Source organism: Syngnathus typhle, linkage group LG2 (assembly GCF_033458585.1).
Source record: "Syngnathus typhle isolate RoL2023-S1 ecotype Sweden linkage group LG2, RoL_Styp_1.0, whole genome shotgun sequence".
Lineage (NCBI taxonomy): Eukaryota > Metazoa > Chordata > Actinopteri > Syngnathiformes > Syngnathidae > Syngnathus > Syngnathus typhle.
This window is the reverse complement of record NC_083739.1, coordinates 24,389,222-24,601,708: the sequence shown is the minus strand read 5'-3', so window position 1 is coordinate 24,601,708 and position 212,487 is coordinate 24,389,222. Positions and strand designations below refer to the sequence as shown.

Here is a 212,487-nt window from a genome sequence, read left to right as displayed (position 1 = left end):
TATGTTTATGGGATGGTGAAGGTCGCACCTAATTGTTCTGACAATGTCAGACGCTGTACCATGAATGTCCGGGAAGGTGTTTGGTGAAGAACCTGCAGAATTGGAGTCTGTGGGTTCTGACCACTTGCGAAGGATTTCAGTCACCGCCTCTGTTGTTTCTTCGACACCAGTTTTTGATTTTGGACTGGAAGATGTCTTAGAACTCTGAGACTCTTCTGTTGCCTGAGTGCTGCTATGTTGGCGCCAGCATGGTCCCAAACACCGTGTGGTGGATTGGACACGGCCCAAGTAGGACCACAAAGCACCACAGGAGAGCCTTACCACTTTGAACAGAACCTCCAGCTTGGTGAACGTCCCTGGGACGTAGATAATGGGTACCAGTGGCTCAACGTCTGTGTCGGTGGCTGAATCCAAAGTCCGATTGACCCTCTTGGAGATTTCCTCTGCAAGTAACGAGTCCAGCTTGTTGGTGTAGTTGCATGGCTGCTCAGGAACACCAATCGCTGATGCAAAGGTGGCATTCATGGTGCCATGCATGACTGGGGCCGTGCATTTGGATTTAATGTCCAGCACCCCCTGCTGGAACAGGGGCAGAATCATTTTCAGGGTATCAGATGAGAGTTTCTGAGCAATCTCTATGCACATGTCAGCTAAGATGGCCCCTGTGTCTGAATCAAAGTCTTTGCCAGCCAGCAAACACCATTGGGCTGAAGAGATTTTGTCGAAATGTTTCATCACAATTGGGAGTACCACCTCCTGCTTGTCTGTGCATCCCGACTCCATTCTCAAACATCAAAGGTGTCCTGATGCTGGTGACAAATGATCCAAATTAAAACATGACACACCCAAACTGGCCAAAGAGGGACAGTGTTTCACCCTATGACAAAGGGACCCTTGATAGAAAATTCCAGATATGCCTTATGATGTCAGAATTTTACTCCACCTCTCTGTGATGGGATAATATTCCACTCTGCTTCCTGTCTGATCGCTGATGTCACTTTGCTCTCCTTGTATGAAAGGTGTGGCTCTGAAAATGCTGTTCACTTTGCTCTCCTTGTATGAAAGGTGTGGCTCTGAAAATGCTGTCTTGAAAGGTTCAATGGTTATTTTTTGCTTCAAATAAAAACAAGTCACGTGCATTGGGAAAACTGAAAACCGCATAAGTGTAAAACCTTTCCTTGTTTTGAAGCCCCAGAGAAATGCTTTAGTCATTATCAGGCATACTTGTATTTGAATCATAGAGCATACAATTATTGACAGACTTTGGGTATTTACCTACCCACAGACATCCCTGGCCAGTAAACTCTCTGAGAGAAGTAATGTCTTGGTTTGGTCTGTGTTCTTGCAGGGCTGGCATGAAAGTTGTGGAAAAAGGCGGCTGCACCACAGAACACTTTTACTCTGAAAGCTTTGGGAGTTCCTTACTGGCACCAAAAGTATAGCTTTCCTCCTGAAGAGAGGCAATAAAGTCATAATATGCTATATAAAATGAATAAGAAAATTAATAATTAAAAAGCACAATAAATATGCATTTCTAGATTATATTTTATTTATGTCGTCTTAGTCACTTGATTTAGCTAAAAACGTATCGTCTCAATATATAATATATTAAATGTCACATCTCTCCAGGACATTATCACATATCAAGAACACGTGTCTTCAATGTCCCAATATGCTTCTCTGAACCAGGTCTGAATTTCAGATAAACACCAATCCCTCCTCCAATCCTATCTTTATTTGCACATAATATAATGGGTTCAGGCACCTATCTATTATTTAAGCATCATGTCTGATGACAACCTCATAATATTTTGACTTTAACCAATCTGCATGGTGTTGCAAATCTCCATCTCAGGACGGCCAGATTTAGTAACGTGAAGGGGCCCGGGGGCCAATATTTTTTTCGCTTCTCTTCCGTGGGGGGTTCTAATGGGACGTCAAACGCTGCGCGTTCGCTTCTCTTCCGGGGGGGGGTATATATATATATCCATCCATCCATCCATCCATCTTCTTCCGCTTATCCGGGGTCGGGTCGCGGGGGCAGCAGTTTCAGGAGGGACTCCCAGACTTCCCTCTCCCCAGCTACTTCATCTAGCTCATACCAGGGGATCCCAAGGCGTTCCCAGGCCAGCTGAGAGACATAGTCTCTCCAGTGCGTCCTGGGTCGTCCTCGGGGTCTCCTAACAGTGGGACATGCCCGGAACACCTCCCCAGGGAGGCGTCCAGGAGGCATCCTGGTGAGATGCCCAAACCACCTCATCTGACTTCTCTCAACGTGGATGAGTAGTGACTCTACTCCGAGTTTCTCCCGGATGACCGAACCTCTCACCCTATCTCTAAGGGAGAGCCCGGACATCCTGCGGAGAAAACTCATTTCGTCCGCTTGTATCCGGGATCTCGTTCTTTCGGTCACGACCCATAGCTCGTGACCATAGGTGAGGGTAGGAGCGTAAATCGACCGCTAAATTGAGAGCTTTGCCTTTTGGCTCAGCTCTCTCTTTACCACGACGGACCGGTACAGAGTCCGCATTACTGCCGACGCTGCACCGATCCGCCTGTCGATCTCGCGCGCCATCCTCCCCTCACTCGTGAACAAGACCCCAAGATACTTAAACTCCTCCACTTGGGGCAGGATCTCATCCCCGATCCGGAGAGGGCATTCCACCCTTTTCCAATCGAGGACCATGGACTCGGATTTGGATGTGCTGACCCTCATCCCGACCGCTTCACACTTGGCTGCGAACCGCTCCAGTGAGAGCTGGAGATCACGGCCTGAAGAAGCCAAGCAGAGACGCGATGCTGAGGTCCCCAAACCGGACACCCTCAACGCCTTGGCTGCGCCTAGAAATTCTGTCCATAAAAATTATGAACAGAATCGGTGACAAAGGGCAGCCATGGCGGAGTCCAACCCTCACTGGGAATGAATCCGACTTACTGCCGGAAATGCGGACCAAACTCTGGCATCGGTGATACAGGGACCAAACCGCCCTTATCAGTTGGCCCGGTAACCCGTACTCCCGAAGCACCCACCACAGAACCTCCCGAGGGACACGGTCGAACGCCTTCTCCAAGTCGACAAAACACATGTGGACTGGTTGGGCGAACTTCCATGCACCCTCGAGGATCCTGCTGAGGATAAAGAGCTGGTAATCCCCTGTAATTGGAACACACCCTCCAGTTCCCCTTCTTAAAGAGGGGAACCACCGCCCCAGTCTGCCAATCCAGAGGCACTGTCCCCGATGTCCACGTGATGTTGTAGAGACATGTCAGCCATGACAGCCCCACAACATCCAGAGCCCTTAAGAAATCCAGGCGGATCTCATCCACCGCCGGGGCCTTGCCACCGAGGAGTTTTTTAACTACCTCAGTGACTTCGACCCCAGAGATTGGAGAGTCCGCCTCAGAGTCCCCAGGCCCTGCTTCCACAATGGAAGGCGTGTAGGTGGAATTGAGGAGGTCTTCGAAGTACCGTTTCTTCCCATGTATAATGCGCAAAATTTAACTAATTTATTGTCCTAAAATCTGGGGTGCACATTATACATGGGTATTTTTTTTTTCTTATAATTTTTTTATTTTTATTTTTTTTAAGAAAATCATGGTACAACAATCTTTGAAGAAAATCTTGTCACGGATGGAGTGTGGAAAGGAGCAGGGCGACCAAGTGCAGCTTGGACCAGGGTTCATTGGAGGAACTCAAAACACAGACTTGGTAAACTAACATAACTCTCTAACAAAACCAACAACAGGACTGACAGACAAAGACGTCGATCAAAAAGACAGGGTGACATTACCAAAGACAGGAACAGAAACCTGTGTTATTGTCAAATATTGTTTTTTAATCTCCATCGCGGACTGGACGTCATACGAAGGCAGTATCACTGCGCACTATGGATCCGATGCGAATAGTCCTCTTCTCTTCTTGACTGACAATGAATGTGATAGTTTAATACAATCAGCAAATAACAAAATGCGTATTACAGGTAATATTTTATTTCACAACACTTCGCCTTGTTCCTTTCGTCTCTGCTGTTCCCTTCAAACACGCTCCATACGAACGCAATGCTCTCGTATCAGACGCTTGCTCGATCACCTGCTCGTTTGCTGTCACAATGTACCCTACACAAATCCGAAACATTTGTTGCGGCTCCGAGTCACGACGAGGGGCAAGTTTTGGTTTCCAAGGGTGTTTTTATTCCTCTTCAACTTCTCTCCCATACAGAGCGGCCTTTTTCACATGTCCGCACGCTAACTGATCGCGGTGGTGCCTTTGCGGACAGTCGGAGAAATCAACGCCAACAAAAAAAAATACATCCAGCCTAGTTAAGACCATACCAAAGACTATAAAAATGGGACCCATTGCCTCCCTGCTTGGCACTCAGCATTAAGGGTTGGAATTGGTGGGTTAGATCACCAAAATGATTCCAGAGCGCGGCGCCGCTGCTGCTCACTGCTCCCCTCTCCCCCAGGGGATGGATCAAAATCACACGGGGATGGGTCAAATGCAGAGAACAAATTTCACCACACCCAGATGCGTGTGTGACGATCATTGGGACTTAAAAATTAATAAAAAAAAAAAAAAAAAAAAAAAAAAAAATTGGGGTGCGTATTATACATGGGTACAGGCTTTTTTCCAGCATTGACATGCCATTTTTAGGGTGCGCATTATACATGGAAAAAAACGGTAAAGCGTCACCGAGGAACGCTCGTCTCATTTTTCCAAAGACATTTGCCTCTCCCTCTGTTGTTCTCATCCACAGACTGAAATGAAAGTTGAAGCGTTTTTCAAACGTGCCGTTTGTTTGCTAATTCAGAGCACGTGAATAAGCGTCGGTGGGCGCTTGAGGTGCTACAACTGTAGACTCGGTGCATCACCAGTGCGTCAGGCATGGAAACAATCCAAGCACTGGGCTGCGTTGGAAAATTGCAGGAGCGGAGCGCGCTATACCTCTCAGAATACGCGGACACTCATGGTACTTTGATGCACGTGGTGTGAAAGGCGCTAATGGAAAGCGCAAGTTTAAAAAAGAGAAGAGCATTGCGTCACGTAGTGCCCCACTGCGGTCGTCAAGGCGACGAGATGACAACAGAGAGAGTCTATTGAAAGCAGCTAAACAAATCAAGCAAGAGACACGACGGTAAGATTTAGTTCGTGTGTGTGTAAATTTTAAATGGTTGTATCGTAATATAGATAATTGTTTGTATGTTTTGGAGCGTTTAATAAAGTATTTTAAAGTTCTGACAGTCAGTCATATCACCGTAAAAATAGTTTTTAGAACAGTTTTGGGGTGTAAATATTGTATATCATGAGGTATACTGTCAAATGACAGCCAGTATTAGATTCTGCATGTATATAAAGATAAAAAAAATATCAGTCATTTTTGACTGGCACTATTGTTTCTTTTATTATTTTGCACGGGTTCAGGCAGTGTTTCCCAACTTTCTTTCATCCACGGCACACCTTTTCATTGGAAAAAATCTCGAGGCACACCACCAACAAAAAACTGTTAGGTGTTATACCAGGTTCTACAGAACTGTCTCAGAAAATTAGAATATTGTGATAAAAAATATACATTCCGGACTCATTACAAATCAACAGAAATATTGCAAGCCTTTTATTATTTTAATATGGCTGATTATGGATTTTTCCGTGTATAGTGCGCCCCATGTATAATACGCACCCTAAAAATGGCATGCTGATGCTGGAAAAAAGCCTGTACCCATGTATAATACGCACCCAATTTTTATGAATTTTTTTTTTTTTATGAAATTTTTTTTTTTAAATTTTCAAGATGGCGTTGCCTAGATTCGATATTATCGGCTTCCGAGCAGCAGTCCACAAACCAATTGCTCTCCATGTTTGGTAGCACTTACCTATATGAGCAACTTTTTTCTTCAATGAAGATGACGAAAACTTCTCACAGGAGACGTCTGACTGACGAACACCTTTGTTCGATAATGACGGTTTCCTCAGCTCAAACCCCATTGATGAACTGGGATCCATTTTTTTCTTGGTATGGCGCCGTGAGTGGCTGCCTCCCAGCAGTGTTCTCTCTTTTCCTCTTTATTTCCTTCTTTTCTCCTTTTTCTTTCTGTCTTTTTGTCCATTCGGCGATGCTGGTGCCTTCTACCGCACCTCGGTATCTCTTCGGATCGGATATATATATATTTTTTTCTTCCTGGGACCGGGATCATCGGTTGAGCCGGCGTAACTCTACGACGGCTTCCTGCTTATCCGGCCCTCGCCTTGGCCTTGCAGCCGCAACCCCTGTGGGGAGTCCGCTCCCTCGTGCTCGTCGGTACCAACGACTTTCGCCATGCTAGCCCCGTGGTGACCATTTGCACGTTCCCCGGCTGGGTGCCCGGGACGCTGCTCACACGTTTGCCTGCTTTGTGATGTTTTCACCGATTCACGACCACGGTCCATTGGGCGCCGTTGAACTGGACTGCCCTTACACCTGTTGATGGACCCCGTGGAGGCTATTTTGTGTGTTTTGGGGTGTTCTCTTGTATTGGGGGTGCTGGTTGGCCGCTGTTACTTTTTTCCCTTTGTCTTTTAGCTTTGATTTGCTTTGATGGCTTCGTCGTCGTGTGGCAGCCTTATGAGAGTATTGAGTTGCGCTCATGCCATCTGTGTGTCTTTTGTATCTGGCTTGGCCGCATCAGAGTAGATCAGTGTGTCGCAAAATGAGCAGTAAATACATTTTCTATGCACTTTTTCTTGCTACTCCAAGGCTTGAATGGTCGATTTATTCATAGTTGTTATGTTATTTTATTTTCAAATTTATTAGCCTGTGTAAGATGCAAATTTTGACATTTACCTCAGAAGGCTGCAAACAGAAAGGAGGTATTCAATTTTTTTTTAAATTTTATTTAATATGCCATTGATGTTTTATTATTATGATTATTATTACTATTATTGTTATTATTAGTATTATTAGTGTTATTATCAACTTAATTTTGCACGCCTGCACTTTTAAGTTATATAAGCCTTGCTTGTTCATATCTATGAACAAGCAAGGCTTATAATATTCCATATTAAAAGGTTCATTTGTTCAACCTTGGCCCGCGGCTTTGTTCAATTTAAGATTTTGGCCCACTGTGAATTTGAGTTTGACACCCCTGGCTTACAGCTTAAGAAAACTCCAAACTCCTATCTCAAAATATTTGAATATTTCCTCAGACCAAGTAAAAAAAAAGATTTATAACAGCAAAACAAAATCAAACATTTGAAAATGTCCCTTAATGCACTCAGTACTTGGTTGGGAATAATTTTGCTGGATCAATGCAGCGTGGCATGGAGGCAATCAGCCTGTGGCATTGCTGAGGTGTTATGGATGCCCAGGATGCTTCAATCGTGGCCTTTAGCTCATTTGCATTGTTGGGTCTGGTGTCTTTCAGCTTATTCTTCACAATACCCCACAAATTCTCTATGGGGTTCAGGTCAGCGGAATTGACAGGCAAATCGAGGACAGTAATGCCATGGTCAGTACACCATTTACTGGTGGCTTTGGCACTGTGGGCAGGTACCAGATCATGGCAGCTGAGTGGTGATCACAGTCCCGGTGTCACGACTTGACTGTGTATTTTATGTTGGTGAAAATGAACAATCCAGGTTCTCAGGTTGAACTACATACTGGGATTTCCATCAGTCAGCAAACGCACCACGGTCGTCAGACCGTCACTGTTATCAAAAGCACACAGCAGCAAACTAAATATGTGCCGACCAACACAACATGAAATCTCAAGATTTTCTGATTAGCCACGCATGCGCGATTAGCAAGTAGATGACCGGGCCTTGCGCTAACTGACCAGTGGTTTGGCAATTTACATATGTATTTGCAATGTGCTCCGTAATTAATATTGGACAATTTCCCACGGCACGGCCGGATATCTCTCACGGCGTGCCGCGGCACAGTGGTTGGGAAACACTGGGTTAAGGTTCTGAACTATAACAAACTAATATTTTGGCTTCTCAAGGCAGACAGCTAATGTAGATAAACGTCAACAGAGTTTTGGGCAAGGCGGCCATTTTGGTGACACTCTCGAAGGGAAAACAAGTCAAGCCATAAGACATAACCACACACTTTGAAGAGATGGAGACACTGGTGGAGTCCAGTCATGAGGAGCAAGCAGAAAATGAAGATGAGCAGGCGGGAGAAGCTGATGATGTCTTGGCTGTGTGTGATTTCCTGTAAGTGACCACTCACGTCCTGTCAGGTACAGGTACAGATTTTTCACCTACCAGGCCAAAACAGGGCCTGACCAATATATAGGGAAAATAGTTTATAAATCAATTTTACTATATGAAATAAAATGTGGGAGGCACCGTGGAGCACTGGTTAAGCATGTCCGCCTCTCAGTGGAGAGGTTGTGGGTTTGATTCTGGCTTTGGCCTTCCTGTGTGGCATTTGCATGTTCTAGCTGTGCCTGCATGAGTTTCCTCTCACATTCCAAAATCACGTACAATAGGCCGATTGACCACGCCAAATTGCCTGTGAGTGTGAATGGTTGTTTGTCTATATACTAGTGTTTAAAAGTTTGGTGTCACTTAGAAATAGCCTTACTTTTTATATAAAATAATAAAAAAAAATTCAATGAGGTTAACATTAAACAAATCAGGAACATGTTGTGTACATTGTTAATGTGGCAAATGACTATTCTAGCTGCAAACATCTGTTTTTTAATGCAATATAGGTGTATTAAGCCCCATTTCCAGTAACCATTCCTCCAGTATTCTAATGGGCCATTGTGTTTGCCAATAGTGTTAGAAGGCTAATGGATGGTCAAAGTCAAAGTCTGCTTTATTGTCAATTTCTTCACGTCAAGAAATACAAAGAGATCGAAATTGCGTTTCCTACTATCCCACGGTGACAAGACATATTACACATTCAAGTAAACAATACAAAAAGTAAAAATAAGAAGGCACATACAATGATAAGAAAACCCTTGAAAATCTTTGTTAGTTTTCATGGAAAATACTAAATTGTATGAGTGACCCCAAACTTTTGAACAATACGATTGGCTGGCAACCAATTCAGGGTGTTCCCTGCCTACTCCCCAAAGTCAGCTGCTCCAGCATGCCCGTGACCCTCGTGGAGACCATATACTCGGAAAATGGATCGATGGATAAAAACACTAAAACAGTGGTCCCCAACCTTTTTTGCGCCACGGACCGGTTACATGTCAGAAATATTTTCGCGGACCGGCATTTATATAAATAAATAATACATATATATAAATAAATAAATCATACATTTATAATAAATATATAAATACGATGAAATAAAATGATACGACTGACATAAAAACAAATACAAATGACAAAAATCTAACTCACCATTACGTTGAATTAGTGGGAGCACTGAGTTTATTTCTCAGAAACGAGCCGGTCCCATCTAGACGTAATCGGAGACAATGACACCCGAAGTGATTAAGGTTTGTCTTTTATTGCAGGATGCTTGGTCTCCATGTCTTGAAGCCGTTTTGAATGCTTGATTGGCTGGTTAGTTAGCCTGTCGCCACATATTAGCTTTGCGGGCTCGACTGGGGAAACATGTCACGTGACCGGGACGAGTGTCTTGACCTGAATTAATTGATCGTCGATAAAAAAAAAAAAATTCTGTGCGGCTTGGCGGCCCGGTACCAAGTGACCCACGGACCGGTACCGGTCCGCGGCCCGGTGGTTGGGGACCACTGCACTAAAACAAATTAAATGCCTTTAAGGAATTAAAGATGTATTCAAATATTTTTATCCTGAGTTCTCATGGGCTGCTTCAAAAGAGAAACCTGGAGAACATTGTGAAAGATTGGATGGATGGATGGATGGAAATAAAATGAGTGGCATAACTGGGCTCCACAAACTTCTGACGGGGGGTGTGTGTGTATTGCACCACCTTCCCTTGTGTAGGCACCGTCTCTGCTCTTTGTCATGCCACGCATGCATGCACACAAATAGAAACACACACACGCAATAACATTCTTGTTGACTATGGTGTTTATGCTGCACATATTTGATTGTGTGTGTGACCTGTAATTTGAGTTGCAAGTGTCTCACAGGTCTACTCCACCCCTTCCTGAGTCATATAGATGTAATTCTGTGGAGGAAGTTCGCCTGCTGGCCATTGCTGACAACTTCCAGCGTCAGTATAGCCTTTTGTGTCCCGAACGGAAACCTCTGCTGCTCTGCCCCATCAACGAATGTGGTGTCCAGGTAATATATCATGGTCTGTTTTTTTGTTGATTGATGTTAGGTTTGTAGCTGTCATGTTTCCCTTGTCTTGTTCATAAACATTGCACTCACTCTGTTAAATGTATTACTTATACCATATTTCCACTACACACCTACTGCTAAAACTGCAATATGGTCATTTAGTAACTTCCTACAATCATTTCATTCTGTGTACAGTGCTACCTCTACTTATGAACTCGAGTACTTACGAACTTTTCGAGATACGAACTGGTGCCTCACGATGTTTTTGCATCACTTTTGAATCAAATTTTAACTTCTGAACCGGAGCCCCAGCTCCAATAATTATTGAGCTCGACTTTTTCTGTCTTCTCAGGGGTATTTTTAGCAAGTGTAGAAAATTAGGCAAACAGGAATCTGGTGGTAGGCGTGCGTGTGTCAAGGTAGATAACCAGCCAGGCGTAGCGCTACACAGCGGCTCAGGCTAACGGGAATCAGGTGGCAGGCGTGTGTGTGTCAAAGCAGACAAAACGGCGAGAACTGACCAGCGAACATGTATATACACGCCCTAATCAGTGGGTAACACGGGACAGGTGGTGGCGATCAGCGCCGATTAACATGCGCAATTCCGTATGGGTGATGCGCTCCCCCGAGGTCTAGCACGGAGGGCACATCAACCGGCCAGCAGGGCAAGAGCAGAGACGTGACAGCCACGCATGAAGGAAAAATCCACCACTGTGCAGAAAGAGTCAGGACAGCGATAATGAGTGCTCATAGCGTGTGCGTCTGTTTCACTGAGGACCGTTGAGACAGCGGCCATGAGCGCTGAGCCTCTGAGCAGTGTGCGTCACTGTAGACGTGAGTGAGTTCAAACGCAGGAGGCGGCATCTGAGGGAAGAAGCATCAACTGGTGCAGAAAGAGTCGGGACACGCGACAATATCACCTTTGTTCTTTGATTTAATGTAAATGCACAGGAAAGTGTGGGAATGGTTTACTTAAGGTAAAAGTATTGGGGAGGTTTGAAAAAGCTTTAATATTGTGTACTAGACCACAATACAACAGGAGATTCATACGCAACGTGACTCACTTTGGTTTCGCTCAGCATGATGTCCCCTGGGTTAACGTAATGTGGTATTTCCACGAATGGACACTTTGCATTGCTTGGCAAGGAAAACCACTTTTCTAATTGACTTGCATTACACCCATGCCCCGTCGCGGCCAACTAGAAACACTACCTGTTGAAATTTTTAATACACTGTATTCCATCTATCCTTCCATCTTTTTCCGCTTATCCGGGGTCGGGTCGCGGGGGCAGCAGCTTTAGAGGGACTCCCAGACTTCCCTCTCCCCAGCCACTTCGTCCAGCTTATCTTGGGGGATCCCAAGGCGTTCCCAGGCCAGCTGAGAGAAATAGTCTCTCCAGTGCGTCCTGGGTCATCAACACTCTATTACAGGATATCCTCGGAAGGCGTCCAGGAGGCCGCCTGGTGAGATGCCCAAGCCACCTCATCTGCCTCCTCTCAACGTGGAGGAGCAGCGGCTCTACTCCAAGTCTCTCCCGGATGACCGAAGTTCTCACCCTATCTCTAAGGGAGAGCCTGGACACCTTGCAGAGGAAACTAATTTTGGCCGCTTGTATCCGGGATCTTGTTCTTTCGGTCACGAGCTATGGGTCGGCGAGGGTAGTAGCGTAGATCAACCGGTAAATTGAGAGCTTTGCCTTTTGGCTCAGCTCTTTCTTCACCATGACGGACCGGTACAGAATCCGCATCACAGTCGACGCTGCACCGATCCGACTGTCGATCTCATGCTCCATCCTGCCCTCGCTCGTGAACATGACCCTAAGATACTTGAACTCCTCCACTTGGGGCAGGATCTCATCCCCGATCTGGAGAGGGCATTCCACCCTTTTCCAAGTGAGGACCATGGACTCAGATTTGGAGGTGCTGATCCTCATTCTGACCGCTTCACACTCGACTGCGAACCGCTCCAGTGAGAGTTGGAGATCACGGCTTGAAGAGGCCAACAGCACCACGTCGTCTGCAAAAAGAAGAAATGCAATGCTGAGGTCCACAAACCGGACACCCTCAACACCTCAGCTGCACCTGGAAATTCTGTCCATAAAAGTTATGAACAGAATCTGTGACAACGGGCAGCCTTGGCGGAGTCCAACCCTCACTGGGAACAAATCCGACTTACTGCTGGAAATGCGGACCAAACTTTGGCATCGGTGATACAGGGACTGAACCGCTCTTATCAGTTGATTCGGCATCCCATACTCCCGAAGCAGCCTTTACAGAACGTCCCGAGGGACACGGTCGAATGCCTTCTCCAAGTCCACAAAACACACATGTGGACTGGTTGAGCGAACTCCCATGCACCCTAGAGAATCCTGCCGAGGGTATAGAGCTGGTCCAGTGTTCCATGGCCAGGACGAAAACCACACTGCTCCTCCTGAATCCGAGATTTGACCTCCCGACGGACCGTCCTCTCCAGCACCTCTGAATAGACCTCAACAGGGAGGCTGAGGAATGTGATTCCTCTGTAGTTCCGCTGTAAAACGTAACATCTGTATGTACATTTAAATTACCGTTTTTTTTCCGTGTATAATGCGCGAAATTTAACTAATTTATTGTCCTAAAATCTGGGGTGCGCATTATACATGGGTACAATTTTTTTTAAATTTTGTTTTTAAATTTTTTTTTTTTTAAGAAAATCATGGTACAACAAAACCAACAACAGGATTGACCGACAAAGACGTGGAACAAAAAGACAGGGTGACCTTACCAAAGACAGGAACAGAAACCAAACAGACATCATGACAGTAACACACGCAATGATCCGACGGTGAGAGAGGGGCAGACAGGACTTAAATACAAAACACGTTACATTGATTGAGGTGACACAGGAAGGGAGGGGCGACGCGAACAGAAACTATGGCAACCTAGACACATAGCAAAACTGGGGACGAGACATGACAAATCTCCCTCGAAATAAAACTTGAAATCACCTTCTTGTTTGTTGTCAATCGCGCGTCGCATTCAGCCATCCTGCCCAACACACTTAGTCAGTAAAATTCATAATTGACGACACATCGTTTGATGCGATGGTGCAATCCTTGATGGTGTGTTATTGTCAAATATTGTTTGTTTTTTAATCTCCATCGCGGACCAGACGTCATACGGAGGCAGAATGACTGCGCATGCGCACTATGGATCCGATGCGCAGAACGGATGCATAAGACACGTCAGCTATATAAAGAGCGAGAGTTGTTTTCTTCCTATTAGTTTCAATTCACAGTTTAATTAGCAGTTTCAATCAGCAAATATCAAAACGCGTATTACAGGTAATATTTTATTTCACAACACTTTGCCTTGTTCCTTTCGTCTCCGCTGTTCACTTCAAACACGCTCCATACGACCGCAATGCTCTCGTATCAGACGCGAACTCGATCACTTGCTCGTTTGCTGTCTGTCACAATGTACCCTACACAAATCCGAAACATTTGTTGCGGCTCCGAGTCACGACGAGGGGCAAGTTTTGGTTTCCAAGGGTGTTTTTATTCCTCTTCAACGTCTCTCCCATACAGAGCCGCCTTTTTCACGTCCGCACTGATCGCGGTGGTGCCTTTACGGGCAGTCGGAGAAATCAACGCCAACAAAAAAAAATTACATCCAGCCTAGTTAAGACCATACATACCAAAGACTATAAAAATGGGACCCATTGCCTCCCTGCGTGTGTGACGATCATTGGGACTTGAAAAAAAATTTTTTTTAAAGAAAATTCATAAAAATTGGGTGCATATTATACATGGGTACAGGCTTTTTTCCAGCATCAAAGTGCCATTTTTAGGGTGCGTATTATACATGGGGGCGCATTATACACGGAAAAAAACGGTACTTATTTTACAGTAAATTTTCAGAATTCAAGTTGTTAAAAGGAAGATTATAAAAACAAACCGTTGGAAACAAAGTAGAAAATGTGTTAAGACCAGAGTGGAATGCCTCAGGAATGGAAGCTCGGCATACCCTCCGGTTCCCTTTCTTTAAAGAGGGGAACCACCATCCCAGTCTGCCAATCCAAAGGCACCGTCCCCGATGTCCACGCAATGTTGTAGGGAGTGTCAGCCAGGACAGCCCCACAACACCCAGAACCTTTAAAAACTCATCCCTGGGGCCTTGCCTCCGAGGAGTTTTTTAACTGCCTCAGTGACTTTGACCCCAGAGATTGGAGTGTCCACCTCAGAGTCTCAAGGCCCTGCTTCCACAATGGAAGGCGTGTCGGTGGAATTGAGGAGGTCTTCGAAGTATTCTCCCCACCGACTCACGACGTCTCGAGTCGAGGTCAGCAGCACGCCATCTCCATTGTCATTTTCCATGGCCTCGCCAAACTCCTCCTATGCCCGAGTTTTTGCCTCACCAATCGCCGAAGGCGCGTTCCACTTGGCCATCCGGTACCCGTCGGCTGCCTCCAGAGTCCCACAGGCCAAAACGGCCCAATAGGACTCCTTCAGCTTGATGGCATCCCTTACCGGCGGTGTCCACCAGCGGGTTCGGGGATTGCCTCCACGACAACCACCGACCACCTTACGGCCACAGCCCCGGCCGGCTGCCTCAACAATGGAGGCACGGAACATGGTCCACTCGGACTCAATGTTCCCCGCCTCCTCCGGGACATGGGAAAAGCTCCGCCGGAGGTGGGAGTTGAAGCTCTTTCTTATTCTGCCAGTTGTTCCCAGCAGACCCTCACTGTACGTTTGGGTCTGCCAGGTCGGACCGGCATCTTCCCCTACCATCGGAGCCAATTCACCACCAGGTGGTGATCAGTTGACAGCTCCGCCCCTCTCTTCACCCGAGTGTCCAAAACATGCGGCCGCAGATGCGATGACACGACTACAAAGTCGATCATCGAATTGTGGCCTAGGGTGTCCTGGTGCCAAGTGCACACATGGACACCCTTATGTTTGAACACGGTGTTCTTTATTGACAATCCATATCCGAGCACAGAAGTCCAATAATAGAACACCGCTCGGGTTCGGATCAGGGGGGCCATTCCTCCCAATCATTCCCTTCCAAGTCTCACTGTCATTGCCCACGTCCTCGGACAGCCACCCGGCCCTCGACTTCCATCCATGGAGGTGAAAGACAGCTCGGTAGAGTAGGACCGGGCGTGCGTAAAAGCATTGTCCGAGCCCCATCCACCGTCCCTGGACGAGTCGATCTTTGTCCTTTATGTAAACAACCGCCGCGCTGCTGACGCGACGTCGCGCATCACTCGACGGAGCTCTCTTTCACTTCCGGGGATTAAAGTCGGGCGCCGGCGCTCGGCCGGGTGGCTGTCCAGGGACGTTGGATGGGGCTCGGTCATGGCTTTTACGCACGCCCGGTCCTTTTCTATGGACCTCTCTTCCACTTCCGTGGCTGGAAGTCCACGCCGCCACACGCCTGTAAGTTTGTATTGTTAAATAAAGAGCCGTTTAGCAAACCCACGTCTTTCCTTGAACTTTAACGCTACAATATAGTTATATAGTAGATCTGTGGAATAACGACGAGGCAGTGCAACTCTGCTTGTTTACGTAAAGGACAAAGATTGACTCGACGAGCTGCTGCTGACGCGACGTTGCACTGCTGTCGTCACTTGAAATTCAAATTACAGTAATCCCTTGCTACATTGCGGTTCGTTTATCGCGGTTTCATTTTTTGAAAAAAAAAAAACATATATAAGTCGCTCCTGAGTATAAGTCGCCCCCCCACCCTAACTATGAAAAAAAAATGCGACATATTGTCCGAAAATTACGGTACACTGCGGGCCAGAGTTTGACACCCCTGCGTTAGCTGAAGCAATATCCCAGTGTTTCAGAGGGCTTCATTTTGCCCATCACTATTTTCCATGTCTGTCTAATTGGGTTATTGTGTCCACCTGTTCTCCTCAGCCTGGCAGGCCCCTTGTGTCTTCCAACCACATCCTTTAGCTACTTGTGCCTTCCAAATAACATACATTTGTCCAGTTGTTGTTTCTTGTAGGGTTGAGTGTTGTTTCCCAGTGTTTCTTAGAGTTTGGATTTTTTTGGGTCTCGATTTTGTATTTTGATCTCACCCTAGGAACTATAGTTTATGGATATAAATTTTATTCAGTCAGCCCTCTCCTCCTCCCTTGATTCACCTTCCGTTCTGGATTTGGATCCTCAAGCCTGCCACAACCCTAACATAACCATGGCGACAATTCTCAGACACCACCCATAATCCTGATTGTAACTGTAGCTCTGCCTGATTCCTCCGTTTGTTTGTGTGTGTATGTGTGTGTGTTTAGAAGTTTGTGTCGACTACTCTGCGCCCCACCATGACAAGCCATCCCGAGCTGCTCAATTGGGAAGGATGTGCTTCGTTTGTGGCTGACTTCCTGTCTCTGAATCCCTTGGAGCCACCTGGAGAGCTTGTGAGTGATGTACTGAATGAGCTATTAACAACTCATGAATGTACACACCACACGGACATAAAGGTGGTAGATCTGTTTAAGGAGTCTTTGCTTGGCATAAAACAACTGACGGTCTGTGATGAGCTTGTAACAAGAACAATGGTAGCGGAGAAAAGTTTGGCGCTCATAAATGTCAGCAGGAGGACATTCTCTCCCATTCAGTGCTATCCACTCTATGGCGATCTTCCTGGACGTGTCCCATCGTAATTTAGTTATGTGTTCTCGCTGCATTATTCCAAATGTGCACGCTAGATTGTGAGCGGAATCAAGCAACAAAGAACGTCGTCATGGAGGGCGACATCATCTTTGCGCTGAAACCGCGTCATTGCTATAAAAACGATGCGGTGATTGGGCAGAACAAAGAAGAACTATGTGACATTAGCATTAATGGTTCAGCGATAAAACAAAATAACTCCACTAATATAGTCGAATTGCTAAAGAACAGCAGGATTTTTTGTGTGGAAACTTTATACGAACAAGGTATCTTTATAATATTTCACAATATTTAAAAGATTGTATTTCCCGGATCTCTGAACAAAACATCACGATATAAATGCTATCATATAGTCTAAAATAATCATACATGGAAACGGGGATAAGTTGCATGTTCATTTTGTACATTTTCACTAAAATTGCATGAAAATTCAAACCATTTTTGATGGAAAACCAACTATTGCTGTTATTGAAGATCTAGTGAGAATCATCGGTCCTCTCAAAGCTGCTACCATTGCTCTATGCTAAGAAAACAAAAGTGACTCCCCTCTTTATGTTCACATTTGCACTTTAATCACAATCAGCTTTATTGGCCAAGTTTGTGCATGCCAAACAAGGAATTTGACTTCGATTGATCTCAGCCTCTGTACAACATTTAAGTGACTAACAACATTCAGGTGACTAACAACATTTAAGTAGCAAGAACAGGACATTATTGCCCAGTGATGTCTCAGAGACTCTATGAGTGGTGTGAGTTCATCAATGCGACAGCCTTGGGAAAGAAGCGGCGGCTGTGTCTGCTGGTTTTGGCGTACAGAGCTCTGTAACGCCGTCCGGAGGGGAATAGTTTGAACAGACTGTGACCTGGGGGAGAAGGGTCTGTAGAGATGTTACTTGCACGTTTCCTGGTCCTGGACAGGTAGAAGTCTTGGATAGATGGGAGGTTGGTCCTGATTATCTTTTCCGCAGTCCTGATTGTCCGTTACAGTCTGTGCTTGTCTTGTTTGGTGGCCGATCCAAATCAGACAGTGATGGAGGTGCAGAGGATAGACTGCATGATGGCAGTGTAGAAGGTCTTCAGCAGCTCCTGCGGTGGGTTGAACTTCCTGAGCTGTCTCAGAAAGTACAGCCTCTGCTGGGCCTTCTTCCGGACAGAGTATATGTGGCCAGTGTATTTCAAAGTCAAAGTCAAAGTCAGCTTTATTGTCAACTTCTTCACATGCCGAGACACACAAAGAGATCGAAATTACGTTGTCTCTATCCCACGGTGACAAGACATAGTACACGATAGACATACACGTAAACGACGCAATATAAAAAACAAGAAGGCACAAACAATAAATAATAAGAGTAATAATAAATAATAAATAAACAGATAACACAACAAATAAGAGCCAGTGTGCATACAGACAGTAAAAGTACAGGACGCTACGCAGAACGGGGACGCGAGTTCAGGATCCTAACAGCCTGGAGTATGAAGCTGTTTGAGAGTCTGGTGGTGCGGGAGCACAGGCTTCTGTACCTCTTCCCAGAGGTCAGAAGCTCGAACAAAGAGTGAGCGGGGTGACTCACATCACTCACAATCGTGGTCGCCTTGCGGGTGAGATGGGAGGTGTAAATGTCCTTCAAGGAGGGGAGCAAAGCACCTCACCATGCGCTGCAGGGCCTTCAAGTTGTAGTCAGTGCAGCCGCCACCCCAAACAGCAATACAGCTGGAGAGGACGCTCTCAATGGTCCCGAGAGATTGTGGATCCCAGGAACTTGAAGGTGTCTGTGGAGGGAATAGCATGATTGAGGATAGTGAGGGGTGGAAGTGGTGAAGGGTCTTTCCTGAAGTCCACTGTCATCTCCACGGTCTTGAGCAGGTTCAGCTCCAGGTGTTTTTTGATGCACCAGTGGACCGTCCCGGATCAGTCCGATGAGAGTCCGTGTACTTCAGGAGCTTCACAGAAGAGTCGCCTGAGGAGCAATTGTTGGTGTAGAGAGAGAAGAGCAGTGGGGAGAGGGTGTAGAGAGAGAAGAGCAGTGGGGAGAGGACGCACCCCTGGGGGGCGCCAGTGCTGGTCCGGGTGTCGGATGTGATGGTCCCCAGCCTCACATGCTGTCTCCTGTTGGTCAGGAAGCTGGTGATCCATTGACAGGTGGAGGCAGGCACCGCGAGCTGGATGAGCTTCAGCTTGGAGGATGCCAGGAGCGATGATGTTGAACGCCGAGCTGAAGTCCACACACAGGACCCTGGCGTACGTCCCTGGGGTGTCCAGGTGGTGCAGTCCCATGTTGACCGCATCATCCACCGACCTGTTTGCCCGGTAGGCAAACTGCAGGGGGTCGAGGAGGGGGCCCGTGATGTCCTTCTGGTGGTTCATTACTAACCTCTCTGTCAGGAAGCAAAGGCAGGGCAACCAAGTGCAGCACGATCCTTTATTGCCAAAGGGGAAATGGAACGCTGGACCGGTCGGGCTGGCGTGGAGGAGCAAGTTGTCAGGACAGGCGGCGAGCAGAAGCGTGGTCGAAGGGCGAGCAAGTTGTCAGGACAGGCGGCGAGCAGAAGCGTGGTCGAAGGGCGAGCAAGTTGTCAGGACAGGCGGCGAGCAGAAGCGTGGTCGAAGGACGAGCAAGTTGTCAGGACAGGCGGCGAGCAGAAGCGTGGTCGAAGGGCGAGCAAGTTGTCAGGACAGGCGGCAATCAGAAGCGTGGTCGAAGATCACGGAAGCAGGTGGCTACAAAGATCGGTCCGGGGAAAAAGGCAGGAGTATCACGGGCAGGGTAAGCAGACGAACTGACAGCCACTGGCAGAACACAGAGAGGTTAAGTAGGGGACCTAACGAGCTGTAGCAGGTGCTGGCAATTCCCTGAGTAGGGCTTGGCTGGAAGTCAGGTGACGCGGAGGCGTGACAGTACCCCCCCTCCAAGGGACGGCTCCCGACGTCCCAAAAAACAGAACCCCGAGCCAGAGTAGGAGCCCTTGACCCCAAGACGCGCGTCAATTAATAATCCGACAAGTCCGAGTCAGAACACGTCGACCAAGCCCCATCATCAGGCGGCGTCACCGCCCAGTCCTCCTCTCCAGCCGTGGCATCGGGAGATTCCGACCAGGGGGCCGGCACGGGAACCGAACGGGTCCCTACCGGACTACTTTGAGCAGGGAGCCGGTCAGACCATAACTCCCCGCCTCGTTCGCAACGGCAGCCGAGTAAGGGCCCGGGCCATACGCCGCGCCTGACGACGAGACTGGACCCGCGGCCGCTGCCCCCGGGCTGGTGAAGCGGAGGGCCGAGAGGCAAGGGCACGGGCTGGAGTCGGATAGCGGGTCCGGGGCAGGGACTCGCGACAGGTCGTAGGGGGCAAGGAAACCGTCCCCAAACGGATCCCTGCTTGGCAGTTGCCCTTAGGTCTCTTCTGGCAAGAGGCCACCCAGCGACCCTCACCCCCGCAGTACAGGCAAAGCCTGTCTCTGAGGCGCTCCTTACGCCTCTTTGCCGAGAGAGAGGTGCGTCCTATCTCCATCGGCTCCGGCCAGCCGGGCTGGGTGGGAGGAGTAGTACAAGTGTGCTGACTTACTTGGACAGGGTCCCTGGCTGACGACCGGTCAGGCAGGAAAACCGGCGCTCTCCCTGACACCCGAGGTGTCGGGCTGATGTCACGACGACGGGGGGGCAGAGTCACCTTCCTCTCCTCGCGTCGCCTTGACTGGATCCGCCCGTCCACCCGTGCTGCCAGGTCCATGGCCTCTTCCAGGGTCTGAGGGCGCTCGTACGACACCATCTCGTCCTTGATGTACTCTGCGAGTCCGTGGAGGAAGGTGCCGACGAGAGCCGGGGTGTTCCAGCCGCTACGACGCGCCACCGTCTGGAACCGGATGGCACACTGGGCGACAGATCTGCTGTCTTGGCGCAGCGTGATGAGCTCCGTGGAGGCGTCCTCCGAGGCGGAGCCCAAGTCAAACACGCGCAAGATCTCTGCTGCGAAGGCGTCGAATGACGAACAGGCGGGTCCCTGCCGCTCATATTCGGCCGTTCCCCACAGCCACGCCTCGCCCGTCAGGTGAGTAAGCACGAAACCCACCTTGGCTGGTTCCGTGGCAAACGTGACGGGCTGGAGGTCAAACAAGACACGGCAGTTAGTCAGAAAAGCCCGGACATACTTGGGGTCACCGTCGAAACTCGCGAGGTTACTGAGTCTGGGCTCCGGGACATCCACGAGCTGCCCGGGCGCCGGGGCAGGACGGGGCGTGGACATAACGGTGGGCTGATCGGCGGGGCTGAGTGGCACGGTCGTGGACAGGGCTTGTGCAGATTGGTCTGCAGCAGCCAGAGGTACCAAGTGTTTGAGGTCCCTGAGAGCTTCTACCAGTTCCTGGTGGAGCTGATGGTGCTGCTGGAGCTGCTGCTGCTGCTGGAGCTGCTGTTGCTGCTGCTGGAGCTTCTGTTGCTGCTGCTGGACGATCCTCGTTAAAGCCGCCATCTCCTCTGTGGTCTTGCTAAGTCCCCACTCCGTGGTGGCCAGGCGGTCCAGGTCTGAGGGATTGTGCGCTGGTTGCATTTTTGGTCAGTTCGTTCTGTCAGGAAGCAAAGGCAGGGCAACCAAGTGCAGCACGATCCTTTATTGCCAAAGGGGAAATGGAACGCTGGACCTGCGGTCGGGCTGGCGTGGCAGAGCACAGCGCGTAGGAGTAGTCGGAGGCAGGCAGGCAGGCAGTCGAAGGACGAGCAAGTTGTCAGGACAGGCGGCGAGCAGAAGCGTGGTCGAAGGGCGAGCAAGTTGTCAGGACAGGCGGCGAGCAGAAGCGTGGTCGAAGGGCGAGTAAGTTGTCAGGACAGGCGGCGAGCAGAAGCGTGGTCGAAGGGCGAGCAAGTTGTCAGGACAGGCGGCGAGCAGAAGCGTGGTCGAAGGGCGAGCAAATTGTCAGGACTGGCGGCGATCAGAAGCGTAGTCGAAGATCACGGAAGCAGGTGGCTACAAAGATCGGTCCGGAGAAAAGAGGCAGGAGTATCACGGGCAGGGTAAGCAGACAAACTGACAGCCGCTGGCAGAACACAGAGAGGTTAAGTAGGGGACCTAACAAGCTGTAGCAGGTGCTGGCAATTCCCTGAGTAGGGCTTGGCTGGATGTTATACCGATGCCTAGTATAACACAAAATGTAGGTAGTAGATTTGCCGAAATGCAGGAGAGAATAGAACAAGCAGCTTTCTCTTGAAACACTGTGCTGAAACATGCCGTTACTTCCTGATTCTAGTCACGTGACCTACTCTGTCTTGACGCTGATCACAGACTTGAAAGACGAGAAAGATATGACAGCCACATCAAGCGTAAATGTTGAAATACTCGCCATCAGTGAATGGCTTTCCGTTCCTCACAATTGTTAATGCGCCAGCAAAACTAGCTGGATTAAAGTCACATTGTCTGGTCTATACACGGAGTTGCTGTTGACTAGCTTGGACCTTCCTCTGGAGCTCTTCACATGCTTTCTTTCTGCTGTCCCCAGCTGGGTCTTTGGTTGCAAATGTCACATGTCGTGTCTCAAAGTGGCGCTTAATATTGGAGTGTTTCATTGATGCAATATTGTCATTGCATATGAGGCACGTAGCTCATTTCTGCCCTCGCTCGTGACCCCAACATATTTGAATGCCTCCACTTGGGGCAGGCTCTCATCCCCGACCCGGAGAGGGCATTCCACCTGTTTCCGATAGAGGACCGTGGTCTCAGATTTGGAGGTGCTGACTTTCAGCCCAACCGCTTCACACTTGGCTGTGAACCGCTCCAGTGAGATCTAGAGATCACGGCTTGAAGAAGCCAACAGCACCACATTGTCTGCAAAAAGCAGTGATGCGATGCTGTGGTCACCAAACCGGACACCCTCAACGCCTTGGCTGCGCCTAGAAATTCTGTCCATAAAAGTTATGAACAGAATGGGTGACAACGGAAAATGAATCCGTCTTATAGCCGGGAATGCGGACCAAACTCTGGCATCGGTGATACAGGGACCGAAATGGTTCGGCACCACGTACTCCCAAAGCACCTTCCACAGAACTCCCCGAGGCACATGATCGAACGCATTCTCCAGGTCCACAAAACACATGCAGACTGGTTGAGCGAACTCGAGGAGCCTGCCGAAGGTATAGAGCTGGTCGACTGTTCCACGGGTGGACGAAAACCACATTGCTCCTCCTGTATCTGAGATTCGACCTCCTGACGGGAGGTTCCCCCTCCTGAGACGCCGGATCGTGAACCAGAATTTCCTCGAAGCCGTCCGGAGGTCATTCTCCATGGCCTCGCGAACTCCTTCCACACCCGGGTTTTTGCCTCAGCAACTGCCGAAGCCGTGTTCCACTTGTTCAGCTGCCTCTGGAGTCCCACAGGCCAAAACGGCCCGATAAGTCTCCTTCTGCTTGACGGCATCTCTTATCGCCGGTGTCCACCAGCGGATTCGGGGGTGGCTGCCACGACAGGCACCGACCACCTTACGGCCACAGCTCCAGTCACCCGCCTCAGCAATGGAACACGGAACATGGTTCACTCAAACTCAATGTCCCCCGCCTCCCCCGAGATGTGGGAAAAGCTCTGCCAGAGGTGGGAGTTGAAGCTCTTTCTGACAGTCATCATTTTGCCAGACATTTCCGGCAGACCCTCACAGTATGTTTGGGTCTGCCAGGTCGGACCGGCGTCTTCCCTCACCATCGCAGCCAACCCACCACCAGGTGGTGATCAATTGACAGCTCCCCCCCCCACTGCTCTCCACCCGAGTGTCCAAAACATGAAGCTGAAAATCCGATGATACGTCTACAAAGTCGATCATCGAACTGCGGCCTTGGGTGTCCGAGTGTCAGGTGCACACGTGGAGACCCTTATGCTTGAACATGGTGTTCATTATGGACAATCCATGTCGAGCACAGAAGTCCAGTAATAGAGCACCACTCAGGTTCTGATCGGGGGTGGGGGTGAGGGGGTTGGCGTACTTCCCATTCATGCCTTTCCAGGTCTCACTGTCATTGCCCACGTGAGCATTGAAGTCACCCAGCAGAATGATGAGTCCCCAGAAGGAGCGCTTTCCAGTACTTCTTCCAAACACTCCAAAAAGGGTGGGAACTCTGAGCTGCCATTTGGTGCATAGATACAAACAACAAGGGTGAGACTCAGAGTAGAGCCGCTGCCCCTCCACGTTGAGAGGAGCCAGATGAGGTGGCTCGGGCATCTCACCAGGATGCTTCCTGGATGCTTCCCTGGGGAGGTGTTCCGGGAATGCCCCACCGGCAGGACGACCCAGGACGCGCTGGCCTGGGAACACCTTGGTGTTAGAGTGGTGCTCACTCTAACTTATTTTGCAAGAACCACTCGGAGACAAGTTAGTCGTTTTAGACACCTGCAGGCGGAGAGTTCACTCGTCGCTGTGCTTACAGCGATGGTCGAATGAAGTCTGACTCTCGCTTCCCACAAGAGCATCTTTATTAAGAGAAAAAGGGTGGGGGTGATAGTAGACTGAATAGACAAGTTAAAAAGCCCTTGACCTCTAGATTAGCAGAGCAGGGGATGTTTTACGACATTGTGTAGGATGGAACAAGCTAGGTTATTTATTACTGGTTACATACATTCCAACATAATCATAGATCAAGATAGTTTGGAAAACCCTGACATATCCCTCCTGTTTTATCATATGATTATGTGAACCCGATCAACCAAACACAAGGAAGAAAATATAAAGAAGAACAGTAAAAATAATAAAACCAATAACAAAAAAAGATCAATAAAAAACTGAGACGACAGCGGACGGGCTGGGGAACGTGTAGGGTGAAACATGACAAAAACAACCAATGATAGCAATAACTTCCAGCGAAGAAGAGGTTTTCCCTCAATACTCCAGTTCAAACTTATTGTGTGATCTAAAAACCTGCTGGCCGATGTTAAATCGCAGGAAAAGTCTCACACGGTCCCTCTGCCTTAGGCGACCAGAATGCTATCAATAAGAAAATATAAATAAAGCCACGATCCGTTCCGAATGAAGTAGGACTCGTCCAATGGTACAGCCATGTTGGCAAGAGAGCCCTTACACCTTGAAATGGCTCTCCCATCCTGGCACACAGCGGTGATGTCCAAAGCTCCCATCCAGTTCCCTCCTGGAGAGCAGTTGTCGTGAATGCATCCGTGGGTCTTGTTTTCTTGGATGAAACACGTGTAGTCCATTCCAGGTAACGTCCTGGTTTAGGCCACTTGTGGCATCTGTTGTCCTCCAACAGTCACATTGGGATTAATCCAAAATAGTTTGATCACAGATTCATTCCTGCGAGTCCAGGGCGGTAGGGGTAGCGTCACTGACTGACAAGTACGGTGTTGATATCAAACTCCTCCCATGAATGCCATACATTTCGCTTCAGTGACATTCATTGCTCTGGCCTCCAAGTGAACTTGTGTGGAGCAAGGGGAGTTTTTGGAAACACAGATAACATCCCTCCTGTGTGTGCGCTCTCACAGCGACCTTCACATACCGGTACCAAGCGTTGGTTTCGTATGGGTTTCTGGGGTCTCATGACCAGTCCTCAAAGTTCTCATCGTGTGACCATCGTTTCCCACGGTCAACATTGACACTTGGTCTGTTCAGATGTGTCCATAGACTATAGCATGCTCCAACCACAACGCAGCAGAGGATCCACCTGGCATGTGGAGCCCCGTTGCTATTAAAATGACAGGAACACCGAGACATACCCCCGCCTAGCGGAGTTGGGATCGTTGTTCGCAGACTTTGCCACCGTCCCGAAATGAGGGGTGCAGCACTCCTTGTAGCTTGCAGTGGCTACGGTGAATCCATCTGGGTCGTTCAGCGATCTTCACTGCGGTGGGGGTAGTCAGCAAGACTTGGAATGGTCCCTCCCACCATGGCTGGCCCAGTTCTTTCCTTTGATGACCCTGATGTAGACCTAGTCTCCTGGATTGATGGGGTTGTCGACCTGTGAGGAGGAAATATCAGGCGGCAGTAAATTTGCATTGGACATATCTTTCGGTTTGAGGGACCTGATCATATAATCTGCCAAGGACTGTTCTTCATCTGCCCTTTGCAACTCTTGTAGTCAATTGTAATGCCCTTTTTAACGAGGCAGATAGGAGTGTTTGAAAGAAGAGTTTGAGCACTTCCTAATGATTCCTCCTAACCAAAGACCGTTCATGACAGGGGCTTTCCCATTTATTGCCTCCTGTCTTAAAGGAGATTCCCTTATCCATGCCGTCTTCTTCCTAACACGTTTGCACCCACACAGGCTGTTGTGCACATAAACGCACACACACCGAGCGCGCACCCAAGGCTCAGACAAACGACAACAGCCTGACACAACTTTACAGAGATTACGCACGAACACAGAACACAGACAAAGGGATTCTATACATCTCTCATGTAGCTCCTTTTGATAGAACCTCCTATTGGTAACTGTATAGCGGACTGTTCTGCATATAATCCCTTACTCAACTCCCTTGCTTCTACTTTTCCATGTCGGTGCAGTCGTAAGTGATCCCTACTGCAGTCATTGTCTTGTTAACTGTCGCCTTGTGCGACTCCTATGCATGATTGTGTGAAAGTCAAAAATTTAACGTATCCAACATTCTGACCACCCAAACTCCACTGTGGTGCAACGAATTTACTATTTTATTGAGTAGGTACATTGAGCAACCTAGCTTCCTCTTGACTGAATTCACTTTAGTCCAAATGTCCTATTCTAAAATGTATCTAACTCAATTTCTACTTCTTATGCCTGATGAGCCAAAACATCAGATCTCGCTCTTGTTTCTCTCCGTTTTAGCCTATTTGTTTTGTCCAATCTGTTCAATCTCTGACCATGATGCTTCTCTCTGTAGCTCTACGCATTATTAAATTTTTATCAAATCTCCTCAGTTCTGTCAAACTCAGTGCACAATGAAGCTCCTGTCCACTTTGACTCAAGCCCCACCAAGTTTAGCCACGCCACAGCAAGGAGCGCGATTTGGCCGTCGCCCACTTCATGTCCATATGTCTTCTGCTGCAAGTTGGTGTTCTTTTGTTGTTGCTTCAGAGCCAACCCATCCATCACTCTCGACTGAGTCCATTGTTCAAATGAGTCCATTTTCAACATTGTGAGTTCCTCCACTTCTCACTGTCTTTTCTCGTCCCCGAGGATGTCGTCTTTCTTCCAGAGTGTACTTGTCCCCCTACAAGTACAACAACAGTCTTTCTTTGTCCTTGCCAAAGGTCAAAGGTGCCTCAAAGCCAGGCACCGTTTTGTAGACGTCCATGGCTGCAGGCAGAGTCTCGGGATTGAGTTTTCAGGGATCCTGGCACTGAGAGTGACAGACTGGGACATCAAACTTGTAACCAAATGTAGCTGCTGCCATCAATTCGCTAGTAACGTTTGTTTACCAAACTTCAAATTCTCCTAGTAACAGCGATCTCGTCTTTATATTGTAAGTCCTGCAACTCATCCTATTTTTTTTTTGCTACGTTCTGTCTATAGTTCCAATTTAATGTACATTGTCTTCAGTATCATTATTCAAAATTAACTCGAGGTCTGCATTCCACATCTAGCCCTGATCTATGTCTTGACCTCTCAAACGTTATTACCTGTGTCATGCTTGCTCAAAAATGTGACTTAGAATATGGTGTTGTGAATTTCCAATCTCCCTGATCAAATTGGATCCCGCTTCTTAGCTCTTCTTTCTCATGCTCCTGTTAGCCTGCAACTGTCCAAATTAATAATGTTTTCTTTTAACTGTCTTTCTGTTGAACCTCTAAATCTCTTGTTGCTAACCTATCTGCACCAGGAAGGGTCTTAAAGAAAGGACCAACAGATTACTCCCAATATCTCCTCATTATTTATGAGTTAGCCTCCCTTTCCTCACTCGGGTGCATATCTTGTCAGTTGTTAATGGAAACCAGATGTCTCGTGCCAATGAGATCATGGACCAAGGCCCAAACAATCCCGCACGAACCTGACCCGAAACATGACCCGGTCACACTTAGGCTTACTAGTGAGATGTACATTGCATGATACCAGAATAGAATTTTACCACAGTATGACACTAAATGTATTAGAAAATCCATATGTCGTAAAGGTTTGTATTATTACTATCTTCCACTATCTGTCCTATTCACTCCCTCCTTCTGAGGCTTGGCAACGCCCATGCCACACACCTTGACAAACTTTTTGGGAGAATGTGTTCTTTACTACATATGATTCCATCATTTAATTCGACTTTCTTTCCAAAACGCTTCTCAATTTCCCAGTTCACACATCTTCTGCATGTGTTACTGGTTCTCCACTTTTTTCTCTAGTTAATTATTAATCCAAAAGCTATGTTTTTCATTTTAGCATTCAATTTACTCAAAACCACTCTTTCAGCAAAGTCGCTCTACTAATTTTCCATAGTAGTCGCCAACAGCTTCAACCATTCAACCTGTATTTTCCTATCATTCAAGGCAATCATTCATCAATGCTCATTTGCATCTCACACACAGTCTCCAAAAAGGAGTCTTTCCATCACATTGGTCTCAATTCATCCAAGCTCACCACACAACATTCATATACCATTTTCAACTCAAGGTTCCTGATAGAACAATCCACCAATCCAAAAAAAACTCAACTCATAAAAACTACTGGCAAATTAATCTGAATTTTTCTTTGCTTTTAGATTTAACGAACTCAATTTCTCAGATTTAGCTCGCATATAGCAGTTTGTATAATTTTAAAACACCATCGATCAATTATTCCTATTAAATGTAGCATTGCAATGTCTTAAATTCACAATTTTTCTTCTTCCAATTCCTGAAAGCATGTTCTGTCATTTTTTTTCAAATTTCTCATGAGGGCTCGACACTTAACATGCACTAGTGTGGATAAATTTCTGCTCGCAAACACATTTTTCTCTTTTCCTCTCATTTTTATCTTTCCAAATCGTTTCTGTTCTGCGGTGCAAATTGGATGGACCACAATCTAACAAATTTCTTTACACTAAAAGTTTAGCCAATCTTCATCATTTTAACACACATGCACAGCTCTCGCGCACGTAGGGCAGGTCCCAGCACCAATGATTCGTCACAGGCTGGCCATTTCCTGTGGTCGATCATGAGCAGGTCCCTCCAACGTACACGAGGACAGTACATTCTAATTTTTCATTTATCTTCTAGAAGCAAGTTGCATTTATTTACCACTTGATTTGCAAATTTTAACTTTAGTGTACACACACAATTTGATCTCTGGTCATTTGTCATTGGGCATACAAACAGCATTTTGTTCTGCCAGAGGTGGGAGTTGAAGCTCTTTCTGACAGTCATCATTTTGCCAGACATTTCCGGCAGACCCTCACAGTATGTTTGGGTCTGCCAGGTCGGACCGGCGTCTTCCCTCACCATCGCAGCCAACCCACCACCAGGTGGTGATCAATTGACAGCTCCCCCCCCCACTGCTCTCCACCCGAGTGTCCAAAACATGAAGCTGAAAATCCGATGATACGTCTACAAAGTCGATCATCGAACTGCGGCCTTGGGTGTCCGAGTGTCAGGTGCACACGTGGAGACCCTTATGCTTGAACATGGTGTTCATTATGGACAATCCATGTCGAGCACAGAAGTCCAGTAATAGAGCACCACTCAGGTTCTGATCGGGGGTGGGGGTGAGGGGGTTGGCGTACTTCCCATTCATGCCTTTCCAGGTCTCACTGTCATTGCCCACGTGAGCATTGAAGTCACCCAGCAGAATGATGAGTCCCCAGAAGGAGCGCTTTCCAGTACTTCTTCCAAACACTCCGAAAAGGGTGGGAACTCTGAGCTGCCATTTGGTGCATAGATACAAACAACAAGGGTGAGACTCAGAGTAGAGCCGCTGCCCCTCCACGTTGAGAGGAGCCAGATGAGGTGGCTCGGGCATCTCACCAGGATGCTTCCTGGATGCTTCCCTGGGGAGGTGTTCCGGGAATGCCCCACCGGCAGGACGACCCAGGACGCGCTGGCCTGGGAACACCTTGGTGTTAGAGTGGTGCTCACTCTAACTTATTTTGCAAGAACCACTCGGAGACAAGTTAGTCGTTTTAGACACCTGCAGGCGGAGAGTTCACTCGTCGCTGTGCTTACAGCGATGGTCGAATGAAGTCTGACTCTCGCTTCCCACAAGAGCATCTTTATTAAGAGAAAAAGGGTGGGGGTGATAGTAGACTGAATAGACAAGTTAAAAAGCCCTTGACCTCTAGATTAGCAGAGCAGGGGATGTTTTACGACATTGTGTAGGATGGAACAAGCTAGGTTATTTATTACTGGTTACATACATTCCAACATAATCATAGATCAAGATAGTTTGGAAAACCCTGACATATTCCTCCTGTTTTATCATATGATTATGTGAACCCGATCAACCAAACACAAGGAAGAAAATATAAAGAAGAACAGTAAAAATAATAAAACCAATAACAAAAAAAGATCAATAAAAAACTGAGACGACAGCGGACGGGCTGGGGAACGTGTAGGGTGAAACATGACAAAAACAACCAATGATAGCAATAACTTCCAGCGAAGAAGAGGTTTTCCCTCAATACTCCAGTTCAAACTTATTGTGTGATCTAAAAACCTGCTGGCCGATGTTAAATCGCAGGAAAAGTCTCACACGGTCCCTCTGCCTTAGGCGACCAGAATGCTATCAATAAGAAAATATAAATAAAGCCACGATCCGTTCCGAATGAAGTAGGACTCGTCCAATGGTACAGCCATGTTGGCAAGAGAGCCCTTACACCTTGAAATGGCTCTCCCATCCTGGCACACAGCGGTGATGTCCAAAGCTCCCATCCAGTTCCCTCCTGGAGAGCAGTTGTCGTGAATGCATCCGTGGGTCTTGTTTTCTTGGATGAAACACGTGTAGTCCATTCCAGGTAACGTCCTGGTTTAGGCCACTTGTGGCATCTGTTGTCCTCCAACAGTCACATTGGGATTAATCCAAAATAGTTTGATCACAGATTCATTCCTGCGAGTCCAGGGCGGTAGGGGTAGCGTCACTGACTGACAGTACGGTGTTGATATCAAACTCCTCCCATGAATGCCATACATTTCGCTTCAGTGACATTCATTGCTCTGGCCTCCAAGTGAACTTGTGTGGAGCAAGGGGAGTTTTTGGAAACACAGATAACATCCCTCCTGTGTGTGCGCTCTCACAGCGACCTTCACATACCGGTACCAAGCGTTGGTTTCGTATGGGTTTCTGGGGTCTCATGACCAGTCCTCAAAGTTCTCATCGTGTGACCATCGTTTCCCACGGTCAACATTGACACTTGGTCTGTTCAGATGTGTCCATAGACTATAGCATGCTCCAACCACAACGCAGCAGAGGATCCACCTGGCATGTGGAGCCCCGTTGCTATTAAAATGACAGGAACACCGAGACATACCCCCGCCTAGCGGAGTTGGGATCGTTGTTCGCAGACTTTGCCACCGTCCCGAAATGAGGGGTGCAGCACTCCTTGTAGCTTGCAGTGGCTACGGTGAATCCATCTGGGTCGTTCAGCGATCTTCACTGCGGTGGGGGTAGTCAGCAAGACTTGGAATGGTCCCTCCCACCATGGCTGGCCCAGTTCTTTCCTTTGATGACCCTGATGTAGACCTAGTCTCCTGGATTGATGGGGTTGTCGACCTGTGAGGAGGAAATATCAGGCGGCAGTAAATTTGCATTGGACATATCTTTCGGTTTGAGGGACCTGATCATATAATCTGCCAAGGACTGTTCTTCATCTGCCCTTTGCAACTCTTGTAGTCAATTGTAATGCCCTTTTTAACGAGGCAGATAGGAGTGTTTGAAAGAAGAGTTTGAGCACTTCCTAATGATTCCTCCTAACCAAAGACCGTTCATGACAGGGGCTTTCCCATTTATTGCCTCCTGTCTTAAAGGAGATTCCCTTATCCATGCCGTCTTCTTCCTAACACGTTTGCACCCACACAGGCTGTTGTGCACATAAACGCACACACACCGAGCGCGCACCCAAGGCTCAGACAAACGACAACAGCCTGACACAACTTTACAGAGATTACGCACGAACACAGAACACAGACAAAGGGATTCTATACATCTCTCATGTAGCTCCTTTTGATAGAACCTCCTATTGGTAACTGTATAGCGGACTGTTCTGCATATAATCCCTTACTCAACTCCCTTGCTTCTACTTTTCCATGTCGGTGCAGTCGTAAGTGATCCCTACTGCAGTCATTGTCTTGTTAACTGTCGCCTTGTGCGACTCCTATGCATGATTGTGTGAAAGTCAAAAATTTAACGTATCCAACATTCTGACCACCCAAACTCCACTGTGGTGCAACGAATTTACTATTTTATTGAGTAGGTACATTGAGCAACCTAGCTTCCTCTTGACTGAATTCACTTTAGTCCAAATGTCCTATTCTAAAATGTATCTAACTCAATTTCTACTTCTTATGCCTGATGAGCCAAAACATCAGATCTCGCTCTTGTTTCTCTCCGTTTTAGCCTATTTGTTTTGTCCAATCTGTTCAATCTCTGACCATGATGCTTCTCTCTGTAGCTCTACGCATTATTAAATTTTTATCAAATCTCCTCAGTTCTGTCAAACTCAGTGCACAATGAAGCTCCTGTCCACTTTGACTCAAGCCCCACCAAGTTTAGCCACGCCACAGCAAGGAGCGCGATTTGGCCGTCGCCCACTTCATGTCCATATGTCTTCTGCTGCAAGTTGGTGTTCTTTTGTTGTTGCTTCAGAGCCAACCCATCCATCACTCTCGACTGAGTCCATTGTTCAAATGAGTCCATTTTCAACATTGTGAGTTCCTCCACTTCTCACTGTCTTTTCTCGTCCCCGAGGATGTCGTCTTTCTTCCAGAGTGTACTTGTCCCCCTACAAGTACAACAACAGTCTTTCTTTGTCCTTGCCAAAGGTCAAAGGTGCCTCAAAGCCAGGCACCGTTTTGTAGACGTCCATGGCTGCAGGCAGAGTCTCGGGATTGAGTTTTCAGGGATCCTGGCACTGAGAGTGACAGACTGGGACATCAAACTTGTAACCAAATGTAGCTGCTGCCATCAATTCGCTAGTAACGTTTGTTTACCAAACTTCAAATTCTCCTAGTAACAGCGATCTCGTCTTTATATTGTAAGTCCTGCAACTCATCCTATTTTTTTTTTTTGCTACGTTCTGTCTATAGTTCCAATTTAATGTACATTGTCTTCAGTATCATTATTCAAAATTAACTCCAGGTCTGCATTCCACATCTAGCCCTGATCTATGTCTTGACCTCTCAAACGTTATTACCTGTGTCATGCTTGCTCAAAAATGTGACTTAGAATATGGTGTTGTGAATTTCCAATCTCCCTGATCAAATTGGATCCCGCTTCTTAGCTCTTCTTTCTCATGCTCCTGTTAGCCTGCAACTGTCCAAATTAATAATGTTTTCTTTTAACTGTCTTTCTGTTGAACCTCTAAATCTCTTGTTGCTAACCTATCTGCACCAGGAAGGGTCTTAAAGAAAGGACCAACAGATTACTCCCAATATCTCCTCATTATTTATGAGTTAGCCTCCCTTTCCTCACTCGGGTGCATATCTTGTCAGTTGTTAATGGAAACCAGATGTCTCGTGCCAATGAGATCATGGACCAAGGCCCAAACAATCCCGCACGAACCTGACCCGAAACATGACCCGGTCACACTTAGGCTTACTAGTGAGATGTACATTGCATGATACCAGAATAGAATTTTACCACAGTATGACACTAAATGTATTAGAAAATCCATATGTCGTAAAGGTTTGTATTATTACTATCTTCCACTATCTGTCCTATTCACTCCCTCCTTCTGAGGCTTGGCAACGCCCATGCCACACACCTTGACAAACTTTTTGGGAGAATGTGTTCTTTACTACATATGATTCCATCATTTAATTCGACTTTCTTTCCAAAACGCTTCTCAATTTCCCAGTTCACACATCTTCTGCATGTGTTACTGGTTCTCCACTTTTTTCTCTAGTTAATTATTAATCCAAAAGCTATGTTTTTCATTTTAGCATTCAATTTACTCAAAACCACTCTTTCAGCAAAGTCGCTCTACTAATTTTCCATAGTAGTCGCCAACAGCTTCAACCATTCAACCTGTATTTTCCTATCATTCAAGGCAATCATTCATCAATGCTCATTTGCATCTCACACACAGTCTCCAAAAAGGAGTCTTTCCATCACATTGGTCTCAATTCATCCAAGCTCACCACACAACATTCATATACCATTTTCAACTCAAGGTTCCTGATAGAACAATCCACCAATCCAAAAAAAAACTCAACTCATAAAAACTACTGGCAAATTAATCTGAATTTTTCTTTGCTTTTAGATTTAACGAACTCAATTTCTCAGATTTAGCTCGCATATAGCAGTTTGTATAATTTTAAAACACCATCGATCAATTATTCCTATTAAATGTAGCATTGCAATGTCTTAAATTCACAATTTTTCCTCTTCCAATTCCTGAAAGCATGTTCTGTCATTTTTTTTCAAATTTCTCATGAGGGCTCGACACTTAACATGCACTAGTGTGGATAAATTTCTGCTCGCAAACACATTTTTCTCTTTTCCTCTCATTTTTATCTTTCCAAATCGTTTCTGTTCTGCGGTGCAAATTGGATGGACCACAATCTAACAAATTTCTTTACACTAAAAGTTTAGCCAATCTTCGTCATTTTAACACACATGCACAGCTCTCGCGCACGTAGGGCAGGTCCCAGCACCAATGATTCGTCACAGGCTGGCCATTTCCTGTGGTCGATCATGAGCTGGTCCCTCCAACGTACACGAGGACAGTACATTCTAATTTTTCATTTATCTTCTAGAAGCAAGTTGCATTTATTTACCACTTGATTTGCAAATTTTAACTTTAGTGTACACACACAATTTGATCTCTGGTCATTTGTCATTGGGCATACAAACAGCATTGTCATACTTCTTGCATGGACAGGAGCTCTAATAATCCAAAAAATGTTCCAATAATCTGACAATGACATGTTTTGCAGCCGTACCTCATAGCTCGGACAAACCAAAGGCGTATCTCATAGCTCGGACAAACCAAAGCCGTATCTCATAGCTCGGACAAACCAAAGCCGTATCAGCGCTTTAAAAAAAAAAAAAAAAAAAATATTATTATTTTTTTTTTTTTAACTTACGTGTCTCCTGGTTCGTTGCATTTCCGGGTCCCGTCAAATCACCTCTGTCAGACGAAGGCAGACCTAAGATGCTGGCCCAGCGAAGAAGTTCTCTTCCCAGGACTTTCTTTTCCAGGTCCTCCTAATGGACGCTGGCTTGTCGACAATGCAGCACGTCTTCCTCCGTCAGTCAGATGGCGGGTATGAGGGTCTCGGGTTTCGGCACCAAAATGTTAGAGTGGTGCTCACTCTAACTTATTTTGCAAGAACCACTCGGAGACAAGTTAGTCGTTTTAGACACCTGCAGGCGGAGAGTTCACTCGTCGCTGTGCTTACAGCGATGGTCGAATGAAGTCTGACTCTCGCTTCCCACAAGAGCATCTTTATTAAGAGAAAAAGGGTGGGGGTGATAGTAGACTGAATAGACAAGTTAAAATGCCCTTGACCTCTAGATTAGCAGAGCAGGGGATGTTTTACGACATTGTGTAGGATGGAACAAGCTAGGTTATTTATTACTGGTTACATACATTCCAACATAATCATAGATCAAGATAGTTTGGAAAACCCTGACACTTGGGATCCCCCGGGATGAGCTGGACGAAGTGGCTGGGGAGAGGAAAGTTTGGGAGTCCTTCTTAAAGCTGCTGCCCCCGCGACCCGACCCCGGATAAGCGGAAGAAGATGGATGGATGGATGGATACAAACAACAGTCAGGACCTGTCCCCTCATCCGAAGGCAGAGGGAGGCTACCCTCTCGTTCACCAGGGTGAACCCCAATGTGCAGGTGCCTACCTGGGGGGGAATAAGTATGCCCACACCTGCTCGGTGCCTCTCACCGTGGGCAACTCCAGAGTGGAAGAGAGTCCAGCCCTTCTCAAGAGGACTTGTACCAGAACCCAAGCTGTGTGTGGAGGCAAGTCCGACTATGTCTAGTTGGAACTTTTCTGCCTCGCACACCAGCTCGGGCTCCTTTCCTGCCAGAGGTCACCTCTCTCACCTCTCTCGCTATGTCCCAAGAGCCAGATTTTGTAGCCCCCAAAAGGAGTGCTAATTTAACTAATAATGATTTTTACAATTTAAAGGGAAACTGCAAAATTTCCAGCCGTACTGTAGCTGGTTAGATTAACTTGGATTGAGAATTTTTAATTATATGGTGTTAAAGCATAATTCAGAGTTCATTTAGTTGTGATTCTTTTTAACATATGGCTTGTCACATGGCGCAGGATTGAGGACCCAAATGCAGGGAAGCAAGGAAGTGGGGCTATGGTTCGATTAAAATTCATTTAATTTAAATGAAACAAAAGTCTAGCAAGGGACTGATGGATAGGGGGAGAAACAGGGGCTGCAAAAGTTAAAACTAAAGGTACTTTAGTTTGGCCTTTAACTAACCTGCAGTGGCCGATTCGGCTGGAGTTTGTTTTCTCTCCCTCTCCACCCCCTCCCTCCCCCCTCCCCGGCCGGGGAGGTGGTTAGGTGGCACCCATGCTGACAGTGGCTATCTGGATTCTTGTGGGCCAATTCAGGATGGGGGAACTGCAGCTCAACGTCCTCGAAGACATTGCCAGGACAATTGAGGGCTCCTTCGGCAGCCCTTCGCTCTGACATGGACATCCACTTTTTATTTCATTGATTTTCTTATTGTATCATTTGTGCCCTCTCTGCATCCATTTCAACCTGGTGGTCCTGAAAGGGGGATCCTTCCATCTGTGGTCCCTTCTCAAGGTTTCTCATTTTCCCCATTTTTTTTTAGTTTTTCCTTGCCTTTTTGGGAGCTTAATATCAGGGGATGCTTTGAGAATAATTGTCAATTTTTGTGGTTTCTCATTTTCCCCATTTTTTTTTAGTTTTTCCTTGCCTTTTTGGGAGCTTAATATCAGGGGATGCTTTGAGAATAATTGTCAATTTTTGTCTATGTGAAGCCCTTTGAGACTGCTTGTGATTTAGGGCTATACAAATTAACTTGACTTGACTTGACTCCATAAGGGAGAGTTCTTAAAGTACAAACAAACAATTATTGTGAAAAGGTAACAACAAAATGTTCTCACTGTGAGCAGTGGCAGAAGGGTGGGCAAGGCGAGGCTATGGACGCTTCGGTGACCGGGGTTCAGCCTCTACATCTATCATCTGTCTCTGAATATTAATAAGTTGAAGTTTTGCATTTTCTTCCAGAATTGCAGCTTGGATGGGAGGCAGTCCATCGCGTGGGTAGTCACCAACAGAGTAGGCTGTGTGTCTCCTTGAATGAGAACCGGAGTATGTTACATCGCTGTGGGATCTCCTCAATGTACTTCTGAGCCTGCTGCTGGAGCGGGAATGAATGATTGCAGGGCGCAACCTGTTAACTGATTAACAGTCCATTAGATGAGGGTGCTGATAAGATTCTCTGTTAGTACTGCTGAATGTCCACATTTTTAATGTAGCGAAATTGGGGATCCATCCATCCATCCATCCATCCATCCATCCATCCATCCATCCATCCATCCATCCATCCATCCATCCATCCATCCATCCATCCATCCATCCATCCATCCATCCATCCATCCATCCATCCATCCATCCATCCATCCATCTTCTTCCGCTTATCCGGGGTCGCGTCGCGTGGGGAGCAGCTTCAGGAGGGACTCCCAGACTTCCCTCTCCCCTGACACTTCATCCAGCTCATCCTGGGGGATCCCAAGGCGTTCCAAGGCCAGCTGAGAGACATAGTTTCTCCAGCGCGCTCTGGGTCGTCCCCAGGGTCTCCTACCAGTGGGACATCCTGATGAGATGCCCGAGCCACCTTATCTGGCTCCTCTCAACGTGGAGGAGTAGCGACTCTACTCCGAGTCTCTCCCGGATGACCGAGTTTCTCACCCTATCTCTTAAGGGAGAGCCCGGACATCCAGCGGAGAAAACTCATTTCGGCTGCTTCTATCCGGGGTCTCGTTTTTTCGGTCACGACCCATAGCTCGTGACCATAGATGAGGGTAGGAGCGTAAATCGACCGCTAAATTGAGTCTTGCCTTTAGGCTCAGCTCTCTCTTTACCACGACGGACCGGTACAGAGTCTGCATTACTGCCAACGCTGCACTGATCCGCCTGTCGATCTCGCGCTCCATCCTCCCCTCACTCGTGAACAAGACCCCAAGATACTTGACCTCCTCAACTTGGGGCAGGATCTCATTCCCGATCCAGAGAGGGCATTCCACCATTTTCCGATCGAAGACCATGGACTCGGATTTGGAGGTGCTGACCCTCATCCCGACCGCTTCACACTCGGTTGCGAACCGCTCCAGTGAGAGCTGGGGATCACGGCCTGAAGAAGCCAACAGCACCACGTCGTCTGCAAAAAGCAGAGACGTGATGCTGAGGTCCCCAAACCGGACCCCCTCAACGCCTCGGCTGCGCCTAAAAATTCGGTCCATAAAAATTATGAACAGAATCGTTGACAAAGGGCAGCCTCGGCGGAGTCTAACCCTCACCGGGAACGAATCCGACTTACTCCCGGAAATGCGGACCAAAGTTTGGCATCGGTGATACAGGGACCGAACCGGCCTTATCAGTTGGCTCGGGACCCCGTACTCCCGAAGCACCCTCCACAGAACCTCCCGAGGGACACGGTCGAACGCCTTCTCCAAGTCCACAAAACACATGTGGACTGGTTGGGCAAACTCCCATGCACCCTCGAGGATCCTGCCAGGACGAAAGCCACACTGCTCCTCCTGAATCTGAGGTTACACCTCCCAACGGACCTCTCTAGCACCCCTGAATAGACCTGACCAGGGAGGCTGAGGAGTGTAATTCCCCTGTAATTGGAACACACCCTCCGGTCCTCCTTCTTAAAGAGGGGAACCACCATCCCAGTCTGCCAATCCAGAGGCACTGTCCCCGATGTCCACGCATTATTGTAAAGGCGTGTCAGCCATGACAGTCCCACAACATCCAGAGCCTTTAAGAACTCCGGGCGGATCTCAGCCACCACCGGGGCCTTGCCACCGAAGAGCTTTTTAACTACCTCAGTGACTTCAACCCCAGAGATTGGAGAGTCCGCCTCAGAGTCCCCAGGCCCTGCTTCCACAATGGAAGTACCGTTTTTTCGGTGTATAATGCGCAAAATTTATTGTCATAAAATCTGTGGTGCGCATTATACATGGGTACAATTTTTATTTTATTTATTTATTTTTTTTAATTTTTATTTTTAATTTTTTGAAGAAAATCACGGTACAACAATTTTTGAAAAAAATCTTGTCACAGATGGAATGTGGAAAGGAGCAGGGCGACCAAGTGCAGCTTGGACCAGGGTTCATTGGAGGAACTCAAAACACAGACTTGGTAAACTAACATAACTCTCTAACAAAACCAACAACAGGAGTGACCGACAAAGACGTGGAACAAAAAGACAGGGTGACATTACCAAAGACAGGAACAGAAACCTGTGTTATTGTCTAATATTGTTTGTTTTTTAATCTTCATCGCGGACTGGACGTCATACGGAGGCAGCCACGACAGGCACCAACGCCGGCCACAGCTCCGGTCGGCCAACTCAACAATGGAGGCGCGGAACACGGTGCACTCGGACTCAATGTTCCCCGCCTCTGCCGGAGGTGGGAGTCGAAGCTCTTCCTGACAGGGGATTCTGCCAGACGTTCCCAGCAGACCCTCACAGAGCGTTTTGGTCTGCCAGGTCGGAGCGGCATCTTGCCCCACCATTGGAACCAACCCACCACCAGGTGGTGATCCGTTGACAGCTCCGCCCCTCTCTTCGCCCGAGTGTCCAAAACATGCGGCCGCAAATCCGATGACACGACTACAAAGTCGATCATCGAACTGCGGCCTAGGGTGTCCTGGTGCCAAGTGCACACATGGACACCCCTATGTTTGAAAATGGTGTTCATTATAGAAAATCCGTGTCGAGCACAGAAGTCCAATAATAGAACACTGCTCGGGTTCAGATCGGGGGGGCCGTTTCTCCCAATCACGCCCTTCCCGGTCTCACTGTCATTGCCCACATGAGCATTGAAGTCACCCAGCAGAACGATGGAGTCCCCAGAAGAAGCGCTCTCCAGCACTTCCTCCAGGGTCTCCAAGAAGGGTGGATACTCTGAGCTCCCGTTTGGTGCATAGACACAAACAACAGTCAGGACCCGTCACGCCACCCAAAGGCGGAGGGAGGCTACCCTCTCGTTCACCGGGGTAAACGCCAATGTGGAGGCGCCCAGCCGGGGGGCAATAAGTATACCCACACCTGCTCGATGCCTCTCACCGTGGTCAACTCCAGAGTGGAAGAGAGTCCAGCCCCTCTCAAGAGAGCTTGTACCGGAACCCAAACTGTGTGTGCCTGCCTCGCACACCAGCTCAGGCTCCTTTCCAGCCAGAGACGTGACATTCCATGTCTCAAGAGCCAGCTTCTGCAGCCGTGGATCGGACCGCCAAGGTCCCTGCCTTTGGCCGCCGCCCAGCTTACACTGCACCCGACCGTTTGGCCTCTCCCATAGGTGGTGAGCTCATGGGAAGGGGGTCATTATGTTAAAAATAATTATGTAATAAATGATCAATTAATTAAGTATAAAATTCTTTAGTCAATGGTGGTGGAATTCTACTGCCTGCAGTACACTGAAGGGAGACAATTTTTTCTGGGTTTGTTTTGAAAACTTACGCTTGTAACCAATTTAAGAACCAATAATTTGTACCCGGATAATTTCCACTCACTGATTGTCGTTTTTGATGGATGCGGTTCTGGGGTGGCTCTGCAGTCAGTTTGCCAACCAAAATGGAAAGAATTGGCAGGAAAGGTTCTTGGAAAAATTAAAAATAATGCAAAAACACAGAAAAAGCTCGTCAGGGGAGCCCTCAAGCAATGTCGGACTGGTGTTTTACACCCGACTGTTAAAGTGTCGCCGGGGGTCTTGGGGGGGGACCCAATCCATGCTGCTCCATTGAAATAACATTAATTTGAACCAAAAGTAGTAAAGTTTAAATCACAGTCCTATCTTTGGTACAGTGATCCTTCCTTTATCGTGAATAATTGGTTCCAAAACCACCCGCGATGGGTGAAAATCCACGATGTAGAGAAAATATATTGCCACACAAGACTTTTATGAACCTTTATAGTATTTTTAAAAACTTTATTGTATTTTTAAAGGCTTTTTTTGTATTTTTAAACCTTTTTGTAAACATTTTAAAGTCAAACTGAGTAGCAGAGTCCCAGATGGCAGCAACAAAAAGGAAAACGTCCGACTGTAAAGCGTGCGCTCCGGCTCAAGGAGAAACAGAACCGCGCTCGGTGGAAACTCGGAAACAGAACCCCGCTCGGCGGAAACTCGGAAACAGACCCGCCCTCGGCGGAAACTCGGCAACAGAACTGCGCTCGGCGGAAACTTAGGAACAGAACCGAGCTCGGCGGAAACTCGGAAGTGCAAGCCGCGTGCAGCGGCAAGAATCAGAGCCGCACACACGGCGGCATACAGGAAGATGGAGCCGCGCGCAATGGGAGGAGTCGAGCATGTTGCAGCCGTGGGAGCGGGGTCGGGTGATGATTGCGGGTTCGGCACTCCTGGCAAGTTATCCGGTGACGCTGCAGGTCCGGCGACGGTGGGGTGGGGCCCGATGGCAGCCACGAGTCTGATGGCGCTGGGACGCACTCCGACTGCGGCCACAGGTCTGGCACCGCTGGGACGAGGTCCGACGGCGGTCACGGGTCCAGCGCCGCTGGGACGAGGTCCGACGGCAGCCACGAGTCCGGCGCCGCTGGAACGAGGTCCGGTGACGGCCGCGGGTCCGGCGACACTGGGGTGGATCTCGATGGCGCACGTGGGTCCAGCATCACGTCTACGGAAGCTGGTGGCGAGGGTTGGTCCAGGCGCTGGTCGCTGAAGTGGTCGGATTGTTCTGTCACGTGCAGGAATGGAGCAGGGCGACCAAATACAGCTTGGGTTTATTGAGGGAAAAGGGAGTTGGAAGGGAACAAACCAACAAGAACGGCCAAACTGACATGACTTGTAGACACAGAGACTAAACTAACTAAAACAGAGACAAAGAAACAGAAACGACAAATAGACAAGGGTCAACAACAATCCGACAGGGGAGTCAGAGGCAGACAGGACTTAAATAGGCAACAGGTAACGACAGGCAGATGACTGTGATTACACTGATTGTGGGGAGACAAAGGAGGGGAGGGGCGAATACACAGAGACGCGGACAGAAACCATGACAACATAGACATATAGTAGGACGACCGGCGACGAGTCGTGACACTACTGGCTGTGCTGCCCTCCTCGTCTTCTTTAAACTTTGTGTGAGCCCGTGTTGCATTTGGTTGTCCTGTCTCATTTGTGAGAAATGGTTTTGTCCATTGCGATGTGCCAAATGTTGGTCCAACACCACAGGGGGTAGGGATCGGTCACATTTGGCCGACAGTAGATTGGTCTATCTTGGCCTTAACATGAACTCAATCATGAAAAAGGACCAGCACTTGATGCTATAATTGGCGAGGAAGCGTGGCCAATCGCAATAGCTTTTGAGAAGATTCTTTACATCTGAGCCCAAATCTGACTGCAATTGACAGTTAAGATTGCCAAAAAAGATAAACTGTTCCCCCTACCCACTCTTGATGACTTTCATGCTCCAAGAACTAAGGCAAAATTCTCTCTGATCTCCACATCCTGGTCATCACCTCTCCTTCCCTCGGGTAGTCCCTGTCAAACTATGCACAAAAAATAACAGACATTTAAATATCTCTCGCTAAATTCCCTAAACATTTTACTCAAAATTCCCTGTTGGCATTTTACAAACGTTTGCCAAATGTGCACATGCCTTTGTGACAGTATGACCAGATTAATTATTGTAGCGTCGACCCTCTACGACACCGTGAGTTTAATGTATCGATTTTGAACTCGGACTGGGAAGTTTGGTTGTTAAACTCAGCAAGGAAAATATGTGTTCAGCCCCTTTCATCGTGAAACGTGTGAGCGTTAAGACCTCTCATCAGGAAAAAGTAGCCGTGTTGAGAACATTTCCCCGGAAAACTGGATATTGAACCCTTTCATTGTAAAATTGTGTGTGTCTGTGCAGCCCAGATTCTTGTTCTCTTCCACTTCAGTGTTGCGAAGTCAGACAGCAACATGTTTCGAGTATACCTCCGTACTGTGCAGTCTACTCCTGGGTGCCAACTATGATGCTTACTGTGTTAGTGGCTACGCTTGCAAAGAGATGTGTCTGCTCGACCAAAGACTGCAAGAGTGCCCTTTGTTGGACACCCAGGAAAAGGTAGGAAAGTTGGCCGATCAGTGTTAGTGCATAATCATACAAGTTCTTGTTGGTGTGGTGCAGGCCGCAGCTTCTGAGTTGCCGGTTGATAGTGAGCCTGCAGTGAGATTTCAACGTGAGCCAAAGAGTCGTTTCTTGATACAACACGCCAAGAAGAAACAGGAAGAGGCAGACGCCAAAGCCAAGCAACAAGAGGTAAAATAAAAACTGATTTCAGTGTGACTTAACTTGTGTGCTAACAATGTTTGACCCAAGTAGGAGGTTCTGCAGCCACCTGATGACCCCCTGCAGGGTTTGCGGGTTCACTGTTGGGTTCTGGTGTTGGCTGGGTGCCGCAGCGTAGAGGACAATTTCTTTGTTGATCCAATGACCGGAAGAAGCTACACCACCACGAATGAGCATTTTCTGGGTGTAGAGAGTGTGTGGAACAACCTCAACTACTACGTCAACATGCAGGACTGCAAGGACGGCTGTGCTGTGAGTGTCAAAAACCTTTATGACTGCAATTCAATCATTTTGAATGGGTATACAAAGTCCAAAATAGTTTTCAAGACTCCATCATTTTGAATATTCTGGTTTTACTGGAAAGCACTGGAAAAGTGCCACAATCAAGCGAAAGCCATAAAATGTGTTTGTTTTCATCGTTCCATGCAAGTTCTGTAGCACTTGTACAATGATGGATAAACAAGAGGCTATCCCAGCTGACTTTGACAGTCAGCTCAGAGCTTCTCTGCTACCAGGTGATAGTGACGGTGACAGGTGATACGACCTGCGAGCGATCCTCACTGCCTTGTGGGTAGCATGGGAATGCCTAAGGCGGGGGTGGGCAAACCTTTTGACTTGCGGGCCGAATTGGGTTCTACATTTTGACCGGGGGGCCAAACCAGGAGCAGCTGTTTGTAGTGTTTGAGTGAACGTTGGTCTGATTTGATTCAACTGACTCCGGTGCTACCAGTACCAAGTCTACATTTGCTTCACGATGGCCAACCGGTTCATTAGAGCCACCAATGAAATGGTTATCTTCATGTTGCTCCAGAAGTCTGTTAGAGTGGTGCTCACTCTAACTTATTTTGCAAGAACCACTCGGAGACAAGTTAGTCTTTCTAGACACCTGCAGGCAGAGAGTTCACTCGTCGCTGTGCTTACAGCGATGGTCGAATGAAGTCTGACTCTCACTTCCCACAAGAGCATCTTTATTAAGAGAAAAAGGGTGGGGGTGACAGTGGACTGGATAAACAAGTTAAAGCTGTTGACCTCTAGATTAGCAGAGCAGGGGATGTTTTACGACATTGTTTAGGATGGGACAGAGCTAGGTGGTTTATTACCGGTTACATACCAACATAAGCATAAAACTAATCTACCTAAGTTATTTATTACCGGTTACATACATTCCAACAGAAGTCCATGGTGCAAAAAAAAAAAAAAAAAAAAAGATCAGCCACTGGACCACTGCCAGAGTGTGCTAAGCTTGCTTTGAAGTACGATAATTTGCAAATACAAGACTGAAGTCTTTGAAGTTTGGTACAAATGGTTGAAAAAACACATCAAACATCCAAAGATCTGAAGGCCACCCTGGAAAAGTCTGGTATCATGGAAACATGTACGACCCACACACTGAACCAAAACACATTCTTGAGGACAGCCTTGGTGTTGGCCGACCAGTATAGGTCAGCAGAAATGATGGTGCCCATGAAGGTGGAGGATGTAACTCTCTCTACTGAGTCGCCATTGATGGTGAGGGGGAGGGGAGTGTTTTGGACTACCCGAAGTCCAGAATGATCTCCTTTGTTTTAGTGCACTGCAGACAGCTGCAGGACCTCGTTCCTGTAGGGTGACTCGCCTCCCGCTGAGATCAACCCCAACACTGTCAAGTAGTCGCAAACTTCACAAAGATGTTGTGGGCCGGTCTGTAGTTGGAGGTGTAGAGAAGCAAAATCAGTGCACACCCCGTGTTGAGTGTTTTGGTGGAAGAGAGGGCCGCCAAGTCCAGGGAAATGGTGGTGGATTTCAGGAGGCCCAGACCTCGTCCTGACCCAGTGACTATGAATGGAGTCTGTCTGGAGGTAGTGCAGACCTATAAATATCTTGGAAAAACAGAGAGACATAGGCCAGCAGGCCAATCCTCGGCCGGCGCTTCACGAATACTCCCGGTTCTCCCTATGGTCAGTCCAGGCGTGGTCACTGGGGAGAAAAGTGGTGTGTTGATTGCATGTCAGTATGCTAGGCAGATAGTGGCGCACAATTGACATGAACAAGAGACAGACCGACATCAAGATGTACATTAATGAGGAAATTAAGTTTTTATACACAACCCCTCATTATGGGGGACAAAAGAAATGCATTTGATGCCGTTTTTAAGTTAAAGGCAGTCGATTTAGCTCTTAACAAAGAAAATGGAGGTGCTGCATTTACTGGAGAGGTTTCTTCCAGCCACTAGAAGGCACTGGGCTATTGGTGATGACATCGGGTTGCGTCACCCTTTTCAGTATTTTTGTTCCGGGAGCTTTAAGCACTCGAGATGCACTTTAAGCTGTTGAGTCGAACTGAACGTTGCTTCGGGAACGCTCGTTGATGCGAAGACGCCATCGGCTAGCCTTGACCTGGCTCGGAAGGCTGTTCGGAGTCCAGTGTTTTGTTTGGTTTCGGGGGTTCAAAAGCTTCGAATTTTTGGTTCGAACTCCGATTTGTTAGAACTTGGAGACCGTTGAAGTCAGAGGTTCTACTGTATTCTAACATCATTAAAAAATAATTTGAACAGAGGTGTAGGCTTATCCAGTGCACAAGTGTGAAACTAAGTTCAGCACAAATTAACATTTAAATTAAAAAAAGTTTGTGTGCGTGTGTTTGTGTGTGTGTTCAGGAGCTGGTGTATGACCTGCATGACATCAAATTGTGGGAGCCCATCTTGTTTGGTGTCACCAGTAAAAGACAACTGAGCATCAACCTCCTCAAGAGGAAAGAGATGAAAATGATGGGGATGACTTGGGTATGTATGTGTGCGTGTGTGTGTTTGTGTGCGTGTGCGCATGCGTTTGTGGCTCATAAATGAACACGTATATCATCATCACCACGTATATTATGTAATCTCACACAGCTGTCTCACAAGCAATTCTTTGGTTATTGTTGTTTTCAATGCTTTTCCCATACAAGATTGATTTTGTCTTCAAATATGGTTACATTTATAAATAAATATCCCATCATTAACTCAGTTCCTCTCAAACTATATTCAGTAAATAAATAAGGCTTTTTTCAACATTTGACTTTAGTTTTCAAAGACAAACCTTTTTATTTTATGACCGCATGTAAACATTAGCACTATGACAACTTTGACCAGGAAAACCTCCACTTGCACAAGAGTCCCCAGTATTGGCAATCAAGCCCTGGATTTAATTAAACTCAAAAATTTTCTCAAAAACCAGAGGTGCGCCTTTTAATAAGGTGCGCCTTTTGTGTGGACCGAATTCCAATATCTATATATATATTGTTGTGTGTCTATATCCATATATATATTGTTTTGCCACCACACAATATGTGGGCATAATATGTGGACCCGATGAACTAATCAGAAGGCATTACGTTTTACGTTGATCAGGGCGATAAACCAATCAGAGGACTGTACGTCCCTCCGCCGCCATTAATAATTAATAATTAATAATAAACTCTCTAAATTGGCATCGACAAAGAGACATGCTTACGAGGCACAATTCAAGCTTTCCGGAAAGCCGGGATTACTGCCGAAGAGCAATGTGACGAGTTTGACACAGAAAATGACAAGCGGAAACTTGGCATGTTTAATGGTAAACTTGCCCAGCTGTTTAATCTGGATACAAAAGGTGAGGACTTTGGTAGATTTGCGTATGAATATCGATTAACAATAATGTGAGTACAGAGTACATGGTTAAATAGTAGAATAAACTACTGAACTCATACAGCCGAACGCACAGTCTTGCTCCCATGATGTTTTTTTTTCTGTTTACAGTAAGTTATGTATGCATGCAGCCAATAATGCGGTGTGCCCTGTGTGTGGATTAAGTACAAAAAAGCCCCCGCAATTGAGTCTGCACTTTTCATCCCGAAGCGCCTTGTGCGGAAAATTCGGTAAAAGGTTGTGCCTCATTAGTGTATGGCTGTTCTAGACATGGCTGATTTGTGTGTGAGGCTGATTTGCGAGAAGGACCAGCTGCATTGCTAAATAAAGATTTTTCTCATCTCCGTGGGGCCATCTGGGTGAAGATTTTGTTTTCGGTTGTGCGGTCACATCCTCCTACGTCTGTCGGGCGCAGTGTGTTCACTCACACTATCTTTTGCAAGCACCCACCACCTGCAGTCACTCTGCAGTCATATTCGCACTTTAAACCCTCACCGACACCTCAGCCCTTATCATTAAATGAAAGTGATTATAACACCATTACACTGTTACTTTGGTTATTTTTATTTATCTTAAATGGCAACTGTATCGCAAACATAAAGGTAAATCCTTTAAATGTAAAAAAAACCAACCAATACTATTCCTTCAGCATGCATGCGTGAGCAAAGACAGACATCTGAATGTGACACTCAAAAACAACAAAACACAAAGACAATATTTTTAAAATATGACATGAAGTGCCCACTCTAACTTATTTTGCAAGAACCACACGGGAGACAATTAAGTCATTTTGGGCACCTGCAGGCGGAGAGTCCATTCGTCACTGTGCGTACAGTAATGCTCGAATGGAGGTCTGACTCTCGCCTCCCGCAAGAGCATTTTTATTAAGAGAAACAGGGTGGGGGTGAGAGTGGACTGGATACAGAAGAGAAAGCCCTTGACCTCTAGTCAAAACATAGCAAAGGAATGTTTTACGACGTTGTGTAGGCTGGGACAAGCTAGGTTATTTATTACTGGTTAAACACCAACATAAGCATAAAACTAATCTAGCTAGGTTATTTATTACTGGTTACATACCAGTAATACATAATCATACGATCAAGATAGTTTGGAAAACCCTGACGGATGGAGAGTCAGAGAGACATTGTGAACGTTTTTGTCTGAAGGAGGACGAAGAAGAAGAGGAGGACCGTGTCTTTGAGATGCCAAGATCCTGGGTCTCTTCAATCAGCATTTCCCAACAAGGTACCCAATGTCTGATTCAACTGCACTCTCCCTTACACATTATACTGTTTGACAATTTTTACATGTGTTTAGCTTTTATACCACAATGACACGAGATATCGCCATTTACAATGAAGGGTGCTTCGTGCAGCAGTCAGCAACGTGGGGATGATTCTGAATTTAAACCCATCAACCCAATCCCTTATCAATTTTCCAACAAGTCAGCCTTTCACCTTAAAAACATTTTTGGACTCCACTCATCCCTCACTGGCTCTTTTGTCAAGAAGCTCATCCATGTCATCATCCACTCACTTCCTGTACATGGTGCTTAGCAAGGTCCTGGAGATAGTCTAACTTATATGGGACTTGTTGTTGTATATAATTATAGTCTTCATTTTTGCATAATAACAGAGGATATGCACTGACGTCACAGATCGGGGCGGCCATTATTGTTTGGGTGGCAAAAAGCCTCGTCCACTGCCACTAGACTCGTGAGGATGGTGGCCTGGGGGGGTGTCGTGAGTGATTATTTCGTCCAGTTGGACCAAGAAAGCCGCAAGAGATACATAGAAAAGTTGAAAAAATATAACATTTGTGTTGATCCGCTGTGGAAACCAAGTAAGAACTCCACCAGCTCAAACGTCGCAGGAGCTGGGACAGCAAGCGTTTGGTCCTCTGATAAGGTAACTTTCCCGCCAGTAACATATCCAGACATTTACAACTATTTGATAGATTGTTCAAGTCCATATACGTACCAAGGAAGACCTCAGAGCCTACAAGTGTTTGCAACGATATCACTACCTGACTGCTGGTGATCTCCATTCCGTTGAGTCACAGCCAGTGGAGCGAAATGGAGAAGATGCCAGCCATGGCAGTACATAATATAATATAATATAATATAATATAATATAGGGGTGTAAATCGCGGGTTTTGTCACGATACGATATCATATCGATACAAAGAACTACGATACGATATTTGCCGATATCTTAAAGCCTGCTGCGATTCGTTCACGATATATCACAATATAGTGCTCTACGATCGATATATATATATATTTTTTTAAAATAAAAATATAACGTTTTTTTCCGTGTATAATGCGCCCCCATGTATAATACGCACCCTAAAAATGGCATGTTGATGCTGGAAAAAAGCCTGTACCCATGTATAATACGCACCCAATTTTTTTTTTTAATTTTTTAAAAAAAAATTTTTTTTTAAGTCCCAATGATCGTCACACACGCAGGGAGGCAATGGGTCCCATTTTTATAGTCTTTGGTATGGTCTTAACTAGGCTGGATGTAATTTTCTTTGTTGGAGTTGATTTCTCCGACTGCCCGTAAAGGCACCACCGCGATTAGTGCGGACATGTGAAAAAGGCGTGCGGACGTGAAAAAGGCGGCTCTGCATGGGAGAGACGTTGAAGAGGAATAAAAACACCCTTGGAAACCAAAACTTGCCCCTCGTCGTGACTCGGAGCCGCAACAAATGTTTTGGATTTGTGTAGGGTACATTGTGACAGCAAACGAGCAGGTGATCGAGCAAGCGTCTGATACGAGAGCATTGCGGTCGTATGGAGCGTGTTTGAAGTGAACAGCAGAGACGAAAGGAACAAGGCAAAGTGTTGTGAAATAAAATATTACCTGTAATACGCATTTTGTTATTTGCTGATTGTATTAAACTATCACATTCATTGTCAGTCAAGAAGAGAAGAGGACCATTCGCATCGGATCCATAGTGCGCAAGCGCAGTGATACTGCCTCGGTATGTCGTCCGGTCCGCGATGGAGATTAAAAAACAAACAATATTTGACAATAACACACCATCAAGGATTGCACCATCGCATCAAACGATGTGTCGTCAATTATGAATTTTACTAAGTGTGTTGGGCAGGATGGCTGAATGATTTTCTTAAAAAAAAAAAAATTAAAAAAAAATTGTACCCATGTATAATGCCCACCCCAGATTTTAGGACAATAAATTACCGTTTTTTTCCGTGTATAATGCGCGAAATTTAACTAATTTATTGTCCTAAAATCTGGGGTGCGCATTATACATGGGTACATTTTTTTTTAAAATTTGTTTTTTTTAAAAAATTTTTTTAAATTTTTTTAAGAAAATCATCGTACAACAAAACCAACAACAGGACTGACCGACAAAGACGTGGAACAAAAAGACAGGGTGACATTACCAAAGACAGGAACAGAAACCAAACAGACATCATGACAGTAACACATGCAATGATCTGACGGTGAGCGAGGGGCAGACAAGACTTAAATACAAAACACGTTACATTGAATTGATTGAGGTGACACAGGAAGGGAGGGGCGACGCGAACAGAAACTATGGCAACCTAGACACATAGCAAAACTGGGGACGAGACATGACAAATCTCCCTCGAAATCAAACTTGGAATCACCTTCTTGTTTGTTGTCAATCGCGCATCGCATTCAGCCATCCTGCCCAACACACTTTTTAAATTCATAATTGACGACACATCGTTTGATGCGATGGTGCAATCCTTGATGGTGTGTTATTGTCAAATATTGTTTGGTTTTTAATCTCCATTGCGGACCGGACGTCATACGGAGGCAGTATGACTGCGCATGCGCACTATGGATCCGATGCGCAGAACGGATGCGCAAGACACGTCAGCTATATATAAAGAGCGAGAGTTGTTTTCTTCCTATTAGTTTCAATTCACAGTTTAATTAGCAGTTTCAATCAGCAAATAACAAAATGCGTATTACAGGTAATATTTTATTTCACAACACTTTGCCTTGTTCCTTTCGTCTCTGCTGTTCAAACACGCTCCATACGACCGCAATGCTCTCGTATCAGACGCTTGCTCGATCACCTGCTCGTTTGCTGTCTGTCACAATGTACCCTACACAAATCCGAAACATTTGTTGCGGCTCCGAGTCACGACGAGGGGCAAGTTTTGGTTTCCAAGGGTGTTTTTATTCCTCTTCAATGTCTCTCCCATACAGAGCCGCCTTTTTCACGTCCGCACGCCTTTTTCACATGTGCGCACTGATCGCGGTGGTGGCTTTACGGGCAATCGGAGAAATCAACGCCAACAAAAAAAATTACATCCAGCCTAGTTAAGACCATACCAAAGACTATAAAAATGGGACCCATTGCCTCCCTGCGATCATTGGGACTAAAAAAGAAAAAAATAAAATAATTAAAATATTCATAAAAATTGGGTGCGTATTATACATGGGTACAGGCTTTTTTCCAGCATCAACATGCCATTTTTAGGGTGCGTATTATACATGGGGGCGCACTATACACGGAAAAAAACGGTAACAAAATTCCTGAACCTCTGTGGACTACAAATCCTGCGACCAGTGCGAGACATAAAAGGATGGACAACGGGAGAGGCTGCAGGTGCAGAGCTAGACTGTCCAACCCTGTGTAGAAAGACAAGAAGGTAGAGTCCCTGACAAAGCAGTAAGGGAAAAAAGAGATGGAACAGTGTCCAGCCCATGTGAAATTGCCTTATCCCTACCCTCAACAGATTGCAACTCACCTTTGAAAGCTCTGAGTCTATCGTGATGCACAAGTCCGTGAATGTGTTTTCCTTGGATCAGTGACAGAGGCGTAGCCAGGAATTTTTCCAGTAGGGGCGCGCGCCCACAGGAAAAAACATCGAACATCACCCACGCCGTTCGCTGATGCTAAAACAACATACGGGTCCGGGAGGCAAACGGTGAATGGATAACATCGCGCGCATAGAATAGCGCAAGCACATTCGCGCAAGTCCGAAAGAAAAAAACGGCCGCTCCGGCTCGGCTACGCCTCTGATCAGTGATCTCATAGGTCACACAAAGCTCTCCATCTTGTGCCATCGGCTTTCAAATGAAAAACAGCCTTTTCTTTTGGGGAGCTAGTTTATTAAGTTTGATCAAGATCCCCTGGCTTGTGTGGGTGCAACGCAACCTTCTTGTTGAATTGAGACTTTTCACGCAATTTACTGTCTGGTTACGAGCAGCAAACGCATCTGACAAACGAGACACCAAGTGAGAGCCATAAACCGCAGGTGTATCTGGTGTAGGCGATGTCACACTTGGAATACAATCCAATACGATGTCCAGTGGCAAATTCGACTCCCTGCCATGCACAAGAAAGAATGGAGAAAAACTTGTGCTGGCATGTACACTAAAGGTGTACACAAGTTCAACTTGTGGGAGGAACTTATTCCATTCACCACCAGATTGTTCAACGTACTTAGCAAGTTGGTCTTTCAAACTAAAAGTTCACAGGAGACTGAGGGCTTTGTTTTGACTCCCTTCAGAGAATCGTATGTCTAATAGTAATGTTCGAAAACATGCGAATGCTTTCACAATGCAGGGGAGGAATTCCTCAGCTTACCAAGCTTGCCTTTACACATTACTGCTGTCTTTTACCCATGAAATTACTGTACATAGGCATTGATCCCCTTGTTATTGTTTCTTCAGCTGTTCTGACTCTTGGGAGAAATGGCCCTTAGTGTCGGTGTCCCTATCAGTCTCTGTCAGTGACAGCTACCTAAACACATGACTTGGTTGGGTCAAGTCTTTCTGTGCTGGCATTGCATTTGCATGTTGCGTAGATTGCAGATGTGTGATAGAATAATCATAGACATCCAGCTCAAGAATTCATATGCCCTGTCCGCCTGTAGGACTATTATTAACTGCAGCATTATTTAGGCTGAGAAAGTGGCTTGTGGACAGTGATCATAAAAGATCTGCCTGAAAGAAAATGTTTGAAATGCCTCACGGACCAACAACAGCAAACAGCTCACGATCAAAGGTAGACAATTGTTTTTCTATGAGGGACTCAATGTGTGGCTTGCATGGGCAGTATCACGAACCTATACCTGATGCTGTGTTTAACTAAGTCAGTGCATTTATAGTCCTGGCGAATAAACACGTCACAGTAGTACAACAGTAAAGCTTGGATCTTTTGTTTCTGGTCAGTAGTTAAAGCGGAATCCTCTAGATCAGTGGTCCCCAACCTTTTTTGCACCACGGACCGAGTACATGTCAGAAATATTTTCGTGGACCGGCTTTTAAATAAATAAATAATGTATTTATATAAATAGATAATACATTTATAATAAATATATAAATACAATGAAATGAAATGATACGACTGGCATAAAACTTAATATAAACCACATAAAAATAAAACTAACCATTACGTTGAATTAGTGGGAGCACTGAGCTTGTTTCTCAGAAACTTTAGTAATTGCTTCTGTCCTTGTTCACTTTTTTTCTTTCAAAAAATTCCAAAAGTTTGTCTTTGAATGCAGGATGTTTGGTCTCCATGTGCCGAAGCACTTTTGAAGGCTTCATTGCCTCGTTAGCTAGCTTGTCACCACATACGGGGTGTCCCAAAAAGATGTATACACCTTTCAGCAGCTGATAACTCAAAAGTTTGTTTTGTCTTTGCAGTCTGGACCTGAACGGACATCAGTTTAGAATCGGCAGTGACAAAACAATAGAATGACATTTGTAAATTATTTTACATGTTGAAAATTAAACTAATAATAAACACCTGGTTTATAATTATTTAAAATATTTTTGGGACACCCTGTATTATGCAGAGTGGGCTTGGCACATCAGAATCACCTGTGGCGATAAATCCATATTTTAAGTAGTACTGCAGAATGCTTCTTTTAAATGCAGCTTTGCTTTTCTTAGAAGTCATAGCCTCTTCTTCTTCAGTCGCCTCTTAGGGCTTTTTTCCCTTTCCGAAGAAGTTTTCCAAACATCTCTGTTTTACTTGCTTTGCGGGCTCGACCGGGGAAACATGTCACGTGACCGGGACGAGCGTCTTGACTTGAATAAATTAGAGACTTAGATTTAGACAGACTTTATTGTCATTTTGTAAACACTTGGTGCACACAAAACGAAATTTCGTTGCATACGGCTCTCAACAATGTAATGATATTTCGGCTGAATAAAAAAGTGACATTTCTATGTAAATATGAAATAAGATACGTATAAAGTGCAGCAGTGATAAGTATGTAAACAGTGCAGGAAACAAAAACAGTATTTACAAAGTGTGCAGAGGAATGCTAAGTTGAATGTTCAACAGTCTGACGACAGTAGGGAAAAAACTGTTGCAGAACCTGGTGGACCTGCAGCGGATGCTGCAAAACCTCTTCCCAGAGGGTAGCAGGGAGAACAGTCCTTGGTGGGGGTGTGATGGGTCACTGATAATATTACGGGCTCGGGACACGCAGCGCTGGAATGACAAGTCCTGAATGGAGGGAACAGGAGCCCCGATGATCCTCTCTGCTGTCCTCACCACTCTCCTTACGTTCTTCCAATCGGAGGCGCTGCAACCTCGACACCACACCGAGAGACAGCTTGTCAAATTGCTCTCTATGGTGCTTCGGTAGAACGTCCTCATGATGGGTGGGGGCAGGTGGGCTCTCCTCATCCTCCGCAGGAAGTACAAGCACTTCTGTGCCCTCTTGACCAGCGTCGTGGTGTTCACAGTCCAGGTGAGGTCGTCTGTGATGTGGACCCCCAGGAATTTAGTGCTGCTGACCACCTCCACAGCTGAGCTGTTGATGATCAGTGGAGCGTGGTGAGGCTGGTTCTTCCTGAAGTCGACGATGATCTCCTTCGTCTTCTCCACATTCAGGATCAGGCTATTGTCTCTGCACCAGCCCACCAACTGCTCCACCTCCTCTCTGTAGTCCAGGTCGTCGTTGTCACTGATGAGGCCCACCACCATTGTGTCGTCTGCAAACTTCACGATGCTGACCTGCACATTCCTTGAACACCCGTCGGCTGAGTCAAGGCAGAGTGCCTCCTCTTCCTGATGGGGAACAGATTTAACTGCAGGAGTGCTGTTTAGTGCCTCAAACCGCCCAAAGAAGCTATTTAGACCATTTAGGAAGTCAGCATCAACCTCACCCACCAGGGGGGAGGGTAAGTTGTAGTCAGTGATCGCCCGTATGCCTTACCACATGCTCCTGGTGTTATTGGCGTCGTGGAAAAAATCCTGAATTTTTCGACTGTGGCTTCGCTTCGCTAACCTGATGGCACGGTTCAAGTTGGCTCTCGCTGTCCTCAGTGCTTCCTTGTTGCCAGACTTGAAGGCTGAGTTCCGTGCTCGTAGCGTATGACGTACCTCCTCAGTCATCCAGGGTCGTTGGTTGGCTCGGGTGATGATGTTCTTAGTGGTGCTGACGTCCTCTGTGCATTTGTTGATGTAGGCTGACACAGTCATGGCGTACTCATCAATCATCATCATCATCGGTTTAAAGTCCGCTTTCCAGGCGCCGCTGGGTTGGACTGGGTTCTCGATATGGCCTTCTTCCACCGGGAACGGTCCATGGCCATCTCGTGGTTGATGCCGAGTGCCTTCATGTCGGCTGCCACAGTCACCTGCCAGGTCTTTTTAGGTCAGCCACTGGGTCTTGTTCCCTCTACGTTATACGACGTAACTTTCTTCACCCAGTCGTTCTCGTCCTTCCTTACTACATGTCCGTACCATCGCAGTCTGCCTCTCCTCACCACATCCACTATGGCCTCCATTCCCATCTTCTGTCTCAGCTCTGCACTGTTCTTTTCTTCCCTCATTGACACACCACACATCCATCTGATCATTCTCATTTCTGCTCTGTTTAGTTTGTCTTCATGTTCTGTTTTCAGGGCCCATGCCTCACTTCCGTACGTCATACTACCTCTGACACAGGCTGAGTACACTTGGCCTCTCATCTTCAGGGATAGGGCCTTAGATGTTAAAAAGGGCATGAGTTCCCTGAATTTCTTCCACCCGCTTCTCACCCTTGTGGTCACTGCTAGGTCCCCCCCTCCCCATCAGCGTTAAGCATGTCTCCAAGGTAGCAGAAGCTGTCCACCACCTCGTACATCTCCCCATCTACCACGAGCCCCTCTTGCTGGGTTTGCTTGGGCGACTTCTCCCCTACACCGCTTGCAATGGAAGGTCTCACTTGCAGCTAGTAGGCTGCCTTTTACTCCGCTGCATCTTCGTGTACCCATCTCTGGCAACCCTTGCACCGGATAGAGTTAGCTTGCACTCCCTTCCCGCAAACTCCACATGGCCATGCTCCTGACTGCAATATCACTCCCAGGCCAGCACCACCAACCATGACCTTTGATTTTGCCGCATTCACCTTCATTCCTTTCACTTCCAGGCATGTCTTCCAGGCCGCTAGCTTGCTAGCTAGGTCTTCTCGGCTGTGAGCCATCAATACCAGGTCATCCGCGTAGAGCAGCTCCCATGGTAGTCCACCCCTCACTTCCCTCAATACCACATCCATCACGATAGCAAACAGTAATGGGCTGAGCACTGATCCCTGGTGCACCCCTACCCTTACTTCAAACTCATTACTGTCCCCAACTCCTGTTCTAACAGTTGTGCAGGGTCTGCAATAGAGAGCCATCACAGCCTTTACCAGTCCCTCTTCCACACCCGACTTCCTTAGGGCTCACCTCACCACCTCCCTTGGCACCCTGTCGAACGCTTTTTTCAGGTCGACAAAAGCAAAGTACAACTCTTCCTCTTCTCCTGATGTTTCTCTTGCATCTGTCGGATGACAAAAATTGCGTCTGTTGTACCTTTACCAGGCATGAAGCCATACTGCATCTCGTCCACCTTTACCCGTCCTCACCCTCCTTTCCAACACCCTCTCTAATACCGTTTTTTTCCGTGTATAATGCGCCCCCATGTATAATACGCACCCTAAAAATGGCATGTTGATGCTGGAAAAAAGCCTGTACCCATGTATAATACGCACCCAATTTTTATGAATCTTTTAATTATTATTATTTTTTTTTAGTCCCAATGATCGCAGGGAGGCAATGGGTCCCATTTTTATAGTCTTTGGTATGGTCTTAACTAGGCTGGATGTAATTTTTTTTGTTGGCGTTGATTTCTCCGATTGCCCATAAAGGCACCACCGCGATCAGTGCGCACATGTGAAAAAGGCGTGCGGACGTGAAAAAGGCGGCTCTGTATGGGAGAGACGTTGAAGAGGAATAAAAACACCCTTGGAAACCAAAACTTGCCCCTCGTCGTGACTCGGAGCCGCAACAAATGTTTCGGATTTGTGTAGGGTACATTGTGACAGACAGCAAACGAGCAGGTGATCGAGCAAGCGTCTGATACGAGAGCATTGCGGTCGTATGGAGCCTGTTTGAACAGCAGAGACGAAAGGAACAAGGCAAAGTGTTGTGAAATAAAATATTACCTGTAATACGCCTTTTGTTATTTGCTGATTGAAACTGCTAATTAAACTGTGAATTGAAACTAATAGGAAGAAAACAACTCTCGCTCTTTATATAGCTGACGTGTCTTGCGCATCCGTTCTGCGCATCGGATCCATAGTGCGCATGCGCAGTCATACTGCTTCCGTATGACGTCCGGTCCGCGATGGAGATTAAAAACCAAACAATATTTGACAATAACACACCATCAAGGATTGCACCATCGCATCAAACAATGTGTCGTCAATTATGAATTTTACTGACTGTGTTGGGCAGGATGGCTGAATGCGATGCGCGATTGACAACAAACAAGAAGAAAGGTGATTTCAAGTTTGATTTCGAGGGAGATTTGTCATGTCTCGTCCCCAGTTTTGCTATGTGTCTAGGTTGCCATAGTTTCTGTTCGCGTCGCCCCTCTCTTCCTGTGTCACCTCAATCAATGTAACGTGTTTTTTATTTAAGTCCTGTCTGCCCCTCGCTCACCGTCGGATGATGTCATGATGTCTGTTTGGTTTCTGTTCCTGTCTTTGGTAATGTCACCCTGTCTTTTTGTTCCACGTCTTTGTCGGTCAGTCCTGTTGTTGGTTTTGTTGTACCATGACTTTCTTAAAAAAAAATAATAATAATAATAACTAGAATTTTGCAATTTCTGGAGAAATTGCGTGTGAAGGCGAAATGTATGAATAACTTTTTCGGGGAATGCTGCCGAACGATGTTGAAACGTGTTGAATTACTTGAGAAATGTAGAATATTTGGAGAATTTGTGGTGAATTTCAAAATTGAAAGTTTGGAATATTTGGTAAGTGGGAAGTTGTCGAATAGGTAGGCAAAAGATGAACAGTTGAAAGTTGGAATGGGTTGAATCGGTTGAAAAATGTAGAAATTAGAGTAGAAAAACGAAATTTTGGAGAATTTGGTTGAATTTCGAATTTGGAATTTTTGGTAAGTGGGAAGTTGTGGAATAGGTAGGCAAAAGATGTACAGTTGAAAGTTGGAACGGGTTGAATCAGTTAAAAAATGTAGAAGTTAGAGCAAATGTTGAATCCCCATAGAGAATGAATGGGAAAATAAAAAAAAGCAATTGCGCCAAAATCTTTCTAAATTTGGAACAAAACAAAAAAAACGGCCTCAGGAGATTCACTTTTGGGGTAAAAATGTTGAAAGGGGTTAAATCAGACAAAAAACGAAAAAGTTAGCGCAAATGTAGCTATTTGGGCCACTCAGTGTTGAAATAAGGTCACTTCCGGTTTGATTCGGGTCACTTCCGGTCTAGTTTGGGTCACTTCCGGTTTATTTGGGTCACTTCCGGTTTAAAACAGGTCACTTCCGGTTTAGCTGAGGTCACTTCCGGTTTATTTGGGGTCATTTCCGGTCTAAAAAGGTCACTTCCGGTTCATTTGGGGTCACTTCCGGTTTGATTTGGGGTCACTTCCGGTCTACCAGAGGTCACTTCCGGTCTATTTGGGGTCACTTCCGGTCTATTTGGGGTCACTTCCGGTGTATTTGGGTCACTTCCGGTTTAATTTGGGTCACTTCCGGTTCGTCTGAGGTCACTTCCGGTCTTTTTGGGGTCACTTCCGGTTTATTTGGGTCACTTCCGGTTTAATTTGGGTCACTTCCGGTTCGTCTGAGGTCACTTCCGGTTTATTAGGGGTCATTTCCGGTCTAAAAAGGTCACTTCCGGTACATTTGGGGTCACTTCCGGTTTGATTTGGGGTCACTTCCGGTGTACCTGAGGTCACTTCCGGTCTATTTGGGGTCACTTTCAGTTTGATTTGGGGCACTTCCGGTTCATTCTGGGTTCATTGGTGGCACTTCAGGGTCATCCAAGATGGCCGCCACACTGGAATTGGGGGTCAAGGGTTGAATTGTGTAAGCATAGTGGAAGTGGGGGTGAATGGGAGTGAATGTGGGAAGCATAAGATGAATAAAGGGAATAAATGTGGAATGGGTTGAATCGGTCGAAAAATGTAGAAATTGGAGTGGAAAAACGAAATTTTGGAGAATTTGGTTGAATTTCAAATGTGAAAGTTCGGAATTTTTGGTAAGTGGGAAGTTGTGGAATAGGTAGGCAAAAGATGAACAGTTGAAAGTTGGAATGGGTTGAATCGGTTGAAAAATGTAGAAATTAGAGTGGAAAAACTGAATTTTGGAGAATTTTGGTTGAATTTCAAATTTGAAAATTTGGAATTTTTGGTAAGTGGGAAGTTGTGGAATAGGTAGGCAAAAGATGAACAGTTGAAAGTTGGAATGGGTTGAATCGGTTGAAAAATGTAGAAATTAGAGTAGAAAAACGGAATTTGAGAGAATTTTGGTTGAATTTCAAATTTGAAAATTTGGAATTTTTGGTAAGTGGGAAGTTGTGGAATAGGTAGGCAAAAGATGAACAGTTGAAAGTTGGAATGGGTTGAATCGGTTGAAAAATGTAGAAGTTAGAGGTGAAAAACGAAATTTTGTGAAATGTCGAATGTCCCATTAAGAATGGATGGGGAAAAATTTGTCGGAATTTTGGGAATTTTGCGGAATCGGAAAATTTTCGGAACGAGAAAAATGGAAGCGCTCATCGCGTGAATATTTGGAATACGTGGAAAGTGGAATGGACTGAATCGGATGAATTATGTGGAAGATGAAAGTGGACAAAAAAGTGTGGAGAATAAAAGAGAATAATAATAATAATAACTAGAATTTTGCAATTTCTGGAGAAATTGCGTGTGAAGGCGAAATGTATGAATAACTTTTTCGGGGAATGCTGCCGAACGATGTTGAAACGTGTTGAATTACTTGAGAAATGTAGAATATTTGGAGAATTTGTGGTGAATTTCAAAATTGGAAGTTTGGAATATTTGGTAAGTGGGAAGTTGTGGAATAGGTAGGCAAAATATGAACAGTTGAAAGTTGAAATGGGTTGAATCTGTTGAAAAATGCAGAAATTAGAGTAGAAAAACGAAATTTTGGAGAATTTGGTTGAATTTCGAATTTGGAATTTTTGGTAAGTGGGAAGTTGTGGAATAGGTAGGCAAAAGATGTACAGTTGAAAGTTGGAACGGGTTGAATCAGTTAAAAAATGTAGAAGTTAGAGCAAATGTTGAATCCCCATAGAGAGAATGAATGGGAAAATAAAAAAAAGCAATTGCGCCAAAATCTTTCTAAATTTGGAAAAAAACAAAAAAAACGGCCTCAGGAGGTTCACTTTTGGGGTAAAAATGTTGAAACGGGTTAAATCGGACAAAAAACGAAGACGTTAGCGCAAATGTAGCTATTTGGGGCACTTAGTGTTGAAATAAGGTCACTTCCGGCTTGATTCGGGTCATTTCCGGTCTAGTTTGGGTCACTTCCGGTTTATTTGGGTCACTTCCGGTTTAAAACAGGTCACTTCCGGTTTAGCTGAGGTCACTTCCGGTTTATTTGGGGTCACTTCCGGTCTAAAAAGGTCACTTCCGGTTCATTTGGGGTCACTTCCGGTCTATTTGGGGTCACTTCCGGTCTATTTGGGGTCACTTCCGGTCTATTTGGGGTCACTTCCGGTTTATTTGGGTCACTTCCGGTTTAATTTGGGTCACTTCCGGTTCGTCTGAGGTCACTTCCGGTTTATAAGGGGTCATTTCCGGTCTAAAAAGGTCACTTCCGGTACATTTGGGGTCACTTCCGGTTTGATTTGGGGTCACTTCCGGTTTACCTGAGGTCACTTCCGGTCTATTTGGGGTCACTTCCGGTTTAATTTGGGTCACTTCCGGTTCGTCTGAGGTCACTTCCGGTTTATTAGGGGTCATTTCCGGTCTAAAAAGGTCACTTCCGGTACATTTGGGGTCACTTCCGGTTTGATTTGGGGTCACTTCCGGTTTACCTGAGGTCACTTCCGGTCTATTTGGGGTCACTTTCGGTTTGATTTGGGCCACTTCCGGTTCATTCTGGGTTCATTGGTGGCACTTCAGGGTCATCCAAGATGGCCGCCACACTGGAATTGGGGGTCAAGGGTTGAATTGTGTAAGCATAGTGGAAGTGGGGGTGAATGGGAGTGAATGTGGGAAGAATAAGGTGAATTAAGTGAATAAATTTGGAATGGGTTGAATCTGTTGAAAAATGTAGAAATGAGAAGGGAAAAAGGAATTGGGTGTGAATTTCAAAATAAAAGATGTGAAGTTTTTGGTAAGTGGGAAGTTGTGGAATAGGTAGAAAAATGATGAACAGTTGAAAGTTGGAATGGGTTGAATCGGTTGAAAAATGTAGAAATGAGAAGGAGAAACGGAAATATTGGAGAATTGGGTGTGAATTTCAAAATAAAAGATGTGAAGTTTTTGGTAAGTGGGAAGTTGTGGAATAGGTAGAAAAATGATGAACAGTTGAAAGTTGGAATGGGTTGAATCGGTTGAAAAATGTAGAAATGAGAAGGGAAAAGGAATTGGGTGTGAATTTCAAAATAAAAGATGTGAAGCTTTTGGTAAGTGGGAAGTTGTGGAATCAGTAGAAAAATAATGAACAGTTGAAAGTTGGAATGGGTTGAATCGGTTGAAAAATGTAGAAATTAGAGTAGAAAAACGAAATTTTAGAGAATTTTGGTTGAATTTCAAAATAAAAGATGTGAAGTTTTTGGTAAGTGGGACGTTGTGGAATAGGTAGGCAAAAGATGAACAGTTGAAAGTTGGAACGAGTTGAATCGGTTGAAAAATGTAGAAGTTAGAGGTGAAAAACGAAATTTTGTGAAAATTTGTCGGAATTTTTAACGTGAAAACGTGAAATTTTCGAATTTGGGAATTTTGGGAATGTCGAGAATCCTTCCGAATGTGATTAGAATGTGCTGAATGATGTGAATTTCAAATTGGAACGACGTAAATGTGAAATGTCGAATGTGCCATTAAGAATGAATGGGGAAAAATTTGTCGGAATTTTGGGAATTTTGCGGAATCGGAAAATTTTCGGAACGAGCAAAATACAAGCGCTCGTCGCGTGAATATTTGGAATACGTGAAAAGTGGAATGGAGTGAATCGGATGAATTATGTGGAAGATGAAACGTGTCAAAAAAGTGTGGAGAAACGTAGAGAATAATAATAATAACTAGAATTGCAATTTCGGAAGAAATTGCGTGTGAAGGCGAAGGCAGATGTTAAGTTACAAACGTTAAGCGTTAAAAATGATAAGCGGGAAGAATGAAAAGGGAAAATAAATTATTGTGAAATAAATGGGAAAATGTTACAAATACATGTTACAAAAAGGTACAAATGATAAACGTTAAAAATGAAATGTTACAAATGTTACAAAAAAGGTACAAATGACAAGGGGGAAGAATAAAGAGTAAAATACTTTATGACGCCCAAAGTGGGAATCGAACCCACTACAGGAAACTGGCACAGGTTGACATTGCCATTGTGTTTCCAACTGAGCTAATCAGGTTCCTACCTCAGTAACTGTTGAATTTGGTTAATGTAATGAATGTGTTTGTTGAATGCGAATGCGTAATCAAAGTGGTGGAAATTGCTTAATGTAATGAATGTTGAATGCGAATGACAAAAGTTACAAATGATAACCGTTGAAAATGATAACCGGGAAGGATAAAGAGTAAAATAAATAATGACGCCCAATGTGGGAATCGAACTGACGCGGGTTTTGATACCACTCGGGAAAGATGCTCGTGTACTGGAATCACTTGTGTTTCCCACGAGCTAATTGAGTCCCTTTCTTTTATTGGTTGAATTTGGTTAATGTAATGAATGTGTTTGTTGAATGCGAATACGTAATCAAAGTGGTGGAAATTGCTTAATGTAATGAATGTTGAATGCGAATGTTAGTTACAAATGATAAGCGTTGAAAATGATAAGCGGGAAGAATAAAGAGTAGAATAATTAATGACGCCCAATGTGGGAATCGAACCCACTACAGGAAACTGGCTCGGGTTGACATTGCCATTAAGAATGAATGGGGAAATAAAAGGCACAAATTTGCTAATTACTTAAAAACGGTAAATGTTATGAACGCGAAAAATACTGGCAAGCGTGCCATGAATTTTTGGAACGTGTGAAAGTTTGAACGAGGTGAATGGGTTGAAGCATGTGGGAGTAGTTAGATGTCAAAAAAGTGGGAGGAATAAGTTGTTTAATAATAAAGTACAATATCAATGTGTGAAGGCCTTCGCCTTCACACAATAATAATAGAGAATGGTGTAGAATAACATATGTGTGAAGGCCTTCGCCTTCACACAATAATAATAGAGAATGGTGTAGAATAACATATGTGTGAAGGCCTTCGCCTTCACACAATTAAGAATTTTTTGTACCCATGTATAATGCGCACCCCAGATTTTAGGACAATAAATTAGTTAAATTTTGCGCATTATACACGGAAAAAAACGGTAACTTCATTCCATGCTCCAGCAGCTTTATGGCCCTGTATGACCCGCATGCGAGTGGGTCCCCCTTCCCTTTGAATAGAGGCACCAGGACGCAATGTCGATCTGATTGTCATATGTTGCTGCTGATCTGAACATGTCCCAGTCAGAGCACTCAAAGCAGTCCTGGAGTGCCTCCATGCCCCCCTCAGACCACACCCTGCTTCACTGTAGGTTTTGCTCTGATCAGCAGGGGCCTGTATGCAGGGATTAGCATAACAGATAGGTGGTCTGAAGAGCCGAGGTGGGGGCGGGGGGCTGCTCTGAATGCATCTTTTATATTGGTGTAAACCAAGTCCAGAGTGTTCTCTCCCCGAGTAGGAAAATCCATGTGTTGGTAAAAATGAGGAAGAATAGTCTTCATGTTAGCCTCGTTGAAGTCCCCAGCAATGATGAAAACACCCTCTGTGTGCGTGGATTGCAGCTCACCGATTGTTCGACAGAGAACCCTCATGGCCTCTTTAGTATTAGCGCTAGGAGGGACATACACAGCCGTGATGCTAACAACAGTAAACTCCCTGGGCAGATAGAAGGGTCTGCAGTTAACAGTCAAAAGATCGATGTCCGAAGAGCAGAAGCTGGCGACAGATCTAGCATTTTTGCACCAGTTGTTGTTGATGTAGACACACAGTCCACCTCCTCGGGATTTACCGCTTAGTTCGCTGTTTCTGTCGGCGCGGAATGTAGCTAGCCCCTCCAGGCTAACAGCGTTGTCCTGTATTGATGAGTTCATCCATGTCTCCATCAAGATGAGAGCACAGCAGTTTCTAACCTCCCTCTTTGAAGAGAGTTCCAGTTGTAGATGGTCCATTTTATTATCCAGTGATTGATCATCTGTTTTTTTCTGTGTGGCTTGGCGGCCCTGTGCCAGGTTACCCACTGACCGGTACCAGTCCGCGGCCCGGTGATTGGGGACCACTGCTCTAGATTAGTATCTGGCACTAACTGCTTAATGGATTCAATCTGGGCAGTGACTGCATCTACATTTGGTTCAACTACGCAGTAGTCATTGTCACTGTCTTGGCCCATGGGATAAAAATCACCAAGTTTTGTGTCACAGGCCACTTGAAAGTCTGAGGTAATTGAATTCATGATTCTAACGTAAGTCAAGCCAACCTGAATTGAAACCACAGTGCGAGTGGCCAACAAACCCTGGACACACCCATCACACCAATAATCTGCCAACATCAGGCACGCGAAGGAGTGATGTCACAATGATAGCATTGCAATTTAAAGGAGCTCTCAACAGGGGAACCACGGCCGGGTGATATAGGTGGGTGAATAGGAACGGGCATCTCGGACAGGAGCCATGCACGGTGAGCATTGGTATTTCTCTGCTGTGGGCACTAGTGTCTGGATGGTTCTAACTACGTTTGGAATTACTATCATTAAGAATATCACTGTGGGGATGACGATCCTGTCTGGGATGGCTCACATTATGCACTTGTGTAGCAATTTGTGGTTTCAGAGCACGTACATTGTTGGAGAGTTGCTTTATGGCACCAAACAGTTCGGCAGAATTATATACCTGGGTATTTTAATGTCTGGTGGAAACATTGCCAGATAAGTAACATAGCATAGCATAGCATAGCATAGCATAGCATAGCATAGCATAGCATAGCATAGCATAGCATAGCATAGCATAGCACAAAGAACACAACACATAGGCCATAGGATTATGACCCAACAAAGACTGAACAGAAAGGAAATAACTATATACAGACAACAATAATTAAAAAAATTCTGCCTTCATTATAATGCAAATTTGCTATATAACTTGTCATTTTAGGTAATTTTGGGTAATTTTAGGTAATTTTAAGTCATTTTCAATGCTTGCAGCAAATCAAATTGCTTTCTACAGAACAAGGATTTTTTCTCTGCAGATCCAAAACATTTTCTACACAGAAGGGAGACTAATTTATGAATAACAAAACCAAAAAAGGAGCTCCATCTTACATGAAAATGAAATCAACATTCTCCCAAGCACAAATAACTGGCCAGGTTTCATCTTGCATGATAGGCGTTGGCAATAATGGTATCATGAAGAATGAATAGATCCACAATATCGTCATTCTACGTCACACTATTACTTAAATTCTCAGAGCAAAAAAGCAAACAAAGCAAAAAACATCTGTAACGAATTGGACGTGACAGATTTTATTGTGAAGGGGAAAGGGATCAGTGGAGGGTTGGAGCGGCGAACAGGCGAGGCTGAAATCGTCTGGCGTCGATGACCGGATGGCAAGCCAGGGGATGGAGTGCTCGACTGGGCTTCTCGCTGGTGTGGACGGACTGCAGATAGAAGGCTTCTGAGGAGGATAACTGCTGACTGAAAAGGTCGGCCAAGACAGACACATCAGGGACCAAATCACAAGGAATCGGGGAGTCAGGCTCACTGGGACCGGTGCGTACAAGGACATCACAAGACAAGCTGACAAAGGGTGTTGCGCTGGCCACGCTAATATGGCGCTCCCAATGAGCCAGTGCTAGGTGTCGGTTATAAGGGGGCGTGATCGAGTGGCCGGTGGCGCCCGCGCATGACAACATCAAGATAAATATTACATATAAAACATTTATTGTACTATTTTAAATTATGGAATTGTGGTGACTCACAAAGGACAGACATGCTCCTTACTCAGTTCAAATGATAATGAAGTCGAAAGGAATTATAGATTCGACAGGGTTGAAAGAGAGTGTTCATGGAAAGAACTCCACACAGGAAGGCTGGAGCCGGAGTCGAACCCACAACCTCTGCACTGTGAGGCGGACATGCAAACCAGTATCTCACCATGCCGCCCTTATAATAATTCAGTAATAAGAATTTGGAACCTGTCTTCAGTCACATTCAACACCTGACCGATGTTATCAAATCTTTATCAAATGAACCCTGCACTCTTTGGACAGCTATCAAAACTGAAATATGACAGATGACAAATATGACAGATCTTAAAGGCATTACAGATGATCTTTCTGACAGCTCAGAAACCAGAGCCTATTTGTCCATTTTTTAATACTGTGCATGCGCAGGTCCCCCCTCCCCAACCTTCCCTTTTGTTTTTAGGAAACGCCTCCACAATCACATGCACGGGGCACCACATTTGAAGTTGACTTCTCAAAGTTGTCAAAAACAGGCTTTCTTTTGCAAGAACTTTAATCATCACAACGTTCATCAGCCAATTTCACTCAGAAGTCAAGCAGGGAACGCTACAACAAAGCTAGAGTGTCCAAAATCTGCTACGTTTTAATCACGTTACACGCGTGCACAGTACTTGGCACATTGACATGAGCGAGCGTGGATATCAACAAGGAAATAAAACACAAAACAGATTGATTGACAAGTTAACTGAAAAATGTTGCCACTGTTCACGCCGACAATGATTGCTTAAGGTTTTTCTAGTCCCACAGAGTGCATGGTTTATTTATATTAATATCTTGTAAGACGACATATTTAGTGGTATGTGGGGAGAAATTTGAGAAATAGTACAAAATAAAGTCTGAATAAGATCGTCTCTAATACCTTAAAGGAAAATTGAGTCTGTCATCCTGCCAAAGGTTGAAGTTATACTGTGAGTTGCTTTTTGGGTGCAGGCCTGTTTTGTTTTTATTTTCATGTGATAATGGTCAATCATGGCATGCCACAGTAAAGTGCCGTTATGTTGTAATATTTTGTGTTGTGTTCAGACTTGGAGACTCGTTGGCCAGGAGGCAAAAAGTTGACTCGCTACAAAAAAGCAGAACTGGAGAGGTTTGCACCCTACCTGCGAATGGATGGTCTAGTGACGCGACTGAACATCTACAAGGACATGGACTGTGAGCATACACGCAAAGTGCACATGTGATGATGATGCTATCATGTTTGTGTTTAATGCATGTGTGTGTGTGTGTGTGTGTGTGTGTGTTGTAGGTACAGAGGTGGTGACAGTGAAGGAGTGGTACAAGGACAGAAACGACCACCTGAAGGAGCGAGTGTTAGATAAATTGACAGGCATCACCACTGAGCGCTTCACCCCGGGGCGACACTTTCACCTTTTGTGTAAGTTCTTACGTCTCACATGCACGCAGGCACAAACGTCCACATGCACACACACAATGATGTCACATGACGATCATGTGATCTTTTACCACTGTGCGACTTCAAGCAGTGACAGACAAGTTTATTCATGTATTTTGGAGGCAAGGCACCCAATTATTACTACAGTAGTTTTTATAATAATGGTAATTAAATTTCATTAAATAGTTGCCCTCTAGTCAAATAGTTGGGCATGACAGCAAACAAAACTAACAGTGGAGAACAGTATTCCAATGACTCGTTTTGAGCATCAGGTGGCCATTATTGTCAGTACTCCTGAGTGGTTTTCATCCTACTTAGCAGTCTGAATCTTTTGTGTTATCCTTGGTTGTTCTTTGCCCCACTGTTGTACGTATGGTGGGTTCAAATTTGACCCCTGCTGTTTTTAAAGTATTTGCTGCCTTGGGTTGGGAATTGTTTGAATTTATACGATTTTGGTTCCGATTTTATTCAATTCCGCTTCCTAACAATTCTCAAATACGATTCTTAAAGAAAAAAAAGTTATTTTTTGACAAATTGTATGAATTTCTCTGTTAAATAAATTCATAAACGTTTTATGCTGTGAAGTGTTTGTGAACTGTTTGTAAACTTAAAGGTATTTTAACCAGTATTTTTATGTTTATATTTCTAATACTATTTTTCACAATCTAAACAAGATCTTAGCAATGTCACAGGAACATGTTTAGATTTCCAATGATTTATAGATAGATATCCGATTTTACACGTAGTAGTGTCTGATGGCATAGTGCTGAATTGTAGAAGTATCTTTATTCCTTAGCATCACAGGTTTTGTTTTGTTTTGTTTTGTTTAGAAACCAACTTAGAAGGGAATGCAGTGTTTCAGAATAAGGCAAGGCAAAGCACGTTTATTTGTATAACACATTTCAGCAACAAAGCTATTCAAAGTGCTTCACACAAAACATGAAAGGCACCAAAGAAAAAGAAAACATTAAAAGCATCAAGGCACAGTGAAAAAAACATAAAAAACCAATTGATTAAAATTAAAATCAGTTAAGATCCAAATAAAACAGGAACGGAGTTACATACAGTGCAGTTTAAATTAAAATAAAATCAGCAATAGGCAGCTGCAAACAGAAAATGCTTCAGCTCTGACTTAAAAACATCGAGAGTTGCAGCAGACCTGCATGTCTCTGGGAGTTTGTTCCAGATATTTGGAGGATAGAAGCTGAACGCTGCTTCTCCCTGTTTAGTTCTACTACTACACTACTACTTCAAACTGTATCTAACACTTAACAAAGGAAAACAGTTCTGATCAACAACAATCTATGAACCAAACCTAGAGTTAACTAAAAGGAATGAAGTTTCTTTGAACCAAATAAGAACATTTCGCCTATGCAAATAAGCTCTGCTCATTGTTAGTGAAGGCCTCTTACAGGAACAAAAACACACAGATAACATGAAGACAGGAAGGGTGCATATGGCTGACAGGGATCAAAAGACATCCCTGTCACAAAAGAGGAAGAACCTAGATCAAAGGAAATTCATAAACTCGTAAAGACAAGGCCTCCAGGTCTGGCAGGCCAAGGCTTCACTTAAATTATTCCAACAAACCCACTTTTCTCCAGACTGTCGCTACGTTTCTCCATTTTCTGTTATCTCTTCTCTTATTTTCTTCTCTTTTCTTTCTTACCACTATTTTTTATTCTTCATCTTCATGCTACCACTATTTTTAGTTTTCTTCTTCGTGACAGGGGTTCGCTTTGGCCTGGGGAGTTACCGTAAATTCCGGACTATAAGCCGCGAGTTTTTTCCAAAATGTTGAACCCTGCGGCTTATAGTCAGGTGCGGCTTATATAAGGATTTTTTTTGGGTGATTTTTGTGATGACTTGATCACTTTTATACACTGCGGTATCTTGAAGAAAAAAACAACAAAAATACTATTTTGAAACACTACTATGGCTGCTGCTTATTCTGGCTGTAATGCTTGTGACTATTATGAGCTTTAGTAGGAATGCACGTTAGGTGACCTGCGTCAAAGGGCTCTAAACCCTTTCTCTTACTCTGCCATGTGACTCGGAGATTACACAAAGCAGTGGCGCTGTTTGGACCATCTGCACTGTATTAAAACCCAATCAATCAGCATTTAAATTCAATTCTTCTGACATTTTGCTCACCAAAAACAAGTTGTAATGAACGTGAACTTTTAATGCATTTTATTCAGAAGGTTACTTTGAACCCCGAGGCTTAAATGGCGGCGCGGCGTATTTATGGATTTTTACGGCCTCCAGGGGGCCCTCTAGCAGGAAGCAAGAGTGAGACAGACGAAGAAGAGATAATGCGCCGAAGAAGACGTGCTAGTTTGTGTTTTAAACATTTCGCGCATCACGCACACACCCTCATCATGGAAAACACACGAAGAAATGCATTTGATGCAGATTTTAAGTTAAAAGCAATCGATTTGGCTGTCAAAGAGGGAACTAGAGCTTAAATGGTGGCGCGGCGTTATTTATGGATTTTTTATGGCCTACAGGGGACGCTCTAGCAGGAAGCAAGAGCGAGACAGACGAAGAAGAGATAATGCGCCGAAGAAGACGTTTGTGTTTTGATGGGCGAATAGTGCCGTATAATTCACACAAAGAAGAGACAGAACGAGATCAAGATGGACATTACTGAAAGAAAGCTTTTATACACAAACCGTCATTATGGGGGACAAAAGAAATGCTTATGATGCCGTTTTTAAGCTAAAGACAGTCGATGTTGATGACATTGTGTTGGGTCACCCTTTTCTTTAAAAAGTCCCAATGATTGTCACACACACACATCTGGGTGTGGTGAAATTTGTTCTCTGCATTTAACCCATCCCCATGTGATTTTAATCCATCCCCTGGGGGAGAGGGGAGCAGTGAGCAGCAGCGGTGCCGCGCTCGGGAATCATTTGGTGATCTAACCCCCCAATTCCAACCCTTAATGCTGAGTGCCAGGCAGGGAGGCAATGGGTCCCATTTTTATAGTCTTTGGTATGACCCGGCCGGGGTTTGAACCCACAAACTTCCAGTCTCAGGGCGGACACTCTACTTTATTTCGTGGTCCCGTCTACTCTGGAGCTATACGTGTTGCTCGCTAGTTTAATGTAATTTAGCGCTTCGTGCATGAATAAAATTTGCATGAACAGACCCTCATCACACTCAAAGAAATGCATAAAAGCGACAACGAAAGAGAGACTGAGAAAGTGTGAGGCGAAGGATATCTAACGCAATTCCAATCGGACGCTGAGGAGGAAGACTTCGATGGGTTCAGTGCACAGGAGGAAGACGAAGACGATGAAGCTCTTTTTTTACTTTTACTGGTATGTTTTTTAACGAGCCCTGTTGGTGCTGTACTACCGTGTTGCTGCTGTGTTACCGCCGCATCTCAGTGACTTTTACCGGGTATGTTTTTTTTAATCCAGCCCTATTAGTCTTGTGTTACTTCCGTGATGCTGCGGTATTACTGCCACGTCACGGGCAGTGTTTGGAAAGAAATGTTAAGGTATGTTATTAAAACTTTTAAAAAGCTTTCTGTGTCCAGTCTTTCTTTGTTAATAACTCGCGTGCACACTTCCGTGTTGCTGCGGTACTACTCCTGTGTCACAGGCAATGTTTAGAAAGACATATTAAAGTATGTTATTAAAACTTTAAAAAGGCTTTCTGTGAACGGTCTTTCTTTGTAAAAAACGTGTGTGCACGTGCGGCTTATAGTCCGGTGCGGCTTATATAAGAAAAAAACTAAAATATCCCCCAATTTTAGCTGGTGCGGTTTATAGTCCGGTGCGGCTTATAGTCCGGAATTTACGGTAAATTCAGCATTCGCTTTAAAGATATCTGGCGCCATCTAGCGTTGTGAATGGGTATAATGTCTAGACCCCGAATGTAAGACGACCCACACTTTTTCAGTCTTATTTCAATGCAAAAAATACGGTCTTATATTCGGGCCAATACGGTAATTTGCGCATTATTATTATTAAGGTGCTGGATTACTTTCTATTTATACTTTGAGATTTCAGCTGGTGTCTTGGCTTTCTGTGCCTTTTTGTTCCTCCCTTTAGTCATGTGTTCAGTAACATTTCCCTGTGCCATTTCCCCATTATTACTCTTAATTCTTGGACATCTATGGTTTGTGTGTGTGTGGGTTGCATGAGTTGTTACCGACATCTGGTGAAAATATTATGTCAATGCCACCTTAAGAAATAAACTTACTGAGAAAGAATGTATTTGCTGAGAAAAATGGTGAGTTTGGTAATAAAGCAAAATATCAATGAAGATTGGGTTATGGGCAGCAGTCGAGAACTGGGGAGTACATCCGCCTCACAGTTAGGAGGATGCGGGTTCGACTCCACCTCTGGCCCTCCCTGAGTGGAGTTTGCATGCTCTCCCCGGGCCCGCGTGGGTTTTCTCTGGGCACTCCGGTTTCCTCCCACATCCCAAAAACATGCTTGGTAGGCTGATTGAGCACTCCAAATTGTCCCTCGGTGTGAGTGCGAGTGCGAATGATTGTTTGTCTCTGTGTGCCCTGCGATTGGCTGGCAACCGGTTCAGGGTTTCCCCGTCCTACTGCCTGATGACGGCTGGGATAAGCTCCAGCACACCTGCGACCCCCGTGGGGACTAAGCGGTACAGAAAATGGTTGGATGGATGAATGGGTTATTGTTTGAAAACAAAGTAGTGAAACAATCTTAGAAAATAATTACTCTTGTAAAATGGAGACAAATGACATGGACCATGTGAAGTTTTCATTTCAGTGTATCCTGCGGGCCACACAAAAACAACATGGATGAAATTTGGAGACCCCTGATAAATCCCAGGGCCTGATTTACACAATGCAAACTTTTTTTTTGACCATGCCCACTTTAAGAATCAGAATCAAGTGTCGTTTGGAACTGGAATCACTCACTGAGGGCCCAGAATCCAAAACGGAATGATTCTTTAAACAATGCCCAAGCGTAGTCTAAAACTGTGAAAAGATTTAAAAAAAAGTAAAAAGTCTCTTCATGCTCTCCCCAGTCTGCCTCTCTTCTTTCTCCACAATTGTTTGTTCATTTTCTTTTAAATACATTCAAATTGGCAAAGGTTTTAACCCATTACTAACTTTATTTTCAGTTCACAAATTCACGTCCGCTCAAACAGATGGCTATGAGCATGACATGGAATTTAGTGGTGCTCGTGTGGATGGCCTAGTACGGCGTGTGGACACACCAGGGGAAATGACAGAGAGCTTCGAGGGCCGTGAGGACTTCCTCTACTACAGACAAGTCATCTTCGATACCAATGTACAGTTGCCAAAGGAAGCAGCGCCAGAAGAGCGACCTTTGCTGGTAAATCACTTCTGAGAGCAAATATATACAGTCGACAGTAATACAGTGCCTTGCGAAAGTGTTCGGCCCCCTTGAACCTTTCAACATTTTGACACATTTCAGGCTTCAAACATAAAGATATAAAATTTTAATTTCTTGTCAAGAATCAACAACAAGTGGGACACAATCGTGAAGTGGAACGAAATTTATTGGATAATTTAACCTTTTTTAACAAATAAAAAACTGAAAAGTGGGGCGTGCAATATTATTCGGCCCCCTTGCGCTAATACTTTGTAGCGCCACCTTTTGCTGCGATTACAGCTGCAAGTCGCTTGGGGTATGTCTCTATCAGTTTTGCAGATCGAGAGACTGGAATTCTAGCCCATTCTTCCTTGCAAAACAGCTTGAGCTCAGTGAGGTTGGATGAAGAGCATTTGTGAACAGCAGCCCAAACCATGATGCTGCCACCACCATGTTTGACAGTGGGGATGGTGTGTTCAGGGTAATGAGCTGTGCTGCTTTTACGCCAAACATATCATTTTATATTGTGGCCAAAAAGTTCGATTTTGGTTTCATCTGACCAGAGCACCTTCTTCCACATGTTTGGTGTGTCTCCCAGGTGGCTTGTGGCAAACTTTAAACAAGACTTTTTATGGATATCTTTGAGAAATGGCTTTCTTCTATAAAGGCCAGATTTGTGCAGTGCACGACTGATTGTTGTCCTATGGACAGACTCTCCCACCTCAGCTGTAGTTATCTGCAGTTCATCCAGAGTGATCATGGGCCTCTTGGCTGCATCTCTGATCAGTCTTCTCCTTGTTTGAGATGAAAGTTTGGAGGGACGGCCGGGTCTTGGTAGATTTGCAGTGGTCTGATACTCCTTCCATTTCAATATAATTGCTTGCACAGTGCTCCTTGAGATGTTTAAAGCTTGGGAAATCTTTTTGTATCCAAATCCCAACTTTAAACTTCTCCACAACAGTATCTCGGACCTGCCTGGTGTGTTCCTTTGTCTTCATGGTTCTCGCTGCGCTTTAAACAGAACCCTGAGACTATCAAAGAGAAGGTGCATTTATACGGAGACTTGATTACACACAGGTGCATTCTATTTCTCATCATCAGTCATTTAGGACAACATTGGATCATTCAAAGATCCTCACTGAACTTCTGGAGTGAGTTTGCTGCACTGAAAGTAAAGGGGCCGAATAATATTGCATGCCCCACTTTTCAGTTTTGTATTTGTTAAAAAAGTTTAACTCCCTTACAGAGGACAGAGCTCCCATAGGGTCCGGCAAAATGATCTGACACATTTGTAGGTTTAATAAAATGCAAATGAATTAAAGAAACAAAAAAGTTTTTTTATTTTAAAAAAGTACATATAATGCCGTTTTGTTTTGTTTTGTTTCGTTTCATTTCATTTCCAAATAATGTTATTTTGGTCTTACCGCTGCCACATTTTCTGGAGTTCTGGCGGTGGGAGGTCGGCCGGTTGATTTTTGTTTCAATGCTGATCCACTTGCTTTGAAGTTAGTAACCCATAACAAGAGCGTGTTTCGAGCAGGTACATGTCTACCAAGTCTGAAGCGCAAACGGGACACTCATGTAGCAGTTACACATTTGTTCTTGATAAACGTTTCCACAATGAAACCGCGATGCTCACCGGTCCAATTCATGTTAGCAACTTAAACGAAACAAAATAACATTATTCGAAAACGAAACGAAACAAAACAAAACAAAACAAAATGGCATTATATGTACTTTTTGAAAATAAAAATACAAAACTTTTTTATTCATTTACCGTATTTTCCGGACTATAAGGTGCACCTAAATACCTAAAATTTTCTCAAAAGCCGACAGTGCGCCTTATAGTCCGGTGCGCCTTATACATGGACTAAATTCCTAAATTTAAACTGGCCCGAAGCATTGTGTCATGAAATCAATCATAAGTGGCCCGCTGAAGACTATGAATCATGAATCAAAAAGACTATGAATCATTATTTTGTGATTATAAAGTAATTTGTTGTGTCTGAAGTTGAAATAAAAAAGATAAAATGGAGAATGATTTGATTTGGATTAAAAATCTGACATGACGCATTAATGGTGCGCCTTATAGTCCGGTGCGCCTTATATATGGATACAGTTTTAAAATGGGCCATTCATTGAAGGTGCGCCTTATAATCCGGTGCGCCTTATAGTGCGGAAAATACGGTAATTTATTTGCATTTTATTAAACCTACAAATGTGTCAGATCATTTTGCCGGACCCAGTATAAAGGAGAGCCCCGACACCCAGCAGAGGAAACTCATTTTGGCTGCTTGCTCCATAGGTGTGGGTAGGAACATAGATCAACCACTAAGTTGAGGGTTTCGCCTTTCGGCTCAGCTCCTTCACCACGACAGACGGGACAGAGTCTGCATCACAGCAGACGCTGCACTGATCCAGCTGTCGATGTCCCGCTCCATCCTACCCTCACTTGAGAACAAGACCTCAAGGTGCTTGAACTCCACTAATTCTTATCCCCGACCCAGGGAGGGCATTCGACCCTCTCTTTTCCGACTGAGGACCATGGTCTCAGATTTGTAGGTGCTTCACATTCGGCTGGCAACAGCTCCAGTGAGATCTGGAGATCACGATTTGAAGAAGCCAACAGTACCGCATCAGAGGCGATATTGCGGTCACCAAACTGGACACCCTCAAGGCCTCGACTTGTGCCTAGAAATTGTGTCCCAACAGAAACAAATCCAACTTACTGCTGACAACGCGGACCAAACTTTGGCATCGTAATACAGGGACTGAACCACTCTGATCAGTGGGTTCAGTACCCCTTACTCTCAAAGTACCCATTACAGAGTTCCCCAAGGGACATGGTCGAACGTCTTCTCCAAATCCACAAAGCACATTTACCTCAGTGACTTTAAATCCAGAGATAAGAGAGTTCACCTCATATTCTACAGGCTCTGCTTCCTCTGTGGAGTTGAGGAGGTCCTCTCCTGGACTGTCAACAAAGTGGTAGTCTTGAAAGCACAACAGTGACGCCACTTCCTGAGAGTGCTCAGAAAAAAACATATTGAGAAGCAGCTGCTGGCAACCCACAGAACATCCACCACGAGCGTTCCTCCACGGGTAGACGGAATACGTCAATAATAGTAATAATGGATTTTATTTAGATTGCACTTTGAAAGCAAATATCAAAGTGCTACAGAACACAGGACAGGTAAAATTAAATCAATAAAAAAAAGTAATAACACTGATAAGATATCATTAAAAACCAGCAAGAGTATGCTTTCTGGAATAACTAGGTTTTTAGACCTTTCTTAAAAGCTTCCACCGTCTGTGGGGCCCTAAGATGGCCTAGGAGGGCGTTCCATAGACGGGAAGCAGCGGCTTCGAAGGCCTGGTCCCCCATGGTCTTGAGTCGTGTCCTGGGCGGGAGCAGACAGTGCTGTTGGCCTGACTGGGTGTGGTGTGATGACGTTAGTGGGGCCATCACCGTGGAGACAGTGGTGGGTATGCAGGAGAATCTTGGATACTATACCAAGGTGAACGGGGAGCCAGTGGAGGCTGTGAAGGATGGGGATGATGTGCTTGTGTTTCCACACCCTCATCAGGACCCCGGCAGCGCTATTTTGGACATACTGGAGCTTTTGAATGCTCTTACCAGGGATTCCGATGAAGAGTCCATTACAATAGTCCAACCTGAAGGAGACAAAGGCATGGACAAGCTTCTCTGCAGCCGGGAGAGAGAGTAAAGAGCGAAGTTTGGAAATGTTACGGAAGTGTCAAAAGGACGTTTTGTAAATGTGGTTGACTTGATTGTCAAAAGAGAGGTGGGGTCAAACGACACAAAGGTTGGTAACAGAGGAAGAGAGAGGAATGCTGTGACCACGGGTTGGCAACCCAAAATGTTCAAATATTGGCCCAAAAAAAAAAACCATACCTGTCTGGAGCCGCAGAAAACTAAAAGCCTTTTATAAGGCAACATAGACTGTCAATACATAAGCTGTATGCATGCCAACTATTAAAATAATTACGGAGACTACAAATACAAAATTAACACTCACGATTAAATATTTATTTTCCCTGCAGCGCATCCTGGAGAGAATTACGCACCATGTGACTACTGATGTACGATAGGCCTATTGCTACTTCCAAGTTTAGCCAAACTTCCATTACAATATTAATGTCTTGTGTTTTGTTGTGGACCATTAGAGTTCACATACCTGCAACGCTGCATAGCAGAGCTGTCTGTTCGACATCGGTCACATCACACGACTCGTCACAGGCCATTAAGAAAATGGAAAACTCCTGCAAGTGTGAGGACCCAGTCCGGACAGTAGAGCACATAATCAGCAGTTGTCCCAAACACCGGCCACCGAATGGCGAACAAGGCCTGATTGACCTGGTGGATGACATGTTGACCTGGCTCGCCTCAACGGAGCTGCAAGTCTGAAGACACACGACAGAAGTAGAAGAGAAAACTAGAGCTGAATTGATGCCCTTGATAATTTATTATATATATATATATATACGTATATATTTATATTTATATATATTGCCCTTGCTGTTATTGTTTGCCGTTTTAATTGCCCTTTCCTCTAAAGAGCCACATGCGGCTCTGGAGCCGTGGGTAGCAGACCCCTGGCTGTGACCAAAGAATAAAAAAGAAGTAATGGTTGAATGACTTCTCTTTTTGAGCCATTCACTGCAGGAAGTTCTGTCTCACCCATGCCTTTATCTCCTCCAGGCAGGAATTGCGACAGGAGAGTGTCAGAGGGGGCGCGGATGGGGTGAATTTGAGGTACAGCTGCGTGTCGTCCGATATAAAGGCTCTGCTTAATGGGAAGAAGAGAGCCTTTGGTTCGGGGGATGTGGTAGAGCTGCGTAGAATCCAGAAGGACCTCCGGATGAAGATCAGGCAGGGGAAGGAGAACAACGAGAGGAGGCTGGAAAACCAGATGGGGCTTAACAAAGCCAGGGATGTCTGGAGGGGTCTGCAGTCCATCTCGGGCCATGGTAAAGGAGCTCTTTGCCTCGCTCTGCACCCCATTCTGCCACCTTCAACACTCCAGAGCCCCCCCCCCCCCCCTCGCCAGCTCACCAACCCCCTCTCACCCCCCCGGGGTCACTCTTCTGTCTCCACTCCATCACCCCGGTCTTCTGACGTCTCCCTCTCCTTTACAGATCTTTAGATGAGGAGTCACCTCAGAAAGATCAAGGCAGGGAACCTCGGGCCCAGATCACATCTGGCCGAGACGGCACAGGGACTGTGCGGACCAGCTGAGTTGTGTGGTCAGGTACCTGTTCAACCTGAGCCTGACTCCCAGGACTGTGGAAGACCTCCTGCGTGGTTCCCGTACCGAAGGTGCTGCGCCCCAAGGCGCCTAACCACTTCAGGCCTATTGCCTTGACTTCCCACCTGATGAAGACTATGGAGAGGATCATTCCGGGTCACCTGCGTTCACTAGTGGGAGCGCAGCTGGACCCACTGCAGTTTGCTTACCGGCCTGGTGTTGGGGTGGACGATGCAGTGACTTATTTACTGCACAGAACACTGCTTCACCTGGAGGACAACAGAAGCACTGGGAGGATCATGTTCTTCGATTTCTCCAGCACTTTTAACACCATCCAGCCGTCACTGCTTAGGGTGAAGATGGAGAAGGCGGGTGTGGACCAGCGCCTGGCTGCAAGGACAATGGACTTCCTCACCGGGCGGCCGCAGTATGTGAGGTTACACCGCTGTGTGTCCGACGTGGTGCGCTGCAGCACAGGTGTCCCACAGGGTACGGTGCTCTCTCCTTCCTTTTCACCCTGTTCACTTCACTTGACTCACGACACTGCTCACCGCCACATCTAGAAGTTCTCTGACGACGCGGCCATTGTTGGATATGTCTCGGAGGGGAACGATCTGGAATATAGGACAGTCATCAAGGACTTTGGCAGCTGGTGTGAGCTCAACCAGCTTCAGCTGAACAGCAGCAAGACGAAGGAGTTGTGAGCTTCGGGAGGACAGCACCCATCTTCAGTCCGGTGAACATCCAGGGATCAGACATTGAGGTAGTGGAGAACTACAAATTCCTGGGTGTTCGCCTTAACAACAAACTGGACTGGACTGATCACACCCACGCCCTGTACAAAAAGGGCCAGAGTCGCCTCCACCTGCTGAGGAGACTGAGGTCCTTCGGTGTGTGCAGGGCTCTCCTCTGGACCTTCTATGACTCTGCGGTGGCCTCAGCCATCCTCTACGCTGTGGTCTGCTGGGGTGGGGGCAGTACTGACCGGGACAGGGGGAGACTGAATAAGATGGTCAGAAGAGCGAGCTCTGTCCTGGGCTGTCCCCTGGACTCCATTGAGGTTGTGGGTGAGAGGAGGTCGTTGATTAAGATTAAATCCATCATGGACAACACCTCTCACCCCCTCCATGAGATTGTGCGGTCCCTGAGCAGCTCCTTTAGCGGCAGACTTTTGCACCCTCGGTGTAGGAAGGAACGGTTCCGCAGGTCCTTCATTACCTCTGCTGTCAGACTTTACAACATGCATGCCACCTGATAAAAATGAATGTGTTTTGTCTCTGCTAGCAGCACTTGTGTTTGTCCTTGTCTGTTATTTACCCTTTTTGGTAATTCTGGCACTTTTATTCTTGCACTCGTATTATTCTTGCATTCATATGCACTGCTATGACATGTGAATTTCCCCGCTGTGGGATGAATAAAGTTCTATCATCATCATCATAGCAATGGAAGTTGATTCAATACATGCTGACACATGAAGCATGTAGATGGTGAAGAGGATGGGGCCGAGCACAAAACCCTGGGGGACCCCACTGGTGGTGTGGGGATGAGGTATAGCATCCTCCAGCACCGCATGCTCGGCCCGGTTAGTGAAGTCGGAGTGAAACCAGTGAAGGGCAGTGTGGGAGAAGCCAATGTGGTGCTGGAGGTGGTGTAAGAGGATGTGGTCAATGGTGTCGAATGCAGCATTGAGGTCCAGAAGAATGTAGAGGTCATAAGAAGGTTGTTGGTCACTCTGATTAGGGCTGTTTCTGTGCTGTGGGAGGGGTGGAAACCGGTTTCCAAAAAAATTGTAGAGACTACTGGATTTTAGGTGGTAATGCAACTGGGATGAAACAACATTTTTCTGATGATTGAGCAGTTGGAACTTGGTCTGTAATTGGATAGTGGGACTTGATCTAGAGTAGTAGGTTTTTTTAGAAGTTGTTTGATGATGGCTGTTTTTAGTGATGACGGAACATAAGCAGATTGAAGGGAGAGATTGTTTATTTTTGTTTTTAGGCATCTTATTTATTAGTGGTATAATAATAAGGCTGAATAAGGTTGAGGGCAGTGGATCAAGAGAACAGGTGGATCGTTTTTAATTGCGGATTCAACAAGGCCAAGGCCACCTCTCTTCCCCTTCACGGATCGTACGACTGCGCCATCGACCTTCTGCCTGGCACTTCCCCTCCGAAGGCTCGACTCTACTCGCTGTCCAGAACAGGGTCCAAGGTCATGGGGGAATAGATCCACTGCCCTTCCTCTCGTCGGCGTTGAGAGTCTCGAAGGAGCCACCATTTTAACCAAGCTGGACATCCGGAATGCTAATCATTTTGTGTGCATCAGGCAGGGCGACGAGTGGAAGACAGCGTTCAATACCCCCAGTGGCCTCTATGAATACCTGGTGTTGCCATTCGACCAATTCTTCCGCAGTTTTCTCCCGCAGTTTTCCAGTTGGTAAACGATGTACTCCGAGACATGCTGGATGACTGTTTGGGTGTAACTAGACAACATCCTGATCTGCTCCCGGATGTTCGCAGAGCACATGAACCATGCAGTGTTGTGCCACCTATTGGAGAACTCTCTGTACATCACAGCCAAGGGTGTCCAAACTTTTTGCAAAGGGGGCCAGATTTGGTTAGATGAAAATGTATAGGGGCCGACCATTCAGACTCACACTCCTCAAACCATTACCATTGTAAAGTAACATTATAGGGGTGTAGCGATTCATCGATACACATCGATTAATCGATATAATGCTCGACAATTTATTGGCATCGATGCTAAAGGTAAACATCGATTTATATCGCTGTGTTTGACCTCGGACATTAGACGCGACTTTATTTTGAAATCCAGTTCATTGTTGCTTGCTTCCTCTTTCCGGGAGCAGTGCGCGCGTGTTGTGTTGTGAGCAGAGCACGCACGTGAAAGGGGAGTCGACAACTAGTACGCGGCTCCTGGGCTGGTGCTATGGCTAGTAGGGGTGTAAATCGCGGGTTTCGTCACGATACGATATAATATCGATACAAAGAACTACGATACGATATTTGCCGATATCTTAAAGCCTGCTGCGATTCATTCACGATATATCGCGATATAGTGCTCTACGATCGATTTTTTTTTTTTTTTTAATAAAAAATATAGAACAATATCCTGATTTACAACAATTCATACGCAAAATCAACAAGGTACTGCAAACTCTTTATTTTGGAAATGACAAGAGTATTGTAGTATACAAATTGCTTACTTTAACACTGAACTTTGATGTCGTGTTTTTTCTTTAAATGCGCGGCGAGATTTGTGGTCCCTGAATATTTGATCACCGCATGGCAGGATTTACAAACTGCACGTGTCTTGTCCGTTGAGCCATCTTTTCTTTGGAATCCAAAGTGCTTCCAAACGAATGACTTGAAGCCTAAAGGGGAGCAAATTTCCTCGTCTTTTTGGACACTAGCCATAGCACCAGCCCAGGAGCCGCGTACTAGTTGTCGACTCCCCTTTCACGTGCAGCAACGCCGCGCACTGCTCCCTGCTCCCGGAAAGAGGAAGCAAGCAACAATGAACTGGATTTCAAAATAAAGTCGCGTCTAATGTCCGAGGTCAAACACGGCGATATAAATCGATGTTTACCTTTAGCATCGATGCCAATAAATCGTAGAGCATTATATCGATTAATCGATGTGTATCGATGTATCGTTACACCCCTACTATATTGTGATATATCGTGAATGAATCGCAGCAGGCTTTAAGATATCGGCAAATATCGTATCGTAGTTCTTTGTATCAATATGATATTGTATCGTGACAAGACCCGCGATTTACACCCCTATAACATTACCATTACAATTGCATTACCAGGACAGTTAAAGATTAAAATAATAAATTAAATGAAGGATTTTATGAAAGTTGAATTATTGTTTCTATTATATGTATTGAGTTTGTTTTATTATTGTTATTGTTGTATTAATGAAAAGGGTAATATTGGTGTTTCGACTGCAGTAAAGAGGCCAGGTTGTATCATGTCAGATTTCTAATCCAAATTAAATCATTCTTTGTTTTATCTTTTGTAATTTAACTTCATACACAACAAAATATTTCATAATCAAAAATAATAATCCATAGTCTTTTTGTTGTTTGCGATCACTGTTTGCGGACACGCAGTAGTGTTTGTGGAGTTAGTAGTGAGTAGACAGAGTTCTCACCAGTAATAATAATAATAAATTATATTTATAACGCACTTTATATTCGGGGGAATCTCAAAGTGCTACATGGCAGATAAAAAACAAGAAAACAAAACAAGGACTATTATAAAACAACTGGACGACAACCAAGATGTGAGAGAAATTACGGAAATGCTAAGGTGAAGAGGTGAGTTTTAAGTCCAGTTTTGAAAGAGTCAGTGGATTGGGGTGCTCTTAGGTGGTCGGGGAGGGAGTACCACAGTGTAGGGGCTGTATGGCAGAAGGCCCGGTCGCCCATGGTGCGCAGCTTGGTTTTCGGAACATGGAGAAGGTGTGAATTGGATGAGCGGAGGCTTCGGGTGGCAGGTTTTGGGGCAAGGAGTTCTTTGAGGTATGGGGGAGCATGTCCGAGGATACAATGGTGAGTGAGGAGGGCGATCTTATAATCAATTCGGAATTTGATGGGGAGCCAGTGCAGAGAACGGAGGATGGGTGTGATGTGATTGCTTTTCCGCACCCTCAACAAGATCTTAGCAGCGATTTTTTGAATGTACTGAAGCCTCTGGAGGCTCTTGCTAGGGATCCTGATGAGGAGAGCGTTACAATAGTCTAGCCTTGAGGAGACAAAGGCGTGGACAGGTTTCTCAGCATCCGTCAGGGTAAGTGTGGGGCGGAGTTTGGAAATATTTCTGAGGTAGAAGAAGGAGGTTTTGCAGATGTGTTTTATGTGTGACTCTAGGTTGAGTTGAGGGTCCAGTTTCACACCCAGGTTGGTGACAGTGGCTGAGAGGGGAATAGTGAGACCGGCGAATAAGATGCTTGTTATTGGGCAGGTATGGATCTGATGGGGAGTGCCAATTAACATGGCTTGGGTTTTGTCACTGTTAACTTGCAGGAAGCTGAGATTCATCCACGCCTTTATCTCCTCCAGACACAGGGAGAGGATGGATGAGGGAGATGGAGAAGGCTGGGTTGTGGAGGGCGGGGGGTCAAGTTTGAGCTATAGTTGGGTGTCGTCCGCATAACAATGAAATGAGATGCCGAACTTCCTGATTATATTGCCGAGCGGTAGTATGTAGAGAGTGAAGAGGGTAGGACCGAGTACAGATCCCTGGGGCACACCGGAGGTGACAGTGTGAGTGTCTGATTTTTTCCCCCCCAGGGAAACGTACTCGGTCCGGTTCGAGAGGTAGGACTGAAGCCAGGTTAGAGCAGTGCCAGAGAATCCAGTGGTGAAGTTGGTTAAGGAGGATATTGTGGTGGACAGTGTCAAATGCAGCGGACAGATCCAACAGGATGAGAAGTGACGGGGAGCCTGCATCGGCAGCCATGAGAAGGTCGTTGGTGACCCTAACAAGTGCTGTTTCAGTGCTGTGGCCAGAGCGAAACCCGGATTGAAATTTCTCAGCGATGTTATTGCGGGTAAGATGAGTGTGAAGTTGGGCAGCTACCACTTTTTCCAGAACCTTGGAGAGGAACGGGAGGTTAGATATTGGTCTGTAATTGTCTGGGTCAAGTGAGGGTTTTTTGAGCAGGGGGGTAATAATGGCAGTCTTCAGTGCAGGGGGTACAGAGCCAGACTGGAGTGAGAGGTTGATTACATTGGTTATTAGGGGACTAATGGCTGAGGTTTGTTGTTTAATGAGGGCTGTGGGGAAAGGGTCCAGGGCACATGTGGAGGGTTTCATCTTTTTGATGATGTCCTCTACCTCCGACTGCAAGATAGGGGAGAAGCAGCGGAGAGGCTGGACTGTCCCGGGTGGAAGGAAGGGGGGAGGAGGTGAAGTGGTGGGGCCAGAAGAGGAGAGGAGCTGGGTGCGGATGTTGTAAACCTTAGCGGTAAAAAGGTCATAAAGTTATTGGACACTACCTCTGAGGATTCTGTTGGAGTGGTGTGATGGGGTTTGAGAAAGTGGTTGATGGTTGAAAAGAGTTGTTTTGGATTTCCAGGGGTATTGTTTATGATATTGGAATAGAACTGGGCACGTGCAGTCCCAAGGACTTTTGAGTAGGCCTTCTGGTGTTCTTTGTAGGCCTGTTTGTGCATTGACAGTAGTCAGTTGTGTCATGGAACGGATGGAGCAGGGCGACCAAATGCAGCTTGGACCAGGGTTTATTGAGTAAACTCAAAAGGCAAACTGACACAACTTAACAAAACAATAACTGCACTGACTGACCGGGACGTGAGACAAGAAGACTACAGACGTGAAGACATCAAAACATGATGACAACAATGATCCGACAGGGGCAGACAGGACTTAAATACAAAACAGGTAACAAGAGGCAGGTGACTGTGGTTACATTGATTGAGGTGACACAGGGGGGGCGACGCGAACAGAAACCATGGTAACAGACATAATAAAGCAACCGGGGCCGAGTCGTGACACGTTGGTTCTTTTGCCTTTCCCTGTGCAACGGCTCTGATCTTAGTGTCGCCTTAGTCCTTGCTGTGCAGACACCTATGTGCACGTAAACTCGAAGGGGACGGGGGAGATGCACTCGCACCCAATCATATGTGCGTTCCCGTTCGTACGCATTTCATTTCTGTGGCTCGGTCCAGGGTGCGCAGGTCCCTGCGACAGTGCCAGGGGGCCACGTATTGATTTTATATCACGATGTAAGTACAGAAACTGTACGTAAGTTTCATGTAGTAAGTGCACAACTGCATTTGCCAATGACATGAATAACACTGAGATCTGAATACAATAATGAACAGCAATTTGCAGTAACAACGTCAATGCTTCATGTTAATATTTTGCGCAATGTAGCATTTAGCCTCAAACAGATAATTCCAAAGGATATATATTTTTATCAATTAAAAAATGAGTACCGATTTGAATAGACCAAGCTGACAGAAAAATTTAGTTTGGTATAAATTTTAGCATTTGACAGCAAAGGGAAACAGTTTGGTTGGCTGCGCAGCAAGGAGGAGCGGTGTTACGTCACATTACCCATAATGTAAACTTACTTCACTGTAAAATCGGGAGATTAGCGCAAGAAAAGACAGATCGGGGGGCAGGTGGGAGACAGTGTTGAGAATTGGGAGTCTCGCCCAAATCGGGAAAGTTTGCATGTATGTAATTAATTGGTACAAAACAAGCTTTCTGTGTGTGACAGATGCAGTAATGCCATCAAGAATCAGAATTTATGATACGATTTCGTTACTGAATCTTGTTTGATTGCGTTTGTGTGTGTGTGTGTGTGTGTGTGTGTCCGTGCGTGTGTACGTGCGTGTGTGCGTGCGTGCGTGCGCCTGCGACCGAGCGTAGAAAGTGTTGGAGCGCTTCCACAGAAATCCAAACAAGGATGCCAACAACGATGTGGCCGAGCGAGTGTTTATGGCTTCGCAGAGGAGGATAGAGGTGAAATATCATCTGGAGGAGCACCGCTTCGTCCCGTGCATGAGGACCTTCATCAAGCCGCGAGACTCAAGTGACCATCAACACAAGGCTGAGGACTTCAGGGCTGACATGGTTTCTGGCTTTCATGTATGCATACCCTTTCTTGTGTGTTTGTCAGTGGACAAGTGCAGCACGGTGACATTGTTTTTGTCCATTTAGGTAGATCCTGCCAAGAAGCCGCTCCACACTCTGGCTCTGTATGACCTTCTCTCAGACCTTGTCAAAGCTGAGAAGGACGTAGCGCTCCAAATTATGAGTTCTAAGAAAGAGGTGAGAGCACTTGGTTGATGAAAAAAGATGATCTTCACAATGTTGGGGGGGTTTAAAGCTCCCATATGCCTCTCTTCCACCTCCAGAATAACCTTTTTGAGAATCATACAGTCTTATTTGATAGCATCCAGTCAGACTGTTCTGATATCATACAGGATGCTAACTGCCTCAGGGGGGGGGTATTTTGCCTTGTATCTGGGCACTGTGATGATACGCAGTAATGTAGCTAATGTGTGCACAGGTGCAAGACATTGTGGTCTGCCGGGAGCAGGAGGAGACAGACATTCTTCTTCATTTCTCACCGTGGACCACGACTGGCGCTGCCAAGGCCCGCAATCTCAGAGAGGAAATGGTTTGTTTTAGACTTAGACTTAGAGACTTAGACAGACTTTATTGTCATTTTGTAAGCACTTGGTGCACACTAAACGAAATTTCGTCGCATACGGCTCTCAACAAAGGAAAGGAACGTCGAGAGCCGCAGCAGCCGCAGCCGACTGGGGCGCCGCCATCTTAATCCTAATAATACAAAAGAGACACGGATGGCATGAGCGCAACTCAATAACTCTCATAAGGCTGCCACATAACGGCGCCACAAAGAAAGTCAGAAAGTGCTCAAGATAAAAGCCATCAAAGCAAATCAAAGCTAAAAAGACAAAGGAAAAAAGTAACAGCGGCCAACCAGCACCCCCAATACAAGAGAACACCCCAAAACACACAAAAGCCTCCACGGGGTCCATTGACAGGTGTAAGGGCAGTCCAGTTCAACGGCGCCCAATGGACCGTGGTCGTGAATCGGTGAAAACATCACAAAGCAGGCAAACGTGTGAGCAGCGTCCTGGGCACCCAGCCGGGGCACGTGCAGATGGTCACCACGGGGCTAGCATGGGGAAAGCCATTGGTCCCGACGAGTGTTTTAGTGTTGTGCATGGCATTCCACACATACAAATGGCATATTGGAGGCCCCAAAATCTCTTATTTAATGACTGACTTGCTTTCATTTAGTTTATTTACCTCACGGGGTGAAGAAAATATTATTTTATAGCAATATCAATATAATTCAATATCAATCAAAGTGGTGAAATAGCTTGAGAACATTTATTGTGTCTCATGTCTGAGAAGTGTTGCAAAATACCTTCTATTTGCTGCAGCTGTATGGTGTAGTGATTGCTGGTATATACAGTAAAGTCTGGTTGTGTTTTAGACCAGTGGTCCCCAACCTTTTTTGCGCCACGGACCAGTTACATGTCAGAAATATTTTCGCGGACCGGCATTTATATAAATAAATAATACATTTATATGAATAAATAAACAATGCATTTATAATAAATATATAAATACGATGAAATAAAATGATACAACTGACATAAAAACAAGTACAAATGACAAAAATAAAACTCACCATTACGTTGAATTAGTGGGAGCACTGAGTTTGTTTCTCAGAAACGAGCCGGTCCTATCTAGACGTAATCGGAGACAATGACACCCGAAGTGATTAAGGTTTGTCTTTTATTGCAGGATGCTTGGTCTCCATGTGTTGAAGCAGTTTTGAATGCTTCATTGCCTGGTTAGTTAGCCTGTCGCCACATATTAGCTTTGCGGGCTCGACTGGGGAAACATGTCACGTGACCGGGACGAGTGTCTTGACCTGAATGAATTGATCGTCGATAAAAAAAAAAAAAAAAATTCTGTGCGGCTTGGCGGCCCGGAACCAAGTGACCCACGGACCGGTACCGGTCCGCGGCCCGGTGGTTGGGCACCACTGTTTTAGACAATAATGAGTGATAATACTTGGTTTTGATCCATTGAAGCTGACTCGTTTTGTTGAAATTGACCACTGTAATGCTTCATTGCAGAAGCCTCTTGAGCCATCAAGGTAAGGCTGCATGCAGATAAAGATCTGCCTAATCAACAGTGTTAGTCAACTCAGCTTTTTCTTATATTCAATGCATCACTCATGGTTAAGAAAGAGCAGGAAGATGATGCCTGCTCTCTTGACAAATTGAGTTTTTGAGCCTACATGGACGACATGACCATCATTACACCAACAAAACCTTGCACCAGACAACTGCTTCAGAAACTCCAAGAAAACATCCATTGGGCAAGAATGGAAATCAAACCAAGCAAATCACGCAGCATCTCCATCATTGAAGGCCACTTAAGAGGTGAACCAACTCCAACAGTCCTTGAGAAGCCCATCAAGAGCCTCTGTCGGTGTTATAATGCAGTTCTCAAAGACACGCAGCAGCTTCAGCTACTCAAGCAGGATTTGACTAATGGCCTTAAGCAAATTAACAACACTGCACTGCCAGGGAAGCTGAAGTTGTGGTGTTACCAGTATGGGGTGTTACCAGTATGGGCTGCGGTTAGGCTGGACATGTCCCTAGCTGAATCCCGGGACCCATGGTTAAGAGGTGCCGCTCCTACCCTAGCAACTGTGAGGAAGTGGACACCTGCCACAGCAGTGACATGGGCCAGATTCACCATTCTACACCCAAGGAAGAGAAGGATTTGGGTTCGGAGCCATGACACCTCTCTGGCAGAAGGCTTCTACAACTGAGCGTCGCACCTTGGTGGTGGAGGAGGTGCGGCGACACGAAGAAGTAGCTAGAAACGGCAAAGTTCTGTCACAACCCAAACAGGGCCGCTGGATGAGGTGGGAGGGGATCGAAATAAAAATGTTGTAGAACTTAATTTACGTTAGATATAAATATATATATATACGTGTATATATATATATATATATATATATATATATATATATATATATATATATATATATATATATATATATATATATATATATATATGTGTGTGTGTGTGTGTGTGTGTGTGTGTGTGTGTGTATATATATATATATATATATATATATATATATATATATATATATATATATATATATATATATATATATATATAAAAATCCCCTCTCACCCTCCGCGGGTGGTCTCCCACTCCAAGCTCGGGTCCTCTACCAGAGGCCGTGGTATTTCTCTAGCTTCTCAAGTTCTTTTTTCCTGATGTTGCCATCGCTTGGTATTGCTATATCCACTACAACGGCCTTCTTCTGCTGTTTGTCCACCACCACAATGTCCGGTTGGTTCGCCATCACCATCTTGTCAGTCTGGATCTGGAAGTCCCACAGGATCTTGGCTCGCCCGTTCTCTGCCACCTTAGGGGGTGCTTCCCACTTTGAACTTGGGGCTTCCAGTCCATACTCTGCACAGATGTTCCTGTACACTATGCCAGCCACTTGGTTATGACGTTCCATGTATGCTTTCCTTGCTAGCATCTTACACCCTGCTGTTATGTGCTGGACTGTCTCAGGGGCCTCTTTGCACAGCCTACACCTTGGGTCTTGTCTGGTGTGGTAGATCTTGGCCTCTATTGCTCTGGTGTTCAGAGCCTGTTCCTGTGCAGCCATGATGAGTGCCTCTGCTGTCCTTCAGTCCAGCTTTTTCCAGCCATTGGTAGGATTTCTTGATGAAGAGAGGGAAGGTAGTCCATACAGAAGGGGTCTCACTCCCAGAAGGAACAATAACAGACATTGAGGACAGCTACAAGTACCTTGGTATCCCACAAGCGAATTGCAACCTCGATGAAGCCACAAGGAGAGGAGCCACAGCCAAATACCTACAACGAGTAAGGCAAGTCCTCAGAAGTCAGCTAAATGGCAAGAACAAGATCCGGGCAATAAACAGCTACGCCCTGCCAGTCATCAGATACCCTGCAGGAATAATAAGATGGCCAAAGGAAGAGACGCAGACCACAGATGTCAAGACACGGAAGCTCCTAACCATGCACGGAGGGTTCCACCCTAAGTCCAGCACCCTGAGACTGTACACTAGCCGTAAAGAAGGAGGCCGAGGACTACTGAGTGTGAGAGCCACTGTTCGGGATGAAACAGCCAAGATCCATGAGTACATCAAGGAAAAGGCCCGAACGGATGACGTGCTCAGTGAATGTCTCAGACAATGGCAAACAGAGGAAGAGTGGCTAGAGACACCATCATGGGAGGACAAACCCCTACATGGGATGTACCATCGGCAGATAAGTGAAGTGGCTGACATCAAGAAATCCTACCAATGGCTGGAAAAAGCTGGACTGAAGGACAGCACAGAGGCACTCATCATGGCTGCACAGGAACAGGCTCTGAACACCAGAGCAATAGAGGCCAAGATCTACCACACCAGACAAGACCCAAGGTGTAGACTGTGCAAAGAGGCCCCTGAGACAGTCCAGCACATAACAGCAGGGTGTAAGATGCTAGCAGGGAAAGCATACATGGAACGTCATAACCAAGTGGCTGGCATAGTGTACAGGAACATCTGTGCAGAGTATGGACTGGAAGCCCCAAGTTCAAAGTGGGAAGCACCCCCTAAGGTGGCAGAGAACGGGCGAGCCAAGATCCTGTGGGACTTCCAGATCCAGACTGACAAGATGGTGATGGCGAACCAACCGGACATTGTGGTGGTGGACAAACAGCAGAAGAAGGCCGTTGTAGTGGATATAGCAATACCAAGCGATGGCAACATCAGGAAAAAAGAACTTGAGAAGCTAGAGAAATACCAGGGCCTCAAAGAAGAGCTTGAGAAGGCCTGGAAAGTGAAGGCCTCGGTGGTGCCCGTGGTCATTGGGGCACTTGGGGCAGTGACCCCCGAACTGGAGGAGTGGCTACAGCAGATTCCAGGAACAACATCAGACATCTCAGTCCAGAAGAGTGCAGTGCTAGGAACAGCCAAAATACTGCGCAGAACCCTCAAGCTCCCAGGCCTCTGGTAGAGGACCCGAGCTTGGAGTGGGAGACCACCCGCGGAGGGTGAGAGGGGATTTTTTTTTTTTATATATATACCGTTCAAAAGTTTGGGGTCACAAAATTGTTTGGGTGACCCCAAACCTTTGAACGGTAGTGTATATATTTATTTAGATAATTATTTATAGATTATATATATAATCTTCTGTGTAGAAAATCTTATAATATATATGTATACTTATATTCATAGATTATACATAATCTTATACAAATATAAAATATAATTTAGAATATTTAATTCATAATATTTTATTATAATAATATTTACACTACCATTCAAAAGTTTGGGGTCACTCAAAGAATTTTGTGACCCCAAACTTTTGAACGGTAGTGTATCATCATCATCATCGGCGGTCACTCGTAGTCGAGTATGACGGTCCTCCTTCTTGGTCTTTGTGGGTCTTCAGGTGGTTGAAGAGGCCGATCCTGGACCCGATAACTCTGGTGCAGTGTGGACAGGGGAATGTAATGGTGGTGGGTTTGGGTTGGGCCTGCTTGGTGGGGGCTCTCTCCTTTCTGCATCTGCGTTTGTCTTGAGCGGCATGGTGGAGGTCAACGTTATATTGCGCGGCGCCGTCACGGACAAGGATTCTCCACGTCGTCCTGTCTGCGGCCTTGTCTTCCCAAGTTTTAAGGTTTATGTGACACTTCTTCAGGTTTGCTTTTATGTTGTCCTTGAACCTCTTCTTCTGACCTCCCGGGGCCCGCTTTCCTTCAGCGAGCTGGGAATAAAGAACTTGTTTTGGGAGGCGAGAGTCAGGCATGCGGATTACATGGCCAATCCATCTCAGTTGGTTTTGGGCAATGGTGGCAGTAATGGTAGGCAAGCCAGCCTCCTCCAGGACGCTGGTGTTGGTGCGTCGGTCCTTCCAGCTGATCCTGAGGATTTTCCGGAGGCATCTCTGATGGTAGGTCTCCAGTGCCCTTAAGTGCCTGCTGTATGTGGTCCAGGCTTCTGACCCATACAGAAGGGTGGGGAGGACCACAGCTTTGTAGACCAGGATTTTGGTCTTTGCTTGGAGGTCACGATTCTCAAAGACTCGCTTCCGTAGCCTTGAGAAAGCCCCACTGGCACAGCTGAGGCGATGGTCAATTTCATCATCAATGGTGGCTTTCGATGACAGGAGGCTGCCAAGATAGGGGAAGTGGTCAACCTTTTCCAGTCGGATGTTATCAATAGAGATGTTTGGGGGGCGGACAAGAAAACTGCAGTTTGGTAGTGGTTGGTGGAGGATTTGGGTCTTTTTTATATTAATGGCCAGACCAAGCTGTTTGTATGCCTTCGTGAAGGCAGACAGAATACTCTGTAGGTCTACTTCTGACAGGGCCACAAGGGCATTGTCGTCCGCATAATGCAGCTCCATGATGGATATGGTGGTGGTTTGACCTTTAGCCCTGAGTCGGTTGATGTTGAGGAGTTGGCCGTCAGTTCTGTACATGATTTTGACTCCGTGGGGCAGATGCTTGCATGTATGGCGGAGGATAGCAGCAATAAAGATGGAAAATAGTGTTGGAGCGATGACACATCCCTGTTTGACACCTGTGTCAACCCTGAAGGGTTCCGTCTCGTCTCCACTGCCGCTGAGCACTGTGGCTGACATGTTATCATGCAGTAGTCTCAGTACTCGGATGTATTTGTCTGGGCAGCCAATCTTGGATAGAACCAGCCAAAGGGCCTGACGGTTAACTGAATCGAAGGCTTTGGTGAGGTCTATAAAGGCCATGTATAGTGGTTGATTTTGTTCCCGGCATTTTTCTTGCAGTTGTCGAGCAATGAAAACCATGTCTGTGGTGCCTCTGTTTGGGCGAAATCCACTCTGAGACTCAGGAAGGATGATTTCTGACAGGGGGGTGAGTCTGTTGGCCAGAACCCGAGCGAGGGCTTTCCCTATGGTGGAGAGGAGAGAAATGCTACGGTAATTCCCGCAGTCTGCCTTGTCTCCTTTCTTGAATACGGGGACGATTAAGGCATCTCTGAGCTGCGCAGGGATTTCCTCTTCTTCCCAGATCTTAAGAAGCAGGGCATGGATGTGCCTGAGAAGGTCGGGTCCGCCTTTCTTCAAGACCTCTGCTGGAATTCCATCGGGCCCAGCAGCCTTGTTGTTCCTCATCTTCCCAATGGCATCCTGCAGCTCGTTCAGGCTGGGTGGCTCTCCCATGCTTTCAGCTGTGGGCTGTTGTGGTAGTTGATCAAGAGCCTCCATCTCAGGTGTAGTGTCCCTGTTTAAGAGGTCCTCGTAGTGTTCTTTCCACCTGTTTGCAATTGCCTCCTTGTCCTTCAGCAGCAGGCCATCCTTTGAGCGAAGGGGGGTTAGGCAGCGGTGGCTGGGACCATACACCGCTCTTGTGGCATCAAAGAAGCCTCTCGTGTTTCCAGAGTCAGCAAGCTGCTCGATCTCCAGAGCCTTCTTTGTCCACCATTGGTTCTTCAGTTTCCTAACCTGTGTTTGGACGGCTGCCTTCGCTTTGGCATGGGCTACTCTTTTCACCTTGCAGTGGATGTCATTTTGCCAGGTGATGAAAGCTTGCCGCTTGTTGTTAATTAGCTGCTGGATCTCAGTGTCATTCTCATCAAACCAGTCTTGATGCGTCTGCTTTTTGTGCCCGAGGCTTTTTTTGCAGGTGTTCATTATGGTAGTCGAAAGTGTGCTCCAGTGTGTTTCAGTATCCTCTGGGTAGTGGTTGGGCAGCGCTGCACTAAGAGCCTCCTGCAGCTGTTGTTGGTAGGCGGTGTCATTCAACAGCTCGATGTTTATTCTTGGCCGACATTGTCTTTTCTGCATCCGTTTTTTCCGCATTAGGCGGATGGACATGATGGAGCGAATGAGGCGATGGTCGGTCCAGCAGTCGTCTGCACTGGTCATTGCTCTGGTGTTTAGGACATCGTGGCGGTCTTTAGAGCGGACAATGACATAGTCGATGAGATGCCACAGTTTGGAGCGAGGATGCATCCAAGATGTTTTGAACTTGTTTTTTTGACGGAAAAGTGTGTTGGTGATGACCAGGTTGTGTTCTGAGCACTTGGTTAGTAGTAATGTGCCATTAGAGTTTGTGTTTCCAACCCCTTCTCGTCCCAGCGTACCCCTCCATAGGTGGTGGTTTCGTCCCACTCTGGCGTTGAAGTCTCCAAGCAGGATTAGCTTATCCTCCTTGGGGACTTCCGATAGGACTTTGTCTAGGTCAGCGTAGAAGGCCTCCTTATCTTCGTCCTGTGCATCAAGTGTCGGTGCATAGGCACTAATGACCGTGGCCATCTGATTGTTGGCAAGCATCAGGCGTATGGTCATTAGGCGCTCGTTAATGCCCACAGGGAGTTCATGGAGGTGGTTGATGAGGCGGTTCTTGATAGCAAAACCCACACCATGGATTCTTGGCTCAGTTGCAGGTTTTCCTTTCCAAAAGAAAGTATATCCACCTTTTTCCTCCTTCAGCTGCCCTTCATCTGCTAGTCGGGTCTCGGAGAGTGCTGCGACATCGATCTGGAACTTCCTTAGCTCTCTGGAGATGATGGCAGTTCGCCTTTCAGGTCGATCACTGGCTTGGTTGTCCGTTAGGGTCCGCACGTTCCAGGCTCCAATGTGTACATGTTTTTGTTTTTGTTTCTGACCGCGTGATGGTGATCCCTCTGGATGCGGTATTCCAGACAGGATTTTGTGAGGCAGGCTATATTTAGGGTACCTTTTCTAACCCCCTCCCCTAAATGGGGTGAGCAGAGTGGATCCTAAATAGGGCTGCTCAGTCATGGGTGCAGCTGCCGAGAAGCTCTTCTGCCTCAGTCCAAAAACTTAACGGCTGAATCTAACACCCACCGCCTGTGTGTCAGGTTGTGGCTAGGGGCTGCCAGACCTCACTGTCCTGCCCCCGTTACCACTTCCTGATCGCCACAGGACTTTATTGTCCAGGATGTAAAATGGAATACGTTCCCTTCAGGAGGACGCCTGCGCGTGACGTCTTTTAACGTGGGGAGACTGATGCGCCTGCAGCCACCACACGGTCCTTGGCAGAAAGGGGCCGGGATCCAATGGCATGAGTCCATGACGATTGGAGACCACCCTCTGTTGCAGCCTTCGTCCGCCTTCAGTGCCGTTGTGACTCACAGTGTCATCCTCCGCCACTCCCACCGTTGAGGTCTTTGGATCGCACTTTGTCTGGAACCTCCCCTTCGACCTTACCGCCATGGTTGAACCTACCAGGAGCCGAGACTCCGGACGGCATCGCTCTTAGGTTCATCGGAACACGCAAGGCTCTCCACCACGGCAAGGTGGCGATCCATGGAGAACACGGTAGTGTATATATATATATATGGTGGCGCACTGGCTAGCACGTCCGCCTCACAGTAAGGAGGGCGCGGGTTCGATTCCACCTCCGGCCCTCCCTGTGTGGAGTTTGCATGTTCTCCCCGTGTCCGCGTGGGTTTTCTCCGGGTGCTCCGGTTTCCTCCCACATCCCCAAAAACATGCTTGGTAGGCTGATTGTGCGCTCCAAATTTGTGCGCTCCAAATTGCCCCTAGGTGTGAGTGCGTGTGCGGATGGTTGTTCGTCTCTGTGTGTCCTGCGATTGGCTGGCAACCAGTTCATGGTGTCCCCCGCCTACTGCCCGATGACAGCTGGGATTGCTCCAGCAAGCCCCCGACCCCCGTGGGGATACAGCGGTACAATGAAAATGGATGGATGGATGGACATATATATATACATATAAACAGTGCCTTGCGAAAGTATTCGGCCCCCTTGAACCTTTCAACATTTCGCCACATTTCAGGCTTCAAACATAAAGATATAAAATTGTAATTTTTTGTCAAGAATCAACAAGTGGGACACAATCGTGAAATGGAACGAAATTGATTGGATAATTTAAACTTTTCTAACAAATAAAAAACTGAAAAGTGGGGCGTGCAATATTATTCGGCCCCTTTACTTTCAGTGCAGCAAACTCACTCAAGAAGTTCAGTGAGGATCTTTGAATGATCCAGTGTTGTCCTAAATGACTGATGATGAGAAATAGAATGGACCTGTGTGTAATCAAGTCTCCGTATAAATGCACCTGCTCTTTGATAGTCTCAGGGTTCTGTTTAAAGCGCAGAGAGAACCATGAAGACAAAGGAACACACCAGGCAGGTCCGAGATATTGTTGTGGAGAAGTTTAAAGTTGGGATTTGGATACAAAAAGATTTCCCAAGCTTTAAACATCTCAAGGAGCACTGTGCAAGCAATTATATTGAAATGGAAGGAGTATCAGACCACTGCAAATCTACCAAGACCCGGCCGTCCCTCCAAACTTTCATCTCAAACAAAGAGATGCAGCCAAGAGGCCCATGATCACTCTGGATGAACTGCAGATAACTACAGCTGAGGTGGGAGAGTCTGTCCATAGGACAACAATCAGTCGAATAATATTGCACGCCCCACTTCCATCCATCCATCCATCCATCCATCCATCCATCCATCCATCCATCCATCCATCCATCCATCCATCCATCCATCCATCCATCCATCCATCCATCTTCTTCCGCTTATCCGGGGTCAGGTCGCGGGGGCATCAGCTTCAGGAGGGACTCCCAGACTTCCCTCTCCCCAGCCACTTCATCTCGCTCATCCCGGGGGATCCCAAGGCGTTCCCAGGCCAGCTGAGAGACATAGTCTCTCCAGCGCGTCCTGGGTCGTCCTCGGGGTCTCCTACCGGTGGGACATGCCCGGAACACCTCCCCAGGGAGGCATCCTGATGAGATGCCAGAGCCACCTCATCTGGCTCCTCTCAACGTGGAGGAGCAGCGACTGTACTCCGAGTCTCTCCCGGATGACCGAACTTTTCACGCTATCTCTAAGGGAGAACTCATTTCGGCCGGTTGTATCCGGGATCTCGTTCTTTCGGTCACGACCCATAGCTCGTGACCATAGGTGAGGGTAGGAGCGTAAATCGACCGGTAAATTGAGAGCTTTGCCTTTTGGCTCAGCTCTCTCTTTACCACGACGGACCGGTACAGAGTCCGCATTACTGCCGACGCTGCACTGATCCGCCTGTCATCCTCCCCTCACTCGTGAACAAGACCCCAAGATACTTAAACTCCTCCACTTGGGGCAGGATCTCATCCCCGATCCAGAGAGGGCATTCCACCCTTTTCCGATCGAGGACCATGGACTCTGATTTGGAGGTGCTGACCCTCATCCCGACCGCTTCACACTCTGCTGCGAACCGCTCCAGTGAGAGCTGGGGATCACGGCCTGAAGAAACCAACAGCACCACGTCGTCTGCAAAAAGCAGAGACGCGATGCTGAGGTCCCCAAACCGGACACCCTCAACGCCTCGGCTGCGCCTAGAAATTCTGTCCATAGAAATTATGAACAGAATCGGTGACAAAGGGCAGCCTTGGCGGAGTCAAACCCTCACTGGGAACGAATCCGACTTACTGCCGGAAATGCGGACCAAACTCTGGCATCGGTGATACAGGGACCGAACCGCCCATATCGGTTGGCTCGGTACCCCGTACTCCCGAAGCAACCCCCACAGAACCTCCCGAGGGACACGGTCGAACGCCTTCTCCAAGTCCACAAAACACATGTGGACTGGTTGGGCAAACTCCCATGCACCCTCGAGGATCCTGCTGAGGGTGAAGAGCTGGTCCACTGTTGCACGGCCAGGACGAAAGCCACACTGTTCCTCGTGAATCAGAGGTTCGACCTCCTGACGGACCCTCCTCTCCAGCACCCCTGAATAGACCTTACCAGGGAGGCTGAGGAGTGTAATTCCCCTGTAATTGGAACACGCCCTCCAGGTTTTTGAGCCGTGCTAACCCCTTCTTAAAGAGGGGAACCACCACCCCAGTCTGCCAATCCAGAGGCACTGTCCCCAATGTCCACGCGACGTTGTAGAGACGTGTCAGCCATGACAGCCCCACAACATCCAGAGCCCTTAAGAAATCCGGGCGGATCTCATCCACCCCCGGGGCCTTGCCACCGAGGAGCTTTTTAACTACCTCAGTGACTTCGACCCCAGAGATTGGAGAGTCCGCCTCAGAGTCCCCAGGCCCTGCTTCCACAATGGAAGGCGTGTCGGTGGAATTGAGGAGGTCTTCGAAGTATTCTCCCCACCGACACACGACGTCCCGAGTCGAGGTCAGTTGCACGCCATCTCCACTGTAAACAGTGTTGACGTTGCACTGCTTCCCCCTCCTGAGACGCCGGATGGTGGACCAGAATTTCCTCGAAGTCGTCCGGAAGTCATTCTCCATGGCCTCACCAAACTCCTCCCACGTCCGGGTTTTTGCCTCAGCAACCGGCGAAGCCGCGTTCCGCTTGGCCATCCGGTACCTGTCAGTTGCCTCCGGAGTCCCGCAGGCCAAAACGGCCCGATAGGACTCCTTCTTCAGCTTGACGGCATCCCTACCGCCGGTGTCCACCAGCGGCTTCGGGGATTTCCGCCACGACAGGCACCAATGACCTTACGGCCACAGCTCCAGTCAGCCGCCTCAACAATGGAGGCGCGGAACAAGGTCCACTCGGACTCAATGTCCCCCGCCTCCCCCGGGACGTGGGAAAAGCTCTGCCGGAGGTGGGAGTTGAAGCTCTTCCTGACGGGATTCCGCTAGACGTTCCCAGCAGACCCTCACAGAGCGTTTGGGTCTGCCAGGTCGTACCGGCATCTTCCCCCACCATCGGAGCCAACCAACCACCAGGTGGTGATCCGTTGACAGCTCCGTCCCTCTCTTCGCCTGAGTGTCCAAAACATGCGGCCGCAAATCCGATGACACGACTACAAAGTCGATCATCGAACTGCGGCCTAGGGTGTCCTGGTTCCAAGTGCACACATGGACACCCTTATGTTTGAACATGGTGTTCATTATAGAAAATTCGTGTCGAGCACAGAAGTCCAATAATAGAACACCGCTCCGGTTCAGATCGAGGGGGGGGGGGGGGCGTTCCTCCCAATCATGCCCTTCCAGGTCTCACTGTCATTGCCCACGTGAGCATTGAAGTCACCCAGTAGAACGATGGAGTCCCCAGAAGGAGCGCTCTACAACACTTCCTCCAGGGACTCCAAGAAGGGTGGGTACTCTGAGCTCCCGTTTGGTGCATAGACACAAACAACAGTCAGGACCCGTTTTTTTACTCGAAGGCGGAGGGAGGTGAACCCCAATGTGCAGGCGCCCAGCCGGGGGGGGAATAAGTATACCCGCACCTGCCCGGCCACCAGATGCTCGCCTTCGAGCCCCCGCCTCCAGGCCTGGCTCCAGAGGGGGCCCCGGTGACCCCGCGTCCGGCGCGAGGGAAATCTGTGTCCATATATATTTTTTCATCAGAGTGCTTTTTTGAGCCGTGCTTTTGTCTGGCCCCTCACCTAGGACCCTTTTTTCGTTTTTTTCCCGTTGCCATGGGTGACCCTACCAGGGCATGAAGCCCCAGACAACATGGCTCCTAGGATCATAGGGGCACGCAAACCCCTCCACCACGATAAGGTGACGACTCACGGAGGTTTGCACGCCCCACTTTTAAGTTTTTTATTTGTTAAATTTTTTTAATTATCCAATAAATTTCGTTCCACTTCACAATTGTGTCCCACTTGTTGTTGATTCTTGACAAAAAATTTAAATTTTATATCTTTATGTTTGAAGCCTGAAATGTGGCAAAATGTTAACATCATGACGAAACAGTGTTAAAAGTGAAGTGAATTGCTGCTAAATTGTCTATTGATACTATAAACAGACTGATCAGAACTTATTTTGTGGTAACTCTACTCTGTATCTGTGTGGTAAAGCTGGAGCTTTAAACAAGGTTTTTCACGACTGCTGCACTTGTCAGCGTCTCTATGGACAGCAGTCAGTCAGCGGAACGATAAACAGTCCAGCGCCTTTTTTGCTTGCAAGTTATATTGCCTCATTTAATTGAAATCTACCAATTTATAACGTATATGCACGTACATCAAAAGGCTCCACTTTCTATGACAGTTAAGGACTTTAACAATGTGGGAATGCCAAGTGTGGCCGCTTTTAAGAGAAAATATTTCACTTCGCTTCCTGTTAATCTAGTGGAGTCGGAGGACAACAAAAGTGGCCGGCGACAAGTTATAGTATCAATACCTACACACAAATAAGGTTTGTCGCATTTTGGTAAAAGAGGGTGGACACACTCTTATTTATGTGGCTTCAAACAGACGTTTTGTTCTGTTTGCAGCCACTTCCCAATGCATGGTAACCGTATGACTAGGATGCTTCTTGTAAACAAGCTCCACGTCGCTCGATATCTTGAAATTGCAATCATTCTTCAAAGTTCTTGTGAACATCTCTACTTATGTCAGCTTCAAACACCTGATGCAAATATTAGAATGATCAGCTTCAAGATTTTGAAATTTGAGCAAAACGTCTTCCTCTCCACACTACAGTTTACTGAAAAGCACATTAGCACACACATTTAAACAAAAGTCAGCAGTACAGGGACAATGTTTTTTTTACTTTCCCTTGAATTTTATCTTAACCATAATTCCACATCTTTAGCCAAAGGTACAATCCTAGTGAATTAATGCACATTTTAAGTCCTTGTTGTAGCTATTGTTGAAACCAAACGTAAACTGCCATGGCTACTTCGGGCGTCAGTGATTCTTCGTCTTTTAGAAGAAGAAAGAAGAAGAAGATGACAAAAAAGATGAAAAAGAAACAGCAGCGAGGAGCATGATTCACAGACACTAATGTTTGTAATGCACAATAACAAGGGTTTAAAAGGTTTAATCCACCAGGATTGTACGCTTGTCTGAAATTTAGTTATGGTATATGCCATTTTACTTATTACTTATTAGCCAATGTTTCATTGTACTCGTTCGTTGAACGCTCCTCTCACAGCCTGCAGCTCCCCATTCTTCATTTTACATTTTGTGTGTGCATGTCTGTGTCGCTTAGGAACGTGTGGCAACAGAGGAACAGCGGTGGTTACAGGAGAAGGAAAATGACTTCCTGGCTCCCTTTCTCAGGCGACTATGTGACATCGAAATTGTGCGGGCTGATGACGCAGAGCGTTTATACAATGATAGTTTGACAGAATTTAAGGAGCGTATGGTCGCACAGGCACAACTTATCCAGGAACGTCACGACCAGGTAACTGACATTAGAAAGAATACCAAATTTTTTTTTTCTTTTCAGCTTTAGAATTTTTAGTCAATATTTCAATCGTTTGTGTGTCTGTCTGTTCATGTTATTTTAAAAAGGGCTTCGGTCAGCCTCTTCCAAAAGGACATTGAACACTTGCATGTTTTGCGTCAATAACAAAAAAGGGCCCGAAATAAGTAAACAATGCTAACCTATGACACATCAAAATAATCGCTGTTTCTGATTTTCGTTACCTTATAGTTTGGTGACATGAGGGGGTCACATTATTAGGAAGTCTGTGACATTCATGATAACTTCTCTGGCAGTCAGTCAAATGTCAACCGGTGTGCTATATGTGTGTGTGCATGCGTGCAGGCCACACAGGCGCTACAGAAAATACAAGAACATTACCAGGAGGACCAGCAGAACATGAGCCACCAGGAGGAGAAGGAGTATCAAGCCTACTGCGCCCAGCACACCTCTCAGATACACATCGCCCAGAAACGACTCAGCATGTATGTCACGCACACACGCACACACGCACACACACGCACGCACGCAACCACACGCACACACAGCTATATGAATGACACAAGGGTGTTTGCAGGCACAAGAGATCAGCAGCTCAGAGGTATCGTGCACTGGACCAGAGGCTCAAACAAGACCCCAGGCTGGCCCCTTACCTACTCAGCAGAACACACACACATAATATATAAATTAATGCTGTGATTGATTAATAGACTCAAGAATAATGATGGATGTTTTGTTGGATTTTGTCCACAATTTAGGGAGCGCGCTATCTGCGCCTCATGGCAAAAGCCATTGCCAATCACCTGTTATCCAATTTACCGTTTTTTTCCGTGTATAGTGCGCAATATTTTACTAATTTATTGTCCTAAAATCTGGGGTGCGTATTATACATGGGTACAAAGAAAAAAAAAAATTTTTTTTTTTTTTTTAAATTTTTTTTTTTTTTTTTTTTTTTAAATAAAGTCATGGTACAACAAAACCAACAACAGGACTGACCGACAAAGTCGTGGAACAAAAAGACAGGGTGACATTACCAAAGACAGGAACAGAATGACAGTAACACATGCAATGATCCAACGGTGAGCGAGGGGCAGACAGGACTTAAATACAAAACACGTTACATCGATTGATGTGACACAGGAAGAGCGGGGTGACACGAACAGAAACTATGGCAACCTAGACACATAGCAAAACTGGGGACGAGACATGACAAATCTCCCCCGAAATAAAACTCACCTTTCTTCTTGTTTGTTGTCAATCGCGCATCGCATTCAGCCATCCTGCCCAACACACTTAGTAAAATTCATAATTGACGACACATCGTTTGATGCGATGGTGCAATCCTCGATGGTGTGTTATTGTCAAATATTGTTTGTTTTTTAATCTCCATCGCGGACCGGACGTCATACGGAGGCCGCCATTACAGATGCGCAGAACGGTTGCGCAAGACACGTCAGCTATATAAAGAGCGAGAGTTCAGTTCTCCACCTATTAGTTTCAATTCACAGTTTAATTAGCAGTTTCAATCAGCAAATAACAAAATGCGTATTACAGGTAATATTTTATTTCACAACACTTTGCCTTGTTCCTTTCGTCTCTGCTGTTCATTTCAAACACGCTCCATACGACCGCAATGCTCTTGTATCAGACGCTCGCTCGATCACCTGCTAGTTTGCCGTCTGTCACAATGTACCCTACACAAATCCGAAACATTTGTTGCGGCTCCGAGTCACGACGAGGGGCAAGTTTTGGTTTCCAAGGGTGTTTTTATTCCTCTTCAACGTCTCTCCCATACAGAGCCGCCGTGTGCGCACGGAGCGCGGTGGTGCGTTTAGGGGCAGTCGGAGAAATCAACGCCAACAAAAAAAATGACATCCAGCCTAGTTAAGACCATACCAAAGACTTTAAAAATGGGACCCATTGCCTCCCTGCGTGTGTGACGATCTTTGGGACTTAAAAAAAAAAAAAAAAAAAAAATTTAAATTTTTTTTAAAAAAAATTCATAAAAATTGGGTGCGTATTATACATGGGTACAAGCTTTTTTCCAGCATCAGCATGCCATTGTTAGGGGTGCGTACTATACATGGGGGCGCACTATACACGGAAAAAAACGGTACTCACTGCGTGCTCGTTTGATTTCTTCAGATTTAGGAAAATGCTTAGACACTGAAGCAGAAATTTGACTTACACAGGTTGGTTGAGTTCAATCACAATTCTTGTTAAGAAAGCTCTGTTTTCAGGAAAGTACAATACAGCACTGGGCCTTTCGTGCGACCATGCTCAAGAGCATAAAGTCTCAATTCCGAAAATGCAACGTTCAAGGTTCTTTGGTCAGCTTATATTCAGTTGCACATGCCGGTGTGGGCCAAGTTTGATGGGTGATGAGTCTTTAGGGTGGGGCAAGTTCCCAGGAGATTTTGGGAGAGGGTGCTGATTATGGGTGATTCGGTGTGTGTGGGGGCTGTAAATGTGTGTAAGGAAGTAAGATGGCGGCGTGTGCACACGCAGCGGCCTCTCTCTGTCCCAAACGGTGTTTTGTTTTGTCGTTTAATGTGGGTTTGTCCGACAGTTTTGTGTGTTCGTTTCGTCGTACTGGGTTGTGCTACAAGTGCTGGTTCTGCTCGACATCGGCGAAAGCGAGTTTTGTGGCGTTCTGGACTTTGAAGCGGGGAGATTAAAGGCGCTCGGTCTGCTCCGTCCTGAAGCGTCGCCGGACTCGCCTGCTATTCCTCCCCCGGTTGGTAAGCGTCGGAAGCGGTGTGCGAGGAGGCTGAAGAGGGGCGAGAGCGGGGACGTCCGGGCCAGGCTGGCGGCCAACCCAGCTCGCCCGGGCGTGCCTTCCATTCTTCTGGCGAATGTTCGGTCGCTGGACATCAACATGGTTTGCTTTCGCCTGCTGAGATCTACGAACCGGACAGTGCGTAACTGCTGTGTGCTCGTGTTCACTGGGACTTGGTTGACCGTTATCATTACGGACTCTGCTGTGCATCTGGAGCGACTACCGTGCTATTGGGCGGACCGGGCCATTGTACGAGGGGGAAAGTCGCAAGGAGGTGGGATGTGCGTCTACATCCGTGACTGAGGGTGCCGGCGGGACTCTGTGGTGGTATGCGAGCACTAGGGATGGGCGGATCGATACCAAAATATCGATATATCGATCCAGGCTGCTTATTTTTGAGTATCGATCCCCCTAGCTAAAATATCGATACTTACAATTATTTAATTATATTTTTCCTCATTTTTTTCTGCACCAATTTGACGACTTGCACTCATGCTAGCACTACTTTTCCTTCCGCCTGCTGCACCGGCGTATCCTGCTCTGCTCTGCTCCCGCCCCCTTTTCTCACAAGCCAAGCCCTCCTCTCCGCCCCCCGTTCCAATCCAAACAAACACAAACAAGCATGGCCACGACGGCGGCCCAGTCCGAACGCAAGAGAAGTCTGGTTTGGGGATATTATATTTTACTTAACAACAACGAGGCAAAATGTGAAATATGTCACAAATCAATTAATTATTGTGGCAACACCACAAACTTGACAAAACATTTAAGCAAAATTCACCCCACGGTTCATGAAGAGCTGCAGTTGAAACGTGCCGCAGACACTAAGGCAGCCACACCGAGGCTAAGGTACCAAAGTACCTTAGAAGCAGCGTTTCAGAAAGGCAAGACATATCCAGGTATCAGGTGCTAACCAAAAATCGTAAGCATTTGTGGTTGATGTGCTATTTGAAGCAATAATTACTACGCTTTAGTCAGTCATTTATAAATAAAGTTTTCCCCTTTTCAATTTGTGGTCGAACGCCATACGTTTTATTTGTAACTCCACTTCCTATAAACAACACTAAAGTATTACAATATTAAATGTAAGTATCCAGTGGCTTTACAAATTGATAGTTTTGCTGCTCATGACGATTAAGCCCTGCATCTCTGTTGGTACCATGTCTCTTTTTAGATTATACTAAAAGACAAAACTTTTTCCCAACAACAGAGAGAGAGAGAGAGAGAGAGAGAGAGAGAGAGAGAGAGAGAGAGAGAGAGAGAGAGAGAGAGAGAGAGAGAGAGAGAAGAGAGTAAAGAATAGCTCCTTTTTATTAAAGTTATACTATTAATATGCATCTTCCACTAATGCACTAATGTCTAAAAAGGTTAATAATACATGTACATGACGTAATACTTTTTTCTACAAAATTCAATAGATGACTCTCCAAGAGAAAGAATGCCACTGCATTAAATTGTCTTTTTGGCGGGAAATTACACTTCCGGTATCGATATCGGATCGAATATCGGGTATTTTGGGTAGGAAATACTTGGTATCGGATCGATTCCAAAATCATTGGTATCGCCCATCCCTAGCGAGCACTGCTCGCCACTGGCGGAGTTTGTGATCTCCAGGCTGTTGGGTCCTGAACTCTCTCCCCCCTTCTGCGTGGCGTCCTGTACTTTTGTGCTTTGTTCTGACTGTCTGCTGTGCCCTCTTGCTCCGTTTTGCTCCTCTTATTTACTGTTAGGTGTTTATTATTTATTCATCACTCTTATTGTACATTGTTTGTGCCTTCTTGTTTTTATTCTTGCGTTGTTTACCTGTATGTTTATCGTGTACTGTGTCTCGTCACCGTGGGATAGGGGAAACGTAATTTCGATTTCTTTGTGTGTCTTGGCATGAAGGAATTGACAATAAAGCTGACTCTGACTCTGACACACACACACACGGTCAATCCAAAAATTCCAAAGCACACAAAACCTTACATTTTATTGCTGTATTTCTTCAGAGCAATGTTTGACATGTACTGGTATTTGTGTTTACATGTTCTGAGTTCCTAAATAAATATTTAAAAAAGTAATGAGAAACAAGCTCGTCGCCATGGAAACGTAGGCCGGTTTCAAGCTGCGTCACGTGACGTGCGGTCCGGTCGCTCCGGAAAAGACGTAATGTAGTCGAAAAAAAAAAACAGCCTTCGGAGAATACAGTATGAGTTTAGTCACATTCCTTTGACGGCATTAGAAGTACTTCCGGTTTTGTTTGAAGCATCTGTGGAAAAATGAGTTGCACTTTTGTGTATTAGATGTCGGTGGTCGGTTGATTTTGATAACTTCGCAGGAGAGTGTGTTTTTGGAGTGCTCCCGCCTTGTTTTTGAACTAATTATTGTTTGTAACGTCGGCTGCCATGCGGGCTCTCGTGAGCATATATCTGGTTTATTTGTGGGTCAGCACGGCGAGGGGTCATCACTTTACCGAGGAAGAAATGCAGGATGTCAGGTAAACGCACACATCTGCACCGAACTTTGGAGAATTTCAAAACTCCATTCCCGCACGTTAAAATCCAATACTCAACTTGAACGCAAACAAACACTGCTCAGCGTCAAAATGTGGAAAAATGAACCATTCAATGTCGTTATTATGAAAACAAAACTCAATTTCATATTCAGATTATAATTTGACAGTCACCAATCACTAATATATGGTGACGATTTATTTCCATGGGCAACTTAATGAACCTTTAGATAGTGTACTACATTTTCATTTAGAAGTTACTAGTTGACCATTTCGGGTCAGGACCCCAAAGAACCATACGTAGTCCCATTCGGATCCACACCTCGCCCCAAAACAACGGTTATGATTCAAAACTTACTGGGGACTTTGGTTGCGCAGCCTTTACCATCGTCTGAATTAGCTAAACTAACATTAGCATTTAGCTGCGTTGCAATTCAGATAGTTTACGGTAAACTATCGTTATATATATATATATATATATATATATATATATTCCTTAACGGGGAAATTCCAGTTCACAGCTGCCATTAACAAAAGAAAACAAAAATGGGAATTAAAAACAATTTAAAGTTTTAAAGATAGAGTAGTCATGAATCTTATATAAGGTTATGTTTTGGTGGTTGTTGTTGTATTTGAACAGTTGAATAAATATACAAATAATTTATTGCACACTGGGCTTTTTGTTGTAAAGTCTGACAGCTGCAGGAAGAAATGACCTGTGATAACACTATCTCACACACTTCTGATCATCAATCATTTGGAGAAAGTTGGAAACTTTCAATTTCCGTATGGGCTGCGGTAGCTGTCTGGAATTGTATTGTTCAAGTTTGATTCTCCATAATCAGTCTTTTCTTGATTTATTCACGTATTTACGGTGTAGCTGATGATGATGAGATAACATGACATCTCATCATATATTTTTCTCCAAGGTTGCCCTAATATTTAGACAGAAAAAAACAAAAACATGTGAGCCAACACAGGCAAGCGCCCTGGATGGGTCTTTCCCCACCCCGTCCCCCTGCTGTCTTCACGGCCTCCCGAGAAAATCGGAAACTACTGAAGTCTAGCAACATACACGTTGCTCCTCTAAATAAACTATATATCAAATAACTGTAACATAAATAAAATGTTTATCGAATAATCTGTCACTCCAAATCATTAAATCTCCCGACTTGGGAAGTCAGTGAATGGAACCCATTGTCAGTGAGGCTCCAATTATTCCACAGCCATAGTGCGCCCTCACGCGGTTTAAAGTGAAAATAACATGTGAAGTGATCAACTATACGAGTAAGTAAATAAAGTGTTAATGATCAAGTAAAAATTTGTGAAAAAATTCACATAAGTCGCTCCTGAGTACAAGTCGCCCCCCCACCCAAAGTATGAAAAAATACGGTAAATATAACAAAAATATGATACATTAGAGGTGTCTCAAACAGTATCTGTGATAATACGCACCTGAATCTCTTTCAGACAACGAATCAAAGGTATGTTCTATCACGCCTACAACAGTTACCTGGACAACGCTTACCCTTATGATGAGCTTCGCCCCCTCACCTGTGATGGTCAGGACACTTGGGGCAGGTGAAATCAAGGTTTCCTTCCAAGTGGCTGTTATTTTAAGTCACCATAGTCACTGTTGCTTCTCTTTTTTTTTCCCTCCAGTTTCTCACTGACGCTCATCGACGCACTTGATACCTTGCTGGTGAGATTGGAAATGGCTATCCTGCATTGCTGAATCTTGTTCTTTTGTTCATTGACACTTGACACAGGCATGCATGTGTCAAGGTACTGGGAAACCACACTGAGTTTCAGCGCGTGGCATCGCTTCTCCAAGAAACAGTTGACTTTGACATTGACATCAATGCCTCTGTCTTTGAGACCAACATCAGAGGTTTGTACAAAAAATGAGATGGGTAAATTCATCAATTAATAAAAAATAATGATAAATTAATTTAATAATTGATTGTTCATTCAATTGACAATTGACAATTTTGCCGCTCCAGTCTCACTGATTAGCATCACTTGGAAATTTTAAAAATAATCCCTCCGGTGACAGGTTTGCCTAGTGCAGGGGTGGGCAATTCCGGTCCTTTACCTGCCAGTGTCCTGCATATTTTCTATGTCAAGGCCCCCCCAGGGGCCAGGGGATGGATTAAAATCACATGGGGATGGGTTAAATAAGGCGATCTCCTATAAAATGATCGGAACTGACTAAAGTTCGATCTCACGCATTGGTACTGCTTACCTATGTTTCCCTTCCATATCGATCCATAGATTTACTCGAAACATTAACGGAGCAGGCTATTTTGAAATGAAATAGCCTCGCGGGTACAACAGCTATTCGGTGACGCCCCCTGACTACAGTTGCCGTAATGTTGGGAAGCGATGCGACCTTGTAATTTACTAGTCGTACTAAAACGTACTGAAACATTTCGGCAGAGCACTGTGTCCAACCAGTATGGATCAACAAATTCATCAATTGATCCATATATAAGGCGCTCTGCATTATAAGGCGCAATGTGTTTTTTTTTAGTAAAATGTAAGCTTTTAGGTGCGCCTAATAGTGCGGAAAATACGGTAAGCAGTACCAATGTGTTAGATCTGACTTTAGTCGGCTCCGATCACTTTCATAGGAGATAGTTTGAGAAACGCGATTGTTTACTGAGGGCTCATTGGTTATTGGCTAGTGGATGCATACCGCAACCCTAGTCAACCTCAGTTTGTTGCAGTGTAGCTTCTATTTTATGCGCCTATATATGAAATAATTTCTAAAATAAAAAATTCAATGAGGGTGCGCCTTATGGTGCGAAAAATACGGTAATAAAGAAATCAATACGGCAACACGGTGACAGATGTCTGAAAATCAGAGCAAAGATTTAACTCTCAAACAGCTGTTGACAGAGGTGAGGAAACGAGAAACACTTCCTTGAAGTCGGCCTTAAGAACTTTAAAAGTTAAGATTAGTCGTAAACAGGCGGTGCATCAATGTCCTTGAGCATCCTGCATTGTTTGAAAATGAGAATGGTCGCAAGTTTCAATCCCTGCTATTTGTACAAATTATTTTCAAAATGCATTTTTTTTTTTTTTACAACAAACTAGAGAAACTCCCCTTCATTTTCAGTGGGACTAGTATTGCTGGTCTCCCTTTTTTGCTAGTGCATCATAGTCTGGAGTAAAATTTGTTGTGGTAATTCTTAGGATCAAGCCGAGGTGTGGGTCCGTTAACCTAGATCTGTGACGGGTTAGGGTTACAGATCCATTACTCATTACTCATTGTAATGGAAGGATTCCAGGGGAAGGTTTGTGGGCAGCTTTAGCGTAAAACTATCTGAAAGCTCAGCGCGCGAATTACAAGAATGCTGACGTCACAGCCCACAGAGCAGGGGTGCAGTTTGCTCCCAGAGTTGCAACTAGGTAGTTTGACTAAGAAAGCTGCAAAGGCATCAAAGCCTGTGAATATAATGCTTTTCTCTGTCCTTCAGTGGTGGGAGGTCTCCTGTCTGCCCATCTCCTCTCAGGCAGGGCTGGAGTGCAGCTGGAACCTGGCTGGCCTTGTTCAGGACCACTCTTGAGGATGGCAGAGGACGCTGCCAGAAAACTGCTACCTGGTACTAAACATGCACACAAAGTTATGTTAAAAACTTTGTCTTAGTTGAACAACAGAACATTTTGAAGCTCTAAAAAATAACTCCCCATAAAGCCACATTGTACCCATATATTCCAGCTTTTGAGACTCCCACTGGAATGCCATATGGGACAGTCAACCTGCTGCGAGGTGTCAGTCCCACCGAGACACCAGTCACCTGCACTGCTGGCGTAGGAACCTTCATCCTGGAATTCGCCACACTGAGCCGACTTACGGGCAATGTTACATTTGAGAACACTGCACGCCGGGCACTGAGGGCTCTGTGGAAGACCAGGTCTGACATCGGACTGGTAAATGTGAAACGTGCAGGCAGAATCAGTGACTTAAATGCAGTGATTTAGTACTGTGAGGTGACAAAAAAGTGGACATAAACAACAACAAACCATTTCATCTCTCCCCATAGCAATCATCACTGGCTAAAATTAGTTGAACCCCGGAACTCGGCGCTAACGTGCTCCAAAAGGAGCGTCGAGAGGCAATGCAGTCGAGTTTTGAAGCAATTTGTCTAATTTAGTCTAAAACAGAACACAAAACCACAAAAAGCAATGAAAATACAATCCAGCAAAAGCTTGGAGCACAGCTTTAAGTGGTCCGTATGAGGCCCTTGACACAAGTTGGACATTCAAGAGACAAAAAAATTAGCTCGAAATAAATTAAACGTTACAAAATAACACTATTTACGATACACAAAACATAATTACCCATGGTAGAAGAGCTAAAGTCCTGTAAACAATGTTCCTAAAGGGAATAAATGTGAACAAACCAGTGGCCTAGTGCTAGAGTGTCCTCCCTGAGACTGGAAGGTTGTGGGTTCAAACCCTGGCCGGGTCATACCAAAGACTATAAAAATGGGACCCATTGCCTCCCTGCTTGGCACTCAGCATTAAGGGTTGGAATTGGGGGGTTAGATCACCAACTGATTCCCGAGCGCGGCATAGCTGCTGCTCACTGCTCCCCTCTCCCCCAGGGGATGGATTAAAATCACACGGGGATGGGTTAAATGCAAAGGACAAATTTCACCACACCCAGATGTGTGTGTGACGATCATTGGGACTTTAACTTTAACAAAAGGATGGCTATTGGTTATGAATAAAGTAGATTTCTTTTTACACGGTTGTTATTGCTTTGAACTCTACTCTTCAGCAAGAACCCCAGTGATCTTGTGGTCTCACCTGTGCAGCTTTCCGGACACAGAGCGCACACGCCTGCAGTGGGGCGTTACAATGGTTTCAAACCCACTACAACAACAACGCCAACAAGCAGCATGTGACCATAGTATGAACTGTAGAATTCGTAGTTACGTAAAGATTGAGTAAGATGGGTCGGATCCCGAAACTTTGTTCGAAATCAGAGGCGTGATTTTCCCACATTTTGCACATTGAACTCCGAATATGTCGATTACTAAGGCGGTCGAGTTGCGGGGTTCTACTTTATTTACTTTCTACCCCGAGGTACAGTACCCATTCCAACCACTGTGCTTGCTGCCACAATGTGAGGTTTGAATCTGTCATTAGTGATTATGTTAAATTTGGATTATTACAAAACTAAGATTAAGACGAAATTGGTATAAAATCCAAGAACAATGACACTTGCAGCTGGTTCTGGGCGATAATTTGATGTCAGTGTCGTAATTGATATCAATAGAAAATACATTCGATTAAAATATTTTATATAAAAAAAAGGGAACAACGCCAGAATGCAAATCCCATCCCAGAATTATGTATGTTGCAGGCAAATGAACATGTATCGGATTGTATGATATGAAATACCGTAAATTCCGGACTATAAACTGCACTGGACTATAAACTGCACCAGCTAAAATTGGGGGATAGTTTTTTTCTTATATAAGACGCACCGGACTATAAGCCGCATGTGCACACGCGTTTTTTACAAAGAAAGACCGTTCACAGAAAGCCTTTTTAAAGTTTTAATAACATACTTTAACATGTCTTTCTAAACATTGCCTGTGACGCAGCAGTTGTACCGCAGCAACACGGAAGTGTGCACGCGAGTTATTAAAGAAAGACTGGAATAAGCAGCAGCCATAGCCATTCTTCCAACGGCATATAATCATTTACTCTATATGCCTGTAGATAACTAGAAAGCTTTAAAAAGTATGATAAAGGCTCTTGTTGCTGTTCCTTCCTTGGAATAAATGTCAGGCTAAAAAGCCGAAGAAAAACCAAATCACATGCTGACATTTATTTGAAAGACAAATCATTGTCATTTTGGGCTTGTAGGTGGGCAACCACATTGATGTGGTCTCCCAAAAGTGGATGGCTCAGGATGCAGGCATCGGTGCGGGCGTGGATTCTTATTTTGAGTACTTGGTGAAGGGTGCCATCTTTCTGCAAGATGAGGAGCTGCTGCACATGTTTGACGGTAAGTCACATGACCCACCTGCTATATCACCTGCAGAGATATGAACAATGTGTGATGAGGCGTCACTCTGGTACCGCAGCCTATTACCTGGCCCTTGAGAACTACACACGCTTTGATGACTGGTACTTGTGGGTGCAGATGCACAAAGGGACTGTGTCCATGCCCGTGTTCCAGTCGCTCGAGGCATTCTGGCCCGGCCTGCAGGTAGCTATACCCCCCACATGCTCCAACTCTGTGAAGAGCAAGCAGTGCTTTTAAAGTGATTTCTCTTTGTCTCAGACTCTGTTAGGAAACGTGGACAGTGCTGTCAGGACCTTCCAGAATTATTACTCGGTGTGGAGGCAGTTTGGAGGTCTGCCTGAATTCTACAGCATCTCTCAGGGCTATACCGTGGACAAGAGGGAGGGATACCCACTCAGACCCGGTTTGATTATTGAAACAGTCTCTTTATGTGTCTTCATCTGTGCTATAGGTTGGCAACACCTGTTTTCTTACCTGTATTAATATCACATCATGTGCTTCAAGTTGTCCGATTTCTCAATATAAACCTGTCCTGTTTGCTTGTTCAGTGATGCAAAATGTATGATCGCAACGCTGGAACTTTATGTGCAACAAGGGAGTTTGATAGACTGTACTCCCTTTGGGGTTATGTACATTGTGATCGTTCTGGCTCACTTCACCTGATGGAGCTAACCCGACCATTTCAGAAGTGGCCAAATCTTGATTTTGTTCATAATGGCCTTACAACACCAAATCGGATACCTGATATCTTTACGGATACCACGCCCGCAATATGGAACATTTGGCCTTCCAAAACTTTAGACTTGTGAAAAAATGGGCATGGAAAGACAACCTGAGAACCCCAATCTTTTGGAAATGATGCCACTTTTCAAAAGAAATGCATAGATGGAAATGGAATTCAACAGCTATTTTAAATATATCGTTCCTTTTAGGATGGGGGTACGTTCAGGTCATTTGTCCCTTGTATGACCTTTAGATCAACTTTGTTGAAATTCAATCCCCAAGATGTTTTTCTTTCCCAGCAAATGGGTGTCTAAAAAGGCATATCTACATCATTCTTCGTGTTGTGCATTTCTGTGTGCATACACAACATTGTATCCTAATTAACATGTTCCATGGAGTCACATGCACCGCCCCCTCCAAAATTGCACTGCACCAACCCCACCCCTGGGGGGCCCGCTCCCCTATTTGAGAAGCACTGCGATAATGCAAGTTGAAGAATATAGCATTATGTATCCTTATCTCTTAAGTCATCATCTTTGATTTCCTTGTTTTGTATAATGCAGAGTTGGTGGAGAGCGCCATGTACCTGTTCAAGGCAACGGCGGATCACACTTACCTGCAACTCGGACTGGACGCTCTCGAGTCTGTTGAGCGGATCGCCAAGACGCCATGCGGCTATGCCAGCGTCAGTGCCTCTTTGGCAGAGGGGGCTGAGGGCATCGGTCCAAGCTGACGGCGCTTGTGTTTTCAGGTGAAAGACCTGCGAGACCACCAGCTAGACAACAGAATGGAATCTTTCTTTCTGGCTGAGACCATCAAGTACCTCTACTTACTTTTCGACCCCACCCACTTTCTGCACAATAGCGGGACAGAGTCATGGGTTGAGGGAGGAGAAGAAGGCCAGTGCATCCTGAGCTCAGGGGGCTATATCTTCAACACAGAGGCCCATCCGCTGGACCCGGCTGCGCTCTACTGTTGCAGCCAGCACAGCCGCGAGCGACAAGAGCTCCACGACATTCTCCTCGGCCGATCACAGTCTGCTAAAAAAGCTGAAGAACATGGCGGCCACTCGGAAGAGCCTCCTCCACCCAGCCACTCAGAGAGCATAGCTCTGAAACCGGGTGAGAAGAAGATGCTTCCCCTGTCTTGTCCTGTCCAGCCTTTCAGTGCTCGACTCGCTGTGCTGGGTCAAGTTTTCACCAATAACACTTGACCTTTTATGCCATGTGACCTACTCGCTGTGTCTGTGTTGTATGAAATGAAGACATTTTTATTTATGATCTTGTGCGACATCACCTTTATTTATTAAACATCACCATGAGGGGGCAGGGTTCAATAGGAAAATGTCTACTGGCTGATTGGAAGCCTTTTGACCAAATTTGTTGAAATTAAATCCCCAACATGTTCGCTAAAATATCTAACGGTTGTACATGGGTCTTTTGTTTCACTGCTTCCCATGTCTGTGTGTGTGTGTGTGTATATGTGTATATATATATATATATATATAGTTAAGCTACGGATTTTAGTTATTGATCTGACTCCAAATTGCGATCTTCACTTAGCACATGAGTTGCTATGTCCTAATCCACACACTGGCGCACCTAATTTTGCGAGTTCGTTCTGTCAAAGAGAAGACCAGTTGATCAATCAGACCGAATTTACCAATTGTTTATTCCTGACAAAGCAAGCTAATACCGGCGCCTGGGTCCCTCACACTAAAACTCGTGTGTTCTTGTGACCATCAAGAGACAACACATTCATCCGGGTTTCCCAGTTATAAAGAAACACCATATGAATATTCAAGCTTGCAAAACATTGTGTGATGATTGGTCGATGGCCATCTCCTCCCCATCTGGGTGTTATTGCTGCTGAGTGCAGGTGTCCGGCCTCAGCTGTCTGGCGGTTGGATCTGACCACCAGGATGAGGTGTTATTCTTGTTCCTCACCGACCTCGAGATGTTCTTGTAAGGTGTCCTCCCTGTCTGGGCTGATGATACATCCTTGAGGTGTTCTTGTCTGGTGTCCTACCTGTCTGGGACATCCTGTTCCACAACACTTCGAAGAAAACTTCATGCAGTGGCCTTCACATTCCCTACCACCCATCATCCGACTACATGCGCACACCACTACTGAAAATTATATTGATATGATTATATATAAGTCTAATGCAGCCTTAATAAAATGTGTTTGCAAACTTCCGAAAGCATATGTTATGATTATAAGTCTAACGCAGCCTTAATGAAATATCTTTGCAAACTGCTGAAAGCGCATTTCCCTTTAATATATATGTGTACAGTGCCTTGCGAAAGTATTTGGGCCCCTTGAACCTTTCAACATTTCGCCACATTTCAGGCTTCAAACATAAAGATATAAAACAGGGGTGGCCAACCCGCGGCTCGCAAGCCGCATGTGGCTCTATGGCGGGTTTCATGCAGCTCCTTTACTGGGTTTCATGCGGCTCCTTTACGTTCGCTTCGCTCACGGGTAGTAACTCACCATTACTTCCATAGGTTGTTTTGGTTACTGTAACCCAGTGCTTCTCAATTATTTTCTGTTACGCCCCCCCCTAGCAAGAAGAAAACTATTCGCGCCCCCCACTCCCCACCGTGACTATCCTAACTTGTCTTGTAAGTTGTAAAATGTTGCACTGTCGCAAACGTGACAGAAGTAACAATGAGAGCGCCACTACCGCCTGCTGTAGTAGATGCGCAATTACACTTTATTCTAGTACTGCCAAAAAAAAAGCCTGTTCCCCAGGGTCACACGCGCCCCCGCAGGTATAGCACGCCCCACTACTTGAGAAGCACTGCTGTAACCTCAGAAAATCCCGCTTCACAAAGATACGATGTTGGAAAGGGAAGCAGGGTTTTCATTGCTTTTGTGGCGATCTCGGGATATTCTGCCTTGATTTTAATCCAGTTTTCTTATTCTTGGAAATTTCTTTTTTAGGGCCTACGGGCCTTTAAGGTGTGGCGAATAAATACAATAAGGTAAAATGATACAACTGGCACAAAAACAACTTCAATGCAACTTTACTAGAAGCGTCATAACATTGTGCAAACAACAAGTACCATATTTTCCGCCCTATAAAGCGCACCTAAAAACCTAAATTTTTATCAAAAGTCGACAGTGCGCCTTATAATCCGGTGCGCCTTGCATATGGATCAATTGATGAATTTGTTGATCCATACTGGTTGTACACAGTGCTCTGCCAAAATGTTTTAGTACGTTTTAGTACGACTAGTAAATTACAAGGTCGCATCGCTTCCCAACATTACGGTAACTGTAGTCAGGGGGCGTCACCGAATAGCTATTGTACCCGCGAGGCTATTTCATTTCAAAATAAGCTGCTCCGTTAATGTTTCGAGTAAATATACGGATCGATATGGAAGGGAAACATAGGTAAGTAGTACCAATGCGTTAGCTCTAACTTTAGTCAGTTCCGATCATTTTATAGGAGATCGTTTGAGAAACGCAATTGTTTACATTTTGCTGAGGCTCATGGGTGATTGCGAGCTGAGGCTCATGGGAAATTGCGGATGGCTAATGCTATAACGATAGCTGCTATACGCGTGAGGCTATTTCATGTCAAAATAGGCTGCTCTGTTAATGTTTCGAGTAAATCTACGGATCGATATGGAAGGGAAACATAGGTAAGTAGTACCAATGCGTTAGATCGAACTTTAGTCAGTTCCGATCATTTTATAGGAGATCGTTTGAGAAACGCGATTGTTTACAGAGGGCTCGTTGGTTATTGGCTAGTGCAGGGGTGGGCAAACTTTTTGACTCGCGGGCCGAACTGGGTTCTAAATTTGGACCGGAGGGCCGGACCAGGAGCAGATGGACGTAGGCGTTGTGTGAAGTCATATAAGCGACCTGTAAAGGTCATTGCATAAAAGATCTTGGCTTTTAGTAGGTAGTAAAGCATGGATATTCCAAACAATTTGTTTGAAAACAAATGCATTTATTAACAGCATTAAAAAAATAATAATTCACTAAAAAACTGCTATCAGTGATTCTCATAAAATACGACACTGTTAGTATGAATAACAATGTCCATCACTTCAGTGCCTGCAGGTCAGATAAATGAAAGATATTTATCTTATGAGATCACATCAAGCGGCAAACATTCTGACCAAATATATCATCTTGAAGAATCGGTGAAAGCATACATCCAAATAAAGTAATCAAAACAGCAACACGGTGAGGGGTATCTGAAAATCAGAGCAGAGTTTTAACTCGCAAACACCTGGTAACAGAGGTGAGGAAACGGGAAACACCTCCTTAAAGTAAGCCTTAAGAACTTTACAGGTTAAGATTAGTCGCAAATAGGTGGTGCATCAATGTCCTTGAGCATCCTGCATTGTTTGAAAATGAGAATGGTCGCTAGTCTCAATCCCTGCTATGTGTACAAATCATATTCAAAATGCATTTTTTTACAATAAACTTGAGAGCCTCCCGTTCATTTTCAGTGGGAACAGTGTTGTTGGTCTCCCTTTTTTGCTAGTGCGTCATAGTCTGGAGTAAAATTTGTTGTGGCAATTCTTAGGCGAGATCCGAGGTGTTGGTCCGTTTACCTTGATCTGTGACGGGTTGATGTTGATGTGGCTGAACGTCACGTCGCGTACGTCGAGCCAAATTGGCCACTCTTTTTTAACATTCGGCACTCACTTCTTTTTTTCGGGCCACTCATTTTAATGGAAGGATCCCAGGGGAAGGTTTGTGGGTGGCTTTAGCGCAAAACTGCATCTGAAAGCTCAGCGCGCGAATTATAAGAATGCTGTCGTCAAAGCCCACGCTCTAAATTCGGGACTGATACAAATAGAGCGAGAGTGCGCCAAGACCGTACTACTGAGTACGTACACGCACTTGTGAGTGTGCACCGAGCTTTCTGACACGGCTTCCGGTAGTAAATGCGCAGGCGAGCGCTTCGCCATCTACTGGGAAAATGCAGTCATTGCAGGCAAAATGACCAAAAAAAAAAAAGTTTAATAATACAATTTGTTCAGGGTTGGCGGGCCGGATTAAACGGTCCCGTGGGCCGGATGTGGCCCGCGGGCCGTAGTTTGCCCACCCCTGGGCTAGTGGGTGCATACCGCAACCCTAGTCAACATCAGTTTGTTGCAGTAAAGCTTCTATTTTATGCGCCTTATAGTCCGGTGCGCCTTATATATGGACAAAGTTTTAAAATGGGCCGTTCATTGAAGGTGCGCCTTATAACCCGGTGCGCCTAATAGGGCGCAAAATACGGTAATATCCACTGTGCCCCGAACACTCTTTGACTCTGGTCGCTATGGTAACGTTTAAACATGGATGAACAAATAAAATTCAGATACAACTCAAAAATAAATATATAGCGAATGAAATGGAGAAATGCCCGCCGCATATTATGCAAAGTGGGCTCGGTGCGTGAGCGTCACCTGTTGCAATAAAGCCGTATTTTAAGTAGGACTCCTGGTATAGTCTGTTGAATGCAGGTTTCTTTTTCTCGGGAGTCGTCAGCTCTTACTCGGTCTCATCACTGGGCCTTTTCCCCTACACAACGAAACTTTTCAAAGACGTTTGTTTTTTATTCATTTTGCTAGCTTGTGGGTGACAAACTAGGGTTCGCGTGACCGAGATGTAGGAGAGAATCCGGTCAATTTACAAAGTAAAAGATCATTTCGGAAATAATGCAATTATTTTTTCTTTCTTGTGCCGACCGGTACCAAATGCTCCGCGGACCGGTACCGGTCCATGGACCGGGGGTTGGGGACCCCTGCGCTAGAGGGCATGGGTGTTGCAAGTTAATTTGAAGTGTGGTTTACCTTGTCAAGCAATGCAAAGACCATTTGAATCAGGTGTTGCAACAGGGTGACATAGAAAACATGCAGGACACCGGCCCTCGAGGACCTTTTAAACCTTTCTTGTTCCCTAATAACCATTCCCACACTGTTCTGTGCATGTCCTCGCGCGTGACTGGCTGCCGCCTCCTGCGCGTCACGTCCGCGGTAGGCCCGAGCTAATGGTAATTTGTAGCGGTGTATGTTTTTGAAAAAAATGTTTGTAATTAACACGTTTTTATCCAACTAATCAATTTACTATCAAAATAATCAACAGCTTAATCGATAATTAAAATAATCATTAGTTGCAGCTCTGAATCACACATACAGGCATTCAAGGAGAGATGTTGGAGTGACGCAGAACACAAGAAAGGGCTGCTCAACAGCTAAGTTGAGGAGCGTTGATGCCAGTCTCAAGGGCAGCTTAACAGTAGTCAAGAAGCAAACTAGCTTCCTAAAACCAGCACAAGCGCAAAGTTATCTTTATAATAGACCACGTATTTTGTTCTTGGATATGTGTGCAGAGCAAGCCTCCAGTGAATGCAGTTCTTGGGTTGGGATCTACTAGTCCAGATGTTTTCTGAAATGTTTGACATGGTCTCTAAGGAGATGACATCATCATTAGGCTCTCTTGAGTACTTGATGTGAACGCCTAGTTTATTCCTTGATGAGAGGTTAGTTCTCAACGGAGGAGGCATCAAGGAAAAGCGACACAAACATTCACATCACAACAGTGTGCATATGTCTTCAAGCATCGATAAAATGTGTGTCTATTGTTTAAGTTTGTGGAGTTTGTTTTACCTGGCTGCACCACCATACCAACATATACCATACAAACACACAGACACACAACACGTCAAAGCATGTGTGATCTGCCCGTAGAAAGCCATTAATGTACGAACAATCATCTGTTATCCATTAGCAAACTAGTCAATGGCAAGAATACCACAAGGGCGAGGCTCACATCACTGCATAGTCTTCTCATGATGTGTGTGTGTTTTCATCATTTTCACATTGTGACTAAAGGGGAATTCCATCCAAGGTTAGCATGCTTGCCGCTCACCAAACACGCACACACACGCACGATGCAATGTAGCAATGTGTGAACAGAATAAATGACTGCCTATGACTCCACCCTGTCGCTTAGGAACATGTAGAACGTCCAGGATGTAATTCAAACACATTTGTTGTGGTTTATTCTTCTCTTTTTACATCTTGTTGTCTTGTATCACAACACTCACAGACCTGCATATGTATTTGTGTAATTTCTCAACTGTATTGAATTTTTTGCCTGAACTTTAACCATATTGATTACTCACAAAAACAAATGCTACATTTTGTACCGCAGGGCATGATGCCTCATCTGGTTTATTTGATTAACAGTCAGATTTTTTTTAACTCAAAAACAAATGTGACTTCTAATGTGAATGGAATGAGTCTGTTGTGACGACTGACGCCCAGAAAGCACAAATCGGAATTGACCTGGAGTGTGAATGTAGCCTAAGTTACAAGGCAGGAAGTAATTAACTTAAGTCAACAAATATGTCAAGACCAAGGTCAAAAACGAAGTCACGTACCAAATTAAAATCCAAAACGGAATGAATTAACCTATGAAGGAATGAAAGTGCCAAATTTTGAAAGAACTATAAGTAAAGAATAAAGTCAAGAATGAAAAGACCAAGTACGAGGCAATTCAAGAAATACCACAGAACAAAGTCAATAACCAAGTCAATAACCAATGAACTAAGTCAAGACCCAGGTCCAGAAACTACCAAGCTAACCAAGTCAGGGTCAAAAATGAAATAACCAAGTCAAGAACCGAAGAACAAGTCAACACATAGAAGAATTAAGTCAAGGACCAAGAACTATGTCAAAAATCAAGCCAAAAACAACTCAACAAAGAAGTCAGGAATCAGATCATGATTCAAAAACAAAGAAAATACACATTTTTACCAGGTCATGAGTATGTCATCAATAAGGTGTTCAAATCGACCAGCAAATTTCCCCACTAGTTACAGAGAATCTGAATGTAAGGTGCCATCCTGGATTACTGTTATAGCAAAGACACCTGACACATTTCTTTCCTGTGTTAAAAGCAAAATTTCATGTCACACGAGACATTGCTGCAGATGCTAATAGTTGGAATGGAGGATGCAGCATTTCTGAAAAAAGCACACAGTTAAAGAAATATCCTGCTTAGTTGGGCTGTGTGTAGATGGTGGCTAAAGTTTGGATGTTATGTTGTGACTCTGACGTTCACTTGATGAAACAAGGAGGCGGGAGGGATGATGGAGGAGGAAGAGGAGGATGCAATATGTGTGTGCCTGTGTATGGGGGAAGGACCCGTGCGCACTTAAAGCTGCTGTGGGGGCGATCAAGGCACACATCTGCACCTTGGTTACGACAGCACACACGCAATGACAATTCTGGACGGACCCTCCTCCAACACTCCCAGGACTTTGTTTCCCAACATGCAACTACGGGACACGTTAGAGCTACAGAAGGTCAGCAAGTTGCCAGTGAAAAGGGGGTTCATGTGCAATTTCTCCACAGCCTCAGGTGTACCTCTGTGGACTTGGCTGCTGCTGGGCACGCTACTGGCTCCTGGAGCCTGGAGCCTCCTTGGTGAGGAGGAGGAAGAGCTCCTGGTTGAGCTCCACAACTACTACAGAGGACAGGTGTCCCCGAGTTCCTCTGCCATGTTGCCCCTGGTAAGATAAAGAAAACTGCACACAATAGTTATGTATTGAATACCTATAAATTATCTTCATTAAGGAAGGCATGATGGTCACCGAGTGAGCACATCTGCTTCACAATAATGAGTTTGGGCTTGAATTTGTGCTTCCTGTACTTACATTGGTTTTATCCAGGAACTTAAGCTTTCACTCACATTGCAAAGAAAAAATAGCTTCATACATTAATTGCATACTCGAAATCTGTTGTTCAAATCATAACGCCTAACGCCATTATTTTTTACTGATATTTACAAGAAACATTCATAATTTTATTAGCCTGGCAAGCCAAATGGCAGGTCTAAAAAGCCCGATCTCCACTGTGGCTCGACCCCAGTTCAAAACGAGGCTTGCAATACTTTTTTGGTCGATATGAGACCTGTATCTGATTTGACCATCTGAATGTCTCAATTCCATTCTTTCAAGCACAACACAACCTGGGGCAGTTTCATATATGTAGTCCTACATTACCGTTTTTTTCCGTGTATAGTGCGCCCCCATGTATAATACGCACCCTAAAAATGGCATGCTGATGCTGGAAAAAAGCCTGGACCCATGTATAATACGCACCCAATTTTTATGATTTTTTTAAATTTTTCTTTTTTTTTTTGTTTTTTTTTTCAAGTCCCAATGATCGTCACACACGCAGGGAGGCAATCGGTCCCATTTTTATAGTCTTTGGTATGGTCTTAACTAGGCTGGATGTAATTCTTCTTGTTGGCGTTGATTTCTCCGACTGCCTGTAAACGCACCACCGCGCTCCGTGCGCGCATGTGAAAAAGGTGTGCAGACGTGAAAAAGGCGGCTCTGTATGGGAGAGACGTTGAAGAGGAATAAAAACACCCTTGGAAACCAAAACTTGCCCCTCGTCGTGACTCGGAGCCGCAACAAATGTTTCGGATTTGTGTAGGGTACATTGTGACAGACAGCAAACGAGCAGGTGATCGAGCAAGCGTCTGATACAAGAGCATTGCGGTCGTATGGAGCGTGTTTGAAGTGAACAGCAGAGACGAAAGGAACAAGGCAAAGTGTTACCTGTAATACGCATTTTGTTATTTGCTGATTGAAACTGCTAATTAAACTGTGAATTGAAACTAATAGGTGGAGAACTGAACTCTCGCTCTTTATATAGCTGACGTGTCTTGCGCAACCGTTCTGCGCATCTGTAATGGCGGCCTCCGTATGACGTCCGGTCCGCGATGGAGATTAAAAAACAAACAATATTTGACAATAACACACCATCAAGGATTGCACCATCGCATCAAACGATGTGTCGTCAATTATGAATCTTACTAAGTGTGTTGGGCAGGATGGCTGAATGCGATGCGCGATTGACAACAAACAAGAAGAAAGGTGATTTCAAGTTTTATTTCGAGGGAGATTTGTCAAGTCTCGTCCCCAGTTTTGCTATGTGTCTAGGTTGCCATAGTTTCTGTTCGCGTCACCCCTCTCTTCCTGTGTCACCTCAATCGATGTAACGTGTTTTGTATTTAAGTCCTGTCTGCCCCTCGCTCACCGTCGGATCATTGCATGTGTTACTGTCATGATGTGGTTTCTGTTCCTGTCTTTGGTAATGTCACCCTGTCTTTTTGTTACACGACTTTGTCGGTCAGTCCTGTTGTTGGTTTTGTTGTACCATGACTTTCTTTAAAAAATTTAAAAAAGAAAAAAAAAAAAAAAAAATTACAATTTTTTTGTACCCATGTATAATGCGCACCCCAGATTTTAGGACAATAAATTAGTTAAATTTTGCGCACTATACACGGAAAAGAACGGTAGATAGATATCAGATCTTTTGCAATGCAACCGGGGTCTGAATGACCAGGCTGCGTATATCGAGGGCATCATCATGCGCTTCGTGCAAGCGAGGAGCGTTAGACTACTTGGAAGGGAGAGTGACTATTTTGATTGTCCGAGAACCTGCATATTTGGACCGCTATTTCCGCAAACGCTACATTGGCAGCTACGTCATCTCTTTCTTTTGCCGGGCTTTGGGGACGCATATGTTCACACAACAGACTGAGTGAGGTCACATTTAATATGGAGGTGAACACCTTCACAAACATGATTTTTTTTTCGGATTTCTCAAAAAAAAAAAGAGGGGTGTGAACACGCACGCGCGCACACACGCACGCACACACGCACACACGCGCCCACACACACGCACATACATACTACATAGACGACTAACACTATAAAGTGAAGATTGAACAAGTTGTTTTGTGAATTTCAGTTCTCATCTGAGAAAACCAAACCAACTGAGAAAACCTGTAAAAAATTTTATTTTGGTGAGTGCGTGTTTGCGTATGTGTGTGTGTGCCCAAACTCTAAGTAAGTACAGATGCAGAGAGCCTTGAAAGAAAAAGGAGAATGTGCAGCCCTAATTATTTACACTTGTCGCATTTGTTGCGTGTTACGAGCACGCACGCACCCCCCCCCCACACTTTGGTACCCAATCTTCACATCATGTCACTTGTGTAGCTCAAACTCAAGTTTGCAGCAAAAAAAATGCCTCCCTCTGTGGCATGCAGTGGTTGTCTCCCACCTCGATGGGTATGGGTTCTATTCTCAACCCTGTCTCTCATCTCGATGGTTGTGGGTTCAAACCTCAATCCTGGTGACCATGTCTAAGTGTCCTTGAGCAAGGCACTGAACCCTAATTTGCTCTCATTGGGCATGGCAGCAACCTCCCACTAGTGTATGAATGTGTGCGTGTGTGCGTGTGTGTGCGTGTGTGTGTCTGTGCGTGTGTGTGTCTGTGCGTGCGTGTGTCTGTGCGTGCGTGTGTCTGTGTGTGCGTGTGTCTGTGTGTGTGTGTGTGTGTGTGTGTGTGTGTGTGTGTGTGTGTGTGTGTGTGTGTGTAGATGGGTGAATGTGAGGCATTGTAAGGGCACCGAATGGTGTAGTTGCAGTGCACAGCAGAGCAGCAGTTGCTATCGCACCTGGGTCATTTGCACCATTGTGTTTACCCCATATTTGGTAAATGGACTACACTTATACAGCACTTTATCTACACCGAATGCGTGTGTCTGTGTGTGACACTAGTGGGAGGTTGCTACCGAATGGTGTAGATAAAGTGCTGTATGATCTCCTTACAAAGATCATTGTAAGGTGCCCTTACAATGCCTCACAATGGGGTAAACACAATGGTGCAAATGACCCAGGTGCGATAGCAACTGCTGCTCTGCTGTGCACTGCAATTTTTTGTGTGCAATTAAGAGGCCAGTGTATAGATAATCAAAAGTGTTGTGTGCAGCAATTTCAGTGGTCCCACAACTTTAGGACTCATGTTTCAAGTGGGATTAAATTAAAGTAACATGGTAGAACCACAACTGACGAAACAATTTTTAAGATTCACGGACGATGTCAGTAATCTTCCAAGCAATCTCTCCCCTGCCCAGTCAGAAACGTCTTCTTCCGTCATGTATACCGTCGCTTGTTATGTCCAAATAACTCTATTTTAGTTTCATTAGTCTACAACACCTTATTCCAAAATGAAATTGGCTCATTCAAATGTGCTTCAGCATACTTCAAGCGACGCTGTTTGTGGCATGTGCGCAGAAAAGGCTTCTGCCGCATTACTCTCCCATGCAGCATCTCCTTGTGCAAAGTACGCTGAATAGTTGAACGATGCACAGTGTCTCCATCTGTAGCAAGATCATGTTGTAGGTCAAAGTCAAAGTCAAAGTCAAAGTCAGCTTTATTGTCAATCTCTCCACATGTCACAACACACAAAGAGACCGAAATTACGTTTTTCTCTATCCCACGGTGACGAGACACATAACACGATAGACATACAAGTACGCGACACAATATAAAAACAAGAAGGCAGAAATTCAAACAATCAATAGTAAGAGTGATGAATAAATAATAAATAAACAGATAACACAATAAATAAGAGGAGCAAAACGGAGCCAGCAAGCATAGCGCAAAAGAAAAAAACATCATAAACAAAAAAAGCACAAACAATAAATAATAAGAGTAATAATAAACAATAAATAAACAGATAACACAACAAATAAGAGCCAGTGTGCATACAGACAGTACAGACAGTAAAAGTACAAGACGCTACGCAGAACGGGGGAGCGAGTTCAGGATCCTAACAGCCTGGAGTATGAAGCTGTTTGAGAGTCTGGTGGTGCGGGAGCGCAGGCTTCTGTACCTCTTCCCAGAGGGCAGAAGCTCGAACAAAGAGTGAGCGGGGTGACTCACATCACTCACAATCGTGGTCGCCTTGCGGGTGAGATGGGAGGTGTAAATGTCCTTCAAGGAGGGGAGCGAAGCACCAGCAATCTTACCAGCCGTGTTCACTATGCGCTGCAGGGCCTTCAAGTTGTAGTCAGTGCAGCCGCCACCCCAAACAGCAATACAGCTGGAGAGGACGCTCTCAATGGTGCCGCGGTAAAATGCAGTCATGACGGCCGAAGGAGCGCTCGCTCGCCTGAGTTTCCGCAGGAAGTACAGGCGGCGCTGGGCTTTCTTTGCCAGTGATGCGGTGTTGGTGGACCAGGAGAGATCCTCACTGATGTGCACCCCCAGGAACTTGGCGGTGCTCACTCTCTCCACCACAGCACCGTCGATGGTCAGCGGCAGGTGTTGGGTGTGACCCTTCCGGAAGTCCACAACAATCTCCTTGGTCTTGTCGACGTTCAGCAGGAGGTTGTTGTCCCTGCACCACGTGGTCAGAAGGTCAACCTCCAGCCTGTATTGAGTCTCGTCTCCCTTGGTGATGAGACCCACCAGAGTCGTGTCGTCAGCAAACTTCACGATACGGTTGTCGCTGTAGGTTGCAGTGCAGTCATGCGTCAGGAGGGTGAAGAGCAGCGGACTGAGCACGCAGCCTTGGGGGGCCCCCGTGCTCAGCGTGATGCTGGCGGAGATTTTGTCGCCAACACGTACTACCTGTGGCCTCTGACAGAGGAAGTCCAGTAGCCAGTTGCAGAGGTAGGTACTGAGGCCCAGCGCGTCAAGTTTGCTGATGAGGCGTTGTGGCACAATGGTGTTGAAGGCAGAACTGAAGTCCACAAACAGCAATCTCACATACGAGAGCTGCTCTGTGGGTTGACTTTGACTGTTTGCACCTTCCTTCGCCTCTGCTTACCTGAGGTTTTTCTTGGCCTGCCACTCCGGGCCTTAACTACAACCGTGGCTGTGATCTTCCGTTTTGTCACTATGTTCCTCACAGTGCAAACTGACAGCTGACATCTTTTCTAGCTGAAGTCTAGCTTTTTGTATCCATGATGCTGGAGCGCGAGATCGACGGGCGGATCGGTGCAGCATCGGCAGTGATGCGGACTCTGTACCGGTCTGTCGTCTGTCACGGATCGGAATGGAGCAGGGCAACCAAATGCAGCTTAGACCAGGGTTTATTGAAGGGAAAAGGTAGTTGGAAGAGAGGATAAGGGGAACAAACTAACAGAACCGGCAAACTGACATAACTTAACGGACCGACTGACAGACTGGCTAACCGAAACAGAACTGACAAAGACAGGAACCAAAAGAAACAAGAACGACATCAACGTGAAGACATCAAACGTGACGACATCAATGATCCGACGGGGAGTGAGGGGCAGACAGGACTTAAATACACGACAGGTAACAAGAGGCAGGTGAGAATGATCACACTGATCATGGGGACACAGGAGGGGAGGGGCGAGCACATAGGCACACGGACAGAAACTATGACAATATGCACATAATAAATCAACCGGGGACGAGACGTGACAGTGTGGTGAAGAGAGAGCTGAGCCAAAAGGTAAAGCTCTCAATTTACCGGTCGATCTATGCTATGGTCACGAGCTATGGGTCGTGACTGAAAGAACGAGATCCAGGATACAACCGGCCAAAATGAGTGTCCTCCGTAGGGTGTCCGGGCTCTCCCTCAGAGATAAGGTGAGAAGCTTGGTATTCCGGGAGAGACTCAGAGTAGAGCCGCTGCTCCTCCACATTGAGAAGAGCCAGATGAGGTGGCTCGGGCATCTTATCAAGATGCCTCCTGGACGCCTCCCTGGGGAGGTGTTCCGGGCATGTCCTACCGGTAGGAGACCCCGTGGACGACCCAGGACGCGCTGGAGAGACTATGTCTCTCGGCTGGCCTGGGAACGTCTTGGATGAGCTGGAAGGAGTCCCTCCTAAAGCTGCTGCCCCCGTGACCCGACCCCGGATAACAGGGATGAGAATCTTCCGCGGATTTCCGTGTTTTTTTTCCGTCTGGAGTATCATTTTCGTGAATCGTGTAGATCCGTTGACAAAATTGTTTTTATATTGGGGGGAGGGGCGGAGGGGCGGCTGGCAGCAGTATTGCGACAACAGCCGTCTTAGTTTCGGCAGCATTAATGGCGCTATGTCTCTCAGCTGGCCTGGGAACGTCTTTGGATCCCCCGGATGAGCTGGATGAAGTGGCTGGGGAGAGGGAAGTATGGGAGTCCCTCCTAAAGCTGCTGCCCCCGCGACCCGACCCCGTATAAGCGGAAGAAGTTGGATGGATGGAGGGAGGGAGGGATGCTGTTGAACAATCTTTGTTTTTAAGTCCTTTGTCAGTTGTTTTGAGGCTCCCATGTAGCCATTCTTCAGAGAAGATGCAAGGAGGAGAACAACCTGCAACTGGCCACCTTAAATACCCTGAACTGGAGATGTTTTGTAAAGAAGAATGGTCAAAATACCTTCAACCAGAATCCAGACTCTCATTGGAAGCTATAGGAAGTGTTTAGAGGCTGTTATTTCTGCAAAAGCACAATCTATTAAATATTGATGTCATTCTTCTGTTGGGGTGCCCAAATGCATCCACCTGCCTACTTTTGTTTAAGTAATGATTGCACTCTTTCTGTAAATTCTATAAACTTCATTTCACTTCTCCAATATCATTGTGTTTGTCTGCTATATGATATATTTAACTGAAATTGCTGATCCAAACAACCTTCTTTTTCTTTTACTTTCGCCTTTTCCCCTCAGGGGTCGCCACAGTGAACTATCTGTTTCCATCAGATGAGCGCTCATCCTGCAGAAGCATTGCATACATATGTGATTCATATCCACATCAAAGAAGCAATGGTTGCGTTTGAATATATCACAATTGTCTGTTCACACTGCATAAAAAAAATACGGACACGTATTTCATATGGGCAAGACAATCTGATATTAGCTGCAGCGTAAACTAGGGGTGTAACGATTCATCGATACACATCGATTAATCGATATAATGCTCTACGATTTGTTGGCATCGATGATAAACGTAAACATCGATCTATATCGCCCGTTTTTGACCTCGGACATTAGACGCGACTTTATTTTGAAATGCAGTTCATTGTTGCTTGCTTCCTCTTTCCGGGAGCAGTGCGTGGCGTGTTGTGTTGTGAGCAGAGCAGGCACGTGAAAGGGGAGCCGACAACTACGCGGCTCCTGGGCTGGTGCTATGGCTAGTGTCCAAGAAGACGAGGAAATAAGGTCCCCTTTGGGCTTCAAGTCATTCGTTTGGAAGCACTTAGTAATTTCCTAAATAAAGAGTTTGCAGTGCCTTGTTGATTTTGCGTATGAATTGTTATAAATCTGGATATTGTTCTATATCGATCGTAGAGTAGAGTAGATCGTGATGTATCGTGAATGAATCACAGGAGGCTTTAAGATATCGGCAAATATCGTATCGTGGTTCTTTGTATCGATATGATATCGTATCGTGACAAAACCCGCGATTTACACCCCTAGCGTAAACGTAGCCTTAGAAATAGGTGAGAGATTTTGTCATCCAGCTCAGAGCAGAGCCACTGATCTTTGCATTGAGAGGATGCAAATGAGGTGGCTTGGGCATCTGGTTAGGATGCCTCCTGGACATCTCCCTGATGCATTGTTCAGTGCACAGGGTTGACTCTGGGTGCTTTGGAAAGACTACGTGCTCTATTTTGATAGATGACTGCCTGTGCGCTCCGGATAAAAATGGGTTTAACTCAGTTTTCTTGTCGATGCAAGGTTGGGGCCCACTTGGGGCCCTATATTTTTCTTCTGACTGGCCGCCTTGTGCTACCACGAAATAGCTTTTCGAAGTGGTTGGGCAGGGCCTAAAATTCTAGCTTCTCTACTTTGGCTGCTGCCGCAGTAACCTGATTCCGCATAAGCCTTAGAACAGTGGTTCTTAACCTTTTTCCTTGTTCGCACCCCATTCAATTCACCAACCAGTTCTCGCGCCTCCTTCCAGAATTGATAAAAAGCAATATTGATATCATAATCATAATAATAATTACCGTTTTTTTCCGTGTATAGTGCGCATTATTTTACTAATTTATTGTCCTAAAATCTGGGGTGCGTATTATACATGGGTACAAAGAAAAAAAAATTTAATTTTTTTTTTTTTTTTTTTAAATAAAGTCATGGTACAACAAAACCAACAGCAGGACTGACCGACAAAGTCGTGGAACAAAAAGACAGGGTGACATTACCAAAGACAGGAACAGAATGACAGTAACACATGCAATGATCCAACGGTGAGCGAGGGGCAGACAGGACTTAAATACAAAACACGTTACATCGATTGAGGTGACACAGGAAGAGCGGGGTGACACGAACAGAAACTATGGCAACCAAGACACATAGCAAAACTGGGGACGAGACATGACAAATCTCCCCCGAAATAAAACTCACCTTTCTTCTTGTTTGTTGTCAATCGCGCATCGCATTCAGCCATCCTGCCCAACACACTTAGTAAAATTCATAATTGACGACACATCGTTTGATGCGATGGTGCAATCCTCGATGGTGTGTTATTGTCAAATATTGTTTGTTTTTTAATCTCCATCGCGGACCGGACGTCATACGGAGGCCGCCATTACAGATGCGCAGAACGGTTGCGCAAGACACGTCAGCTATATAAAGAGCGAGAGTTCAGTTCTCCACCTATTAGTTTCAATTCACAGTTTAATTAGCAGTTTCAATCAGCAAATAACAAAATGCGTATTACAGGTAATATTTTATTTCACAACACTTTGCCTTGTTCCTTTCGTCTCTGCTGTTCATTTCAAACACGCTCCATACGACCGCAATGCTCTCGTATCAGACAAGGCTTGCTCGATCACCTGCTCGTTTGCTGTCTCACAATGTACCCTACACAAATCCGAAACATTTGTTGCGGCTCCGAGTCACGACGAGGGGCAAGTTTTGGTTTCCAAGGGTGTTTTTATTCCTCTTCAACGTCTCTCCCATACAGAGCCGCCGTGTGCGCACGGAGCGCGGTGGTGCGTTTAGGGGCAGTCGGAGAAATCAACGCCAACAAAAAAAATGACATCCAGCCTAGTTAAGACCATACCAAAGACTTTAAAAATGGGACCCATTGCCTCCCTGCGTGTGTGACGATCTTTGGGACTTAAAAAAAAAAAAAAAAAAAAAAAAAAAAAAATTAAAAAAAAATCATAAAAATTGGGTGCGTATTATACATGGGTACAAGCTTTTTTCCAGCATCAGCATGCCATTGTTAGGGGTGCGTACTATACATGGGGGCGCACTATACATGGAAAAAAACGGTAAATAAAAATTATTATATATTATATATATTAAATAATTATTATAATAATAATTGGTTTACTTTACAGCTATAAGGCTTAATTAGCATTATCCCTAATGCCAATTAACACAATGACTTCTTGATTTCCAGAATTTCTCACTTTTTTCGGTTACCCAACCATTATCCCCAAAAATTGTAAATTTCCCCCAGGGTATCCTCTCACCCCCTAGGAAGCATTCTCACACCCCTAGGGGGTGCGAGCACCCCCGGTTAAGAACCACTGCCTTAGAAGATGGATGGATGACTGGAACTGTATTTCAACCCTCATAGAGAAAACATAGTGTCTTATTTTGTTGGACAAATAAAGGTCTCCCTCCAGCTGCAGTTGAGTAAATGTCAATACTTTTCAATCTTCAAGTTAAAGATATGTGTGTGACAAGATATGATAATGACCTGTGAGGCCTCATTCAACTCAGTCACTGCTTCTTCAGAAATGGGACCCAAGGCTGAAGCTACTGGCTGAGGGCTATGCCGCCAAGTGCATCTGGAACCATAACCCAGACAATGAGGACACCGGAGAAAACCTGTACGCTGGCACTGGACCCTTGGATCTGCGGGTGGCGCTGGAGAAGTGGTTTCTGGGTGAGTGAGACTGCAAAGGACGCACATGAAGATGTCAATGAAAACTCGTGAAACAGCTAAGTTTACATTATGGGGCCACATTATATACATTACTTGAAAATATTACATACTACAGATGACATGACATGTTACATTATTTGACGTTTAATGCTACCCTATTTTTACCGCATTATGGACTATATCATTTGACAACATTATATGTTTCATTTTTTGGCACATTATACACTACATTAATTGACCACATTTCAAACTACATTATTTGACCACGCGACATGAAATAGAATAAAATAGAACCAAATTGAATTAAATGCCTTGACTGTCATTGTACAGCAAGCATAAAACGAATTCGGTGGATTATTTGAGTTTATTACGTATGTGTTAATGTTATCCTATTTAGCCTTGCACATGAACTAATGAAGTCTGCTTGGATGAGAATTGAAACGTGTTCGAAGCCCACGAGAACAGTATAGTGCCAATTGAATCAATACCACAGAGAATATTCATAGGTATTACATACCACAATATCTGACCCCATCGCTAATTACATAATTGAACCACATTACATGATATAATATTTAAATACATTTTACATTGCGTAAATGTATACATCTGGGGGTGGAAGAATTGGAAATTTTCTATGGCAAACTTGAACGCATCACATCAGAGCAGAGCCAGTGAGATGGCATACCACACTCACACATCACAAATGCTAATAAGAGCTTCATTTGCAGGTTTTAAGTGAGTGAGAGAACCACATTTGTAGCTGCCCTAACCCTAACCCTAACCCTGAGCCATACAGCATACAAAACATATTGCAATAATGGTGAAGCTGCACAATTCACAGCATGCTTAAAATGTATGTCATTTGTGTAGTAAATTGGTGCCAGGCTTTAATGGATGATGCCCCATCCTCCCTCTCAGACATCAGTACAAGGATTCAAAGCAGAGCACATTGGCTGTCGGTGAAGGAGTAAAAATCCTGTGGCCAAAATGTAGTGCCCAGTACGTACTGTGTTGGGTACATTCAAGTAATTAATTTGATCCCAATAATTCTCTTCACTTTTGTTCTGTTCACATCCTCCTCCAACTGACATTTTTTTAAACTGTTCATTTGGGTTCAAATGCATTCTGTTTTTGAAAAATAACTGCACAAAGATAAACACTAACATGACTATTATTCTAGCTTTCTATAACTGTTTAACTTGTTGTTTAACTCATTCATTGCAAATAACTTTGCTTTACAAATTTTGTATGCTTTACAAGCTTGTTATTCTTTCATTATTCTTAGTATTACGTATTTTAACTGTTTTGTAAAATTGTCATCTTTGTTTATTTTCATACCATCTTCTTTTGCTCATTTTTTATCAACTCAGGACTATATTAAACTCAAACTTTAATTGTTATTATTATTATTGTTATTATTATTATTATTAGTAGTAGTAGTAATAATTTGTCATAATACGTTATTTGACTACATTATCCTGTTCCTTTTAACTTGTCCTGTAAGACGTTGCCATTCGAAAAATCGATCCGAGAAGCCCAGGCACGGATTACTGTTGAGAAAGAAGGGCTTTACTAAGGCCGTCTGTCTAAAATGAAATGAATTGGATTCAACAACTGGAGATTCGTCCAGCTCATCCTGGGGAATCCCAAGGCATTCCCTAGCCAGCCAAGAGACTCTCCAGCGTGTCCTGGGTTGTCCCAGAGGCCTTCTTCTGGCGGTACATGCACGGAACACCTCACCACGGAGGCATTCAGGAGGCAGTCTAATCAGGTCGCTCAAGCCAGCTCATCTGGCTCTTTTCAACCGAATGACCAAGCTTCTCATTCTATCTCAAAAGGAGAGCCGGACACTCGGTGGAGGAAACTCATTTTGGCCACTTTGAGCCGAGATCTTGTTCTTTCTGTCACGACCCACAGCTTGAGACCATAGGGGAGGATAGGAACGTAGATTGATCGGTAAATCGAGAGCATTGCCTTTCAACCCAGCTCTTTCTTCACCATAATAGAGCGACATGACAGTCTGCATCAAAGTAGAGGCTGCACCGATCTGCCTGTCTATGTCATGCTCCATCCTGGCCTCACTCATGAACAAGATCCCAAGATACTTGAACTAATTCTCTTGGAATCTCATTCCTGACCCGTAGAAGGCATTCTACCCCTTTCTGACTGAGGACCATGGTCTCAAAGTTGGAGGTACTAATTTTCATCCTAACCGATTCACACACGACTGCAAACTGCTCCAGTGAGAGTTGGAGATCATGGCTTGAAGAAGCCAACAGTACCACATCACCTGTAAATAGCAGAGATGCAATACTGAGCTCAGTAAACCCCTTCAACACCTTGGCTACGCCTAGAATTCTGTCCATACGAACAGAATTAGTGAGAAAGGGCAACCTTAGCGGAGTCAAAACATCACCGGGATGGAATCCAACTTCTTTTTGCCAATGCGGATCAAACTCTGACATCTGCGATACAGGCACTAAACCACCTTTATCAATTAGTTCGCAAAGCACCCCTCATAGAACTTCCCGAGGGACACGGTCGAATGCCTTCTCCAAGTGCACAAAAACAGATGCAGACTGGTTGGGCAAAATCACCATGCTCCCTTGAGAACCCTATAAAGGGTGTAGAGCTCACTGGGTGTAGAGGAAAAATATCTTAAGTAGAATGCATCCTTAAGGAGAACGCATCATTTTAGTGGGACATAGATTGTCACCTGTATAACCGTGGAATGATACATATATCATGTTTTCATTGGATGGAGCCTCGGACCAACAAATTTAATGAAAACAGTAAAGGCCCCAAAATAGACTGTGGAACGTCTTACAACAGAGGGGCAGAGCAGGGGTCAAAGCGACCTTGGTGAATACAAAAAGTCTTATTCCATTTTGATTTTTTCATTTGTAACATTTTATTTATTATTATTATTATTATTTAAAATTATTATTATCATTATTATTATTAGTGAAGGAGGACATTTACAAGGCAGTAGGTGCAACTAGCTATGTTGCACTGCTTAGAGATGATGGCACTAACAAAAAGGCTGTAAGTAGAGCTGGAAGTGTCAGAGATTAAGATTTCCTACTGTTAGTAACTGTTACGCCGTTATAACAATTGACATAGTAATAGTAATTATTAGGGGTGTAACGATACATCGATACACATCGATTAATCGATATAATGCTCTACGATTTATTGGCATCGATGCTAAAGGTAAACATCGATTTATATCGCCGTGTTTGACCTCGGACATTAGACGCGACTTTATTTTGAAATCCAGTTCATTGTTGCTTGCTTCCTCTTTCCGGGAGCAGGGAGCAGTGCGCGGCGTTGCTGCACGTGAAAGGGGAGTCGACAACTAGTACGCGGCTCCTGGGCTGGTGCTATGGCTAGTGTCCAAAAAGACGAGGAAATTGGCTCCCCTTTAGGCTTCAAGTCATTCGTTTGGAAGCACTTTGGATTCCAAAGAAAAGATGGCTCAACGGACAAGACACGTGCAGTTTGTAAATCCTGCCATGCGGTGATTCAGGGAGCACAAATCTCGCCGCACATTTAAAGAAAAAACACGACATCAAAGTTCAGTGTTAAAGTAAGCAATTTGTATACTACAATACTCTTGTAATTTCCTAAATAAAGAGTTTGCAGTACCTTGTTGATTTTGCGTATGAATTGTTGTAAATCAGGATATTGTTCTATATTTTTTATTAAAAAAAAAAAAAAATCGATCGTAGAGCACTATATCGCGATATATCGTGAATGAATCGCAGCAGGCTTTAAGATATCGGCAAATATCGTATCGTAGTTCTTTATATCGATATTATATCGTATCGTGACAAAACCCGCGATTTACACCCCTAGTAATTATCCATTACAGTGATCCCTCGCTACTTCGCGTTTCGTTTATCGCGGCTTCACTACATCGTGGATTTTCTTTCCAAGTTAAAAAAAACATTTAAACGTCAAAATAAAACTTTTAAATTGAGGAAACGTGTCTCTAACCTTTAGGACTTCAGTATTGTTCCAAATGTACGTTTATGTTCCTTTAGAAGTCCGTTTTCGCGTATTAGCACGATCGCGAATTAGCATCTTTCCGCTAACTCGTTAGCCTGCCCAGTACTTCTTGTTGGTGACCGTACTTTGCGGATTTCACTTATCGCGGATGGTTTTTGGTACCAATTATCCGCGATAAACGGGGGATTACTGTACTGGAAATCTAGAACGGCGTCTGTAACGCCGTCACCGTGCTATTAGTCCCAACACTGCTGATAATATTATCGAATGTTCAATATACAGTGGAGCCTCGGTTTTCGAACGTCCCGGTTCTCGAACAAATCGGAATTCGAACACAAAGACGCTCTTAAAGCATTGCGACAGTGAGCGCCCGGCGCACTGCGGTTGCGCGATCGGACCAAATTAAGGTCCCTGCGCACTGAGGTCCACTTACATTTTGGAAGGTACATAAGGACATTAAAAATATTTTCTAAATTTCAGCGACGGCTCTGTCTCACAATAATGCGACCAGCGCGGTGTAGTTGCACATTCGGCGACGCGCTACGGTTGCGCGTTCGGCGGTGCGCTGCAGTTGCGCGATTGGACAACAATGCGCAAATGAAAAAATGCGCAAATGAAAAAATGCTTAAAAAAGGCGAGTTTTTTTTGCTCGGAACGGATAAATTTGGTTCCATTATCTGTAATGGGAAAACATTATTCGGAATTCGAACGATTCATTTGTCGAACAGTCTTCTGGAAAAGATTGCGGTCGAAAACCGAGGCTCCACTGTACTTCCAAAAGGTTATGCTGACTGTGAACGGACTGTTTACTAATAATATTCTAAAATGTTCGAAACAGTTTCATACCTCATCATCTGTGATCACACCTCAAAGGTTATGCTGACTGTGAACAGACTGTTTACTGATAACATTATTAAATGTTCATCTGTGATCAAATCTGAGAATGCTTTTATTGGGTTAGGGTCTAAAGTGCAGAGCGTTTGCACGCAAAATTATTAAAACATGCTTATACAAGTAAAATATATGATTACATTTAAAGTTTAAATGTTTTTTTCATTTCATATATGATTACATTTAAAGTTTAAATGTAATCATATATGAAATCGGCATGCTCTTTTTTGATGCAATGTTGATATTTAAATGAACATGCCAGCTTTTGGGTCTCCTGAAAAAGAATGATTTTCGAGGTACAAAAATTCTGCCTAACACCTGCATTATTCACGGCTCAAAAGGGCACTGGTTAGCATGTCTGCCTCACAGTTAGGAGGGTTCAATTCTACCTCCGGCCCTCCCTGTGTGGAGTTTGCATTTTCTCCCCATGGCTGTGTGCGTGGATTTTCCCCGGGCACTCCGGTTTCCTCCCACATCCCAAAAATATGCTTGGTAGGCTGATTGAGCTCTCCAAATTGCCCTGTGAGTATGAGTGCGGATGGTTGTTTGTCTCTGTGGCAACCGGTTGAGGGTGTCCCCGCCTACTGTCCGAGACTGCTGGGATAGGCTCCTGCACGCCCGTGACACTCGTGGGGGACAAGCGGGATAGGAAATGGATGGATGGACCTGGGTTATGCAATGTGACCAATAATGTAGTCTATTGGTCACATTGCATACTGCATAAGAGGCGTGGTCTGTTGAAATCTAACCTCCAATACACCATTTGTTTTGTTCATCTCATTCATTTCTTCAAGTGGAAATTAAAAGCAGCCTAATGCCATATAAACTGTCTGGATTATAATGACTGGAGTGCTACACTTGTTACTAGTTCCAAATTCAATCACTAAAAAAGTGTGTTTGTGTGTGTGTGCGTGTTTGTGTGTGCGTGTGCATGTGTGGATCTGTGCGTTTGTGTAGAAAATCTCTTCTATGACTTTCATAACAACAGTTGTGATGAGAACAAGATGTGTGGACACTACACACAGGTTAGTGTTATACACACACGCACACACACACATGCACGCACACACACGCACACACGCGCATACAGAGTCTCCCCGGGTCAGAGGCATGCAATCCAACCCTTCCAGATACTCAAACTGGGTATGTCTGTTATTTGACCTTGAAACTGGACGGATCTTCCCTGTCCAAACACGTAACCCTCGCAATAAACCCTTGTTTATTGTGAGGGTTACGTCTGAAATCCGTGAAGTAGACGTTGACTTTGTATAAATTATTTTTAGTTCAGTTGCCGGCATGGTGGTGCACTGGTTAGCACGTTGGCCTCACAGTTCAGAGGTGCAGGGTTCAATTCCAGCTCCAGTCTTCCTGAGTGGAGTTTGCATGCTGCGTGGATTTCCTGCGCGTGCTCTGGCTTCCTCACACAATTCAAAAACATGTATAGTGCGCCGATAGACTACACCAAATTGCCTGGTGACCGTTATGGGGGAGCACTGACGGCTCATAGACTGCTGGGATAGCCTCCACCACACCGGTGACTCTCATGACGTTAAGTGGTTTAGAAGAATGAATTACCGTTTTTTTCCATGTATAATGCGCAAAATTTAACTAATTTATTGTCCTAAAATCTGGGGTGCGCATTATACATGGGTATTTTTTATTTTTTTTTTTCTATAATTTTATTTTTTTTATTTTTTAAGAAAATCATGGTACAACAATTTTTGAAGAAAATCTTGGATGGAGTGTGGAAAGGAGCAGGGCGACCAAGTGCAGCTTGGACCAGGGTTCAGAAACCTGTGTTATTGTCAAATATTGTTTGTTTTTTAATCTCCATCGCGGACTGGACGTCATACGGAGGCAGTATCACTGCGCATGCGCACTATGGATTCGATGCGAATAGTCCTCTTCTCTTCTTGACTGATGTGATAGTTATGAAAATGGCGGCGCCCCGGTTGGGTGCGGCTGCTACGGCTCTCGACGCGATTTCACAAATTTCACATAATATGCCGCCTAGGGCACTACTTACGACTCAAAGTTTAGGTTATCCATCCAGTAGGTTAGTTTATCATCACCAGCGCCTGCGTGTTTTGGATGGACTCGTAGACACAACTACCCTTGCCGGAGTGCTCCGGGCCCCAGCCTCGGAAGCTCACGATGCAGTGGGCTCGCCGGGCGGCACACGCCGGAGAAGGAGTAAGCGGAGGCGATGCGTCCGGCGGCGGAAGCGCGGCTGTCGAGGTGGGCTAACGGCTAAGCTGAAGGCTAACCCCTACAGACCGCCGCTTCCATCCATCTTCCTCTCCAACGTCCGCTCACTGGATAATAAAATGAACCATCTACAACTAGAACTCTCTTCAAAGAGGGAGGTTAGAGACTGCTAAGCTTTCATCCTGACGGAGGCATGGCTGAACTCATCGATTCCGGACTCCGCTGTTAGCCTGGAGGGGCTAGCTACATTCCGCGCCGACAGAAACAGCAAACTAAGCGGTAAATCCCGAGGAGGAGGGCTGTGTGTCTACATCAACAACAGCTGGTGCAAAAATGCTAGATCTGTCGCCAGCTTCTGCTCTTCGGACATCGAGCTTTTGACTGTCAACTGCAGACCCTTCTACCTGCCCAGGAAGTTTACTGTTGTTAGCATCACGGCCGTGTATGTCCCTCCTAGCGCTAATACTAAAGAGGCCATGAGCGTTCTCTATCGAACAATCAGTGAGCTGCAATCCACGCACACAGAGGGTGTTTTCATCATTGCTGGGGACTTTAACCAAGCTAACATGAAAACTATTCTCCCTCATTTTTACCAACACGTGGATTTTCCAACTCGGGGAGAGAACACTCTGGACTTGGTTTATACAAATATAAAAGATGCATTCAGAGCAGCCCCCGGCCCCCACCTCGGCTCTTCAGACCACCTATCTGTAAAGATAATCCCTGCTTACAGGCCCCTGCTGATCAGAGCAAAACCTACAGTGAAGCAGGTGAGGGTGTGGTCTGAGGGGGCCATGGAGGTGCTCCAGGACTGCTTTGAGTGCTCTGACTGGGACATGTTCAGATCAGCAGCAACATATGACAATCAGGTCGACATTGATGAGTACGCCATGACTGTGTCAGCCTACATCTACAAATGCGCCGAGGACGTCAGCACCACTAAGAACATCATCACCCGAGCCAACCAACGACCCTGGATGACTGAGGAGGTTCGTCATACGCTGCGAGCACGGAACGCTGCCTTCAAGTCTGGCGACAAGGAGGCACTGAGGACAGCGAGAGCCAACTTGAACCGTGCCATAAGGTTAGCGAAGCGAAGCCACAGTCGAAAAATACAGGATTTTTTTCCACGACGGAAATAACACCAGGAGCATGTGGCAAGGCATGCGGGCGATTACTGACTACAACTTACCCTCCCCCCCGGTGGGTGAGGTTGATGCTGACTTCCTGAATGGTCTGAACAACTTCTTTGGGCGGTTTGAGGCACTGAACGGCACTCCGGCAGTTAATCTGTTCCCCATCAGGATGAGGAGGCACTCTGCCTTGACTCAGCCGACGTGTTGAAGTCTCTGAGGAGAGTCAACCCACGTAAGACCCCAGGCCCTGATAGCATACCTGGGCGGGTGTTAAAGGAATGTGCAGGTCAGCTGGCTGGTGTCATCACAGACATTTTTAACATCTTGCTGGGCCAAGCCACGGTGCCTGTATGCTTCAAGGCTGCCTCCATCATTCCGGTGCCAAAGAAACCTCAAATCACCTCATTCAATGACTACAGACCTGTGGCACTGACTCCCATCATGATGAAGTGCTTCGAAAGGCTGGTCAAAGACCACATTGTCTCCAGACTCCCCCCGACATTCGACCCGTTCCAGTTTGCCTACCGGAAGAATCGCTCTACTGAGGATGCCATCTCCTCCGTTCTTCACCTGAGCCTGGCTCACCTGGAGGAGAGGAACGCCCACGTGCGGTTGCTGTTCCTGGACTTCAGTTCAGCGTTTAACACCATCATTCCACAGCATCTGGTGGGAAAACTGGAACGCCTGGGCTTCGGCACCCCCCTTCGGAACTGGCTGCTAGACTTCCTCACCAACAGACCTCAGTCAGTCCGGGTCGGACAGAACACCTCAGATGTCATCACCCTCAGCACAGGCTCCCCTCAGGGCTGCGTCCTGAGCCCCCTGCTGTTCATCCTGATGACACACGACTGCGTCCCCAGGTTCACCACCAATCACATCGTGAAGTTTGCAGACGACACAACGGTGGTGGGCCTCATCAGCGATAACGACGACCTGGACTACAGAGAGGAGGTGGAGCAGTTGGTGGGCTGGTGCAGAGACAATGGCCTGATCCTGAATGTGGAGAAGACGAAGGAGATCATCGTCGACTTCAGGAAGAACCAGCCTCACCACGCTCCACTGATCATCAACAGCTTGGATGTGGAGGTGGTCAGCAGCACTAAATTCCTGGGGGTCCACATCTCAGACGACCTCACCTGGACTGGGAACACCACGACACTGGTCAAGAGGGCACAGAAGCGATTGTACTTCCTGCGGAGGATGAGGAGAGCCCACCTGCCCCCACCCATCATGAGGACGTTCTACCGAAGCACCATAGAGAGCGTGTGGTGTGGGGGTTGCAGCTCCTCCGATTGGAAGAACGTAAGGAGAGTGGTGAGGACAGCAGAGAGGATCATCGGGGCTCATCTTCCCTCCATTCAGGACTTGTCATCCTAGCGCTGCGTGTCCCGAGCCCGAAATATTATTAGTGACCCATCACACCCCCACCAAGGACTGTTCTCCCTGCTACCCTCTGGGAAGACGTTTTGCAGCATCCGCTGCAGGTCTACCAGGTTCTGCAATAGTTTTTTCCCTACTGTCGTCAGACTGTTGAACAGTCAACCTATCATTCCCCTGCGCACTTTGTAAATACTGTTTTTGTTTCCTTCATTGCGGCACTTTATATTTATCTTATTTATCTTATCTTATTTCATATTTATATAGAAATGTCACTTTTTATCCAGCCGAAATGTCATTCCTTTGTTGCGAGCCGTATGCAACGTAATTTTGTTTTGTGTGCACTGAGTGTATGCAAAATGACAATAAAGTCTGTCTAAGTCTAAGTCTTAATACAATCAGCAAATAACAAAATGCGTATTACATGTAATATTTTATTTCACAACACTTCGCCTTGTTCCTTTCGTCTCTGCTGTTCCCTTCAAACACGCTCCATACGAACGCAATGCTCTCGTATCAGACGCTTGCTCGATCACCTGCTCGTTTGCTGTCACAATGTACCCTACACAAATCCGAAACATTTGTTGCGGCTCCGAGTCACAACGAGGGGCAAGTTTTGATTTCCAAGGGTATTTTTATTCCTCTTCAACTTCTCTCCCATACAGAGCCGCCTTTTTCACATGTCCGCACGTCACTTTCTTCTTTTCATTTTAACTTAACTGATCACGGTGGTGCCTTTACGGGCAGTCGGAGAAATCAATGCCAACAAAAAAAAATACATCCAGCCTAGTTAAGACCATACCAAAGACTATAAAATGGGACCCATTGCCTCCCTGCTTGGCACTCAGCATTAAGGGTTGGAATTGGGGGGTTAGATCACCAAATGATTCCCGAGCGTGGCGCCGCTGCTGCTACTGCTCCCCTCTCCCCCAGGGGATGGATCAAAATCACACGGGGATGGGTCAAATGCAGAGGACAAATTTCACCACACCCAGATGCGTGTGTGACGATCATTGGGGTGCGTATTATACATGGGTACAGGCTTTTTTCCAGCATCGACATGCCATTTTTAGGCTGCGTATTATACATGGGGGCGCATTATACATGGAAAAAAACAGTAGTTATTTCTAGGGGTGTAAATCGCGGGTTTTGTCACGACACGATATCATATCGTTACAAAGAACCATGATACTATATTTGCCGATATCTTAAAGCCTGCTGTGATTCATTCACGATACATCACGATATAGTGCTCTACGATCGATATAGAACAATATCCTGATTTATAACAATTCATACGCAAAATCAACAAGGTATTGCAAACTCTTTTTTTAGGAAATTACAAAGTGCTTCCAAACGAATGACTTGAAGCCCAAAGGCGAGCGAATTTCCTCGTCTTCTTGGACACTAGCCATAGCACCAGCCCAGGAGCCGCGTAGTTGTCGGCTCCCCTTTCACGTGCCTGCTCTGCTCACAACACAACACGCCGCGCACTGCTCCCGGAAAGAGGAAGCAAGCAACAATGAACTGGATTTCAAAATCAAGTCGCTTAATATGCTTAATAACAGGCTTTTATCTGGTATGGCGCCGTGAGTGGCTGCCTCCCAGCAGTGTCCTCTCTTTTCCTCTTTATTTGCTTCTTTTCTCCTTTTTCTTTTTGTCTTTTTGTCCGTTCGGCGATGCTGGTGCCTTCTACCGCACCTCGGTATCTCTTCGGATCGGATATTTTATTTTATTTATTTTTTTTTTTCTTCCTGGGACCGGGATCATTGGTTGGGCCGGCGTAACTCTACGACGGCTTCCTGTTTATCTGGCCAGTGATGACCGGGTCCCTCGCCTTGCAGCCGCAACCCCTGTGGGGAGTCCGCTTCCTCGTGCTCGGTGGGACCAATGGCTTTCGCCATGCTAGCCCCATGGTGACCATCTGCACGTACCCCGGCTGGGTGCCCAGGACGCTGCTCACACGCTTGCCTGCCTTGTGATGTTTTCACCGATTCACGACCACGGTCCATTGGGCGCCGTTGAACTGGACTGCCCTTACACCTGTCGATGGACCCCATGGAGGCTATTTTGTGTGTTTTGGGGTGTTCTCTTGTATTGGGGGTGCTGGTTGGCTGCTGTTACTTTTTTTCCTTTGTCTTTTTAGCTTTGATTTGCTTTGATGGCTTTTATCTTGAGCACTTTCTGACTTTCTTCGTGGCGCCGTTATGTGGCAGCCTTATGAGAGTTATTGAGTTGCGCTCATGCCATCCGTGTGTCTTTTGTATTATTAGGATTAAGATGGCGGCGCCCCAGTCGGCTGCGGCTGCTGCGGCTCTCGACGTTCCTTTCCTTTGTTGAGAGCCGTATGCGACGAAATTTCGTTTAGTGTGCACCAAGTGCTTACAAAATGACAATAAAGTCTGTCTAAGTCTAAGTCTAATGTCCGATGTCAACAACGGGCGATATAGATCGATGTTTACGTTTAGCATCGATGCCAACAAATCGTAGAGCATTATATCGATTAATTGATGTGTATCGATGAATCGTTACACCCCTAGTTATTTCCCCCCCGTGAGTCCATCACCTTATCGTGGTGGAGGGCTTTGCGTGCCCCTATGATACTAGGATCCATGTTGTCTGGGGCTGTTTTGTGTAAATGGAAGTAACACTTCACATGTTTCCCCTCTGTGAGTCGTCACCTTATCGTGGTGGAGGGGTTTGCATGTCCTAATGATCCTAGGAGCTATGTTGTCTGGGGTTTCATGCCCCTAGTAGGGTCACACATGGCAAAAGGGTCCCAGGTGAGGGGCCAGACAAAGCACGGCTCAGAAGACCCCTTATGATGAATAAATTATATGGAGCTAGTTTTCCCTTGCCCGGACGCAGGTCACCGGGGCCCCCCTCTGGAGCCAGGCCTGGAGGCGGGGCTCGAAGGCGAGCGCCTGGTGGCCGGGCCTTCGCCAATGGGGCCCAGCCGGGCACAGCCCAAAAAGAAAACGTGGGTCCCCCTTCCCATGGGCTCACCACCTGGGGCCAAAGGGGTCGGGTGCAAAGTGAGCTGGGCGGCGGCCAAAGGCAGGGACCTTGGCGGTCCAATCCCCTGTTGCAGAAGCTGGCTCTTGGGACATGGAATGTCACCTCTCTGGCTGGAAAGGAGCCCGAGCTGGTGTGTGAGGCAGAAAGGGACCGACTAGACATAGTCGGACTTGCCTCCACACATAGTTTGGGCTCTGGTACAAGCCCTCTTGAGAGGGGCTGTACTCTCTTCCACTCTGGAATTGCCCACGGTGAGAGGCGTCGAGCAGGTGTGGGCATACTTATTGTACCCCGGCAGGGCGCCTGCACATTGGGGTTGACTCCGGTGAACGAGAGCGTAGCCGCCCTCCGCCTTTGGGTGGGGGTACGAGTCCTGACTGTTGTTTGTGCCTATGCGCCGAACAGCAACTCTGAGTACCCACCCTTTTTGGGGTCCTTAGAAGAAGTAATGGAGAGCACTCCTTCTGGGGACTCTATTGTTCTACTGGGTGACTTCAATGCTCACGTGGGCAATGACAGTGAGACCTGGAAGGGCATGATTGGGAGGTGTTTAGGATGCCTCCTAGACGCCTCCATGGGGAGGTGTTCCGGGCATGTCCCACAGGTAGGAGAGCCCGTGGACGACCCAGGACGTGCTGGAGAGACTATGTCTCTCGGCTGGCCTGGGAACGTCTTGGGATCCCCCAGGATGAGCTGGATGATGTAGCTGAGGAGAAGGAAGTCAGGGAGTCCCTCCTAAAGCTGCTGCCCCCGTGACCCGACCCCGCATAACAGGGATAAGAATCTTCCGCAGATCCGCGGATTTCCGTGTTTTTTTCCGTCTGGAGTATCATTTTCGTAAATCGTGTAGATCCGTTGACAAAATTGTTTTTAAATGGTGTCGGCAGGGCGGCTGGCAACAGTATTGCGACAACAGCCGCCTTATTTTCGGCAGCATTTTGGCTCTACTTTCGTCACTTAATCCGCCTACTCATTTGCCTAATTAGCAAAAGTTTTAGCCAGTATGGTGAAAGTTTCAGACTCTAAAACTCTCTAAAATTTAGAGAAAAAAGACGAGGATCGTGCCAGGGAAATAGACAAGTCAAACGGGATCAAGAATTGCTTGAGATGGGCATGGCTCGACAGCAGCGTCATCTTACAACTCGGAACACAAAGACGCTCTTAAAGCAATGCGACATTGAGTGCCCGGCGCGCTGCGGTTGCGCAATCGGACTAAATTAAGCTCCCTGCGCACTAAGGTCCGCTTAAATTTTGGAAAGTACATCAGGACTTTAAAAATGTTTTCTAAATTTCGGCGACGGCTCTGTCACAATAATGCGTTCAGCGCGGTGCAGTTGCGCGGTCGGCGACGCGTTACATTTGCGCGTTCGGCGGTGCGCTGCAATTGCGCAATCGGACAAAATTAAGCTCCCTGCACACTTTGGTCCGCTTGAATTTTGGAAAGTACATCAGGAGTTTAAAAATATTTTCTGAATTTCAGCAACGGCTCTGTCACAATAATGCAACCAGCGCGGTGCAGTTGCACGGTCGGCAATGCGCTACGGTTGTGCGTTCGGTGGTGCGGTGCAGTTGCGCGATCGGATAAAAATGCGCAGATAAAAGAATGCTTAAAAAGTCTTGGATCAGATTACATTTTTTTCCGTTATTTGTAATAGAAAAAATAGATTCGGAATTCGACCGATTCGCTTCTCGAACAGCCTTCTAGAACGGATTGTGGTCGAAAACCGAGGCTTGACTGTACAGAGGAGCCTCAGTTTTCGAACGTCCGGGTTCTCGAACAAATCCTAAAACACAAAGACGCTCTTAAAGCAATGGGATAGTGAGCGCCCGGCACGCTGCGGTTGCGCGATCGGACCAAATTAAGCTCCCTGCGCACTGAGGTCCACTTAAATTTTGGAAAGTACATAAGGACTTTAAAAATATTTTCTAAATTTCAGCGACGGCTCTGTCACAATAATGCGACCAGCGCGCTGCAGTTGGGCGGTCGGCGACACGCTGCGGTTGCGCGTTCGGCGGTGTGTCCAGTTGTGCGATTGGACAAAAATGCGCAAATGAAAAAATGCTTAAAAAAGGTTTTGTTTTGTTTTTTTGCTTGGAACGGATTAAATTTGGTTGCATTATTTGTAATGGGGAAACATGATTTCGAATTCGAACGATTCACTTCTCCAACAGCCTTCTGGAACGGATTGTGGTCGAAAACCGAGGCTCCACTGTATTCACCTTGGTAGCCCACCAAGCAGGAATATTTTTTTAACAAAACGGTTTAAATTGAGTGATGAAATTAATGGTTTTGGGGTTACTATACTGCCAAAATCCAGGTGTTTCAAGGGAGCTTTTCCCCCTGAGCCCCCTCCGGGGCTTTACCCCTGGCCCCCTGCGGCCCCCAATGGGGGCCTGTGGGCCCTGTGGCCCCCAATGGGGGCCTGTCGCCCCTGCAGCCCCCAATGGGGGCCTGTGGCCCCTGGCCCACTGCGGCCCCCATTGGGGTCTGCGGTCCATCCACCCCGCCTTAAACACAAGGTTCCCTTTATTCTAAATACTTGTGACAATTACTAAATTAAAGTTTTAAAATTCAAATGGAAGAATACCGAGCTGCAGATTATAAAAGGATGAACCCCGGCAGTGGGTGGGATGCCAGGGTGGGCGCGTGTGACCCTGGGGAACATGCTTTTTTTGGCTGTACTAAATTAAAGGGTAATTAGACAACCACAGCAGTAGGTGGGAGTGGCGGTATTATTGTAAGGGTGTGCGTCGGGAGTATTCGCTCTATAGCAGTGGTTCTTAACCTTGTTGGAGGTACCGAACACCACCAGTTTCATATGCACATTCATGAACCCTCCAGCGCGTCCTGGGTCATCCACGGGGTCTCCTGCCGGTGGGACATGACCGGAACACCTCCCCAGGGAGGCATTCTGATGAGATGCCCAAGCCACCTCATCTGGCTCTCAACGTGGAGGAGCAGCTCTACTCCGAGTCTCTCCCAGATGAGCGAGCTTCTCTCCCTATCTCTAAGGGAGAGCCCGGACACCCTGCGGAGGAAACTCATTTCGGCCGGTTGTATCCGCTTGTCCAACTCTCACTGGGAACGAATCCGACTTACTTCCGGAAATGCGGAGCAAACTCTGGCATCGATGGTACAGGGACCGAACCGCCCTTAACAGTTGGCTCGGCACCCCGTACTCCCGAAGTACCCTCGACAGAACCTCCCGAGGGACACGGTCGTACGCCTTCTCCAAGTCCACAAAACACATGTGGACTGGTTGAGCGAACTCCCATGCCCCCTCGAGGATCCTGCCGAGGGTGTAGAGCTGGTCCACTGTTCCACGGCCAGGACAAAAGCTACACTTCTCTTCCTGAATCCGAGGTTCGACCTCCCCATGGACACTCCTCTCCAGCACCCCTGAATACAACTTACCATGGAGGCTGAGTGTGATTCCTCTGTAGTTGGAACACACCCTAAGGTCCCCCTTCTTAAAGAGAGAGACAACCACCCCAGTCTGCCAATCAAGAGGCACCGTCCCCAATGTCCAATGTTGTAGAGGCGTGTCAGCCATGACACCCCCACAACATCCAGAGCCCTTAAGAACTCCGGGCGGATCTCATCAACCCCCAGGGCCTTGCCTCCGAGGAGTTTTTTAACTACCTCAGTGACTTTGACCCCAGAGGTTGGAGAGTCCACCTCAGAGTCTCCAGGCCCTGCTTCCACAATGGAAGGCGTGTCAGTGGAATTGAGGAGGTCTTCGAAGTATTCTACCCATTGACTCACAACGTCCCGAGTCAAGGTCAGCAGCACGCCATCTTCACTGTAAACAGTGTTGACAGCGTACTGCTTCCCCTCCTGAGACGCCGGATGGTGGACCAGAATTTCCTCGAAGCCGAACGGTCCGGAAGTCATTCTCCATGGCCTCGCCAAACTCCTCCCACACACATGTTTTTTCCTTAGCAACTTCCGAAGCCGCATTCCGCTTGGCCATCCGGAACCTGTCGGCTGACTCCGGAGTCCCACAGGCCAAATCTACCCGATAGGACTCCTTCTTCAGCTTGACGGCATCTCTTGCTGCCGGTGTCCACCAGCGGGTTCGGGGGTTGGCGCCACGACAGGCACCGACCACCTTATGGCCACAGCTTCGGTCAGCTTTCTCAACAATGGAGGCACGGACTCAATGACCCCCGCCTCCTCCGGGATGTGGGAAAGGCTCTGTCAGAGGTGAGAGTTGAAGCTCTTCCTGACAGGGGATTCTGCCAGACGTTCCCAGCAGACCCTCACAGTACGTTTGGGTCTTTCAGGTCGGACCGGCATCTTCCCCCCCCCATCGAAGACAACCCACCACCAGGTGGTGATCAGTTGACAGCTCCGCCACTCTTCACCCGAGTGTCCAAAACATGCGGCCGCATATCCGATGACACAACTATAAAGTCGATCATCGAACTGCGGCCTAGGGTGTCCTGGTGCCAAGTGCACATATGGACACCCTTATGCTTGAACATGGTGTTCATTATGGACAATCCATGTCTCGACAGAAGTCCAATAATAGAACACCGCTCGGGGAGGCCGTTCCTTCCAATCACGCCCTTCCAGGTCTCACTGGCATGAGCACGTGAGCATTGAAGTCACCCAGCAGAACGATGGAGTCCCTAGAAGGAGCACGCACCAGCACTTCTTCCTTGCTTTGACTGGCCCTTTACCTAGGACCTGTTTGCCATGGGTGACCCAGCCAGGGGCAAAAAGCCCCAGACAACTTGGCTCCTAGGCTCATTAGGACATGGAAACCCCTCCACCACGAAAGGGTGATGATGACTCACGGAGGGGAGCACAAATAATTGTATTCATTTTTGTTTTGTAGGTTAAAATGTTTTACGCACAAATTGTTTTATTCATTTTTGTTTTGTAGGTTAAAGTGTTTTACATATTGTGGTTGTGAGTGAATGTTGTTAATTACTTTGAAGTGAACATTATTTATTGCTGTTATTTAATATTATTTATGTTTATTATTATTTTACTGTATTTTTTAACATAAAATGGCAGTTGGTCAAGACTGTTTATAGTTTAAGTAAGTATAGTTTATTTTTTAACTTTAGGCAAAGTGATGCACATGGAATCTGATCTGTTACAGACTAAAAAACAATGTTATTAATAATTTTAGGGCTTCACATAGACAAAAATTGACAATTATTCTCAAAGCATCCCCTGATCTTAAGCTCCCAAAAGGGCAAGGAAAAACTAAAAAAAAAACCCTACCGGGGGAAAATGAGAAACCTTGAGAAGGGACCACAGATGGAAGGATCCCCCTTTCAGGATCACCAGGTTGAAATGGATGCAGAGAGGGCACAAAAGATACAATATGAAAATCAATGAAATAAAAAGTGGATGTCCATGTCAGAGCGAAGGACTGCCGAAGGAGCCCTCAATTGTCCTGGCAGTGTCTTCGAGGAGGTTGAGCTGCAGTTCCCCCATCCTGAATTGGCCCACGAGAACCCAGATAGCCACTGTCAGAATGGGTGCCATCTAACCACCTCCCCGGCCGGGGAGGGGGAGGGAGGGGGTGAAGAGCGAGAGAAAACAAACTCCAGCCAAATCGGCCACTACAGGTTAGTTAAAGGCCATGTCATAGAAATGTGTCTTTAGCGTCAGAAAATAATTGAAAAGCACTGCCTTAAAGGGACAGTTCAGACCTGAACAAAGGCGAATGGTTTTATGATGTTTTCAGAGGTTAAAATAGGCCTAAATAGATGTGTCCAGGCTGTTCAAGTGATTCCCAACAAGACATGAAGGGAGTTGAGAACATGACACCACCCCAACCCTAACTGTAGGCCTGCTGGGTGAGAAGCCTTTATCCCTTTTTCGACAAAGGTACAGTCCTGGTATATTAATGCAAATTCAAACATTTGTTGTGCAAAATGAAAGTTGGTGGCCATGACTCCTACTTCTCTTGGTGCTGTTTCTTCTTATTCTCTCATCATCATCTTCTTCTGTTATCAGCTTGTTCTTCTGTCATCGGCTTCTTCTTCTGTCATTGGCTTCTTCTTCTGCCGTCAGCTTCTTTTGCTGTCGTCCTCTTCTGTCATCGTCGTAGTCTTCCTCAGTCATCGTCTTCCCCTGTCATCGCCATTGTCTTCTATTGTCATCGTCTTTTGTTTTCTGCTGTCGTTGTCTTTTGTCATCTTCTGTCATAGTCTTCTGTTACCTTATTCTTGTCGCCTTCTGTTGTCTTCTTTTGTCTTCAAAAGCACGAGCTGCTGCAGAACTCATTGCGGAAAAGAATGGGTGTGGATAGGTGAATGTGAGACTTTGTGAGACGCATTGAGCTAAAAGTTATGTGTAACTTCACACTATTTGACTATTTACCATCCCTATGCGCTCCCGCACCACCAGACTCAACAACAGCTTCATACTCCAGGCTGTTAGGATCCTGAACTCGCTTCCCCTTTCTGCGTAGCGTCCTGTACTTTTGCGCTACGCTTACTGTCTGCTGTGTGCACACTGGCTCCGTTTTGCTCCTCTTATTTATTGTGTTATCTGTTTATTTATTATTTAAAAAAAAAAAAAGATTAAAGTCCCAATGATCGTCACACACACACCTGGGTGTGGTGAAATTTGTCCTCTGCATTTAACCCATCCCCGTGTGATTTTAATCCATCCCCTGGGGGAGAGGGGAGCAGTGAGCAGCAGCGGTGCCGCGCTCGGGAATCAGTTGGTGATCTAACCCCCCAATTCCAACCCTTAATGCTGAGTGCCAAGCAGGGAGGCAATGGGTCCCATTTTTATAGTCTTTGGTATGACCCGGCCAGGGTTTGAACCCACAACCTTCCGGTCTCAGGGCGGACACTCTACCACTATGCCACTGAGCCGAATTATTCATCATTCTTATTATCTATTGTTTGTGCCTTCTTGTTTTTACATTGTGTCGTTTACTTGTATGTCTATCGTGTTATATGTCTCGTCACCGTGGGATAGAGAAAACGTAATTTCGGTTTCTTTGTGTGTCTTGACATGTGAAGAGATTGACAATAAAGCTGACTTTGACTTTGAAATAAATAAATAAATAAATAAATAAATAAATAAATAAATGAATGAATGAATGAATGAATGAATGAATGAATGAATGAATGAATGAATGAATGAATGAACGAACGAACGAACGAACGAACGAACGAACGAACGAACGAACGAACGAACGAACGAACGAACGAACGAACGAACGAACGAACGAACGAACGAACGAACGAACGAACGAACGAACGAACGAACGAACGAACGAACGAACGAACGAACGAACGAACGAACGAACGAACGAACGAACGAATGAATGAATGAATGAATGAATGCTATGTTGACACCCAAAAAAAAAGCAAGGCTGGGAAAGCTGAACCGCAATATAGCGAGGGAACACTGAAAACTTTGCTGGTCTCACGGAGTACTCTTGTACAGTACGTCCTTAAACAGCTGTCTGTCATGTTCAGCACAGTGGACAAGGTTGCTGCATTTATCTACAGTCGTGCGGATCTAAGTGACATACAATACAATACATTTCATTTACGTGTAAAGCGCTTTCACAACACACCTGTCGGTGTAACAAAGCATGAGAGACTTTGCTGTGACTTTGCAGATGGTGTGGTCGGATACTCACAGAGTGGGCTGTGCCGCCCACCTGTGTAACAAAATGGAGGGTCTGGCGTGGGAAAAGATCTCTTTCCTGGTGTGCAACTACTACCCAGCGTCAGTGCAAATTTCTTTAGATTAATAGAGTTAATGATAATAGTAACAGCACTGCTACCTAATGACAGTGCTAGTGCTGCTTCTTCATCATTACTATTACTATTACTATTACTATTACTATTACTATTACTATTACTATTACTATTACTATTACTATTACTATTACTATTGCTAACAGTACAGTTGTTCACCATTAGTGGTACTTTTCTTACCACACCTAATGCTAATGTTAAGAGTAGTGAGATCAGTGTTTGCAATGTGCTTCCACTGAAGTGTGTGTGTGTGTGTGTGTGTGCGTGCGTGTGCAGTGGGAACTACGAATCTGAGCGTCCTTATGTGGAAGGAGACTCTTGCTCCCGATGTCCGGAAGAACTACAAACATGTGAAAACAACCTTTGTGGTATGACATTTTTCTAATTACTTTACTGCTAATACACATGCCCGTACGCACATGCACGCACACGCACAATTTTTAAATACAGTTTATTTTTATTACATTATATACTAAATATGTAATTTGACTATGCTATACAATTTTTGGCTGCATTACTTATTACACTGTTTTCCCGTTTTACATGAGACATTATTTGACCAAATTAAAAACGACTTGATTGAGTACATATTACATACACTATAACACAACATTACACACTTCATTATTTGAATTTGTATAATAAATTACAATGTCTGACGGAACCAGACACTACAATTGCCTACATTACATGGATTTTTTACATTATAGTACATAAACATGCCAATATTTAACCACGTTACATTAATTTGTTTTTGTTTTATGTATTTCATACATAATGCTGTGCAGTCACCACAAATGTATTGATAATGTTTGAGATTGTGAACAATTATAAGGGGCGTCTTAAAACCTTTTTCACTACTATATATGCAGTAAGTCAGATCAGGCGTAGTATCCAATTACCGTATTTTGCGCCCTATTAGGCGCACCGGGGTATAAGGCGCACCGTCAATGAACGGCCCATTTTAAAACTTTGTCCATACATAAGGCGCACCGGACTATAAGGCGCATAAAATAGAAGCTTTATTGCAACAAACTGAGGTTGACTAGGGTTGCGGTATGCACCCACTAGCCAATAACCAATGAGCCCTCTGTAAACAATCGCGTTTCTCAAACGATCTCCTATAAAATGATTGGAACTGACTAAAGTTCAATCTAACGCATTGGTACTACTTACCTATGTTTCCCTTCCATATCGATCCGTAGATTTACTCGAAACATTAACAGAGCAGCCTATTTTGACATGAAATAGCCTCGCGCGTATAGCAGCTATCGTTATAGCATTAGCCATCCGCAATTTCCTATGAGCCTCAACTCGCAATCTCCCATGAGCAACAGCAAAGTGCAAACAATCGCGTTTCTCAAACGATCTCCTATAAAATGATCAGAACTGACTAAAGTTCGATCTAACGCATTGGTACTACTTACCTATGTTTCCCTTCCATATCGATCCGTAGATTTACTCGAAACATTAACAGAGCAGCCTATTTTGACATGAAATAGCCTCGCGCGTATAGCAGCTATTGTTATAACATTAGCCATCCGCAATTTCCTGAGCCTCAGCTCGCAATCTCCCATGAGCCTCAGCAAAGTGTAAACAATCGCGTTTCTCAAACGATCTCCTATAAAATGATCAGAACTGACTAAAGTTCGATCTAACGCATTGGTACTACTTACCTATGTTTCCCTTCCATATCGATCCGTAGATTTACTCGAAACATTAACAGAGCAGCCTATTTTGAAATGAAATAGCCTCGCGGGTACAACAGCTATTCGGTGACGCCCCCTGACTACAGTTACCGTAATGTTGGGAAGCGATGCGACCTTGTAATTTACTAGTCGTACTAAAACATTTTGGCAGAGCACTGTGTACAACCAGTATGGATCAACAAATTCATCACTTGATCCATATATAAGGCGCACCGGACTATAAGGCGCACTGTCAACTTTTGATAAAAATTTAGGTTTTTAGGTGCGCCTTATAGGGCGGAAAATACGGTAGTAATTTATTTATTTATTTATGAATAAATAAATGAATAAATAAAGATTGATTGATTATTACGTTGTTACATACAGTACAAACTGTTGTTCAGATCTCATAATTCTATATTTCCACTACAGAGAATGTATTGAGCACTGGATGTTGCTGCTGTTACGTGTTATTAGACATTGGTTATAAATGTCTTCAGGCGATACATATTTAATAACTTATCACCTGTTGTAATATGCACCTTAAAATAAAACTTTACTATAGAAGTCTTATATTGCCTGAAAATAAGATTCATACATATAAACATAATAAAGAGAAGAACGAAATGTTAGGGGAAGGGGGGACCTGTTGTGTTCTTTGATGAGATCCTTGCTTAATGAAATATGTCACAATGTCAGCTAAAGTCTGTTCAAGGCACAAAAAAATAATGGTAAAAGCTATTAAGAGATTATCTTTGGGTGTGGTTTGTAGTTCCTGACATGGATGACAGTGACGGTGGAGAAGAGGAAGAGGAGGAAGATGCTGCAACAACAGAGTCATTCTACCAGATCACCAAAACCAGCACAACAGGCAGACATATGCCTCAGTCCATAATTCCCACTCTTCTTCCTCCTCTTCTGACATTCAAGCCCAACTTCACCCCTGGTGATAAAGAGGATAAGGAAAAGGGTGTACTTGTTCATCCTCTCGCAACAACAGAGTCTCACCACAACAGGCATATCACCACCAGAACTAGCAGGACCACCCATTCGTCAATGACCCCAACTCTTCCTCTTGTGACACCCAAGCCCAAATTGTTCTCAGGTGAGGAAGAAGAGGAGAAGGGGGGTGTGCTAGTTCTTTCCCTTGCAACAACAGAGTCATACCACCAAGCGGACATCAGCAGCAGCCCAGGGGAAAGCGGCTATGAAGAAGGAGGAGGATTCAAAGACAGGACAGGACAACAAGAAACAAGACTTGAGGGCCTGCCAATCATAACAATACCTCAAAAAGAGATTATGAGTGAGGCATCCTCACTATCTTCACCTACACTCGTGCTTGCCGCTTTACTCTTCTTTAACTTCATCCTCATTATGCTACCATTGTGAAAAACAGGACAACACACATGCACATCAGCACACATGTACAAACACACATGTCTATCAATTTGTAAAAAAATACTAATCATGAAAATGCTGTGGATGTGGGGATATGTGTACATTTACAGTATCGGAAATATATTTCAGTATATTAAGTACAATATTTACACGCGGCATGGTCACCACCTCCTTTGAGAGGTTCTGGTTTCGAAAGTCAACTCACTCTGCTGTGAGTTTTTGAGTTTTATGACTAACTCGATGATATTAAGCAATGGATGCAAACAAACCTGATGAGATAACTAGGCGAGAGTGACGATTGTTAGTTTTCTTTAGTCTGCTGCTAAATGTAAATCCTTCAAGGTGTCCCTTTAATAAACTTGAGTGACACGAGGACATTTTTGAAAATGTTATGTATTTGTTTTGAGTTTGGCGAGCCTTCTTTGAGGTTTAAAGTTGCAAACAGGTAGTATAAACACCTCATAGCTATCATACTGTAGCTACCAGCACAGCTAAGAACAATAGTTGTATATAAATATAATAAAGTTTCTTTTTTTCATCAAATGTGTTGTCACGCCCGTGCCAGAGCACGCTCGGCCGTCAACTTCCCTCAGCCACAACCCTTTCATTACCGTTATGTCTGTCACCTGCTCCCTCTTGATACCTTGTCTCCTGTCTGTCTGCGCCACGTGTTCCTGTCCTGCTTTTGTGTGTGTGTGTGTGTGTGTGTGTGTATGTGTGTGCGTGTGTGCGCGCGCGCATATATATGTTGGAATCACCCCTCGTTTTAAGATTATGTATGCCACGATATTTGAGAATTTTCTCAATTTCTTACTTAGTTGATGATGAACCTTCCCTGTACACATATAGCAATAAATGTTATTTTAAAATTCTTAGTTATTAAATAAACAAAATATAACAGCTACGCAGTTTTCGAGAATGGAGAGCGGACGTCCTCGTTGTTGCGCAACCGTGGAGTACCGTTTTTTTCCGTGTATAGTGCGCCCCCATGTATAGTACGCACCCCTAAAAATGGCATGCTGATGCTGGAAAAAAGCTTGTACCCATGTATAATACGCACCCAATTTTTATGAATTTTTTAAAAAAAAATTTTAATTTTTTTTTTTTTTTTTTTTTTTAAGTCCCAATGATCGTCACACACGCAGGGAGGCAATGGGTCCCATTTTTATAGTCTTTGGTATGGTCTTAACTAGGCTGGATGTCATTTTTTTTGTTGGCGTTGATTTCTCCGACTGCCCCTAAACGCACCACCGCGCTCCGTGCGGGCACGGGAAAGAGGCGGCTCTGTATGGGAGAGACGTTGAAGAGGAATAATTACACCCTTGGAAACCAAAACTTGCCCCTCGTCGTGACTCGGAGCCGCAACAAATGTTTCGGATTTGTGTAGGGTACATTGTGACAGACGGCAAACTAGCAGGTGATCGAGCGAGCGTCTGATACAAGAGCATTGCGGTCGTATGGAGCGTGTTTGAAATGAACAGCAGAGACGAAAGGAACAAGGCAAAGTGTTGTGAAATAAAATATTACCTGTAATACGCATTTTGTTATTTGCTGATTGAAACTGCTAATTAAACTGTGAATTGAAACTAATAGGTGGAGAACTGAACTCTCTCTCTTTATATAGCTGACGTGTCTTGCGCAACCGTTCTGCGCATCTGTAATGGCGGCCTCTGTATGACGTCCGGTCCGCGATGGAGATTAAAAAACAAACAATATTTGACAATAACACACCATCGAGGATTGCACCATCGCATCAAACGATGTGTCGTCAATTATGAATTTTACTAAGTGTGTTGGGCAGGATGGCTGAATGCGATGCGCGATTGACAACAAACAAGAAGAAAGGTGAGTTTTATTTCGGGGGAGATTTGTCATGTCTCGTCCCCAGTTTTGCTATGTGTCTAGGTTGCCATAGTTTCTGTTCGCGTCACCCCTCTCTTCCTGTGTCACCTCAATCGATGTAACGTGTTTTGTATTTAAGTCCTGTCTGCCCCTCGCTCACCGTTGGATCATTGCATGTGTTACTGTCATTCTGTTCTTGTCTTTGGTAATGTCACCCTGTCTTTTTGTTCCATGACTTTGTCGGTCAGTCCTGTTGTTGGTTTTGTTGTACCATGACTTTCTTTAAAAAAAAAAAAAAAAAAAAAATTTTTTTTTTGTACCCATGTATAATACGCACCCCAGATTTTAGGACAATAAATTAGTTAAATATTGCGCACTATACACGGAAAAAAACGGTAATCGTTTCTGTGATTGGTTGACACTCATTATTTCTGCAGGCATAATCCAATCAGCTAAGGCAGGGGTCCCCAAACTTTTTCCTGTGAGGGCCACATAACCTTTCCCTTCTCTGATGGCGGGCCGGTGGCAGTTTGTAACAGAAAAAGTGTGACGATCGTAGGGGAGCTTAAAAAATTATTGTTTTCCAGAAAGCCACACATAACCAAATAACGGTTATTTAATAACCCTTACCAGGTTCTTTACAGAAAAAAAGTCAGGAAACAAATAATAACACTATTAATGAAATAAATAATAACTAAACCCTCTCTGAGTTCTTCACAGAAAAAACAGGAAATAAATAATAACTAAATAACTCTCTCTGGGTTCTTCATAGAAAAAAAACCATGGAACATTAACTTTCTGTTGTGCCATGCACAATCTTAACAGATAAAAGTTCAGCTCAGTTGTCAGAGCAGAACCTCTCTGACACATATGAGCAGTCTCTTAAAGTTCTTGTGTTCCTTCCTTATAATCCTTTTGTAGGTTCCAGTAGGCTTGTAGACACCGCTGTCTTTTTAGTTTTTAGTTTGATAGTGCGTCATAGTCTGGAGTAAAATTTGTTGTGGCAATTCTTAGGCGAGATCCGAGGTGTTGGTCCGTTTACCTCGATCTGTGACGGGTAGATGTTGACGTTCATGTGGCTGAACGTCACGTCGCGTACGTCGAGCCAAATTGGCAACTCTTTTAAACGCTCGGCACTGTGTTCACCCTGCTTTACTTGGGCGACATTTTAACGGAAGGATTCCAGGGGAAGGTTTGTGGGTGGCTTTAGCGCAAAACTGCATCTGAAAGCTCAGCGCGCAAATTACAAGAATGCTGTCGTCACAGCCCACGCTCTAAATTCGGGACTGATACAAATAGAGCGCGAGTGCGCCATGTCCGTACACGCACTTGTGAGCGTGCACCGAGCTTTCTGACACGGCTTCCGGTAGTAAATGCGCAGGCGAGCTTCCCCATCTACTGGGGAAACGCAGTCATTGCAGGCAAAATGAGCAAAAAAAAAAAAAAAAAAAAGTTTAATAATACAATTTATTCAGGGTTGGCGGGCCGGATTAATCGGTCCCGCGGGCCGTATCCGGCCCGCGGGCCGTAGTTTGGTGACCCCTGAGCTAAGGCGTTATAGCCCGCTCTAAATGTCAAGTGACGTCATTCATGTCCTCCTTTCCGTTCGTTAAGTATTTCTGAATGTGAAACTAACATTGAGAGAGAAACTGGTTAGTTAAGACAAGTCAGATTTCTTCATACAACCCTTACTCACAGATATTCCTCAAAAGACTTCGCATGATATTTTAATTCTAATCAGTGTCTGAGTGTCCCTAAACAAAATGTTGACGCTGATTTTGAATGTCTGTTTGACCTATAAAATCTTACACAGTATGGTTTACGGTGCCTTGTAATTTGCAGAAAAGATTCCACCTGTTGGTGAACCCAACTCTTAATTCATATACATTACAAGGTATTTTATATTACATATTATATTATTACAGTATTACAGTATTACTATGATCATAAAAACCTGATGTGGTAGCAAAAAATTAAGAGGAGCTTCTGAATCTACATGAAATGTTGAAATTTTACTTCCATCTCTGATTTAAAAATTATGTAAAAAAAATGATGACCATTGTTATCTTTCAAATCATGACCAAAAGAACTATGGTCTTGTAAAATATGAGATAGGAGCCGGATAAGAGAAGAGCGACAAGGCAGAAAGAGAAAAGCCAGAATGCATGTATTCAGCGGTGATGGTCTTGGCCAATCACAGTGTGTGGCAACCATCTATGCTTTGTGATTGGATGCTGGTCAAAGGCAGAGAGCGAGAGAAATGGAGAGGAAGAGGAGAAAGAAACTCTTCACCATTTCATCTATTTTTCCTACAATGGGATGCCTTGCACGCGGATCCATCATGGCGCCTGCCTTTTCCCACCAGGAGGAGCAAGACTGAGGAGCCGACGTTGTGGATTCTTCCTGTCATTCTCCGCTGTCCAATTTCTCCCCACCCCCCATCCCCCTTCCCCCGTGCCATCCTCGCCTTCCTTACAGCACGTAAAACCTGGCCTGCAGCAAGCATGGGGTGTCACCTCACAAGGACCAAGGTGAGTGACCTTTTCCAGGGAGGAAATCAAGTCAAAGACATGTTTCTTTGGATACTTGTTGATTTGTGGTTACTATGGAAATAAGGTTCAAAATATTGTGCTGAAACTGGTTGTGGTTATGTGCTATGAACACATCTGGGGAAACCTTTTTCTAAGTCGCTTTGGTACCTTTCTCAGATCAGCATTTAAAATCTCAAAACTACTTGTTCAATTTTCACATCATTGTGTCAATTTTGCATATCAAAAAATGTTGATCATGTACAATCCTCACCCATTTACTACATTATTATTCATCATGTTGGGCAGCCAAACTCTGAGTGGTCCATTTACCACAAAAACTGTGATGAAATGGGGAAAAATAAAAAAATTAGAAGATTTAAAATGCAAAAAATTAGAAATGGGGATGTTCGATCAGTATTTTGTGGTACTGATACCAATCGTCCATGAGTGTGATTGTCCGAAACTGAGCCAATACTGATCACATGTGTCACGGATCGGATGGAGCCAGGGAGACCAAATGGAGCTTGGACCAGGGTTTATTGAGGGAAAAGGTAGTTGGAAGGGAGGGTGAGGGGAACAAACCAACAGAACCGGCAAACTAACATAACTTAACGGAGGCAGCGAGACAATGGTAACCAACAGAAGAACAGACCAACTTGCAGAGAAACTAACCGAACAGAAAGACGAGACAAAACGACAGGGGAGTGAGAGGTAGACAGGACTTACAAACCGGATTCGGTTGAAGTTGGGAAATTATGTAAAATGTAAATAAATGTAAAATACAATGATTTGAAAATCCTTCTCAACCCATATTCAATTAAATACACTACAAAGACAACATATCTAATGCTCTAACTCAGGGGTCCCCAACCCCCGGTCCATGGACTGGTACCGGTCCGCGGAGCATTTGGTACCGGTCCGCACAAGAAAGGAAAAATAATTGCATTAATTCCGAAATGATCTTTTATTTTGAAAAGTGACCGGATTCTCTCCTACATCTCGGTCAGGCGAACGCTAGTTTGTCACCCACAAGCTAGCAAAATGAATAAAAAACAAACGTCTTTGAAAAGTTTCGTTGTGTAGGGGAAAAGGCCCAGTGATGAGACAGAATAAGAGCCGACGACTCCCAAGAAAAAGAAACCTGAAAAAGACTATACCAGGAGTCCTACTTAAAATACGGCTTTATTGCAACAGGTGACGCTCACGCACCGAGCCCAGTTTGCATAATATGTGGCGGAACCGCTTCCGTTATTCAACAGTCCAGGGTCTTCCCTGTCGTATTTTACGCTTCATAATGCGCCACACATTTTCAATGGAAGAGAGGTCTGCAAGCGGGCCAGGGGAGAACCTGGACTCTTTTACGTCGGAGCCACGCTGTTGTTACGCGTGCAGAATGTGGCTTCTTGCTGCCAGTGTTTCCAAAAAAAAAATTGAAAAGTGGACTCATCAGACCACAAAACACTTTTCCATTGTGCATCGGTCTCACGCAGTTGTGGACAAAGTGGTGAACCTGTTGGTTTTTAAGGCAGTGCCGTCTGAGGGATCGAAGGTCACGGTCATTCAGTCTTGGTTTCCGGCTGTGTCACTTACATGCAGTGACTTCACCAGATTCTCTGAACCTTTTGATGATATTATGGACCGTAATGTTGAAATCCCTGAATTCCTTGCAATTTTGCATTGAGAAATGGTTTTCTTAAATGTTTTCTATTCTACAACTATTTTCTTACGCAGTTGTGGACAAAGTGGTGAACCTCGCCCCATCCTTGCTTGTGAATGACTGATCATGTTTGGGGAGGCTCCTTTTATACCCAATCATGGTACCCACCTGTTCCCAATTAGCCTGATCACGTGGGATCTTCCAAATAGGTGTTTGATGAGCTTTTCTCAGCTTTCTCAGTATTTTTTGCCACTTTTCCCAACTTCTACTGGACGTATTGCAGCCATGAAATTCCAAGTTAATTATTAATTGGCAAAAAATAATTAAGTTGATCAGTTTGAACATTAAATATGTTGTCTTTGTAGTGTATTCAATTGAATATGGGTTGAGAAGGATTTTCAAATCGTTGTATTTTGTTTTAATTGACATTTTACACAATTTCCCAACTTCAACCGAATCCGGTTTGTAAATACACGACAGGTAACGAGAGGCAGGTGACTGTGATTACATAGATTATGAGGTGACGCAGGAGGGGAGGGGCGACGCGAACAGAAACCATGGCAAACATATACACATAATAAAACGACTGGGGACGAGTCGTGACAACGTGGCTTTGGTATAAAATCTTCAATTTAGAACTACCAATTTTTCTTATAATCAATTAATCTTTTATAACAGATTGTGTGAAGCTGAAGTGAAACTGAATTGAATTGCTCTATTGAGTCAACGTTTTATTTTATTTGACTGTACAGTATTTGTATTTGGCGGCGCACTGGTTTGCATGTGCGCCTCACAGTTCAGAAGTTGCAAATTCAATTCTGGCTCCAGTCTCCCTATGTGGAGTTTGCATGTTCTCTCCGTGCCTGCATGGGTTTCTCCTGGGTACTCCGGTTTCCTCCCATATCCCAAAAAACATGCTTTTCGATTGAGCACTCAAAATTGCCTGTGGGTCTAAGTGTGAATGGTTGTTTGTCTATGTGTGCCCTGTGATTAGATTGTAACCAATTCAGGGCCTTGGCTGTCTGATGCCCGACTACAGAAGGTGGCTCAAGGATCGTGGAATGTCACTTCTCTGGCAGGAAAGGAGCCCCAGCTGGTGTGTGAGGCAGAAAGGTTCAGACAAGACGTAGTCAGACTTACCTCCACACACAGCTTGGGTTCTAGTACCAGTCCTCTCCAGAGGGGTTCGACTTTTTCTCACTCGAGTTGCCCACGATGAGTAGCGCTGAGCAGGTGTGGGCATACTTATTGCCCCCCGCGCCCCTCCGCAAGGTGCCTGTACATTGGGGTTCAGCCCGGTAAGTGAGAGGGTAGCCTCCCTGCGCCTCTGTGTGTGGGGGATGGGTGCTGACTACTGTTTGTGTCTATTCACTAAACAGCAGTTCAGAGTACCCTCTGCTAGAGAGCACTCCTTCTGGGGACTCCGTCATTCTGCTGGGTTACTTCAATGCCCACGTGGGCAATGACAGTGAGATTTGGAAAGGTGTGAATGGGAGGAACAGCCCCACGGATCAAAACTCGAGTAGTGTTCTATTATTGCGCAACATATAATCAATAATCAATCCGCATTAATAATGAACATCATGTTCAAGGATAAGGGTGTCCATGTGTGTACTTGACACTAGGACACTTTCGGCCGCGGTTCGATGATCGACTTTATTGTCGTTTCATCGGATTTGAGGCCGCATGTTTTGGACACTCAGGTGAAGGGAGGGGCAGAGCTGTCAACTGATTGTGTGTTGGATCTGATGGTGGAGCAAGATGCCGGTTCACACTGGCAGACCCAAACGTATTTTGAGGGTTTGCTGAGAACGTCTGGCAGGATCCCCTGTCAGAAAAAACTTCAACTCCCACCTCTGGCAGAGCTTTGCCCACATCCCATGGGAGGCGGATGACATTGAGTCTGAGTGGACCATGTTCCGTGTCTCCATTATTGAGACAGCCGATTGGAGCTGTGGCCACAAAGTGGTTGGTTCTTTTGTGGAAGCAACCCCCGAACCCACTGGTGGACACCGGCAGTAAGGTATCCCATCAAGCTGAAGAAGGAGTCCTATTGGGCTCTTTTGGCCAGTGGGACTCCAAAGGGAGCTGACAGGTACCAAATGGCCAGGCGGAACACGGCTTCGGCGGTTGCTGAGACAAAAACCTGAGTGTAGGAGGAGTTCAGCCAGGCCATGGCGAAGCTTTGTATTATAGTCATGGCGACCTCCAGACGCCTTCGAGGAAATTTTTGTCCACCATCCAACGTCTCAGGAGGGGGAAGCAGTGCACTGTTAACACTGTGTACAGTGGCGATGGAGTGCTGCTGACCTCGACTCGAGACGTCGCGATGGCTGGATGGTCGGATGGATGGATGGATGGCTAGATATTAAACAAATTGAGTAAGTCATTTTGATACTATGTGAATTGGATAGAAGAGGCAAAGTCGAAAGTCAAAGTGAAGTCAAAGTCTGCTTTATTGTCAATCCCTTCATATGTCAAGACACACAAAGAAACCGAAATTCTGTTTCCTCTATCCCACGGTGACGAGACATAGTACACGATAGACTTACAAGTAGACGACACAAAATAAAAACAAGAAGGCACAAACAATAAATAATAAATAAATAATATGAGTGATGAATAAATAATAAACAAATAACCCAATAAAAAAGAGGAGCAAAACTGAGCCAGAGTGCATACAGCAGACAGTAAGCATAGCGCAAAGTACAGGACGCTACTAGGGATGGGCGGATCGATACCAAAATATCGATATATCGATCCAGGCTGCTTATTTTTGAGTATCGATCTCCCTAGCTAAAATATCGATACTTACAATTATTTAATTATATTTTTTCTCATTTTTTTTCTGCACCAATTTGACGACTTGCACTCATGCTAGCACTACTTTTCCTTCCGCCTGCTGCACCGGCGTATCCTGCTCTGCTCTGCTCTGCTCCCGCCCCCTTTTCTCACAAGCCAAGCCCTCCTCTCCGCCCCCCGTTCCAATCCAAACAAACACAAACAAGCATGGCCACGGCGGCGGCCCAGTCCGAACGCAAGAGAAGTCTGGTTTGGGGATATTATATTTTACTTAACAACAACGAGGCAAAATGTGAAATATGTCACAAATCAATTAATTATTGTGGCAACACCACAAACTTGACAAAACATTTAAGCAAAATTCACCCCACGGTTCATGAAGAGCTGCAGTTGAAACGTGCCGCAGACACTAAGGCAGCCACACCGAGGCTAAGGTACCAAAGTACCTTAGAAGCAGCGTTTCAGAAAGGCAAGACATATCCAGGTATCAGGTGCTAACCAAAAATCGTAAGCATTTGTGGTTGATGTGCTATTTGAAGCAATAATTACTACGCTTTAGTCAGTCATTTATAAATAAAGTTTTCCCCTTTTCAATTTGTGGTCGAACGCCATACGTTTTATTTGTAACTCCACTTCCTATAAACAACACTAAAGTATTACAATATTAAATGTAAGTATCCAGTGGCTTTACAAATTGATAGTTTTGCTGCTCATGACGATTAAGCCCTGCATCTCTGTTGGTACCATGTCTCTTTTTAGATTATACTAAAAGACAAAACTTTTTCCCAACAACAGAGAGAGAGAGAGAGAGAGAGAGAGAGAGAGAGAGAGAGAGAGAAAGAGAGAGAGAGAGAGAGAGAGAGAGAGAGAGAGAGAGAGAGAGAGAGAGAGAGAGAGAGAGAGAGAGAGAGAGAGAAAAGTAAAGAATAGCTCCTTTTTATTAAAGTTATACTATTAATATGCATCTTCCACTAATGCACTAATGTCTAAAAAGGTTAATAATACATGTACATGACGTAATACTTTTTTCTACAAAATTCAATAGATGACTCTCCAAGAGAAAGAATGCCACTGCATTAAATTGTCTTTTTGGCGGGAAATTACACTTCCGGTATCGATATCGGATCGAATATCGGGTATTTTGGGTAGGAAATACTTGGTATCGGATCGATTCCAAAATCATTGGTATCGCCCATCCCTAGACGCTACGCAGGAAGGGGGAGCGAGTTCAGGATCCTAACAGCCTGGAGTATGAAGCTGTTGGTGAGTCTGGTGGTGCGGGAGCGAAGGCTCCTGTACCTCTTACCAGAGGGCAGAAGATCAAACAAAGAGTGAGCGGGGTGACTCACATCACTCACAATCGTGGTCGCCTTGCGGGTGAGATGGGAGATGTAAATGTTTTTCAAGGAGGGGAGTGAAGCACCAATAATCTTACCAGCCGAAGTATAGGCGACGCTGGGCTTTCTTCGCCAATGATGCGGTGTTGGTGGACCAGGAGAGATCCTCACTGATGTGCACCCCCAGGAACCTGGCGCTGCTCACCCTTCCGGAAGTCAACAACAATCTCCTTGGTCTTGTTGACGTTCAGCAGGAGGTTGTTGTCCCTGCACCACGTGGTCAGAAGGTCAACCTCCAGCCTGTATTGAGTCTCGTCTCCCTTGGCAATGAGACCCACCAGAGTCGTGTCGTCAGCAAACTTCACTATGCGGTTGTCGCTGTAGGTTGCAGTGCAGTCATGTGTCAGGAGGGTGAAGAGCAACGGACTGAGCACGCAGCCTTGGGGGGCCCCTGTGCTCAGCGTGATGCTGGCGGAGATTTTGTCGCCAACACGTATCACCTGTGGCCTCTGACAGAGGAAGTCCAGTAGCCAGTTGCAGAGGTAGGTGCTGAGGCCCAGCTTGTCAAGTTTGCTGATGAGACGTTGTGGCACAATAGTGTTGAAGGCAGAACTGAAGTCCACAAACAGCAATCTCACATACGAGTCCCTTCTCTCCAGGTGGGTGAGGGCCGAGTGGATCGCAGAGCAGATGGCATCCTCAGAGGACCGTTTGGCACGGTACGCAAACTGGAAGGGGTCGATGATGGGGGGGGAGAACGGATCGGATGTGCTCCAAGACAAGCCGCTCAAAGCACTTCATGATGATGGGCGTAAGTGCCACGGGGCGGTAGTCATTGAAGTCAAAGTCAGCTTTATTGTCAATCTCTCCACATGTCACAACACACAAAGAGACCGAAATTACGTTTTTCTCTATCCCACGGTGACGAGACACAACACGATAGACATACATGTACGCGACACAATATAAAAACAAGAAGGCAAAAATTCAAACAATCAATAGTAAGAGTGATGAATAAATAATAAATAAACAGATAACACAATAAATAACGGAGCCAGCAAGCATAGCGCAAAAGTAAAAAACATCATAAACAAAAAGGCACAAACAATAAATAAGAGTAATAACAAATAATAAATAATAAGAGCCAGTGTGCATTCAGACAGTTCAGACAGTAAAAGTACAGGACGCTACGCAGAACGGGGGAGCGAGTTCAGGATCCTAAAAGCCTGGAGTATGAAGCTGTTTGAGAGTCTGGAGGTGCGGGAGCGCAGGCTTCTGTACCTCTTCCCAGAGGGCAGAAGCTCGAACAAAGAGTGAGCGGGGTGACTCGCATCACTCACAATCGTGGTCGCCTTGCGGGTGAGATGGGAGGTGTAAATGTCCTTCAAGGAGGGGAGCGAAGCACCAGCAATCTTACCAGCAGTGTTCACTATGCGCTGCAGGGCCTTCAAGTTGTAGTCAGTGCAGCCGCCACCCCAAACAGCAATACAGCTGGAGAGGACGCTCTCAATGGTGCCGCGGTAAAATGCAGTCATGACGGCCGAAGGAGCGCTCGCTCGCCTGAGTTTCCGCAGGAAGTACAGGCGGCGCTGGGCTTTCTTTGCCACTGATGCGGTGTTGGTGGACCAGGAGAGATCCTCACTGATGTGCACCCCCAGGAACTTGGCGCTGCTCACTCTCTCAACCACAGCACCGTCGATGGTCAGCGGCAGGTGTTGGGTGTGACCCTTCCGGAAGTCCACAACAATCTCCTTGGTCTTGTCGACGTTCAGCAGGAGGTTGTTGTCCCTGCACCACGTGGTCAGAAGGTCAACCTCCAGCCTGTATTGAGTCTCGTTTCCCTTGGTGATGAGACCCACCAGAGTCGTGTCGTCAGCAAACTTCACGATACGGTTGTCGCTGTAGGTTGCAGTGCAGTCATGCGTCAGGAGGGTGAAGAGCAGCGGACTGACCACGCAGCCTTGGGGGGCCCCCGTGCTCAGCGTGATGCTGGCGGAGATTTTGTCGCCAACACGTACTACCTGTGGCCTCTGACAGAGGAAGTCCAGTAGCCAGTTGCAGAGGTAGGTACTGAGGCCCAGCGCGTCAAGTTTGCCGATGAGGCGTTGTGGCACAATGGTGTTGAAGGCAGAACTGAAGTCCACAAACAGCAACCTCACATACGAGTCCCTCCTCTCCAGGTGGGTGAGGGCCGAGTGGAGGGCAGAGCAGATGGCATCCTCAGAAGACCGCTTGGCTCGGTACGCAAACGGACGTCGCCTTCACAGCTCTGCGGCGCGGGCTCAGGTTGTACGTGTTGGCGACAAAATCTCCGCCGGTATCACGCTGAGCACGGGGGCCCCCCAAGGCTCGCCCCCCCTTCCTGCGTAGCGTCCTGTACTTTGCGCTATGCTTACTGTCTGCTGTATGCACACTGGCTCAGTTTTGCTACTCTTATTTATTGTGTTATTTGTTTATTATTTTTTCATCACTCATATTATTTGTTTATTATTTATTATTTATTGTTTGTGCCTTCTTGTTTTTATTTTGTGTCGTCTACTTGTATGTCTATCGTGTACTATGACTTTTTTTTTATACATGGACTGACGATGGATAGCGAGATGGACTGGTGACGGAACTGTTTTTAAAATAATGAGGACAGAGGGACGATTATATTATGAATAAGAATAGACTGGCGAGGACGAGACTGTGCCGGGACACGGACGAACATATTATTTTGTAGCCTTTTTTTCCTTCTGATCTATGTCTGGCTGTAGCAGTGTTTTCCAGTGTAGTTTTGAGGCTCTGTTATGTGTCGTCCTTCTTGTCAGGCTCGTCAACCGACCCACCACAGACATCAAAATGAGCAGCAGGACTTCGTGGAGCTGCAACTAACCAACATGCAGGTGGAGGGCAAAATGGGGTGGAGTCATCGGAGAAAACGCATAGCGTACACAAGCCACTCGGAGAGACACTGGGAAGCACTTAGAAACATTGGACTGATGGAGGTTAAGGAGGGGAGAGGCAGTTCCAACAGTGGGTATGTTATATGCATATAGTTGCATGCAATGTTCCCTCTAATTTTTCATGTATCTGGGCATACACACAAGCTCCCTGGGCAAACTGAGGACTACTGTGAGCAACATCAGGTGGCCAACCCGCGGCTCGCTCTTTGCCGGGTTTCATGCGGCTCGCTTTGCTTCGGGGGGTTAATGGGACGTCAAACGCTGCGTGTTAGCTTCGGTTCCGGGGGGGGGGGGGGGGGGCTGTTAATGGGACGTCAAACGCTGCGTGTTTGTTTTGGGGGGGGGGGGGGGCGATGTGGGATGTTTATGCGCTGGATAGATTTTCTTGTGCGCTGAGAATGTGCGGGCAGTGCGCGATTGTGCACGCGCGCAGCTTAGAGGGAACATTGGTTGCATGCATATTTATAGTTTAGAACCTTTCCTGTGTTATTTGCTGAAAATCTCAAATGTTGGTTGTTTTGTACTCAAGTCTAATAGAAAAGTAATGCTTTAACGCAGTGGTCCCCAACCTTTTTTGCGCCACGGACCGGTTACATGTCAGATATATTTTCATGGACCGGCATTTATATAAATAAATAATACATTTATATAAATCAATGGTTCCCAGACTTTTGCAGGCTGGCGCCCCCTTGGCTCCCTAGTGAATTCCTAGCGCCCCCCCCCCCCCCCCAGACACATATGGAAACAAACACCTCTTTCTTGATATTTGGTATGCTGCAATTTGAAAAGAGAAAGGTTAAACACAAATGTGTATTTCACAAATAAAACCCAATTTAGTAAACCAATTTATTTTTTAGCAGTTTTAACTGTTTCAGCAACATAGAATGGTAAATAAACATTCCACCAGTAACCTTCATTGTCTCACACTTAATATTAATGGGATGGATGTGCTTGGTGCAGGGACATAAGCTTCTCAACATCAGGCTGGAACTCATTAAGAAGAAGACGTAGATCCCCGCGGTCAGTAATTTTCAGTCGTTTTTGTTTTCAGTCAAACAAACATCGACTTCGGGCTGCCGCCCCCCTACCGCCCCTTTCTTCCTCACCGCCCCCCCAGATCTTTCCACCGCCCCCAGGGGGGCGGTACCGCCCACTTTGGGAACCACTGATATAAATAAATAAATAAATAAATAAATAATACATTTATAATAAATATATAAATACTATGAAATAAAATGATACGACTGACATAATAGCAAGTACAAATGACAAAAATAAAACTCACCATTACGTTGAATTAGTGGGAGCACTGAGTATGTTTCTCAGAAACGAGCCGGTCCCATCGAGACGTAATCGGAGACAATGACACCCGAAGTGATTAAGGTTTGTCTTTTATTGCAGGATGCTTGGTCTCCATGTGTTGAAGCAGTTTTGAATGCTTCATTGCCTGGTTAGTTAGCCTGTCGCCACATATTAGCTTTGCGGGCTCGATTGGGGAAACATGTCACGTGACCGGGACGAGTGTCTTGACCTGAATTAATTGATCGTCGATAAAAAAAAAAAATTCTGTGCGGCTTGGCCCGGTGGTTGGGGACCACTGCACTAAAACAAATTAAATTCCTTTAAGGAATTAAAGATGTGTTCAAATATTTTTATCCTGAGTTCTCATGGGCTGCTTCAAAAGAGAAACCTGGAGAAACCTGAAAGTTTGGATGGATGGATGGATGGATGGATGGATGGATGGATGGATGGATGGATGGATGGATGGATGGATGGATGGATGGATGGATGGATGGATATTTACTTTCTTGATCCCCAATGGCAGGTCACACGTAGACATAGACAACCATTCACGCTCACAATCACACCTACAGACAATTTTAACCTACTATGCATGTTTTGGGAATTTGGGAGGAACCCGTAAGAAACTCACGCAGGCACAAGGAGAATATGCAAACTCCACAAAGGAAGGCTGGAGCCGGAATCAAAACATGCTCCTCTGAATTGTGGCGGACATGCTAACCAGTGCAACACCGTACCGCCCTGTTTTCTTTATTACTATATGTAATGTACATACAATAGTATTATGTTTGCTATGGCTCAATAATTAGCGAGACATTACATGGTTTCTGATAAGCAACAGACAGTGATTCAATGTTGCAAGCTCGTTTGGTGTGCTGCTGTGTTCTGAGTGTGATCTGACTTTAGCTGTGTCTCAAAGTTCAAAGTTCAAGGTCAGCTTTATTGTCAATCCCTTCATATGTCAAGACACACAAAGAAACCGAAATTCCGTTTCCTCCATTCCACGGTGACGAGACACAGTACACGATAAACATACAATTAGACGACACAAAATAAAAAGAAGGCACGAACAATAAATAATAAATAATAAATAAATAAAATGAGTGATGAATAAATAATAAACAAATAACCCAATAAGTAAGAGGAGCAAAACTGAGCCAGTGTGCGTACAGCAGACAGTAGGCATAGTGCTAAGTACAGGACGCTACGCAGAAAGGGGGGCCGAGTTCAGGATCCTAACAGCCTGGAGTATGAAGCTGTTGGAGAGTCTGGTGGTGCGGGAGTGCAGGCTCCTGTACCTCTTCCCAGAGGGCAGAAGCTCAAACAAAGAGTGAGCAGGGTGACTCACATCACTCACAATCGTGGTCGCCTTGCGGGTGAGATGGGACGTGTAAATATCCTTCAAGGAGGGGAGCGAAGCACCAATTATCTTACCAGCCGTGTTCACTACGCGCTGCAGGGCCTTCAAGTTGTAGTCAGGGCAGCCGCCACCCCAAACAGCAATACAGCTGGAGAGGACGCTCTCAATAGTGCCGCGGTAAAATGTAGTCATGACGGCCGGAAGAGCGCTCGCTCGCCTGAGTTTCTGCAGGAAGTACAGGCGACGCTGGGCTTTCTTCGCCAATGATGCGGTGTTGGTGGACCAGGAGAGATCCTCACTGATGTGCACCCCCAGGAACTTGGCGCTGCTCACTCTCTCCACCACAGCACCGTCGATGGTCAGCGGCAGGTGTTGGGTGTGACCCTTCCCAAAGTCCACAACAATCTCCTTGGTCTTGTCGCCGTTCAGCAGGAGGTTGTTGTCCCTGTACCACGTGGTCAGAAGGTCAACCTCCAGCCTGTATTGAGTCTCGTCTCCCTTGGTGATGAGACCCACCAGAGTCGTGTCGTCAGCAAACTTTACTATGCGGTTGTCGCTGTAGGTTGCAGTGCAGTCATGCGTCAGGAGGGTGAAGAGCAGCGGACTGAGCACGCAGCCTTGGGGGGCCCCCGTGCTCAGCGTGATGCTGGCGGAGATTTTGTCGCCAACACATACCAGCTGTGGCCTCTGACAGAGGAAGTCCAGTAGCCAGTTGCAGAGGTAGGTACTGAGGCCCAGCGTGTCAAGTTTTCTGATGAGGCGTTGTGGCACAATGGTGTTGAAGGCAGAACAGAAGTCCACAAACAGCAATCTCACATACGAGTCCCTTCTCTCCAGGTGGGTGAGGGCCGAGTGGAGGGCAGAGCAGATGGCATCCTCAGAGGACCGATTGGCTCGGTACGCAAACTGGAAGGGGTCAATGGTGGGGGGGAGAACGGATCGGATGTGCTCCATGACAAGCCGCTCAAAGCACTTCATGATGATGGGCGTAAGTGCCACGGGGCGGTAGTCATTGAAGCAGGACGGAGCAGGTTTCTTTGGCACAGGTACAATGGTGGCAGCTTTGAAACACGAAGGGACGATGGCCTTCTGCAGGGAAGTGTTAAAGATGTCCGTGAAGACACCCGTCAGCTCACCAGCGCAGTCCTTCAGCGCTCGACCCGGGATGTTGTCAGGGACCGCCGCCTTACGGATGTTGATGGCGGCAAGCGCCCTCCTCACGCTGTCAGCGGAGAGGCACAGGGGCAGCTCGTGTGAAGGGGGAGTGGCCTTCAGCGGGCAAGTGCTGTTCTGAGCGTCGAAGCGAGCAAAGAAGCGGTTAAGCTCATTGAGTAGACGGACGTCGCCTTCACAGCTCTGCGGCGCGGGCTTGTAATCCGTGATGGTCTGAATGCCCTGCCAAAGGCTCCGTGCGTCCCTGCTGTCCTTGAAGTGGGCGGTAATTTTGCACGAGAACGCCCTCTTTGCTTCTTTGATGCCCCGGGACAGGTCGGCCCTCGCAGTCCTCAAGCCAGCCTCATCCCCCGCTCTAAAGGCTTTGTCCCTGGCCCTCAGCAGCCTGAAGACAGCACCTGTCAGCCATGGCTTCCGGTTAGCCCGAGTGACGATGGATTTTGAGAGAGTCACATCATCAATGCACTTCCTGATGTAGGAGGAAACAGAGTCAGTATACTCCTCAACGTTTGTCCGATCGTCGCAAGTGGCAGCCCACCTAAACATGTCCCAGTCAGTAGAGCCAAAGCAGTCACGAAGCGCATCAGAGGCACCCTCAGGCCACACCCGTACCTGCTTGCGAACTGGCCTGGACGCTCTCACCATTTGTCTGTATGCGGGCAAAAGCATAACAGTGATATGGTCAGAAAGTCCAAGAAGGGGGAGGGGGGCGGCTTTGAAAGCTCCTTTATGCGAAGAGTAGACCAGGTCCAGGAAGCTGTCGCCACACGTAGGAAAATTAACATGCTGGTGAAGCCTCGGAAAAACAGACTTCAGGTTAGCATGATTAAAATGTATAGATACGTTATTGTTGTCTAGGTTTCCTAAATGCTTTATTTGTAAGTAATATGTATTATTGCCACATGCATACTTTCCAACTTTGGGCTGTGAGAAATGAGGAGATTTTTTCTTATCAGCGTGAAAATTAGGGAGATTTTTTTTGTGTGTGATTTCTTTCGGACAGGGGCGGAGGGGTGATTTGTCAAACCGGTTTCTTGCTTTACATCAGGGGTGTCCAAACCTTTTGCAAGGAGGGCCAGATTTAATAAAGTCAAGGGGCCCGGGGGCCAATAGTTTTTTCAGACATTTTTTAACTACAAAAAAAAATCATGCAAATACATACTGTTATAAAACAAATTTCATTGTCACAATTGTCTTTACTTTTCAAATGACAAAATAACCAAATATAAGCCATTCAGGCAGATGTGAACAACTCTAAAAACACAAATTCTGCCTTTCATTCATATCTGAAGAGTCATAACATTTCACAAACTGTTTGACATACCTTACATTTACATGAGTTTAAAATTATTTTTGCCTCATGAACATTTTAAACAGGAGTTATAAGTAATGCAAATTTGTTTGTTATTATTAAAACTTAAAACAAGTGAGTTTTGCTCTTGTCATTTACAATATCTTTCAGAAAGTAATAGTTTGTGTCATGTCTACAGGTTTATAACATCAACAGTATTAACATGTCCACTTCATAATATTTAATATTAAGTAATATTTAATTTTGATTTAATTTTGACTCACAGCCCCGCGTGAAGAATCGCTGTTGTGATGCCAGTTCAGCTTGGAGCTGCTTCACTTTATCAGCCCGGTTACTCCTTGTTAGCTTGTCGTATGCGTCAGCATGTTTAGTCTACTAGTGTCTCTTTAGATTGAAATCCTTAAACAAGGCAACCGTCTCTTTAAAAATTAGACAAACACAATTGCCTTGATTTTCAGCGAAGAAGTATTGTAATTCACATTTCTCTTGAAAGCGACGTTCCTAAATGTCAACTTTCCTCGTTTTCTTTGCAGTCGCCATGGCAGAAATGAGCGGCGAGGGGTGGTGCCGCCACCTTTTGATAATAGGAAGAATTACAGTTTCATGATTTTTATTTTCTTCAGTTTGACAGTGCAAGTGGGCCATAAATAATACATTATAAGACCGAAGCTGCAGGCCATATGAAATCTGATCGGGGGCCGGATTTGGCCCGCAGGGCGGACTGTGGACATGCCTGCTTTACATGCTTGCCAACTTTGGGTTGTGAAAAATAGGGATTTTTTTTTTCATCCCGTTTCAGCCCCTACGACAGCGGTCTGCAACCACTGGTCCGAGGCCCAGTGCTTGTCGGCAGACCAGTTGGTTACAGGCCACAGAAGAATTCTTAAAAGAGATTCCCACACAGTTTGGAGCTGACATAAAAACTGTGTTTGGTATCAATTTTAACATTTGACAGAGGAGAACGTGTCATCTTGCGGCATGGCTAATAATGGAACATTACATCTGTCTTTGTGAACAGATGAGAGCTGGTGTGCTGTTTAATTTTAACTAGTAATGTGCAGAAACCATGGGGCAGCAGAAACTTTATGTAACATCAAACACTCACATCCATCTGCTGGTTCTTTTCTTCATCCTCTTGTTTGTTTTTAAATGTTCTTTTTGCGTGCCCCTGATCGTTTCGACATCCGACAGTAGGGGAATCCCCAACCCCCCGCTGTTCATTACTATGACATTTTTAGAGTACTGTCATTGAGGTAGACCAATATCAGCGGTTTGGGGAGAGCCCACCGCTTGCACTGCTGGACATATGAGCAGGGGAGGGGAGGCTTAGTGATGAACAAGTCGCACGGAGGGAAACGCAAGGAGGGAGCTGTGTTGCATCACATTTACCACAATATAAACTATCTACTTCACTGTAAAATCTAGAGATTAGCAGGAGGAATGACAGATCGGGGGGCAGGCGGAAGACAGGGTTGAAATTCGTGAGTCTCCCACATAAAAATCAGAAATTATTTTTTGGCCAGTTTTCTCATCTTACATCTATGGCCTGCACACATTCCTGCAGCAAAGCTAAGAAGTACACTTAGCTTCAGATAAAGGTTAACTAAATTGTTAACTAATGTGTTAATGCTCAGTAGAACACATGACACTCTTTGTTGTGATATGTTTTTTATGAAGGTTGTAATCATATTATCAGAAAGCTTTGAAGAAGCTTGATATAACACTCTTGATCGTTTGAATCAGGTGAGGTGTGTTGCAGCAGAATGACATTGAAAACAGGCAGCACAGTGGCCTTCATGGATCGAGTTTGGACACCTCTGGTCTCCTGGTACTAAAATGTTTGGAATGTAACAGAGATGGGGACTCGAGTCACTGTGACTTGGACTCGAGTCGCTGTTTTGATGACTTGTGACTTGACAAGAACTTGAGACTCGGACTTGGAAGTTAAAGACTCGGGACTTGACTTGAGACACAATGACTTGAATGACTTCCATGTTATTTAGTTTATGTTTTCAGTTTGAACATAAAATTAATAATACATTTAAAAAAGTAATATCGATAACACGGTAGGAGCGCAGGCTGAGAATGGCGTTGTCTTGATTGGATCGCTACCCTGTCAATTAATCAGTCGTGTCCTCTCTACCTACCGAACGTGTTTATTGGAGAATCACGCCCCTTTATATCAGACATGCACAAACATGTCAGCGGGAGCGGTACCTTCGGCTCTCGTAATTACCATTATGACGGCAAAAGACAGACAGCATAATGCAAGGTATGCAACAGAAACATTTCAGACAGCCAGACGACTTTGTCCGTTTGAAGTTTAAAGAGCTCTGGTGTCTCCAGATGTTACAGATGAAACATAAAATGTTTCTAATGCTCTTTAATGTGTTTCTTCTTTCAGATTTTTTTCAGATTATTTTTTCATATTTGCAACTCAAATGTGTCAGACACTGTCGGCAGACGTTCATTTGTTTAGATTGAGCTGTCAACCGTTGTATGAGGTCATTTCTTTTTTGTTTGATTCCATGGTGTATTTTACTGAATATCAGTAATTACAGTGCAAATCCAAATGATTGTCATATTTTTTAAACAGGTTAGACCAGGGGTCGGCAACCTTTTTTACTCAAACAGCCATTTGGGACCGCCCCCCAATGACAAGAAAGCACCCGGAGCCACAACTCATTTTGACATCATTACATACTGTGATTTTCCATGTAAAATACGCCCCTGTGCATAATACGCACCCTAAAAATGGCATGTCGACGCTGGAAAAAAGCCTGTACCCATGTATAATACGCACCCAATTTTTTTTTTAATTTTTAATTTTTATTTTATTATTTATCTATTTTTTTAAGTCCCAATGATCGTCACACACGCAGGGAGGCAATGGGTCCCATTTTTATAGTCTTTGGTATGGTCTTAACTAGGCTGGATGTAATTTTTTTTGTTGGCGTTGATTTCTCCGACTGCCCGTAAAGGCACCACCGCGCTCAGTGCGCGCATGTGAAAAAGGCGTGCGGACGTGAAAAAGGCGGCTCTGGATGGGAGAAACGTTGAAGAGGAATAAAAACACCCTTGGAAACCAAAACTTGCCCCTCGTCGTGACTTGGCGCCACAACAAATGTTTCGGATTTGTGTAGGGTACATTGCGACAGCAAACGAGCAGGTGATCGAGCAAGCCTCGTCTGATACGAGAGCATTGCGGTCGTATGGAGCGTGTTTGAAGTGAACAGCAGAGACGAAAGGAACAAGGCAAAGTGTTGTGAAATAAAATATTACCTGTAATACGCATTTTGTCATTTGCTGATTGAAACTGCTAATTAAACTGTGAATTGAAACTAATAGGAAGAAAACAACTCTCGCTCTTTATATAGCTGACGTGTCTTGCGCATCCGTTCTGCGCATCGGATCCATAGTGCGCATGCGCAGTCATACTGCCTCCGTATGACGTCCGGTCCGCGATGGAGATTAGAAAACAAACAATATTTGACAATAACACACCATCAAGGATTGCACCATCGCATCAAACGATGTGTCGTCAATTATGAATTTTACTGAGTAAGTGTCTTGGGCAGGATGACTGAATGCGATGCGCGATTGACAACAAACAAGAAGAAAGGTGATTTCAAGTTTTATTTCGAGGGAGATTTGTCATGTCTCGTCCCCAGTTTTGCTATGTTTCTAGGTTGCCATAGTTTCTGTTCGCGTCGCCCCTCCCTTCCTTTGTCACCTCAATCAATGTAACGTGTTTTGTATTTAAGTCCTGTCTGCCCCTCGCTCACCGTCGGATGATATCATGATGTCTGTTTGGTTTCTGTTCCTGTCTTTGGTAATGTCACCCTGTCTTTTTGTGCCACGTCTTTGTCGGTCAGTCCTGTTGTTGGTTTTGTTGTACCATGACTTTCTTAAATAAAAATAAAAAAAATAAAAAAAAAAATTTGTACCCATGTATAATGCGCACCCCAGATTTTAGGACAATAAATTAGTTAAATTTTGCGCATTATACAAGGAAAAAAACGGTAGATTAGAATGTCGTCCAAATACACATAAACAAAACGATCCAAAAAGTCTCTCAGTACGTCTTCCATTCATCGCCCTCCCGTATGCGCACGAGGTGGTACGCGTTGCGCAAATCTAACTTGGTGAACACCTGAGCTTGCTGCAATTGATCGAATACGGCTGACATGAGTGGAAGGGGATACCGATTCTTAATTGTGATCTGAGTGAGGGGACTGTAGTCTATGCAGGGCCGTAGGGTTCCGTCTTTTTTGCCCACAAAAAATAAACCAGCCCCCCAGGGGATGACGATGGTCTGATCAAACCCGCTTTAAGTGCCGCGTCAATATAGTCAGTTAGAGACCGCTTTACAGGTGCCGAAAGGACATAAAGCCTCCCCTTGGGTATTGTAGCGCCGGGCGAAAGATCTATGGCGCAGTCGTCCGGACGGTGATGCGGTAGCCTTGACTTTGCTGAATACCTCCGCGAGTTGATGATAACAAACGGGAACTCCGGTCAGATCTGGGGTTTCTGGGTCTGGGACAGGAGAAACAGAGACGGGGTTAGAACCACGTGTAGGGTTTATCGGGGGGTTAGGTTCAATACATGACTCTTGGCAATGGGGTCCCCATCCCCTTATCTCCCCGGACTCTCAGTCCATGGTTGGGTTGTGACGTTTTAGCCACGGATACCCGAGGATAAGCGGATTCATGGGGGAGGTTACGACATGCAATCTTACTTTCTCATGATAATTACCGAAAGACAGTGAGAGGGGTTCAGTTACATGGGTTATATCAAAAAGTTCTTGTCCATTGAGCGCCTTGGCCTTCACTGTCGTATCTAGCAGCTCAGTCTTTACCCCTAATCTCCGAGCAAACGCCCAGTCAATCAAACTCTCATCAGCCCCGGAGTCTATTAACACCCCAAGGTTAGTGTCCTTTCCTAGGCAGGTAATTGTGCCGGTGGGTAGGACCCGACCCCTCTGCTTGGCAACGGAAAAGGTGCTCACCGTCAGATTCTTCCTCACCGGGCAGGAGATGTCCTTGCGCACCGCAGTAGTAGCATCTACCTTCCTGGCTGCCTTTCCTCCTCGTTCAACTTAGCCCTGCTCAACTGCATAGGTTCACTACCAGGCGGTAGCAGAGCCGTGTTCGGCCTGTGGCGGTGTGTCTTGAGGGGTGACGGCCCAACCACTGACACAGGGGGGAAGGCGGTTGCGCTCCTGCTTGCGCGCAGCTTCTTCCAGTCCTGCAGTCGGTTGTCCGTGCAGATGGCCAGCGCGATGAGAGCGTCGAGGTCAGTGGGGAGGTCGAGGGGGATGAGTTGGTCCTGTATGGGTCCGGAAAGGCCCCTGAGAAAAACATCATACAGGGCCGTCGAGTTCCACCCGCATTCCGCGGCCAGAGTGCGGAAGCGGATTGCGTAGTCGCTGACAGTCTCTCGACCCTGGGTCAGCTGGCATAGCTCCCGCGCCTTCTCTCGGTCTGAGGAAACCGGATCGAACACCGTGCGCAGGGCCTCGGCGGAGAGGGAATGACAGGTGGCGGAAACCCTAGCCCATTCTGCGGTCGCCCACGCCCGGGCCCTTCCCGTCAGGTACGAGACCATATAAGCCACCCGGGAGCATTCCGTGGGGAAGTCGCCTGGGGACCGCTCAAACTGCATTTCACATTCGGTGATAAAGGCTCTGCTAAGCCCGGGTTCATCGGAGTATCGTTCCGGAGTGGCCAGTCTGACGCTCATCGCCATGGGAGCGGGAGCAAGGCGATCCACAGGGGAAGCAGCTGGTGGACTGGGCGTCGCTGCTGGTACCGCGGTCAGAAGTGAGAGGACTTCTTGCATCTGCCTGCTCAGTGTTCCCACCTGGGCGGCCACCACCCCTCGGAAGTCTTCTTGAGTCTTCACGAGCCCTTGGACTCCAACACCCAGAGCCTCCACTTGCTTCTGGTGTTGGGCGAGCTGCGGCGCCTGGGAGCGTACTGCGGCGACCAGCTGCTCCGACTCTGCCGAGTCCATGACTGGCCAGTGCGTACTGTCAGACTTGGAGCAGGGAGAAGACTCGGATGCAGAGTGTCAACAAAAAGTGTTTATTCTCTCAGGCTGAAGACAGCACAAAAGGTGCCTCAAAATGACGGACAAAAAAGGCTGAGACAGCAAAAACCAAAAGCGCCTCAAAACGAGGGAAAAAGGCTGGTGACAGCAAAACAAAAAGCGCCTCAAAACGAGGGAAATACGAGGGCAAAAACCTAACTAAAAAAACACAGAGCTCAGGCTGGACAAAAGGTATATTCTAACTATGATCTCTAAGGGGATTGCTGTGACTTACGTGATTGCTAGTGTTCAAGACGGGACAAGACGCACTGGCACAAGACAAGGGGAAGACGCAGGCTATATACACACACAGAAAGGGGAGGACACAGGTGCAGACAATTAGGGCCAACGACACAGGTGCACACAATTGGGGGAAGTCAAGTGGCCTGACGCGCAGAGGAAGGACCCACGAACTGAAACGAGAGGAGAGTTACCAAAACAAAACAGGAAGTGACAATACGAAGAACAGGACAAGACAAAAACAACCCACAAAACACGACAGCATGACAAAAAGACTCACTCGAGATCAGCAGTATGAAGGAACTCCTTAGCTCTGGGACTATTCAGCAGATCCTGTGGTCAGCGACTAAGGAGTAACTCGCTGACTGTTCGACCAAGAAAGGGGCGTCTGCACTCGTTTTGCTGTGGGCCCTCAGTGAAGGTGTATAGCGGCTTAAAACCTAAATGGACTTGATACAAAAGACTTTTTGTTCATACTGTTCTACTCTTGTTTCTAAAGCTGAAACCTTAAATTTGGTTGTATGTTAAAGTAAAAAAATGGAAGGAAGTATTTTCTTTGCACTGCTTTTCTTTAAAGATAAAAGGGGAGTTTGTTATGCTTTTCCTACTACGCGTTTGTTATATGCATTTGTTATATGCTTTTCCTACTGCACATGTGCAGACGTGTTGTATGTTGGGAGTCAAGGTAATGATTGAGTCGTTGTAATGGAGTCACGTTGTTGAGGTGTACAAGTAAACTCTAGTGAGACCCACAGCTGTCGTTATTGTCATTATTCAACTTAACATATAGCAGGGGTGGGCAATTCTGGTCCTCGAGTGCTTGTGTCCTGCATGTTTTATAGGTCTCCCTGCTGCAACACACCTGATTCAAATGATCAGGATTGTTATCCAGCTTCTGCAGACCTTGCTAATTATCTGATCATTTTAATCAATTGTGTGTTGCAACAGGGTGACATAGAAAACGTGCAGGACACCGGCCCTCGAGGACCGGAATTGCACACCCCTGATTTATAGTGTGATGCAAAACAATTAATAAAAGGGAGAAAAAGTACAAAGCAGAACATACTTATAGCTAGTACTACTTGTAGCACGTCCACCTTCACGTACACAATGGTCCCCACAATGCACTACAATTTGTTAACCTCATCAGTATTCACGAGATTAATGAATATATATAGATACAGGACAGCACAGTTGAAGACTAATATTCATTTTTTATGACCTGTCTTCTCACAGACGCATATACGACAAAATGTATACTGGCAATGACAACTTGTTGATGTCACCTGACATCTTTCCAACCAATGGTTACCTGTCCAGAGGTTCCAGGACCCAGCATCACACCACCAACTATTTGCCAAGTGTTTCCTATAGCTTGGACCATCTGGACCGCCTGGATGACCAGGTGAGCAATTATTTCAAAGGATCACATACTGCAATGTAAAACGTTTTTTGTAAGACTTTTTAATAGCTCGTATACAAATTCATGTATGTTCTGTTGAAAAAAAACAAATCTTTTGTGTGAATGTGTCTGAACAGAACTTGAAGCAATTATTTTCTCAGCTCATTTGAGCTCAACTACAGGCTGGGAGCAGTAACTGAAATATAGTGTCATTCACTTGTGAATCTTTGCGAATGACCAGTAAGCCAGGGTCAGATGGTGAAAGAATACTATATCTACAGTCGTATGCAAACGTTTGGGCACCCCTAATCATTTTCAAGATTTTCCTTTATAAATCATTGGTTGTTCGAATCAGCAATTTCAGTTAAATATATCATATCAGACAAACATAGCGATATTTGAGAATTGAAATGAAGTTTATAGGATTTATAGAAAGTGTGCAATCATTACTTAATGATATCAATATTTAGTAGATCCTCCTTTTGCGAAATAACAGCCTCTAAATCTCAATCTTTTTTATTTGCCAAGTTTGAGCATGCCAAACAAGGAATTTGACTCTGGTAGATCTCGGCCTCTGTAACCACATTTTGGTAGCTAACAACATTCAGACGTGCAGAAATCGCCAATTATTCTCAAACATCCCCTGATCTTAAACTCCCAGAAGAGCAAGGAAAAAGTCAAAACTCCTACTAGGGGAAATGAGAAACCTTTAGAAAGACACCAGGGCGGCTTGGTGGCGCACTGGGTAGCACGTCCGCCTCACAGTTAGGAGGGTGCGGGTTCGATTCCATCTCCGGCCCTCCCTGTGTGGAGTTTGCATGTTCTCCCCGGGCCCGCGTGGGTTTTCTCCGGGCACTCCGGTTTCCTCCCACATCCCAAAAACATGTTTGATAGGCCGATTGAAGACTTCAAATTCTCCCTAGGTGTGAGTGCGAGTGCAAATGGTTGTTTGTCTCTGTGTGCCCTGCGATTGGCTGGCAACTGGTTCAGAGTGTCCCCCGCCTACTGCCCGATGACGGCTGGGATAGGCTCCAGCACCCCCATGGGGACTAAGCGGTTCAGAAAATGGATGGATGGATGGATGGATGGATGGATGGATGGATGGATGGATGGATGGATGGATGGGTGGATGGATGGGTGGATGGATGGATTTTCTTTTTGAGAGACCACAGATGGGAGTGTCCCTCTTCCAGGATGACCAGGCTGCAATGGATGCAGAGAAGACACATAGTACACATAATATGGACAATCCAAAGGTAAAGCATCAAGAGCAGGATGTTATTGCACAGTAATGTCTCTGAGACTCTATGAGTGGTGTGAGTTCATCAGAGCGACAACCTAGGGGAAGAAGCTGTGTCTGTGTCTCCTGGTTTTGGCGTACAGCGCTCTGTAACGCCGTCCGGAGGGGAGTAGTTCGAACAGACAGCGACCTGGGTGAGAAGGATCCATAGAGATGTTACTTGCACGTTTCCTGGTTGTGGCCAGGTACAAATCCTGGATAGATGGGAGGTTGGTCCCGATTATCTTTTCTGGTCAGGGAGGAGGCAGAGTACATGTTTACAGAGGTAAGAGGCAAACCTGTGTCTTCTGTGTGGAGAAAATGTGGCTGTAATGAAATAATTTAATTTAAGAAAGCACTATCAAACGTCTAAGAAACACACAGACAAAGAAAAGGATATGGAACATGAACAAAAGCTACAGAAGGTGGAAGAATTAAAACAAGGCCTTAAGTCCAGACTGGCTATGTTCACATATGCTAAATCACAAACCGAGGCTGCTGTCAAAGCTAGCTTTATTGTGGCAAAAGAGATCGCAAAATCAGCCCGGCCCTTTGCAGAAGGAGAGTTTATCAAAAACTATGCTTGAAGTTTGTGACGCAGTGTGCCCAGACAAAAGACAACTATTTTTTAATTCAGTTACATTTTTACATTTGTTTCTACAAGACGTGATTTTTCTTTGAAGGAAGTATTGTTTGGTCTGTGTGCCATAAATGTTTGTATTTTATGTATTTATATTTATTTTTCAGTTGAATGGACTCAGGGAAAATTGCAGATAAGAGCCATGAGAAAGAATACAACTGATTTGATTAATTTTTTTATTTTACTATTTGAAAGCAGTGATCGGTAGATCATAGAGCAGCACAATAATACATTTTCAGTTTATAATGCATGCACTTTTATTTATGCATTTATCTTGATATTCAGAAATACATTTTGGTTTTAAAAACAATTTAATTTTTTGCTGTTTGGCTGTTGAAAATGTTTTCCCTTGAAGTTACTGACAGAGCCATAACAGAATATTGCCATATTCATTTAATCATCAAATAATGTACACTGTGTTAGGTCTTGGTTCAATAGGCTATGTGCAATCATTTCGATATGTTTTAATAAACATTGAACCAGTCCGGCGCTCGGCTTGCAGCAAATTTGTTTTTTTTGGCCCTCGGTGTGTTTGACTTTGACATCCCTGCTTAAGTGCTCACATTTCTACATACATAGCTTGTATATACAGTATGAGGGTCAATGTTCAAGTATCCCTTTAATGAATCAAAATATTGAAAAATGTACTTCTGTGTTGTTCCAGGCTCCTGAAATGGCGGCATGTCAGCCCAAATCTGAGAGTTGTCTGCTTGGCTGTTACAACACTGGAAAAATGGAAAATAAGATTTTCTCAAGACAGGTTTTTCTTCCTGTAACAAATATTTTATCCTGTGAACAAAGTTTGACAAACAAGGAGAAAAATATTTTGCTCTCATACACTAATATTGCTGATTTCTTACATGCAGTCCCACTACCGCCCCGCCTGGCGTCCTTTGGGCTACATTCCTCTCAATGAGCTGGACAGCAGACTGGGCTGTAGCCCCGACAGCCCACATCACCGGGTGCCCCTCTCCGAGGCTGAGACTGATGCTATGTCGTCACTACCAGGCAACACCCCCTCCTCACAGGGGTCATCATCTTCCTCCGAGTCTCTGATTTCTTCGGAACCCAGCGACTCAGGTTTCCACAGTGTTAGCACTGGCGAGAACCGGTGTCTCCCCAAGATCCATAGACACGCACACCACCTACGCTTGGGTCACTCCCCTCACGAGCAGAGAAGCCGCTGGGATCTGGAGTCTATCCCTGAGACCATGCCCTTGAGTCATACGGGGGCACAGCAGTCTTCTCGTTGCACAATGGCCAAGAGCACAACCTCCAAGGTGCACATCCACCGAGGCGAGAGGAGTCCCACTTTGCATCGCAACCGCTCACCAACTTCATCTTCTTCTGGTTAGTGGACCGCCGTCCTTGCACTCTAGTTATCGTTTATCTTCCTTATTGTCTTGTTTACTATGAAAGGTTGTAAAGGGTACCAAAATAACTACAGTATTGTCATGTCCGGCCCTAGACCAATGGTGAAAATGTACAATGCCCACCCCATAGATGGGTTAACAAATCTGAGCACATTTCTAGGATTTTTTACTTTTGTTTTGGTCTTACATTATTACTCCAAGACAGTGCTTTTTTCTGTTACGCCAGCACCCCTAGAAGGATATTTTCCACAACCTCCCAACTCTCCTCAGTGACAATAAATAGTATCAAAATACCTCAAAATACCAGTACGCTTCTGCATAACGCTGTAGCCTCATTAATATCTACTATATCAATACCTATATCTACCATATATGTGGCAGAAGTAAGGAACACATCTTTATTCCAAGACTGACTGCACTCACTCGTGAATGACGGAAAAGCATTTGAGAAGATGGTGTAGATATTAGGGGTGTAAATCGCGGGTTTTGTCACGATACGATATAATATCGATATAAAGAACTACGATACGATATTTGCCGATATCGTAAAGCCTGCTGCGATTCATTCACGATATATCGCGATATAGTGCTCTACGATCGATATTTTTTTTTTTTTAGTAAAAAATATATAACAATATCCTGATTTATAACAATTCATACGCGAAATCAACAAGGCACTGCAAACTCTTTATTTAGGAAATGACAAGAGTATTGTAGTATACAAATTGCTTACTTTAACACTGAACTTTGATGTCGTGTTTTTTCTTTAAATGTGCGGCGAGATTTGTGCTCCCTGAATATTTGATCACCGCATGGCAGGATTTACAAACTGCACGTGTCTTGTCCGTTGAGCCATCTTTTCTTTGGAATCCAAAGTGCTTCCAAACGAATGACTTGAAGCCTAAAGGGGAGCAAATTTCCTCGTCTTTTTGGACACTAGCCATAGCACCAGCCCAGGAGCCGCGGACTAGTTGTCCCCTCCCCTTTCACGCGCGTGCTCTGCTCACAACACAACAACGCCGGAAAGAGGAAGCAAGCAACAATGAACTGGATTTCAAAATAAAGTCGCGTCTAATGTCCGAGGTCAAACACGGCGATATAAATCGATGTTTACCTTTAGCATCGATACCAATAAGTCGTAGAGCATTATATCGATTAATCGATGTGTATCGATGTATCGTTACACCCCTAGTAGATATATGCAGGACTGTCTCAGAAAATTAGAATACCGTTTTTTTCCGTGTATAGTGCGCAAAATTTAACTAATTTATTGTCCTAAAATCTGGGGTGCGCATTATACATGGGTACAAAAAATTGTTTTTTTTTTTTTTTTTTTTTTTTTTTTTTTTTTTTAAAGAAAGTCATGGTACAACAAAACCAACAACAGGACTGACCGACAAAGTCGTGGAACAAAAAGACAGGGTGACATTACCAAAGACAGGAACAGAAACCAAACAGACATCATGACAGTAACACATGCAATGATCCGACGGTGAGCGAGGGGCAGACAGGACTTAAATACAAAACACATTACATCGATTGAGGTGACACAGGAAGAGAGGGGCGACGCGAACAGAAACTATGGCAACCTAGACACATAGCAAAACTAGGGACGAGACATGACAAATCTCCCCCGAAATAAAACTTGAAATCACCTTTCTTCTTGTTTGTTGTCAATCGCGCATCGCATTCAGCCATCCTGCCCAACACACTTACTCAGTAAAATTCATAATTGACGACACATCGTTTGATGCGATGGTGCAATCCTTGATGGTGTGTTATTGTCAAATATTGTTTGTTTTCTAATCTCCATCGCGGACCGGACGTCATACGGAGGCCCCCATTACAGATGCGCAGAACGGATGCGCAGGACACGTCAGCTATATAAAGAGCGAAAGTTGTTTTCTTCCTATTAGTTTCAATTCACAGTTTAATTAGCAGTTTCAATCAGCAAATAACAAAATGCGTATTACAGTTAATATTTTATTTCACAACACTTTGCCTTGTTCCTTTTGTCTCTGCTGTTCACTTCAAACACGCTCCATACGACCGCAATGCTCTCTTATCAGACGCTTGCTCGTTTGCTGTCACAATGTACCCTACACAAATCCGAAACATTTGTTGCGGCTCCGAGTCACGACGAGGGGCAAGTTTTGTTTTCCAAGGGTGTTTTTATTCTTCTTCAACGTCTCTCCCATACAGAGCCGCCTTTTTCACGTCCGCACGCCTTTTTCAAATGTGCGCACGGAGCGCGGTGGTGCGTTTATGGGCAGTCGGAGAAATCAACGCCAACAAAAAAAATTACATCCAGCCTAGTTAAGACCATACCAAAGACTAGGGGTGTAACGATACATCGATACACATCGATTAATCGATATTATGCTCTACGATTTATTGGCATCGATGCTAAAGGTAAACATCGATTTATATCGCCGTGTTTGACCTCGGACATTAGACGCGACTTTATTTTGAAATCCAGTTCATTGTTGCTTGCTTCCTCTTCCGGGAGCAGGGAGCAGTGCGCGGCGTTGTTGTGTTGTGAGCAGAGCAGGCACGTGAAAGGGGAGTCGACAACTAGTACGCGGCTCCTGGGCTGGTGCTATGGCTAGTGTCCAAAAAGACGAGGAAATTTGCTCCCCTTTAGGCTTCAAGTCATTCGTTTGGAAGCACTTTGGATTCCAAAGAAAAGATGGCTCAACGGACGAGACACGTGCAGTTTGTAAATCCTGCCATGCGGTGATCAAATATTCAGGGAGCACAAATCTCGCCGCACATTTAAAGAAAAAACACGACATCAAAGTTAAGTGTTAAAGTAAGCAATTTGTATACTACAATACTCTTGTAATTTCCTAAATAAAGAGTTTGCAGTACCTTGTTGATTTTGCGTATGAATTGTTATAAATCAGGATATTGTTCTATATTTTTTATTTAAAAAAAATATATATCGATCGTAGAGCACTATATCGCGATATATCGTGATTAAATCGCAGCAGGCTTTAAGATATCGGCAAATATCGTATCGAAGTTCTTTACATCGATATTATATCGTATCGTGACAAAACCCGCGATTTACACCCCTACCAAAGACTATAAAAATGGGACCCATTGCCTCCCTGCGTGTGTGACGATCATTAAGACTCGTTACAAATCAACTGAAATATTGCAAGCCTTTTATTATTTTAATATTGCTGATTGCTGGCTTAAGAAAACTCAAAAATCCTATCTCAAAATAATAGAATATTTCCTCAGACCAAGTAAAAATAAAAGATTTATAACAGCAAAACAAAATCAAACATTTGAAAATGTCCCTTAATGATTGATTGATTGATTGATTGAATATTTATTGATCCCCAGGGGTGGGGAAATTCAGGCCCCAGCAGTATTCATACCACAGAGTGGGTATACAAAAGACGCACAAATGGCATGAGCGCAACTCAACAGGCTCTCATAAGGCTGCCACACAACGGCGCCACAAAGAAAGCCAGAAAGTGCTCAAGATAAAAGCCATCAAAGCAAAACAAAGATAAAAGACAAAGGAAAAAAAGTAACTGTGGCCAACCAGCACCCCTCAATACAAGAGAACACCCCAAAACACACTAAATAGCCTCCACGGGGTCCATAGACAGGTGTAGGGGCAGTCCAGTTCAACGGTGCCCAATGGACCGTGGTCGTGAATCGGTGAAAAACATCACAAAGCAGGCAAACGTGTGAGCAGCGTCCTGGGCACCCAGTCGGGTGCACGTGCAGATGGTCACCACGGGGCTAGCATGGCGAAAGTCGTTGGTTCCGACGAGCACGAGGGAGCGGACTCCCCACAGGGGTTGCGGCTGCAAGGCCAAGGCGAGGGACCCGGTCATCACTGCCCGGATAAGCAGGAAGCCGCCGTAGAGTTACGCCGGTCTCGACCGATGATCCCGGTCCCAGGAAGAAAAAAAAATAATACAAAATATCCGATCCGAAGAGATACCGAGGTGCGGTAGAAGGCACCAGCATCGCCGAATGGACAAAAAGACAGAAAGAAAAAGGAGAAAAGAAAGAAATAAAGAGGAAAAGAGAGAACACTGCTGGGAGGCAGCCACTTACGGCGCCATACCGAAAGAAAAAAAAAAAAAAAAAAAAAATGCAGTGGTTTTCAACCTTTTTCGAGCCAAGGCACACTTTTTTTATTGAAAAAATCCCGCGGCACACCAGCTGAAAATGTGAAAAAAAACTAATATTTACAATATGTGTTATATTGTTAATATAAGCTTTTTTTAACATTGAAGAATGACGTTGAGTCGGACATCTTGAATAGTAATCAAATAAAAACAAAGACAAAAAGTATTTCAGAATCGTTCATATTTATTCTCACTCAGTGTAAAACCTGGGCCTGTTTGGATAAACATGGAGCAGATATCATGGCAGTAATCGATGAAAGACACACACGAAGCTCTTCCTCCACAGCCCTAAGTCTTTCTCTGTTTTTAGTTTTTACAGCAGTCAGGCTTGAAAAGCTCACCTCACACAGATATGTTGTGGAAAATGGGAGCAATGTCAAAATAGCTTTGTGGGCCAGCATGGGGAACACCTTGGCAGCTGCCAACCAGAAACTGTCCAAAGGTAGTTCAGCAAAGCTTAGCTTGAGACCACCATCTTGTTTCAGTTCAGTTAATTCCTCCTGCTCCTGTAAAGTCATGTCCTTTCCAATAGCTGATGCTGATCTGAATGGGTCCCTAACCCAGTTAAGCTACTCTGTGGTGGTTAAAGAGAAATAAAATGACATCTTCTGCTCAAGAATTTTCAAATGTTCAACTATTATCTCACACATTGCAGCAGTATTGACATCTTGCCATTTCTTGGTGAGTGGGAACATTTCAAGATTGCCACTTTCCACATGTTGCTGCCAAGCCCCAAGGCTGTGTGCTCAGTCCGCTGCTCTTCACCCTACTGACTCATGACTGCACTGCAACCTACAGCGACAACCGCATTGTGAAGTTTGCTGACGACACGACTCTGGTGGGTCTTATCACTGAGGGAGACAAGACTCAATACAGGTTGGAGGTTGACCTTCTGACCACGTGGTGCAGGGACAACAACCTCCTGCTGAACGTCGACAAGACCAAAGAGATTGTTGTTGACTTCCGGAAGGGTCACACCCAACACCTGCCTCTGACCATCGACGGTGCTGTGGTGAAGAGAGTGAGCAGCGCCAGGTTCCTGGGGGTGCACATCAGTGAGGATCTCTCCTGGTCCACCAACACCGCATCATTGGCGAAGAAGGCCCAGCGCCGCCTGTACTTCCTGCGGAAACTCAGGCGAGCGAGCGCTCCTCCGGCCGTCATGACTACGTTTTACCGTGGCACCATTGAGAGCGTCCTCTCTAACTGTATTGCTGTTTGGGGTGGCAGCTGCACTGACTACAACTTGAAGGCCCTGCAGCGCATAGTGAACACGGTTGGTAAGATTATTGGTGCTTCACTCCCCTCCTTGAAGGACATTTACACCTCCCATCTCACCCGCAAGGCGACCGCAATTGTGAGTGATGTGAGTCACCCCGCTCACTCTTTGTTCGATCTTCTGCCCTCTGGGAAGAGGTACAGGAGCCTGCGCTCCCGCACCACCAGACTCACCAACAGCTTCATACTCCAGGCTGTTAGGATCCTGAACTCGCCCCCCCTTTCTGCGTAGCGTCCTGTACTTTTGCGGTATGCTTACTGTCTGCTGTATGCACACTTGCTCCGTTTTTTTCTCCTCTTATTTATTGGGTTATTTGTTTATTTATTATTTATTCATCACTCTTTTTATTTATTGTTTGTGCCTTCTTGTTTTTATTTTGTGTTGTTTACTTGTATGTCTATCGTGTGCTGTGTCTCGTCACCGTGGGATAGAGGAAACGTAATTTCGGTTTCTTTGTGTGTCTTGACATGTGAAAAGATTGACAATAAAGCAGACTTTGACTTTGACTTTTGACTTTGAGTTGCACCTTGGAACGGAATTCATTTATCTATGCTTGTAAGCAGATTTTCATTTTGGCCTTGCATTTGTGTGTTCAGTTCATTCAGAAAAAATATCTGCCAGGTATGCCAGCCTTGCACACCACTCATCACTTGCAAGCAGCTTTGCGTAATCGGACCCCTCGTTTGTTAGAAACACTTTAAGTTCCTCTCGCAGCTCATACACACAGGCCAGCTTTATGCTCCCCTCCCATTTCCTCACAGAAAGCCGCAAATATGCGAGTTTTCACAGGTCATGACTTTACAAAGTTTACCATGCGCACAACATCATCCAACACAGGAACGAGGTCTACCGGTAAAGTCTTGGCTATGAGGGCTTCGCGGTGTAAAAAACAGTGCGTAATGATCACATCTATGTTTTTCTCCTTCACTCTGCTTACAAAGCCTTTGGTGCGCCCAACCATGATTGCAGCTCCATCAGTGCTGACACTTGTGCAGTTTTCCCACTTAAGTCCTCCTTTTTCCAGATATTCTGATGTGACGCGAAAAATTTCCTCTCCGGTTGTTTTTTCTGGCAAAGCCTTGCAAAATAGAAAGTTTTCTCTGATTGTGTCTCCATCCACAAAACGCACATTGGCCAAGAGTTTGGCCATTAGCATGTCCACTAATATCAGTAGACTCATCAAATTGCAAAGCAAATTTATTACTGATACGGATCTTGTCCAAAACAACACTTTATATGTCTGCTGATTCGTTTGGAAATTGTGTTACCCGAGAGAGGGACTTTGGCTATTTCTGTAGCCGCTTCGGGTCCAGGCATCTCAGTTACAATGGCTTTGCAGGCGGGAAGTATTAATTGCTCTGCCACAGTGTGGAACTTTTTTGATTTAGCCACAAGTTCAGCTACGTGGTAGCTAGCTTTAAGGACTCTCTCGTTTACCTTTGCGTTTTTTCTCATGAAAGTGGCCTGTTTCTTTGTCTGATCACGCAGGCGAACAAAATACTCAAAATTTTTGTTTTGAAGTGAAAGGTGTTTAGTTTTGAGATGTCGCTTAAGCTTGCTTGGAACCATAGCACCGTTGGAGAGCTTTTCACCACATACCAAGCACAGTGGAGTAGGTGCCGTTGCATCTCCGGTAAAAGTAAAGTCAGAATTTTTTCTCTTCAAAAACATCTCCATCACTTTCACTATCGAGTCGTCTTGCTATCCACAATGACAACGTCGCCGTCAATGCTACCTGCTGGTGCATTCATGCGTCACCAATTTTCTCATCTGCAAGCACAAGGCAAATCGCTACGTGCTGCTGCCACCTTCTGATATGGAAGCGTACTACATGATTACTCTGCCGGGCGCTACACCGCACAGGCACATAATTGGAGAATTGCCCAAGGCACCCCTGACAATATTTTGCGGCACACCAGTGTGCCGGGCACCCCGGTTGAAAAACACTGCCTTAATGCACTCAATACTTGGTTAGGAATCCTTTTGCATGGATTACTGCATCAATGCGGCGTGGCATGGAGGCAATCAGCCTGTGGCATTCCTGAGTCGTTATGGGGGCCCAGGATGCTTCAATAGCGACCTTTAGCTCATTTGCATTGGTGGGTCTGGTGTCTTTCAGCTTCTTCTTCACAATACCCCACAGATTCTCTATGGGTTTCAGGTCAGGGGAATTAGCAGACCAATAGAGGACAGTAAGGCCATGGTTAGTACACCATATACTGGTGGTTTTGACACTGTGGGCAGGTGCCAGATCATGCTGGAAAATGAAATCCTCATCTCCATAGAGCTTTTCAGCACACAGAAACATGTAGTGCTCTAAAATCTCTTGGTACACATCTGCATATACTTTGGACTTGATGAAACACAGTGGACCACCAGCAGCTGACATGGCTCCCCAAACCATTGCTGACTGTGGGAACGTCACACTGGATTTCAAGCGACTTGGATTTTACTCCTCTCCAGTCTTTCTCCAGACTCTGGCGCCTTGACTTCCAAAGGAAATACAAAACTTGCTTTCGTTTGAAAAGAGGACTTTGGACCACTGCAACTGTCCAGTGTTTCTTTTCTATAGCCCAAGTCAGACGCTTCTTCCGTTGTCTTGAGTTCAGAAGTGGCTTGACCATGGGAATACGGCTATTGTAGGCCATTTCCAAGACACGTCTGTGAACAGTGGCTTTTGATACCTGGACTCCAGCTTCAGTCCACTGTCTTTGAAGCTCCCCCAAATTCTGGAAGTGACTCTTCTTCACAATGCTGTTAAGGCTGCGGTCATCTCTCTTGGTTGTGCGGCGTTTCCTGCCACATTTCCCTCTTCCAACAGACTTTTTGTGGATGTGCTTTGAAACCGCACTCTGTGAACAGCTTGCTCTTTGAGAAATTTATTTTTGTGTCTTACCCTCCTGATGGAGGGTGTCAATGATGTTCCTCTGGACAGCAGTCAGATCAGCAGTCTTTCCCATACTTGTGATTTAGTTTACTGAACCAAGCTGAGTGTTTTTCAAGGCTCAGCAGTTAATTAGATGATTCAAGTGATTAGTTGAATACCCTACTAGTATACTATTTCATGATATTCTAATATTTTGAGATAGGATATTTGAGTTTTCTCAAGCTGTATGCCATAATCAGCAATATTAAAATAATAAAAGGCTTGCAATATATCAGTTGAGTTGTAATGAATCCAGAATGTATGACATTTTTGTTTTTTTAATCGCATGTCAGAAAATAAAGAACTTCATCACAATATTCAAATTTTCTGAGACAGTCCTGTTTATTACGAGCCCCCTTTGGCCCCTGTAAATCCCAGTGGTTTAATGCGGCTTTAAACCCTAGTTATTGCGCAAAACAAAAGTTGCCGACCACGAAGGATATTCTTGCACCTACATTCTTCTTCCGTGGTGTAGTCTCTCTTCTATGAGGATAACGGAGACGAAGCGTAACCCGGATGTACTTGCAGCATCTTACTTTCACTTTGAACAATAACATCAACAAGGCACGCTTTCAACCACTGGAATTGCAGCTTTGACTGAAATTGCCGGTTAACAGTTAAGGTAAACTGTCTAAAGACAAAGTAACAAAAACTAACAGTTATTTCCCAATGTGTTGTTGTCCATATGCTACGGTGGGTGACGTACCCCCTTCCCTCTGAACACAACTGTTTTTCTAACTGGCTTATGACAGCTTGACTGACTGACTCAACAGAACATTTGAATAATGTTCTGTGTCTCCAAACAGAATGATGCCGTTTGGTTATTCAGAGTGCATCAAGAAAAGTGGCTCCTCCAAACTGCTGTGTCAGAACAGTGTGGCTATGAATGTAGTCTTGTAAATTGTGACCATGTAAAATGCACAGTCTTGGTAAAATCTCAGTCTGAGACGAGGCTAAATCTTGTCTTTAAATGTGACCAGGTGTGAGGGGAGGGGCTTTTCAAGATCTTCTCAAAGTCTTCTGATGTATGTGTAGTATAACTTGAATAGTCTTCCTTTGCCAAGGGAATATGAAAGGGGCGAGATAAAGAAACTGTCTGCCTATGGTTCACCTTTTGCGCTCGCTGTTTTGCAAATTTTTTTGGGGGGGTGTCAGCCACGATTTTTACCTACCAACCTACCTACCTACCTACCGCCATGTAAATATACGTTCATTACTGTACAGCGTAGGAATAATGAACGGCAAATGGAGTGCACTTAGTGCACTTGCTTTTATAAGGTGCTCAGTCTTGAAAGTCTCACATTCACCCATTCACACACCCATTCATACTCGAACGGTGTTCTGATGCACTGTGCCCGTTTGGAGCACCTACAGCACGCACTGGCACTCTGTTTTTTGTGCACTCTGAATAATTGAACAGCATATTCAGTAACTCAGATCGTTATTTAGATGCGCTCAGTCAGTAAACAGTTACGTTCAGAGGGAGGGGAGCGCTTAGTCATCCACCGCAGTACAAGTACAGCTGTATCGGATCCGTATCAGGCAGTACAACCAAATGCAGAGCGGAACAGACTTTATTGTTGAAGGGGAAGGGGATGGTGGAGCGCTGGAGCGGTGATCGGGCAGGTGCGCTGGCTTTGCTGGGTGGTGGCTGGCAGATGTGACGGGCGGTGTAGCGTTCGACCACGTCCTTCGCGGGAGCTGGCTGGCTGAGGGATGGACACCACCTGGTGGAAAAAGCAGCAGAGCGAGCGCGCAGCAGGGCAGGGCGTGGGCGGGGACAAGCGGGCGGTCAGGACAGGCGGCGAGCAAGATGTGGTCAGTAACGGGCAGGTGGTCAGGAAGCAAGCAAGGCGAGACAGGTCGGAGAACGGCCAAAGTTGGCAACGGGAGTCAGACGGACAGAGCACAGTGAGCTAACGAATGGCATCACGGAACAGACTGACAAGGGAGTGACTGGATAGCAGGGTTTAAGTAGTGAGACTAACGAGCCGGTGACCAGTGTGGGTGATTTTTGAATTAGGGGGCATGGTCGAGTGGCAGCTGCCACAGGCACGTGACAACATCGGCAAATGACGTTAGAGTTTACAGAATACAGAATACTTCCAATGGGTTTGACATCACACAAAAAATGCAGATGAGTCCTCAAACAAGTTGATTTAACATGTCAGCAGTTCCAGAAAGGATCCACAAACTGGTCGGAAACCCATTTCCACTGGGCACTACATCACAGTATAAGATCTGTAATAACCACAATCGGTCAAGTGTAGTTCCACAAGGGAATATGTAGGCGAAATCAGCTCCAATTTACTGACTCAAATCCATCGCGCCATAATCATAGCCCACTGTTCTTTTCCTTGACAAACCCCAAGCAGACAGGAAAGGTCAGATAGTTTTGTAAAAAATTAGCACCCAAACTAAACCAAGCCTTACTGCTATGATAGGGCTTTGATCTTGATTTTGTATAGCAGAGAGCCACCTTCGCATACCAGGCTAATGGATTTTATCTGCCTCCAGGTTGCCGAACAGAGCCTTGCCAACGGAGAGCGCTGTGGCTGGAGCAGCGCCAAGCAAGAGGGAGCCATAGAATCGAAGGAGCAGGACGCAGTCAGACTGTAATGGATTTGAGTAAGGCCCAGCGGCGCTGCAGTACAATTCACCCTATGAATATTGAATCAAACCTGGTTACAGAGCAGGTCCATAGCAGCCAACCGCATCCAACCAACAACATGCTGTTCCTGAGCAGCCGGGCCCATTATCATTCTCGCTTCAGCATGGATAGAACCAGCCTGATCAGTCACCCAAACACAACCAGATCCGGACAGAGTGCAGAGGGTTGTAGGGAAGAGGACTCGAGGAGTCATGGTTTGGTTTCTTGTGGCGGTCCAACAGACTGGCGTGCATTTCAAACTCTGGGAAATCAAACCAGAATCCAAAAAGCTTCTGCTGCTCCATATTACAACACTCTAAGAGCACACTGGAACCCCTGCTCTCCGCCTTACCCCCACTGTCACCAGTCCAATCAAAAGTCTGTCAGGAATCAGCTGCTCAGGGCCAGAGCTTATAGGCTGGCAAAGGAACGCAGTGAGGTCACCACCGACGAGGAGGAGTGTGGAGAATTGGACCAACTGGGGGGTCACCTACGGGTGGACGGGTCCTGGGCTGGCCGGTATTGCAATCGAGCTGAAAGGAGACGTCACCTATTCCTGTCACGTCAGCACAGAGAGGGACGCAATGAAGAGGCAGCGGTAGGTGGAGGCCAGAGCTCGTTGTCATCCCAGATGGTTCTGGAGTTGAGCCACAGGAAGCAGAACCGATTGAGGAACAGCAAGCTCCTTGATGATTGGACAACAGTGGAAGAACTACTCACCCATGGGACTCGAATGGAGGTGGACTCTCAACTCTGCCCCAGCCCTCTGCTATCTGTTACTACTGTCTGAAGGTGTGGAAGCCTCACACCTAATGAGGCTAGGCTGACACATCCTTCCAATTCACGTTCTTTGTTTGTTAGCTTATAATCAATACAGTTTAGGTGATAATGTTGACACTAGCTGTGGAAGGCACGTTGTTGACCCATTACCATTGAATCGTCAGAAGACAGCAAGCCCAGTTCAGTACTTTAGATTGGCCAATAATTTGTGAAAATAACATACACGTGGGGATTGACTAATCCTATATATTTGTGAAGAAAATATTATATTAACGAAATGTGAATATGAAAAGTTTCAACCTGACACCAGTGAATTATACTTCTTTGTATGCCTGACAACTGACCTTTCACTAACGGTGTATTCAGACCAGAAAAGTCATTTAGTCCACTTGCATGGTCAGGGTCAAAAACGGACTCAATTCTTTTCATTTGCTGCGGTTCCTATTCAGATTACATTTTGCAAGTGAAGTATATTTTGTAAACACATCCACGCTTGTGACGATCTCCCATTGGACAGCAATGACCAGGGCGGCACACAGAGCACAGACCCGGATGGAAGAAAACATGCAAGTCCTACACGCTGCATTCCTGCTCTGCATACCTGTGCTTTTGGTTCAGATCTTCGCTGTTTGTAATCAGACATGAAGCAAACCACACCAGAGTTTGTTTGGAGGCGAACCGAAACCACTTTAAAAGTGGTCCAGTTCTTTAATCTGCACCAGGATTCGTTTGTGTGTATTCACACTTACATAAAAGTCCGGACCAGTGGTAGAATCGAACCCTGCTCCTTTTAAAGTGGACCAAACAGTCAGGTCTGAATACACCCTAAGGCAGGCATGTCCAAACTCCGGCCCGCGGGCCAAATCCGGCCCCCGATCAGATTTCATATGGCCCGCAGCTTTGGTCTTATAATGTATTATTTATGGACCGCCTGCACTGTCAAACTGAATATTAAAAAAAAAATTAAACTTGAACCTGTAATTCCTCCTATTACCAAAGGGTGGCGGCACCACCCTACGCCGCTCATTTCTGCCATGGCGACTGCAAAGAAAACGAGGACAGTTGACATTGAGGAACTTCGCTTTCAAGAGAAATGGGAATTACAATACTTCGCTGAAAATCAAGGCAATAGAGGCTTTGCAGCTGACGTCATCAGCCGCGCACATTAGCTTGGCGGCCATCTTGCCGGTCAACATTTCAGTGCCGATCAACGACTCACACACGCTTTCTTGTTACATCTGCTGCTATTTGAGCTTGAAAATGCCGGAAACCTGCTATGCTGTTGGATGTAGCAATAGACGAGGCGATAAACCAAATCTTAGCTTCTATAGATTTCCGGCAAACATCCAAAAACGCGATAAATGGATCGCGGCGATTCGTCGTGAACGATGGAAACCTATGATTTACACAAGGATATGCAATGGGCACTTCATATCAGGTATGTAAACAAACTATTCACCCCTCATTTGTTTCACAAAATGTGAAATAATACAATATGGGATGGTACAAATATGATTGTTGAAAATGCTGGGTGCATTTTTAGAAAGGCAGCAAGAGCAGCAAGGCAGGGAATGGGATGATTTCTTCAGTTCAACCCCCGTTTTTATTTTTTTGTTTATTTTTTCATGATGCTTCATCTGATTAGCTTGAAAACTTTATCAATGTAAATATTGAACTTCATATTGGAATTGAACAATTAATTCTCATGAGTGAATGCATTAGAAAATTTCCCCCAAAAATATGAACCTTGTGAAACAATTTTTTTTAATGAGGCATTTTTGACAAGTTTTCTTGTTGTGCCAACTTTTTGTTACTTCATTTGGCACAAGGTAAAATCTACATTGGTAAAGTTTTCAAGCCATTGGCACAAGGTTAAAAACATCTATTGGTTAAGTTTTCAAGCCAATCAGATGAGGCATCATGCAAAAATAAACAAAACAATTAAAATGGTAGCAACTTGTACAGACAGGTACAGTATCTGAATGATTTCACTCTATTCAGTTTTTTAATATGTCAAGTTATGAAATGCCATTACGAAACAGATTGAACTGGCTATATCCACTTCAACAATGTGCTTAATTATTTATGGTAGTCATTATGAATAATGTGATTGTTTAATTGTTTCAGGTGCAAAAAGTGAAGATCCACTATCCCCAGACTATGTGCCAAGTATATTTGAGCATACCCAGTCACCTCACAAACGAAAACTCAAATGTTCAATGAAGATCTTTGAGAGAAGACAAAATCTCAAGCAGCGCAAGAGAGACCGCGAGAGGGCATTGGCAGCAGCAGCAGCACTTGTCAATATTTCCCAGTCTGTCCCTTGTGAAAATGATCAACTACCCGCTGGTGAAGATGTGGTGCACGCTAAGATTCGAAAAGGCATGGTGACTACTGCCACACAGACGGATATCACTGGGGAAGCAATGGATTCCCTCACTGCAGAGTGTAAAAATCTGCGTGCAGAACTTGATGAACTAATTCGCCCAGCTCTTTGTTGAAACCAAGTTGTTGATGTTGCTTGGCCCCTGGACTCTTCTTCAACCGCAGATATCTGAAAAACATTTTAATAAAAATTGTTTTCACTATGATTAGATTATTTGTAACAGGTTGGAGAACAATAAATTATTTATGATATATATATTCATCACTAAGTGCGAGAAAAATACAAACCTGCTCTCTGGTAATGGAATGTAACTTTTCCAGCTCTGACCGGCATTTTAGCGCAAGTTCATCTGGGCTGAGTTTCATATTGCCAGAATCGTGCAGCTGTGAGAGAGGTACAGGAAGCTTTCGCTTCACTGCCCTTGGCACAAAGTTGTCAGCATAGTCAGGGACAATGCTCAAAATTGCTGGTCTTCCACCACATCCAGACAAAGCCGTGTAAAAGGCAGCTTTCTGCTCTTCAGTTGGTGGAGGAACATTCATCAGTTTTCTCGCGGCACTTTCCTCAGAAGTTGAAACTTTTGACTTTTGTTTCTGGGCTGGACGGGCAAAATCGATATTGCATCCTTCAGCATATTCTATGTGCGATGCTGATGGTTTCAGCCACTGACAAGGTAGTGATGTGCATGAAGTGGCCGCCTTCATACGTATTAATGTCTCCAGGGCGAACAGGGATGCTGCTGAATGTGAACATGTTTCACCCAATCCAGCCATGCAGGTACAGTGGCAGCACAGGATCTGACCATCTTTCGCTATTGCTACCCAAGGTCTGAGGGGAGGATCATTCATCCGTTGAGAGTGTTTTACCTGAAACAGATAATGAATGACATACCTTATATTATTATCAGTCCCTAATTTGGGTATAATATACAAGGCTAGACCTCTTACTGTCCATTTATGCATATTTTACCTGGCATTTGGTAAATTTTCTCATCAATCATTCTGTTAGAATAATTAGTTTTGCTGAAGCGCTGGTCGGCCTGGAACCGAAGGTCACATATCTTCGGTCAAGTCAACATATGTGCCTTATGAGCCTTGGGGGAGTCCTTATACTCCCTTCCTTGTCTTATCTGTGAAGAGGCCCTCACTAGTTAGAAACAGAACACCTTTGTTCTTTGTTCTTTGTTAGTTCAATAGAAGTCCTTTCTCTGTTAATTGTTTTGTCCAAGACAGTTTTTAGTTATCCCATATTTACTCAATGTTTGTTTAAGTAGACTTCATGCAAGTTATCTCACATCTACTTAACCTTTGTTAGAGTGTTTGCACGAGAGGTATCTGATTATTTACTTATTATTATTATTATTGTGTGAAATGTAGCAAGAAAGTCTAGAGCATTGTTTTACAGAGACACGGCATCCAGGTTTAGAGATTGCAGCCTGGAACGAGGCTGCCAACCATCTAAGAACAGACTCTGCATTCCTGGGGTCACGGATCGGCCAAGGCCATGCGGCCTCGCACCACACAACATTATTAGCTAGCTGAAACAGCGTTGCTACAGACACACTCTCCCCTCCCTTTAGTGTAGCAACGCCTCTTGTAACCAGGGCAACCCAATATAAAAAGAGGAGATGACGGTAGGGCAGGTCAGAATTGGTGGAGGACTGTGAACTGGGCCTTCTACCTAATTCTCCTCGCGAGCAAAAGAATACTGGTTGTCTTCTCCTCTTTGTTTCCAGCGTGTAAATAAATGTCTGATGGTATTTAGACCTGACATTTTATTGGTCCTTCGAGCCGGATGCCAATACACCCGAGGATTCCAGCGGGCGGCAGCGGAGATCCAGATAGACCGCGCGCGGCAGGACCTCCCTAGGTGAGGTCCTAGAATCCTTTTCAAGGGCTGGCTGTCTGCTCGTCAGCTGGGGTCCAGAGGTTGAAGGCAATCCGAAGTGCAGAGGTGAAGAGAACCAGAGGGTGAGTTTGTTTTTGTTTAAAAGTGTGGTGCGGCCGAGGGCTCGTCGTGCCCTATAAAAGTCCTAGGACAGAACGGAGAGGTCCGTTCTAAAGGTACCAAAACGGAGAGGTCCGTTGAAATAAAAGGACAGAGGTGTCCAAGAAAAGTTACAAAACGGAGATGTCCGTCTAAAGTAACAAAACGGAGAGGTCCGTTGAAATAAAAGGACAGAGGTGTCCAAGAAAAGTTACAAAACGGAGATGTCCGTCTAAAGGTAACAAAACGGAGAGGTCCGTTTAAATAAAGGGACAGAAGTGTCCGACGGAGAGGTCCGTCTAAAAAGGTCAGCGGAGTCCACGTGAAGCCGAAAATTCCGTAAAACTGTGTGAATGAGAGTGTGAATGGGAATACACATCACTAGATATAGTATTCCATATTAAAGCAGTGGGGAACACATAACGTGGTTCTGTGGACACAATAGGCAAGGATTCTCCACCAGAACCCACCAGAACGCTGGTAGAAGTGAGAATCACCACAGGATCTTTTCGTTATCCCACTGGAAACACCCGACTTTAGAAACCCCTATGGTTTTACAGTTGGGACCAAATTGATTAAAATGGGGAACTTGCAGACCAAAAATAAGATTCGAGATGCACTTAAATGTAAGGATTGGAAAATAATTGAAAGGCAGGATCCTGACCGACTTAAAAATCTTGATAAATGGGTTAAAAAATATAAATTTGAGGGTCAACTTAAAACAACCAAATTGACCGAACTTAGAGGTGCCATAAAAGAAAAGACTAAAAGAAACCCCAAAAAGATGAAGGAGGAGGGGGATGAGGATGTAGTGTTTTGGTTGAAAGTAGCAGGAGAGAGGTCTAGAGAAAGTAGAGAAGCACGTAGAGAAAACACATGCTACAAATTTAAAACTAAAGATCATAGCGGGAGGAATACATAAATCACGCCCTCCATGCAGAAAGAGTAGTAATAGACAAACGAAAACGAAAACAAATGAAAGCTTCAAAAAACACTTTTTGGTAGACCAGGATAGTGACACTTTTTACCAAAATGCAGGCAGAGGACAGAAAGGCCAGAGAGGGCGAGCAATACCCAACAGAGAAGGCCTTAGAGGCCGAGGAAGAGGAGTTGTGCAACCTCCAATAAAATGCTGGAATTGCGGAGAAAACGGTCACATGGCACGTGACTGCACAAATTAACAGAAACACTATGACTAGGCCAAAATCAAATCAGATCAGGTTTCCATGTAATGAAGTGGGAACCTGGCTGCCAAAATTAAGGAGAAAATTAGCTTAAATATAAGGAGATATTTATGTTAAAAGGATAAAGTAAGATAAAGAAACATTGAAGTTAAAATTTGCTAAATAAATAGAAAAGAATTACACGTAGTTTCTAAAAGTGAAATAGAGAATAAATCAGACAAGTAATACGAGCAAAAAGATGTTCTTAGTGCTTCTATGTGTTCTTATATGTTGTGCGTCATCCTTTTGTGCTGGTGTGTGTGTGCGTGTGCGCGCGGAGGATCCTCATGAATGGGTGTGTGTATGAGTGCGAGTGAGATGTGTGTTCTGTGGAAGAAATCAGTAATGGAGAATGTTCTGGAGGCTGTTGAGCAATAATAGGGAAATTGAGAAGTGGACGATGATGTGTTTAAGTTTGTTGGAGAAACTAAGATGAGCAGTGTGTGGCAGTAGAGAAAATAAGACGTGTGTGGCAGAAAGTGACTAGAATGGTGGCTTGATAGGACGAGAATGAGACGGCAAATGTTGTGTAGAAGACTGAAAGATGTTGAAGGTGAACATGATAGGGGAGGGCAACAGCAGAGTTGGCCTGCCCTTTGAGAAGGTGAAACTGATAAGCGTGCCTGCGCTCGCGCGTTGTCGCGGGGCGGGGCTGTCCGCGTGGGCCTTTGCTATGCTCGTGTGGGCGGTGGGCCGGCATCATGGTTGTTGCAGGAAATGGCCAGCCTGTGACCAATCAACATTGATGCTGCGCCCTCCCCTAGCACGAGGGGTGCTATGGCTGCGGGCGGGGCAGGGCCAGTGTGATTTTCTCAGAGAGTGATGCTTAAGGAAGATGTGACAATATTCGCATGAAGGATAAAAGGCACTGATGAGAAAACAAAAGTATAACCAAAACGTCAAAATAGAGGATGACGTTTGCGCAGCGTTGTTTGTTTGTTTGTATTGTTTGTGAGCTGTGTCTCTGCTGTAAGTTTTTGTGTTGTCTGTGTGCTGTCAGTGTTATGTGTTAAAATTGGCTAATGTAGGTGCACAAAAGAATTTGCTAGATTGTAGTCTATATGATTTGCACCGCAAAACAAAAGCAATTTAATGAAAATAAGAAGAAAAGAAAGGCAAGCAATTTTTTGTGGGCAGGAACTGGTCCACACTGCATTAATGCCTAGCCCTGATGAAACAAAATTTGAGAGATGGAAAGAACTTGCTTTCTGGAATTGGATGAAGCAAAATTATTAAATAACATTTCAAAGCTAAATTTAAAAGAAATAGTCGATTGGTTGTGTCAAGACTACACAAGTTTTTACATTTGAGGATAAGAGAGTTATTGAGTTAGTTAAAGTTAAGAAACAACAACAATTGACTATTATATCAATTTACTGGCGGTTATTTTGTTGTTTTTTATCTTTATCTTGATTGGTTTGACACCTTGAGGGAGGAAAGATTAGGATGTGGAACACGGGTTGAGACACCCAGTTACACACGCAAAGCATGTGTGCACTGGGACACTGAGAAGCATTTTGAAAGGTGTGTCGAAATTAAATGAAGATGAAATCATATGTAGTAATACAACACTTTATGGATTCTCTAAATCATACTATTGAGTAAAATAAAACATACATTTTAATTTTTATTTTTACTAAGATTCTTGTGATAAACGATGTGAAACTGATTGAAAAGAAACTACAAGAAACTACAACTAAGCTAGTTGTGGAAGCAGTCCAATTGCCACAAAGAGTAGCTATATGCACGTGTGCAGGGCACACACACAAGAAGCTGATTAAATTCAAGAGGTAACAAGCTTGCAGATGGAACCGCATAGCTGTGGTGCAAGAGATGCTTCAGATTTTATACACACAAGAAGCAAATTAAAACTCCTGAAACGTTTTTAAAGATGTGCAGCGTCAAAGTCCATAGACTGAAATTCAATCATGGACAAAAAGAGGGGCAAGAGTAGAGAATGGCATCTATAAATGACCAGAAGACAGACCTATCCTACCAAAGAACCTATACCAATTGGCAGCAATATTGAGCCGTACGTAGTGCGTGTCACATGGCTCAGTGGCATAGTGGTAGAGTGTCCGCCCTGAGACCGGAAGGTTGTGGGTTCAAACCCTGGCCGGGTCATACCAAAGACTATAAAAATGGGACCCATTGCCTCCCTGCTTGGCACTCAGCATTAAGGGTTGGAATTGGGGGGTTAGATCACCAACTGATTCCCGAGCGCGGCACCGCTGCTGCTCACTGCTCCCCTCTCCCCCAGGGGATGGATTAAAATCACACGGGGATGGGTTAAATGCAGAGGACAAATTTCACCACACCCAGGTGTGTGTGTGACGATCATTGGGACTTTAATCTTTAATCTTAATCTCAAGAGGAGGGATAGTGGGGCAGGTCAGTCGTCAGCTTTATACAACATACGGATTTGATTCATATTCAAAACATTTTCAAAACAAATTTTTTTTGTAGAGCTTGTTTAACATGCAATCCACAGGGTTATACTGCCTGGTCATAAAAGATGCATTCTCAAAATGGTTTGAATTGGTTTCAACAAAAACACTGAATGCCTTAACAGTGGCAAACACGTTATGCAAAGAAATAATAGAGATATGGGATTTCGGAGATAAATTCTCATGATAATGGGGGCACTTTGTAAATCAAGTAATGAGGAGAAGAAGCACAATGTTCAATAAAGATTTAAAAATCATTGTGCACACCATCGCCGAAGTGCATGGAAGAAACTGGAAGATAATGGACAAAATGTTTAGACCTGGTCAAACTGTACATAAATATTACAAGTATTGTGGGTTTAACCCCGTATGAAAAATTGTTTGGGCGACAATATAGATTACAATGTTTTAAAACCAAGTGGGAAACTCAGGATGATTCAAATTTGGCATTTACATTCTATATTTATAATTAATATTTTAAAGGCAAAAAGAACAAAGCACGTTCTCATTAAGAGCATTGAAAATGAAACACTGGTGTTCTTCCAAAGGGGAAGGGCCACATTGAATATTGATAATTACATCAACTGCCATTAAAATAGCAGAAAGGTCAGTTGAGGTGGTCCTTGCAAATTACAAAAGGGTAATTTCTTTTGAGGTAACGTTCAATCGGGAAAAAGTGACCCAAAGGGAGCCTTACCTCTTAGAGAAATGCCGGGAACAAGAAAATGGAACAATGACGCTATTGCATGTAAGGTGGCCATCTTTGTTGCCACTTTGTTAACTTCAGCAATATGGTATTTGTGGGAACTAAGTCATAATGAGTAGGGGAGAGATGAGTGAACAACTTATATTGATCACTCCTAAAAAATTATGCTGCATTGTAGCGATTTAAAAGATCAATTTGACCTTTGCAGGATGATATGCTGTGTCGGATCTGGACTGCCATGAAAGTATGATGTTTATATGTGTACTTTGTTAACAATCGCTGTAGATGTTAATGAATGGGATGAATATATCTAAAGCGAATGTGGATAATTTGTTTCAGGTAACTAGTATAAGGGTAAACTGCTAAACGAAACAATTGATTGCTAATGGCAAAACAAGCTGTAAAGACAATTGAATATATCATATGTATGGGTTTGCGACCATTGCTTTATGTTGTACCGTCACCATTGATCAAAGACTGTGTGAAATCTATCTATTGGATTGTGAAATGTGTGACAGAACATTCTATTGAGCATCCACTAAGAAAAAAAAAAAAAAGAAGAGGAAGCCATTGCTTTCAGAGAATGTAGTCAAGTGAAATTGTATATGCATCAACATGCCAAGATCAGGAAAGAAAGCTAGTAAAAACCAAAATATTTTTAAATTTGAGAGAGACGATGATCTGACCGAAATTGATGCAATTGGAGTCCCTAGAGGAGTCCCTGATTAATAAGAATTAATTGACCAAATTGCAGCGCGATGGGAGTCCTCCATTTGCTGTTGGTGAGCGGTGAACAAGAACGCAGACAGAATAAACTACATCCACTACAATGTGAAGAAATTGGGCAATTGGACACAAGCGGGGCTTGAGGCATGAACAGCTAGCCACAACTTCCCTAATGACATTCCAGAACCGTATTGCTCTTGATATGTTGTTGTCTGAGAAAGGAGGGGTCTGCGCAATGTTCGGAGAACGATGCTGCACCTTCATCCCCAACAACACCGCTCCTGATTGGAGCCTGACGAGGGCGAGCAGGCCTGCAATCCCTCAATGCGAAGATGAAAGAGCACTCTGGTGTGGACACATCAGTGTGGGACAAATGGATGGATGTTTTTGGGAAGTATGAAGCCTTGTGTCCTCAATTTTGATATCAGTTGCAGTATTTGCTGCTATACTAACCTTGTGTGGATGTTGTTGTGTTCCTTGCCTGCGTGCTCTGTTTAACCGTCTCATCACTACAGCAATATCGCCCATGGAGGACAAGATGGCTCGGATGTACCAAATGTCTGAGCGACATGATGATGATGATAATAATGATGTTGATGACGGGATTCGTGCACTGACGTTAGAAGACTTTTTCCCCGATCCATGTGATTCTGAATGATGACGACGCGACGTTTATCCTTTGAGTGTAAACATATTTGTTTTCATAAATGTGATCCGACAACTGAAAATCGAGAGAAGTGGTTGTTTACGGTGATGTGAGGATTTGAGCAAATATGTGATAAACAGGAGGGAAATGTTAGAATAATTAGTTTTGCTGAAGCGCTGGTCGGCCTGGAACCAAAGGTCACATATCTTCGGTCAAGTCAACATATGTGCCTTATGAGCCTTGGGGGAGTCCTTATACTCCCTTCCTTGTCTTATCTGTGAAGAGGCCCTCACTAGTTAGAAACAGAACACCTTTGTTCTTTGTTCTTTGTTAGTTCAATAGAAGTCCTTTCTCTGTTAATTGTTTTGTCCAAGACAGTTTTTAGTTATCCCATATTTACTCAATGTTTGTTTAAGTAGACTTCATGCAAGTTATCTCACATCTACTTAACCTTTGTTAGAGTGTTTGCACGAGAGGTATCTGATTATTTACTTATCATTATTATTATTGTGTGAAATGTAGCAAGAAAGTCTAGAGCATTGTTTTACAGAGACACGGCATCCAGGTTTAGAGATTGCAGCCTGGAACGAGGCTGCCAACCATCTAAGAACAGACTCTGCATTCCTGGGGTCACGGATCGGCCAAGGCCATGCGGCCTCGCACCACACAACATTATTAGCTAGCTGAAACAGCGTTGCTACAGACACACTCTCCCCTCCCTTTAGTGTAGCAACGCCTCTTGTAACCAGGGCAACCCAATATAAAAAGAGGAGATGACGGTAGGGCAGGTCAGAATTGGTGGAGGACTGTGAACTGGGCCTTCTACCTAATTCTCCTCGCGAGCAAAAGAATACTGGTTGTCTTCTCCTCTTTGTTTCCAGCGTGTAAATAAATGTCTGATGGTATTTAGACCTGACACATTCATTAAATTATCTTGAAAATTTAAACCTGGTTCATTTTGAGCAGGAGACAGGAATTATCAAGCATGAATTCTAAAAAGTATTTTGGTAGAAATTGTTGCATAAGCTCTATACTGAATAGTTGGAAAATATGTAATGTTTTATTGTAGGAATTAATTTCTTAGATTTCAATATGATATTTTCCTTACCTTGGTCATGAGAAGAAATCGATTCTTGTTTGGAATCTGCCATATCAGCCCATCATGCACAAAACCTGCTGTAAAATACTTGTAGGAATCCAGACTCTTGTATGCCTTAAGGTCCTTTCCAGTGTACGGAGATGGTGAATCGACGAGGTAATTATAAATATCTGGATATGAGAGATCAGGCAGGTCGGCTGTTGGAAAATGCTCAGGTGATTTTAGCATGCTTCTCGGTAAAAGGTACGGATCCGTTGTGCCAACAAGGTTCAACTTCTCTCTGTAACGTTTCTTGGATTCTTCATCCAAATGCCCAACTTCATTAAATAGCAAATCAGCCATAATTCGGATGAAATCGGTGAAAATGTGCAGAAATCAAACTGAATCTGTACAAACACGTAGGAACGAGCTGACCGGTTGACCGCCAAGATGGTGGCATAACACAAAATCACGTGATAAAATCAGTATTGTGTTTGTCTAATTTATAAAGAGACGGTTGCCTTGTTTAAGGATTTCAACCTAAAGAGACACTAGTAGATTAAACATGCTGACACATAGGACAAGCTAACAGGGAGTAACCGCGCTGATAAAGTGAAGCAGCTCCAAGCTGAAATGGCATCACAACAGCGATTCTTCACGCGTGGCTGTGAGTCAAAATTAAATCAAAATTAAATATTACTTTATTAAATATTACAAAGTGGCCATGTTAATACTGTTGATGTTATAAACCTGTAGACATGACACAAACTATTACTTTCTGAAATATATTGTAAATGACAAGAGCAAAACTCGCTTGTTTTAAGTTTTAATAATAACGGACAAATTTGCATTACTTATAACTCCTGTTTAAAATGTTCATGAGGCAAAAATAATTTTAAACTCATGTGAATGTAAGGTATGTCAAACAGTTTGTGAAATGTTATCTGACTCTTCAGATATGAATGAAAGGCAGAATTTGTGTTTTTAGAGTTGTTCACATCTGCCTGAATGGCTTATATTTGGTTATTTTGTCATTTGAAAAATAAAGACAATTGTGACAATGAAATTTGTTTTATAACAGTGTGTATTTGCATGAAATTTTTGTAGTTAAAAAATGTCTGAAAAAACTATTGGCCCCTGGGCCCCTTCACTTTATTAAATCTGGCCCTCCTTGCAAAAGGTTTGGACACCACTGCCCTAAGGCTTCCTCCAGTCCTTGGGTTACATGTTATGGTTGCTAAATCCACTTGGCCTTCATTATTCCACATCCAAATCACACACAGGAACTATGCCAAACAAATCAAACAGCAAAACGAATTCTTTCCCATTCTTGCTAGATGAACCGCTTCAGTTGTTCAACAGTCCGGGGTCTTCCCTGTCGTATTTTACGCTTCATAATGCACCACACATTTTCAATGGGAGACAGGTCTGGACAGAAAGTGGGCCAGGGGAGAACCTGGACTCTTTTACTTCGAAGCCACGCTGTTGTAACACGTGCAGAATGTGGCTTGGCATTCAAGAGTTTTTTTCTTTTCCTTTTTTTATTCGCCATGTTTGAGCGTGCCAAACAAGGAATTTGACTTCGGTAAATCACGGCCTCTGTTCAACATTTAGGTGACTAACAACACTCAAGACATGTGAAAAATGGCAAATATTCTCAAACATCCCCTGATCTTAAACTCCCAAAAGGGGAAGGAAAAACTCAAAACTCCAGCTATGGGAAATGAGAAACCTTGAGAAGAGACCACAGATGGGAGGTCCCTCTTCCAGGATGACCAGGCCGCAATGGATGCAGAGAAGACACATAGTACAAACAGTGTAGTGTGGTGAATTCTCTTCGATGGTCAGCTGGTCTTCCAAACAAGATGGTGAAAAAGTGGCTGGCTTGGGGAAGGAAAACTTCAGTCACACATGGCTGATTGGGGAAAGATTTTATTCAACCGATGTCAGAGAGAAGTGTCTCGCGCCCTAGCCAAGATGTCGAGTCCCCTTGTCTACTCTCGTCCTAAACCTTATACTCTTGCGCTTCCCTCCACGCGGGAGCGCGCAGATGGGGCTGTTGGCTGACCTATGACCCCGCAGTTGCCTCCCCATCTCTACATCGTATGTATCTTAGCAGTTGTTAATGGAAGCCAGATGTGTCTGGCGCCACCGAGTCTACCTTCCTGGACCAAGCCCCAAACAATCCCACACGAACCTGACCCGAACATGACCCGGTCACACTTAGGCTTACTAGTGAGATAAACATTGCATGATACCAGAATAAAAATACACTACAGTAGACAAATTCAAAAAAGGTATGAAGAGCAGGATGTTATTACACAGCAATGACTCTGAGACTCTAAGAGTGGTGTGAGTTCATCAGAGCAACAGCCTGGAGGAAGAAGCTGTCTGTGTCTGCTGGTTTTGGCGTACCGAGCTTTATAACGCCGTCCGGAGGGGAGTAGTTCAAACAGACTGTAACCTGGGTGAAAAAGGTCTGTAGAGATGTTCCTTGCACGTTTCCTGGTCCTGGACAGGTACAAGTCTTGGATAGATGGGAGGTTGATTCCAATGATCTTTTCTGCAGTCCTGATTGTCCGTTGCAGTCTGTGCTTGTCTTGTTTGGGGGCCGATCTAAACCAGACAGTGATGGAGGTGCAGAGGACAGACTGGATGATGGCAGTGTAGAAGGTCTTCAGAAGCTCTCGCGGCAGGTTGAACTTCTTGAGCTGTCTCAGGAAGTACAGCCTCTGCTGGGGCTTCTTCCGGACAGAGTCTATGTGGCCGGTCCATTTCAGGTCCCGAGAGATTGTGGTTCCCAGGAACTTGAAGGTGTCTGTGGAGACAATAGTATTACTGCGGATAGTGTTAGGGTTTGCAGAATATCTTCATCGTATGATTATGTTGGAATGTAACCTGTAATAATTTAACTAGCTTGTCCTGTCTAGACAAAAGTAGTTGACCAAAGTGCTAAGATCTTTTCAACTTATTGACTAGCTGCAGAGGAAGCAATCAAAGTTGCTTTGTTTACAGAACGTCGTAAAAGGTCCCCTGCTATGCTTTGATCAGCAGGGGACCGTCTTCACCTTATCCTGTGTGTTCCCACACACCCACTTTCAACCCCACTCTGTTTCTCTCAATAAATAAGCGCCTGACGAGGCCTGAGTCAGACTTCATTCGACCATCACTGTAAGCACAGCGACGAGTGAACTCTCCGCCTGCAGGTGTCTAAAATGACTTGCTTGACTCCAGTGTGGTTCTTGCAAAATAAGTTAGAGTGAGCACCACCCTAACAGATACGCAGTCTCATCACCGTCCTGGATCAGTCCGATGAAATTGGTGTCGTCTGCATACTTCAGGAGCTTCACAGGAGAGTCACCTGAAGAGAAATCATTGGTGTAGAGAGAGAAGAGCAGTGGGGAGAGGACGCACCCCTGAGGGGCTCCAGTATTGGTGGTCCGGGTGTCAGATGTGATGCCCCCGAGCCTCACATGCTGTCTCCTGTTGGTCAGGAAGCTGGTGATCCACTGACAGGTGGAGGCAGGCACCGCAAGCTGGATGAGCTTCTTTTGGAGGATGTCAGGAGCGATGGTGTTGGTGTCCAGGTGGTGCAGGATGTAGTGCAGTCCCATGTTGACCGCATCATCCACTGACCTGTTTGCCCGGTCGGCAAACTGGAGGGGGTCAAGCAGGGGGCCCGTGACATCCTTCAGGTGGTTCACCACTAACCTCTCGAAAGATTTCATGACCGCAGATGTCAGTGCGACAGGTCTGTAGTCATTCAAACCTGTGATGGCGGGCTTCTTGGCCACTGGAACGATGGTGGAGCTATTGAAGCACAAGGGCACCTCACACAGCTCCAGAGAACGGTCGAAGATCCGTGCAAAGGTGGGCGCCAGCTGCTAAGCGCAGACCTTCAAAGCAGGAAGGTGACACGCCGTCTGGGCCTGGTGCCTTCCTGCTCTTTTGTCTCCGGAACATCTGGTGCACTTCCTCCTCGCGGATCTGGAGTGCGGGCGCGGCCTCTGCAAGAGAGAGTGGGTGACAACGATGATAGAGGTGTGGGCAGAGCAGTTGTGGGGAGAGGTGAGTAGGTAGATTGTGCTGCAGGAAGTCCCGTTGTGTGGGAGGACCGATCAAACCTGGAGTAGAACCTGTTTAGCTGGTTAGCAAGTTTTGGGCTCTCCACAGCTTCTTGCTTCTTCTTCGTTTCTTGTAGCCCGTGATGCTCTGCAGACCTTTCCACACTGTTGAGGGATCAGGATTGGCAGAGAGGTGTCTCTTCATGTTCTCCCCGTAACACTTCCTGGCTTTCCTGACCTCTCGGTTCAGTGTGTTTCTGGTTCAGTGTGTTTCTGGTCTACTTGAACAGGTCGCGGTCGCCGCTCCTGTAGGCCTCCCCCCGCATTTTGCGCAGCCTCCTCTCTGCCTCAGCTTTACGAGTGCTCCGGCTCGTTTTCCGCGCTGCCGTCGCGCTAGCTTGTATAGCACCGCCGCTCCGGCTAGAATCTCCGACAAACAGTCTGAATCAGAGAGAACAGGAGAGAAAATACCAGAAGAAGACTGTCCGATGTTTAACAGCGCTTCTCTGGTAAAAGTGATCCGGGATGGACAGCAGAGGACACAGAAAACACACAAAATAAGACAAAGAAACAGAGAGCGACTCACC

The 212,487-nt window shown here is 45.3% G+C and overlaps 4 protein-coding genes across 9 annotated transcripts; all 4 read left to right on the top strand.

Moving 5' to 3' along the window:
- The first annotated feature begins 4,824 nt into the window (after positions 1 to 4,824).
- Positions 4,825 to 102,243, top strand: ccdc135 (coiled-coil domain containing 135). The gene is made up of 18 exons (XM_061272158.1): positions 4,825 to 5,135; positions 8,009 to 8,191; positions 10,057 to 10,210; positions 16,497 to 16,622; positions 43,060 to 43,254; positions 43,318 to 43,449; positions 43,513 to 43,731; positions 46,115 to 46,240; positions 48,289 to 48,367; positions 67,644 to 67,772; positions 67,867 to 67,995; positions 73,129 to 73,343; positions 86,043 to 86,261; positions 86,334 to 86,444; positions 86,686 to 86,796; positions 101,139 to 101,333; positions 101,700 to 101,839; positions 101,932 to 102,243. The coding sequence occupies exons 2-18, from the start codon at positions 8,094 to 8,096 to the stop codon at positions 102,038 to 102,040; spliced, it is 2,487 nt and encodes an 828-aa protein (XP_061128142.1). The 5' UTR covers positions 4,825 to 5,135; positions 8,009 to 8,093; the 3' UTR covers positions 102,041 to 102,243.
- A 4,147-nt stretch (positions 102,244 to 106,390) lies between these two features.
- Positions 106,391 to 115,602, top strand: edem2 (ER degradation enhancer, mannosidase alpha-like 2). 2 transcript variants are annotated; one of them, XM_061269734.1, is made up of 12 exons: positions 106,391 to 106,612; positions 108,098 to 108,208; positions 108,290 to 108,329; positions 108,413 to 108,518; positions 110,110 to 110,235; positions 110,352 to 110,563; positions 112,514 to 112,655; positions 112,735 to 112,859; positions 112,935 to 113,079; positions 113,963 to 114,084; positions 114,151 to 114,520; positions 115,278 to 115,602. In XM_061269734.1, the coding sequence occupies exons 1-12, from the start codon at positions 106,521 to 106,523 to the stop codon at positions 115,310 to 115,312; spliced, it is 1,626 nt and encodes a 541-aa protein (XP_061125718.1). In that variant the 5' UTR covers positions 106,391 to 106,520; the 3' UTR covers positions 115,313 to 115,602. The 2 variants fall into 2 exon arrangements, with proteins under 2 accessions (XP_061125718.1, XP_061125709.1); XM_061269725.1 differs by lacking the exon at positions 115,278 to 115,602 and having other exon boundaries at positions 114,151 to 114,820.
- Positions 115,603 to 121,550: 5,948 nt separating this feature from the next.
- Positions 121,551 to 156,104, top strand: LOC133150083 (peptidase inhibitor 16-like). The gene is given in 8 exon segments (XM_061272380.1): positions 121,551 to 121,932; positions 131,932 to 132,082; positions 137,945 to 138,012; positions 152,334 to 152,443; positions 152,752 to 152,843; positions 154,936 to 155,350; positions 155,352 to 155,397; positions 155,400 to 156,104. Coding segments are annotated over 8 exon segments (1,329 nt in total). The 5' UTR covers positions 121,551 to 121,638; the 3' UTR covers positions 155,553 to 156,104.
- Positions 156,105 to 159,667: 3,563 nt separating this feature from the next.
- LOC133149984 (uncharacterized) lies at positions 159,668 to 201,177 on the top strand. 5 transcript variants are annotated; one of them, XM_061272232.1, is made up of 7 exons: positions 166,133 to 166,272; positions 166,390 to 166,541; positions 168,541 to 168,749; positions 181,389 to 181,557; positions 184,138 to 184,233; positions 184,340 to 184,823; positions 195,726 to 201,177. In XM_061272232.1, the coding sequence occupies exons 2-7, from the start codon at positions 166,497 to 166,499 to the stop codon at positions 196,646 to 196,648; spliced, it is 1,926 nt and encodes a 641-aa protein (XP_061128216.1). In that variant the 5' UTR covers positions 166,133 to 166,272; positions 166,390 to 166,496; the 3' UTR covers positions 196,649 to 201,177. The 5 variants fall into 5 exon arrangements, 4 of the variants coding, with proteins under 4 accessions (XP_061128217.1, XP_061128216.1, XP_061128218.1 ...); XM_061272233.1 differs by lacking the exons at positions 166,133 to 166,272; positions 166,390 to 166,541 and adding an exon at positions 159,668 to 159,934 and having other exon boundaries at positions 184,138 to 184,245; XM_061272234.1 differs by lacking the exons at positions 166,133 to 166,272; positions 166,390 to 166,541; positions 168,541 to 168,749 and adding an exon at positions 180,133 to 180,573 and having other exon boundaries at positions 184,138 to 184,245.
- Positions 201,178 to 212,487: the final 11,310 nt, after the last annotated feature.

Bases quoted from the DNA above. Each gene is read 5' to 3' on its own strand.
- LOC133149984 (XM_061272232.1), top strand. From the start codon at position 166,497: ATGTGCTCCAAGACAAGCCGCTCAAAGCACTTCATGATGATGGGC. The intron at 166,542-168,540 runs GTAAGTGCCACG...CCTTCTTGTCAG, and splicing joins AGCACTTCATGATGATGGGC to GCTCGTCAACCGACCCACCA. The intron at 168,750-181,388 runs GTATGTTATATG...GTCTTCTCACAG, and splicing joins AGAGGCAGTTCCAACAGTGG to ACGCATATACGACAAAATGT.
- ccdc135 (XM_061272158.1), top strand. From the start codon at position 8,094: ATGGAGACACTGGTGGAGTCCAGTCATGAGGAGCAAGCAGAAAATGAA. The intron at 8,192-10,056 runs GTAAGTGACCAC...AGTGTCTCACAG, and splicing joins TTGGCTGTGTGTGATTTCCT to GTCTACTCCACCCCTTCCTG. The intron at 43,450-43,512 runs GTAAAATAAAAA...TGACCCAAGTAG, and splicing joins CCAAAGCCAAGCAACAAGAG to GAGGTTCTGCAGCCACCTGA.
- edem2 (XM_061269725.1), top strand. From the start codon at position 106,521: ATGCGGGCTCTCGTGAGCATATATCTGGTTTATTTGTGGGTCAGCACG. The intron at 106,613-108,097 runs GTAAACGCACAC...AATCTCTTTCAG, and splicing joins GAAGAAATGCAGGATGTCAG to ACAACGAATCAAAGGTATGT. The intron at 113,080-113,962 runs GTTTGATTATTG...TGTATAATGCAG, and splicing joins GGGATACCCACTCAGACCCG to AGTTGGTGGAGAGCGCCATG.